Here is a 288,358-nt window from a genome sequence, read left to right as displayed (position 1 = left end):
TCCAGGAAGTGTTGACAGATCAGCGGTCCACAGCAGGACGAGAATTACTTAAAGTGCCGTATGAGAAATGAACCAGAACTCAAGAAACTCCCTATGCTTCCATTTTAGAGCCGTAGGTGAAATATTTAGTGTGATATGGTGTAAAGTAAATACAGTAAAATGAGCTGCTCCATGACTAGAGAGGTGACTTGACATTATTAAATGAGTAATAATAGTCCGATATTAAGTAAGTGATTGGGATAATTCATCCACAACTCAATGCTGCGACCCATCATTTTGAATCATTGCTTAAAAATAGTTTTAAAATGATCAAACGACAATAAAAATGTAACAATGTGGGTACAATGTGAGACCAGGTATTCGGGTTAAAAACTTTGCCCACACTCTTGTAATATTTATTTACTTTCTGCGTGTCCCTTTTATATAACTTTAAATAGTTTTTAAGACAAACCTATTCAAAGTCCATGTTCTTCCAACTGTTGCAGATGCAGACAGTGAGAAGTGTGACCAGTACACGGACTGCTACAGCTGCACCGCCAACACCAACGGCTGCCAGTGGTGCTCCGGACAGTGCCTGTCTCTGGGGAGCAACTGCACCTCTGCCACGGTGAGAAAACACTGCTAACCCTGCAACTCCAACATCAAAAAACACAGTCCTAACTGTCTCTTAAAATACCTGAAATTCATTGAAATGTAGGCCTAAAGTACAGTTGCACTACCGTTGTGTTCACTGCAAATGTCTGCAAAAGAAGGTCAATGGAATATGTTTACGTTTTGCTCAGAGGGAGAATGTCACCACAATTAAAAATAATTAGAATGATTCAATTTGGAGTACATCAAAGAAGCAAGAAGAAAACAAAGCGTTAATTGCACATTAATTGCATTTCTTTACAAAAGACTTGGGGTGAATATATTGTTAATTGTATTTTTCCTGACTAAAAGACAACGCTTTCATGTTATAGGAATGAACACATGCCTTGTGTTACTATTAAGTTTAAGGCCTTGGCTAGGTATGTGGAGGATATTTCTGCAGATGTATATTTCCTTTACAATGCTATAGTTTGACCACAAAATACAAATTGGTATAACATTTATTTCTATGGTAAGAAAAGGGTTTAAAAAGTCTTCCATTTAACTGCATCTGCTCCTCACTTACAGCAGTTTAAAATGTACGATTAAAAGGCATTATTAAGTGAAGTACTTGTGATTTTGAACAGTCATGGGCTCTTTGAAACACAGAGTGATGAATGTTTGGACATTATGAGTTTCTCTGCAACTCCATTAGCTTTGTCAGATTTTATCCATTTTAAATGCGACACAAAAGTACTCCCTTTCATTTCCTCCAAGAGTTATTACACCCTATAAATTGAGACGTATCAAATTTGAGTGATGATTAGATAAAGGGCTGATGAAGCACGCTCTCGTCTCCTACAGTGAATCTGATCGGTCAATCTGCGGTTAAATGGCTTCTCAGTCAAATGCAATATGATGCCAGAAGACAGTTCATGTGTCTCCTCCAGCGCTCCTATCTGCACTCGATATTTGATTATTAAGCGACAGTCTCTCCAGCTGTGATGACCTGGCTTTCTACTCTGATCGCTGCATGGTCAGGAAGAAAACAATCCATTTAGATACAAGAGTCTTTCTTCATAAAATCTTTCCATATGTTTCAAATGTTACTGATCTAGAATATTTAGTTGCCTTCTATTGATAACGAAACAAGACATTTATGGAGCATGAGTCATATTGATTTGTTAGTTTGAGTTTGAGTTTGAGTTATTTTTCTGCTTTCTCTTCCCAGGGGGCCATAGCAGAGTTGGAAGTTTGTCCCAAAGACAACCCGTCATCGGTGTGCAACAAGAAAACTAGCTGTAAGAGCTGCGCTGTGGACCAGAACTGTCAGTGGGAGCCCCGCAACCAGGAGTGCATCTCACTGCCAGGTAACGGTGGGAATACAAACATTACTTCACAGGCAGAGGAAATGTAAAGTATTTACAATTTTGGTGTTAGTTTCATCATCGCCTTTTTGGCCATCTATCATCACTTATGGGAACAGTTGATGCCCCAAGGCTTTTATTGGTCATTCGTACATAGCTACAGTGTAGTTATGACGATGAAAATCTTAGGTCACAGGCTCCTCCAACAGTGCAACACAATAAAACAGAAAAACAGAAAAAATAGTGCAAGTAAATACAAAAATAAAATAGTAAAATAGGGAAATTGTGCAATAAGAGTCTATATACAAGTGATTGGATTGGATTGGATTTAATGATAAGAGTTGGGGATGCATCACCGATAACCAAGCTTGTATGATGATATGGTCAAATATTTATATATATGGAGAGAGATGTTCCCTTACAGGTTCCATCGTAAAGTTGGAAACCAATATGTTGGATTTCACTATATTTAACCTGCAGGACGTTTATCAGAACTATAATTGCAAAATTTGACTAATTTACAGAGGATACAACATTATATCATATTTATTATATCATACTGGTTTTAATTTAAGTTGGATTCAATGTGACAGTACTTCCTACATTTGACAATGTGTATGTCCCTCTATGGCTGGGATTCCTTTCCTGTGGTAACCTGTTGATACAAGCATTGAAAATGATGTTGGATAATCAAATAAAAAGTTGTCCTATTCATAATCTGTCAACTCATTGTTCAAACTCATATTTTCTCTACTTCTCATCTAATGACTTTTTTTTCTTCTTCTCTATTCCAGAAAACGTGTGTGGTGAGAGCTGGCACCTTGTTGGAAACTCCTGTGTGAAGATCATCACGGCGAAGGACTCGTACGACAACGCCAAGCTGGCCTGCCGGAGCCACAACGCCGTGCTCGCCTCGCTCACCACGCAGAAGAAGGTGGACTTCGTGCTGAAGGAGCTGCAGATCATGAGCGTGGTGGTAAGTGGGAGGGGGGGGACAGTCCTGGATATCACCTGAATTGATCAATCAGATTGGACCATTTTAATGATTAAAATCGTACATCAAGAAGTTTGCATCGACATCTATAATCATCCATGGTGGAAGAAGAGTTTAGAGATTTTTGCTTGACTTAACTTAAAGTGGACCTATCATGCTATATTTGAATAATATAGTGTAGGACCATACCTATATAAGGCATATTTATACTTTTTTCTTTTCAAAATACCAAACAGATCATGCATTTTAGCCATGCCTCATTTTGCTCAATTTGCACTTTTTTTAGCTCTGTTTTTGCAAGGGCAGATTCTGTGAGAACAGCACCATCTACTGGCCTGGCATATGTACTACAGCGTCTCCAGCGCTTTCGAACGGCAATGGCCGTCTCCTCCTGATTGGTGGAGTTGGCCCAATAGCCGTAGCGCCACCGTCCTGACGTCAGGACAGTGTTCAAATCTGGATCAGTTTTTATCAGATCCGTTGCAGCCCCTTTTTTAGAGATTTGGGTATGGAGGAAAATAGAGAGGGTTGTGTTTTCTGACACTTGGTGAGTTCCCTGGAACACCGGGGACACATATTCATGTATAAAAGACGTACAAAAGTGCATTTTGCATGATAGGTCCCCTTTAAATTAAGTAGAAGTACAAAGGTACTGGCAACAGAATATACAAACAATATCTAAACTAGAAGTACTTAATATACATAATGGCCTTGTCAAATACATGTATGTGAATAACAAGTACAGTAAGCGCTTCTGAGATATAGAGGGGGTAAAAGTATAAAGCAGCTCTAAATGGAGAAAGTAAAGTACAAGTATCTCACAATTGTACAGTCAAAACAATTGACAGTGTAGTGCTTGAGTAAAAGTGACTTTCCACCACTAATAATTATACATCAGCTACATAAATAAGAATATACTGTTCAGATTGCCTCTTCCATGTTATAGTACTCAACAAAACAAAACTAACACCACATATAAAAAACAAATTCCTGTGGCTTTTTTATGTGTTTGTGGTAGCTGCCCTCTTTAAAATGCTGCTTGTTATCTCCAGGTGAGCTCTGCTTGATTCTCTTTGTCTTAATTCCTTGGAGTAGTGAGAGTGAAACAAATCTACCACTAACAGATTATTTCCTCCGACACCTTTTACTCCCTCCATTCGAGCAAATACACAGAAATCTATCCCCACGATCGACTGTAATCATCAGATGCAGGTCACATACCACAGATGTGAGAATGACGAGGAGATGTGCACTGTTAGCTTTCATCTTTACATCCAGTTTGTACACAGCCATAACACACATGGGATATGAAAACAAGTCGAGATATGCAAATGTTGCATTTTACCCAGAGATGCAGCACGCAAAGTGATTAACTAAATGAATACTGAATGTGTTCGTCTTTGAAGATATTTGCTTGGCCTTGTAGCTTTTCTTATAATGATGGTAATTAACCCATTTCAAAGTTGGTTCATATATGAATTGTAATTTAATGTAAATTAATAACACCCAGTTGCACTGAGGTCAATGAGGATGGGACTAAGTCTGGCACTTAGCAAAGAAAAACAAATACAAATAAATTAAACATAATAGAATCTGCGTAACTTACCTTTTTTAAATTTTGTAAACGGGAGTTTTGATTAAATTTGATTAACCAGAAATACATATTTATATGAAAAGATCAACAGAGACTTATTTGGAAAATATTTTGATTATTCATAAAGAATTGTACTCATTACCATGAATACCAACAATTCTCCAATAAGAGTATTATCTGCTATGTCTTTAAGATCATTGTAAACAAATTATTTTAAACGGTTAATCAGAAAATAAGACGACATTTGATGACCTTGCCGTCGGATCTAGAATTTTCCATTTCCTGTCCTATAATGGAAATCATACAATCCTTCATATTTCCTGAATGGATGATTATGCTCTATGCAAAGAAGTCTCACATGTTCATGCTGGGGACCCATGTTATTTGTCTAATCACAGCTAAATCTGTCTAAATATTAGGGTATGTGTCTCCACTTGAGTTCACTGTGAGCTCTAATTATCTGTTCTGCACTTCACTGAAATGTCGGTTTCAGGCACAACCACTGCCATCCCTCACTGAAGTCACCCGTGCTAAAATGTTACCCACTTACGATCCTACAAAGTGCGCTGGAAACCCGCTGAGCATATGTAATGTGGACGCTAAACAAAGACATTGAGTTTAAATCACAAAGTGGAGCTGGGATTGAGTGTTTTCCATCCATACTAATGAAATTGTGCAGATTTCCCCTGTTGTCTAAATTCTATTACCATGGTCAGTTCCAGGTAATCTTTGTGCTTAAAGTCAGAGAAGAAGTCATTCCTCCAGAATAATATATGTTTTCACCCTGTCCAGTCTAACAATGAAATGCTGCACAGCCACAGAGACACGTGCTTCACAAGTCTTCCTGTCATGTTTTATAGACGCCGTTTGTGCTGTTTAGCACTTCCTACTATTTACAGACCGGATCAATCAATCCCAGAAATGCAATTAAATCCTGATGGAACAGTAATTCTCTCTTTGTTTACTACTGCTGCAACAGCATGGCCATTATTGATTAGAGATGGGATGGATAACAGAGCCTCCCAGGTGGAGGAAGTAAAGCTGCTTCTAGTGCCGCCAAGGGAAATGTATTCAGTGTAGAAGATTTATTGTTGCTCACAGCCAGCGCAAGTCGTGATACCTGAAACAAAACAAAACAGTCAAAAGTCCTAATTTTTTTCTTGACATGATTTTCATCAATGTCACATTAGTTTTTATTTACAGATGAACTTAACTTGTCTCTTTTTCAACCGTTTTTTAATGAGCTTTTAACATTAGACTATGACCAAACGCTAAGAGAACGTTAAAAAGCAGATTCACAAAAATATATATTTTAAAAGACAACAAATTAACAATTATTTTTTTCAACATTAATTAAATTGATACGTTTTTGGTCGATAAAATGTATACAAATTGTGAAGAAAATCGTTTTCCAAAAGAACATTTGTAACATTTATTTGGTCACCTTACCCACAGTTTTAATATGATATAAAAAAGATACAATCTGGAAAATCTACATATTTGAAAGGCTGAAAACAGTTTATTTTTCATACAAACATGGCAGAAAATGCTAAGTGATTATTCGTTGTCTAATCATTGAAGCTATAATGATGAGTAGTGTAAGTAAACAGTAGTCAAGCTTTGAGCAGTGATCACATTCATAGAAAACAGCGTGTTTTGTTGTGTGTAATATCCTTGTTTTGACTTTGTGGTGCTGCTGTGTGTTTGCAGTACAAGGCCTCTTTGACGCCCTGGGTGGGGCTCAGGAAGATCAACGTGTCGTACTGGTGCTGGGAGGACATGTCTCCCTTCACTAACACCTCGCTGCAGTGGCTGCCCGGAGAGCCCAGCGACGCCGGATTCTGTGGATATCTGGCCGAGCCGGCGTCCAGCGGACTGAAGGCACAGACCTGCATCAACCCGGTGAACGGCAGCCTGTGTGAACGACCAGGTGGGTGCTAAAATACTTAAAGGGGACCTATTATAAAAAATCCACTTGTTCATGTCTTTTATACATAACCATGTGTCCCCTCTGTGTAAAGACATTCTGAAAGTTTCAGGAAAAAAGATTCTCTCTCTTTTTGTCCTGATCCATTTCTATAAAAACCTGTCTGAAAATGAGCTGATCAGATTTTGGCCACTTTATGATGTCATAACGATTTTTTGGCTTGTGTAACCATTAGCCAATCACCAACCAAGGTAACCCCCCCCCACCTTATCACCTGAATCTCCTCCTAGAGCACCATTGTGTTCTTTTTACCCAAATATCTCTGAGGGGCGTGGGGAGTGGCTCCTTATTTTCATCTAAGTAACAGACAGAGAATCAGCACTTTTGAAACAGGGCTGAAACAGAGGGGATTATGGGATGCTGCAATGATCTGTTTGGAGCCAAACACTTCACTTTTGTATATATCTGAAACCTATAATATATTGATGAAAAACAGTATAATAGGGGACCTTTAAAAACTCCCAAAGAACTGTGTATCATCCAAACTAATTACTGTTGCTTTCTTAGGAAAACACTTACAAATAGACAAATGGAAATGTTGTACAGTACCAGCCTAACTTGTTGAAATGTCCCCCAGCCAACCACAGTGCCAAGCAGTGCCGGACCCCATGTGCCATGAGGGCCATGTGCAGCGAGTGCACCAGCGGCAGCTCCGAGTGCATGTGGTGCAGTAACATGAAGCAGTGCGTCGACTCCAACGCGTACGTGGCCTCCTTCCCCTTCGGACAGTGTATGGAGTGGTTCACCATGAACACCTGCCCACGTAAGACTCTCAATCTCTGCAGTTTCTTTCTGATCTTTATATCATATTTCAAAGATTTAACTAATTAAGATGTTTGTATATTATTGATATATATAGACTCAGAATATTGAATAACAAGTATTTACCTGTTAGAACTTCATGTTTTTGGTCATTCAGTCTCTTTCACAAGACTTTGTATAGTGAAGCTTCAAATGGAACACCTCTGAAAAATGTATTGGGGCACAGAAGTGGAATCAACAAGGACTCAAAAAGAATAACACTTTTCCAATGTTCCTTCTATTAAGTTTCTTGAAAAGTACTTTTATTTGGTAGTCATTTCAGCAAAATACATAGCGTTTTGTTATACTTAATTAACTAATTAAATAGTTTAGCGACGCAACATGATAATGTCTTCAATAATAACCAAACATATACTTGGGTGGAATTTATTTGTATTTTTTACTGACAGTCTTGTTTACATTATAATTAGTAACACGCTACAGGAAACCTTCAGGGAAATTACGCACCATTACAATTAGACATTTTCTCTTTGCTGAAGTAACAAGTACAGGATTTGTTGACTCATTGATCTCATCATGTCCTAGTGTAATAACCTTTCTGCATTTTATAACCCTGCCATTGGCATCTCTTGATTCGTAACCCATTGATTCTACATAAAATGTCAAAGTTTAAAGCGTGTACAAATCTCTCCATGCGTTTCTTATGCCAGTTACACAGCTCTGGCCCTTTTTGTTCCAAACTAATTACTGTAGCAAAAACACTCAGACAAATGAAAATGTTCTATCATGCTGTTTAAACCTCTGATTAAGTTGCTGCGGCTACATGCAGAACCACCAGCCTCCCGGTCATGAGTTTCAATCTGAGGACGGAAGAAAAACTCAACACATTAAAGAAAGCACAAATCTGAAGTCCGCTCACGTAGCGCTCCTTAATGTTCTTAACCACTTGAGCAAATGTAGCGATCTCCATCAGACTTAAAAGAACGTCCCTCAAAGGCAACATTTGAAATAACTGTGACTCTCTGAAGCGGAGTTTCTTTAGTGTTGTTTTTTAACCTTCATTTAGCCGAGCACATTACACTGTGGCCCCTCCAGTAGATGAGATGGGGATTAATAATCTGCTTTAATAGTTTGATAGCCGAGTCTGCGGCTGGTGCTTTGTTGTGTGCACAGCGCAGCGAAGAACAATTTTCATTTATTTAACCTGGCAGGTCAATTAAGCATATATTGTTGCTACAGCTACACACAGAGAATCCCCTCAAGGGCTGAGAGCTAGGATTTAAAGTATAAGCAAATATTTATAGAGAGCAGCTGGAGAGAGATACATTAACTGTTGAGCCTGATGGAGGTGTTAGTAATTTAATCTTTTGCAAAGGCTAGACCTTATTTACATCACCCAATAAAAAATATACTCTTACCCTACCATTCATAGGACAGTAATTTATATTTGAATCCTTTACTTACACATGGGGAATCACTGAGAACCAGCTCAAGTAAAGGCCTGTTCTCTATAGCGTCATTTTTCAATTATTTCCAATGAAGATTGAGCGCATACTGCCTCGAGAAGAAATGCTGAACCCAGCGCTCTGCTCTTTTTGCATTGCTCCGGGTGCTTCAAATAAAAAATATTTAGCTTTTTTAGAAAAGTGTCCGTGACGTAATTGTAGAAATTGGAGGAAAAGCTTGACCGTGTCTTTAAGACTTTGAAACTATCATAACAATGAATATTGTTCCCATTTATACGGGAGGATAACCCGGGTGGACACTGGATGTTGCTGCCGGTGAGTGTGTGACTTTTCGTCCTCGCTTCGTACAAAGTGTGAGAGCAAGCGTCTTCCAGTTGGATAGGAGTAAAATAACCATGTCAAACAAATATATAGTAGCACGAACAGAAAATAAAGGGGGTGATGCAAGTCTGTCATACAACTGCGGTGATACGTTGTCAAGATATCACTGTCAAAAAAAGCCTTTCTGCCGGCGATATGTGGACAGAGACTTTAAGAAAATATGTCCACACAGTTCTGGAATTGAATCCCATGCATTAATTTGACCGTTTCTTTCTGCAGCGGAGAACTGCTCGGGGTACAGGACCTGCGGTCAGTGTCTGGACCAGCCGGGCTGCGGTTGGTGCACCGACCACAACAACACGGGCAGGGGTCAGTGCATCGAGGGCTCGTACCGCGGGCCCTTCCAGACCGCGGTGCCGGCCCCCTCCACCCTGCCCGGCCTGCCCGCCAGCCCCCAGCCCGCCAGCCCCCAGCCCGCCCTCAACGCCAGCATGTGCCCCAACGAGGCCAAATACAACTGGTCCTTCATCCACTGCCCAGGTACGGGAGCACAACGCTTTCTATGTTATAATCTGATAAATGAATGTCCACTGGCCAACTCAGTGGACATTTTTAAACGACAGCTAAAGACACATCTTTTTAGATTAGCTTTTTATTAGCAACCCCCCACTTTAAATGTTCTTTTAGTCTTTATTATTTACCTACCTTTATGTTGCTTTATTTGTTTTAATCTTTTTATTTGTATTTCTGTTGTACCTATATGTTCATTTTGTTTTATGGGGTTTTATATTATATATTGTTGCATCGACTCAGTTGTCAGTGTTTTATCTGTCAGAGAAACATTATTTATTTTATTTTATTTTTATTATCATACATTTGACCTCTTTGTGTCTATTATCCTGATAAAATGTTATATTTTGCTGCATGTACCTTTTAAAATTCTTAACAAATAATCTGAGGGGAATTTCTTGTTTTTATACGTGTATATGCGTATTGTAATTTATTGCGCTCAATCTTCATTGGAAATAATTTTAAATTACTTGTGATGTCATTTTGTAAAGCACTTTGAGCTAAACGTGTTGTATGAAAAGTGCTATATAATACAGCATTATTATTATTATTATTTCTGTAGACGCATTTACACTAAAAGTTAGACTTGAACAATCAATTGAAATCCCCCCCCTGTGTTGGCCCTGATTTTTCTGACAAAGGCTTTGTTTTTGGGTCAGACCCAATCTAGTTCAAGCAGAGAATTGGGGCGGCTCTGTGCGAGAGTATTTTAAATAGTAATCGCTTACCGAAAATATATAAACGTGTTGTTGAGGAAAGAGTTATTTTAAAGGAAATATATTTAGCTTTTCCCCAGCAATTTGGTACTGCTCTTACATAACAAACGTAAACCTAAAGAAAAAAATCAAAGTAGCAGTGACCGAGATATCTTGACATTAAATATCTTTAAGTGTGGGTCAGCAGGAACAGGATCCTTCATTTCCTAAATCCAACTCAATAGCTCCTTTCTTCAGAGCCCTCTGCCCCCTCGCTGCCATCTCTTTCCAACACCACATGTCCACTCAGGCTTATTGTTGAGGAAGAAAGGCTTCCTTCAGAGCCAAATGAACATTATACAACAGTTTGCTCCGGCTGAATACTAATCCTCATGATGATGCTCAAAGTGCCTGTATAAAAAAATATAAAAACTACTCCAACAACCAATAGGTCTGAAATGTTTGCTCACTCACAGGGATTGTTTTACTTGTTCATTAAAATGTAAAACTAACAGAAAAACGCATGCCTTTTTTAGGCTCCCCTTTTGGTCAGCTCCACAACTTAATGTAAAAACGTTATTTAAAGGGGCCATATTGTGCTTTTTGGAGTTTTCCCTTTCCTGTTGTGTGTTTTATAATATTGATTTTGTGCATGTCAATGGTCTGCAAAGGATGAGGTCCCTGTGTTCCCTCCAAAGGGAGTTTCTCTCCCACAAACTCCCCCCCTGCCTAAAACGCCTCAATTAGACTTATTTGTTTACTTCCGTGACATAATGACATCACTATGTAACACCAACGCTTCTATTGGCTAGCGCTCCAACACATTGTGCTTGATAGGCTAAGGGGCGCGACATCTCCAAGCGGTTGACCAATCACAACAGAGCAGGCCAGCTAACCAATCAGAGCAGACTGGGCTCTGGTTTCAGACAGAGGGTGAAAAGAGGTGCTGCAGCACAGGCAGTATGAGAAAGATAAAGAGCTTTTGAACATTAAAGCATGGAGACATGTCACAGGAGAGACACAACATACAGATATGGGTAAGGAGATAAAGGATACAGCTAAATACGGTACCTGATGAGATGGGAAAACGTTTTTTGGCCGCTAACTAAGAAAGTATACCACTTAATCAATAAAGTTTTGTTATTTTGAGAGTCAGTTTGAGAGTAGGTGTCTTTTGTTAATGAAATACTCTTTTGACTCACAAACTGCAGTTTCTTATTTTTTTGGATTGCGTGTTGTCGTCGATTCTCGTAAGATTTGGAAGCCCCTCAAAACCTAGAAGGCATGGGGAACATCAAAGTAACATCATTTGTCACACGAGGTCTCTGCATGCAGCACCAACAGACAGTTCAGGAACAGATCCCAGACTGCAAATTACTTTCTGTACTCGCAAATTAAAACACAAATTAATTCATGTTTTGGACCTGGGGCTGTTTACTTAAAAAAACGTTTTTGGCGTGTGATGTTCATGCAGTATGTGCTCTGTTTACTCCCTGGCAGCCTGTCAGTGTAACGGTCACAGCCAGTGTGTCAACGAGAGCGTGTGTGAGAAGTGCGAGGACCTGACAACCGGCCGGCACTGCGAGAGCTGCATCTCCGGCTTCTACGGAGACCCCACCAATGGGGGCAACTGCCAGCGTGAGTACCTGTGGGTCGGCTCTGAATCAGGCAGTCGGTCTCTCTGAGCACAGCTTCATTTAACTTGTCAGTGTTTTCACAGTTCAGTTTTATAGCCGCACAGTAAAGCAGTCCCGTGGGATATTTAAGATTTACTCGGGTCTGCAGCTAATGCTGACATCGAGTCGATACGACAACTAATCAATCATCCTTTACTTCAATGGCTTAATTTATCTAAGCAATGTATCACAGCCAACGTAGGTTTTTCCTCTGGTGTTGTTTTAGAATATATATTTAAGTTGTTCTGCATCAGCAATAAACCAGGAAGTGTTATTCATTCTTTGTTTATGCTTCGTCTTTACTTGCAGCAGGGACATTAAAGCATGTTTTCCTTAACCTTATTTATATAACTTTTACTCAAAAACATGCATAATCAACCTTAAAATGGAGATGATGGATAAACCAAAAAGATACAACTGAGACATACAATCACATATCCAGCAGCAGTGGCCCATTGTTACAAAGACTTCTCCAGCTGTTAAAATCACGCGGCTCAGCCATCTCGTAAGATTGATTTACTGATTTAATGCCAAGGATGGCAAACACTAACATCGATACAGGAGTTTTGAAATTGGTCCTCCAAATCACCACACCTAACATTTGGCATCTGTTGACGGATACTGAAACTGTCCCATGGGACGTTAAAGTCACCTCAGAGCTTGAGTGGGAAATGCAGCGTTTAAAGTTGTTTTAACCTCTGTGCACAGACTTGGCGCTGGGCCTAAACGACTGGATATTGGAGCACTATTTTGTATTTCTACCTTGTCCTTTGCTTGATGAATGAGACTGTTCACATTCAGTAAAAGCAGAGTTTACAACTCATACATGTAAACAAGACATGAAAAAGCTTAGATTTGGATGCTTCTTTTTCAAACACGTTCACATGAAACATGACATCTATTGCTCCTATGTTTGTCCAGTGAGAGGGATAATTCCTCTGTTGCTATCCCTCACACACACACACACACACACACACACACACACACACACACACACACACACACACACGCACACACACTGTTAATGTCACAGGAGTTGTTCTAGGTTCTTCATATGCTGTACACAGTATGTAGAGCCCCCTAAGACAAATCTGTGTGTCATTTGTGATAAAGGGATATATAGATCAAATTAGATTTTTTTTTAGACTTTCCTTTCACAAGAGTCGATATATCACCCTCGACATAATATTATACCTTCACGATTCACTAGCAGTCTGTTATTTAGATTGATAGCAGTCATTCAATGTAAAAAAGGAATGGTATTGCTTTACTGATGCACTTAAAGTTTTATGTTTCATGTCTTTTGTTCAGCCTGTAAGTGCAACGGCCACGCCAGCATGTGCAACCCCAACAACGGGAAGTGCTTCTGCACCACAAAGGGCATCAAAGGAGACCGCTGCCACCTGTGAGTTTCAAATGTTCCTTTTTGCTGAATTATATCTTAATTATACCCCAATTATGCAATTAACTACTGGGTATGAGAGTAGTCCGTTTTTCCAGCACATGCAGTAAAGAACTGAACAGTGAGTTTTCCCTGAATTAAAATCCAATTTAAATTCTTAACTGAGGATTTAAATTATTACCCATAATGTTGTTGAATGGCGGTTTTAAGCTACTGTAGAAGCCACAAACAAATATGATATCAACCTCCTTTTTTTGCGGTGTCATGGACAATCACTACACTACCCATAATCCCAATGTGTGACAGAAATGCCACTGTTCACATAGAAATCATTACCACGAATAAGGGTAGGTTTCAAGAGTCTGCTCCTTGGTCTGTTCCTGGATTTCAAACCTGACCATCTTTGGTTTGGAAAACTTAATTTATATCATGAAAATAGTTTAGTGATATGGGTTTCCCGAAAACACGTTTCTTTTCAAGTTTTTCAAGGGTCAACGAGTGGTCCACGCAGTCTTTTACCTTAGGATTCTTTTCAGTTTTTCATTTTCTATGTTGTAAAAGTATTGAAAAAAGTTCAATGCTAAGTCTCGCAAGGACTTTATGTCAATGGAGTAGATGAATGGGAAATACAGCTTTATAAAGTTGGTTGTTGTTGCTTAAACTTGTATGCTGTATACATCTGGATTTGCGCATATTCAAAGCTAATGACCCAATTGAAATTCAAGGATTTTGTTTAGAAAACAAAAATGTTAAATAAACATTAAAGCTAGCATGCTAATATGTTTGAAAGAAAGGCCTACTACCCTGCTTGTCCTTTATCTCTTGTTTTAGCCTTTCTGTAATCACAGCTGTTCATTAGTTTGAGCCACACTAATCTTATCTGTGGCCTTCATTACCATAGGGCTTTCCAAAACCCATTAAAACTTGAGATACAGTGCAGATCCGTGAATGAAAATTAGTCTATTTTTGTCAAAAGAAAGTCTCTGTTAGCGACGTCTGCCAGCTCCATTTCTTTCATTATTCTTCTTTCATCTGTTTCGTTTGCATTGTGGTTTTCCTGCAGCAGACTGAAGGTTGCAACTGTGTGTGTGTGTATGTGTGCATGTTTGTGTGTGTGTTCTCAGCCCTGTTTGGGATGCATGGATTTCCTCCTGTTTTGTTTTATCAGCAATTCAATCGTCCTAATTCACCTTTCTTTCCCCCTCCCTCTTCTTTCATTCCACCCACATTATCGCTAATTTCCCCTCATCTATCGTCCACCTCTCTCTTTCAGGTGTGAGGTCGAGAATCGTTACCAAGGCAACCCCCTCAAAGGAACATGTTACTGTAAGTGGAGGTGTGTGTGTGTGTGTGTGTGTGTGTGTGTGTGTGTGTGTGTGTGTGTGTGTGTGTGTGTGTGTGTGTGTGTGTGTGTGTGTGTGTGTGTGTGTGTGTGTGTGTGTGTGTGTGTGTGTGTGTGTGTGTGTGTGTGTGTGTGTGTGTGTGTGTGTGTGTGTGTGTGTGTGTGTGTGTGTGTGTGTGTGTGTGTGTGTGTGTGTGTGTGTGTGTGTGTGTGTGTGTGTGTGGTGTGTGTGTGTGTGTGTGTGTGTGTGTGTGTGTGTGTGTGTGTGTGTGTGTGTGTGTGTGTGTGTCACACTGCAGATCATTCTCCTGTCATTATTGTTCTTGTCAAATATGATTACGTCCCAGAGAATATGAAAATGCAGAGGGACCATGGGATTTAAATAGCTCTACTTTTTTCTTATTATCTAAATGGTCTTCAAACAAAATTGTCTCCTTTTTATCAACATAATAATGTTATTTAAGAACATGGAAGGAGCTATCAATAATTTAAGTCGACAAAATCATACTTTGGGACGTTTTCTCTTCAGTCTGCTTTAAATGAACAGGCATGTATATTAGAAATGTGAATTCAATTGAATTTTTCTTTATTGATGGAATCATGAAGTGTCTTAGTTGTTCGTAGGCATTGAGAAAATGTCATGCAAACATATAAAGCTAAAACATTTAAATGATTTAAAAATATATAATTAAAATGTAATGTGTAAACAATGCAATTAAAATAATTTCAAAACGTAGTTAACTAAATACATTTTTTAGTATTAGCATAGGCGTTAAGAAAGTGCAAGGAGAGAAAAGTATAATAAACTGAGAGCAGTTTAAATCTTGGTTTGGTAAAAGTTGTCTCATGTAAGGATTTGCTTTTCTCTTTCAAATATAATTGTCAATTCAATTCAATTTTTAAATATATAATCAAAAATAAATAATCAGCAGAAAGTACAGGTAAGTTATTTTTCTGTGCGGGTCTATGAAGTCTGGAATTTAAAGTGGATTTTAGTTCCGAAATATAAAAGGTGTAAAAAATAAAGTAGACGGGAACATTTGACACAAATATAATTTATTTAACCCAAGCCTGGTTTTTGTTTAACTTTGTTTGTAAACTAGTCAACTTTTTTATAAATGATCATTATGATCTGGTTACAGAGAGCTCCAGCTGTTGTCGAATGGCTGCTTGAACACAGAGTCTCTTATTACCTTCATCACAGACAACACACACTAACAACTTCAGGTCCATCTAAGAAAGTGCATGTTCTTGTCTGACTTTGAAACTAGCTTAATGGAGTTTTCCTTCTCCTTCTTCTTTGGCAATCCTCACCCACCCTCCCCCCCGGCTCCATCTCTACCAACAGACACGCTGCTCATCGACTACCAGTTCACCTTCAGCCTGTCGCAGGAGGACGACCGCTACTACACCGCCATCAACTTCGTGGCCACACCTGAGGAGGTACGTGTCTGACAGTGAACGCCCCACCGTCCCAACAGCTGTCGCTCTGTCAGGACTAAAGACTGAAAGAACAGCACCACATGATGAGTTTCTCACATCTCTGTCAAACAACAAGGCTTCTTCTGAAGATACATGCATAACAATAAACAAAATATTAGGGATGTCCCGATCACCTTTTTTTGCTCCCGATCCGATTCCGATCATTTGATTTTGACAATCTGCCGATACCGATTTTTCCCGATCCGATCTTTATGCAATGCATTAAGAGAAAAAAAAGGTAACAGATAACGGCTGGTCATCCAACGCGATGAATTCAGCTATCTTGGCTGTTATTTTTTGGGCCTTTTCACTGTTCTGGGGCAGTTTCTCTTTCCTTTTAAAAGTCTCTGAAAGTGTCGGTTGTTTCAGTGCCGTTACCTGAGTGGCCGCTGTGTACTCGTCGTGTTGTTGTTGGTGTTTGTATTAGATTGGTCGTGTTGAACGTAGCTCTGTTCTTTCCACCACGCGGAACCTCCGCCTTGCAAACATTGCATCTGGCTGTTACACTGCCTTTGCTTTCAATTTTATAATACTTCCAAACTCCTGACATTTTCTCTGTCCCGACTCCCGAGTCACCAGCTGAACGTAGCCTCTCGTTAGCTTACTGCTACTATTAGACACTGCGCCCTGCCCACTCTGTTGCCAGATTTGAGAGAAATAAGCAACCAGGTCTATGAAAACAAGCCCAAAAGAAGCAACACATACATGATGTTGTGTAATTTTAAACCAAAACTAAGGCCTCAGGATGACTTTAAGACGTGAACATGGTCATTTTTGTTTTGTAACATTAACATCCCGATCCCCGATTTTTTTCTCCCGATTCCGATCTTTTGAAAATCACGTGATCGGATCGGGACATCTCTACAAAATATCTTCTTTTCTTTAAGAGAGACCTGTAAAGAAGTAAACAAATGTTGCTGTGTTGAGAAAACCATCAATCTTATTAATGTCTCCAAAAAACTTCTGAGACCAATAGTCCCATTTGACATTGTGTATGGTTTGTTTTGCTCACATTGTTTCAAACCTACAGTATGAAGAGACATGTAATCCATGCTTATCATTGTACAGACGCATGAACCAACAAATGCACAAATATTCACAATATATTATTACATTTGCAATAATTATTGCCTCCCCAATACAAAATACAAAAAAGACTAATCATAATGAATTCAAAGCAGTTGTAAGCAGAGAAACCATTTAGTGGTATCATATGATAATAGTGTCTTTATTCAAATTAAATAATACGACAACTAATACAAAATAATAAAACACGCACTGATGTCATTCTGTCATCTTATCAAATGTAACAAAAAATACAATAAGACTACATTTATGAAGCTCTATTCAAAACAAGTAACAAGGTGCTTTACATACAATATATGATAATTAACTGAGAAGGTACAGTATATAAATGCAATATATCACAAAAGAACAAGTATATAAATGCAATATATCACAAAAGAACAAGTATATAAATGCAATATATCACAAAAGAACAAGTATGCAATATATCACAAAAGAACAAGTATATAAATGCAATATATCACAAAAGAACAAGTATATAAATGCAATATATCACAAAAGAACAAGTATATAAATGCAATATATCACAAAAGAACAACAGTAAAATATGAAAAAGGTAGTCTTACATTTTGTATTGTTTTTTAAAAGTCATTTCCCAACTAAGGGCTGTACAGAAAAATATGAGTCTTCAGGTTTAACCCAGACATTTCCAGGAATGACCTCATAAAGTTGGAAGTCAGATATATATTGAGGAGCTAAACCCCTACCTTAAAAGTGAAATGACATTCCTTTTCAATATATAATCAAAAATGAATAATCAACAGAAAGTACAGTTAAGTTATTTTTCTGTGCGGGTCTATGAAGTCTGGAATTTAAAGTGGATTTTAGTTTCCACAATTTAAGAGGTGTAAAAAAGAAAGAAAAGTAGACGGGAAAATTTGACACACAAATATAATTTATTTAACCCAGGGCTGTACAGAAAAATGAGTCTTCAGGTTTAACCCAGAAATGACCTCCTAAAGTTGGAAGTCAGATGTATATTGAGGAGCTAAACCCCCACCTTAAAAGTAAAATGACATTCCTTTTTAAATGCCCTGAAATCTGAGGTGTTTCTCCTGTGGGTCACGTTATGAGTCAGGCTCGACACTGGCTTCCCCCTCCCCACCCCACCCCCCCTCTGTTAATGGCAGCCTGCAGTGTATCATCGTGTGTGAACTACACACAGATGTTTTCACAGCAAATGAAAAGCCGTCCTGTCCTGTTTACCTGGCTGCAGCATCTGGAGCCGGTACTAACACACACGGCTCTGATTTAATATTCCAGATGGTATTCTTCCCTGACAAAATGTTTCGACAAATGGAAACCCAGGCAAAGCAACTTTATTTATATTGCACAATTCAACACGATGCAGCTTCTGAAAAACATTGCAATGCAGTGCAACCGAAAAACATTAGCACATTTAAATACACTTAAAAACTGTCATTTTGAAACCAAGAAAATAGAAATATTACAAGCTAAAATATAATAAGACAGTTATAAATTACAAAAATAAAATGATAAATGTTACAGAGAAGTGTTAGATATTAATAGGAAATTGACATTTTAGTTACGTCTTGCTTCTGTAATTGTATGTATATCTAAAAAATAAGACAGAACTTGGATTATATTCAGCAGTTATTTAATTAGCCAAATGATGCTGAAGAATTATTCCAAAAAGCAAACTTATATTTTACATATTTAATAATAATTTGAGCAAACATATCAGCTTTTTTACAGAGCCACTTTAAATATTCATCCCCACTGAAGCTTTTACAATTATTAATCACAAACGCAGCCTTTCAATCAGTAAGTAAACATGAATTAGGACTCGTTTAAATCTACTTGACGTGATCAAAGCGGGTATCGCTGCACTTACAGTACAGTACTTTAAGGAAAATCATTTTCAACATTGACTCTTGTTCAAACATTAGTTTAGCTAATGCAGCTTCCATTACCGGCCCAAATGTGCCCTACGCCGCACTATTCATCATAAAGCACAGGAGCTTTTGGACATAGTACAAACGTTCTCTGTAACATGGTGACTTCACTGTGTAACACTCATTCTTCCATTGGATAGCGCTCAAAGGCTAATAGGCTAAGGGGCGGGACATCTCTAAGCGGTTGACCAATCACAACAGAGCCGGCCAGCTAACCAATCAGAGCAGACTGGGCTCTGGTTTCAGACAGAGGGTGTTTCTCAATCTCGAGTACGCTTGCTTGGTAGCACATGTCTTCTGAGTGTCTTGCTTCAGAAGCGAGGCAAGAATACTTCCTGGCATTCGGAAAACAAAGAGTGGAACAGGCTAGCAAGTGTGCAGGTGTGCGTCATATGAGAGGCCCCGCCTTACATTTTCCGCCACAGATTTGGGGAAATTGTTCCGTGCGCAAAGCATTGTGGGGATTTTAAGACCGCGGAGTCTACACATGTGCAGCCTCGAAATTTCTCCAAACGAAGTACGCCGGGCTCGGTAGAATTCCAAGTATGCTGGAGATTGGAACAGTACTTCGGCGGCACTCGATGACGTAGTATGCTTGAAATAGTGGCTCTGGAGCAGCTTTACTCGCGATTGAGAAACACCCAGAGGGTGAAAAGAGGTGCTGCAGCACAGGCAGTATGAGAAAAGTAAAGAGCTTTTTGAACATTAAAGCATGGAAACATGTCACAGTAGAGACACATGATACAAATATGAACCTGCAAATTAGCACAATATGTCCTCTTTAAAGTATCATTCATCGTTTTCCTCTCCTCTTCTTTGTATGATATTGCATAATGACACTAATGTTGATGATGATTGTGACTTCATGCTCTCTGTGTTCTCTTTCCCTCCTCAGCCAAACCGGGATCTAGACATGTTCATAAACGCCTCCAAGAACTTCAACCTGAACATCACCTGGGCCACAAGCTTCAGTGGTAAGTCTCCACAAAAACACTCAGCGCTGAAACAATTAAACAATGAGTAGTAGGCTGCTACATATTCTCTGTCTTCAGAAAGACAAATTGAATGAGGCGGGAAACATTTATCATATTCTGAGCTGTGTTTAATGCAGGAGTGAACGTTAAACTCAAAGTCATTATTTCTATCTCTCTGTAATTACATTTACATAAATTGAAAGAGCTATCATGTTTGATTAGTATCGTTTAGAACTTGGTGGAAAAACGTTATCACATAAAAACGAGTTAACGTTATTGTTTTAACTTAATAAAAAGTTACATTGTATCTCCTGTTTTTCATTTGTCCACCTGCCTTCATCTTATGGGCCTTTTTGTTTTTCCCCTCATACTCAATTTTTCCGACATCCTCACACTTCCATGTCATCATCATCTACGTCATTTCTCCTCTGTCCTCCAGCAGGCACCCAGACCGGGGAGGAGATCCCCATCGTGTCCCGGAGCAACATCAAGGAGTTCAAAGACAGCTTCTCCAACGAGAACTTCGACTTCCGCAACAACCCTAACATAACCTTCTTTGTCTATGTCAGCAACTTCACCTGGCCCATTAAGATTCAAGTAAGCTTTGCTCAACCTAGACAGAAAAATACGTTTGGCTGGTTCACGCTGAAATCTGCTCGGAAGTGGTTGACATTTTTGTCGAGCTTCACTAGTTAAATTAGTAAACTAATACTGCAACTAAAATAAAAAGCACACTTATATTTGTGAGGAAAATGTAGGTGAAGAAGAGGATAAACTAAACGCTAAACCACATCCTGCTTGAATTATAGCCGCTACGTCCAAAAACCAGAATCAACCAAGATTTAAAAAAAAGTAGGGCAATATATTAATAGAGCAAATTAATATAATCTTGTCAGCAGAGCAGCGACAGTCTTTGAGATGCTTTAGATTCTTCTGAACATGGCAGATTTAATTCTGACAGACAGAAAGACACATTCAGCTGTGTCATCTGAGGATCAGATGACGACTGATGTGTCGGGGGAAGAAAGCTGACGGCTTCGATAAGACGCTTGAAATCTATAAATGGGAGGCTTTGTGTGCTGACAATGTGGGACAGCACGAGTGTCGGTGATGGCTGGAATGAATGTGGATAGCTAATTTGCACAGAAAAGGAAAGAGGAAATGACTTGCCATTAGGAGAGCAAAAAGAGAGAAACAATCAGATTGCACTATTTTATTAACGTGTCTCACATTTGGGCCTCTAACATGTAGCCAGTGCAGAAATACAAATAAACAGTTTGACTTAAAGGGGACCTATCATGCAAAATGCACTTTTGTACGTCTTTTATACATGAATATGTGTGCCCGGTGTTCCAGGGAACTCACCAAGTGTCAGAAAACACAACCCTCTCTATTTTCCTCCATACCCAAATCTCTGAAAAAGGGGCTGCAACGGATCTGATACAGACTGATCCAGATTTGAACATTTCACTGACGTCAGTAAAGTGGCGCTACGGCTATTGGGCCAACTCTCCACCTATCAGGGGAATGTGGGGTTGGGCCACGGCCGGCCATTGCCGCTCGAAAGCGCTGGAGACGCTGTAGTACATATGCCAAGCCTGTAAGTGGCGCTGTAGTCTGCCACAAAAGCAGCGAAGAAGACATCCCGCGCATGGTTACCATGGTTACCCTTCTGTTTATTCTCCGCTGTGGCTTTTTTTCTCCCTCCCCAAGGCAAGCGTTTGCTCCCGCTGCTGTAATTCAATGCAATCCCTCCCCGTCGAGGCAAGCACTGTAATTCTCTCCGGTTAGTCCACCAGCAGATGACAAACACCCACCTCTCCGCCTCTTCCAAGGAACGAGGGGACCGTGCGGCAGAGTTTCAGTTAGATTTAGCCGGTCAACATGTCCGATAAAGTTTAAATCTTCCGGACAAAATTAGAAAAGTGCCGGTCAAAGGTCTTCTTTGTTATTTATTGAGCTTTAAAACAAATGAATAATGACTCTATATAATCATATAAGAATAAAACACGGAAGACGGAGATCTCTTTTTCTCCCCCTCTTCTGACTTGATCAGAGCACACGCTCCCCTCTCCTGCAGGGGGGCGTGGTCAGCTGCAGCTCACAGAATCAGCCCCCTGCAAAAACAGGGCTGGAGAACAGCAAATAGAGCGAAATGAGGCATGGCTCAAATGCATGATCTGTTTGGTATTTTGAAAACAGAAACGTATGAATATACCTTATATAGGTATGGCCCTACAATATATCATTTAAATATAGCATGATAGGTCCACTTTAAACGGGACATATCATGCGCTTTTCAGCTTCATACATTCATTTTCGGTTGTTTCTTAAACATTTTACCATGAATAAAAGTTCAAAAAAATCCCAACTCCCACTACAGGTTGATTGAGGTGCAAGAACAAAACATGGCGCATCATCAAAGTTTTTGAAAAAATCCACTGAAATGTCTAATTTCACAGTTTCTTGTTTGGATGGTACCCACATGTATGTACACAAGCACTGTTAAAGTGTGTTTATCATAATATGTCCTCTTTACTAAAACCTTAAAATCCAATAACTGCATGATTTACTCAAGTTAAACATGAGTACTAACCAAAACATGCAACGCTGTGCTGAATATTAACCAACTGTAGCAGCGCTTATGATGCGGAAAATACATGTATTCATGCAGTTCAAATAAAAGCATCTACGAAATTGCACTGCAGGTCTCCTAATGTGCTTTTTATGTGTAAAGTTACGCCATATTTGGGCTTGTGTGTATGTGGGCAAATAAATAAACACATCCAGGGATAGACCCACATATTTTGGATCAAAGTGCAGCAAATCTGCGGTCAATTTCCACTCTGACTGCTCAGCTTGTCTTATTAAAAGCCACTTTTCTACTCTACAAACAAACAAAAAAGGTGGCTGGTATAATGGCAGAATGTCAATGTTGGCAGTCACCAGTACATTTAGGTCAGTGGGGGGAAGAAAGGGGGTGTGTGCAGCACTCTGTGAACCGTCTGATGGAGAGGAAACTGTCCCTCAATAGTTCTGACTGACCTAGGCTGCAAAATTGGGCACTTGGCTTGAATTGCTTTATCTGTAACAAGATACAAATTCAATTAATTTCCATCAGTTTACTCACAGTGTGAATTAACTGACCATTTAATATGTATTAACTCTTTATATGGGGGCTTTTCTGCTAATGCACTCACTCCCTTATACCACAGAAGATGCTTGTTTCTGATTTGCTAGCAGGTGTCCATAACAAAACATACACCTGTACATCTCGTTAATAATGGATTTGGTATCCAAATGTCTTTGCTCAGTTGCCAGTTTTAGGTGCACTTAGCTTAACATCTTATACCATTGATATAACTTTGGGTAGTTTTGACAACACTCAACAGCACCACAAGCCTTGAAAATGTCCATAGAACATACACATTGTCCTGTCCTTGGTTTAACTTGCTGAAACTGCCATGTCTGCCAAAAACCAATTACGGTAAAAAAAAAACAGTTGGAACAAAAGCCTTCATGAAAGTAGTCTTTATTAAAGCGCTAATGTCTTAAAAAGCATTTATTTCAACTGTTGCATAAGAGAGTTACACACCAATGTATTATGTAAACCAATGGGCTTTGGTTAAGGGAGTAAATGAAGTTCATAAGTTGGACAGCAACATTTGTATTAATGCTTTATGAATTTGTTATTTGCACTTTCTAGTGCTGTGTGCAGAACTGGAGAACTGGGAATTTCAAGTGCTTACATTTATGCAGTTTGAAATACAGTTAACTGTTTTTTACCTGTGGTTTATTGCAATGGTATTGGCATAATAATGCACCCTGTAGTGTCCTATAATAATAATATAATAATAAATTCTATTTCTATAGCGCTTTTCTTGAACCCAAAGACGCTTTACATTATGAGGGAGTGTAGACAAACAAGGACAGGCAAAAACAAACAAACCCCTGATATAGAGAATGATGGACTCTTATATTGGATCAAAGACAGGTCACTTGGTATCCTACCGTCAACATATTTGGAAAATGCACTGCAAGTATATCTTACTGAAACATTGTGAATTGGATTTGTTGATATTTGATCAATTCTAACTCTGATCACAAAACTGCCCTACTCTACTACCAGTGCTTTAAATGTGGAGTAGAATATAAATCAACCATTATAGCTTTGTACTCGCATGCCTACATATGAATTTTTCAGGATATGTCTGAGTAGTTAGTTCTTGAGTATGTTTTCAGCTTGATAAAGGATGAATAACTTCAGCATCAATATTAGATTTGAAGCAGTGAGTGAGTGCACGGGGTGTTTTGGGCCTGGATTGTGTGCCTCCCCGATCACTCCTGGAAGTGATTTGACTGGTTGCCCCGAGCAAACTCCTTCCCCCTGCCCTCCTCCTGCAGGGGAGAAACAGCCTGCCTCCATCCTCCATGTCCTGCCTTGTGAGGGCTTTTATTTTCTCTCAGCTTCAGAGCTCCAGCTGCTGGCAGCCAGCCTCAGGAGATCTCCAGCAGAACACAGAGCTGAGTTCAGGGAGTCCTCTCCCCTCTCAGCCTCCTCTGGTCCTCCTCACCCTTTGCCTTGCTGGGTGGGATCATATAGAGGATCCCTGAAACTCAAGCACGTAGGTCTGCTAGCGTGTCATTTCCTCATTGTACTCATGGAGCTTTACCTTCGTCAGCGAGGTAACATTTTCCGCTTGTTTATCGTTCCTTTTCTGCCTCTGCTCCTCGTCTCAGAATTATTTTTCGAACTTGATAACAGCCTCTTCATTTTTCTCTTTTGTTGCCTTTTTCTTGTTCTCCTTGCCTTCAGTGGTCTTTTGCAGTTTGGCATTGGGATGTGTGGGTGCGTAATCGTAGGCGTTCGGCACTCCAGTGTTTGATCGGAGTGTTGGGAAACGGTTCATAAACAGCAGCCGAGAAAGAGCAAGGGCAAAGTGGAATGTTAAGTTGAAACACATGCTGCATTCAGAGTGGGCTGTGTGCAAACTAAGCCCTCGCTCCCTGGCTTTACTGTGCAGCTGTACAGAGCTGTCTCTTTCTCCCTCAGACTCACCACCTCAAGGTTGTCTCTGTGTGCTTTCACATGGCAGGAGCAGTGTTAGCACAGCCTGCTCACCATTTGCAAGAGGGCTTGTTTGTGTCCTTTTGCATTGGCTCCACTTGTTGCTTTCACCACTCAATCTGTTGCATTTAATAAACAGCACACATTGATTTACCCACACAACTGAAAATCTGTTGGAAGATAAAACTATTTACTACCTCATGTGTATTAGATAGGATAAACTAAACAGCTGTTGGATTGCAGGGACGACACTTATATGATTTAATACGTTTGACCCACCAAATTGAGATCAATAACAATGGTTAAAGTGAATTTTCTGATGACTTCATCATCAAAGTAAAATCAGTTGCTCTGAGCTAAGTCAGCGAGGTGTTCTCCCACCCCTCTTTTTTTCCTTCTCCTGGTGAAGAATGGATCTGAATTTAATGATGTTTGTAATGAAACGCAAATCCCAGACTAATTACATTAAAGAGCTGTGATCTCCTGCTCCCTGCCTTAGTGAACATGTCATGATATAGTAGAGATTAGAAAAGCCTCCAATTTAAAACCCCGCTGTGGAGCAGCAGCTGCAGCTATCAGCTCTCTGTGTGGATTGTGGAGTGTTTATCTGGGCCATGCATGGCTGCTGATGGCTGCGTTTTGATACTGATCACAGAGAGGATGGAAACTAGCTGAGAAACTTCGCCGGCGTGCAACACCGTAAAAACAGCCGGCTAATTCATATTTTAGCAGTGTATTTATGCAGACAAATAATATAAAAAAAATAACAAAATGCATATCATTAGATAATATAAACTATGACGAATAAATAAATAATTTTATAAATAGTAAGATAATTGGAAAAATAAAAGTTAGAATTAAATAAAATGAAAAATTAACACATTTTTCTTTTACTGTGTTTTACAGACATAACTCCTGGAAGATATTGCAATGTGCAACTCACTGTAGATATATATGGTTGAACAACATTTAAAGAATTTACAAAATATAAAAAATAGATTAAAAAAACAACCATACGAAATATTTTAGATATAATTATTCTATAATGCAGTACTTTGAAGCTGCACATAACACAAGTATAAATGTATCACTCACACAAATTCCAGCTCCGCCATATTTAACATTCAGTTTCCGTCTGCCCTTCCCTCTTCTGTGGAACCTGTTGAGCCGCCCTCCCCCGGACTGATAATGACGCTTTCCTTCAAACCTCCAATAGAGTTCAAGCGTCTGTCAGAAGCCATTAGAGCCAGAATATTTACCGGCCTCAGTGCCCGGCGGCAGGCTGACAGGCCCTGCTGCGAGATCCTTTGGGGGCCCCTAAAGAGTGGCCCTCCGCTGGGCCCGTAACGAGAGCGTCAGCCCGCCTCCCGGTGACAAAGCTCCACACAGGCTGACACTTGAGATTAGCCGCTACAATAACTGTTATGTCATCTCAGCGAGACAGCATGCTTGTACCTTTCAGAAAAATGCAGTATTGACATGGAGCTCAAATCATTGACTTTTTCGAGTTTAAGTTAGTGTTGTCCTTGAAAAGAGAGGAGAATCTGTCACACTCACAGTTTCAAACTACATTCAATCCTTAATCCATTTACTTTTAACCTCCCATTTACATTCATAAGCACAGGAAGTCACATTTTTCAAACCATTTCCTATTAATTGCAAACGCCTTATTGGCTTCTTAGAAATTCAGAATCATTGAAAAAAAAAATCTTTGTAGTAATTTGTGTACACAGGGAATGCTGTTCTGCTTCTTTGGAGTATTTTGGATTGTAATTTCCAAAATATGTGTGAGAAGTTTTGTGTAAAATGACAGTCAAACGAAATGGGTCAAACAAGTCTAAGTATGTGATTAAATCAGAATTAAACAGAAATGGGATTATTAAGTCAAACATAACGTATCTAAAACTAGAAATGTCCTCCTGAGAATTATATAAATGGCAACTGTAAAAAACCCAAGAGCAGTTTAAACAATAACATATAATAATAAGACTAATCGGAAACAATAACCCTAATGACTCACATTTCCAAAAATATCCCATAACATCGACATCCTTAAAAGAGAGAGCATCTTGTCTACAGACAGTTATTAGTTATTAGAATTAACAACTTATCAGCTAAATAAACACACATGCACTGCTTGGCTAAAAGCTCACAGTCATTGTTGGCATGTTGGGCCCTGATTGACCAACACCTGATCTCAGCAACATTAGTGCCCTTTGTGGGCACTCTGATACCCATTGAACTAAACACCAGACCACAGCAGATGGCGACCCACTGAGACCCACTCTGCTGACATATCTTTGTTCAAGTTTTCTCCTGGTGTTTTGGCTACCTGAACTTCCCTTCAGTGTTCAACAGTCTGCATGAAATGATCACACTGAGGATTCTGCGCTCAACAGTAATCAACAGCAACACATTAGCAGCCAGATGGTGCTGACTACACAAGTAAATTAGACCCCGGGCCCTTCACAAAACACTCACACCCCCTGTCATCTCACCACGGAGACCAATGCTTCTGGCCCTGTGCTGCTATTCTGCAAAGTCACTGTGGATTTATACACACTCCGACCCATCAAGCAATTTCTATGCATGTATTGTACTTTTTGATCACATATTAAGTATTCATAGGCTAATCTGACATGCACACAGCTGGGTTTCCCGGCTTGCGTCTCTTTTTTCTTCCCCTCCTGCTTCTTCTTTTCCACTGGAATTGTATGCAAATCCCCGCTTTGCCACGAATAATAAGCAGGAGCTGTGATTTGTCCAAGGTGTCACCTCGGAGAAAAGACATGTGAGGCGAATTCTGCTGCAGAGCCACGATGTTACCAGAGAGAGGCAGTGTTGTGTTGTATGAATCTGCTCATTGTGAGGCATTTTGAGGGGGTGGTAGGCATATGTGAAGAGAGGAGGAGGAGGAGGTGGAGGAAGAGGTGGTAAAGCACTGCCAATGTTACCCCTGGCAACCTTGATTAAGACAGGATATCGTTAGTACAAATGCTCTTGTGATGATTACATAGTGAATATTTCTGCCCACAGTGCAGGAATGAGGGTTTTTGGTGCAGGCTGTGGGCAGCTGTCGTGATGTCGCTGTGACAGGTGTGCAGTGTGGATACTAGATAAGCAGACAGACTGGAAACATCCCAGTGGTTGTGTTACCATCGGGAAGAATAATCCCTTTTAAATCCGTTATCATTTACACTAGTGATACTCACTTTATGGCCCCGATTTAGCCAGCGATTGGAGTGCTGCATGTCTCGCTGACCATGTTCTAATTCACAATGAAAACACTTTGATTCCAAAGGGTGTTTTGATTTGTACCTAAACTCCAAGAACTAGCTTTGCGAAAGGTCTGCCATGTCTTCTTCGCAAGTCAATCAAGGAAGAATGGGAGTAGGGTTTACAAAATAAGGTGCCGCAATGCATAAGAAGCATCAGCATAGATAAATAGAGCTTGTTTATTTAAAAAAAAATAGTATGCTTCATTTAACTTGTGCACAATAACACATGTACATGTATTATTCAAAGTATACACTACATACATATGCACTGTCTGCCTGTGTTAGAAGAGACAGCATGATCCCCCACCCCCTCATTTGCCTTCCTTTTGTCAGCCCTACAAGGTCAGTCTAAAGTCTGCATGTTGATGAATATATATTGCTGACCTCTTCTTTTGAAATCTCCATTATAAAACATATTTCTGACTCTGCACGTTGTCCTCTTTTCCCCTTTGTATAGATCGCCTTCTCGCAGCACAGTAACTTCATGGATCTGGTGCAGTTCTTCGTCACGTTCTTCAGGTGAGCAGCTCTCCTCCGCCCCTCTGTCAATTCACTCACTCTGAACCGCATATGTGTTGCACTTCAAGTGGCAGCAGTTGCCTTCAATGTTTATGTGTGTGTGTGTGTGTGTGTGTGTGTGTGTGTGTGTGTGTGTGTGTGTGTGTGTGTGTGATGCAGTGTGTGTGAACCATGCTGATGAAGCACCAAGGTTGCTCTGTGGTGCACCAGCCATTACTGTGAAGGAGCACTGCAGCTCACTGGTTGGAACAGGAGAGTGCACACACATGCAGCTCTTGTTGTCTTGTGTTGTTCACAGTTTTCACATACGAGTACTGACTCTTACAAAAGGGCACAAACAGGAAACACAGAGGTCCAAATGGAACTGCTCTGAAATGTGGATGTCGTGTCATATCCAACCTTGTGGTGCTAAATCATAGAGTAGAGTATCCTTTTACGGGATAATCATGTTGCATATATATATATTTTAAGTCCCTGAATATTACTTTTCTAACTTTCACAATAATTTAAAGGGGTCCTATTATGCTAATTTCCAGGTTCATATTTATATTTTGCGCCTCTAATGTGATATGTTGACATGCTTTAATGTTCAAAAAGGTATTTATTGTTCTCATACTGCCTGTCTTTTCACCCTCTGTCTGAAACCAGAGCCCAGTCTGCTCTGATTGGTTAGCTGGCTGACTCTGTTGCGGCCAGGCGGAGTTTGTGGGAGAGGGATTTTAGCCTTTGCAGACCATTTACATGCACAAAATCCTATTTAACACACTAAAGTAATACCCCAAAAACATAAAAGGGCCCCTTTAAGACACACTGCCATGAGGGTAAAGTGGGACAGTCACACATATACAAAATGTACATTGGCGGATATTTTTCTCCTTTTCTCTTCCATTTTATGTGAGCGAATACACCCTTCTTTTGGTAAAGCTAAAATACTTTGGACCGGCTAGGTCCAACTGAAATCAAGTGAGTAGTTGAGTCCACGGCATTGCCTACATTCAGCACCGCCTCAGGAGGTGATGGTTAGTCTCCTGCAATCGATATCGCATATCGTTTTTATCGATATCCTAATCCTAAATGAGCTGAAAGGCACTCTGTGTATGAAAGTATCTCATTAAGTATAATCTGTATCTGACTTTTCAACAGAGACTCGGATGATTCCATGTGTTGAATAGGATGGAAATATATAAAAATATACTTTGTTTTTGTGCATTGCTTTGCCCGCATTTCCTCATGGTTCACCCTTACAGAACATACATTGGCATCTTTAAATGCATTTCTCAAGGATCCTTGTCAGAGCAACATGCTGCTTTGTAAAGATGGAGACTCTGCATCTGCTGAAGGTGCATGTGTTGAGCCGTGATGAATCCCTGAACCTCTGGAACTGCTGTAATGTGTTATCGACTTTTTAAAATGAGAGCGACCAAAAAGTGGGTACACAAGTGTGTTCCACGCATGCTTGACTGCATGTGTGTATATTTTTCTCCCACGTGTGTGCCTAGCACCCAGAGGAGAAATGGAGGACGTTTTCGTGCTTTGTGTCGTCTCCACAATGTACTGAAAAAAAATAACTGGCTGTTCCAAGTCATACTGCGTTTATTGATCCAGCCACCATGTAGAGGGGGCGATATTTGATGGGGCCGATTTGAAAGATTCTCTGTTCATTGTTTTTTTCCGCGCCCATCCCAATACAGTGTTGTTCAATAACAGTATGTTTCGGCATCAACTGAATACATCTCCCTCTGCACTGAGGTTTATTTTTGCATGGTGTTCAGCTGCTAAAGCTCTAGGACTACAAGTGCTGTTATTCCCCTCGCGGCCTTTGCATACAAATGCAGACCCTGCAGTTACTCGCTCATGAAGCTGGTATGTTTACTGTATACACATGCGTCAGCTTTTAAATGTTTGCATGTCAGCATTCAGAGCAGTGATCCTAAATAGAACAACCCCTCCTTTTTGTACCCAAGTATCTCCCCTTATGGTTTACCTTTCCCTTTCACTGCCATCTCTACTGCCTCTGTTTTTCTGTCCCTCCTTCACTCCTAATTTACTCGTCACTTACTCTCCTCTTTTGCCTCTCCCCTGTCCCCCCCTCATACTCTCCTATCTTTCTCATCTCTAGCTCTCCATCTCCTCCTTCTGTTCTGTTTGTCGTCCTCTCGTTCTCCCTCTGCCTCCTCTCTTCTGTCCCTTGCTTCCCTGTGTCTGTCAATCTCCCCTGTTTCATCGCCCTCTCTTCCCTCCTTCCCTCCTTCCTTCCTCCCACCACTCCCTCTGACTTACTCTTAATCCCACAGCTCAGTCTTTCTCCTTTTCTTTTGTTTTGATGTGTGTGTTGCCTGCCACAGATTTAGCACAGATGTAGGAGACCTAAAGTTAGCGAGCTCGCAGCCTTGTCCCTGTTTGCTTCTGGTTCTTTGGGCGCCGCATTGTTTGTGTTGCGGGGGAGGAGAGGGATGCTAATTAACGTGGAAATTGTTTGCTCTTCCTCACTGCGACTTTTCCTCCGTGTCTTAATCTCACTCTTTCTCGCTCCCGGTGCTTTTTCTCTCTGTGTCATGTTCCCTGTGGGGACAGATGAAGGTGGCACCATCCCGTTATCTGCAGCACCAGCAACGATACCGCCATAAGCATTCTGCAAAACAGATGCATTAAAAATCCTTGTTTACCACACTGAAATACCCTCGCATATTCACGTCCAGCTGTCCAGCAGCTTCCCACCTTTGGCTCATAATGTTGAGTCATCGTTGTCTAAACTGAGTTTCAAATCGAGCCAACTTTCCGAGTCCCAATATTTATGGAAACGTTTACTTTTACAAATTGAATGTTTTCTCAAAGATGTGCAAATGTAAATGTTTTCTTCCAGGCATGAACAATCCTGTGAGAATGTGAAATTTCCCCCAAATATTTTTGGAAATGCAATGAAAATTTATTATTGAGCTTCTTTTTTTTCACTCAAACTGTCATGTTTTTAATTAAAAGACTGTCTGCCACCAAAGCAAGCACTCTTTGAAGTAATAGTGACCTGAATGCTAAATGTCTTGGCTGCATATGTCCACACTTCTGGATGGAAAGAAGCTTAAAGAGCTACCATAAAGTGCAACTTTTTAACACTGCACTCTGGGACACATTTGTCATGGAAATACTTCTGCTGATGTGGCTATTTTTATAGTCCGACTTTATAAACCATCAACCCTGCACGACTCTCTCAACAAACTCGATCTTTGCTTCTTCAAAAGTGAAAAAGTTAGTTTTCTGATGTCTGAATACTTTATGATGTTTATGTATCACGGGTTCAGCCGCGGTTCAGCAAAGGTGAATATGAGAGTGAAACTTGAATCAACGAGTGTGTGCCTTGGAGTCTTAATGGTAATCTAATATATAATTTAACAAAATAAAATAAAAATCGCTTTAATGTCAGGCCAACTGTTCATGCTTCAGCCCAGTAGAGAGTTCTGCAGAGTTAACCTGTTAACAGCAAAACAAGTGGGACATTATGTTTTGATTCTGGAGAAAAACAAGGTTAGAAAAGGTTTTGGGATAACACCATACTTCTCTAACCTGCTGTGGGATCTCAGTTATTGCTTTTAATTGATACATCAAAGTAAAAGAAGAAAATACGTTTCTGAAGGCTTGCTCTACAACACCGACCCCATTTTAACTTCTTTAAAGAAACTTAACCTTGTAATAGTCAGCTCTGCACTGAGGCCTGATGTCCTAGAAAGTTCTTCCTCCCCTGAGAGAGCGTACCTCCCTGGAGTGTGTGTGCTGCTGACAGCTTTTATTCAAACACTGGTGCTGCCTGATGGGCACTCACATCCAACCCGAGTGCTAACATCTTTTTTTGGTACCTGACTGCTCCCAGAGGAAAGTGAACCCCTGATGCTGGCAGTGTAAAAGTGTTGCTTCAGTCTGATTCTTCACCGATCCAGTCTTTACGAATATAGTGTTCACATTTGTACAAAAAAGTACATCACAAGAGTTAGAGTGAGTAGTGATTTCCCTCTAAGGATGTGCAATATTTTAATATTTTCCTAAATCTTCCGGCAATGGCATCCCCTCAATCATAGAAATGAAATAAACCTTAACAAACACATATTTTGTAAGGTCTTCAGACTTTTCCTACAATCGACACTGGGTTGGTCAGAATAAACTCTTTATTTATCAAGTTAGATGTAAAAATGTGCCGGATCTACACACTCTAAATTAGCCAAAATAATGGCAAAAATCACCAAATATAACAATTGCAGATATATTCTCTCAATTACCCAACTCTACATCCCTTCCTACCTTCATAGAGTAACTAAACTGTAAGAAAATCAACAATAATACAAAATAACATTCTCACATTAAGGTAATAATAACAGTCTTTAAAGGAGAAGTGTCATGGCCATTTCCACTGATCATAATTCCATTGTTGAGGTCTACTAAAATAAATTTATACTGTGCATTTTTCCAAACTCACATTGGTTTCTCATACAGCATCTCTGTAAACTACTTTTTCACTGAATTTCACTCTCTGCCTTTAACGGCTCGTTGTAGCTCCCAAAGCTCCAGCCCACCCTCCCTGTGAGCACAGTGTGCTCTGATTGGTCGGGACGTTGTGAATCGCGCTGAGCTCCGTGGAGGTGTTGTTTCCTTGTTTAGGATGCATAGCGAAACACAGCCAAACTCATCCTGAGCACACACAAACTCACATCCGAAGTAAAAACAATAAGTGTGGCTTGATATTGAGTAAGAAAAAGGTTGATAAACGCTGTGAGAATGGGTCTGCAGAGAGAATTTCGCCGCGATCCCAACTGTCTGTTATCAGCCTGCAGCCAGGGAGGAGAAATCAGCTGAGCTGCCTGCTCCCTGCACACAGATGTGTGTGTGAGGAAGTCCGTGGATTGGTCAATTTGGACCAATCAGCGGGGGCTTAACGTAACGGCTCCACGGACGTAACGTAACGGCTCCACGGATTGGTCCATTTCGTTCCGGGTACGGCTTGACATCATGCCGTCCCGGAAGAATCAAATGGACAATGACGTATCTCCAACGAGGCGTTTTGGGGAGGTATTTTCTGTGTTAGAGTTTTACTCGCTATAGGGTGTACTTTGAGGGTTTTGACTCTGCACACCATGCATAAAAATCTTCATAACACACAAGGGGACGGGTAATAACCAGAAAAGCATGACACCTCTCCTTTAAGACTCTCAGTGATTCCCAATATAGTTCTTTATTGTAAAAAAAAAAACGGAATACACAAATGAAATGTAATCTTCGTGTTGAAAAGTGTATTCACAACTGGAAAAAATCTGATAACGCTCCCCAAGTTGAAACAATGTTATTTAAACACTTTGGGCAAGACACTACAAAACCCCATTCATTTTATTGCCACTTTATGAATCAAAGCTTATGTATAAACCAAACTCGGGAGAACGATTTCCCTTCTCACGATATGAGACGCGTCATTAAGTGCCATTCTACATTTCAGCTTATTTTAAGTTGTGATTTTGAGCATCATCATCAGAATCTAGCCGACAATGAATCCTAATCACCGTCAGACCTTAAGTACCAGCGTCAATACAGACCCTTCATCAGCATGCAGCTGCAGACAGCGGGCTGCAGTGATTTTCCACTCACTGACCTTGTTCTCAAACATCCACCCAGTAAAAGCAGAGGTGATTCGTGTCGTCACTCCCATGTCTCTTGAGTCAGCACTCTGCCGTGTACGTCACTCTCCTCCTCCTCCTCCCAAACCCTGTAGAAAGGAACATACAGGGGCTAAAATAATACTTTTAGAACCAATATTTTTACTCACCGACCAATAGGACAGTTACATTATTAATTCATGGTTAGGTGTTCTGGCAGTGTTGACTGGCTACTTTCACTTTTTCATTTTGAGGATTCAGCTGAACCCACATTGTTCAGCATGTGGATTTTTGGTGATTTAAAAAATACATGAAAGCTTGACCGTCCACTGACACACACACACACACACACACACACACACACACACACACACACACACACACACACACACACACACTCTGTGTTTGTCTTGAGCTCTGAAGGCAGCACAGTGGCCACTCATGCATATGTTTGCCAGCGTGAAGTGGCCTGCAACAGGACATAAATAATTCTGTTGTGTTCATCATCTCACTGTTCAGCCTCTTGAACACATCTGCAGGTTTAGACATTGGCACAAACACTCCCCAGAAAACACACACCCTGTCTTTTGTGCACACTTAAACACACACATGCACACATACACACACTTACACACACAGAAACTTATAAACACTTTCTATTTGAACATAGGAGGCAGCTAACCGCTCAGTGGTGCTGTGTGCCCTCTGTGTTGTAGGATTACCCTTCACACACACACACACACACACACACACACACACACACACACACACACACACACACACTCCCACACACTCTCCACTCCGCCTTTAAAGCTTCGGACTGCATGACTACACGAGCTGAAGTCGGCTCAATACATTCAATTCCAAATGTCAATTTAAATTGCATCCAGTTTACTAACGACAGATCATGCCCAATTATTTCCCCGTGATATTTGCTCACAGTGGCTTCATTATTGAGCAGAGAGCTTTTCTGTTTTCAAATTACCAAAGAGATCTGTCACTAAGTTTTGTTGAAAAGAAAGTGACACTGACCCCAACATTGATATGCGCCAGGCAGACAGAGGGCTTAGCGTTTCCCCTCACACACACGTGTGTTTGTACACAAACGTCAGCCTCCATCAGCGTCACCAGCCGCGCTGACAGGCTGCTGATGGCTGACAGGCTGCTGATGGCTGACTGACAGCAGGACACAGTGTGGAGGACTCTGCAGCACAGAAACATAAACATAGCTGTGATTTCATCTAACTGTCAGGCTAATGCCTTTCAAACTTTTGAAACGTTGAGACAAAACAGACTTCAAACCACATATTTAAAAGAAAAATAGGTTGATTTGTGTCTGAGAAATGTTCGTATATTGTTATGAACTGTCTGCCATATTTCAAAACATCAATTTGATACTCGTTTAAAGTAGCCATGTGGTGAATTATTTGCTGTGGTTGTTGAAAATTCATGATACTGTAATAACGCAACATATTGAGTGTCAATTTTACTGCGATTCCCTCATTTTTCTAAAAGCGATTGCTCATGTCAACTTGACTTACAATATGTTTTATCACTGAATAAGATACATCTTTACAGTGGCTTTTAAGTATCATAGTCATGCATCAAACAGTTTCTGGTTTCAACTTCTCCAACGTTAGAATTGATGTGTTTTCTCAGTTTTATTTATTATTGTGTATTTGCAATTTTGTCTCTTGATTTTTACAAAACATGACACCCCAGGCTCGGGGAAGCGCAAGTTGCAGCTTGTTGTCAGTTAGTTGCATCTTTTATCATTCCCTTCTTTTACCCACTCTCTGTCTCTCTTCATAATATTATGTACAAATCAATATCTCTATGTACACCCTGCTGTTTTCTCAGTGTACATACACAGAGATGCATATATCATTAAAACACACACTAACACCTGCCCTCAGCTTGCTCCTTGTTATATTGACTGACAGCAGGAGACACCTGAGAAAGAGAGAAAGATAGCGATACACATTCAAACCCTTCATCCTGCCTGTCCTTAGGGGCTTCCCCGGGCACTCAGCAGGGGCTCAGCCAGAATCCCCTCTGTTCCCACTCCTCTGTCTCTTTCTCTCTGTGTATCTCCCCCTTCACTCCATCTATATTTGAACCTTTGTTGCTGCATCACCGCCTGTCCATTTGCCTCCCTGTTGTGTCTTATTCCGTTTTTTTCTTCCCACCTTCTGCCTTTTTTCTTATTCCTTCCACATTTCCAACCCCTCTCTCCACCTTCCTCCCTCCACCTCTTGCTCCATCTCCCCCTTTTTCTCCCCTTCTTTAACACTCTCTCTTTGTATCTGACCTCTTTGTCAGGTTATCGGCGAGGTGCCAACGAGAGATACAAGTTGAAGATGGAGAGAGCGCCTCGTGGCTCAACCTTCCCTCTGATAGGTCCGCCGGTATCTGAAAGCCCGCTCTGCGTCTGATTAATAATAAATGAGACAGATCAGTCGGTTTGACTCCGCTCCTCCCCTCTCTGCCCCTCCTCCTCCTCCTCCTCTTCCTCACCTGTAATGAGCAGGGAGGAGAGCAAAGGAAACGTGAACCGGGCTCTAACGCCCTCCTGGGGGGTCCCGAGAGACAAAGGCAAAGTATTTTCTTCCCATCAGCCTCCTGTCCAATCCCTACATACACGCCTCATACTTGTAAGAGCTCTTGCTGTGGAAATGGCTTTCGGCAGGTTTGATATTCGCCTTTTGAAAGACTTGCTTGTGTTTGAAGAGAAGCATTGTCTTTGGACTCCTCCTGCTCCAAACTGCAGGATTTTGGGAAATATAACATGACTTGTGGGAAAAACCTTTATTTGTTCAGTTAATTGTTTGATGGCTTTACCCGTTCAGAATGAAAGGTGCAGAGGCTCGGATTACTTCTGTTTTTAGAGGAAATCTGCTCAATTTCCTAATCCTTATTTCCCTCTGTTGGTTTTGTTCCTCTTTAAACTGCAGCTTTTGATTTTATCCCCGAGTTTTTGTCTCCACTGCCACTTCTCTCACTAAATGACATCTCAGGCAGGCATTACATTATTAGTACATCTCACTTTCATTAAGTCAGTCGTGAATAGCTTCCTACGGGTATATGTTATTGCACCTTCAGAAACATATTGATAATGATTTGTTTAAGTGCAAAATTGTTGCAAAAGTCTCGTGCAGTTTCAATTAGCTGTAACCTGGCTTCTTATCAAGTTTTAAGATGTGAAACGATTACTGTTGATTGCAAATGTAATTATCTGCTGCTAATTCATCTCTGTGAATTGACATTGAGAGCACTGAGGTTGTGAAAAAAGAGAGAGCAACCTGGGCAATCTCACACTGCAGCAACATATATCCTGCTATTATTGTGAAGATGCCTTATTATCTGTGTGAACACGCCATATTCAATTTGTCTCCTCTGCCAAAAGAAAATCAAGTCCCCCTTCCCAGCACCTTTTGTGCTAGGAGTGCAGACACAAAGCTGAGATGTTATGCAGACATTTGTATTCAGCGGCATGTTCAGCCCTGCTTCTGTTTGGGGTGGTTTAGACTGCCTGAAAGTGTCCCACCACCCATAGTGCTGCAGGGTGGAGTGGCGACAAGTGCAGGGCAGAGAGGGACCCGTGTGTGATTCAGTAGACAAACTTACCAGCTATATAGTGAAAACAAAATGGCGTTTGGCTGGTTTAATTCCCCTCCCCAGAGTGAAAGCCAGCGGCGTGCAGACTGCTGGATTAGTATTCAGCGGGCTGTGGACGGTCTGTTGGTGTTTGCCCCGTGGCTGTTGTCTCTCTGTCAGGTGAGCCAATGACATGTCAGAGCTCACCTCTCCGGCCTCAGCTGCTCCTGGCTGTAATGCACTATGTCGCCAGCTCTCTCTACAGTCTGCCAGGGAAACAAACAGCTCCCATCATTTTTTTAAACCACATTTTTTTAATAGAATATAATTGGATGTTGAAATCCTCTTTTAATGGTCACACATACATGCACACAGCACACACAGTGACATTACCTCTGCATTTAACCCATCCTAGTACTAGGAGCAGTGGGCAGCTATTGTACAGCGCCCAGGGAGCAATGGGAGGGGTGTCCGGTACAGGCCGAGGAGGTGAACTGTGACCTCTCCAAGTAGCAGTCCCCACTCCATATGTTAGGTCTGTTCGGGGACTTGAACCGGCGACCCTACAGCTACCAGTCCAAGCCCCTACTGACTGAGTGAAACCAGAGCCCAGTCTGCTCTGATTGGTTAGCTGGCAGACTCTGTTTTAATTGGTCAACCGCTTAGAGATGTCCCGCCTCTTAGCCTATCAAGTACAATGTGTTGGAGTGCTGGCCAATAGAGGCATGATTGTTACATAGTGATGTCATTATGTTACAGAAATAAACAAAGGAGTCCAATGGAGGTGGGGGGGTGTGTGGGGGAGAAACTCCCTCTGGGGGGACCTTTGGGATGTTAGCTTCTGCAGCCCCTTTACAAACCTATACAACACAGGAAAGAGAAAACCTCCAAAAAGCATAATAGGGTCGCTTTAAAGGCTTCATGTTCAGACATAAGGGTTGCTTCTTGGCTAAAGTATACCACTAGAGCAGGTAAAACAGATTTGGTAGTAGAAGCTTCTGCCGTCATGGCACTCAGGACGTCATTGCTTCAATCTAGCACATTTTCCATTAACACTAAATGTCCAAGATGGCACCTTTTGTTCTTTTAATGTGACAATGGCGCTTCAAACTAGGTGTTGAAGTGCGATTGTTGCGGGGGGCTCTGGTGAAGCAGCATCTGCCCTTGGATGCTGATTAATTTTCCCCGTGAGAGTGGGAGCTTTAGGTGTGATGGAGCAGGTGAGGGGGGGTGAGAACTGAAGCCTTACTAACTTGGTCTGCTTCCCTTGTGGAGGTTGAGATCAAATGAAGCGCACTGTTCTGTCTGTTTCCATCTGTGTCTTGTCCTCTTGTCCGTCTCCCCATTTGACTTTCTCCAAGTGTCTCTTTCAGTCTTCTCCTCTCCCGCCCGATAAGTAGATTGACGACAGAGGACTTGAGAGAGCTCAAAACTAATTTGAGTGCGACTCAGTCTGCATTGCAAGTCCACGCACAGGCGGGGATTTGTAAGAGCAGAATTAGATTTGAGCGCGAGGGAGGAGAGCATCTTGAGCGTAGCGACGAGCGTGAGCGTGCATGAGGAATTGTGTAACTGCATTTGAGCCAGCAACAGGGATTCGTACGCTCGAAATGATTAAAGCTGCTCGCGCTCACTTTTGGCAGTCTGATTACCCTGAGCGCAAACTCTAACCAGGAGCAGTCGCCACTTCAATTACTTTCGAAATAAAAGCTTAAATAGGGAGTATTATCATCAGGTGGTGACAGGGAGCTGTATTCTTTTTGCAGAATGGTAGAGCAGGTTGTCCTTTAATCAAAAGGTTGGCGGTTCGATGCCCGCTCTTCCTGTCCACAGGTCAAGATCTCCTTTAGCAAGAACCCCCCCCAAAAAAGTGCAAACCAGCAACTTGCATGGAAGCTCCTGTGTAAGAATTAGTCTGAAAAGGTGAATCACATTGTGGAGCACTTCGTCCGGTAAGGCAGGAAAGGTTAAAGTTCCGAATGCAGTCCATTTATCATTCACCCATAAACGCTCTTTTATTATCTTAAAATAAGTCAAAATGCGTTGACACTGAAATCACGTTGAATATATTGGCTAAAATGCCATTATGGAAGAGCAATTCTGGTTCTGTCAAATAAAGTGATTGCTTACAAGCTATTTTTCAAATCCGGCATGCAGCTTTGTTTAAACTTCTATTTCTTGAAATTCTTGAAACTATGAGGTTCTGAAACAGATGTTGTTTATTTTTCCATCATTATGTATACAACCATGATAAGACAAATATTGATCATTGATAAATGTCTTTTTACTGTAGCATTTCTGCTCATAAGGCTGTCTTATCGATACACTTCCCTCTCTGTATCTACATATTTTTTTGTCCATTAGGTGCAGAATCTCTCATCTGTATTTCATCATTACTGTCTCTTTGTGTTTCCCTCTCCCCTCCTCCTGTCCTCTGTCCGTCTTTCCATCCTTCCCCCCCCGTTGTGCAAAGGGATGCCTTTGATGCGCCGCTGATATCTATTCACGCGGGTCATTCATTAGCACTTTGTCGCTCTATAAGCAGCGAGCAGGAAGCGAGATCAATAAAACGGCTGAACGGATGGATCTCTTAAGAGTCCTCCTCAGCCTGGAGAGATAAGGGATTGTTTTGAATGGATGGCACTTTAAACAGTCACACAGGGAAGGGCGGTGGATGTAGGAAGATCTGAACGCATCACAGCCAGTATTTAAATGGGGAAAGGCATTTACATTGAAAAGGTGGTCGAAGTTTGGAGAGAAATCTGTGAGCTGTCTCGATAGAAGACAGTGTGTCTGGAGAAGTTATGCTTTAACTCCCAATTAAATCCACTTTTAACCCTTGAAAGAGAATTCACATACATTATTCCTGTGAGCTTAAACAAAAGAAGAAACTGAAATACTACGTAAACATGGCTTTATTCTCCATTTTTGTATGTCCTTTGTGCTTGTTAACAGCCGTGTTGAGTTCAATGCCTCTCCAGTAAGCAACAGCTGTTTCTACACAGCGGTACACATGTGGGGTGTTTATTTTATGCCAAACCTGAAATGGAGCCCAATTAAAATAATTTACACTATTAACATTTTCTTCTATCACATTCAGTACCTGACTGCATGCTGCTGTGAGGAACGTACATACAGAGTGTTAATTGTATGCAGTGGCGGCGCCAGGGTATGGCTGGGGTAGGCTACAGCCATACCAAGAAATGGCTTAGCCCCACCTTAGCCCCACCATGAAAAATGACGTTAAAGTAAGCTAAATAAAGTCCGCCAGAACTCGCGCGGAGTAAATTGCACAGACAGCAGTTAGTAAGATTGATTTCAGCAGCCACTTGTCTGGAAATACCGAAGACTAGAAACGGTTTTGAAAACTTTTGTCAGGTAGTGATCGTCTTCTCAATAGAACATCTTTGATCATGTCTTCTGGACAATCAGAATCACGATAACGGCGTGGTGTTGTTGCAGGAAGTCACGACTTTTGCTGTAGTACATCTCTCTATACATCGATACAACATTACTTGTTGATAGAAATCAACACGTAATGAAATAAGACCCCACGGTTTGATGATTGATAGGTGTGTGGGCTGTCTTTCATTTTGACACACAGAACAATGGGGGCTATCCACCCTTATCCACAATGTAAAGTAATTCACACAGCCTCTTCCCTCTTCTCTCTGTGAGGAGCAGCAGGTTCAGCTTTCAGAACAAAGTAACAAAAAACAAAAATGGCATTCATTTTTTTAAATGTGTAGTAATAGATTTATTTATTTTTCTTCTCAAGAGAGTACCAAAATGTGTATTTTATGTTAGTATTTAAAAAAATCTCCTGGGGGAGAATCCCCCCAGACCGCCCTGCAGGGGATGGGTCTTCAGCATGTCAACTCTTTCACCTGTGGGGAAATTGCAGGATTGGCTCCAGGTCGCCCTTTTTATTTACTACAAGACAAATGTGCCTTTTTATTTCATACAGTTCAATTTGGATTGAGACAGGGAAATAATCTAAACCTCACGCGTGGCGTTTCACTGTCAAGGGGGGCGATATAGCGTGTATGTAATTACATTGCAAATACTGACTTGAGCCCCACCACTGTATGGGTTAGCCCTACCATAGATTACCCAACAAAAATACTCTGGAGCCGCCACTGATTGTATGAATAGTAGATCCTTATCATTACTGCTGCTGAGGTTAATCTACATCAGCATTGACAACGATCTCTGACTGTAAACTGTGACTAGTTACGATGGGATGCATTTTTCTAATTAGCTTTGTTTGTCTGTTCATTTGTCATTATCTCTATCAGATTACTGGATTATAAAGATAACTGGCCCGACTCTCATGAACTTTTATGAGTATAATGGGGCAAGGTATACATATTCTTAGTTTCACCTAATATTCGCTTTAATATATTTGTTGCCGTATTTACGTGGTTTCAGATGTAGGAATCATCGGTTCCTAACTGGGATCAAAAATGTTGATACACATTTCAGGGCTCAGCGGATCCATGCTCTTTCCACATTTTTACAACAATTTAACTCTTGTACACGCTAAGATCGGAAGAACGACTTTAATCCGCACAATTGGGACCATTTGAGGAGCACTTGAATGCACCATTGACTTTAGCGAATGTTTGTGCTTCATTTTGATCTAAAGTGCCATTCTAGTTTGTATTGAATAATATACAGTAAAATGTAGCTCTGTGTACCCTAAACTAATAATAACATAATATTTTCAGGAATACGTTGAATAGTATTCCTGAAAATATTAAAGCAGCACTGCTCACTTTTGCTTTTCGGAAAGACTTTGTGTTCACATATCAAAATGTAGCCATCCTCAAGGACATACCACCTAAAAGTGTGTTGAGGTGTTTTGTTGTCACACGCTGCTGATACTATGTTAACAGCAGCGTGTTGCTAACACTAACCTGAGCTGAAATAAAGGAAGTCTGAGACACAGAGTCACAGGAAATCAGCTCAAGGTGCCACAGTCAGGGAGCGAAGTTCAGAAAGTCTGTTAGGCTGACACACACACACACACACACACACACACACACACACACACACACACACACACACACACACACACACACACACACACACACACACACACACACACACACACACACACACACACACACACACACACACACACACACACACACACACACACACACACACACACACACACACTCATTCACTCTCACTGCTAAGAACGCCACCTTCTGTATCACCTCTACTTTCATCACCTCAAGGTGTTTATTCTAAAGTGCATTTGTTTGTTAGATTTGATTTGTACAAAATAAGGAACTGTTGATTGCACAATGTAACATCTACAGAATAATGACAGCAATGTTCAATTAGTTTTCTTGCCAATCAGAGCAGGCTGGCCTCTGGTTTCAGACAGCGGGTGAAAAGAGGTGCTGCAGCACAGGGAGTATGGGAACAAATAAAGAGCTTTTTGAACATTAAAGCATGTCCGCATGTCACAGTAGAGGCAGAACATACAAATATGAACCTGAAAATTAGCATAATGGGGCCTTTTTAAGTTCTCAGGCAGAAACAATGAAAAGTTCCACAGTGCTAAAAAAAATCATTTTCAGCCAAAGGTTATAGATGGTATACACATTCTTAGTTTCACCTAATATTCGCTTTAATATATTTAATATATTTGTTGCCGTATTTACGTGGTTTCAGATGTAGGAATCATCGGTTCCTAACTGGGATCAAAAATGTTGATACACATTTCAGGGCTCAGCGGATCCATGCTCTTTCCACATTTTTACAACAATTTAACTCTTGTACACGCTAAGATCGGAAGAACGACTTTAATCCGCACAAATGGGACCATTTGAGGAGCACATGAATGCACCATTGACTTTAGCGAATGTTTGTGCTTCATTGTGATCTAAAGTGCCATTCTAGTTTGTATTGAATAATATACAGTAAAATGTAGCTCTGTGTACCCTAAACTAATAATAACATAATATTTTCAGGAATACGTTGAATAGTATTCCTGAAAATATTAAAGCAGAAGTAAATCCTACTGCTCACTTTTGCTTTTCGGAAAGACTTTGTGTACATACTACCTAAAAGTGTGTTGAGGTGTTTTGTCGTCACACGCTGCTGATACTATGTTAACAGCAGCGTGTTGCTAACACTAACCTGAGCTGAAATAAAGGAAGTCTGAGCCACAGAGTCACAGGAAATCAGCTTAAGGTGCCACAGTCAGGGAGCGAAGTTCAGAAAGTCTGTTATGATGACACACACATACACATACACATACACACACACACTCATTCACTCTCACTGCTAAGAACGCCACCTTCTGTATCATCTCTACTTTCATCACCTCAAGGTGTATATTCTAAAGTGCAAAGTGCATTTGTTTGTTAGATTTGATTTGTACAAAATAAGGAACTGTTGATTGCACAATGTAATATCTACAGAATAATGACAGCAATGTTCAATTAGTTTCCTTGCCAATCAGAGCAGACTGGCCTCTGGTTTCAGACAGCGGGTGAAAAGAGCTGCTGCAGCACAGGGAGTATGGGAACAAATAAAGAGCTTTTTGAACATTAAAGCATGGACACATGTCACATTAGAGGCAGAACATACAAATATGAACCTGAAAATGAGCGTAATTGGGCCTTTTTAAGTTCTCAGGCAGAAACAATGAAAAGTTCCACAGTGCTAAAAAAAATCATTTTCAGCCAAAGGTTATAGATGTTTTTTAAAGTAAGTTGAAGTATGTAAGGGAATCGAGGTGTCTGGTTTAACACTCACCTGATCCCCTGGGCAGTCTTGTTGAAAGTGCATAATGTAGTCCGCCTCTCCGCCTCTTCACAGCTGCGTCCGTCTGGCTTTTTTCTTTTTGCACCTTGTTTCTTGTGAACCAGTGATAAGATCCCTCTTATTATTGATATGCCTTGTTTTAAAGTACAGAATGCTGGATCATTAAAATTACTGTTTTTCTCGTAGGAGGAATTTTAGTTTATAATTTTCTCGTTATATCATGCTGTTGGATGTATAGAAGACAGGTCAAACCAACATGCCAAATATGCATAACTTTGACTTGTTGACTAATATATGTATGGCTGAAGCTGATGTAAAGTAATGCAGTTGTTACCTACACACAGGACTTCAATCAGTGTGTTTTCTCTTTTTGATGGTCTCTTCCTCCCTTCTGTCCACAGCTGCTTCCTGTCGCTGCTCCTCGTGGCCGCCGTGGTTTGGAAGATCAAACAGAGCTGCTGGGCGTCACGGCGACGAGAGGTAAGTCAGAATCAACCTAAAAACAAATATTGATTTTGGATACTCTAGATCAGGGGAGTCAAACTCAAGGCCCGGGGGCCAAATCCGGCCTGTGACTTCATTTTATGTGGCAAAGAATATAATATGTTTATTATACGGTTACATGCCGATTTACAGAAGCACGTTGCCCATAAACTACATGTCCCACAATGCATCTCAAATGTGACTTTTTTTCTCAGAATGTGACTTTTTTTTCTTCAAAATATGCGTTTTTTCTTAGAATTTGCCTTTTTCTCCAAATCTGACTTTTCTTTCAAAATGTAATTTCTTTTCAAAATGTCACTTATTTTATTTGATTTTGGCTTTTTTTTCTCCAGAATTTGGCTTTTAAATATAATATAAATAAATCATTTTGTGATATTCTCACTGAAGAGACTTGCAATTATTGGCCCTAGACTTCTGCTTTCAGACGTAGTTAATTATGAAGTTATTACCCTATCCGATAATAATCCAATGCAGGGGCAATAATGTAATATAATACATTATTTTATATATATTAAATATTTATATATGTATATAGTCTTATATATAAAACTGGCCCTTTGAGTCCAACCATGATGCTAATGTGGCCCGAGATGAAATTGAGTTTGACACCCGTGCTCTAGGTAAATGGACAACCACCAGGACACAGTTGGTGTTCAGATGTGTTGAAGCTTCAAGTTTTTAGTCAATGTCGCTTAAAGAATAATTGGCACAGGTTTAAAAATACTCCAGAACTCAGAGGGCCCTGCATCACATCACACAACTTTACAACATGTATTCCTGCAATAACGTTACAATATTAGTTACTAAGACAGTGATAGAAGCGTAATCACTGTGATGACTTTTGCTTGAACTGAATTGGAAACTCATGAGCTTCAATAACCAAGGCAAATTTTCAGAAAACTGTTTTAGTTCGCTTTTTTCTTAGAGACCCTTTTTGTCTTGACGCTGCAAGATGCATTGTCACTTTGTCTTCTTCTAAATGTGTTTCATGCATTACATGGATGCAGAAAGTGTGATTTTTCATTTCACACATCTCTATGTTCCGTCTTTTAGTGAATATGTGTATTCCATAGAGGTGCTTGTTATTATACATCATCCCCTGCTGAATGCGTCTCCACTCTAGTGCTGAAATTTGACACTTTAAAAATGTAGTGCCATTCAAAATGTCATTTGTTAAATTCAAAACCATTGAAAAATGATATTACATTAGTGGTCTACCTTCTGTATTAAAAAAAAAATAATTCAGATTCAGTCTATTTATCTGAATAAAGATAGCTGTTTACCCTTTTTATGCTAAGCTACCGGCTGCTAAATGAAAAAACATGAGATTTTTATTGAACGGCGAACTCTCGTCAAGCATGCAAATAGTCGTATTTTCCAAAATGCTTGACTATTATCTTTTTATTTATGCGATGAAATAGTCTGGGTAGGCAGGGTCAATTTCTGTAACTGTGAAGAACGAATATGTACATTTTGATTTCTGGGTCCGATTGATAAATAGTTAATTACATCAATTGCTTTTTGTACGTCACACAATTAACTCCAATTGAACAGAGATGAATCAATGTTTACATTTCTGGAGCAAAGACCCAATGCACTGGCTTAGCATTGTGGGAACAGAGCATAAACCTTTAATGTATTCACTTTAGTCCTTTTTATCCTTTATTTGAAGTGCAGCCATTTTCTGACAGACTGGTACTGAGGGACTCACTGGCTGGATCGCTCTGATGTTTTTCAGAGAAGAAAGAAAACAAATCTTAAATTACATAAACTGCAGTCCATTCAACATAGAACAGCTTAAATCCTGAGCAGGATGCAGGCTCACCTCAAATGATTGTCTGTTTTAATCAAATTGTTAAGATTTTGTTAATTGTCTTGTCATACCATTTTGCAGAATTGCCCTTTAATGCACTCGTTTTAAAAAGAAAATATGTACCTTTTAGACATTGCAAACTTTCAATAAATGCAGAGGAAGTGCAATTTAATTCAAAACCTTAGGATGTGTAGGTTACTCTAAAACTCTATTACTGTAGATGACAGCATTTCCTTTTGAGCTGTCATTCATTGACAGGAAATAACTGACGTGCAGTGACTGTTATTAATTGTTCTTATGGCTCAGCACAAGGTGTCTTTCAAGCCGCAAACTGAAAACAAGTTAGAAAAAGGACTGAAGACAAGAGGCCAAAGCAATCTGCCAAACTGTGGGGAGCACTGCGGGGTGCACAAAATATTCAAAATGACAAAAGTAAATTGAGGAAAAGTATTACATCAAGTTGTCAGTATCATAGGAAACAACAGGAAACTAGCTTGTGAGATATCTTTGATGCACTGGAGGATTTTAAGCTGTGGTGATGTTAACCTACTTTTTAAAGGCACACACACACACACATTCAAATTGCTGACGGACAGGAAGCAGGCATCCTGACAAAGCTCCCGTGTGATTGGTTTATTCCTCCTAAGATGACAGCAGCCACAACAGATTTGCTCAGTTTATGATTGTATTTCTGTCATTGTCTCGATGGCATTTCACTTTGTAAAGAAAGTAGGACAAGCTATCATTATATTGATGATATGGCATGTGGCAATGCTGGTGGAGAAATCTTGTCTATATAATATTGTTTGCAACATTTGAAATGGATAACAACTATTACACAGTGCAGAAAGAGGCGTCAAACACACTGAGCTTATCTGAAGTGTCCAGCTAAATAATATACAATTACACAGTGCTATAGTATAGTGAACACAATATAGTAATATTGCCTCAGACTCAATGAAAAACAAAGTAAAATAAGTTTTGAAAAGGCAGTAATAATTGACACTTTGATCTGATTATAACTAGGCTAGCATGTTGCAGCTGGTCTGCTAATTTATATGATGTTGAAGCAAATATTGTGAGTGCAGTTTTACATCTAGAATAGACTCTCCCTACAATTACAAAATACATTTTCATAGTTAGTTTCTGGAGGGGTTTGAACCACCTTTTGCATAAGTGCCTGAAAAGGTTGTGTGCATGTGGGAGTGTGTGTGTTTCTGGCCGTTTCTGAGGGCATCCTAGCTGTTGTTGTGTTTGATTTGACATTTTGGTTTGTGCTTTTCACACTCGCCGCGCCAGATGAAGTGGCTTTCGGCTGCACCCTCGCCCAAAAATGCCATCATCACTCTCACCTCTGAATTCCTCTTAACATCCCTCTGCCCCTTCTCCACCCTCTCTCCATTAAAACACCACTGTCCAGCTCTCTACAGCATAGCCTTTAAACATATTACCACTTTACCTTTTGTTAAGAGGATGGGGGGGCTACACAAAATTATGGGGCCAATGTTAAACTCCTTAAATTCACTCAAAGGATTAGGGAAATAATTACCTACATTGATTTAAGTAGATATAAAAGTAGTGGACATAGTATTATTGTATGCCTTTTAATGTGAGATGTTTAAATGTTAAAACTAGTGCTGTCAAATAAATGTAGTGGACCAAAAAGTCCAATTTAGAAAAAGGGAATATTCACTTCTCGAATAATGTACCTCATTCATAAAAAGTCTACACAGGTACAGATCTTAAATATATATACTTGTCTACTAATGGATATTAAAGAATCTAAAGAATACTTTTCTAGTATTCTGGCAAATCCTAAGCGTAGAAATATGGAAATAGAGTTTTTAGTATTCACGATTTGACCTTTTTAAAGTCTGAATATTGCACATCACACACACAATGGCATATTCACAGACATGTGTAGTGTTTTCTGATGAAAGCAGCAGGCGTTTTAATTAATATTTTGCACCCTTTCGTATTTGCAATTTGAAGCTCTACAACACAGAGGTAAAGATCAGTCTCATAGGAAGTAGTTAAACCTGCCAATTCATCCATAACAGGAACATTTAAGTACCTGCAGTTCAGACAGCAGGTGGAACACATAATGACCCACTCTTTCTCGTAAGATTTGTCTTTCTTTCTTAGTGGAGGCTGCACTTGAATTCATTCTGAGTGAGACCCCGGCGGAGAGCAGCCGTCTCGCAGGGGAGTCCTAATGATGATGCTCCTCAGGACCTCTTTGTACTTTATAGTGGTAATCGTGGTTATTTAGCTTTTTCTGGGAGTCAACATTATTTCTGTTATTATTCAGTTCTCTGAAGAAACTAGTAGCTATGTCCTGTACTGTTCTCAAATAATATGATTACAGAGTCTTTTTTAAATAACAAAAAAGGACAGCGATTTAGATCTGTTTGGATTCAACAAGAGATTGGGAGAGAAACTCCATCTGGAGGGAACACATTCATCATTTACATGCACACAAACCTATAACACACTACAGGAAAAAGGAAAACCCAGAAAAAGCATAACAGAGCCTCTTTATGCACAGAATAAAACAACACCAACCAAACAATATTTTAAAATCTTGATTTGCGCCAGTGAAACTGTGAAATAACCTCATTTCTAGTTTCAGCTTTTAACTGTAATCACCCTGTCCTACTCATGCAGAGAGGCACACCGTTTCTCACAGCAGACATACCTTCATGCCTACACACATGTACTGAATAAATACATCGTGACACATAATTTTCGGCAAACAGAAAGCTAATCATGTTCTTGCATGAAGCCGACTTTGGTTTCTGACACAGGGGCTGTTCTGTTCTTTCACTGCTGTCCCTCCAGGCTCCCTGCCCACATTCCCCAGCTTCCTGCATGTTACTCTGCACTTGCATCAGCCGCACGGTGACACACATTTGGAAGTAATTGTGCCCACATTCACCTCACTTAGGCCCGGTGCAGTGAGAAATGGTGGCCATTTCATTTTATGTAATCATTACAGGGTCACAGGGATTTAAAGCAGTGGCCGTGATCCTTAGACTTCTCACTCCGGGGTGCATGTCATCTGACTGTAAGGACTTTAAGCTTATTGTGCTGTCACACTCACTGTAAGTCGCTCTGAATAACAGCGCTAGGTTAAGCCCTGACAAGAAGAGCTCACAGTGACATATACATAAGAAAGACAGTAGAAACACTAGCTAAAACTCAACTTTTTGACTTGTTTTTTACATGCCATATACTTGAGTAAAAACATGAATGAACTTTATGAAATGTTACTCTAATATATATTAAATAACAGCATTTTTCGCCATGATAATTTCACTGTAGGTATGAAAGATTTGTGGATTATTGAACTTCACAAATGTAAACAAATAGAAGTGTAGGCATCATATTAAATGTAGTCACCTTAATTTAATTTGTATATGCTAAACTCCCCCAAAAGTTATTTCCCCCATATCTTCAATAAGCAACTTTCAGTTTGCATTTACAACAAAATATACGTGTAGTTCTAAAAAAAACAAAAAGATAATGCCCGAAAACGTTCTCTGTACAATCCACACTAGTGTACAAGTGGTGATATATTGTATTGTAAAACTGAAAGCAAGAAGATATTTCTTGTTCTTAACTTTTAATGTATTTTGATCTTCCTAGGACGTAATAAATCCTATAAAACCATATGTCCAAATTCAGTGCAAGGTCCATCAACAATATCCAATTCAGTTAAGATGGACCAGCCCAGAGGGAGGGTGTGTGAGGGGTTATGAGACGAGCAGCGCTGCTGAGAAAGTATCTATAAATCACCAACTCTATAATCTATAGATACTTTTGTTCAGAGTGTATTGCACATACATGAATATACTGCAAATACCCTTGTTCACCTGACCATGCTGAGTTGGCGCTCTGTTTGCACCTTTGTAGTGTTGAATCTTAATGATGCTCTGCGCCGCAGTTCATCTGTTTCCGTTCACCGGCAGGTTTTCAGGTGTTAATTTCAGGCGCTGAATAGAAACAGGTTCAGGATTTAATATGGTTTTCTTCTCACTGTGGCAGCGGCTAACACCTGCTGGCACCGGAGAAGGTTTCTGCAACAACCCAGAGCCCACCTGTTGGGGTGCGTGGGCATTTCAAAGTGTTCAGGAGCATGTTTTCCTTCACATGTTTGCACTGCGCGTGTTGGCATAGAGGTGCTTGGATGTGTGTATAATTGTGTGTATTTCCGTACTGTCTGATTCTTAATCAAAGCCTTCCTTTGAGGCCTGACGGTTCCTTTGAAGGAGCAGGAGTTGCCATCTGCCAAAAGACACACTGTACCACATCAGCCATTTCGTGCCTTAGGAAAAGCACCAGCCTTTTATTCTGTATAAAGTCCAGTGCAACTTGTGCGAAACTCTGTCAATACTGCTCGATCATTTCTGCAGTAACATTCAAGTACAGAAAGTCTTACTCATTCTGAGTGAAACAATTATAGATTTTGATGTTTCTTTATTATGACCTTTGTATTTACCTATATGTAATTAATATTTAAAGAGCCCCTTGTATCCTTTGTTGTGGTTTTCCCCTTCCTGTACTGTGTAATACAAGTTGTTCTGCATGTAAATGTTCTGCAAAGGTTAAATCCCAAAGTTTCCTCCAGAGAGAGTTACTCTCCCACACACTCCCTGCCTGCCTCCATTTGACGCCTTTGTTTACTTCCTCATAATGACATCACTATGTTACCCTTACGCTTCTGTTGGTCAGCGCTCCGACACATTGTACGTGGTTGGCTAAAGGACGGGCCATCTCTAAGCGGTTGACCAATCAGAACAGAGCCGGCCAGTTAACCAATCAGAGCAGACTTGGCTCGAGTAACAGGACTGCACAGGCGGTATGAGAAAGATAAAGAGCTTTTTGAACATTTAAGCATTTGTCACAGTAGAGGCACAAAATCCAAATATGATCTTGAAAATGAGCACACTAGGGCCTCTTTAAAGAGAGCATGCATCATAGGTTCATGGTCATAAGTCCAGCAGCACCTACAGCCTGCAACAGACACACATACACACACAAAATGCAATTCTTTGGAAAGAGATGAGGAAGCTAGCTAATTAGAGCAAAGATCCAGCAGACGCATCCTGTGGCAGTGTTATATATCATGATGCAAAAATACTGTAATAATGGCGCCGCTTAAACATTCACTTTCTCTGCCTGAGGACAGAAACTCTCATTCCACTTGATTGTAGCTTCAGAATAGATTTCTGGTCAGAATGCGAGTTTTAAAGTCTGTACCTGGCCACGTAAGAGTTGAGTCATTTGTATTGATTCATAACGGCGCAGTTGCAATGAAATCGCCCGAGTTTGCATTGCACCATACTGTACGTATTTGATGTTCATTGTTATTTTTCAAAATATTCCTTTTCTTCTTTTGCGTCTCACACTGTTACGCCCCTCCTCTCCTACTGTAACTCATGATGACGGCCTGTGTATTTACCCCACATCCATCGTCGCCCTAACACAGACATACATCACGCATAACCTGACGTATATTAGACATGTATTGCACCCTGAGGTATTGACAGAAATGCAGAATGTGATAATGTCCCTGATCGTTGCCGCGCGTCCCGCATGATTAACTGCGTTGTAGATTCTTTACACCCAGCAGAGGCAGCCTGCCGGGAGCAGGTAGGGGGAGGAAGCGGCATAAAAGTCTCCAGATACCCTCACGTATTTATTACACCATTAAGCTGCCCTCCCCTCCCTCTCCCCTCACTAACACCCCACCTTCTCATTGCTATAAATATGAATGTCAACTAAAGTGTCAAGGCCCAGGCCCCCGTTGGAAATACCTTCTATTATGTCATAAAACGAGTGGAAAGCTGCTCAATGGCCTGTGATGTGTAAACTTTTTTTTTTTCTTCCCCTAGTTATACGGCTCAGGTTGTGGGATGTTAATGAAGTGATGTGAAAAGATACAGCTCCATGAAAAGTCCTCTCTCTAAACACACATATTCCCCAGGAGCCAACTGCCACCGTTTCACGTCTCTTTGATGATTCTGCGAGGGAAAGTATACAGTCCACACATTAAAGTTTCCAAGGAAAGGGAGAAGATCAGAGGAGAGATCTGAGGCTTTAACAAGCCAGGTTGCTGAGAAATGCTCCGCTCTCTGAAGTGAGACTCTCACTACATTTATTTTAGTGTATTAACCTGTGAGTTCAGCTGTGAAAAAGCACCACATGTAGTGTTGACATCTTCTCTGGAAACAGTGCATTATGTATAGAAAAGTATGAAAACAATCTATGCACAGTGCCAGAAGTTTCTTACCATATGCCAGTTCTCTCTGAAGTGTTTTGGATCTCGTGCATGTTATATTTAGCACCAGCTAAGTATGCTCTAACCTCCTTTATGCACTATTGCATTTGATGATATCCACAAACTACCTACAACATATTTCTGTGTTTTAATATCCAGTAAGCTACACTTACTGTAAATAAAGCTTTTTTTTAAATAAACTGTACTGGAGTTAAATACATAGCTAGATAAATACCAGTGGCGAACCGTGTCTATCACAACTGGACCTTCTGTAGACACACACACCCCCCGCCGCAGCCCCCCCCCCGGCGTTATAATGTCCGTCTTTTCACTGAATTGTTGTCTTGAAAAGGGTACTCACAACAATTCCGCAACAACTTCATCTTCACCTGTTGCACTTGCCATTTCAACGTTAAAAACAATAAACCGGCATGAATTGCTTCGTCGCATTCATCTAGATCCTCTGTCTCGAGCCAGTGAACTACCGGGCCTTCTAGAATACCCTGGAACCGAGGGAAACTCTGAAAGAATACGCCCATTGGCTACAAATCAATATATGATTGGTTGATCAAACTGTCAGTCCAAATGTACGCTCTTATTCAGTGCAACGGCCAGGGCTTTCTATCAAGGATATAGAATACCTTGGTTGAAGGATATTCTACCCAGAGACCCAGAACAAGATCTGATTGGTTGCTTTCTTTTCTAACACAAAACCACTGAAATGCGTAGTGCATGGTCCGAGAAGGACAAACAAATCAACGTAACAATGTAATATTACAGATCAACAACACAGATACGATTCTCATTTATTAATTTTATATACATTTTATTACATTTTATTTATATAATTAAATCGATTTTTTGTTTGTTTTATCTGAGTGTTCCAGGGTATTCTCTGAATACCTTGAAGGCCCTGACGGTTCACCACTGATAAATACATAGATCTCCTACTGAATAAAAGTATTTGATTGTAAGGAAATACACCTTGGAGCTCATTTAAAAAACAAGTCAAATGTCAATGTTTTACCCTTGGATAAAAGGTTGATTTGTTTTAATAACTCTTTAGTTTATGTGAGCCACACTTTGTGTTCCTTAAAATGCTGACATATTTTTTAAATTGTTAACATACATTAGTCTTTCATTGGCTGATATACAGATGGTTAAACTAAACGTAACACTAGTAGTGAAATTAAAACAGACCCTCTTGGACCATATGATGTCAGAGAGTAAAGATGAGTCAAAAGGGGCAATCAAATCGTTAAAGGGCTTCGTCCTTGTGCTCGTGTCCTCTGTCACCGCAAACTGCTGACCCTCAAAAATGTTGGGCGATGGCAGTGTCACTGAACGCCTCACCTCCCGCCCTCTTCTTCTGTCCAACACACCTCCGTTGATGGAGAGAACTGTGTGACCTCTGCCATTTCCTTTAAATGCACAGACCAAAATGTAGCAGCACATTGAACATATAACTTAAATAAATTACAAGGAACAAACATATCCACAATAATTAGAAGAAATACGATCGATACTTTCACACATAACATTACTCTGCAAATTAAAATATCATTTTTTCTAGTTTTATGAGCTTTCACATTCGGAAAAAATCACGTTGTGCGTAACAGGTTGAATAACTATACTTACAGTCTTGTATGAAGATAATTATATCGAACAAAATGGAGTCTCTCGTTCAAGACATAACACTTTATTACTCATTTTAACCTTCACAAAGAGAGCAAATGCCAGATCCACTCCTTCTGTTGTGTCTTTCACAATAAAAGCCCTAGACATACAATATTATGCATATTCGTGAAAAGCCTTTACAGATTGGGGATTCTACCTATCTGAAAGTGGGTATCCAAACCCAGCCTCCCCTATAATACAGAACACAATGATAGGACTGGGCAGTGGAGTCAGTAATGAACCTCATCAGTACTGATATCATCACAATCAGTCACACAGTCCTTCTCAGAAGCATCCCCGATGACTTGCTCTCATAAACACACAATCTAGCACTCTGAAACACGCATTAAACATTCACCAACTTCCCTCACACTCTCCCCTTGCGTCACACACACACACACACACACACACACACACACACACACACACACACACACACACACACACACACACACACACACACACACAGAGGGTGCAACGAGATCCACAGCAGATGGTTCAGTGTGAAAGCGCAGTGGAGTGGGAGAGATTGGCACCGGATTCCTCTGAGTAAGCACAGTCCTGGAATACAATGAAGATATCAATGAGCACGTACTGTAGAGCCCCGTATCAAATTAGTTTCCAAAATCGTCCGTAACGATAAGGAGGATCCTCTCACCGCGAGGCGGCTCCTGCCCCACACACTCCAGTCCCAGCAGCAGATGGCTGGATGTGAATGCAGTTCACACATGAGTGGGGAAGAAAGGAAAAAACAATCTTTCCACCTTTACGTTGCAGCTGTTACCCCCTTACGAAGCACTTCTCGATGATGATCCGTAATACATTATAATTTTAGAATCATAGCAGTACTACATGGCTCTGTGCCTCTCCATTTCTGCTTGCCAGGCGTTTTATAGTACACAGTCCAAAGAGTGTCTAGATGCATCCCCTGGTGGCTATTTAATACACAGAAACTAAACTGGATTTGCCACATGTTTACATTCTGTGGTCCAAAATGACCAAAAGATGAACAAGCTAACCCAACTGAACTCTGCAGAGTGTAAAAAACAACCCATGATAATCCTAATTACAAGAAGGAGTAATAGAGAATTTCTGCCAGCTACAATTTCTCCTGCTTACTAAAAAGAACAGTCAACAAACTGCTGCCTAAATAGCTGCACACTCCCTGTAGTAAGGTCTAAATAAAATCCAATAACAGCAGTGATACAATCATTGCAGCTATTTAAAACCTCGCTGCATCCCTGAACTTCACTGAAACAGCCAAACAACCGGAGTCAATGGGATTAGTTTTTGGTACAACATGGTAAAAAAATGCTCAATACACAGTGCCAGCAGCACAGCATAAAACAACTTTATTTGTGTAGCTTGTCTCATGCAAAGATGCAGCCCAAAATGCATAACTAAACAAGATTTGGCACCATAACAAAATGTCTGATGACGATAAGATAAAAAAAGCAATCAAACCATAGGGGACTTTGATAGGAATACCGAAGACCAGAACGTTACACGGTTAGATTTCCCCAAATTAAAAGCCACATTAGATATGTCTTTGACTTCCAATAACATGGCCGTTTGTTGTTCTAAGAGCAACAGCTTGTGATCAAGAAAACAGCCTGACCAGATTTCTTGTAGGAAACATTAAGGACATGCAGTGGAAGACCTTTAGACAGATATATAGAATATTGCAGAATAAATAACAATATTGATGGATGTATCACGGCCATAGGAGTTACACTTTATGCTAATTTCACAACTAAAGTGTGGATATTTTCGAAGATGGCTGCATAAATCTCTAGTCTGTCTCACCTTGTTTTGACAGAGCAGTCTCTATCTGCGTGGTTTCTTGAGTGATGTGGTCAATATTTCAAAGTGTTGCTTCTCATATGTGTGCAGAGAAATATAAACGAGAGTTCACCTGAGAAATATTGTGGTTGTGGAAATATTAAGCAGAATATTATACTGCATCTGACCCCTTAAATGATCTGTCATCAGCATAATTAAGAATACATCTGGAGCTGTGCATTAACCATTTACAATGAGCATTTCGATAGTTCATGATACTCCAGGAGGTCAGCATTGTATTTCTTTCTGAAGGAGGTCAATAGAAGGCATCAGAGTATGGGATGAAGGGTTATGGCATTTAACTTGCTATATATAATCTAACAAGCTATAAATATATTATTTAGGTACAATGGCGATTTATCTAATTTTCGAATATTGTCTATTTTGCTCCCAAGTTGTAACAGCAGAGCGTTTTTACATCACAATCCTGATTAGACTTCAGCATCACACCAGGCAGCGTGCTGTTTGATCCAGCTAAACCTTATCTTTACCCTCAATTGCTGAGTACTAAAACTGCCTGAGGACATCCACTAATTTTTTATAATCTGCCCAGTTTTTATCATCAGACCAGACACTTAGTCAAAAAATAGAACAGTCTACAAGAAAAAGGAACTGAGCTTTAAAATCCAACTCACTTGTACACGTACACTGAAGGATCAGTTTAGGTTTTCCATGACATTGCTGAAGGGGGCGCTTTTTTTTTTTTAAGCAGACAGGAAGAGATACGGGAGGTGAGCTGGAGAAGTTTATTGTGTGGATGGTTACTGTCTTGAGGAGCTTTACACAGAGCCTCTTCATCACACTCCTCACTGACTTGATCCGCTTCACCCCTATAATCTCAATGGGATGGTCGATAAGATGGTTTGAGGCATTTCTGTGTTTAATTGGTGACTGAATCTGCCTGGTCAGTATTTTAAAAGGTGACCATACACTCCAGGCTGCCCACTGTGTTTTGATTCACTTAAAGTTAGTTTGTTAATGTAATACTAATCCAAAGCAGTTTCAGCTGCAGCTTCTTTTTCTGTGTTAATTTGTATTCCTATTCTTATGATAAATTAATGCCATAAGGGACCTAAAAGAAAAATGTTTTTAGATCCACATTTCTCAGATTCTTAAAATTGCCATTAAATAAATTAAGGATCTCTTGATAGTTGCTTCTAGGTCATGCATTAATTAAATGTTGGTAATGTTGCTTTTAAATACATTCCCTAACTGCAGAGTCTGTGGCAGTAAGCCACTAGTAGACCTTGGCAAATACTTTACCCACTTAGTCTTTTTCAGTGGAAGTACAGTACAGTACAGTAAGGCTTATGAATCCGTTCTACCTTTAAGGTCACTTGATAAAAGAGCATCAGCTACATGACTAAAATACAAAGTGAAAGACCTCCTCGAGGATCAATGAAACATGGTATTCTTGAAGTCTGGAGAGAAACTTTGAAATGTTTGAAGATAGAGATGGATAATTGTTGCCATTGTGCAGCCTTGAAATGGATTCAACCATGCCTCACTCAGTGAGAATAATTGTGCCCTTGGAGGCAGACTGTTGAAGACATGGTCATTGTTGTGGCTCAGTGGCCCTGTGCTCTGTACTGGGACTGTAGACTGCAGGAGTGCTACATCCCTTTATGAAATATAAAGCACTTTTCTCTTTTGGAGACATCGCCAGCACGTCTTTGTAACAATTGTGGTTTAAAATGTCAGTTTTCTTGCTCTGCAGTGTGAACAGAATGCAGAAATCATCTATTCCTTGCTTTCAAACACAAACGCATGTAAATTGTACTTTTCCTAACGGTTGACTGCACAGCAGAAAGCCACGTTGCTCTCCAGGGAGAGTGTGGTGCCTCTAAGACATTAGGAAATATGCAGATGATGAATTTACTTTGATGTAATAGCTTATTCTGCTATTATGGTTGTTCTTTTGTCTTCTCACAGTTTACTGAAAAAGAAGAAAGGTATCAAAGACTCTCCACCTTCCTTGTTGGCAAAAGAACCCCACCTTTCTCTGCCTAGTTGTGGCGTTTCACTCTTTATAGGCGGTGTGTTATTTGTCACAGCTGTCAGGGATGTCAGGACTTCTCCTCTCCCACAAATCCAGCTGTGGCTGCACACACACCTCAGGAGATCTAGAGGGAGATTCCTCACCTTATTTCACCCTCTAGAGAGTGCTATTAAGTGGGAGGAAAACCATTATATCTCTCTCTCTTCCTACCACTTCAGTCTGTCCTCTGTTGGAGGTTGGAGGTCGGAGATGGGACGGTCAAGGTGACCCTGGCTGGCCCTCATGGCATCTTTCTCTAGTGTCACATTCCTCAGGCAACTTTTCCTTTTTCAATGTTTCCTTGTGCCACCTTTCCTCATGCCACTTTTACTCATGATGGTTTGACCTGTTAAACTCTCCAAAGAAACACATTCTAATCATGTGAAATTCTGACTATTTTAAGTATAAAGCAACTTGTTAAAGTTGCAACACAACAAATTGGATTTTAAATTATACATTTTAAGGACTTCAGTCAATAAAAAGGTCTAATAACCACTGATTTCAATTGGAGAGTCGTCAGTTGGAGTTTCACGTGATAACTTTTCCTACAGGGAAGCTGAAACATGTTTCCTGGAAAAGCAGCGATGTTTTATATATCGCGTCAAGGCCCCTGTAGATTAGCCAGAGCGATGCTTTAAGATTCTATAAGAGCTGCCTCGATCTCCTCCTCTCTCCTGAGGTCAACGTTCACTGCACTGCTGCAAAGAACAAAAGGCTTACTTCTGAGGTGATCAATCCTGAAGTGAAAGGTAAGGAGAGAGGAGTTAAGATGGCGAGAGGGAGAGAGAGCAGTGGACGGCAGTGAAGGTCGCTCACAGAGGAAGCTGAGACGCTTTGGGAGCACATGTCTGCGAGGAGAAGGCCTTGTTAATTCTATCTTCCGCACAGTGGAGCTAACAAGAGTCTCCTCGGACCTGACAGGATGCGGATTCATCAAAATGTGATCTGAAAGAATCGGGAGGCTCTGCAGCACTGCCTGCTTCCTATCCTCTGCCACAGTGTGAGGAGACGGGCTGACACTCATTCCCTGCCAACTCCTCAGCAAATATAAGCTTTGGTTCAATAAGGAAACAAACAAGATTGCAAATAATAGACGGTCTTACATAAACGTATGCACCAATGAAATAATAAATAGTGTTTTTGCAGCCCATTCTGGAGGCATTTAACAACCAAACGTATGCAGCATTCAGGTGCAGCAGTGAATGCTTCTCTGTGTGGGTTGGTTGGATTGTTTTCCAGCTGCTTCCCACATGTTGTTTCAGTGCAGTGTTTGCGCTGGTGCCATTGCACATTTTTATGTGTGTATGTGTGTGTGAGATCTCATGGTGTGTGAGATCTCATGGTGTGTGAACACATGGCTTTTTGTCTCTCATAGTTCCCTAGATGCTTCTAAACCCCGCTAATCTTAATTCCTTAGAGACGGTGCGTATAATTAGAGTTTGGATCAGCGCCAGTGTCGTATTGCTCACTATATACATGTTGGCTTATTGTACTAACCCCATTGCACTGCGGGTGACCCCATTTTGGCCCTCGACACCTCCACCCATCCATCATGGTGCCAGTGCATGGCTTATTGTAAGCCCAGAAACTCCCCCCCCCCCCCCACCCCGCTCCTGTACTTTTTCATTCTGTTACATCTCAGACTGTCATCACTTTTGTTACTTTTATTCACTTCTTCTTCCTGCAGCTGTCTTATGTCCTCCACCATTGTTCATTTTTTGTTGTAGCCTCTCCACCACCTCAGTTCACTACAAATCCTAAAATGCTAATCCTAATTAGCATTTTAAAAGTGCGCACACACACCATTGGCTTATAATATGAGTACTGTGTTTGCCAAGCTTTGGTGTTTTTGGTGCCGTTTGCTGCTGTTGAGATCATATTAGTTAAACGCCTGAGAAAACATTAGATTGTGGCAAAGATCCTTGCACTAGTTTTGTCATCTGAAGAATTAAACACAATGTAGAATCAAGGGCTAAATACATTTTAAAAAGTTGTTAAGAGTTGATTCACTGGCACTAACCCAGATTATTAATTAAAGCATAGTGGAAAGGGTTTAAAAATAGAGCTATTAAGTTAACCTAGTCATGATTATAAAAAAGCGTGGTGGGCTGCATCGATTGAGATGTTTCATATCTGACTAACAGGACAAATTGGAGCGGTGCCAGGAGTTATTCAGCCGTTTATTGAGAGAAATATCAAGAGACACAATGTTTAAACAACATCTACGCATGAGAAAAAAAAGCTTACTGACTTGTTTTCTTATAAATAAACGTGTTTTCTTGCCATGTTAGTTTTGCTTGGCTACTCATGCTGGGCTTTGGTCCAGTGACTGCTTGCTATCAGATGTTTTTTTTGTCTTTTTTTGTGATTCTGTCTTCTTTTATTCATCATACCCCCGATGCTCGCTCAAACAATTCTACAGATTATTCAAAAAAGGAAGAAGGACTCACATTTTTAGGCGTCTTGGCTTTTCCAAATCATCCATATCAAAAAGAATAATTGAGACATTAAAAAATGGTCTTTAGTTAAATGTTCCCTCAGTGAAATTGGTCAGTTATTATCTATTTTTTTTAAAAAGCTTATAACGGTATCTCCTTCCACTTTCATGTCATCCAGAGCTTTCTGAAGTTTCCCAACTTTTCTATTTTGATCGTTGAGGGTGAGGTGGTGAACTCACTGAATTGACACGGTATATACATGAGAGAGAATAACGTAATTACACAGAGAGATGGACACAGAGGAACATGCCATGGCAGGGGGTGAGAGAAGGGGAGAGATCAGGGGTAGAAAAAGAGAGGAAGTGGGACAAAAAGATGTTGGGAGAGAGAGAGGGATCAAAGCCTTCTCCCTTGTCAGTATTCACCGAGTACACATCACCTCACCGCCAGAGAGATGGAAAGATGAAGCCGCTAACGTCACTTCACAGACAAAGATTTCCTCTCCCTCCCTTCCTTCCTCCCTCCCTCCCTCTCTCTCTCCTCACAGCTTTCACTCAGTGATACCGAAGAATGATTGAGAGCTTCTACCATCGCAGAATTTTTTTAACAGTTGCATCAATAAGTCAACGGCTTGATTTAGTGTGTGTGTGGTGTGTGTGTGTGTGTGTGTGTGTGTGTGTGTGTGTGTGTGTTGTGTGTGTGTGTGTGTGGTGTGTGTGTGGTGTGTGTGTGTGTGTGTGTGTGTGTGTGTGTGTGTGTGTGTGGTGTGTGTGTGTGTGTGTGTGTGTGGTGTGTGTGTGGTGTTGTGTGTGGTGTGTGTGTGTGTGTGTGTGTGTGTGTGTGTGATGTGTGTGTGTGTGTGTGTGTGTGTGTGGTGTGTGTGTGTGTTGTGTGTGTGTGTGTTGTGTGTGTGTGTGTGGTGTGGGTGTGGGTTGAGTGTGGTGTGTGTGTGGTGTGTTGGTGTGGTGTGTGTGTGGTGTGTGTAGTGTGGTGTGTGCTGGGTGTGTGTGTGTGTGGTTGTGTGTGTGGGTGTGTGGATGTGTCGTGTTGTGTGTGCTGCTGTGTGTGTGTGTGTGTGTGTGGTGGTTGTGTGTGTGTGTGTGTTTGTGTGTGTGTGTGTGTGTGGTGTGCGCGCGCGCGCGTGCTCTGCTGACGCACTCAATCTCTTTGGCACATGGCTGCTCACTTTGAGAAAGCTCGAACACGATTCCCTCAGACAGCTTCTGTGAGAGTGTGCATGTGAGAGAGCGAGTGCAAGCTTTTGTAAATCCTTTAATATCTTCTCAAGGCTGCGTATAATGATTACTGTCATTATTGATCAATTTATAGATTCTTTTTTAAGGCTGACATAACAAGTATTAAGCGTATTTCAGATTATTGTTTTTGATTTTTGGGCAATTGAACTGCTTCAGTTCAGTGTCACAGCTCTTAGCTTCCTTTTATAGCGCCAGCAAATAGCATATTTCAGCCCAAATCCCTGATTTACACTTCCTGCTTTGCCCCAAATATCAAAGTGTTTGAATAGTTGTATTATAATAGTGGAGCAGACATATGACATATGTTCCTCCTGAGACCAAATGAAGTCTTAAAAAGAGTATTGAACATGTATTTATAAAGCACATTTAAAAGCGATTTTTGGTCGAGCCAAAGTGCTGTACATGTAATAAAAACACATTACTACAATCACAATAAAAGACAATAAATTACAACAGATATATATAAAAAATAAAATAAAACACCAGGAAAAGTCAGGAGTCGTGCTCCGCTCTAACTAGAAGGCCAGAGAGAAGAAGTGTGTTTTTAGTGTAGATTTAAAAACCCCTAGGGTCTGGGCCGACCTCACATGGAGGGGCAGAGTGTTCCAGAGCCTAGAGCCATCTACTACATGGATCTGTAAAATAAACCACTGTTGTCTTATATAATTTGCATATCACCTTAAATAAGTGTTAATACGCTTTGTTGTGTTTGGGCTAGAGAAATAAGCTGAAAAGTGCTCAAAAAAATATGTATTTGATGTTAAAGGAAATGTTTGTTCTGTAAAATGTTAAACATAGTGTAAATGATAATCACTACCAATACTTTTGTCTATAGTGTATTTATGTCTCTACAGATGTGTATTTAATTCAAACATACTTACATTCTCTGCATGCACATTTGCTCATTTGTAATTCAGCTCTCTGTTTTAGAGGATTCATTTGCATTTATTTTAAATAAACACACATACTGTACATGGCTGCTCAGGTGCAGGTATCTCCAAACTACCGACGCGTGTGTGTGCGTGTGTGTGTGTGTGTGTCCACCTGATTGCTCACGTATTATAATTAGGTATGTATACAGTATGCACTGTTCACCGTGCCACAGTCTGATATTTACACACACACACACACACACACACACTAACCACCCTGCAGAAAACTAAGAGCCAATTTAAGAAGTAGGCGACTTGCACTGTAACTCCTCTGGCTTCTGGTTATCTTTGGAGCGCTGAGTGTTTCCTGTTCAGCAGCTGCCTACTCGCAGCACACCGTAATGAGATTTGTGCAAATTGTTTTTTTTCTGTAGGACTCAGTCCAAGACGGTTGTGCTCAGAAGTCTCACGCCTCCTTAACTTGATGATTGCAGTCCAGTTTCCTTCGATATTTAGTGCTTCTCTTTGGAAAGTGGATTGTGGATTTAAAAACTCAGTTTTGGAAGAAAAACATCAGTTACAGCTACTCTAAATCAGATATGTGGTTTAATTAGAAGCCGCCAAACAAATTATTTATATTTTTCAGAGAATCTTTGACTTATTTCTGCCGTCTGCGGTCAAATTTAAATGCTTATCACCAACCTGAGTCTGGAGGTTTGGGGCATGTTACAACAAGTATGTTTACTACACGTTTTGATTGTCTGACGGCTTGTGTTAGTTGACCTGTTGGACTCCATTGGACTGAAAAGGCCTCAGAAAACTCCTCAGAAGTTGACTTTGAGGTCAAAATGGATAGAGGGCCTTGCTCTCAGCAGGATCCTTTTTTAGTTGCAGCAAGAAAAAAGTCCCAAGTTTTACAAAACATTTTTTCTTTGTTGTTGCACTTTTTACCCTTTTCTTGATGTGGAAAAGCTTGTACTCTGTGGTTAAAGCACCCACTTTGAAGTCAACCTTTCAAATGTCGTCTTAAGTTAAGACTCACAAACCAATTTTCAGTGGCAGCAGGTTATTTTAATCAAAATGGCTTTGCTGCTTATCCATCTTGCAGACTAATAAAGTTGGTGACTACACTTCATTTCATACTAGCTGGTGAACAAATCGGAGCATTTAGCATCAGATATTCTCTTCAGAGACTGGTGGAGACCAAAACAAAGCTAAAAGTGTAAATATTGATCAGGAAGAGAAACCCGACTAAATAAATGCTAATGCTGATTTTACCTGTAAGAAGTGTGAGTGATCTATTAGATAACATGTTTCCTATCAACTGTACATGGTAATAATAAATACAATTTCTTTTAAATGCTTTTTGTGCTAACCCAAAGTTGAGAAAATGGTTAAAAATAATGCATTCTGAAAAATGCAATTGCAACATGGTATACATGGTATCTACCCATTAATTCAACCAATGAAAGACATTCAAACGTTCCATTTTACTTATAAGAAGTGTAGTTTTCTGTGTTTAAAGCGTGTTAAGTTAAATCCTAAATGGTACGTAAAGAAGCTGACTTGAGGAAGAAACCATATTGGAGCACCTTTTTATTGCACAAGCATAGATATCTATTTTGGACAGTTTCAATTTCTTCAGATATTTTATTGTGAATATGGGATCCAGTTCAGCCTAGTGTCCCTGTTCAAACGAAGGTTAGCTGTTTGCAAAGAGGCAAGGAGGTGGACTGAATCCATAAAGTGTGTTTACCGCATCATTCAGATGCTGCTCCATCTGCTTTTTATCCACTAAATCAATTCTGTTGCTTTGTGCTGTTCAAGTTGAGAAAGGATGTATCTGATCTATGCTTCTCCTGCATGCCGTTAGCCTCCCAGAACCACATGCTGCTCGGCCTGTTAAGTCATTATCAGATCACTTCCTTTTCACATCCATATTGTGCTACATTCCTAGTGCAAAAATACTTTATGTGCATACAAGTTAGACTTTTTAATAGTTAATCTTCTAGAAAAGTATAAATACATTTGCACCAAGACTTTTTTATCAAAAACTGAATCAACCGATCACTGCTTTCTGCTTTACTGAATTCATTCATTTTAGTTCTGATGCTCTGGCTTCACAACCATTCTCCTCAAATTCAGCTTTTAAAACCAAAAAAAGACAACAATATAATAATAATAATAATAAATTCAATTCAATATCCAAAATATAAGATGATATCCAATCTTATATTTATATATTTGTCAGCTCTACATCAATATCGCAGACCATCTTGTTCTTTTAATTGTGGGAAACCAAAACAGGCTTAAGGCTTGAAGCCAAAACACTGAATTCCATTAAACATGCAGCCCATGTTCACTTGAAATTCATTACCTTACCTCAGAGTGACACCAGTTTTTAAAGAGTTCTGGCTTTAGTTAGTTGGTAAGAAAGTACTTATTAAGAGTTATGATTAATGATTAATAGATTGTATTTTCTGTCAGAGACAAACCGACTCCAGTTTGAGACGGCAGAGTCCTGTGGGTTCTGTGTTTCTACGCACCCAGCAGTCATCTCACAGCTCCATATTTTGGCTCCCAGACACTTCCCACAGTGGGTTGTCTAATCATGACAAATCGGGACTCGGCACAAAGAGTTCCTCATGTGTGTTTTCATTAGTTCCTGCGCGCTGACTGCTGCGGTGGCAGCGAGGAAACAAGACGTTACACCGGGGCATGTCTGATGCTTTGGCCTGTTTGTATCTGTGTCTGCTAATGAAGCAACTCGCTGCCATTGGATTGTTATTGTTCCACCGTTATTTATCACATAGTTTCTAGTTATAGTGTCTGGTTGTAGTTTGTTGTGACTGATTTGCCTTCTATCTTTTCGTAAGATAATATACACTTTTATAAATCCATGTAGGGATATTCAGGTGTCAACAATTGTAAAGGGGTAACACAGGATGATAAGAACATGTTTGTTTTTTTATTGTAAGTATCCGTATCAATTATAAGGTGATAATAGGTTTGTTTTGCAATTCCAAAGTACAAAATAATCCCCTCTACTGTATCTGCTCCACACAAAAATATGTAATTATGCTTAATCTCTTAATTAAGCACTTTAATGTTTTATTAACTTGCAAAATTGATAATGAACTTACAAATAAATGTCATGTGTGTGTACGCCTGTGTGTGTGTACGCCTGTGTGTGTGTACGTTGCTTCTTATTTTAGGTCACCTAATTAAGTGTAATGTTAACCTTAATAATGTGTAAGACATGGTGAAAAGCTTTGAGTGGTTTAGCGCTGCATATAAGAATAATTTACGGATTAATCTGCCGATGTGATTAATTGATTTATCCTTTGGTATATAAAAATGTCAGGAATAATGATTACCATCCCAATTACTAGGAAAGGTTATGTTTGGAAAATTGCTCTATTTCTGCAAACTGTCAAAGAAGAGCTATAAGCTGTCGTCACTAAATATTTGGTGCATGACTTATTTAACTTATTTAAAGGGGACCTATCATGCAAAATGCACTTTTGTACGTCTTTTATACATGAATATGTGTCCCCGGTGTTCCAGGGAACTCACCAAGTGTCAGAAAACACAACCCTCTCTATTTTCCTCCATACCCAAATCTCTAAAAAAGGGGCTGCAACGGATCTGATAAAAACTGATCCAGATTTGAACACTGTCCTGACGTCAGGACAGTGGCGCTACGGCTATTGGGCCAACTCCACCAATCAGGAGGAGACAGCCACGGCCATTGCCGTTCGAAAGCGCTGGAGACGCTGTAGTACATATGTCAGGCCTGTAGGTGGTGCTGTTCTCACTGAATCTGCCCTTGCAAAAACAGAGCTAGAAATTGTCAAATTGAGCAAAATGAGGCATGGCTAAAATGCATGATCTGTTTGGTATTTTGGAGGAAAAAAAAGTATAAATATGCCTTATATAGGTATGGTCCTACACTATATTATTCAAATATAGCATGATAGGTCCACTTTAACTTTAACATGCTAAAGGAAAAGATGCTTAACCTTATGGAAATATTTGCCTCTTTAAAACCACCAGACTCCATCGATTGATTGATGAATTTGTTAAACTCCACAGAAACTGAATAGAACTCTTTCAAAAAAGTCCTTGTAAGTCATCCCACTTTTAAACAATCACCAAATCCGGCTTGAGAGTTTGGAAGAAAGAATGAATAGTAACTCTGTTTGATAACAAACTAGTGTTTAATAACGCTATTTCCTGTGTGTTTGTGAGATAAACAAACACAGACAAGAGACACAAAATCACAAAGAAATACTTTTCTACTGGCGATGGCAATGGAATATGTTGCTATATTTTTAAAGAGTTTTTCCCGTGTTTATAAAACGTTATTAATGCTCAGATTTTTTTGGACGGAGACATTACATCAGAATTAGAATAGAGATGAAAGTGGCATCCACCTCATTTTTTATTCAGAATATTCCTTAAAATGTTAAACAATTCCTTTTTAAAAGTAGTGACTCCAGGAAAATAAAGGTTTAGCCTCTCCTCACCCAGCTGTTACACCAGAGAGGAGTCTATGGAGATCTGGATACAGCACACACACACACACTCACACTCACACTCACACTCACACTCACACTCACACTCACACTCACTCACAGAGACACTCACATACAGACACATACAGGAATTTAATGAGCTGGCTTGCTCCACAAAGAGAATCCGGGACATTAAATTGTCAGGCTCTACCGTGGACAGAAAGAGACTTTGCCTCCGGCTATTTTTATAACGCTTGGTAAGGATATAATTATAAGGCATTACATTTCCAGAGAAAAGGCTAACATGTCAATACAATTCACAGCATCACAGGGGGATGAAAACGCTCAGCAGATTAATTACAAGCTGTGGAGGAGTCTGTCGGGAGGTCGTCGCCCTCGTGCGTACGCTCTGACCCCCCCGTGCGTACGCTCTGACCCCCCCGTGCGTATACGCTCTGACCCCCCCCCCCCCCCGAACACACGTCCACACAGTGATGCCGTGTGGGATCTCACCGTGTGCTTTCATGTTGAATTGCAGCGCTGCCCTTTACTTGCCCCTTTTCTCTGCCAACGACTCACTTTAATGAGACGGAGGCCAACAGATCGTGTCAAGCTCTTTTTTTTATTATAGAAAGCTCTCCACATAAAGAACGCATCACATCACTTGGTAGCCATTTGACTTCCTTGAAGAGCTAGAGGGATAGTATTTCAAATGATCAATTAGTTGTGTGTTTTTTCCCAACACGTTTGACTTGCAGCCTGTTCTAACTAAAACAGAGAAAAGTTGGAAATGTCCACACTTGAGTGGCCGAAAAAGCACTCTCTGACCATGTTTTGCATGAAATTGTCTTTAAATATGTATTGTTAATCAAATTGCTACTGATTTATAAAGCATTATAAGCACCATTCTTGACAATTTGTTCTTCTACCAATATCGACTGTATATTAGCAATGCATCTCAAGGCTCTTTTATTAGTCATACGTACATAGCTACAGTGTAGTTATGACGATGAAAATGTTAGGTCACATCTGTACGTGATGACCTGTACTTACAACACTATATACGTTTTTCTTTGCTGTATATTGTTTACTTTCCTTCAGTGGACGATCTGAATACTTTTCCCTCCTTGCCTTGACTGGAGGATAGACGGTCTGTGTTCACCTGTCACTGACCTTCACCCTCCTCTTCTTCTCCTCCCTAGCAATTGCTGAGGGAGATGCAACAGATGGCTAGCCGGCCTTTCGCCACCATCAACGTTGCCTTGGAGACGGACGAGGAGCCACCTGACCTGATAGGAGGAAACGTCAAGGTGAGCACAACCTTTTTATTTTTTCATTTTTGAGTGATCACCGTGAAAACCCTTGAGGACTGATTGCTCGTCCTCTCTTCAGCTGGAGCTCAGTCTTGTGTCGGTTGACAGCCGTTTGTGATACAGTCCCTTATAGTGATAGATATTCCTCACTAGGGCTGAAACATTCATCAGATGTTTTACAAAATTGCAATATGAACTAGAACAACATTCAATCCAAAGACAAAATGGGTTAGTATTGTACTGCAGAGATGTTCCAGCCCACAAATGATATACTACAAAACTCAAAACAATCTTTGTTCTGTATAAATATTTTTGCAAAAGTCCAACCAGGATCATATTAGTGCAATATCAGTCAAAATGTACATAATGAGATTTTTTTTCCAAATCACTCAGCATTATTCCTTACACTAATTGTTTTACACCTGGTTGGATGAAGAATTGTTATCGTTAACTAGGGCTGTGCAATTAATCGTATTTTAATCGCAATTACGATTTTGGCCTGCCACAATTACAAAAACAACATAATCGAAAAAAACGATTATTTTGCTTTGCTAGGTTGTGACAGTGCACTGCAACATATTTGATCAAATGTATTTGTATTTATCATATTTATATATGTTTAGTAGCTTGTCGAAGTGCGCTCCAAAATATTTGTTGATCTTGTTTATTGGTATTTATTATTTTGATATTATTTATGTATCATTTATTTTTGTATTGGTTTTTCAGTTGAATTATACGTTCAGGGTAATCAACAGTTAAAAAGATACTGTTCAAATTATTATTTGTATTTGTTTTAAAGTTCAATAAATGGACGTTTTCAAAGTCAATGAATAATCGTATTTAATAATCGTGATATCAATTATTGACCAAAATAATCGTGATTATGATTTTTGCCATAATCGCACAGCCCTATCGTTAACTTCAGTAGAAGTAGTGTTATAAGTAAAGGACCTGCATTCAAAGTTTGACTAAAAGTAGAACAATATTTGCATCAAAATGTACTTAAAGTACCCAAAGTAAAATAACTCAACAACCCATTTCATAAAATAAAATAATATTTTATGAGATTATAATGATTGATGCATAGTATTTTATTCTATATTCTGCCAGGTAGCTTGTCAATTTCAGCAGAAATCAATAAATGTTTATCTTGAGCTATATCAATACATTATAACTTAATTTAGTTGATTATCTTTTGTATTATTAAAGTGACACCCTTATAGCCTACAACTGCTGATAGCTTGGTCTGTTCCGTAAAGACAAAAGTATACTACTTGATTATGCCTTTCACGGTTGAAGTTATACAAGCATTTTTACTAAATAAGAGCAGGAAACGTATGAAAAACGGGATAAGACCTCTGAGGGTTAACCTGATTCTCTAACATGACTAACACACTGAGATAAATGTAGTGGAAGAAAAAAGTGAAATACTTTCCTCTGAAATGCAGTGGAGTTGAGAGGATTTGAGAATACTAAGTAAAGTATCTCCAAATTGTACTGAAATACAGAACTTAAGTATAATAATAATAACTTGAATTTATATAGCGCCTTTCATAACCTCAAGGTCGCTTAAATGTACTTAGTCACTGTCCACTCCTGGTTTTCTCTTAATCATCTTGAGTCTTCTTCAAGGTGTTCATGTAACACACATGATGAGGGTCAATGCAGTGTACGTTAGCTGACAGAGTGAAGGCCGGTGATGATGAAAGTGGTCTGATGATGAGTAACACACTGCATTACAGCCAGTTATTGTGGGTAGACTGTGAATTCTAATGAGAATGAATTCAGTTAACCCTGGAGTTAAACACATGCAGATAAGACTTACATATTGTAGATCCAGCCTATACTTACAGTAGAAATGAGGTTTATTCTTCATTTGGAAAAATAAGTACTTATTCAACACCTACTCGCAGGAAATGGTTGCTGGCATGAAAAATGAAGGGAGTCTATTAAAGTCACGATTCATCTTAGGAAGCAGCCTTGTGTCGGTGCAGAGGACCATCTGTGTGTTTCAAACACTGATGGAGAAATTGAAGGTAGCAACTTCTGTCAATATGGATGTGTTGGAGCCAAGCCATTTCAAGATAGGAGTGCAACAAAGACGGTCTTCATTACATCTCTAAATATAGAATAGATCTTGGTCCTGCTGTTGGGCGTGCATTGTTTAGGTTTACGTTCTTAATGTAGATCCTGAAGTGAAGATTTAGTGGGAATTTTATTTAACCCGTCAGACCTGGCACAACCCCTCACTTTCCGACGTTTTAGCTTGACTACAACAAACTGTCTCTGTGGCAGTGAGGTTGTGCGGTCTTCTTCCAAGTTGCTCTGAATGGCTGAAGAGGTGAATGTGTGTGAGCAGGGGACACCTTGCATGGTAGCCTGCCTCTGTAACAATGGGAGTGAATGTGTGAATGATGTTTGTATATATAAAGCGCTTTGAGGAGTTGTAAAGACTGGATTAAGCACCATATAAATAAAATTGTTGGAGAAGCCTGTGACATAATATTTTCAACGACATAATTACTCTGTAGCTATGTTAGTTTGACAATAAAGAACCTTGAACCTTGAACTTGAACCCCTTAAGTCCATTTACCATTTTAAAATATTTAATTGGGCCAAATAATGTGTTTAATCAATTAATTACATTTGGTTGCTATTGTTTCATACTGTTGTTTGGTTTGCACTGCGAGATTTTTCTTGTGCTTCTTTGCTGAGGAATAATAAGTCATTTTCCATATATTAAAATCCCCATTAGTTACATTTAGAAATACCAAGCTTTAGATAACTTGTTCCTATGAAACCCCAAATGACATAACTCAGTGCAACTTATCAGACTTCATGTAGCCCTCTCCTTGGACCCAAACTACTTGTACCTACGCAGTTGTACTCCTTAAGACCTGTAAACAGACTTTGATGTGTGAATCTGGCAGAGTTCATAACATGACAAATGATTTAGCTGTGAGAATATGCTGATCTAACTCTTTCGATTTAGCCAAGGGCAGATCTTTAAGCAGATTTAGTCTCAAAATCACCAAGTAGATTTGAAAAGAGTTCAAGCACAGTGGTGTTGAAGTAGATGAAAACATACTGAACAGAATACCAGATTAAAAGAAGCCTGTTGAAGTAGTCGATTAAAAACATCAAGATTAAGCTGAGTTGGAGAAAGTGGTTGAGAAGTCTTTGCTGTAGAGAAGAGTTTGATGCACTCGCAGAATTAAAGCCGGCTGGGGCAGATTTAAATGCAGACATTGAGCACATTTAGAGCAGAAATAGTGCAGAGTTATAGGAACTGCAGCTGAGTATTTGGCGGGTGCGTAGCTGCAGGCCGGTATACCTGTGACTGTGCACTTTGTGATGAATGACCTCTGAATGCAGATGTAGTGCAGAATTATAGGGCTGTTTCAGCAGGGAGGCTGGGGGCCCTGGCTCTGACAGGGGCTATGCATCTCAGGGGCTCAGCTGCAAACACAAGGTTACTCCCAGAGGCCCCCAAGGGAAGATCAGAGCTAATCAAATCCAGCCCAAACCACCCCGCTTCTCAATTCTCCGCTCTATTCTTCCCTACTTCTTCTGTTTTTCATTTGTCCTTTTTTGTTCATGTCCTTGACTCGTTCTCTTTCCTGTTTCCTTCTATCGTGTCCTTTTTATTTTCTCTCTTTGCAATTCTTCTTTCCTTGTCTTGTTTTTAAGCTCTGTTCTTTTCCTCCTATGTTCTCTGCAATTCATCATATGTCCTTCCTTTTTCCAAACATGTCCTCTCCTTTCTCTCTGCCCTCCTATCCAGTTTTACCTTCTCATCTTTGTCACATATTGCTTTTCTTTGTATTATCATCCCTTTTCTTCTTCTTTGATCTTTCTCGCCTCTTCCATCTGCCATTCTCCTCGCTTGACTTTTTTTAGCATTGTGTTCTCAACGTGTTTCTCCCCTCACTCCACTTCTCCTGATGTGTCTTCCTTTTCTTCTCTTCTTCCCTGTTTGCTAACCCATTTTCATATATTTTTCTCCTTCTCCAAACAAAATGTTTTTCCATTTTCCATGTCTTTTCTTTTCTTAAATGTAAAAATCTTGTGTCCTTTTTTTACCTGCTTTGTTAAACCTTCCTATTATGTTAACTGCTTCCCCTCTTTGTATCTGTTCTCCTCCTCTCTCTGGTCACCTGTCTGTTATCCTTACTTTAGGATAGTGTTCTTTAATTTCCCGGCCCTTCACCGATCCTATCTGGAGTTTTCTGTTGGGCCTTATCTTCTGTGTGTGTGTGTGTGTGTGTGTGTGTGTGTTTGCGTGTGCACGTGGTGCTGCTGTGTAGAAAGGAAACATCCAACTTGTTGTGGAAATCAGACGCCCTCCTCCTCCGTCTGTGCTTTGCCTTTTTCTCCCCCCCCCACCGTGACTCTTTTCTTTTCTTCCATTCTTCCCGGCGTGCTCTCCTCCTCTCCATCAGGGCAGGAGCATCCCAAAAAGCAGAGATTCAATTTAGATATTCCTCCTCAGCTTTCTCTGCCTTTACCAGCTCCAGCGGTGAGCGCACTATCCTATCTCCTCCCGGCTCAGATTGAGCGACTCGGAACAGGTTCCTCCTTGTTTCCATGCTGTTTTATCAGGATGCTACAGTAGTGTATTAAGACCCTGCGATTGGAGTATACGGGGGGGCCGGGGCGTCGCACAGTGAGCTGAGGATCATTAAAGTTGTTTATAGCCTCGGTGGGAAGTCCAAACTTGCTCCGCCGATGAGATATATTCACTCGGCTTCTGCCAAATGGAGCTTGCGGCCCGGCATCACGGGCAGATGATTACCTTGCTGACGCCTTCTGCTCTGCTTTTATTTATAGATACCGTGGGACGGGAGGAAATCGGGACATTTACTGCAAAAAAAAATGAAAGGAAAAAGGGGTGCAGCAAAGAAACAGTTCTGGTTTATCTAACATGATTGTGTGCACCGTTATCTCCTATGCAGCTGTCTACCTCCACTCCTATATTGTATTAAATCATAAGCATTCAGCTGATAATCTTAAATTCTATGATGGCCAGTGTTAGAAAAAGTAAGGATAAAAACACCAGAGAGATACGGATTTATGATTGTTTCCAATAGATAAATGCGTTTTAAAGACTTTCATAAATTCAGATTCAAACAGGTGAGGAGGCATGAAGAAAGCAGACGGATAAATTCCATCTGATGTGGAAAAGAGAACAGGCTAAACACTATACAGTATATTGTGGTATTGTCTACTGGTTACCTGGAGGGAGGATAGTGCTGAACTGTTTTAGGGCGCGTTCACATCAGTCTTGTTTTGTCCAGTTAAACTGAACTCTGCTGAGTTGTATCTCCCTTGGTGCAATCCTCTGGGTCTGTGTGAACACTGGTAGGGTGTTGAAGGTTTTTTTTCAGACCATCGTCGTGTGGGGTTCATCTCTGGTGTAAACACTAAGTGAACTAGTAGCCCATTTGTGCATTTGCTACTTCTGGATCCGATTAATTTACTGTTCATTAAACCACAAATGAGACAATAATTAGCCAGCTAGCGTGCGGCGAGCGGTCTGCAGTCACGTAGCGTTGGGAAGACTCAGGAATCGAGCCTTTAGGTGTGAACCCGCCCTAAGGAACGCAGAAATGTTCTCAATTGATTTGAACGTCAGGTCAGAAGGTATGAAGTTTTTACTTAAAGTTTAACCTGAAGTTAGGTAAGAGAAAGACGGGGCAGTGCCAAATATGACGCCTATTGAGGCAAAAGGTTTAAAAAAAATCAAATATTTCACGAAAATATTCTTCTTTCACAAATAAATGCCCGCCTTAGTTCAACTACTAGTTTCTGGTCCGAGCAGCTAATGGCACTAAATAACATTTGAACTTGCATTATATTGTAGAGCTCAAGGTCACTGATAGCTGCACTCTATCTGATCCACTTTGTGTTGAGTTTCCCGGTTGTGTTTCAGATTGATAACCAACATTTTAATTCACCTAAACCTATCTTGTTTATCTTAATTTCTCGGCAGTGTTTTGTTTAAATATTTTGCAATATGGCGTTATTATCACAGGCTGGCAAAACATTTCCTTAGCAAAACAGAAGCCAACTGGATAAAAACTCATCAAAGTGGGCTCAGTGGAAGTTGGCTGTACCTCGTGAGTCACAGCGACGGGGAGTGTGTCTCGTTCTGTCGCGGGGGGGGGGGGTCATCCCCAGCTGCTGTGAGAGTGGAGATGAATGCAACGGATGAAAGCGTCACATCACCTGTGTGTGTCTGTGTGGGCTCAGCAGCTATCCTACGTGCTGGGCTAATTACTGGAGGTAATTTAACAAAACCTTTCGCCGCTCTGCCTGGCCGGTCCAGATAACTCTCCGAGGTGCTGAGGGGGGAGGTTGGGCTGGGGGGAGTGAAGGGAGAAGACTTCAACGCTATAAAGACAAAGGCATCTGCTGGGGAATGTTATTAACACACAGCTTCTGAAGAACACCACAGGACGAGACACTACCTTTCCTGGGGAAATCTTCAAAAAAACAACAACCCAAAAACGCAGAAGGCAGAAAGAGCTTAAAATAATGCACAATTTAATTTCCAATGCGTGTTGTTTTTGTTTCCCCCCCTTATTGTCCACTCAGGACAACATACAGTTAAGGTGTGTGTTGACGGAGATAAATTGTGTGTACTGTTTTTGTTTTTCTCCAAAAAGGTAAAGTGAAGCACGTTGCTTGTGAGGTTGAAAACAGAACTGATTATTTAAATCAAAATGATCCGACTGTCATTTCCTATTTCAGTCTGACGGCAAGTCTCTTCCTATTGAAAATGTATTTGAAGTGCATATTCCCTCTCCGGCTTGAATATGAGAGGCTGTTGTTAGAAAATAAGAGACACACACGTAAACAAGCGCGAACCTAAGAGCGCCCTGCAGCTGCCGCAGTGGAAATTGGACTTGGCAGAATGTCTAAAGACAGCCCTAAGCTGTGAAATTAAAAGCTGTCAGTCTTCCTCTCCTTTTTTTTTTTACTTATAGAGTATAGATGTGTTCAGGTTATGAAGAGCAGCCATCATTTTTCCAATTCTAAACACACTGGATGAGGAAAACATTTTGCCCGAGGCACAAACAGACGTGCAGACCGGAGAAAACCAAGCCTGGCTCCATCGCTTCTGGCAAGGCCAAAATAATTGTTTCATCTCTTTCTTGTACCAAGAGATTGGGAAGCGAAATTACCCAAGTGCGATATTCCACCAGCTAATGTTCTATTGGAATAGTTATCAGTAGTTTTTATTCCCATTTATTATCAATCCGTGTATTAATGATGTTCTAGCACCATCATTTTGAAAATGGAAATAAATTATTCTTCTTATTGAGTCATCACACATTTATCTCACAAAGCTGTAAGTGATATGAATGAATCTCCTTGAGGGACAATGCAAGCTTCTACTGCAGTCAACTGGAAAACAAAAGCCATTTGCTCCCTTTCAGTATTTAATTAGGATACTTTGAAGTCTTTCAAACTGTAATTAATATGATAAGCACTTGATGTTTTTTTAGATTTCAAATGTTGACTTAATTGAAAATATGTCTTGTCTCAATCTAGTGCTTCTTCTCGCTACTTTTTCTTTCCAGAATAATCTTGACATGAATAACAATTAAGACAATAGGTCTTTGTGCACAATAAAACTCCTTCGTTTGTGCGACGTTGTTTGGACAAGATGTTTTAGTATTAACCAATCAATGTACTATTTACATTCTTGAATAGCCTCTCGTTATATAATTACATAGCCGAAGTCCTCCTTTTTAAAGAAGTTGCACATCTGTACACGGCTGCAATTAAGTAGATGTGTCTGCGCTTCGATTTACACAATAATTGAGGGTTTGCATGCGTCTGGCTTTCCACACTTGCACTATTACCAATCCACATCCACTTTTCGTTGTATAAAAGAAGTTTAACCTAACGTGGTAGTCTTTCTCTCCTTTAAATGCTAATTATGATAATGCTAGGAATTACCTTAACCTCACTAAACAGTCATTTAGTTTGCTGTCCTTCTGTCGCTAGCTGTTGCAGAAGAAAGTAACACAAGGATTGAGGCGGTGGCCGTACAATGAAAGCTGTTATTGTTCTAGTTTTACTCACTGGGTGTGTTTGGCGTGACTCCTTAGAAAAATCACTAGCGTTAATCCCTGGAAAGAAGGAATCCACACACCTGTATTTAAAGCTTGGCACTCAGTCATTTGCCGCCAAAGAGATCCTAACGCAGGTCTTCCAGATTGTAACTCACAGTGTCACTTAATGTGATGGTTGGAAGCGTCTCAGTGTCATTGTTAACACATTTAATTCATTCAAGCGGTTCATGTGAGACAAATAAGTTATTGCAAAGCACACATGATGAGACATAAGTGCTGTGTGAAGCATTTAGGAATGTCACAATCAAATTACTCCTGACAGAAAATGCACCCCAAGGTACGATGAGTTGCACCTCCTAATTAAAACCACTTTAATTTTTCAAAGATGTCCCTTCATTTTCCAGGAGATTGTTGCTTCTCGTCTGTGATGTCAACATTCTTTTTTTATTTAGCATTTGCTTTGCTTAGTGTGTAATGGCTGGTTGTTAAAAGCTGCCAATCTTTTCAGCTATGGACCTTTGTTTATGCCAAATACTTATTATTATATTTTGAACATATCATTAAATGTCATTTAAATTCATGTTAGAATTAAAGTTGATGATTTGAATTATAGAAGTGGCACCTCCCAAAAACAAGGAAGGCTCAAGAAAGCCATTTTTGAAGGACAAATGAAGCTGAGTAAAGTAATAGTATGTAATAGAAGGAGCTCTGTTTTTCTTTGATAAGGTTTCCCAAGTTTCTCTGAATCTGTACAGACTGAAAAGCACTTTGGGACAAAATTGTCTTGACGTGTTTAAATAAACGTGATGTGACGAGAGAAAGAAAGAGCGAGTTGAAGATGGAGAGGTTGTAAAAACAAAGCAGTGACCCCTTTTCTTTGTCTGTTGACATTATTCACGATCGTTCCTCAAAGTCATGGCATTGTTTTAATGATTTATTGTCAGAAATACAGCGTGTCAGAGTTGAGGTTCTGCACATAGCGCTGGTATCCAAACATGTCTGAGTATTTGTTATTTCCTGCGTGTTGTGGATGATGCTGCTGGTTAGACTGCAGTGTTTCCAGCAGGCGATTTGTCTGCTGCTGAACTCTTCCCCCTGTCAGGGGGGGGGGGGGGGGGGGGGGCTGTAATGCTGCATGCGTGTGAGTGCAGGATCAACGCAGATGAAAATTGCTGCAAGCTCAGAGGCATGCACACACAAACACAACCTCCTAATAACCTTTTATGTCCAAACGTACATGGACATGGTAATTATTCAGCTGCATAGAAAAATATCCACACATTCAGACAATACACAAACATCCTGTAAGCCCCTTCAGACATAGACAATGTGTACTTGTGCCACCTTTGTCATCTTTTAGAATAATTGGCTTCTGGGATTTCATAAAAACACTTAATTCTTGACAGAATTGTCCCTTTAACAGCTTTTATGTTACAATTACAAAGAGAAAGTGGAGCCGCAGCTTTCCAAGTGTAATTATACCTAATCAATGTTCTAATCAGACAGTATATACAATTCTGTTCACTGTATTTAGTTTAACAAAGTCCAAGCAGTTTCATCAATGATGAGGTTAGCTTATGACTCAGATATTTCTTTAAATCCTCTCATGCTGTATGTAAAGCTTTATGATGGATATTCACACGTTTAGCAGTTGATGAAATGAGAAAATGAGGCAAACGGATGATTACTTGTGTTTGTTTCCTAGGTTTGACATCTTCTTTCTCTTTATTTTCCAATTGCATGCAGCAGAATAGGTATAAAATAAAAAAACAGTTTTTAAGACTCATCTGACATACGAGAAATAGCTTTAAAAAGTTAAATAAATTGCTTAATTAAAGTCGTTTTTGTGTATTAGGAGGTGATAATTAAATAGCAAATGAATTACAATGTTCTTAAAGGCCAGTAAAAATTCCTCCAGGTTGCATTTAGAGATACTTTCCCTTTCATAGGCCTTTTCATGAATGTTTCTTTAAACATGTTTACTTTCGGGGTACAAAGACGTTAGTGTATCCTCTGAGAACCATAATTCCAGCCTTTGAAAGCACAGCTAGACATTTCTATAAGACAGGGAGTGCTATTGAAATGTGAAAATGTCCAAACCCCAGTAAGATTGCACAGGTGGCTTTTACAGGAAAAATGATTCTCGGGCTTATTCATACGTAAGGCAGACATTACCTGCACATTTACCGAGTGAAGAGCATGTCTGAAAGGGTTTATTATCCACTAACACACCTACAGTGCAAATAACAGAGGGTAAAGTGTCCTTCTTGTCAGATCGTCCCTGAACACATCACATTTACACACGTGCTATAAACAGGAAGACACACATCTGCAGAGGCATTCACAAATACCGAATTCCCCCTGTTCTACAAAATCAACTGCACTGAATCCACACACACACACACACCCACACACACACACAGTCTTTGTGCCACTTCCCCAGCTACCTATCCTGCTGGTATGAAAGGTACGCCTCAGAGAGACGGAGCAGAGAATAATTGTGTAAAATGGGTCAAAGCCTGAATATCATTACTGCCCCGCTTCCCATGTGTACGATTACACCGTGTGTGTGAGAGGAAGAGAAGGAGAACAGCAGTGTGTGTAAAAAGGTGAAAAGCGTGTGTCTATACAGTTGCGTCAGAGTGTGAATAGCTGTGTGTTGCGGTGTGAGTAATGTGTGTGTGTGTCATACTCCTTCGGCATTGCCTCTTGGGGCTTTAAGCTCGACTCTCCAGAGAATAAAGACTGGCAAAGGAAAGGATTGCACTTGTGCTCAGAGGTGTGTGTGTGTGTTTGTCCGAAACCGTGCCATGGCCCAGTTTCCTGTCCGGCTCAGATTTCAAAACAGATAGATGGATGGATGGATGGATAGATAGATAGATAGATAGATAGACAAATGAACAAAAAACAGATGGACATGAAGGGTAGACCTGTAAATAAATAGATATAAATCTTTAGATAGATAAGTAGGTAGATGGAGAGACAAGCCAACATCAGACAGATCTATAGATAGTTAGATGGACAGACAGACAGATAGATCTGTAGATAATAGATGATATAGATAGATGCTGAGCTATATGTATGCAGTTGAGGTGTCGGTGCCCTTCATATCCATATCCTGTATCGAGGTATCTCCATGAATGTTGTACCAGGCGAGCAGCAGCAGTGTTTACAGGGAAACTCATCCCCACATACGGATGAGTTGCTGGTAAACAGGAGGCCTTGGTATCAGAGCGTCAGGAGTCGGGGCAGCCTGCAGCGACAGCACCGCAGACACAAATCTGCGCTCCCAGGGCAGCCACTTGATATCCAGCCACGGCCCACGCTGCTCACAGGCGCCATTGTCATGAATTTCTGCACAGTAGGGGGATTTTGGGAGGGGAGAATCCAATTTATAGCTGCACATCAGTCTCTGTTTCTCAAGTTGTGTTTTTCTGGTTGCTGTGCATGTTGCTGACACAAACAAGAACAGTATCAGCAAAGCCTCGGTTATCTGTGCCTCTGCAAATGGTGTGTGTTCACCAGGATTTGGGAGGCTTGTGATGTGTAATTTCGTTCTTCTTTTTCTTTCCGCAGTCCGTCCCAAAGCCCATCGCCCTCGAGCCTTGCTTTGGAAACAAAGCTGCTGTGCTCTCCATCTTTGTGCGGTTACCCAGAGGCACCGGCGGCATCCCTCCTCCAGGACAGTCTGGTAATACTTGGCTTATGTTTCTTTCCTTCACGTCATCCATCTTTGTTTGATTGTTGTTCTGTCATCCACCTTCCTTCCTCCATCTGATGAAGCACTTTTACCTGGTTTTTATTCTGCTTTATTTATTTAATGTTATCCTTCAGAAGTTTTCAACGTGTCCAAAGGTTCGTGATAAAACTGAAAACACTTATACATCTTCACATGATTTCTGTCCATATTAGAGATTTCATTTCCTTTCCGTAAAGTCTTCTCTAAAACACCCGAACAACAGCAATGCTCAATCTTTTTCATCCTCCTGAACAACAAAATGATGTGTTACAGACATCACCTGGTGAGAAGTTGGTGACAGATTCATCTGTTTATGCTGTCTGACAAACGTCTAGAAATATAATGTGATTATATTGTTGGCTTTTAAGCGACACCTCTTAGCCAGGTAAACAATAATGTCTTGCTGCAGTCCATCAATCAAATTACTTTTTCACATCTGATAAAAGAGACGTAAACAATATCAACCTGCGTTGTGTCATCACATATTGTGGCTTAACAATGAGGGATCTCCGAGAGAGTTGAAGATGACAGGAACTTGTCTCTGTTTCTTGTTCTTGTTATTGCAAGGGGCGTATTCATTGTTTCGGAGAAGCTTCATTTTTGTTTCATCGCAGTTACCTTGTGAGAGCAGAATTGTAAGATTTATATTCTCTGGAGAGCTGTTCAGAAGAAAAAAAGTGTGTACTGCAGAACTAGCTTAAAGGTCAAACCAGTAACAAAAACATGGGTTTCAGATGAAGACAACTGAGTTCATGCTTGTCTGTAAACCATGCGAAGTGATCTGGCAACAGATCTACATTTATGATATTTGCAGACAGGGCAATGTGAAGGAAATCATCAATCACATTTTTACATATTTGACATATTGTGAAGTTGATGCTTTCACAAAATATTAACACAATGAGAATTTTGATAAATCATCATCAGTAATATGGATATAAACTAAGCAGGTAAAGGAAATAATTTAACAGTCTATTATATTCAGAAAAATACATCACTGTACTGTAATTCAACCATTTCAACCCTAAAACAACACTTAAGACTTAACAATATCCAAAATCTAAGACGATATATATTGCCCTTTCCTTAATTTGGACTCCTTAATTTACTTCCGTAACCAAGTAACATCACTATGTAACACTTGCGTTTTATTTGCTAGCGCTCCAACACATTGTACGTGATAGGCTAACGGGCGGGACATCTCTAAGCGTTTGACCAATCACAACAGAGCCGACCAGCTAACCAATCAGAGCAGACTGGGCTCTGGTTTCAGACAGAGGGTGAAAAGAGGTGCTGCAGCACAGGCAGTATGAGACAAATAAAGAGCTTTTTGAACAATAAATCATGGAGACATGTGAAACCTGAAACAGGGCCCCTTTAACAAATGAGCCATTTTATCAATACATTTTTTTTATTCTAAATAACTTATTTCCAATAAACTAATGAGCAAATCTATTAACTGTTGTTGCAGAGGGTCTCTGTGTCAAAATCCAGTCCTAAGACATGTGTTATATTATATATTTTGAGCTCACGTTGTGCAGAAATTGACACACAGTAAACCTGGGCCCAGGGAGTACAGGAGCACTGCAGTCTGTACTTAATGGGAGCTTGAAGGCTGCGTGCTCCATCCACTCGGGAGTGGTGGAGGTCAGAGGGGCCCCATCGCCTATTTCTGCCCCAGGGCCAACTGATTAATTCAGCCATGCATAAAGCAGGCACATGGTCTTACATATAATATCTGAGAATAAGTATTCGCTGCTCCTGTAAGTCTCTCCACTGTATATTCAATTCAGACACAGCATTCATGTCGCAGAAATGTATCTCTGCATTGCTGTCTGACACACATATTCCTCATTAAAAGCAAACATTTGTTATTTCCAGTGGAACAAAATGTAATTTTTGTTTTCCAGACTGTGAAATCCTCTTACATAAACAATAAGCGGTAAAAATAACTCGGTAAAACAATGAAATGTTGGGGATTATGGAATGTGTGTTTGGAGACAGTGACACAATCTGTTGACCATGGTCTTATTTGTTTAAAGTAATAATGTCATGGTTGCACGATTACTGTGACATGGATGTATTGACTTTAAAGACTCTGCCGCACTTTCACATCTCTCCTCATTTCTCTGGTCCTTCAGTGCCTTGTGATAAAAATGACGTCCGCAGCCTGTTTGTTGTCTTCCCCTCTTTCCTCCCGTCATCATCCCTTTGTCTGCTGCATCTTGTCTTCTGTGCCTAATCTTCGAAGCACTCTTTCCCTCTCTTCTTGATTTTGTTTCTCCTCTTCTCCTCCTTGTCTGTGAAGTCTGGTTTTAAAGTGCATTCAAGTGTCTTTTCTTGCATTTCCCTGTGCTCTCTACCTCCTCCTTTCTGATAACACTGAGTATCGAGCCCCTTTCATCCTTTGCTGTGTCACTTCCTCTCTTTACATTCCCATCCGTCCTTCATCTGTTTCACTTATCTGACAGTCTGATAGGACTAAGCACTTCACTTGCCTTTTCTTACAACTTATTTTTTCTGTCTTCTTCAAGGACCCAAAACAAGAAGTCAAATTGATTCCTTTTGTCATTTTCCCCCCTTCTGTGTTTTATAGCCTCTTTGCCTCCCACAGTTGCAGTCCCCCGACCATCAGCGTGCCCCGGGCTCTTATTAATTACCACCTTTTGTAAAAACAAATCCTCTCTCTGCGGAGCTTTCCCTCCGGCATCTTCTTGTCGAGACCATGTTAGTCGTGTTCCTACCACCTCCTCATGCTCGCGGGGGTCTCCTATTATAATGCTTTTAACTTGTTTCCCATCTGGCCGTGTCTCTCTTGAATCCTCAACTTGCCGTCTGTCACAACCTCACGGCACATCTGTTTACAGTTGAGCAATTCCAAAATGGCCGCCTTCCTGTCTCTCCAAACAGCCAAGAGGAGGTCAGCGCTGTAGATTATCTCTGATTGGCATCGGAGCGTCATTTAAGTGCTTTGAACCGTAATTGAAGTGCTTTGAACCGTCCTACTTTCTGATGTAAACAAAATAATAGTTGCAGCCTGTTTCACTGAAGACTCTGACGGTGTGATTTCAGCGGAAAAGTGCAACTCCTCCCTGGGGAATTTATATATTTCGCTGTAGGCCATGTGTTGTTGATCGGGGGGAAATGCATCCATTATTGGAGATAAATAGAGTTTATTGGAATTTCATGGCTCAGAGAGTATTAATACATGCTAATGAAGTGTGCTGTAAGTAACTGATTGCCTCCACTGCCAGTATATGATCTCACCAGCTTTCTATGTGGTAATGAGAGGTGTGTGTGTGTGTCCCAATTTTCCACTACGCACTGATTCGAAAAAGTATATCAGTGTGTGTATTGGAAAAGTGACAGAGTATTCATGCTACAATTTAACTTTTGTATTTTGTCTACTGTTACCGTGCATAAAGAAAGTAGGGGAAGTGGGATTACTGTAGACTAGGCAAGTACTGTATATGTATTAAGTATCTTTAAAACACCAAAAAAAAAGCAATTTGAAGTTCATAAGAAAGAAAATAAAGCACAATTTTAAAAGGAATTAAAAAGTCAAGAATTATAATATTAAATAAATACAGTTTCAGTGCCGTTATTGCAGTGTTAAGTTAACCTATATTGAAAAAAGAAATATGAATTGAATTTGTAATTGTTCTACCAATATTGATATTTTGTAATAATTCATCATTACTAACAGCAGTTAAAATGGTTGTGTTTATTAGATAATGAGTCATATTATTGCATCCCTTGCAGCTTGTTTAACTGTCAAACCCCTGTACCAAACAGAACATGCATAATGGGAAAGACAATGGAGCAGTGTGCACCAGGGAAGTTTGACAGAAAAGTCAAAGAGGGACTTCATTTTCATGGCACCCTTAGATAACATTTTACCAGCAATATATTCACAGGAGTGTGACTCTTCCAATATTAATCCTACATTTGAGTCACTTGAGATTTCAGACTTTCACTGAACTCCCTAACAGGATTGATTCGGTTTCACCCACATTAATTAAAAAAACTTGTTATCTACAGTACGAGCCATTCATTCGAACTCGAACAAAGTTTTGAAACAGTGACACCCCCACAGTGACACGCAGCTCGGTTTGATCACAGAGTTAAAAATGTGTTGCATGATCGTTAGCTCATTGTTGGGAAAATACTGAATGTACTCTTCCAATATCAGAGTAGCACATGATAACAAAGACCCTACGTAGCTGTGTACGTAACAGGATGTATGATTAGCTGGAAGAGCGTCAGGACACACTGTTTTAGGAATATGATAGCTATGTGATTAACATGATGATTCAGCCTCTATGGAGATAGGCATATGACTGTCATGTTTATTTCTGACGTGGGTCTTAGCTAACCTGAACTAAGGCCAGAATACTGCTTTGAACCGGTATTCTGCATCTTGTGACTCTAACACCCTGTCTTGTATATAAGGCATGTCAAAGACACTATTCAGGAACTAGTTGTCCCATGCAGCTCTGTATGTGATGACTACTTCCATTCTTGCAAGGATAATAAATACATGTATCCTGATATTGAAGCTCGAGCTCGAGCCGGTGACGAGTGATATTTTCCTAACACTCGTATTGTGATGTTTCTGTGCAGGTCTGGCGGTGGCGAGTGCGCTGGTGGACGTCTCTCAGCAGATGTGTGTGGGCTTCAAGGAGAAGTCTGGAGGTCTGAGGAACCGCAAGCAGCAGCCCACCGCCCAGCCCTCCACCTGCATCTGACCCCGCTGTCACTCCTCTACCCCCCACCACCCACAGCTCTCCCATCAGCCCCCCGCTTCGGCTCCCTCTTTAGAGACTCAGAGGTGCATGCTGGGACGCAGGACATTTTGGTGAGGGGCCGAGTGGTTTGGCGGACTGGAGCCTCAGCGGGCTTCCCCTCCCTCTCCTCCTACAGGAACTATGGGTCCCTGTGGACTAAAAGACAGAAACTGGAGCAGGAGGGAGGGCGGGACAGAGCGGGTGCTGACTTCACCCCGCCCCTCAAAATGAAAAGATTTTACATTTGTCGACACCGCCTCGTCGTCGGACTCGAGGCGGCCGCGGCTTGCTGCTAGAAGAGATCCTCGTCTCGTAGTTTCTGAAAAACCCAGAGACTTTGCATCCCTCTTTATTTGTGTTTTCCTTAAGTTATTATTTGTTGTTTTGTATTGTTTGATTTTAAATTCAGGAACAAACTGGACCCTTCTAGCTGCGCATGCACACACGAAACACACACACACACACACACACACACACACACACACACACACACACACACACACACACACACACACTAAAGAAAACAACTTAACAGGCCCTTGTACCCATTTGTAGCCCATTGTCGCCTGCTGTCATGTTGCAGCTCAGCACTGAGGGTTCCTGTCGCCCGAGTCCTGTACAGTTTGGCCTCGGAGCGAGCGAACAGCATGTTCAGTCTTCCTTTAATGAGGATCCAGTGCAGGAGTCTGGCCGTGCAGCCAAAGTCCATCTAAAGAGTCTGTGACATTTCTAATGAGCCTCTGTGTCTTCTGCCTGCTTTCTTCTCTGTGGCCTGTCTCGGGCTCCGTCTCTCTCCCAATCTGTGGCCATTTGGCTACAAACCAACCAACCAACCACCTTCCCAGCTCTCTGGCAGCGAGGCCGGGTACAGAACAAGACCACAGCTACATCTCTTCCACGCTGGCTGGCTGCATCGTAAGCCAGCACCGATTGAAACCTTTCCAGCTAATTACTCGACCGGTTGCAGTGAAAGCCAATGGCCCTGCACACACAGGTGCACACACAGGTGCACACGCAGCGCTCTAACACACCCAACCAAACAGTTGGTGGCGAGAAATCTCCCCACCCCCCTTGGTGGGTAGCCATTGTCCCTTTGGCAGTGCAGCGACTGGAGCTCATGTGAAACAGGCTTCCCATAGATCCTCTGGCTCCGATGGACTGCAGTGATTAGGCTGATCTGCGTGAAGGGAGCCTGGCGACGGTTCAGCATCCTCTGTGATCGTTGCCTAAGAAATCCATAGCATCTAATTGCTGTTTCCTTGAACCCAGATGCAGTACATGTCGTCGTCCCCCCCCCCCCTCCCCAATGCCAGGAATCCTGCTGCTCTTCCCCTGCCGTTCGATAGCGATTGTCCCCTGTCCCTGAGCTATCTACAGCTGCCCAATTATCCCCCGACTCACTGGGGTCTGTGTTCATAGTGGAGCTTTGAATGCCAACATATACACTCTGAACGTTAAGCACACACACATACGAGCAGAGCATCTGTTTCCTCATGTGCACCTGTGTTCAATGCTACCTTCAAATGGGCCACATCTCAAGGAAGACTTTTGTGATTTTAAAAAACAAGACGGGAAATAATAGCATTCAATGATTTTTCGAACAATTGCATCTTGAAAGTGTCGCCCGGTCTTTTGGATTTATTCCTCTTATGTGAAGCAGGCCCCATTTTTTTACAATTTTCTTTCCTTTTGATTTCTGCTCTTTCAACAGTCTTTATCTGAAATCACTGGTCCATTTTTAAAGAAACATGACTTCTTTTGTCAACTTGGGAAAATGAGGAAAAACATAAAGAAAAAAACAAACAAGAGACACACAAAAAGAACAAGAAACTCAAGTTTAAAATAGAGCTTTTTTGAAATGTCACGAGTAATTTCAGTTTGGTAAGGGCATCAGGGTTTCAGATCTGCCTTTATTGCCTTTCTATAATTTCTCCTTCAGCGCTGAATATGAGAGCAGACTTTAATTGGCTTATTATGGTAATCTTTGCAAAAGTTACAATATATACTATAACACCTGCAGGTCTTTGACTGAAGGCAGAGGCATTTACTGATATAGAAAATATGTTTCCTGCTGCCTCACAAAGTTATTAACTTCCCGCCCTCAGAGAAGTACAGTAATAGAACAATTTTAATAACTTGCATTCGCCCTAAATAATAGCGTTGTATTTAGATCCCAGCCCTCACAGGTGTTCAGCATACTAGAACTGCTCCGCGCCTGCTTAAAGGGCACACTTTTAGCACTGGGAAAAGGTCAGAGCAGGAAACATGAACAAAGTTGACATTCTGTAATGATAGAGAGCTGGGTGTGCTCACAGCTCCTCTCAGAGACCCAAGCCAGGGCTTAGGAGCCCACTCTGTTCACACTGGAGGCAGAGCACTTCACTTCTACTCTTCATTATCAATCAGGGCGTGTTCCGCTCTTATCTCCACTAGAGAATCCTCTTTTAGCCATGATGCTTGGTTAAAGCTTAACAGTTGCTTCTGCGGAGACTCAATGTGGGGAAATAACAATCAATCATCCGCTGAAGTGAGTAAATCTGGTCTTCAGTTTGTCCATGTGGTCACAAATTGCAAGACAAAAGCTTCATTAATTAAGAATATTAGTTCAGTCAGGAGTCTTCTTCTCTCTTCTACCTCTCAATTTGCAGCTTTGTTTCGTCTAGACAACCAATGTGTTTGGCAGGTAACCAACTATAGTTTGGAGGTGCTATTTAATTCCAAAAATCTTCTTGGGAGGGACAATTTTAGCATGTTCAAAGATCTGTGGCAACAATATACTTCAGCCTGGGCAGAGCTGGTGCCACATTCATTGACATAATCCCAATTTTGATTCAGTTATTCTTATTTCTTCCTTATTTGTAATTTTACTTTGCTCGGCAAATTAGCAGGGCTTTATTTAGGGGGGGATGCCCAGATTTAGAAAACAATAATGTGGGGCTCCAAGCAGCTTTAAAAAAAAAAAGAAAAAGCAATAATTAATTTGGAGTAGAAATATGACTCTGAGCAGAGCCAAGGGAACATAACCCACGGACACTCTAAGGCCTGAAGTGTACATGTGTCACTCTTACTTTAACAGGAGCAGATATCAGAAAACATCTCATATATATTTGTTTTCTGTAGGAATATATATTTAATACACTAATGTTCTCTTTCCATTTAAAAAAAAAAAATCCCATTATTGCATTCACCGGTAACTGCGACACTGCTGTCATCTCCTGTTGCAAGTTTTATTTAGTTTCACACACACTGAGATTTCATTTAGCAAAGAAACTCCTCAGATCTGTTTTTACAGCGGATTCAAATGTTCTGTGATAATAATTTCACAAAGAAAGAATATTGTGTTTCTTTTCTTACCTTAATGAATGTATATGGAAATATGTGTGCAACCAAGGAAAATCAGTAAGCTCACTTGGTGCGCTTTGTCAGCCCCAGGAGCCCAGAAACGCAGAGGTCAAAGGTCAGAACTCATTAGAGCTGGTTTGCCTTGTTAAATGTGTCAGAAAGGAAGATGTGAGGTCACACACACACACCAGGATCTCTTTCTGCTTGATGGTTCAGACAAACAGATTCTGGGTCTGATAGTGTCTACACATCCCTCTTTGTTTTTCCCTTTCATTCGAGATTATTTCCACACTTCTTAACAGAGTTAACAGAATGATGAAAAACAAACTATATTGTCTGTAAATACTATTTGACCCAAGTCTTCTGTCGGCAGCCCCACACTGAGTACTTTGACATGTCTGCCAAGTCTCACAGCATTCAAAGTAAGTAATAATATTAAAAAAAGTTGCAGTTTCAACAGTAATTTAAGACTTCTGACCCCTGGTCCTCCCACACAGGCGCTTTCGTTTATTTTGGGCTGATTGCACGTCTTTTCAGATATGCGGGCATCTGCTTGATTGACAGCTCCCTCATTGTGGGTTTAGTTTTGTTGCACCTGCTCAGGCGGGACTGAGTGAGACCTCGGTAAAGCCGGACAATACGACCTGATTTTGTCACATTTATCTTGATAATGATGAATATTCTGTCCTATTTTCTCCCTCAAATCCAGACTTTTGCAAAACCCTCTCAGCCTGCGTTTTCGTCCTGGTGACGAGACAGAAATCAAGTTGTTTGGCTCTTTATATTTGTGTTGCTTTTCACTACATCTTTGTCGTTAGTTTGGTTTATTGTACTGTTTACTGCTCATGCATTGCATTGTATGTATCCTTTAGGTCTCATTTCCTTTCTCGTAAAGCTTTAGTTTCTCGCCATTTCGCAATATCGCAAGTGTCTTTCCCTGGTTTAGAGGCTGCATGAGAGTAATATCCCAGCCCCATCTTCAACACATGATCAATGGCTTTTAATTTTGCAATGTTGGGGTCTGGAAAGCTGCGTGGGCAGGATGACTTTGAATGATCATAGTTCAGCTCTGTTGAGATCATCAGAAAAACGGCATAACTGAAAATTCCTGTGTGGGTGTGTCCGGTGTTTCGATTCCATATTTTTATCTAAAAATGCATTACTTTTCTTCAACTGCAGCTGCAATGTAGAGGCCTTTCCTTCTGATACTCCATTGAAGTGATTTAAAAGCTAAGAGCACAATACAAACCTTTTTTTTCAGGCTCAATTAGGTTCCACTTTCTGACTTTCTTCGTTTGGTTTAACGCTCCAAAGCCCTGTTGGTAAAAATGAACTTGATGTTGCATTTCAGAGGATTCCTAGGTGCTAAAGTTCACATTTTCCAGATGATTACTTATCGCCACCATTAGAGCTGCCCAACTGTGAAGCTCTGCTCAAAATATCTGAGAGGGAGTGAAAGAAGCCCGTCTGCCATCGAGCCAAGGTCCCCACAACTATTCAAATTTGTTTTGATTTGTTCCCCGCTTTCCAAGCCTCAAACTTTATCGGGTGACTTTGCAGTGGCCTTATTTCAGCTTATTAATCAGTGTATCAACTGATAGATGTACAGAAAATACATATTTATAAAGTGTGATTACTTACTGGAAATCTTCCTAATATTTACAATACAAGTAGTTTTTTCCCCAAACACTGGCAGCATTTATATGTATTTGAAATGCTTTAATGCACAGGTTAAAACATTGGAATAAGGTCACTGTAAAATGTGGCATTGCCCTCTCTTTATTTCTGTCTCTTTGTATAGCGGCATTATATATACTGAGGAAGTAGTTTGTTAATATGTATAATTTAGCTGTTTTTTTTGTAAATAATGAGAAAGTATTGTGAATGAAATTTGTTGAATGGTTTTGGAAAAATCATTTATGGCAAACCTCTCCAGGCTTTTATAAATGTGACTGCAGTACATAGCATATTTTGTATGTAAGACAGCAGTGTAAAGATGAACAAGCATTACTAGGAGCTGATTAAACTATGTAAAACTTGAGGATAATAGCATACTGAACTTGTAATTACTGATGTACATAAAAGAATGACAGAACATTTTTGTCTATTATTAAATGTGAGAATCCACCCATGGCTGTTTTTCTTGATAACTATGTTGTACCCAATGTTAAACATTTCTTATTGTGCTTCTTTGGATTTCCCTGCATCGCAAGAAGAGTGGGTGCCTCAAAATATGCAAATGTTTTGGTTTGATGTCTTTAAAGTAAGTACAGGGTTCACAATATAAAGACTGTCTTACAATAGGTATGAGATGTGGACATTAAAACAAGTTGTGCTCAATAGGGAGTCCGGTCTGGCGAATGGCGGAGTAAGCTGCTAGTCGGAAGAGCTCTGTCACCATTTAACATTTATTTGTCATTTGCCCTACTAATTTCACATCTAAACTTGCAAGGCCTGCTTCTAAGAGTGACTTTGACTTGGTGTCGACTGTACACGATTTGTCATGGGGAGGAAGAGCAAGAAAAGCGATGACAGCGACGGCGGAGGCGAGGAGGGCTGTGAGTTAGCTTCACATGCTAGCAACAACTCCGCACATGGCGAGGTCGGCAACCAGGCGCTGTCTCTCTGACATACAGAAACTACTCACCGGCATGGAAGAGCGTATAATTGGAAGCTTGACAGCACAAATAGCATCCAACCACGCAGCTATAATCAGGCACGATGAGACAATCCAAGCCATTGAAACGTCAATGAACGACTTCCAAGGAAGAATAACTACACTGGAGTCTACACTGGCTGATATAGTGCAGGAGAACAAACAACTGAAGCTGAAAGTTGACGACCTTGAAAACAGATCCATGAGGGGTAATATTCGTATATCAGGTATACCTGAGCGAGCTGAGGGTCCCGTCCAACTACTTTAATTGAATCCTTTCTGGCTGAAATATTCGGCCCCAACACGTTTCCTCGCCCCTTGACCGTGGATAGAGCACACCGGCTGGCCGTCCAGAGAAGACAATGAATAATGCAGCTTGCACGGGAGAAGGGTCCCCTGATGTACAGAGGCGCAGAGATCAACATATATGCGGATTACAGTGCAGAAGCCAGTAAGAGAGCCGCATTTACCCCCATCAAGTCCTCGCTGAGAAACGCCGGGCTCGCTTTCAGCCTCCTCTTCCCCGCTAAACTCCGGGTTGTTGTGGACGGAACGAGGCACGAATTCAACTCTCCGGCTGAAGCTGCTGCTTTTTTGAAGCGCTGTCAACCTGCTGCAAACTAGATGTGTTGGACTAGCACAGTGGTTCCCAAAGTGGGGGGCGCGCCCCCGCTGGGGGGCGCAGAGGCATGACAGGGGGGGGCGCGAGAGACCAGGAGGAAAAATGGTTATAAAAAAGAAAAGATTAAAAAAAAAAATCATAATTTGAAAGAATATTGATTCGAAAATATGATACAGTACAGTACTATTACGTCTGGGTCTCTGTGTTTCATTAAAGCTCGGCTCTGTGTGTGTGTGGAACGAGCCATTTTGTGTGCGTGCGCGAGCGAGAGAGAGAGCGCGCACCGGTACCGGAGATCGTTGTTGTTAGCTTCTGGTGCTAGCGAGCTACACTAACGGATATAAGGAGTTTTTTCAACAACAAGGTGGAGGAGAGTCCTCTCCTGTCGGACTGAGAGACTCAGTGAACTAAAGGACTCTCTCAGTGTTATCTCAGTGGGTCTCAAACGTTTTGGTCACTATTAATGTAAACAATTATTTCTGAGGCACACGTTTATATGATCATTATAGTTATACAAAAATAAGAGAATAAATTAAAAACAGGTATGAAATACTATACGACAGTAAAAAAATAATAAAGTTTAAAAGGATGATTTGTAAAATATCCATAAAGAAAAAGTAAATCTGTTTACAGTTCTGTTTCATATGGGTGTTGAGAGAGGTATCCATAGATCTCTTCATTTTGCTCTCAAAATGCACCAGATTGATGCATTTAACTTCAATATTTAAAAATAAATCTTCCCGGGGGAGCTTGCACCCGGACCCCCCTATGTGAGGTCCACACAATCCACCACTTATAAAAATAGCACTCTATCCCTGCTTACACCTATATGCCGTGAGCTGATTATCGAGCCTTCATTGTAACAGTCGCGGGTACACTGTGTATATGCGTGGGAATTGTTGCAGTAGAAAATTCCACTGTAGCGCCCGGTACATTAATGGGAAACCCTAAATCAGGGCTATTCAATTGGCGGCCCGCGGGCCAAATCCGGCCCCGGGGTGATATTTACTGGCCCTTTGAGTATAATGTTAAAAAGTAATCTACTTTTTATTTTTTTAAAGATTTTTTTTGGGCCAGAGTGCCTTTATTCCAGAGAGGGTGTTCAATTGAGAGATAGAGGGGAAGACATTGCCTGAAAACTTTGGCGGGCTCAGGTTTCGAACCCTACTAGCTACTGTAGTGACAACTCCTGTCATTTATTGCATCTCTGCGTGAATGATTAGATCATTTCACCTAAATTCAATCAAATGATGTTAATGGTTAAATTGAATAGCCCTGCCCTAAATGTTTGAGCACCCTCTATGAAACGTCAAGCTACCCCACAGCACCCCCAAAATAAATCTCTGGCGCGGCCACTGAGCCTGACTTGTGTTGGGGGGGCCCGACTTTTTTTTTTCTCCAAAGGGGGGGCCTGACAGAAAAAGTTTGAGAACCACTGGACTAGCCGGTGAGTGAACTAAGCTGCTGGCTAATTAAGCCGACCGGCAAGTGGACACTGAGTATATTATTTCGTAGTTCAGGAGCATTGTGCTCCGAAAATAAGACATACTGTAAGAGACAATGTTACGAATTACTCGTCAGGAGGTAACAGTTACATATTGCTATTGCTGCTCAACTGTTAATTGGTTACTAATATTAATTCTACCATCACAACAACCAGTCCTGGTAAGTTCATTTTTGACACTGGTTGAGCACATATCAATACTCATCTTGCTCGGGCTTTTATGTTTCCTCTTCTGATAAAAGCTGTCGGGTCTCCCTTACCGGCAGAGTAAGGTTCAAAATACAGCTGTCCGGTCGGCTGTTACGGAGTTATGAGAGTTGATATATAGGCATGTCCTAGTGATCCCTGATACGTTGCATTGCTGGTAGAGATGGGCGAGTCCTGATTCATCCGGATCATTAACCCGGATCCTAGAAATGAGCTGGTCATGACGAGTCTCCCCTCTCCATTAACCCGAGTCCTTGAGTCCCACACTTGGTGTGACGTACAAATTAAAACTATGAATTGCGTCACTCGCTACTCTCTTTATAACATGTAAAATCACATTACAACGTACCCCAGTCCATCTACCTACCCTTTAGCAAGTATACAGGATAGCTGCCAGAAGTGATCGTTTGGCTCAGGGGAGGGGACGCGGATCAGTGAAACTTCCTGCAGACTCGTGGGGACTCAGAGGAGCCGACGGCTCCAACAGCAGACTCGCAGATTCGCAAATCCTGACTCGCTGCAACACACAGCGGATCAGACTCGTGCGGACTCGGAGCCGTAACCGTATAGCAGCAGATCCAGAGATCCAGCAGACTCGTCGTCATGCACGAGTCCACACAGCAGACTCGGATTCGCAGATTCGCAAATCCTGACTCGCTGCAACACACAGCGGATCAGACTCGTGCGGACTCGGAGCCGTATATAGCAGCAGATCCAGAGATCCAGCAGACTCGTCCTCATGCACGAGTCCACAGCAGACTCAAAATAACCCTTTTTTTTGTGATCAACATTTTTTATTAAAGCAAAATACACTGTGTAGCGGAGGTTAATTATAACGTCAGTTTAATAGATAGATAGATAGATAGATAGTACTTTATTGATCCCAAATTGGAAAATTGTTGTTACAGCAGCATAAAAGGCATTTTACAATAAAACAAAACTACAAAATATACAAGAATAGAAATAAAAATAAAAAATAAAATATACATGTCGAAATAGAAAATATACATGCAGATATTATATATATATATATATACAAATATATATATATATATATTCAAAATATATGGAATAATAATATGCTCGTGAAATGCAACAACTTTTCGGTTTCACCAATAGGATTTCTACGGTCTTGGTGATGCTGACTCATATGACTCAAATGACTCGTATGATCCGGATCTCTTCAATGACTGACTCAGAAGACCCTGAGTCCGTAAAATGATCCGGATTTGCCATCTCTAGTTGCTGGCCTTATCAGGTGACTTTTTGATTTATTAGGCTATTGGGCTGTTTTGTCCGCCTATTTGTTTTGTACTCACTATCTTTCTCTGTTTCTAAGGACGTGCTGATTGCCAATAGTTTAAGATGGTTTCCCCACATTGTCACTTTGTTACCCGGGAAGCAATGTTTTAGCAAGTTCATATTACTACTTTTCATTGCTAAATCCTTTTCTTTTCTCTCTCTTGTGGTGTCAGAGCTTGTAGTGTAGTGACGAGCAAAACAAGCACAGAGTGAGTTATCACACAAGGGTAAGAGTTTACAGGTTTAGAGTCCGAGGTTTTATTATTTATAATTATTTTTATTTTATTCTTTCGGTTATTTTTATGCATTTATTTTTTCTTACTATGTTTATTTATTTATTTATTTATTTATTTTCTGCTCTCTGCTGCTCCCCTCGTTTTTCTTATCCTAGGTTTATATGGCAGGTAAATCCACTAGGATGATCAGCAACCCTACCAAGTTTGTATCTTGGAATGTAAAAGGGGTTAATAACCCAAATAAAAGGCAGAGGGTTATGTCCCACTTACAACAACTAAACGGTTGACATAGCTTTCTTACAAGAAACTCATCTGTGTAATATCAATGTTAATGGTCTCAAACGAAACTGGGTCGGTCAAGTGTTTCATTCCAAGTTCAATGCAAAAGCCATATTGATTAACAAGAACATCTCTTTCCACTCAAAGGAAATCATTAGTGACCCTAATGGAAGGTATATTATTGTGGTTGGGCAGCTCTTTGCTAACCCAGTGATTTTGGTAAATGGATATGCCCCCAATTGCGATGACAGTAGATTTTTTAAGAAACTATTTTTTTAAATACCTAGGCTTGAGAATGGATTTGTTATTATGGGAGGTGATTTTAACCTTGACACGCCCTGGATAGGTCGTCAAATTCCCCTCAAAATCTCTCAAAATCAGCTGGAGTTGTGAAGGATTTCCTGAGCCATTGTGCCCTCTCCGATGTATGGAGATTTACGTTTCCCCACAATGGCTTACTCTTTTTTTCCTCCAACGCGCACCATACCTACACCCGTATAGACTATGTTTTGCTTGATAATACACTATTACCCAGGGCTAAGACTTGCTCAAATAATAGCATAGTTATATCTGATCATAGTGTCATGGTACACCTCCCCTGAAATATCTAACGCCACACTGTGGGAGACCCTTAAAGTTTACCTCAGAGGGCATATTATAGCTTACTCCTCTAGAATTAATAGAGAAAAATATTCAAAGCTACAAGAGATATCCCATCAAATTGCGATTATTGACTCGAAATATGTTCTATCGCCAACCCCAGATCTTTATAAGGAGCGTCTAAGGCTGCAAACTGAACACAACCTTCTAACTACTGATGAGGCAACGCGTCTTATTTTGAAATCCAGGCATAATGTCTATGAATTTGGAGACAAAGCGAACAAGCTCCTGGCCCTGCAAGCTCGTCAAACAGCTGCCGCTCGGTCAATTACTGAAATTCAGTCACATACAGGAGAGACACTGATAGATCATGAGGACATAAATGAAGCTTTTCTGCATTTCTATTCTAACCTTTATGCCTCAGAATGTAATGAGGACCCTGAGGTCTTCTTTCAAAATGTTACTCTTCCTACTGTGTCAGAGGAACAACACATTAAATTGAGCGCAGATGTTTCAACATCCGAAATAATTGTGGCCATTAAATCAATGCAAAACAATAAATCACCCGGCCCAGACGGATTCACTACTGAATGTTATAAAAAGTTTTCCCCTCAACTAGCACCAATTCTTCAGACAATGTTTAAAGAAGCACTCTCTTCAGGCTCCCTTCCTATGACTTTACGACAAGCCTCTATCTCCCTCTGTGAAAAAAGACAGAGACCCATTGTTGTCGCCCTATTTCCCTACTGAATGTAGATTTTAAAGAGCTGTCTAAGGTCCTGGCTAAACGTCTGGAAAATGTGATTCCAGATATTATATCTCCTGATCAGACAGGATTTATCCAGAACCGACATTCGTATTCAAATTTGAGAAAACTATTTCATATTGTCCACTCGGCCCGGTCACCAGACCCAGAGGTTATCACCTGATGCGGAAAAGGCCTTTGACCGGGTCGAATGGAGATACCTATTCATTGCCCTCCAAAAATGTGGCTTTAAAAAAGAGGAGAATGATCCTCGTAACATTTCATAGCAATCTGTTTCAATAAAACGTTTTTATTTGGTTTGAGTTTGGCAGCAGATTAAAATGTAATGGGGTGTCCAAAATGTTAAGTGAACAGAAAATATCAGATTTTTAATGTGATCTGGTTAGTGCATATTACGAAATACATTAGCACCAAAAACATCAATCCTCTGGGGACCCTGAATATCTACAGCCACATTTTTATAATTGTTTTAATTATATGTTTGACAATTTAAGGTCTGAGGAATGGCAGTGTAGGTTTTTAATTAAATTAAAATAATTTCATATTTGACAAATATTTGCCATAAAATCACTTTGATGATCCCTTGAATGTTGATCTAGTGTCACCTTAAAAAAAACATTTTTGGTTTGCAAAAATGATTGTAGAAACATTAAAAATACACATTCATTCATGATTATCCTCTCGGGAACATAGGGAAAAGATAGTCAGGGCCACCACAATAACATGACTTCAATCATCTGACGGTCATAAACGTAAAGATATCCACAGCATATTGGATTTCAGTAATATGTTACTCTCCATTTGATATGTTTAGGTATGAGTTCACATCTGGACCCATCTCCATATATCCGGAGGTTACTAAAAGCAATAGGGTTCTACCTCTAAGGACCATGAGTTTGAGAGACATTCAACTCTGTTCAGTCAAATAAAATGGTTGCGATACTAGTGGAAATTCTCTAGAAATCATATTTTTAAGTAACTAAAGCAGGTTAATCTGCTCAATGGGAGTCATGATGTCTCACTGGATCAAAAGTGACGTTTTTCCACGTTGTATTATTGCCACATTGTGACACACCAGCACACTCGTTTGCAGCTCGCAGTCGGATGAAACAAATGTTGAGAGTTATTATTTGTAAATACACTTTTCCCCAGGCCTGTTTTCAAATAATCGCTGCTATTTTTAATGCTGCTGTTGATGTTTCCAAGCCCTCGAGCTAAGCGGCGGCAGCTGAGTGTCGGCGAGCGTCTGTGTTCTCACCAGCAATTACTCATCACCAGTTATCCTGCATCGCTCCTTCTTTCTTTCTCTCCCTTTAATCTCCATGTTTCCCACCTTTCCCTTCCTCACTCCATGTCTCTTTTTGTTCATCTCTCCCATAATAATAATAATTGAGAAATGGATTGAACTTCTGTTAGACAGCTATCATACTGAAGAAATATTTACTGTGAATGTATGCAAAAATGTATGGCATTAATAATTTATATCTAATTACATTAACTGTGAATGTCTTTAATTTTATTTCAAATTAAATAAAATTACATAAAATATTTTTGTATAGAAATTTGAGACGTTTATGACTCTAACCCTAACCCTCGGGTGCTGACCAATCACGAAGCGTCATTTCTTGACTGGCAGCAATAACAAGTGTTCTCCCTAAAGGAAATGCTGTGGTGTTTCCTGAAATGCTGTTTTGACTTGCACTTCAGGGCCACCGTACTTTCTCCCTTTCTCAGCACCGATGACAGAGGCCTGAGGCATGATGTTTTCAGGTTGTCCTATTATCGTAAACGCGATATTTTAGGAAAGCTTGGACTACATTTTTTCATGTTTGACAAAAACATCCACTTGGGCTCAAGTCAACCCAAGGATGAACTGATTAGACTTTGGGGTTCAAAAGTCAAGTTCACTGTGACCATAGCTCAATAATTAATAAGCTTACTAGAACAACTTCATTCAAATTGACTGGTTGGTGGAGGCGGTTTAGTTATTCTTCTGTCTTATACACTATTTCCCAATCTCCCTTCTTTACCACTCACATCATCTCTCCAATACTCTGGCCTCTTTCCTTTCTTCTTTCCATCCCAAACTGTGTTCATTGTTTCTTATCATGTCTTCTCCTATTTCTCCTTTCATCATTCTCATCCAGTGTTTCTTTCTCCCCTCTTCTCCTCTTCAATTTGCTGACTTATTTCTCCTCTCTATGTTCCTGTGTCTCCATCTACCACCTTGCCTATCACCTCTGCTTCTCTTTCTTTCAGTCCTTTATCCTCTCCCTTGTCCGCACTTTTTCGTGTTAATCCTGTTCTCCTGTTACTGCACTTCCTCACCTGACACTTCTTCTACCGCTACATCCCTCCAGCGAATTCTTCCTTCTTATTCTCTCACCTGCTGTCTCTTTTCATTACTGCTCTCTCCAGCTACTCTCTTCTTCTGTCTTCTCATTAATCTCTCCTTCCTCCCTGATTCCTACTTCTTTTTTTCACACTTCTCCATCAACTTCTCTTCTTTTTTCTATCTCCCACCTATCCTATCACCTTCTTCTTCTCTTTTCCTCCGCACTACCTTGTCTGACCCTGTTTTCTACCCCTCCCCGCCTCAGGAACTCCACTACGGTGTAAACAGATGATTAGGTGCTGGCGCTGCCCTTTGATTTCAAGTCTTTGACTAAATCCATCCTGATCATTTTGACAGGCTGCACACTGCTGCTCTGAAGCAGTTGGCTGATAATGAGCCTCTTATTTGTTTCCCTCCTTCACATTATGGTGATGTTGTTTACATTATGAAACTACCCCCGCCCCCTCGAGTTTAATTTTGGGTAGGCTAAGATTGTTTGCAGACTTTACATTCGTCTACACATTTTCAGGTAATCTTGTCTTTATTGCTTTCACCAAACAGTCTAATCTAATTTTCTCTCCTCGGCTCTGATTCAGCCGGGTTTTCAGCAAAGCTGTCATGGGCAATAACGTCTAGAAAAAATCTCCCCCGTCGTATTTCAAATTTGCTGAACAAAGGTTACACGGTGAAATGTAATTCTCAGAAATGCTGCATTTGTGTTTCCTTGTTGCAGATGTTTGTTTTCCCCTCTGTCTCTCATGTCTGGCTGACAGCATTAGACCATGTTTCCCCTATATACATTCAGGGGCGCCGCTGCTACGGGGCACCAGCCAGGTACCAAAAAAAGAAAAGAAATACAAATATTTTTTAATTTAATCTTTTTTTTTTTTTTAATACATTAAAATAATAATACATGGCGCTCGCATCATCGCCACAGAGGAGCACACAGCATCTGTGAGTGAGCGAGACAGAGAGAGAGCGAGAGAGCTAGAGAGAGCACACCTTTATCTATTTAATATAGTTGTAAAAAATAAAGAAATCATTCCAATGTGTACTATAGGACAGTACAAAAAGTTTAATTTAATTCATTTTGTGCTCAAAGTGCACCAGATTGATGCATTTAACTTCAACATTTAAAAAAAAATCTTCCCGGGGGAGCATGCCCCCGGACCCCCCTAGAAGAGGTGAGGTCCACCACCTGCCCACACCCCCTGTCAAATTGTCTCACCCACATTGAGGATGCTTCCTACGCCCATGATTTATTCCATGTGTCAAGTCAGGCAAATTGGGTCCAAATGTTATTGCATCAATTATCTGTTAAAGGTTGGGTAGGTAAGTTTGAGAAACCGGCTCGAGATACACTTTTTGTTATATTCCATGGAATGCTCTTAACATCCCGATAGCAATGAATATCTTAAGTGCTTTGACAAAAAATCCATAAAAAAATGTCATCTGTGGAAGCCGTAATACTGTAAAAAGCACGACCAATCATTTTAGCCGGCCCGGCTAAAATAACTGGATGGCCTACCTGCCTGTCAGCCTTCCATCTGTGCACAAACTTATCTCTTGCCCTCATTGGTCATGTGCGCGTTCGTGTGTGTTGGAGGAGGGGCTCTGTAAGGAAGTGGCAGATTTTTTCCGGCTGTGTATTTTCAAATTCTAGCGCACTCGAGCTGGTTTCTCCAAAATTACGTACCCCACCATTAACATTAAAATCACTAAATATATGCTAATACATAACTATTTTGCTCTAGGCAACTCAAGGGCTCAGGTAATGTGATTACTATATGAATAATGGTCCAAAATAACATTAAATGCATAGGGTTTTTTGTTAAGTAACATACTTTCGTCGCCGGCCGGCCGATACATGTCGCGCATTAAGTGTGTCTGTCAATTAATCCCCGGGCCACTGTTTCCCCCCTATGTGCATGTGATTGAGGAATGGCATGGATATTCAAGTGTACTTGAATGGCATCTGTTTGTTTTAGTCAAGATTATGCTAAACTATACTTTCCCCAACTATATTTAAGTTCCCTATGAAGAGCCAACCTTCAATTTTGAAAATTCCCAGTTTATTCCCATCCATCCACCCCCACTTCAGCATATAGCCTACTGAGCTGTTAGATTCAGACTTGTGAGGATGTTTCCCTCCTCACTTGTTACGTTGAAGGGTTTCTCTCAAAATGAATCTACAGCTGTCTGTTTGCAGGTGTCTTCTAAGATGTTTTAACAGCACACAATGGCTACAGTATTACAGTGATTACAACATTTGTGATGCTTAATTTGATGTAGGACATGATTTGCTCATTTAGGCTTAAAAATGTAGATCAAACGTGTAATTCTTTCGGAATGGCTATATGTAAAAATACCAATTTTTTCTTAAAAGTTTTAGTATTTATTTAAATGTAGTGCAGTCAAATGTACATAATTTTCCTCTAAAATGTGCTGGAGTACAAGTATAAATTAGTATAAAATGGAATTACTCAAAAATAATACTAGTAGGCCTATTACAAAATAGTAGGCATACTGTAGCCTACTACTTAGATGCAGTATGCTCTGAGTTAAATTACACTACTGCAAACCTATTACGAGCTGGAAAGGCATATTGTCCCTGCAAATATACACAACTTTATAATAAAATGCACAGAATTAACGTTTTCTAGACTGAACACGACTGATCCTGAGTTAAAAGGTAACAGAATTGATTTGTTTCGTATTCAAACAAAGTTGGCTTTGGCTTTATTTTATTATTTCCTCTAAGTTTTTCTTCCGGCATTAGTATAACACGCTACACACCTGAGGAAAGTTCGTCTGTGCACTTTTCCTACAAATACTCCGCTATTTAGGTAAGAGTGGCTACAATTGTAAACATGTACCGCTTTGTTGGTTATTATGTGTTCAGTTTGAACTTGTGGAAACAGGCAATTACAGTAGGTTAATTACCTGAAGACGATTAAGCACATTAGCATAACTCAATGCTTACTGAAATAGTGGTGCATGTAGCCATGGAAACACTGGTAGCTGGTGTTGGGTTTGGGCTAGCCTGTACATCCTATATTTCACCGAAATATTTGATTTACAGAAAGTTCTATAAGTGTCTTATGTTATAAGTTATGAGCTGTTATATGTTAAAAGGTCACCTACTGTATTGTGCAAAATCCACTTGTCCATGTCTTTTACACGTGTCCCATCTCAGCGCTTTGGAGACAGGGCTGAAACAGAGGGGTTTATGGCATGCTACAACACTTCAGAGACATGTTTTGTATATATCTGAGACCTATAATGTATTGACGAAAAAGAGTATAATAATAGGTACAAGAACGTTGAGTGACAGTTTCGATAATAAGGCTAATTATAGTATGATGTGTCTTTGAAAAGTTTGTGCAAATACTCCCCCCCCCCATGAATCACAAAAACTATATTAAAACACAATCTATGCATCATAATGAATCGTTATATGAAGCACAAGCATTTCAGACTTAAACCCAGTGACCCACTAGAAGACCAAAATGAGTAGATGTATACAAATATTATCACCACAGTTTAAAGAAAAAACGAGCTGCCAACCAAGGATAGAAATAACCAGCCTTGCATTCCCCACCCCTGCTAAAGAGTCTTAAACACCTTTTTATTACTAAGATCATCGTCCTATAATAGGTGCATTATATAACACCGATAAAACTGTAACTCTGACCATATTTTTGGTTTCATATTGGCCTTTATTAAAAAGCCTAACCTAATCATCTGCTTTAGTGTTGCAGAAGTAAAAGTTCCCCCCAGACTGCAGTTTGTAAAACATGTTGTGAGTATTATTTTTCCACATTGCTGCTCAGAGAAGATAGCTCCATGTGGCGATTCACTAATTAACATTCATTCATTAACTCATAAACCTGCCTTAAAAGAACTGCTTGTCAAATTCTGTCATATTTTAATCTACTTTGTTTGATTCAAAAGTAAGTTTAAATTGTACTTTTATGCAGTACTTGGGGAAATGTACTTAATTCCTTCCACCACTTGGCTTGAGATGTTGAGTGACCAGTAATTCTTTGCAGCTTTCCTGTGTTATCTAGAGGAAGTTTCTCTCTTCACTGCAGCTCCAAACTTCTTCCACCTTTGTGACATTTCTGCAACAGAAGTTTATTTATTCCGTTTCACCCATCTCTCTTGGCTTTCTGCCTTTTTCCTTCTCTACTGTAAATGCTAAAATGATGGTGACAGCTGCTTCCACTTGTGCTAGAGTGTCACCTGTTATTATGTGACATATGCTGAGTATTTCCATTGCTTTTTTACCATTTATAACTGACAATATATCGTATATTTCCCAGCATTTTGTAGTTAAGGCTGAACATTCATTACGTGTTTTTTTGAAAAAAATGGATTCCTTGTTTTACCATGTCTCTACAGCCAGCTTCACTGAAGATGTCGCTGTTAGTGAAGGCCAGACCCTGATCATATTTTGATAATAAGGTAAGATAAAACCACCCAAAAAACAATGCTACTAAAATGCAAGAATTTATAAAACAGATTGTGTTGTCTTGAGGATTGTAGCAGGATCTTTACTGCAGTCAAGGTCTTGTTTGTTTGATATGATATATTTACCTTTAATGATGTAGTCTAAGGTAGAGGAGGCCTTAAAGGACCCTGCAGAACCACACATAATTGTACTGATGATCTCATATATTATTAGTGAGCATCTTTCATGTCTACTTCAATTTCTTGTTAAAGTGGACCTATCATGCTATATTTGAATAATATAGTGTAGGACCATACCTATATAAGGCATACAGTATTTATACTTTTTTTTTTTCAAAATACCAAACAGATCATGCATTTTAGCCATGCCTCATTTTGCTCAATTTGACATTTTTTAGCTCTGTTTTTGCAAGGGTTGATTCTGTGAGCAACAGCACCATCTACTGGCCTGGCATATGTACTACAGCGTCTCAAGCGCTTTCGAACGGCAACTGTCTCCTCCTGATTGATGGAGTTGGCCCAATAGCCGTAGCGCCACTGTCCTGACGTCAGGACAGTGTTCAAATCTGGATCAGTTTTTATCAGATCCGTTGCAGCCCCTTTTTTAGAGATTTGGGTATGGAGGAAAATAGAGAGGGTTGTGTTTTCTGACACTTGGTGAGTTCCCTGGAACACCGGGGACACATATTCATGTATAAAAGACGTACAAAAGTGCATTTTGCATGATAGGTCCCCTTTAAGTAAAGAACACGTTTGCATCTCAGATACTTCTCTAGTTAGATTGGGTTTGCTCATATCTGTTACAAGAATATTCATTAATGTAATACCGTTCATACTAGATTTAAAAAAGCATGTTGTTTCCCTATCATCCATAACCTCAAATATAGAGCTGTTTTACACACATTATTGACCTGAATGCACCCAAACAACATAGAAGCACAACATCACTTGAGTAATTTATTCCTAACATTTAAATGTAAATGAGAGTGAGACTGTTTAAAGATGCAAGAGGTCATTTTTAAAGTACTTCTTCATTTAGTTTAGTCTGATCAAAATACATTTTTAGTATGTATATTGTTCATTTGGTGCTGCATCTGCTCTGATTTTTTAAATTTAAATAATGGAGGGGAATAATTTGGGGATCTAAAAATGCCACAGGCCAATTAAGGAACCCTGTTATAGATATATAAAAGTTTCACATGTCACACTGTTCCCAGCTTCCTGTCGCTGGTCAGGGTTCTGGCCGTTCATCATCCTGCAGCAGCTACAGTATGTGGGACAGCAGGAATCTGTCCCACTTAGCTGTTGACCCAAAACATGGAGACTGGCATCCATTACAGCCGCATATGAAACGCACATCTGGCAGCTGGAGCCGCTCTGAGGGGAAGCGTGACGGCCTGGACACACAGCACAGTGGGGGGATGATGATTAGGCAGTGATTTTCTTTAATTTGCACTTTAATATACTTTTAAACAGTGGTGGGCAGTATTTAAGTACATTTATTTTTTCAGATACTTGTGAGTATTTTGTTTCTGTGTCACTTCAGACTTTACTCCACTCTACTTAAATTCCCATGGAAATATTGTACTTTTTATTTCAAACAGCTTTAGTTTTTGGTCACCCTGTAAATTAAGATTTGACACAACACTTTGGAAGAACTTCAAAATATGATGCCTTGATGTGTAGAGTCAGCCACACATTATATTTAAGTTCCTGAATCAATAAGTGGCTTGACAGAAGATTAATAAGAGTAATTTTTCTCATTGTTTAAGTGGTTTTTTTCTAAAACTATTCACAGTTCTGGCTTCACAAAAGTGAAGATTTTCTGCTGCTCCTTTAAAATATTTTAATAATTGAATAGCAATAATTTCAGATGTTGTTCTGCATTTCCTCTTTCTGATCATTATTCTTACTTGAGTATGTCTCTCAATGCAGTACTTTAAGAGTGTAGCATTTGTACTTTTACTTAAGAAGGATCTGAATGCTTTTTTCTCCTTTGCTTTTGACAAATATTTGTGCCTGTAAATTACTACAATAAAAATGTTGTTGTGGTTCATATTCGGCACTTTATTGTGCTCCTCTAGCTATTTTCCAGCATCTAGGTCTTCCTCGACTGCCTCACTGTTTACCCTCGTGCCATAGCCTCGAGGTATACAGTGAGTTAAAGAAACACACACTTGGTCCGGGTTTGTTGACACCAGGGGTCTCATTTATTAAAGTTTCTGATGCTCAAAGTTGTGCTTCGTAAAGTTGTCAGAATCAGCCTCTCAGTGATTTTCTCTCTGACATATCAAAAGCAAAACTTTGGATATAATCCCTTTTATTATTACCCAAGGTTTCAATGTTATAGACATCATATATATGGTATACACTGTGTAGTGTATATACACTAACATCTTTACAAATCCTGCCCTGTGTGTCATGGATATTTGACTCGATGCCAGGGGCGCTGCCAGAGGGAGGAAAAGGGCACGTAGTTCCTCTGAAGTACAGAGAGGTGATGCTGACTGAGATAAACCTGGAGGGGGTCAAGAGTCGCATAATCTCAGGAGACCAGAGGTTTAAAGGAGGGTGAAAAAGTATATCCCCTGTGCGCTAGAGAAATGGTCAAAATTCACCTCCGTTTAAAGTGTCTTTTTTATTTGCAGGAAGTGCCACGTGTCATCAGGGATTGTTGTGTGCAGAGCAGCTGATTGGTCAGTCACCTCACGGCTCCAGAGGACAGGACGCCGGAGGACTGATAAACCAAGGCGAGGCGACAGAGCTCGGCTGGTGTCACATCATGATAAGAGACAGAAGCCTTGTGAAACTACAGGTATCGCTCACACACTTCTTATCGACAGAAACCCAAAGAACTGCATTCATGGATATTTTTGTGTGTTTGTTTATGTGCCCAGGTTTGGAGATATCTGGCTTTTTTTTTAATGCTGCCACCCGTAGTAGGGTCTACTTCTGTGGTTTGAAATGATTTGAAGTAAATTAAAGGAGTCTTTCCTGACACGATTGTCAAATATTGAGTCCTCAAATTCCGCTAATTACAGTGCTCACCAGTGACAGGTAGGGGGGGGTGCTAGTGAATTGTCAACGGGGGGGAGCCTCGCTGCGGGGGGACATTCTACAGATGGCCAGTCCGCCCCTGAAAAATGTCTATGCACACGTTAGTATTAATAATAATAATACAAATAATAATAATTTAAAAAAAATGTAACCTTTTAAAAACGTTTTATCATCTCGCGACCCCCCCTCGGGGACCCCCACTTTGGGAACCCCTGTGCTAGCTAATGAATTGCAAATAGAAAAAGTTGGCTTTTCAAACAAGATTTTGCGGCATGTCTAAGACTGCTACCAGGTAATGTGTACGAGGCCTAAGACACTAGTAGTAAGGAACCTATGGATTCTGTAGTTCCCCCTCAGCTATAGGGCGCTCTAAGTGTCTTTTAAACTGTTGTTTTTCTTTACCAGCATCACATTCCCTGTTATTCACCCTCAACACTCTCATTAGTGTCTTTTCCCTCTGATAAAACTACCAACTCCACGTTAGCCACCAGCTGGTGAACAGAGTGGAGCATTTAGCTGATATTTCCCTTAAGAGTTAGTGTAAAGTTAACATTGATCTTAGATTTGTAAATTGACCACTTTTTACAGTCATTTAACAACTTTAAGGTGATAATGTGGCAGTTACTGTATGTGTTTCTAAGTGGCCAAAATACTGGCCAGTACATTTGTTAATAGTAGAACTATTTACATGTATTTTTTAGGCTGTACCAAATCATTTCAGAAAAATAGGAAACTTGTTGAGTTTAAATGCAAAAGAAGAGACAAATGGAAAATGTCGTGTGTACTGAGCAGATGCATCAGAGCTTGGTATTAAAACATCACTAGAACATCTTTATTGTATTTTGATGGCAGCAGCAAAATCAGAGAGCAATATCTCAAAACCTGGGCAAATCAAACCAGAAATATATATCACCATGTCTTACTTCTGAGGGGAGAGAAGGTGCTTGTGCTATCCGACCAAACTGCCCCTTTAGGCCAGGCTGTTAAATCACATTTGGGGGCTAATTTCAAAACAGCATGGACATGGTGAGGAGGATTTAACAGTTTCTCCTGTTCCTGTAGAACTTGGCAGGAAAAATCCAACAAGTGTTGTGCTGTTATGACAATATCACAAGCTTCTTTTGTGAACTTGAACTAGAATGTGTCATTTTCATCAGGTCTGCTTATAGCTCGGAGCAACTGGGTGTTAACATCAGCATATGTTTGTGTCTTTTAATAACGCAGGGAAACAAATGGCTGTATCTTCAGATAACTCAATTCAATGGCAGTATTCGGGATGACACATTCCTTGTTAAGAGCGTAAACCATCCTCTGTCTCTCGGTCTCAACACTTTTTCATAGACATGTCCGCTCTACAAAGCAGAACTTCAACAGCACATATTGTAAATGCTCCGGCGTCCCACGTTGAGCTAAGAGTCCCGGCAAGTAGCGAGACAACGCGGGTCAGCGCTCGCATCTCACAAGTCTCTCCAAAGACAGATGCATCCGTTCATGCATCACGATCCACAGCGTCGGTTTTCCCAGCAGCCCCTCTCACAACGCCAAAGCATGATTGGTCACAAACTTGTTGATAGATATCTGTTTTCTCTGCGGCAAAGTCCATGTACAGTTAAAAAATATAAACTTGTTTCCATCTCTTGTTGCAACACCAAAACCACATTTTTTTCTTTTTACATTTCTGAATGACGAACAACCCCAAATGTTTGTCAGGGCGTCACACTTAAAGCTGCATGTATGAATATATGAAGAGTCCCCGTCCAAAGTGAGGGACCACTGAATGCGAAACGTGACATCTACTCATACAAAAGGATTTATAGCTTTCTCAAATAAAATTACAATACAAGTTAAAGGCTAATATGTAATGTAGGTCCTTGTTTGACAAACACAGACTTTGGGAAATGTTCGTTATCTTATTTGTGTTCAATTTAAATGTATCTGTATATATATATCTTTATTTGGAGATGAACTCTTCATCCTGAAACTCAAACCACAACAGTCAAAGAATTTCTTTGTGATTTGTCGCGATTATATCTATACATACTTTGTGCTTCCATCCAACAATCTGAGTAACAAAAGGATTAGAAGAAAAACGTGACATTAAAATAAAGAGCAGAGTGCTGCATGTGGACGGACACACAGCCACCTTAACATCCCGTGTAACACTTCATCACAGTTCATCTGAGACAAAAGTCGTAACATTTAATATTTTTCTTTTACATCAAGGAATGTTCAGGGACAAAGAAATTGAATAGAATTTTTTTTTTTATATTTTAAGAGTTTTCCAGCACTGCATCTTCAGTGTCTCTTCTCTGTACACCTCCTGAGCCCCGCCCTCCCCCTCCCCCTCCCCCTCCCCCTTCACAGAGTCTGCATGTGTGTGGTCATGTGGTACAGTTTGCTTTTGGGCAGGCATGAAGCAGGAAATGAGGCGTGCACTTCCTGGTCCCTCCCCTTTTTTCGGTTGTCTTCTGAGGGAGGTGGGCTGCACAACACATCTGCTGAGTCATGATTCACAAAAAGAGATTAAGTGTGATTTTAGTGAGGGAGAGGGGCGGGTGAGTCGACCCCCCCCCCCCCATCATCATCGTTTGACACATAGAAATGGCTCTTTCTCTCTCTCTCACATCACCCTCTCCCCCTATCCCCCCCCCAGGTCTGGAGTTTTGTCCGTGGAGGCCAGGTGAGCGAGGCCTCCTATTGGTCGGAAAGCAGCAGCGTGAGCAGCCAGCCGAGGCCCAGCAGCAGGGAGAGGCGGGCGGGCTCGGCTCCGCGGTCCAACAGGCCGGGGGAGGGGAGGGTGGAGTCCCCCTCGTCACCCCACAATCTGTCGTTCTCGTTTACCTGGAAGAAAACACACAGGTATCATTTATTTAGGTAAAATGATCAATGAGATTTCAGTACCAGGAGACTCATCTCAGAGGACATGTTTTACGAGCAGATATGTGCATATAACGGCTGCATTTTAACATATCCGCACGGTTGAAAAAACAAGATGATGGAGAGGACTTTGCAATTTCACAGCGGGAGATGCATTGCAAACATATTCAGAAAAGAACTCTTCCATCAGTCGGCTATATCCCTAGATTGTTCTTTGAGAAAACCTCTGAATCTCATCAGATGCTGCTGTACTTTCTCCTATTCTTTTATTGATATGCCCCTGTTTATCATTTATCAATTCAATCACAACGGTTTGTTAGGTTTGTCCTTCTTAAGGAATAATTCATATACTTCTACTTTACCTTTTTGAACGTGTTGACATTGTTTGTCACGTTTTACCATAACTTTTTTTAAAGGATTTTTTATGACATGATACGAGTCATTTAAAAGATGGCCGACAATGAGGAGTGCCAGGTCAGCTCCATCTAGATTTAGACAACATTTATGATACATTTGTTTTTTACTTTTTTACTTCTGCACAACAAACCTTTAACCTCTTAAGCCCGGCGGTCCCCCCATTGGACCCCTCCCACTTTTTTTTTTTTAGACAATGTCTCAGGGCTTCTTAAATTGATGAAACTATTAATGTGTAGCACCAGATTAACGGTAAGAATCTCAGCTAACTGAAGATATGAACCATTTTTAGCTAAAAGAAACACAAGAGTAATACCAAGCCTTTGAATTAGCATTTTGCGAAAAAATGCTAACTAATGCTAACGGAGTTTTGCACAGCATTCACTCTCAAAATGCCCTTATTACTTATCGTAACTGCACAAACAAGATATCCGATTAAAGCTGAGACTCCACATATTCCATACATGTAGTGTCATCACTGTACGACCCCGAATTTGCGGAGCTTTCAGCCAGAAAAGAGAAAGTAAACAACATCCGGTTTCAAAAATATTACAATAATTACATCTTACCTTTTTTGATTTGTGATCAAAAGTTGTGTTCAACGGAATAAAAACGCCGCTCAAGGTTAATCCAATGTGTCTGTGATACTCGTACACACATTTTTATGACATACTATGTTTTTTTACAACATACTATACTAGCTTTTTACATTTTTTTATGAGATATTATAATATGACACTTTTGAACATACTATAAGATAGTAGACAAACGTACTATCACTTTTTTTACGACATACTATATGAATTTTTTTTACGACATACTATTACTTTTTCAACACTATTATTCTGACTTTTTATAACATACTATGACTTTTTTTTTTTAATACTGTACTTTGACAATTTTAGGATTTATTTTCATTTGACATACTAAAGGGTTTGAAAAACATGTGATACATTACCATGAAAATATAATTGTAAAATGCCACTACTTACAAACATATTAATATAAAGTATAGTATTATGAAAGACTGAAAATGTCAATTTAAAACACTGATAAATAAGATAATAAAGAAATAAAGTTTAAACCTGAAGTCTATCACTAACACTGGAGTTATCTTGCCTTTCCTTTTCATTCTGCTTCTCGACATGCCAGATTTGAATAAAATCTGCATTTCCTGTGTTGAATCAAATGTTGATTTATCAGAGACAGACATTTAAATGTGACAGGATGTTGGTTAAAGAGTTGTATGAGTGATGATATGCCCCCAAGGCATCAGTCCAGAGATCATTTAGTGGTTAAATTAACTCTGACTGGTGTCGACACTTCACTTGATCCGGACTTGACGCACGTCAGGTGACAAAACGTCCGTGCTCAACAGAGTTCTCCTCCCCGCTCCATCTCTGTAGCATAATATTAAGTCTAATGCAATCAGAGGAAGATCAACAATAAAGCGTGGGACGAGTAGTTCAAAGCACCCGAGGCGAGAATATATCATTTTAATTTTTGGCCCTTTTTCTTCAGCTTTCCCTCTGGAAATAAGTAAATGGCCTAGTTATACATTTAGCTTGAGAAGTTTATTAATATCGGTTGGCGGACTGTCAATTATGTTTTCCACAGCCTTTTTTTGGAGGGAGGAGATCACATTAGGAGCCAAATGCGTGGAGCAAATTTCCTTAGCCTCAAGTAAATTGTATTATTTATAAATGTCTCCTAATTATTGAAATTTGAAACTGTGAGTGTGCTTGATGCAATACAAGCTGTCCACTTTAAAATGTATGTGAAACAGAGTTTAATCGTTTACTGTATAACTTCATCGTATTATTTATGTTTACAGAACCTGTTTAGACTGTTGATGAAGCGGTTTTGAATATGAGACAGTAAAGTGTTTATTCTGTATTTTCCTCTTCAGTAAAGTCTAGCCGACGTGAATAAACCATCAATATTACCAGCTTATATAACACGTTTGTTTACATCCCGTTTCTCATCTTGTTTAAATTGTCTTTTATTCTCATTATGTCGTTTGTTTTTCTGCTTCTCGCTGAATTATTTGACTGCTGCAGAGATGCAATGACCGCGCTGGGATCAATAAAGTTACATCCAATCTTCAACGCTTCCTTCATCTGAAAACCTCTGCTGATAAACACTCAATAAGCGAGTGTATGGTGAGCAGTGGAGCCGGACCAACCTATTGACTCAGAGAAGACAGGCTGTCACAGGATGTACTGAGTCAGCACATATACAAATACAAACAGCTGTACCAACATGTTTCTTATTTACATTTTGACTCATACATTGCTTCTAGTGAATTTTGCTGTTGAGAAAATACTATTTAGTTTGTCTTGTCACAATATAAGTGAGTGTGTTTGTACAAGAGGACAACCATCTCATAATGTATTGTCTTGTTTTTTGTTTAACTCTCCAAGAATCAATTTGGTCCTCAAAATCTTAATTACTTGAATCCTAATTAGGGAACAATTGACATTTAGGAAACTCATGGATCATTATTTTCTGTCGTGACTAACAAGTGTGGAGTCACTTAATTATCATTTGTAGGCCTGTCATATTGGCAGAAAAGACAACACATTGCATCCTGGGAATTTTTTCTCATAAAAAAAGTAGTTCATTGACGGAGCGCACTTCTTTTTAATGGCCTCTCTATGATGTAATGCGGTTTGGATTGTAAATGAGGAAAGAGGAAACGCCTGCACACTCACTCCAGGCCAACATAGTTTTTTATAGTTTTGTATCTGATCTTTTAATGGTTTCAAGATGTGTTATCACCTGGGGTTTTCGAACATATTTAATTTAACCAGATAAAACCAATAGATATAAAATATTTCTTATGATCCTGACCAAGGCGGCCATAGAGCTTGTTTGTCTTATAGTGAGCATTATGATTAACCATACTGCAACTTTGCAAACATTAAGACGTAACGATGATCCAAATTGGACCAAAATGCATCATTAAAACGTTTGATGCTGTGAGTTATTCTGCAGGCTATCCCTTATCCACTTTGAGGTTGTTTCTGTGAAATCCTTGCGCCTACGTGATGTAATATTATTAATCTTATTTAACCTGGCTTGCAGATGTGACTCAATTTAAGATGGAATTACATAATGCAAGCATCCTACAGATAATTCTCTTAAAATACCCTCAGTTCTCTTTACTCAGATTGTCATGTGACCGACTTTTTCCCGGCCGCAGAGTGTGAATCCCACCCGTCTGCTGCTTCCTGCCGACTAAAACAAACGCCCCAAGTCATCTGCAGCGGTGTGACCCACTTCTGAGTCCGTCTCCATCTCTGTGTTTGTGAAAGTTTGTACATGACATTTCCATCTCGTCTCACCTGAGTCGGTATCTGTGCTCTCAGGATGTTCTGCTCTGTTTCCATGGAGACGCCCTGGGAGGTGGTGGCCATGTTGGGGCTGTGGCTGTCCGTCGCGGGACTCGGCATCGCGGGCCGAGCGGCGCCCGTTCTTTCATCAGATACGTTCCCAAAGGCCACGATGGAGTTTTCTGAAACACAAGAGCAGCGGAGACGTTGAGTGGAAAGGGGCCGAATGGGAACATCTGTGCCCATTTTCACAACAGCTCCCACATCTCCCACATCTTTGCAATGTGATTGGTCACTATATAATTATGTACTGGAGGACTGTAATCATAAAGTGGTCATGGCGTGTGAGAACAACTCAACCTCTCAGGGTGAGTCATCAGGCTGCAGAATAAATGTATGAATTTCATTTTACATAAAATAATTGTTGCCAATGTCACCAAGTGGAACAGAAACAGACAAGAAGCTTTACCCAACATTAACATTTAACTGTGTACTTGTTTCTTCTCCTAATAAGGGATGCATCATATTCCAAGACAAATACAACTGTCCCTGAAACAGGAGTGGAGCAGTTTCTGGATAATGAAAGATCACATTAGTCGAATGTATACATCTTGGCTTTATGGGTCGACAGTGTAGGAACATGTGTAACATATGTTATTCATATGCCTGGGGTATAAGTTGAAATAAGTTATTCTAACTTAAGTACTACTGTCAACTCCTGCCATTACACAAGAGTGTTGTTAGAAAAGTAATTCAGTTTCAGATGTATAAAATGTACGATGGGAAAGTCTGTTTAGCCAAATAGAAGAGTGCTTTAGTCGGTGGCAGCTTTGGTTTTAATTACAGAAATCTCAGAGGCATGAACGGCTGCAAGTCAGATATAATGCTAATTCAATTAATGACAAAAGGGAGTCTCTGGTCATAATATCAAAGAAGAGCAGTGAGCGCTTTGCTGGTTGGCTTACCTAAATATCTGAAGGGTCGCGTGAACACCACAGGCCGCTATGATTTATATCTGATATTCCTGCCAGTTTTCAACACTGTCCGACACTTAAAACAATACAACAATAATACAAAAACATTCAAGACATAAGTCCTGACATCTGTGATTGTTGACCATCACCATCAACAATCTCCAACATCATCAACAATCTCATCCACTTTCAATATCAATCTCAGCCAAGGATGAGTGCACAAGACACCCACTAGTACAAAGCATGAGATCAAATCAAATTGGGGTTCACAGCTCACAAGTACATGGTCATTAGTAGATGGCCCTTCAATCTCTTCTTGAAAGAGGCTCTGGACTCTATTTCAGCAAGGTAGTTTGGCTTTGCTAATTCATTGTACAGTATGGGTCACATTATGGATTTTAACATACATTTTATTTCAGAGCAAGTCATTTTTTGATTGCTCTCGGGATGCAAATACGACAAATATTTAAAAAAAACACATAACCAGCTTTAACACTTGAGAAGAAGACACTTGAGAAGAGCTGTCATTGTGCTCCACTATGATTGACAGCATGATAAAACCCATGTATGCAGCAGTAGGAATAAAGTTAGCCGCTCTATGGCTGTCACTCCTGGTTATGGGTGTTAAAAGTCCAGCCTAGGAAATCATTAAGGCCAAACCCAAACTCCACTAGCTGCAGCTGAGTCTAAACATCTCGTTATCAAAGAAAAGCGATGTGGAATATATTTTGATTTGCCATTCAGCAAACACCAGTGACCGATTATGTTGAACAAAAGCTCCAAAATTAAAGTCGTGTCATCTTCGGCTGCTTCTACCTGCAACTTTCCAGGCAATCACAACCCGTCTTTCTGCTGTCAGATCAAAACATTTCCTAGAGCGGATTTAATTCAAACTCTACCGTCACGTTATAGTTTGAAACTATCCGAGCGTGTGACGGATGCTGGTGTCAGGGAGGTGGTTAGGCTCAAAGGAAATGTGCACGCAGTACAGCAGGGGGGATCCACCATGTATATGTCTCACCAATTATGAATTCACTGCACAAGGAGAGAAATATGTGGCGTTGATAAAAGGAAACGTTTTTAAAGGTGTCTTTTCAAGAAGATGTCTTCTTTTTACTTCTTTTTTTTTTTTTTACACTTATGCTTTTATTGAGTTTTCACAACAATAATAACAGAACAAGAAAACATAATACACACAAATCAGTTGTAAAATAAAGCACAATAAATACTAGTTGTCTGAAGACCTTCAATATTCACACATACCGTACAGGATTGAATTAGTCATTCACTTACTCATTGGTGTCAACCATGTAAATATTCCACTTTTCCCATTTCCTATTGAATGCATTCTCTTGGATTCTCAAAACATATGTCAGCTTTTCCATGACGAAAATATCTTGAACAATTTCCAGCCACTGCTCCTGAGTCGGAGCGTTCACATTAAGCCAATTCCTAGTTATAGCTTTCTTACTCGCTGCAAGTAAAACCTTAATCAAATATAGATCGCCTCCCATCACAACATCCTTAATGTTCCCAAGATACATCACCGGGCAGGTATTTGGGATTCCATAACCCAAAATAATTTTGACAACTGCATTAACCTTCTCCCAATATGACCTTATCTTTGTACAGTTCCAGAAAATGTGTGAGTGGTTAGCCTCCATGTTGCCACACAACCTCCAACACTGTTGCTGTACACCAAGTTGCCTGCTCTTTATTTTGGGTGTTATGAAAAAGCGAGTCAGGTTCTTCCAGCAGAATTCCCTCCATACTAATGAGTTTGTGGATGTAAATTGCGTCTCGAACATTTGAAACCATTCTTCCTCTGAAATTTTAATTTGTAACTCTACTTCCCATTTTGCTTTTATGTAGATAGTCGATTCCCCCCTGTTTCCCCCCAAAGCCTGGTAGAAAGCAGAAATTATCCGGGACCCCTTCTGCTGATACGCATCCACAATCACCCCAGTTACAGTATCTACAGATTCATCTGCATTCAGCTTTATCTCTTTTACAAAATAGTGTCTTAGCTGCATGTATCTAAAATAATCCCTGTCTGTAATACCATATTTTGCCTGTAATTCCTGAAAACCCATCAATTCACCCTTTTCTGAAACCGTACACATTGCTGTTATGCCCTTTTGCACCCATTCTTTGAATGCTGGATCGTACACACCTGGTTTAAAATTGGAATCGTATGCAAACCACCTCAGCGTGCGTATCCCTCTCTTTAATTTGTATTTTGCTACTACAACATTCCAGACCTCTAGTGTAAACGCAACTATCGTATTAATTTCACCTCTCAGAGCCTTCACCAAATTCCTATCTCCTACCAAGGCCTGAATGTGGTGACCCTGTACCTCCCTTTCCATGGCTTTCCATCCAGACTCATAATCTGGTCTACACCAGTAGGCCAAAGGTCTGAGTTGGGCTGCATAGAAGTATTCCCTAAGATTTGGTAAAGCCATTCCCCCCTTACTTTTAGGCAACTGAAGTGTCGTAAATCGTATTCTTGGTTTTTTACTATTCCAAACAAATCTAGAAATCATCCTGTCCCAGGTTATGAATTTTTTTTGGGGAACATCAATTGGAAGAGACTGAAAAAAATACAGCAGCCTAGGTAGGATATTCATTTTAACCGTTTGTATTCTGGCACTGAAGTCTAAAGGGAGGGTGGACCACCTTTCTACATCCTTTCGGATATTGTCATCAATTTTGTTATAATTGGCTTCAAACAGGTTGGAAAATGTTTTGGTTATAATTACACCAAGATAAGTCATTGTTTTGGAATTCCATTTTAGGTTATATGCATGTCTAATTTGTTGGGATGGGGAATAATTGAATGAGAGAATTTGAGTTTTTGTTACGTTCACTTTATACCCTGAATAGTAACCATATGTGTCGAGTAGGTTCATCAGGTTTGGGAAACATACATCTGGTTGCTCAAGGAAAACTATAACATCATCCGCAAAAAGCCCAATGATATGATCTTCCCCCCCTATATTGACACCCTGCAGGTCTTCACTCTGCCTTATTGCTTGCGCCAATGGTTCAACAAATAAAGCAAAGAGAGTAGGAGAGAGACAGCAACCCTGTCTAGAGCCTCTCTCCAGCTGAATCCTATTGGACAAACTCCCATTTACTTTGATCCTAGCCGTAGGTTCGTGATAAATAGTCTTAATACACCGAATTGCATTTTCATTTAAACCAAACCTCCTTAGTACTTCATATAAAAAAGACCAACTGACACTGTCAAACGCTTTTTCTGCGTCCAGACTAACCAGAACCATACTCGTGCCCTTTTTATGCGCATTGTCTACGATATGGAGAGTCCTTCTGATATTGTCTTGTGTTTGGCGTCCTCTAATGAAACCAGTTTGATCTTCATGAATAAGATCTTGCATAAAAGTCTCAAATCTTTTACAGATAATTGAGGTAAACAGCTTGTAGTCCACATTTAAAAGAGAAATTGGCCTATAATTTTTACAGTGGTCTTTGTCTTTGCCTTCCTTAGGCAAAATGGAAATAATTGCTTCCCTCCAAGATGGGGGAGCCCTGCCTTCTTTAAGAGTCCAATTAAAACAAGACAGAAGCAGAGGTGTTAGCTCCTTCGTGAAAGTTTTATAGAACTCTGGTGGGAACCCATCGCTGCCCGGTGATTTACTGGTCTTTAGCCTACTGATTGCAGCTTCCAACTCTTCAACTGTAAATTGCGACGTAATGGTGTCATTCTGTATCTCACCTATAGATGGCAGATCAAGAGAGTTAAGAAAGTTTCTTATTGTGCTTTCATCAGCTAATGGTGGATTAGAGTAGAGTGTCTTATAGTATTCTTCAAATATTCTTTCTATCTCATCTGGCTCATATAGTAGTTGGTTAGTTTGGGGGTCCCTTGTTCTATGAATTGTATTAGAGGCTTGCTGTTTGCGCAGGCGTCTAGCCAGGAGTCTAGCTGCTTTTGAGCCTGATTCATAATAAGACTGCTTTAAAAACCTTGCCTTTTTTTCTATTTCTCCTCTAAGGATCTCATTTATCTCCCCCCTTGTTTCCTTAATTTGTTGTAATGCCGATTGATCCCCTGTACTCTTATGTTTTGTCTCCATTTCTCTCAATTTTTCTATTTTGTATTTGTATGTGGCTAGCCGGGCCTTTTTTTGTGATGCTGTTAGGGCGATCAGCTTTCCACGGAGAACAGCCTTCAAAGCATCCCACAGTATCCCAGGGTCCACATCCCCATTATCATTCTCCTCTATATATATTTGTATCTCTTCCCTTAACTGTTCCACGGTCGCCTTATCATTCAAAACACCCACATTGAGCCTCCACACTGTATTCTTTTGTCTACTGTTCAGATTTATTGACAAGCTAATCATATTATGATCCGAAACATCTGCCACCCCGATTTTACTCTCTGTGATCCTGTGACTTTCACCCGTATTTATTAAAAAGTAGTCAATTCTGGAGTACACAGAATGGGGCACTGAATAGTGTGTATAATCCCGTTCTAGGGGGTGAAGTTCCCTCCAAATATCAATTAGTCCCATTTCCTGCACTGACGCATTAACAAACTTGGTCAGGTGCTTCTTGCTATTTTTGTGACTTGTAGTGTCTATGGTATGATTCAGGACCACATTAAAATCCCCTCCACATATCAAAATACCCTCAGTCTCTAATGCAATGACGTCAAACAGATTTTTAAAAATAGATTTGTTACTCTCTGGGGGGGCATATACATTGACCAATGTCACCACTGCATTTTCAAGCTTTCCTTTCACTAATATATATCGTCCCTCTTTGTCCCTAACTTCTTTATGGAGTTCAAATTGAACTGCATTTGAAATAAGGATAGCCACTCCCCTCTTCTGGCTAGGTTTGTAAGAACTATAGAACGTATTTTTAAAACCAAAGCGTTTTAATTTTTCATGCTCCTGTTGAGGCAGATGAGTTTCTTGTAAAAATAGTACTTGGGCCTTTTCTTTTTTCAATTTAGCCAGGACCTTGCTCCTTTTAACTGGATTATTCATCCCATTTACATTAAGTGACACCACTTTTATATTATTGTACGGCATTTAAATTACCCAATCCTTTGCATTCACAAAACTCCAGACAACTGAAAACTACACAGACCTGAACATCTGGCCCACATGTAGTGAACGTAGAACGTAAAAAGAAAAACGTAGACTTCCAAGGTAGGGTGATTCCTCGCCACCCTAAGTCCCCGTTGGCAGGTAGAGGGGAGAGCCTCCTCCTGAAGGGCCCCTCACTAGAGGTGAAACACGCAGTCTCACGCATCCTAGTAGTCCAACAGCATCTGATAGCATTTATATAATCCAAATGAAGTCGTGACAAATATATACAGTGAATATATAATATGAATCAGTTAGTCCCGGGAGGGATCCGCTCATACTCTTGTAGCCTCTTCCTTACTCTGCTCGCGGTCTCGTCCCCACCTGCACTACTCTCTCCGACGCGCTGCCATGTCTTGGTCTGGTGGAGACGCTCCATCTCCGGGTACAGCTCCGAAGCGTTGCGGTCTGGTATCTCCACGGAGAAACCTCTCCTCCTCAGCTCCTGCGCTGCATCTTGCGCACTGTCGTATGTGCGTGTTCCCGAGTCCCAGTGAATACGCATCCTGTCAATAGGTGTCTGAAAACGTATATTTTTCTCTTTAAGGACCCTCTTTATTCCCACGTACGCCTTGCGCTTCAGGACGACCTCCGTTGCATAGTCGTGATCGAACGATAGACGTCGCCCTTCCATCAGTATCTTTTTTTCCCAGGCCTTTTTCAGTACCCTTTCTTTGGTGTTAAACTCCAGAAAGTTCACCACTATGGACCTTGGCGGTGCATTCCTTTCCGGTTTGCGAGCCACAGCTCTATGGGCGCGTTGTATCTGTAGGTTGGTGTCCGGTAAAGCGAGTTCAGTTTTCAAAAGTTGATCCACAAAGTCAGACATGGAGTTACCTTCCTTCTCTTCGGGTACTCCATAAATGCGCATATTATTTCTCCTGGATCGACCTTCCAAATCCACCAGTTTCCCCTGCATGGCTCTCTGTTCTTTCATTGATTTAATCAACGCATCTGACAGAGCCATGTTTACTGTCTCCGCCTCATCGATTCGTTCCTCCGCTTCTTTCAGCCTAGTTTCGTGGGCCTGGGTTAGCGCGGAGTTAGCAGAAAGTTTTTGGTAAATTTCCTGCTTCATATCTTCGAGTTCAGATTTCATGTCCCCCTTGATTTCTTCTTTAAGTTTGTTTAAGTCCACTTTATGCTCAGCCCTGAAATCGCGTATTTCCTGGAGCACTGAGCGCATGGTGTCTGCCGAGTCCTGTTGTGAGCTAACGGAGCTAACGGAGCTTTGAGCATCTTCCATCTCCGGTGAATTCTGTCTTTCTAGTTTGTCACCTTTCTTTTGACTTCTAGTTCTCTTTCCCCCTCTCATTCCAATAAAATTACATCGATTTGTATATTATTTGGCGAGTTAAGGGGGTTGATTTCCAATCGCTATCGAGAGCTAAAAATTAAGCAGCCATCTCACTCGCCTTGCTCACCGGAAGTCTCTTTTTACTTCTTAAAGTACCGTCAAGCTCATGTATAGGGGTTTAGTTTAAAAATAGTACATTTCATTCATTCAAGCAGTGTACGTTCGTCTTTCTAATACACGCTTAGCATAATAGGTCCCCTTTAAGGTTTATAAGGGGGATCTTCATTCACACTGAAAACAGTCATCACATCCAATATTAATTGCAGCCGCTTGAAAAGGAAATGGTTTTGTTTTCCAATTCTTCATTAGCTGGTTTTCCTACAGCAGCAGGTTTCTATTTCCAGTAAGCAAGCTCTGATAAACCTAACAAACACTACCTGCACAGCAACAAGTGACAAGTTAATGACAAGCTTCTTCACATGGTGGAAATATTTGGAAGCTAAAGAGCCAGATACAAAACAATAATGTTGCGTTTTTAGGCTCTTCGCTGAGTCGCCAAAAATGTTTGTTTGTTGAAAGTATATAATCTATCTAAAGTCAACATGACTCACAACAACAACGGGTGCAATCTCCTGCTGCTATGACTTGCTAGGATGTTAGCATCTGTATTTACACAAACTAGTGTTGAAACATGCACTCAGTAGAACAAATTGCACTGTTGAAACAGTTGTATTGGCAATCATGACTGGAGGAATGTTTTCCCTCTGTCACAGGTGTAAAAAGGGAGCAGATGTTCAAGTTTGGAAGTCATTCTAATAAATAAACAGATGCTCTCGAAGCTTCGGGTGTGAATCCTCACCTGACTGAAACTACTCCTCTGCTGTCAGCACTGAAAACAAGTGTATCAGAAACATGATTCTGAGGGCCTCGATTCTCTGGATGGCAAAACACTTATTTCCTTTCAACCCCAATTTCCAAAAAGAAGAAAAGTCACACTGGACTTTGCCTTGGTTTTCTTTAAAAGTGGATTCAAATGACAGTCATCCTTTCAGAGTCTCCTCTTCCAGCTGTCTGTTATGGTGTGATATAATGATCATGGTGAATACCTAAATGGGTCACTTACAGTAAGTAGGCTGTGACTGCAGGGAATAGTATAGTGTGTACATTCTGTACTATGTATAATTTACAGTGTCACACACCCCCCATAGGACATCAGTTCTTGGATTTGCGACAACCAGACTGAATTATGATCACATGATGAATTAATATTCTATAAAGCACTCATTCTCATCCGGCTAATGGGTTACTCTGCCGCAATTACGTTTGCATGAAAGTCACTTCAATTAAAATATGCTCAAATGAAGACATGAATGAGGGATTCATCAATTAATATCCACTGTGTATACTGTAAGATGGATGTGGGTGCTTAGAAAGGAAAATCACACCATTATTCTATCTTTTCCCAGCGAACTAAAAACCCCAATGTCAGAAGCGACTCACTGGTTATTAGTGATGGGATTTCAAAGCCTTCGCTGGAGTATCGGGGTGTGACACACAAACATTGATTTCTCACAGGATCATAACAAATTGATCCATCCATTGCCTTTGCAAACAAAATATATCTGCAGCAATCAATGCAGGGTCTTGACTGGCCTCCCTCCACTAGAGCAGCACTGAGCATCAGCTAGGCAGAGATGGAGGAGATGGGGGTGGGGGGGGGGGGGGGGGGGGCTGTAGGGCGACCCGCTCGCTTGTTGCCAGCTCTGCAGCTAATTAGGGAATTTGCAAGTTACAGCAACGAGTCAATAGTGAGGAAAACAGATTGAGCCCACCTTGCAGACAGGGGCTGTGGACCGGCGTGCTAATGATGCTGTGGGCCATTAGTGCTGCAGGACAGGTGGGACAGTGTGCAGTTAGCTCTGTGGAGGGCAGGCTGACGAATGAGAGGCGCAGGGTTCATCTCCAGCTGCTCCACCACGCCTCACAGCCGTGTCACGCAGAGATGAAGCGCCAATTGATACCTTCAGTGGTAAGCTGTTGTGACAGTTCCTTTGTAAATGTTTGGACATGGATGTTTAAGCACCACCATCTTGCATCTCTTTGACTTTCTCCCTAAGGGCTTTTTTTTCCCCGTCCTCATAGTTACCCTGAATCACAACTGTAAAGGACATCCTGTGCACACACCCCTTCCTGCTCCATCGTCCTGCCGTATCCCTGGTTACCCTCACTTTCTCATGTTATAATAGCAATTCAACTTCTATAAAAAAACGGAATAATTGCAGAAATAAATGAGCTTCACCTCCATGTGTCCTCTCATTTTTTCCCTGACACACTCAGCTTTCAGAGAAGTCCGGAGCTGTTGTTGTGCATAGTGATGTGGTTATTATCCCTGTGATGAGGAGGTAAGGCAGGGTGACAGCTGTTTTAAACCTGAGCTCACTCTACAGGGGGATTTTCTTTCAGCACTTTTCCTCCTCCCCTTTCAGCATACGGCTGCATTCCTCTCCTGCCACCATTCTCTCCGTCCACCTCATTAGTTGGGAGGCAGGAAACCAAATTACGTTAAATTACAAAGTCATCAAAGGCCATCTGAAGTCCTGTCTCAGCAAGCACACCCCGGCACCACGGCACGGGGGGGGGCCTCTGCACGCAAGATAAAGAATCCAGGCGCAGTTTGAGGTAAGCACCAAAAGGCACCAGGAGGATTTATTTAATTGACGATGGTGCCGTTCGCTTGTGTAACAGAATCATCCCAGTGTCAGCGTAGGTCTGCAGAATCTTTTGGCAGAATGAAAAACACTTTACTTTGTATATTGTGATTACACGAGGAACATGGGGGAAAGGAAAAACATTAGGTATGTCTCCTAGGGCGGATTCATTTTCCCAAATGATTGACTCCAATCCAAACTCTCCTTGCCAAATCATTATGCACACTTTCTCCCAAAATAGGACTGTGGCTTTGCCGGGAAAATGAGACTAGATTCCAAATGAGACGCGAGCGTGACGTGCACCGCTGGTCTTTGCACCGCCTTTGCCATTAGAAACTTGTTCAACCTTATTATCACGTCTGCGCTGTTTGGGCTCAGCCATTTGCTGAGACAGGAGGCGAGCGGTGTTTCTTTGCTCAGACTGAAATGAGGCCTGTCAGTCTGAGGTTTGTTTTGCTGGGCCTCTAAGGAGCTTACAGTAAACAGCACAGTGGAGCTGAAAGTCTGCAGAGTCCCGGCTGCAGGATGCACATGAGGAGTTTCATCGGAAAACAAGACATCCATCAACCGAGCTGAAAAAAACCCTGGGAGCTTTAACTCACTACAGGATCATGTACGTTGTGAGTGGTATCCGCAGTTTGTTACCTTAAGAACACAAGCATTGTCACTTTCTGATTGAGCGATGCTTGTCCAGAGGCACTTTTTAAAATGGCTTTGTCCTACAATGAACTATTTGAAACAAAGATTCTAAAATTGCCAAATATTTTGTCTGTTGCTTTAAGGTCTTTGATTTGGTCGGTTTACTTTAATTTATATTTTACAAGGGGGGCAATGTTGTGTTTATATACATTTAACGGTAACACTTCATATTATAGCCCACGATTAAGAGTGTCATTTTGTGGTATGAATAAGGAACCAATAAAGTGCTTAAAACAAGACCATGGGAAACAAGGGAGTACAACTAGGCGAAAGTACAAATAAATGAAATGCTTACAGTAAATGCTGGTTACTTATAGGGTACAGTAATGAAACATCAAACTGTGGCTATATCGTGAAATGATGTGCAGTTATAATACGCTATACTGCTCTCCTTCCCAGTTCAGATCTGTAAAGGTACCTAAAATCACATTTTCTGTGCAACTAAGTGATCTAATCTTTAAGTAAACCTAATCTGAGGTTCCATTTTCTGCAAAAACACATCCTCCCCTCCAGGGAAATATGCTCTTGGGCTATCAATTCATTTGGATTATTCTCTGTTTTATAGAAAAGTTTGTTTGGCACACCAGAATTATTTTTGGGTGGGAAATGGTTTCTCTGTTTGGGATTGTGCAGCTGCGAGTTGAAATCACACTCATTAAAACCCATTAGAGGAAGTCAAGTGGCGATCCCTTTGTGGAGCTCAATTAATAAAAGGGATTTACTGTACGGAGAGTTTTGTCACTGGAGAAGAAGATAATGCTTTTAATGAGTATTATTGAGCTTGTATTCTCTTTGTTCTTCATGAATCTTCTCATGTACAGATTCTGTTGAATTGCTGCTACTCCTCCAGATGATTTTATGCTGTGTTTCTCCATCTTTGATAATGAGGCCTCGCTGCCTCCTCTCACGTGATCATTACACTGAGAACTGGATTAACCCCAAGATGGTGAATTTTACCTGCTTCTCTACATCCATTCAAAAAATACTTTGGCTTTACCTTGGAAGCTTATTTTCATCTTGATTTACAATCACATAAAATACACTTTTATTTTCATTTAAGGACGATCCGGTACACTGTTATTATTATTTCCTTATGCTACGGCACCTGTATTTCCTGAAAAGAGTAGACCAGGAGAAGGAAAGATCCAGTCTCCTGCGTCACAGCTCCTGCTTGTAAATAATTAAACTTGTTAAAACATTAAATTAAAACACAAGTACATTTGATTCTGTTTAAGATTACAGCCTGCAAATGACAATTATTGAATTACTGAATTAATGAGCCGTAAGTAAAGAAGAGAAAGGGTTGGGGAATAACTTTTGTTTGCTAGAGATTTAAATGATTGCGATTACATATCATTCGTGTGTATGCGTGCGCATGCATATATACATTATGTGTCCGCAGCTAATCTCGCATACTACTGTAAAATGAATGTATGTTTTTGTTCATATTTATGACCGTTTGCTCAAAATGTTCTGTGTTTGTGGTGATCCCTGATTTAAAAGTATATATTTTATTTGACTATTCATACCGTCATTGACAGCTCACTTACTCCTACCAGCCACAAGTTATCAACATCTTCAGTTTGGAATATAGGGATTACAAATTGTTCCAGATTTACACATCAGGAAAATACTTCTTATCTAGGCTGCCAGCGTGTCAGACGCAGGCTACAGATACATTTTATTCAATGCACCAGCTCGGTAATACAAAGTTGTTTTGGGGTCCAATGTACAGTGCATTACATCAGCATTTAGCTGACGCTTTTATCCAAAGCGACTTACAATAAGTGCATTCGACCAAGAATCTATCTGACATTGAAAACTGATGTTGGACAAGAGCCTACAGCAGTTTTCTTTGAGGCCATATAATTTTAGTAAGTGTATACTTTCCGTCAGAAACTTTATTGGACAACAAAGAGCATAAAGAAACAATGTGGCAAGCTGTTCATTCTCAAAGGAACAATATCATTTGTGGGTAGAAATCTGCAGCGGTGTCTGTAAGTTTCACACTTGAAAAGCAAGCTGGTCTCTAAAATAAACCCATCGCTCAATGCAGCCGTGTCCAGTAGAAGCAGGCGGAAGGATATTGTCTGATGTCTGATGGGAAGTTGGTACTTTGTAATAATTGAACCAAGACTTGTATACACTTGACAAACATCGCCAATCTGTTGTGTCACCGCATGACAGCGGCTGGCGTTTGCTTTGTGTTGTCACTGGTGTCATCGGTCTGTCACTGCAGTTATTATTCATGCCGACGGCTTTGTAGGAACCCGTCTTCTTCTGTTGTTAGAAAAATAATAACCCAGAATAAACTCCAGTGTGTGCGGTGACTCCAGCAGCTACAGCTTGTATTACTTTGTCACAGCCATCATTCTTCTTTCACTGTTGCCATCACTCATTCAGAGGGATCATCTGCTATCATCAGCTCTGTTTGTTGTTGTTTATGTTATTGGATTTTTCAAAAAAAAGCTTCCACAAAAGGTAAAAGATTACAGAGGATTGGTGGATAATCCTTATGGCAATGATGTCTTTATGTTATCATTTGTTCAGCCACTCATAAACAGGGACCTAATATCATAAATAGCCATGTTTCTTTATGCAGTGATAAATGTCTCATCATAATCTAAACAAGCAGATATTATACCCATTACTGTGTGTCACCAGCTATTAATAACAGCGCTTTGTCACCACTGCCATCACTCAGGGGGGTGTTGTCTGCGAGTCTTATTTATGTGACCAAATAAATTAATACAGACTGAAGTAAACACATGGAGACGGAGTCTTTACTCTGCACTCATGTGTCACACTGCAGCACTCCCCGAGGATATTTAAAGAGTGAAAGTGGAGGTCTAGAGATGAATTGTTGGTAAACGTCAGCAGCACTTTGCTGTTAGTTTTCTGGTTTTTAACGATAGATGGATTTTTTTATTGAGGCTAAGAGTCCAAATATTCCTTCTATAATTGTTAAATTATAGAAGGAATATGAAAAAGTAAATATCACTCTTGTGTCTGTGTGTTAAATATAGAGCTGGAGTCGGTAGCCAAAGTCAGTTTAGTTTAGCAGTTTCATGATAATGCTTTTTGTCTGATCAAGTTGTTCTAGCATCACAGCAGCTCTATTTGCAACATCAACGAAGAAAAGTGAAAAACATACATTTAACATGTCACCAAAGACAAAAGATTTAAGACCCTTCGACATAAATTGATCTGAGATTAAGCACCACATTTATTTTTAGGATGAACTAACATCTCATTAAATCTACTTTAGCATATGGTTGGGCTTAGATATGTTGTTGCTAGCAGGCCTTATTATATTATTATGAAGGCTTATTTATCAAAGAACTGACCTACAATCTTCAGTCTTTGAGCAGAGTTTCATTTGATGAGGCAGTTTTGAATTCAAAAGCGGTGGACAAACATCTGAAGGCTGCAAATGTGGTATAACTGTCGAGCACTCAGAGCATAGAAGTACAAAACTAAAGAATAATTTGTCTGCTCGCCTCGAAACACCTAAGGCGGCGGAGGAACTAAACATTTGTTTTATTCTTCTGCAGAATGTGGTCTTTCCCAGATAGTTGATAGGCTATCATTACACCCAAATATTTGGATTCAAATCCATGCTTGTTTTTTCAATTTGGATAGGAATCTTCTACTCCTACCGTTAGCAGAAGGAATAGCTAGTTCTAAAATGTTAATATATATATATTTTTGTATCTTGTATAACTCTATAACTCATGGGTGGTATTGACCTGTCTGCAAACATAAAGTAAGAGACTGAAATGTTGATTACTGTTCTGTTATACTGTATTTTCTCTACATATTAATGTGCTTACCTGACAGCTTAATGCTGTTTCAAAGCTCTCTCTACACTGCTAAATCTCATTTCAATTGTATGTTTTTTGTGTGTGCGTAAAACCATAACATGAAAGGACATTGGTAAAAAAAACCTGAATTGAATAATAAATTATAATATAAATTCTTCATGCAGTAATTTCCAGATGTTATTTTAGATGAACAAAATGAACTACCTGAAAATGAAATGATTGCCCAAAGTGAGGTTTCATGAAACAATGAAAAATAACAGGCAAAAAGAGCCAAACTGCTAACCTGGTTTTAACTGTTCAAAGTGAAATTGATCAGATGAAAGCAAGTCCAATCATAGATACAGTGTTTTTCAGAGGAGGCTTCAGTGTTAAGCTACATCAAAAGGACCTGAAGTATCAAAGTGTCAATGACCGTTGTGTTCCCCACTACCAGAGGTCAGCTGGTACTCACTCAGGCAGATGTTGTCATGGAAGGCGGTGAGGAAGAGGCTGCACTGCTCCCTGTGGTTCCCACTCGCTGCGCAGGAGCACCACGGCCCCACGTTGGAGGTGGAGTTGTCAAGATAGTTAGGAGTTATTGTGCTTCCTGTAGAGAAGAGGAAATAACACAGATCTGTCAGTTCAGAGGCATGGCAACATAACACAACTTCCCATATACTAGGTTTACAAAAATAATGAATCCAGCAATGAGATCACAGGAATAGGAAGCAATCTCTTATTTGATTTAACTGAAATTACCTAACTTTTATGTTTCTGTTATTCAAGCTTTTGAACCTCATAAAAAGAGCAGTTTTGTCAGAAAGACTGAGAAGTTTAATGTCCTAATAAGCAGAACTGACTTGTTTAATCTGGTTATGCTTGATTAAATCGTACGCTGATTGCAATAATCAAATAAAAGGCATTTGAATGGTAATTTATATAATTGTAGTGTTGCTAAAAGCAGGTTAATTGATTAATTGGTGTGCATGTAAATGTATCAACTGTGAGAGAATCTGTGGCGAATTTAAAAAGAGGAATAGATGAAAGTAGAGGGAACAGAGACAGGCAGGTTAGATAAGTCTGTTGGGGATAGGGCTTAACATTACTAGGCCTAAAATAAATACTATATACAGTATACATCTTGATGGGAATAGTTAGGTATAGGAATAAGGTTATCTGCTTCTCATTTTTCATGACAGGCAATTATTTTGCAATGTGATTTTCTTCAGGGATGTATTCATCATAAGCATACATAAAGATCACAGAGCTGCATGTTTATACAGCGTCGCCCTCCTGATCTATCTTATTTGATGCTAAAACAGACCAAGTTCAAACAGTGGTTACAGCACTGGTCATTTTGAGCTTTTCTTTTAGTTTTCCAACATTCATATCCACGGCAGCAGGCGGTTTAGAGGACTTTGATCACAGAGGTCCCTCAGATGTATTCTTTGTATTCCTTTCTGCCTTTGGAGCTTTTCAGCAGGAAGTGATTGGGAAGTCATCTCTGCAGAAAGGGTAATATAGCCTTGCAGCTTGTATTCTTTGTAAAAGAGGTGGGATATAGAATCGCTACACTTTGAGGCAGTGTGGCGAAAAAGTTTTGATTTACCTCCATTGATTTTCTGTGTCCCAGACTTCCAAACAACAACACCTTAAGAGTCTCACTTCTACTTTAGATGAGAATGGCCAATCACTGCTGCCCACCTTCCTGACTCTGACTCTTTATCTGTGCCCCTCTGTCACGTTGCAAACTAAACAACCTTTTTGTCCTCCTCATTTTGCAGCAGTTCAGTGTGGTATTGTTGTCCTATAATGACATGTTTATACTGAGTGGATTTTAACAAGCTTTTGTGCATTATGTGATATTTTGTCAAGTTGTTATCTAAAGCGCAATAAGCTGTGTTCTACACCTCTGCCTGCTCCTACTCATAGTCACGTCAGGGATAATTCCCTCAAAACAGCGGTCAATAGTTGTAATTGCACTACTTATAATGCCGACGACTTGGCCGAGCATGCTGCAGCCACATTAATCAGCGCTCTATCGATTGTTGAACACCGCTTCTCATCACAATCGTTGATTCATTCTTTTGAGTCCTGTTCAGTGCACTTGTCTGCTCTCCGCTTTCCTCCCTCTAAAACCTTTTTGTTGCTGATCCATCACAGAAGGTGGGAGAGCCGGAGCTGGCACAGAAAGATTTAGTTCTTACCAATCAGGCCGGTGTACGCAAGCAGACACGCTCCGTAGTTCTCCTGCTTGCAGCCGCTGGCGCCCTGCTCCGACGGTTGGCAATCATACTGGAACTGTGCCCAGCGAGACCTGTGGGAGCAATAACATGCCATCCATCATTTACTCGTGCTTGGCTGCTGCACACATTGTGTTACTGGGGGGTGCCCGGCGCTGGGGTTTTCTCTCAATGACAGCATGTGGATCTGAAACCCACTACGCTAATCTACCTACCTGTACTCCTACATGAACTCCCTCCGACTCGTCAAGATCTCCCGCTCTGAAGCACTTTAACCCTGACTCCAGTCACCTCTGGCGACATTCATCCCTCTTTTTCTTTCTTCCCCACTTTTTCCCAGCTCTCCTGGAAGGCTGCCAGTCTGCAAGGAGTCAATGAGGGGCAAAGATAGGCCTTGACTCTGCTCTCTAACTACCGTGGGTGCTGTCTGGCAGGCCTGGCTGCGAGCCGATTAGACAAACATGGATCTCACACAGAAATATTTCCTCCCACAGCCGCTCTGCCTTCAGTCATTCACCTTTCCTGCCAGTCGGCAAGACATCTAGCCTCATCATCATCATCACACAAGGCTATCGCGGCCATCATATCACATCAACGGCCCGGTCGCCTGGCATTTGTAACGGGATCCCCTCGGGGCAACACAACTCCCCGCTCTCCCCTCGTCTGTCATGTCATTGTAATGATGTACGTAGAACTCATAGGCTGTGTGCTAAGTGAAGGCATCCTCTGCAGGCTGCCGGTTAATGCCAGCTGACTGGTGGGGGATTGGGGGGCTGCGCAGGGGCCTTGAGATGCTCCATCCATCGGAGCGGCGGTGCAGAATAATGCCTGATCGATAGCCGTGACAGATGAAGCCCTTTGTCTTTCTGACATTTGAAGAAGAACTAGATTAAACGCTGGCCACCATTTGCTGTCAGAGAGCGGAGGATGACAGGGTGTGTATGAGAACTCCATGTTTTCACTGCCCAGTGATTGAGAGAAATGCACACTCTGAATTTTAATGACTTTGATAAAGACATTGCTTGTTTTCTGATTGGATGTTGACACCCAATTACAATTTTAATGCAATATTTGTTTTCATCAGTGTCTCACATAGGCTACACAGGGATTTAAAACAGAGTAAATACAGACAACTTGTCTTGTACAGAGGGTCAGGCACTTTGCTGATCGTGATGATGTCTCATTAGTAAATTGACAACTATTTTCTGAGCACCTTGGCAGGACAGTCATGTGTGATTCCACATTGATTATGGGCGCTCTAATAATGATTATTTCACACAGTGGCTTATTGCCTGGCGGCTGTTCAATTCTGCTTTCAGAAAATGTGGAGTTGAATTGAACTAATTAAACCCAGTTAATGAGTGTAACAATTGAATTAATTAAACACAGCTGACTAATTAAATCTAAATGAACATATCATACCAGCCAGACCTATCTTCCTAAACACACAATGCCATTTATTGTCCTGAGAGAAAGTCATTATGCCTGGCTGCCACATCAACAAAGCACTTCATAGAGAACACAAAAGTGGAGAAACTACCGCCGCGAAAATAAACTTGAGCAACTTGTGTTCAAAGGTTATTTTCTGTCAACACCTAACTTTTTAGAGGTTGCAACTCATATTGCCTCACAATAAAGACCCGACAACACGAGAAAGTAACATCACAGAGTTCAGCTGCATGTTTGCAGGAAAGAGGTGTTAGAAGCTTTGCTGCACTGTGACTACGACTTGTTTGTGAATTACTGCAGCTTGCAAGTTCACTGCTAACAAGCTAGCTAACCAGGACTGTGGCTCAAGTGAGGTATTTAGCTATTGGCTAGCTAGCTTGGTTGCTATTGTAATAATTAGCCCACAGAGTTTATTCAAAAGACATGTACCATTAACTCCTTTCTCAAAAAAGTCTACAAGCAATGCCTCTTTTGTGCAGAGGTATAAATAAAAAGTGGATTTGCAAGAGGGCTTAGCCCAAATAGCTTATGTTGTCTTTCAAAAGGTCAGTACTGTCAAGACTGATGGTTCTCAAGGGTCTCACTTTGAACACTAATGATGGTGTTTGGACTGAAATAAAGTGGGTTTGACATGACATTTTAGAAGCATGTGTGATTGACCCATAGGTGGCAGAGCAAACGTCTTATTAAAGATACATAGGGGTGTCTCAAAGAATGACATACAGCTCAACATAACTTGTTTGCCTCTTTTAGCTATTTGTTTTGTTTTGACTGTACTTTAAAGTTGTAGTTCTGTTGTTTACTTTGTTTTCAGCACCTGTAAGGTAGTGTATGTGAATCTAACCTACCTGCTCAGGCAACAGTTTGCAACACACAAAAGAATCAACTCATGCAGCTTCAATATAGGAAACTATCAGTGGCAATATGCAACCCAGTCTCACGGCATTTCGTGTTAATGTAATCTATTGATTCGTGTTCACCAACACGATTTTCACCTTTTTTTCGTGTCACACAGAACGATTTTAAATGCAATGTATTTCTATTGGTAGTGTGTTTCGTGCCTGCAACACGTCTTTTTGTCCGGTCGGGTCTTGGAAGACCAGAAGCTGTGTGGTTCATAAAAACATGTTCTTACTCAATATCTTACCCTAAGCCTAACCCTATCCCTTTTATTTTAAATTGTATAATGTCTGAGTTTTTGTGCCGTCAGTGAGGAAAAGAAATGGCTCAGAGCCTCAGAATACTGAAATCTGTATTTTATGTAACCTTTTTTTCCTTCTAATTTGTTATTATTTGGTGCAGGCACGAAACATACTACCAATATAAATACATTGCTTCTAAAATCGTTCTGTGTCAGAATACTGAAATCTGTATTTTTTTAAATGTCTTTTTCCTTCTAATTTGTTATTATTTACATTGCTTTTAAAATCGTTCTGTGTGACACGAAAAAAATGGCGAAATCGTGTTGGTGAACACGAATCAATAGATTAATTTCGTGACTATAACACGAAATGCCGTGAGACTGTGTTGCAACATGTCCTTTTTAAGGTATAGCATAATTACTGACAATTCAGGGAAGCGTTTTCCAGTCCCTTTCGTTGAGTTCCCCCGGCTCTCTCGGACTATTTATTGCAGAAGAGCTGTCCAGTGTGCAACAGCAGAGAGCCAAAGTAAATAAGTGTCTGGCGAAGCTGGTCAAACATCTAAGACAAAGAGGCCTAGATAATTTTCTCAGGAGTTGGCAGATCAAACAAGATGTTGGATGTGTCAGTAACCTCAGGCAGGTGTGTGCTGACAAGTGAAACATAAAAACCCTGATAAGCTGATAGTGTGTCAAAGCTTGTTTCTCCATTTATGTACGTTTTCTCCCTCCAACCTTCACAAAATAAAATCTATTTCAGCTTTAAATCTTTGATATCAGGGCACCAGAGCGGCCCTTGAACACAGCACAACTTTCTAAATCAATCAGTGTTTGCTGTCATGGATTACTTATTTTCTTTCCTGACCGACCTCTAAAGAAACTACACATTTTATAGACGTATGTAATGCAAAAACAAGGACACTTTACAAAATGTAACCAATATCTTAAAATGGTTTGATGGTTTAGCATAAATGTAATATGTACTTTTGCATGATTGCAGTGACTCAGCTCAAACAGTGTTCATTCTGACTTCTGAAGGGATCTTACTGCTTGACTGCTAGAGTTCATTTGCTGAGCATACTTTGTTTTAATAGGCTTCTCTGTTTGAGTGGCTTTGTCGAATGTTTTTTAATAAAACGTGTGTTTAAAAGCTAGGGGTTTTTCAGCTGATCCTTCAACAGAATTGCAGCAAACGATCGCTTCAGTGAGTCGAGGGATGCCAACTCAGGGAATTAGGTGACACGTGTTCTTTGCAGCAGGCAGCATGTAAGACAACATTTAGAAAGTCTACCTGCACACGTAGTCGGCTTTGCAGATCCGCTGCTGGGCCAGGCAGTTGGGCTTTTCCTTCTCCTCGTAGGAGCAGGACGGCACGATGGTCTGCCGGCGGCGCTCTGAGCAGGCCGTGTCGGTGCAGGGGCAGAACAGCAGCTCGTTGGTGTAGTCAGGGGGAACACGGTCAAAGAACTTCCTCAGCGCCTTGTTGCACTTCGGCCGGTTACACGGCCCCGAGCGGGCGGACGGCTGGATACAGGACGAGACATATTCTGTACGAAGCTTCTGACACGTCTCGTCTATGTTACACGCCTTGGCAGCATCCAGGCAGCGGTTCACCGTTGTTACTTCAGACTCTAGAATGAGATACAAAGCACAAAGCATTTCATCCTTCTGTGTGGTTTTAGGAAATCAAATCCCAGGCCATGTTTACCAATGATTTCCTGGCCTAATTGCAGTCATTATCCATGTGCTTCTCTCACCTACAGACTCATACAGTATGCAGTGTTGCATTTACAGATGAAAAAAAAGATGTCTTGAAGTACAAAGTAAACCAAAATGATGATTATATGTAATAGGTCTTCTTGCAATGAATAGAACATGAATGGTGTTTAAATGTTGCGTGAGCCCGGGCACTGGATGTGTTTCAGCCGAGGCCTATTGGCTGAATATTTCATTCTGCTGGGTTAATGCAGAGTGGCAGTGCTGAAAAAGCGTCTCCTCCATCTCTGCAACCGCACAACAAGGCCTGTAATTACTGCTCCTTCGCCTCCATCCAGACATCCATCTATGTTTCCCACACTCCCCCTCCCTACAGCTGCCTCCTTCCCTCACTCACCTGACTCCCTACTTACCTCGCCATCTTCCTCCCTCGCTGTGTGTCTCAGCGCTGCCACCCCCCCCCCCCTCCTTCCATCTGTCTCTCCCTTCTCCTCCAACCCCACTTCCTCCACTCCGTCCATCTCTCCCTCAGTGCACTATCCTCCCTCTGACGTCTGCAGTAATGAGCCTCCTCTGTGGAGTCAGTGGAAAGCCCCTTCATATCCATCTCTTTTTTTGGCCGCTTCATTTCCCAATCCATTTTCATGTGTGTTTTTTTTTTTTCCCTAGCGTCCTCCTAGTCAATACGGCCATGATGACGCTCAGCTCCTCTGGCAGATAGTGCCGCTCATTAGTTTGTAAACTGCCTGTAGTTGTGTCTCCTGGCTAGTTCAGCTCTCACCAGGCTGTCATATAAAATATGAATGGCCTTGGAGAGCAAGCTAACAACCCATCACAAAGCAAGGGTTATTTCCAGCTTAACTGCTAAGTGAGGACCCGATGGAAGTCCACGTTGTGATGACAAATTACACCGAGCGGAAAAAAATATGCACATACAGTACGCTTCCATGTGAAATCCTTATTATTGTGTTTTATTTTAAGCCATTATTTATTAAGATGAGACTTGCTGAGCATGCTCGTATCCAGGAACATCCTGATTCACATGCATGCTTTACACAAATGTACACCTCAGAACAACCGCAGTCCAGAGCTGCTCCTCACTGGACCACCGGAGGTCGGATGCACTCAGGATCTCTAGCTTCCAGTCGCAGGTCTGGTTCTGTAATATTCATCAGAGCATATCCAAATCTGAATTCTATAGAGCAGTCTGTGAGTATTCAGACACATCCTCATCAGAGGACTACATATACAGACTAGACATTTGGAGTGGATCATCATCTATGATTGAGATGGATAATTTAAAGGGGACCTATCATGCAAAATGCACGTCTTTTATTCATGAATATGTGTCCCCGGTGTTCCAGGGAACTCACCAAGTGTCAGAAAACACAACCCTCTCTATTTTCCTCCATACCCAAATCTCTAAAAAAGGGGCTGCAACGGATCTGATAAAAACTGATCCAGATTTGAACACTGTCCTGACGTCAGGACAGTGGCGCTACGGCTATTGGGCCAACTCCACCAATCAGGAGGAGACAGCCACGGCCATTGCCGTTCGAAAGCGCTGGAGACGCTGTAGTACATATGCCAGGCCTGTAGATGGTGCTGTTCTCACTGAATCTGCCCAGAGCTAGAAATGGTCAAATTGAGCAAAATGAGGCATGGCTAAAATGCATGATCTGTTTGGTATTTTGAAAAAAAAAAAAGTATAAATATGCCTTATATAGGTATGGTCCTACACTATATTATTCAAATATAGCATGATAGGTCCACTTTAAGTATGATTCCATTCCATTGTAACCAAGAAGCATGAAGCAGACAATTCTACCACCCTTAGAGGCCAGAGATTCAATAAAAGGCCTCTTTCTGGGTGCAGAACATCTAATGTTTGAACTGAGGCCTTTTCTTACCACTGACTTCACTTAGTTAACTGATGAATTGGTAAAGGGTGAAGTTCTCCGTTGTTTAAAAACTCCTCACAATATGATGAGCTGTGGCTCCGGCTTGTGTCTGTGAAAAGGGTCATTACTCTGTTTGAGGGAGAGGTGCTATAAGGGCGGAAAAACATCCATTAATCACTTCTTTGTTGTTTTGGCAGGCGACTTGTCGAGATGCATGGCATGGATGTGAACTTTGACCTCCCGTGAAGTTGCTTGAGTGAAATTTACGAGCAGGCTGTACAGTGCAGGTCTGCTGCTGCTGTTGTTATTCAAAGCAGCCAACAACAAGCACTGTCATTTTAACAAGCAGCTTATGTATGAGGTCACAAAAAGGTATTATAATATTTAAGGCGACACCCACTGAATGTGAATATGTTAGTTATTGTTTTGATGGAGTTGAAGCCTTATAAACAGGATTAAAGCTGGTGGGATTGTTAAGTGCGATGTAGAAATGAGCAGCAGGGATTTTTTCCCCCAGCTCTGATTTATATAAGTGGATATAAACAACAACTCTCACCAATGTGTAGAAGGTTGATGGACCAACAAATTCAGTTTCACAGGTGCAGAAGCCGACGCAAGGCCCCACCTATAAATATCATTTCCTACCAGCACCATTATACACTAAAGGGTACATAAGCACTCACACAATAGAGCAACATTATATATTTACAACATTACCTTTCCATATGCGAAAATACAAGTAACTTTTGCTCAATAATTATAAAATAAAATGCAATAAAAGTTAAAAAATACCAAACAAAGACCAACTCTAAAAGAAAAACATCTACCCACTTCCCTCTCTTCCTTGACTACTTGACTCAGCCTAATGAGGTAATGGTCATCAGCAGTAGTGTCAGGTGTGCTTCATGAAAACACGCCCCCAGAAACAGACCTTAGAAGAGAGAGGAATAAGAAGGACTTAAAATAAAAAGCACAAGATGACAAACCTGAGCTTCCTGTATGTGTCTGCTGTTGCTTAATTTAATTCATCAATCTGCATGTGTCTCCTTCACCTTATTATCAGCTACTTAACACTTTTGTATCAATTCTTACACTTAAACATGTACTGTCTCACACATACAGGTGAGGAAAGTGTATCTGTGATCTCAATCAATTATCCTCATGAACCCCATAGAAAACTGGAATGTAAATGTGTGTGATTGTGGAACCCTGCTGCTGCTGCTGCTAATGTATTACTTAACTTTAGCAGGTATCAAAAAAGCTAAATACATGCATTTATCTGGAAAAGATACTGCACATGTTTCTATGTAAGTAAAGTATGTATGGGAGAAGATACTTGCCTTGAAGGAAAAAAGAACATGGGCTGAGAGAAAATACAGCAGGAGAGATAATTGGGTGACCCCACACCCAACAGGTCATGATATTGTAGACAAGTTGAAGTTTAATAGTTCAAAGGGTTGCGGTCTGTTTAAAGTATGAATGAAGTCTGTGGCTGGAGGAATGCTGAAGTACTAGATCTATAAAGTGTGGTAGGTTTCAAGAGGATTTAGGGATTTCTCCCATTCACTTAGTTTTAAAAGATTGCTGGAAAAAAACGAATCTATATAAACCCCCAAAAACCTGTTGAGGATACCTTCTCAACATCCACTCGATACAAAAGTGAGTACCGTCTTTATCTATCATGCTATTTTTAGGCATATATTATGGGTCTCAGATATATAAAAAAGTATAAAAAAACATGTCTATGATGTGTTTTGCTCAAAATACCAAACAGATCATGCATTTTAGACATCCCTCGTATCCCTCTTATTTCAGGCCTGTTAGAGAACTGCAGGTTCGGGGTCCTTAGCTTGAAAAAAAAAGAAGAGGAGGGGGAGCTAATGCCTGCTCAGAATTACACGGCGGATTCAGCTCAATGCTGCCATGACTAAACGCTAGTGATGGCAAAATGAAGCTTTGGATGAAGCATCGAACCACTTGGACAATTGTGTCGGAAATAGGTTCATTTCTCGAAGCTTCAGTTACAGCGACCTCTCCTGGCGAAGTGCAAGGCTGCAGTGGGTTTAACGTATCTTTGCCTTGAAAAATATTCGATGCACACACACACTAAGACTGAATATCATGTTCTATTTGCAATTAAAGATTGATAATTGTGTGTATTGGGTTATTGAGAAGAGACTAGAGAGTGCTGGACATTTTTTTGGGCGGAGAGGGCCTTTTATCAGTAAAGCAATGATTAAAAGTTCACCCATTCCGGGCTTAGAACCAGCTGCAGAGGACATCGCCGCATTCGGGCTGCCGGCTCTATCCACTGGGCTATCTATTCCTTAAACTATTGAACTGTTTTTATATTAGTCATAATTGTCTTTTTGTTCACAACTTCTCCAAATTTCGAAGTGTTTCCCGAGCCAGAACGACCTATCTTTCTTCCTGGCTTGCTCTATAATGATCCAATTAAAATGCAATACCAACAACAACTCAACAGCAACAACGCAAACTACGACAACAACCCACACATTGCGCATTGTTTAGAGCGGTTATAAAGTGTTGAAGCGCTCAAATTCGAAACTGTTTCAACCTGTCACCTGTCCGAATCGAGACGAGGCAGTGCATTGAATCACCTGATTGGACGGCGAACCAGTGAGTTGATTCATTCAGGAAATTAAGCAGTTATTGGTTCGGACGTCACATGTCACGTGATTTGAAGCAGTTGCTGCTTCTGACGTCATATGTCACGTGATTTGAAGCAGTTGCTGCTTCTGACGTCACATGTCACGTGATTTGAAGCAGTTGCTGCTTCTGACGTCACATGTCACGTGATTTGAAGCAGTTGCTGCTTCTGACGTCACATGTCACGTGATTTGAAGCAGTTGCTGCTTCTGACGTCACATGTCACGTGATTTGAAGCAAGCTTCGAATCACTGCTTCTATGGAATAGGAAGTCCAGGGTTGAAGCTCCGTTCGAAGCTTCAGTGTCAAACAGCCATCACTACTAAACCCATCATGTTCCAAACCACATCAAGGATTATTTCTGAAACAGTATGGAGCTCAAAGGCTTTTTCTCTTGCGGGTTTACCACAAGGTGAGTTCCTTTTTTATATCCTGCTGTTTTACACGTGCTCTCTCCGGTACTGCGTTAGCTCTGAGTGTTAGCATGCTTGCTAATGTAAACATTGGGGCATTGTTTCTGATAGCAACTTGCTGATAGTGCCGTGGGTCCGCATTGTCGATATTACGTCATATCGGACGCAAATCTGGATCAGCTCCGTTGTACCCCCGTTTTTAGAGATTTGGGTACGGAGGAAAAGAGAGAGGGTTTTATTTTCTGACGCTGTGTGAGTTCCCCGACACACCGGGGACACATATTTATGTATAAAAGACATCAAAAAGTGCATTTTGCATAATAGGTCCCCTTTAAGACCTTATAGAAGTTAAAGAGTATCCTACAACAGCAGGTCAAATCAACCGTAAAAATAATTGAAATAATGTTTTATTTGTTATGGTTTTTGCAATAACACCTGTCGGTTATAGTAACACCTTTTTTCAACAGGTTTGAACATAACTACAGGTAATGTCTGTGGGAAACATTCATTATGTTTTCAGAGCTGCATCCTGGTTCCACTCTGAGCTTCTGCACCTGCAGGCTAAATCTGGCTCTGAAAAATGGAGCTAATATGGAAATGCCTTAAACTTGCATTCTCTTAGTATTCAGCAGGGTGTGACTCCACTGGAGGCAATAAGAAGTCTGATTGTATAGAAGTTAATGAGAAAATCAACACTTCTTCTCACATGATTTATCAGCACTGTAAAAACTGTGCATAACATTTGAGATGTGCATTTAAAAGTGAACAAGTTGTGTTTAGTGTGCATGTCTCCTGATCTCCGCAATGAAACTAGTAAGTTTAGATGTTACTCAATCCGAACATAACCTGAATTCACCTTCAGGGCTTTTATGCAAACCGTGTCCTGAACTGGCCTCGGTCCACTGTTAAATCATCTGCTGTGGTATGAAAAAGCATGTGGCGTTTGCTAATGTCAGCTTGCATTACTTCACGTTTGAAGTCATACATGTTTTATTGACACTAATCCCTTATTGCCATTAGGAGTTGACAACATACAAAACTACCTTTTGCAACTTTAATGTCGCAGGATCGCATTTGTCAAAACAAACAGTGAGTTTCCACTCGTCCTCTCCTGAGCAGTTCACTCAAAACAACATGGCATATTTTAGATAAACCCTTAATCGTAATTCATTTCCCAGTTTAAAAAAATAGTGAATTTAATAAGGAAATTATTTCAAATATAACATTCTAATAGCTTTTAAAAACTGTACCATGCACTTGTCTTTGCATATGTGTCCTTACTTAATGAAGTCTCATTTTTAACAAACTTTCGACATTTGTTTTTCTCTTTTATGTTTAGTTTTAGGAGACTTGTGTTGAGCTGCATTCTCTTGGAAAAACACCAAATTCAAGTGTTTAAACAAGTGGATAATGACATCTCAAAGGGGAGGGCGGACACAGCCTAATTTAAACTTCTTTTCTGCACTGGAACATTTATCTTTATACTGTATGGCATATGCATGAATGCTTTCCATACTAATCACTTCATTTTAGTCATTATTTAAGTTTAGCAGACTCACCATCTCTGCCTCACTCATGCAGAGTATAATTGCTGTCGGGGAAAACAAAACACTTCACTTGATGTCCTCCCCAGTGAAAATAAAGGAACTTTTCATTTCTCATTTGTGTGCAGCCTCTCTCTTTTCCTAACCTCCAAGAGGAAGAAGTGTTGTTTGAGTAAACAAACCAGCTCTGCCTGTCTTCCATTTTCCTTTCTCACTTTCTCCATTTTCCTTTCACACTCGCTGTGTCTCTCTTTATCTTTCTCCACCGCCAGCTTTGCTGCCTCCACGTGCATTAAAGTAAATAGGTAATTAATCTGTGCCTCGAGGGCTAACAGCAGCCCATACCCGCCCCGCAGCCTGCCCACAGGCTCGGATGCAAGAAAGCAGCAAAGTGTGCGGTGTTACTCATCAAACGCTCTACAAACCCACAAGCATATACCTCCGTCTATTCAGTCAAAATGACATAGGATAACTTGGTTTGGACCCAGATATTGTTTTAGGTGAAAAATGGATGCTTTTATCGTCTGAATGCCTTTTGCTCCTCTGTTTATTTAGAGGCGAGAGACCGTTGTATGGGATGGAGCTCTCCTACTCACCGGCAGCAATGGAGGCCAGACGAACGTAGTCGGAGCCCCTCTCCTCCGGCTCATACGGGTAATCCTCCACCAGGCTGAGTCCTGCAAACACAAAGCAGAGAGGACAGTTGTCATGACAACCCAAACTAAGGATGCTCTTTTCTTTTTAAGAGCAACATCTGCCTTCTTACAGTAGCTTCCTGCAAACAGTGACTAACATACTTACTATATATCATAAAGGTTACATACAAAGTCACATGGCATTGACACAATGAAATATGCTTTGCCTGATTTTAGGGGATCCTGGGTCCTAAATCTGCTGTTGAAGCACCATATTGACATCCTACACCCTTAAAGAGGAAAGATTACGCTCATTTCCAGTTTGATATTTGTATTTCGTGCCTCTACTGTGGGGGGGGGGGATTTGGGCTTTTTCTCTCCAAAAACCTATAGAACACTACAGGAAAGGGAAACCCCAAAAAGCTAAATAGGGCCTCTTTTACAATCGCCCTCTGTGGATTCTGTATGTTCCCTGTAAAGTATGAGATGAGAGCCCAGAAGAAAAGAGAGAAAACCAGTACTTTGAAAATAAACTGTACAAGGTCTATTTTAAATAACATGAATACAAAAATTAACTATTCAATGAAAGTAGGTGACATGAGGACAAAAAAAACAATGATCTGCCTTTTTAATTATAAAACCGCTATCTCAGCAATCAGGACTTTAATACTTAGTAAGTCAAAACAAAAGGAATTGATTGAAGGAGCTGTAAAGAGGCCACATAATCATTACCTGCAGCATGCATCAGAACATAAATACAATAATACATTAAATGCAAGTGATTGTATTTCAGAATTGTGTCAAAAAGCACAAAAACCTACTAGACAAAGACATATATGACGCATCATTTAAAGATACGATTTAATCATGTTTTTATGGGTAACTTATAACCTTTTTTTGAAAGAGCATAAAAATGACTATTCCAGGTCTTAGTACATGTGAAAATAAGGTTGAAATGCTGCTAAAAACACTTTTGTAACCAATCTCCACATTAAGAGGTCTTTCAGGCTGCAATTCATCACATACATTTTTACTGTTGTGGAACAGCTGCTACATCTAAGAAAAAAGAAATATGACAGACATTAGAGTACCAGGTGAATGCTAAGCTGCCTGCAACTTGATATCAGGGTCACTGACTGCAGGGGACCAGCAGCGGCGCCTGGGTCAGGTGAGGGCCTTAAAGAGAGCCTGTATGTCGTATAATGCTCTGCTTCTCACACCACTATCAGATCATAAGTTTAACATCTGGCCAGTAAACTTTGAAAATGGCCAGTCGTCAAAATCCAGGTGCTCAGAAATGGAGAACCATAAAAGAGAAAAGGAGAGCAGAGGTGATGGGACAGGTGGTCATTATGGGGTCTATTTCAGCCTTAATAAATATTGCTTTAGATAGAAAGGAAAGAAGGAGAGAGGGGGGGGGAGATGCAGGGAAGTGCCATGAATTCAATTTGAACCTGGGCCCCCGTGGAAAACCCCAGACTTTTTTTTTTTTTTAATGAGGCATTTATATTTTATAGTTTCAAACTCACGCCAGTATAAAAATAAATAAATGGGCTAATATCGATGCTTCAGCTTAACTTGATTGATTTGTTGTTTGTTATTTCCATATTATGACTTTATATTCTCACTTGACCTGCAGGAAACTCACAATGTTGTCAACCTTATTGTACTGTTGCAGTCATTTCAGTTGTTTTGAGTTTAAAACATATGCTAAAGGCCTACATTTGAATGTTAAACTGGACCTATCATGCTATATTTGAATAATATAGTGTAGGACCATACCTATATAAGGCATATTTATACTTTATTTTTTTCAAAATACCAAACAGATCATGCATTTTAGCCATGCCTCATTTTGCTCAATTTGACAATTTCTAGCTCTGTTTTAGCAAGGGCAGATTCAGTGAGAACAGCACCATCTACTGGCCTGGCATATGTACTACAGCCATACTTGCCAACCCTCCCGATTTTCGCGGGAGACTCCCGATTTCACTGCCCTCTCCCGGTTTCCTCCCGGGGTCATATTTCTCCCGATTTCTGACAAAATCAGATTTACTCACGACTGTTTCCACTGAGGACTTTAATACAGCTACACCATTGTTTGGTTTCCATGGTAGCGCATCTCTTTAGTAGCGTGCGCAACTGAAAGTCTGAGAGGGTGTTCAGCATGGTGAGGAAGATAGTTACAGAACAAGAATGGACAACTTTACACCGGCGCGGTGGTTTTTAATGTCTCCCGATTTCTGAGGTCTCAAGGTTGGCAAGTATGACTACAGCGTCTCCAGCGCTTTCGAACGGCAATGGCCGTGGCTGTCTCCTCCTGATTGGTGGAGTTGGCCCAATAGCACCACCTACTGATGGGGAGTGGATGATTTTTGTTATGTCAGGACAGTGTTCAAATCTGGATCAGTTTTTATCAGATCCGTTGCAGCCCCTTTTTTAGAGATTTGGGTATGGAGGAAAATAGAGAGGGTTGTGTTTTCTGACACTTGGTGAGTTCCCTGGAACACCGGGGACACATATTCATGTATAAAAGACGTACAAAAGTGCATTTTGCATGATAGGTCCCCTTTAATGTACCACAAATAGTGTGCTCCAATGTAGGGAATGACAATGTTAGTGCTAACCATTTGGAATGATCACTACAGTGATAAAATCAGTTAGTGTGGGAGGAACAAAAGGAAACAAATCCTCAGTTTTAACAATTTATGACACAATGATCTCTCTTTTTTATGTTTCCGCCTCGATTTTACTGTTGAGCTCTCTGGAGGCGGAATCCTAATTCATGAGTAATGGGCGGCAAACACTTAATAATCCCCAAAACATACTGCACCCGCTCCCCTTTGGGAACAGCACCATCTGATTGTGTGTGTTATGGTCTCACCGTGCAGCACAGACTGATGCAGACTCCAGTAGATACTCAGGCAGTTCTTCTCCTTCTTCATCCCTCGTTTACACTGGCAGCCGTGCAGAGGCGTGGACAGCAGCGCCGTCATGGCCGTCTCACACTGGTTCCTGGCCCCGGGGCCCAGCTTCACGCTGCCGTCCCCCGCCACACACTGCCTGAGGGTGCGCAGTCGCGGGCTGCAGGTGTCGTCGCTGGAGCAGGTGTCTCCGGCCCGCAGGCAGTCCTCCCCCCCTGCAGAGAAAGCCATCCCAGGGACTCCTGCAGGAAGAGAAAGGAGCACGGGTTAGTGTCATGTTTTGTATTCCATGATGAGTCTGAGCAGGAGACTGTGATTTCTGATACTGCACGCGTAACATAACATTTCAGAGGCTGCTTTGGATACATAAATAATACCATTTGTTAAGAATTAGTCCATCAGACTGAAGCCCAAAAGAAATCTACAAACAAACAAAGCAATTATTCAGGCAGCAAGTCAAAGAAAAGCCCAATAACAATGACACAAAAGAAACTAATGAAAACATAAAATATGCCTTTTTTTTCCCTCTTTTTTTCCTATGATGACTAAGATGATCAAGTTGTGGAATCAAAATATACCAACTGGTAATAAATCATTTCAAGACATGTAATCTCTCTGAAAACCGAATAATCTTTTTTATCTGCTGGTTCTATAGCCTTACACTGAAAGACAGGAACAGCCTGAACAGCATTGTTAAAACCTGCTCTAAGATCATCGGCGTGAAACAGAGAGGCTTAAACTCCTTTTGTAACCAACAGATTCTGCGGAAAGCAGAGAGCATTCTGGCCTCTCCAGGGCCCGTTCTCATGTCTTCAAATGTCCCTCCTCGACTCCCCTCCTCGACTCCTATCCTCGAGACTTAGTCCCGCCCACAGGAGATGCGAGCGGAGGAGCCGAGGAGGGGAACCGAGGAGAGAGGAGGGGAAGCAGCAGGCGGTTAGAGAAATGAGAACTCCTCTCCTCTGAGCGGTCATTTTAAAGAGACGTCCATTAATGATGACAGGAGGCACAGCAGCCTTCTGTCTGATGGACAGATGTGTTCATGACGACTTATATATTTACTTTTAATTCATTCACAGTGCGGTATAATGAGACAATCACAGGCTACAGATGCGGACATACACACAGACACACACACACACACACACACACACACACACACACACACACACACACACACACACACACATATATGTATATATTTATATAAATATATACAATTTCAGAATCAAACAGAGCACTCTCATAATAACGTAACACTATCAGAGACTGGATATATCCCCCCCCCCCCCTCTCTGGTCGCTACAATGAGGGAAATAAATGACGGGCCAAAAGTTTTATTTACAAGTATTACAAGTAAGCAGAGGACACCAAACCAACTGAGACCTGTCTGTCCGCTGCATCTACGCACACACTGTACCACACACACCTACACCACACACACGCACCTACAGCTCCTAAAGCATATAATCAGGCTACAGCCGGTGTGTATTTTATTATGTGAAGCACTAAATGGTTTTAGAAAAATATCGACTTTGTTTGTAGATATCTACTAAACTAAAGCAAATAAAGAGAGTAGGCCTGTTAGACTGAGTGATATGATATATATTATACACACTGCTCTGCTTTCTGCACGGACCTCACAGCTGTTCTCACTGTAAACATCGCGTCGCGATGAAAGCAGTTAATAAAATAATATCCAGGGGATGCATGCAGAGCTGTCATTGGCTGAGATAAGTCCGGCCGTGCGTCTCGACTCTTTGAAACATCACTGTTGCCGGAAATGCATCCACGAAGGAGCCGTGGAGGACCGTGGAGGACCCATCAGTGTATCCTCGGTTATAGCTCCTCCAGAGAGCCTCCTCGACGCTCGATGCTCGGTCCTCGATGTGCATTTCGAGAAATGAGATGTCCTTCAACATGGCGCGCTAAAATGCATTTCCGGGTCACTACCGGAGGACCGAGGAGTCGAGGAGTCGAGGAGGGACATTTGATGACATGAGAAAGGGCCCCGGTCATGTTCTTGCACATTAATTTCATCTGTTACCATCAGGGCGTAGATATGCTCTACCTGCTCTTAAGACTAATCGCTTTGCAAAATCATTCATCCCTTCTGCACTCAAACTTTTAAATTCTTGAAAGGCTTTTAACTTGATTATTTATTTATTTATTATTGTGATGCTATGAACTATTTATGTAAATTGGAATGATCCACATCTGTGCTGCCGGGTGTATCTGTGTGTTTTCTTCCTTCCAGTTCCTGCCTGTGTACATGACATAATCTGCTCATAACCAATTGCCCCTTGCGGGATTAATACATTTGTTGATTGATTGATTGATAATACACCATCACAAAAACATTGTTGTTTGAAGGTAACCCCCTGATGAAGGACTAATGGCTTTTAAATGTAGGAGAAATCGTAATGCACACATTCCTTGAGACTTCAAGATGCAAAACTTGAAGAAAAACTGTGGAAATAGAGGGATTATGATGTGCAAGACACACATAGTGACGTGAGAACAGAGCCGAAAATAAATCCCTCTGCACGAATGAATGAGAGAATGTGATTTTTGTTTCTGTTATTAGTCCTACTTAATGTTGCAAATCTTACTCCAATAACCAATTAAGTGCCCCCGAAAGGAGAGTGATGCAGTGCTTCGGGCATGGATGGTAACGTAATATAACAACATATCTCTTTCAATTTACATTTTTTTATTACAATACATATTTTTCACCATGTTCCCTCCTGTAACAGTTCAAGTGTTGTCCTACTGAGGAAGTATAGTGGTGTTATGTCTACATGTGTTCAATTGTAATTTACTCAATCCGTTTTTTACTAAGCTGCTTCTTCTCCAACTTTGTGAAAGTGTTTTTACAGTTTAACGTTGTACATAAACAACAAAGTATTGCTCTTCAAGAATGTTTCATAAAGTTGTAGGACTTGTGAGAGACAGTATCAATCCATATTGCATTGTGAACTGACACCCGCCATAATTGGCGGATTGTTCTTTTAGCAAATCAAATTGGTGAATTAATGTGATATTTTTTGACCCAGTGAATCATTGCCGAAATGTAAATTGTATTGAATTAAATAATTGGATTACAAATTCACATCCCTTGTCAGAAGCGGTCAACGACGCGTCTCACTACTGTAATACAATATTTTAAAATTACATTCATAAACCCGAGGGGGGCTGCTATCTTATTCATGAATTCATACAGTTGTCACATAGAATTCATCTGACACCACTGACTGGATTGTGATGAAGCGCTGGGGGGGGGGGCGGTGCATCTCACCAATACATCCTGACACGTTCAAAATTACACTGAGGTGTAAAGTAAAATAAAAATAAAATGTCAGATTTTTTACAGATTGGCCCAGAGAGGAGCTCCATCATTTGCAGGAGAACAACTTGTTTTCCGTTGTCTTGTTAATGTGGCACTAACAACACACAGGCGTTATTCCCCTGAGGACAGTTACTACTTGTTTATTCCCAGCTGCATAACAGATCGTGGAACTCTTAAAAATGATGTAGTGTTGCTCAATATGTGCTCAATCCGTCTGTGAGTCTGGTTAGGAATAACACACACATAAAGTTGACTGTTATAGAAGTAAACAACAGGTACAACATCTGAGAGATGACTGAGTCCAATAATGCATTGTTTTTAAACTACAAATTGGCAGAACTAAGAGTCTAAAGCCATGTTAGCATCTCTGTGAGGCTGTACTAAGACATACCATTGATTTGAGCTAATGCTAACATCAGTATGCTAACGATGCTCAAAATAGTATAGGATAGGATAGGATAATACTTTAATGTCATCAAGTCTGAAAATGTTCTTGCATCACAGCCTCTCCATTTGCAACATGGACAAGGACACGAATCAAAGACAAGATGCAAGGAAACAGACATTTAAGAATGTTTACCTATGTTCAAAATGGCTACTAACATTTGCTAATTTGCACAAAACACAGTGCAGCTGAGGCTGGAATATGATACATTTGACAGGTACTGGATATATAAACATTTCAGCCTGATGATGCTGCTTGATTGAAATGTATCCTGAGGTGAACAATAAGTAATGTATGCATAAAATGTCATGGCAACCCATCCGATATTTGTTGTGACATTTCACTCAAAACCACAAATGTCAACCTGTTGGTGCTAGAGGAAAGGTCAGGGGATCACAAACGTCATCATGTTTCATCGTCTAGGCGCCCATAATAAATCTACCAAATCTCACAGCAATCCATGGCAATTTAATTGATTGACCGACATACACTCCAAACGTGAAAGTGTTGCTAACTTAATGCCGGAGAAGCCAAACTTAGTTTTCTGCTCCGATGAAATCCCAAAGTTTCCAAACACCAACAATGTCAGGCTAGGTTTTAGTGAATGTGCAAAAGTGAAGCGCAAGAATATTCTCATTTGAGGGAAGGACGCTACCATCAAAAATATGGAGTCTGAGGTCCCCGAGTGTCAGCAAATAGCTTGGAACAACCTGACACAGTAGATACCTCAACTGTAATCTACTTAAAAAGTGAACAGGGTGTTAAGGGTTAGCATCCAATATAATAGTTTAGCTTGATTGGTATTTTGGAAAGCATATGAAACAATCCAACATGGACAATCCAGCTATTTGCTGAGCAGAATGGGTTATTCGCTGCTTGACAGATTCCCAGAAATCGTGTCAAAAAGCATTTTGTGTCACGGACTACTTGGAGAGATGTTCTGTGCAGCAGGTCGGTTCAGTAATTGAATCGTAATCAAATTTGATTCACTCACGGCTAAATCAAGCGATAAGTAACGAAAGCGGTTTCTCAATAAAAGGCAGGAGCTTGCACATTTTCCACCGGCAGACACAACTGTCAGATTTCAACATCTTTGTTTGGCTCAAACTGCTCAGAGAAACTCCCCGTGGGCTACGAGACTCTAGAGATGATCAGATAAAACTGAAGAGGATCTGAATGAAGTCTGCATCCTCAGCTAAAGCCTGCTGTGTTTGTGTAAAAAGGGGTTAACTGCAAAAGCTCCCAGCAGGAGGCTTCTCAACCTTTCCGTGGAGATAGCTAATCTGAGGCAAACTGTCAATAAAGGTCTAGACAGACAGCGAGGCAGGAAGCGTGTTGTTGTGGGTTCGGAGTGTTAGTGAATGCTATTGAGAGAAAGAATCTGCCACTCAAGTGAAGACCTCATCTCTGCAGAGGGCTTGACAGGCAGCACTAAGTGTGCCCAAAGAAATATCGCCTCAACAAGTCATTCACACTTCTGCAGTGGCTTCAACATTGATTTATTTAGTCTACAGTATGTAAAGCAAAAGGGGAGACAGAAAAACTGCAGGGTGAGATAATGTCACTCGTTTCCGATGCTAATCAGCTCCACTTCTCGTACCAAGTGATGGTTCCTTGAATTAAGCGGAGGATTCAGCCTTGTCAAGATTCTCAACTCATTCTGAGGAAACTCATTTGCATTGGAAATACATTATAATCTCCGAGGTAGTTGGCATCATTACTTTCAGGAGAAACAATCTTTAAACATTTTTTGTTTCTGTCTTTTTGCTTCTCTTATGCAGGAGCAGGTTTGAGCATATGTGTGGGCGGTGTGTGGGTGTTCTGATGGGAGAGGTGGAGCACACAGAAACCTAAAAGCCCCGTTTGGCTCCCCTCTGCTTCAAGGCAAGAATAAAAAGCCCATGGTGAGCAGCAACACGGCAAATGTTATTACATTTAAACTAATCCAGTGTGGAGAGAGGTTGGATATTTGTCTGAGAAATTAAGCAGCCCTCCAGATTGTGGGAGATAAATGTTTGCCTGGAAACACACCGGCAGTTCAAAGAGAGACAGTCTAAACCAATTAGGCCAAATCAGCTGCCTTGTCATTCAAATTCGTTCCATATATGCGCCTTCCTGTTTATCCCACTCAGGTAAATAATCTGTTTGAGTTTCAGTCTCTCTTTGATTTCATCCTTTACCTATCTCTCTATTATCTTCCTCCTTTTCTCTTTTGATCTTTCACTCCAGTGCAAACACACCTGGTCTGCTTCATGGAGCAGAATCAGGAAATATTTTCAAGGAAATAGGTCACCCCCCCAAAATAAACTAAAACTACTTTTCCGTCCTGTGATCCAAGAGCTTCATTCTTGCAGCTGAACACAAAAACAACAAAGATACATTTGCAAACCGATGGGATTGGATTGTCACAGTGAGCATTAACTGAACAATTATATTAGAATCATATTTTGTAATATTTTTGTAATAATAAATTGAATAAACCCTATATAGTACTGTGATGGTAATCTATTAATTATTTAAAAGGGGCCCTAATATATTTATTTTCAGCTTCGTACTTTTATTTTGTGCCTCTACCGTGACATGTTTACAGCTCTTCACTTTTCTCACACTGCCTGCCTCTTTTCACCCTCTGTCTGAAACCAGAGCCCAGTCTGCTCTGATTGGTTAGCTGGCCGGCTCTGTTGTGATTGGTCAACCGCATAGAGATGTCCCGCCTATCACGTACAATGTGTTGGAGCGCTAGCCAATAGAAAAACCTATATAAAACTCGTATGATACAGAAAAGGGAAAACCCCACAAGGCACAATAGGGCTATTACTTTAATTTAACTCCACATTGACAAAATACAACATTAAAACAATATGACATTTATTTTGGTAATAATAACTGAATTATTAAAAACTTATATTAACTAATATTGTGGAAAAATACCTTTTGCAAAATGAGTACTTTTACTTGTGATACTTGAAGTACATTTAGATGATAATTAGGGCTGTCAGTCGATTAAAATATTTAATCGCGATTAATCGCATGATTGTCCATAGTTAATCGCGATTAATCGCAAATTAATCGCACATTTTTTTATCTGTTCTAAATGTACCTTAGAGGGATATTTTTCAAGTTTTAATACTCTTATCAACATATGAGTGGACAACTATGCTTTATATGTTTGTTTATTATCATTTGAACAATGACAAATATTCTCATGAATATTAAACACAACAACCTCTGAACATTACAAATATTCGCCTCAATTCAACCTAGAACCTCTCTCATACAATACTGTGTGTGTGTGTGTGTGTGTGTGTGTGTGTGTGTGTGTGTGTGTGTGTGTGTGTGTGTGTGTGTGTGTGTGTGTGTGAATGTGGAGGATCGTTGGAGCTATGTGCAGCTCAAGGCATATAAGCCTGTGTGTATGAGCTGTGTTGCGGCACTATCCGTGCTGAGTGTGCTGTCTGGCTACCTGCATAAAGTCAAGTGCTCGGCGCAGTTGTCGGCGAAATGTCGCTCCTCTGTTTTCATTGAAACAGCTCCTTATATCCGTTAGCTCAGCTAGCTAGCACCAGATGCTAACAACAACACGTAAGGTGTGCTTCGCTCGCGCCACACATACACACACCCTCCCGGTCCTCCCGATGGCCAGTCCGGGCCTGCCGGTGAGCGTGGAAGTGTGGTCTGCCACAAGCGGGCAGCAGGAGCGGGGCTGTCAGCATCAGCTTGTACAGTAGATGGTATTTTAAACTCGATGCGCTCTGAAACTACGGCGGCCGAGGACAAAAAATACACATGCGTTAATCGCGTTAAAATAATTAGTGACGTTAATTTTTTTTTGCGTTAACGCGTTATTAACGCGTTAACTTGACAGCCCTAATGATAATACATTTGTACTTAAGTAAGAATTTCAATTCAGGACTTTTACCTGTAATGGAGTATTTTAAGACCATAATGTATGTAAGTAAATCTGAGTACTTCTTCCACCGCAGAAAAAACACAAATAACCTTCCTATCCTCCTCTGGCTGTCTCCACACAAAGGGAACAGGTGTAGGACGGTGGGAGAACTCATCAGGTGTCTCCTCACGTCTCTCTGCCTCCAAACTAAACCCCAGGCTGCTCCACTGCCAGCAGGCATCCGTCACTGCCATCCGCCCGGAGCCATCATCCAGCGAGAGAAAGCTTTCTTCAAATCTATAAGAGCTGCTCCACATGAAGGAAGCTCAATACGATCTGATTCTCGATAACTGATGTGTGAAGAGTTCATAAAATGAATGATGATGGTTAGACTGGGAGGAGGACAGAGACATTGATGATATGTTTTATAAGACATGATGGATTATGTGTTTGCAGCTTGACTCAGCTTTTTTTGTGGGTATATATTCCAGAAACAACAATTACATCTGTGCTGCTCATTCGTCTTGAACGCCGTGTTCCCCAAAGCTTCGGATTGATTTGAATTACATTGTTGGATTATGAATTGTTCTAACTTTCTGTTAATTACCTGTAAATGTATATTTATACATGTTCACCACTGTCTGGGGAGGGGAGATGCATGTTCTCTTACATAATTTGAACATTGGGAGTATTTTTCCAAGAGCAACTTGTGTTGTGTAGAAATAAAGAAATGACATGCAGTTGCCACGTTTTCAAGGTACACATGTTACTCAATACTACAGTTCAGCCATAAATCATGCTGACACTGACAGATATGGGTTTATTTGAACTAAAGTATTTATCAAGTAAAAAGGACGAATATTTGCTTCTTCTTTTTCAAATAAGAACAACCACGGCTACTTGAATATCTGATTGAATTTAGAGGGAAAAAAATAGGGTTAGGGTATGTAGGCAATCACACAAGTATTCAAATGTCCTAAATGTATCCAATATCAAGTTTGATGTGTGTTAACATGATCATATATTACATTAATCATGATTGAGTATAGCTTCAAGCAGATTTCGTAGTGAGGCAAAAACATGTAACCTAATCTTTGGGGATGAAATGTCATTCAATATGTGTTTTATATACGTTCAGTAACAAAGATTTCAAGGGAAACAATGATTCACTGATTGATTGATAGTGACATTTATATGGTAATAACCTTGACTTGAAATGCATTTATTTTTCAGTGGAACAAACGACTTGACAAAGACTTTAAATAGACTATCCCCGATGGCAATGCAACATTCAGCAAAAACACTTTCAGTCATCTCTCCAAGCTGATGCTTAAACTTTTAGCTCCAGCTCTGAGTTAACAACGCTGACAGAACACAAGATCTGAGCTCATATTTAATGAATGAAATTTGTTTGAGCTGAGGCACTTTTCTGTTTGTGATTTGTTGACTAGATCTTACTTTAAAACGGGTTTCCCTCCATCGGTTCCCTGCATGGCTGAGGTACTTGCTATAGACTCATGATGAATCCTATTTTGGATTGTTTGTTAAATGCTTGACGCCAAGGGACCATGCTTTTGTTACCGTACACTGTAAGTCTTTATTCGCTAACTGTGCCTCTCCAAACACCTTTTAGGAAAGATGACTCACTGTCTCCGCCGGGGTTTTTCTGTTATGTCCTCTTTGTTTTTAGCAGCCACTAATATAGGCCCTCTTTCCTCTCCAGCAGTGTCACAAAAGAAGCTATATTTTCCCCATAATAAGGTTGTGCATCGATGACATTTGATGGCCGACCCGGAGGTAAGCATTGCAATGGGCTCCCTGGACAAAATCATTGTGATTTTCCCATTGGGTTTCGCTGCATGGCAGACAATATGCTCTGTGGTAAACACACATTCATGATACTTCACACGTTTTGTTCTGCAGGATAATCTCCACATATGAATGCCACTTTGTGATTTTTGAAGCGTAAATGCAATCGGCAGAAGTAAAGGCGCATCACCACTGCTAAGCTAAAGGTGGTCTGGTGTTGCCGTGATGACGTTTTGTTGTCTCTCTTAGTCGATTGTTAGCAACCGCACATTTTCTGAAGCTTCAGACATTCACCATGGCGTCTTTTATGTCAGAGTTTTAATCACAGACCTTATTTCGGGCTTCTTACCATAAAAGTTTGAGACGAGGGAACCGGACTTGGTAAAATGATTTTATAAAAAGTCATTTCTGGGTTTTAGGACTCGTTTCTGCACCACTCGATAATGCAAACATACAGTACACATCAACAAAGAACAAACACTTATCTAAATCCAAAGTCACCCAACAGGGAAAAAGCATTTGAGACACTTTACAAAGAATTTAGTTTGCAGCAAGACTTTGACCTTAAAATGTGCCCTGATTGAGTCCTTTTGTGTCTATCATTGATTCAGCAACACATGATGAAATTTAGAAGAGAACCAAGAGACCACTCGGCCGCGATGCAGAATACTAATTTCCATCCCAGATTCCTCAGTGACTAATTCATCCTGAAGAAAGTCAATATCTTTCTGCAGCTGTTCCAGAAAAAACTGCTTTTGTCGTATAATTAAAAATAAGTGTGAACATGAACATCACCAGACCTTAAAGCGTGATGAAAACTATATTTACCATTTTTTAAAACTCTTTCTCACCAAGATATATAATTGTATTCTTTTGAAGTACTTTCTGCAGGCACATTTATGTTTTTGAAGATAATCATAAATTGATTTTAGATGGAGCTCCTTAGTGGAGTGAATGATAAGATAAGGGATGAAATGATTATTGAACTGAATTTAGATTACCATATCAGTATTTGAATAGAAATAAAAGAGAGGCTCAAGACTTCAATCAGCAGCTGGAAAAGAAATCTAAATTGGATATTATTATAATGAAGACACTATGGTAACACGTGACATTATAATACAATTCAACACGAGTAGAAGTCTAGTTGCCGTTTGCTGGAAATTTCACATCTTCATTGAAGTATTGTTAGGTAGAAATAACCAATATGTTCTATAGACTATTATCTTTTATCTAGTTAAATAAATGTATGAGCACTTCTTCAACCACTTTCCTTTCTCCGTATGCATGTATGAGAACTCTAACGATGCTCCAAAACAACCCCATTAAAAAAACTATTAAAGCCCAAACCACATATCCTGCATCATTGCCTTCCAGAGGGCATTTTGGGAAGAGGAAACTCGACAAAACAGCTCACAGAAAATATCCCCATAACAACCGGAGTAATGTTAACTGTGGAAACTGTTCCTAGACCTGTTGAGGCAGGAGGAAAAGCAGGTGAAGAGAGGAATACAAATGTTTATTTCCACTGAGCCACTGGTGGTTTTAGCACCGAGAATGCGGTTTCTAGTACTTTGAGATTCTCAAAGCAAAAACTACATCCAGATAATATGTTATTATATTATCTGGATGTAGTAATATAATAACATATTATTATATTATATGTAGCTCTGAGGTTAGCAGAAAGACATTTGGTGTTGTTTGCAACAGCCACACCAACAATGTTAGTTATTAATAATTCTGTATATTTATTTTGTATATTTGGTAATGGAGACACTCCATACATATATATCTCTTACTGTCAATATGTATATATTTAACTGTTTTGTTCTTCATTTTCTACTGTTGATATATTGTTACTCTTGTTGTCACATTTTTATTTAATATGCAATGCCTTGTTTACATGCTGCTGTGACGAAAACATTTCCGAAATTGGGATCAATTACAACGTAATCTAATCTTATCTAATACCACTAAAGTAGAAAGCCAACAAATTAAAATATGTCCAGTGACAATGTCAGGTGAAAATAAGCCGAATGAATTCATCAAAAAGAGGCTGACGAGTTAGCAGTAACCAGATGCCTGGCTGTGATGACAGAGCTCCAAGGTTATGGAGGCTTGAATCTCTCAACGGCACAGTCTTCACCAGTGAGTTCAGAGAAATCCATCTCCAGTGGGCCAAACCGACCAAGGTTACCAGCAGGATTCCCGTCTCCAGATTCACAAAGTTATTTTATTGCTTTCTGGAGGGCCGCTCCAAACTGAAAGTGATCATAACAAGAGGTGAAAGGTTTGAGTGTGGAGGACTCAGTCTGGTCCAACAAAGAATCCACCTTCAAGCAGACTGAGGTCATTGTAGGAAATAATTCACCTTCCTTTTTCCACAGTCATTCAAAGTATGAGGATGTATGGCTGCACAGTGTGGGAGCGTTCCCTCTGTGGAGCTGGACGTTACAGTCCTCAGGCTACTGACTGTTAGCTTTAAACACACTGGTCCACCATTGGAGAGGTGAAGCCCTTTTCTAAAGAGCTCTGATGGCAAAGTACACCCCTCATCCCCATGACGACCCCAACTTATATCAGGAAGGCAGTGTAGGCTCTTAAACTGTAAAAATAACAATTTCAAGAACCGTTCTGTTCCCAATTCTTTAGGCATTTAAATGTGCATTTTAATTTGGTAACAGTACAGTACAAACACAAATGTACACACACACACACACACACACACACACACACACACACACACACACACACACACACACACACACACACACACACACACACACACACACACACACACACACACACACACACACACACACACACACACACACACACACACACAGGCAAGGTGACAGCAGCAGCAATGTAGGTACAAAGATGAAAGGCTCTTTGAGTCTGAACATATTGCTTGATTCTATGCGGATGGAGGGTTTTTGATGCGTTTCTGTGTGATGTTTCTGTGTGATGTATTTTGTTTTCGTCATCAAAATGTGTTTCCATAAAAACAAACAGTAATTAGAGTAGAGAGTTACAGCAGTGTTTTGAGTTAAATGCTAATGTGAGTATTCTCACAATGACAGAGATGTCATTCTGATATATTAAGCAGGTATGAGGATCTTAATTAGCACTAAACAAAAATCAGTGAGACCTAAAGGGAATGTCACTCGTTTTGCAGGTATTTGGGCAGAAATGAAAGTATTTGACACATTCTTAAATTAGAGGAAAAGTCAGGGGATCAACAAAATAATCAGGATGTATCCTCTGAGCACCATGGATACAAATACATGAGCATGAATGCTTTACATGTATGCTACTAAATGTATTTCTTTCAGCAGCAACATCACATGATTACCATACAAATTACAGTTTGATTCAGAAATATGTGTGTTGGCTTAACAGTGTTTGTAGGATCAGGGTTTATCACCTGGTGTGCGTGTGTGTTTTTGTTGTAACAGTAGTACAAATCGTAAAGTATCTGTTACTTATTTTTTGGTTTACACACTTGAATCCGACTGTTGTCAAGATATTTCCGGATAAACCATCTGAAATTGCCATACAAAAAATAAATGTACAGAATGATATAACTGAGTACTGAGGAATTAATCAAGGCTCATTCCCATCATTGAAGCAGCCCTTAAACACGTCTTCTATCCTGAAGCACGAGCCCATTAGAGGGCATATCTGACAGCATGCTGAACATCGTCCACCCTGCCAGCTGCACACGCTGCTCCGTGCCAGGCAGCCGGAGCGGGGCGTCCTGCGAGATGACAATGATCCTGACCACAGAACGACTGGTTGTCAACAAGACATCCCATTATCCCCTGCTCTCAGTATGTTATTCCTGTCTTAATGTGAAGCCAAGGCGCACAAAGCAGAACAGATGTTTACATGACGCATTTTGTCAATGTTGAGGTGGTACAAAAGAGGGGGTTTAAACAGTTGCAGACCACAGTGTTGGTGGAAAAATAAACTTGACATATCATCAGCTTGTGAGCACAACTGCTGTTGGGAGGAGAGGGACTATGAAAACCATGTTTCCTGAATTTGATATGGTTGCTGTTGTGCCTGTAAATCCAGGGAGCCCAATGTCAGTCTATATGTAATTGTCGCCAATTTTCTCAGTTAGAGAAACAAGGCCATTAGTATCAGCAATTGTCTGGGTGCTGTCATTCTGACCTTCACAATCCTTACTTGTGTTTCAGCACAAACGGTTTGACAGTCGTCTTTATTGTTGATTGCTTGTAATGTTTTGGATGTAGGAACAGAATCTTATTCCCACGGCAAGCCGGGGGATAAGTGGCGGCTTCAATTGAAAAATACAAAAAACACAACAGGGACGCAATTTAACAGTGAGGTGACATTTATGATCACTGGTTTGAGGCAATACGGTTCAGCAATAATTATTAATTTGAGTGCTTTTTCTGCAAAATATTTTAAAAATAATTCAACAACCAGCAGACAGTCAATGCAACCGTTCATTTCCAGTTTCATGCTTCAGCTTTCATTGTGGTATTTCTCTAGGGCATGCTGGGAGATAAAGTCACACCAGTGGGTCATGATGTCCCCTCCCAGAAGGGTCATGCCTGGTGCGTAGTTCTAGAGAAACTGTCACACAGCAAACTACACCCTAGTACACATGTAAGATTGTGTTTAAACCAAATGAAATCAACATGATCTGCACATTTGTTGACAAAAATCGTAACATATTTAGGGTAGCAAGAAGCCGTACTTCCTGTGGCATGAGATGCTTGAATAAAAAAAAAATCGATGGAAACAAATGGCTTACAGAAGAACTATTTCTAAGGGTACCTTGGTGAACACGGTGAGACACGTTTTTAGATCCACTAAACACCAAACATTTCTTTGGATTAAAGAAATCCAAAGAAAACGTTGTCCAGTTTTAATTGGCACCAAACCTTTTTCAGTCTGAAACCAATTCCCCAGAAAAAAAACATCCCATTCAAACAAATGTGACCACGTTTTGTTTAACAGCCTGAATGTGCATGGGGATTCATACGAAGAATAACTCTCCCTTGCTGCTGCTGTTGTGTTTCCTCCCTGATTCTCCCTCATTATGTTCCCTATTGTAACAACTGTCTCGACTGATATTTGGCACATGTACTGCGGTACAGTATGTTGTTATTTTCTGGCATGCAGTTTTGGCAACTTACCGTAATAATATTTGTATTTTGTTGCATCATATTGTCCTTTGAAGACAAAGCACCACACAGTCTGATTGGAGAACAGTTGGAGGCTGTTTCTAACATGTGGGGATGTAAGCTCCTTATTTCTCTATTTCTAAAATAGTAAAATAGCTACACATCCCTCTGTCGCCTGCATCATCTACTAAATCCATATATTTCTCTCCATTAAAAGAACACAACGAGGTCCGGATAAACAAGCAACACCGTTTTTCCCGCTTGCAATACACACTGCATTGGGCAACCGTTGTTCTACATGTGTTTGTGAAGTGTGGTCCAAATATTATGAGAAGTTCATCAGAGTTGCTCTAATTCCTGTTAGCCTGGTTTCAGACCTTTAAATCCCTGCCCACATCTCACATTTGTTCAGCGATTCATCTTCCTCCCACGCTGCCTGCACAGCTCGCTGCGAGGGGAAAGGTGCAGACGTTTATTTGCATGACTGTTCCACATTTGTTTCACCATCGAATGGCTCTATCAATAATGATCTAATCAAGGTATTTGAAAAGATTGCTATCCGGCTATATTCACATGATTTTACTCTAAAATGGTGGCAAGTATGAATGAAATCATCGTTTGAGTGTCCTGTGAGAGAAAGGGAAAAATAACAGTGCAACCGTGTAGGCCTACTCATGTCTGTATTTATTAGTGTTGCCTGAGAATTACATTGTCTATCCTGAAATGTGTATGTCTTCCTGTCAGCGTTGTGTTTGTATATTTACAGTCCTTGCAGTTGCAAACATTTGTGTACACACTAAATCCAGAAATAATCTTATTGTTTGTGTTAATCCCAACTGGGCAGAGCTACAGACACAAAGCTTCTACAAACACTTGCAACTGTGACGAGTGAGTGAGAAAGAGGTAACTTCACCCAATGTGTCTTTATTCATCATAGCCTTATAACTATTATCTTGTAAGGTGACCAGGTTGGCTGAAAAAGATAGACAGCACAGGCCAATATCATTACAATCAGGTTGTTTGGGTCAATGTCTTCCTTCAAGTCTCTTACAAAAGAAATGTAGAAATATAGCCTTCTCGCTATATTCTAAAAAAACAACAACATGGTGGCAATAAAAATGACTGAAATTGCCATAGCGGTGGAAGATGGAAATCAATAGAAAAACTCTTCTTGAAAAACTTCATAAGAAAGTCTTGAATAGAAACATTTTATATACAAACTGCTCCTAGCAACCAATCACATCTTTCCATAGTCAATTAAATACAAGAACAAATCAAATGACCTTCATCCCAACAGAATATCAGCCTAAACACGACGCTGGGCAAAGGGGAAATATAATAGCAAGTGAGTCTGATAGAGTCTTCTTTTGCACAATGAATGAAAGTGTATGAGCAGTTGATGAAACAATAATGGCCTTCAGGTGTGAGGTGGTATTATATCATGGCCCTGATTCCCGCTATATTTTCAATTGTCAGAGACACAGTTTGAAGTCGTACCAGAAAGACCCCCCCTAGACTCAGGGGGCAGCGTTTTAATACCATGACCCACAACATCTGGCAGAGTGTTTAGGATCTAATGTGTTACATATGAGGACGCTGTTACACTAGAGGTAGTGGCTGCAGACTTTCTATGTAACCCTATCTGACGATGAAGTGCTTTGCAGGTCAAAATAAATGCTGTCAGAGCAGAACTTATGTGATTCAAAAAAAGAAAAGCAATCACAGAAAAGTTGAGTATTTGATTATTGGGAGGTGATATGTGGTCTATTAGCAGTTGTCCCTGTGCTCTGTCCGTGGAGCTGAACCTCGAGGCTACAGAGACTCTCCCTACAGAAGTGTGTAGACTGCACATAAACAGTATTTAGCATTTCATAGAAACAGTTAATGCAATACTTTATTACCTATCACTAGGAGTATTCCCCAATTGATCACTTTTGTAATCAAGAAAATAAAAGTGAAAACTCTCAGATTTAACTTTTTTGGATTAGTAACTATCTTGTGTTTTCTTTACTTTTCTATGACATTTGAGTGAATATTTTCAAGTTTTTGGACAAAACAAGACATTTCCAGGCCGTAAATCAGTCTTTGGAAAACACAGATCGACTTTCTTACCTCGATTTACACATTTTATTGATCAAACAACTAATTTATTAACCAAGAAAAAAAAAGAAACTAAAGTTGTAGTCAATATTACTAGGCTAAGAACATGATTTATTATGAACTACTTTACATTCTTATAATTTACAATTCTGGTTATACCTACAAACAATACCTTAATGCAATACTAACAAATGTGCATATAAACATTGGTACTACATTGCCTGTTACTGGATCTTATGCATGATTGTATCGTTAAGCTCTGGTTTTCAGACTGGCTTTTTTTGCATTAGTGTGCAAAATCCCATAAAACATCAGTAAATAAACCTCTTCCCCACTCCAATCTGCCATGTGCATTAAAACGAGTCAGCATCCGTCTGCTTTGTGTGTGTGTGTGTGACTGCTGAAGTGTGTGTCCATGTAACCTCCTGTACCGCCTAAGCTCTCTGTGTGTTTTGTAGAGTGTGTGTGTGCCTCTACTCGAGCGAGTCCCCAGGTCAGACAAGGTGACGCGACGAGGACATGCTGATTGCAAACTTGGGGAGCGAATGCATCACTGACCCCCAATTATAACTTTTACAACGCGCTCTCCAAATGTGTGTTTTAACCCGGAGGGCACATGTGGGCCGACAATTAGATTTGGGAAATAAAACTTTTTCAGAGAATGAAACGCTAACCTTGAAACTGTTGAAGTCTTTGTTCGGTGACGGCGCCGCCATCATCACTGAGTTATGTTATCGTTTTCTTTCTCTGCTGTAGATGCCCTCACTGGCAAAGGATCTACTCCGCATTAATTACTGATTGTGAATGAATGCTAATTAACAGTGTCGTTTCAAAAGATAAAAATAGACAGAGCTTTGATGCTAGTGTTTGGCAGAGCTCTGCGGTCGCACACTCCTTGGGAGATGACCCGTGATGAGCGAGGAGGTGAGTTGATGTTTCATTATGTAAGGCGGCAGATTAGAAGACGCACCACTGGGTTTCGGCGTCCTGTTATCTGCGTTTGGTGAGCTCCATGTGAGATCAGGATGAAATGATAATGCGTATTGACAGATTTGCTCCCGTCTCCTTCCATTTCCCTCCCATGATACCTTATGCTCTGTCAAGCTTTCACAGCCATATCATTCAGCATGAGCAAATGATCATTTTCAATCTCTTGGCTACATCCGATGGAATACATTTGTGCTTCGGCTGGGTTTGATGTCGCTGTGCAAGAGTGGGTTTGAAATTGAATTTTGGCCATTTTCGACTCTATTCCTCTGCCACTGCTGGTGCTGTGTATGCCCCCTGCTCATGTGGCCTAGTGAGCAGAGGGCAGCTCAGTGTGAATATGGTCCTTGTCACTTGGAGGGGAGCTTTCCGAGTTTAGCTCCATGGTCACGAGTTTGGAGCCAGCGGCATGTTTTAATGAGGGAGAGGGACAGCTCCCCCTGACCTGATATAAGCCAGTCCTCCTACTGGCCTCCTGCTCTGTGTGTACACTCATGGACACTGAAACCCACATTCACAAGTAATACGCCCTGCAGAGACAAATCAGGTCGGACACAAATGACTATCTAGGCTCTCTCGGTGTCAGAAAGAATTTGAAGTGCATACTGTAGACTGCCAGGGCTGAAACTCACAGAGAAGCTTCTCCATGTTCACTCCGTCTGCACTAGCGTTTCACCCGCAAATCGCTTGAGTGCCGGTGACAAAGACCTTAAAATGGAATTGACCGAGTGAGACATGAAAAGTCTAACGGGATTTTATGAAACAACAGAAAGAAGTTTGTGAGACTAAATCCCTAACATAAATAATGCACATTACATGAGAGTATTCATAACAGTGAAAGTACTCAGTAGGGTGCTTCTCTAGGACCTCATGGTTATCCACAGTTTTTAATATATTTACGTGATTTTTAAAGAAACAACCTCATATAAAATTGAATAAAATCGCGACGGAGCTATTTATAAACACAACTATGAATAGATAAGTATTTTTTGACAACGTCTGTCATTAAATGTATTGTATAGTTTTGAAATAATTTAGATAATAATTATGTAATAGTCCCTTTAAGAACATTTTCCCAAGGATTTATGCTAATATAATAGCATAATACACAATTACAAAGAGCTATTCATTCTTACAGAACGTTTAGATTACATTTGGAAATGTGAAACATTTGAAAATAACCCAAAGATTCAGAACAATTTATGTATAATCAACATCAACAACACACAACAATATTTCCACACTAGTGAACAAAAATGTCAACATGCCATAATATCATAAGTTTGTCACGTAATTAGCGTGACAGGACTGACCGGGGGTTGATCGTTACTTTAATCTTATGTTCCTACATGGTGTGAACATCTGATTTACTTTGACACTTTTACCCAAAATGTCAACCCTACAGAGCTGCGATATTACAAGAAGTCTGTCATGTCCAATTTCAAGCTAACTTTGACTTCTTATTCGCCTGCTGTGTGTGACTTTATATGAACCTCGTTTAAAAACATGTAACAAAGTCAATAGTTTGAGAACAGTAAGCTGAGAGCATATCAGTGTGATGGCACCTTACATGTGGAGCAATAACAAACAGGATCCTGTAAAGCCGCTGTGAAGGTATGAGACAGTAGCACTCAAGTGAAGCAGTGCTAACGATTGAAGCAGCGTTTCTGAGGCTGTCTCCTATGGATCCAGTAATAATGAAGCTCTGTCAGGCGGGGTGACAGCTCCCCTGGACTGATGGGCGCGTTAACTGTTGCTAGCAGGAGAGGAAGTGGAAGCTCTTGGTGAGAGTGTGTAGGCGGTGCAGCATGCAGAGACACCGTACTGCTGCTGCCACTGAGAGAACAAGTTCCTAGATTAAATATAAACTCTTAAAGAATAACAACACTTTAAAGAGGTCCTTTTATGCTTTTAGGGGTATTCCCTTTCCTGTAGTGTGTTACAAATGGTCTGCAGAGGCTAAAATCCCAAAGTTCCCCCCAGAGGGAGTTTCTTTCCCACAAAATCTCTGGGAGCCAATTGTAGTATTGCTATTAACTTTTCAAACTGTCTCTCTGCTGCCGTCAGTTGTCATTTCAGTGTGAAATCGATGTGATCCTCCTTCGCCCCATTCACCTCCAGTTCTCATCACATTCACTTCCCTCAGATTTCCCATCATCAGAAGCCCCGCTCCACATCACATCCATCTGGATCTTCAGCCATTAACCTTCTTCCTTCATCCCCAGTGCATGGAGTCCATTTCGTTACTATCTCACACATTGCATTTCACACTCAATGAATAAAAGCATTACTACAGAACGCTCTACCTTTAAATGACGTGGCCGTCTTTCAGCTCAAGTGTGTTTTAAAGAGCAACAGCGCCGCTGAAGTTTGGCGGGTTGACTCACAGACCCACTTGAAGCAAAGTGTTTCTTTCCCAGAAGCACTTTGCATCAAGCCATTACCCCTGGGCCTTTGATTACACATTACAAAGTCTCTCTTTCCATATTTATGCTTTTACATAAACCCCCCGCCCACTCTGGTGTTTTTACTTTCTGCATGATTATATGTGGGCTTAGGTTAAAGTTAGGGGGGCTTGGGTTTTGCACAAAAAATCAAGCAGGTAACTATATATTATGCAGCAGCTGAACAATGTCAGATTTTGAATGCAAGTCGTAAGTCCTTCATGTTGGCCATGAAGTCTCAGAACACGAATAAACAAGACAGGGAATCCAACCTAAGCTTTTAATGCTTACGTTTAATAATTGATTACAGGTTTCAATATTTAATAAGACACCTTCTGGCTGAAATATAAAGTTTTGGAACTCAATTCCATGCCCTTGTTTTTGCACTGGAGCTAAGGGCTTGGGAGCAATTGGAAAAATAGTAAAAGCCTAAAAATACCTGTTGCTCGTTTAATGAGGGTAACTGGAAGAAACGGTTGCAATAAAGCAACTCATTTGCATTAGATTCATGCGGGAGAACAAGGTGTGATTTCAGATCAGATCCTCTAATGGAAAAGTAAAGAAGCAGAAACGACATCTGTCTTTCTTTAACTGTGAAGCCCCATCCTGTGCAAAGCTTTCGGCAGTGAAAACCCTCCTAGAATCAGATGTCCTCCTGTTTAAACAGCAGATATAGCCTTCTGTGTGCCACGGAGAGATAACACTTTGATTATCTTTTCCATTGTGGATGCAGCTTTAGTTTATGTATGCAGATGCCTCGTGGAACCAATTCACGAGCTCCAAATGAACAGATCCCATCTGCATGCTGAGCAGTTTGGCCATTATCAAGGGTGGGCAAAACATTATATTTTGCATGGGCATGTTTTTATCATAAATAATGTTTTGCCAAAAGAAACAGGCGGTCAAAACTCAACCCCAAAATATAATATACCCTGCATTTTCATTTAATTATTTCAAGAAGGCAAATCCAAGCAAGAATTAGACCCAGATTGGAATCAAACACAAAGAAAATTAAACCTTTTGAATTCAAGCCTGTTTTTTTAGAGCCAAATGATATCAAGCATAACCATTTTGGCTGAAATGTCAGCTGGAGCCTCATACTGTAATACCGAACCCCCGTGGGATCACAGATTGAATCGAGCACCGGTTGTGAGAGGAAGTGAGAAAATTGGACCCTGGGCACCCTCTCCTGCTGAACTGATCCCAGAGACAAACTGTGATCGCATGATTGTGGTGTTGGGCATGTTTTTCTGTTGGCCTGCTCTGTTTGAACATTAATATTTAACAACTTTATCTGTCATTCATAATCTGCATTTACTCAGTGTATAGCCAGTCGGTAGAAAAAACACATACTAGGGTCGGAACTCAAAGATCTAATCTGTATCTATCCATTAAACAATATAGATATCTGTATCCATCCATCAAAAAAAATATATCAGCATCTTCGCCTAATTCTTTTTGTGGATGAATACAGGCGAAAAAAATATTGCATGCACTTTTAAGGAGGTCTCTTGTTTCAGTGTCTACTGTGACGCTTTCAAGATCGTGAAGATAAAAATACAGTTATCAATGATTCACTTTGAATATTAAACTACCCAAAGCTTTAGATTTTTTTTGTAGCACAGAGAGTATTTGTTTACATTTCAGAAAATCTACAGTCACTTAAAACCTGTAATTCTTTGAACCTGGATTACTTTACTTACTTATAAGAAATATTCTGAATCTGATTATGAGAAATAATAAATGTTTATGAACTTTTTATTATTGGATGTAAGGGTCAACGTCAGCTATTCTGATATTACAAGAAAAGCTCGGCTGATCGTATCATTGTGTGTGAGATGTTTGTGTTCCCAATCTTTACTTTAAAAGAGTGTGATAACTGTGGAAACTATGTTGATTGGGTAACACTAACAGGTCCATATCCCAAAAAAAAGACTGTTCAACTTCCACATGCATCATCTGTCCATAGAGATTAGACCACCGGGAATCAAGTTAAAAAAACAACATGGACACTTCAATGAACATGTGTGTATTGAGTAAGCGAGATATCCAGTAGGATCTAACAATTCCGATTATTCAGACACCACATGAATGCAGCGCGAATGATGCCCTATCTAACAATGTTAAAAAACGTAATGTGTGTGCCTCTCATGATTTGGATTCACTCCAAAGTTGTATAGGTGTGTTTTGGCCCATTGTCCACCCCTTCACCTTGTTTGAAGAAAATCAGTAATCCTTCTGATTGACAGACAAACGAACACACAAGCTTAGTCTGTATTCAGTAACATCCCTAATACTTAGTTATACATACTGAGAAGGTTTGCAGAGGCGGCCACACTGAGGGCTCAAATGAGCTGCAGGATAAGGGTTTGTTTCCAGAGAAAGGGAAACTGTTCACTGTGACAAATGTTTTCCATTTCTTGCAAGAAATATTTGAACAACAGTGGGTCTTCATAAGAGTTTATCTTTGAGGCCGGCAAAAACCATTTCTGTAGTAATCGAGGCAAACTTCAGGGAAAAAAAGAGACAAAAGACTTTGCATCCCCACATAATGCTTTCCCCCCCAATCCTGCTAAGGATATTAGAACCTTTGCACTTTTAGCTCCGAAGGAAATAACTGATTTAATGCACTCAATTTAGAAGAGTGAGTAGGGAAGTCTGATAAAATGCTCCCAAAAGACTTCACCGAAATAAGCTCTTAAATGTGCTCCGTGCTGACTTATTTAATGATTTCTAACCCAGCCAAAAAAAAGCATGTTTTTTGCTGTTGACCTGGATAAAGCCAAAAGTTTATATTTTTACTAGGAGGCCTTGCCATGGGCTTATTCAAAGGAGTCTCATGGGCAAGTAAAAACCATTATATAACTATGTAACTATAACTTTGATGTCTGTAGAGGAACACTTTGTGGTCAGATGGGGCACAGCAAAAAAAGTGTGTGTGTGTTTGTCTTAAAGTGAGAAACAAATACACTTTTATATAGGACATATTGTGTCTGTATTAAGGGGGAGCAGTACTCTGAGGAGAGGCTAAAAAGTAGTTGGTATTATGATAATCTGGCGCTGAAATATTGACGAGCTCGGGGAATTTCAGGTCTCTGTCATGGCGGCTAGCGTTCTCGATGATTGGGCATGTGTACTCTGCGCCGCCGGGGACTCTCTGTCAGCACGCTTTTGTTTGCCTGTTAACTGCGTGTGCAATTTGTAATAGAGAGAGGCATTTTATTAATTAGCTATTATTATGTGGGCAAAAGTAGAGCAAGACGTTCTGGATCCATCCCTTACTCCTGCAAATGATCCTCAAGACGTGCAAAAACACCCCAGGTGATTTTCATTATTCAGAGTGAAGACATTGTTCTAACCATCAACTCGTCTCCTGTTTATATACAAAACGTAATGCTCTCGGTTAATTTGTCTTTGTTTGTCTGTATTGGATTGTTCCAAATTAAAGTTATTTTGTGCTTCCACTATACTGATAGTCTCAATACCCCTGTCAAGTTTTTATGGCTGCCATGTTAGTAGACATCCGACATTTTAGAGATCTAGGAGACACAATGCCACATTAGCATTTATTTGGAGCTGTTTTTCTGGTGCGCTTATGAACTTAAGTCCCATATTCACCGCCCTTATAGCTTCTTTTTGGTCTCCAACAACTCTTAAGGGAAATATCTGGTAATGCTCAACAACTAAATGTTCAACAACTTGGTCTGTTTGCCATGTTGTGCTGTGCAGATAGTTGAACAAAGGAATTGTTGTAACTGGGAATAGGCATGGCATTATATGAAAACGTCAGAATGATCCTGGTAAATACAATTCTGATTCATGATCTAAATATGATGCAAACTCCTAGAATGGCACCAGAACATACTGGAATCACTGTAACTCACATTCTGTTAATAAACTATTAATTTCACTGCATATATTCACACTCTTTGTTTAGTGAACATCCTTTTTTGCTAAAAAACGAACAATCTTAAATAAAGTTAACATAAAGCATAAGGTCCCCTCGCATAATTAAAGGATGAATTAAATCAATGTGTGACTCTGTTTCTGATTATAATAATTCCTGAAATGTTTAATTCAGTCTTAACTTCTCTACTGCTAGGCAGTACCGTTCACCCACACACTAATCTCCTTTTTCCCTCTCTCTCCAAGTGAGGTTCTTACCCTCATTACCTCATTGCCCGTCCTACCACTTGTCCTCTGGACCCCATCCCCTCAAACCTCCTTCAGACTATCTCTCCTGATATTCTACCGTTTCTCACCCATCTCATCAACACTTCTCTAACTTCTGGTCACTTTCCAAACAGTCTCAAGGAGGCAAGAGTAAACCCTCTCCTAAAGAAACCCACTCTCAACCCGTCCGATGTTATAAACTACAGGCCTGTCTCTCTCCTCCCGTTCCTGTCTAAAACACTTGAACGCGCTGTCTTTAAACAACTCTCCTGTTATCTCCATCAGAACAACCTTCTTGATCCGCACCAGTCTGGTTTCAAGGCAGGTCACTCTACAGAAACTGCTCTCCTTGCTGTCTCTGAGGAACTGCACACGGCTAAAGCAGCCTACCTCTCCTCTGTCATCATCCTTCTGGACCTGTCTGCTGCATTCGACACGGTGAACCATCAGATCCTCCTTCACACTCTCCAAGAACTTGGAGTTTAAGGCTCTGCACTTTCCCTCCTCACCTCATACCTCAAAGACCGCACCTACAGGGTAACTTGGAGAGGGTCCGAGTCCGACCCTTGTCAATTAACTACAGGGGTCCCTCAGGGCTCTGTCCTTGGTCCCCTCCTCTTCTCTCTGTACACAAACTCGTTCGGATCATTAGCCCGCATGGTTTTTCATACCATTGCTATGCTGACGACACCCAATTAATTCTGTCCTTTCCCCGCTCAGAGACCCAGGTCGTCGTGGATCTGGCCCTTCCTACATCCAGGACATGGTTAAACCATACACCCCAGCACGTGCACTCTGCTCTGCATCAGCCAAACGGCTCGCTGCACCCGCACTGCGAGGGGGACCCAAGTTCCCATCAGCAAAAACACGTCGGTTTGCTATCCTGGCTCCAAAATGGTGGAATGAGCTCCCCATTGACATCAGGACAGCAGAAAGCTTACACATCTTCCGGGGCAGACTGAAAACTCATCTCTTTCGACTCCACTTCGAGCAATAAAATGAAAAAAAAATGAAAAAAAATGAAAAAAGCACTTATATACTAACTAAGCACTTACATACTAACAAAGGACTGGCTTATCTAAAGCCAGTTGAGTAGCACTTAAAATGGTTTGGCTCTATGAAACCTAATGTACTTATATGATTCTGTTTTCTTCAAGTTTGTATCTTCTTGGTCGAATGCACTTATTGTATGTCACTTTGGATAAAAGCGTCAGCTAAATGCAATGTAATAGATAGATAGCATTAAGTATTTTGTGTACTTAAAGCATATATATTCAAGTGACCTAAGATTTTCATGGTCATAACTACACTGTAGCTATGTTGGTATGACAAAATAAAAAAAAACCTTGAACCTTGAATGGTTCGTGACCATAAACCGATTTATTTATAAAAACCAACCAATAGTTCTGACCCTTTACAACTAACCTGTATTCATCATTAGTTTCAGGTCTTTCTATGTAAATCCATCAGAAGAGGCAGCCTGTCTCAATATAATGTAGCACACTTCAATCCCTGGTAACTGCAATTAAAAAGGAATGAATAATGAAGAAATAAAGCCTGCACTTTTGAGCTAATGTGGCACATGTCAACATGTCACTGTAGTCGTGTTAATAAATTATACATACTGTGGCATTGCTGAAAATAGTCTCATCAGGTTTTTCTCTTCATTAAGGACTGTGAATGTATAGCTGTTGCCTGGCTGATATAACACTGTTGAGGAAAAAACCTGCAGTATCAGCAACTTAAAAAAAAGTTGGTCAAAGTTTCCTCCAACCAGCTGCAAGCAGAGAATGATCCTCTAAAGAGAGAAAAGCTGGGGGAAGAAATCAAAATATGAGCTATGGATTTGTTCAAGGCAAGAACCAATACGAGGGGGATGTCTTGAGCACAAAAATGTTCAGCCTGCTTGAGTTTCATAATGATTTCAAACACCTGAGCGTCACAGTTCAGGAACTTAAATCGTTCATGTCGTTTTTGCAAATTTCAGGGGGGAGAAGTAAATCCACCTGAATTTGTGTGAGCATGGCACAGTGAGCGTTACTCAGTGCAGAAAATGTGATCGGTTCCATCCCTGTGGGCTTTTAGTGAGATGTGATGCGAGGAGATGTCATTGACCGTAGCCTGCAGCGAAACAGGAAGTCAGCCGGCATCACTTTATGTCCCTGAAAGAGCTGGAATAAAATGTCCCCATTAGGAATGCGCGGATGTTCAATATCAACAATCATTCTTCCGTTTAAAATCCTTTTCCAATACGGGTTCGTAAATACCGACGGTCCCCCACCCCCCTCCCTCCATCCTCTCCTTGACTCAAAACAATATCGACCGTGAGCTATCGACCCCGACTGGTCCCAAATCTGAGAAGGAGACAGACTTGTGCCCCTGCCAAAGGAATTAAAACTCAGACGAGGCCTTTTATGGTTTGTCTTTACAGCGAAGGGTATCAATACAAACAGCAGAGAGTGAAAAAGTTCATTAAAAAGACGCAGCGAGACAGTGAGAGTAAAGCGGCTAAATCACACCCTGATACGCTTCTTAAAGGCTCACTATTGTTTCTTCAAAATTTGCCAAAATTGTGCCGTAGGGCGCTTCAGTTTAAAAGGCAGTGTACCGTGTTTCATATCAAACAGCATTATGTCCTCTGTGTTCTGAGATACAGAATCTCGATGTTTCATCTTTAGTTTCAGGATGCGTACAGTAGATCTGAGGCGGTGTAATAACACACATGGTTTGAACGTTTCAATCACCTGACGCCTCCAACGAGCCGGCAGCGGTCGTGGACAGGCTTCTCCTGAGCGATCCCTCATTGTGTATTGATCTGTGTTGTCCCTGTGAGAGCGACTCATGGGAGGGGGCGGGGGGCTCATTAATCAAGCTGAACCTCAGACTGACGGGGCGCTGAGGCAGCACCGCAGCACCGGGACGCCACTACCAACACCTTTTCTTCTTCTGTCCCCCTGTCCAAACTCTCAAGGAATGACGAAGTGGGTGACGCCAGCATTTGGCATACTGCACAACTCCTGCCCCCCCCCCCCCCCCCTCCTCTCGTTCCCCCGCTGCTCATTCTCCAGAGTCCCTCAGCACATTTATTTTCGTCAGAGGCTATTCACAAAACCCTGATGCACAGAGTTTTCAGCTTTTGCTAGGACCATGAGCTTTTGACAGCCTGAACAGTTTTTTAACATTTGAAGAAGGCAAATAAAGCATATTTTTTAATCTTCTCTCATCTTTTTTCACACTTGAGATTTGGGTGCAGATGCAGTTTTCAGTAAGGGGGAAAGCTGCTGTTTAGGGATGTCCAGATAAGTGGACTAAATTGAGCTAAAATGTCTAGTCTTCATGCTGCAGTGCTCCATTCCCCTGCCCAACATCACATTTCTAAAGCCCAGTCTGCTACTGAAGTCCATGGTGACGCATTAGCTTAGTCATCATTACAAAGACAGTATGTGTTACTAAATAACACAATATTATGACGTGTAGTGTAACCAAAAGCAGATCTTGTAAAAAAAATGATATGCCTCAAGTATTTGGACTGGTTGCAGAGGTTGCTGGTTTGATTCCCCAGACTAATTGGAAGAATCGGATGAATAAATGTTTTTCTGATATCAATTTATACTACTAAAATTCAAATGGTGATATTGAGGTGAAATGATGAATTAACAAGTGTTTTCATAGTAAAGTGTTGAATCTTGTTTATCCCACTGTCAACACAATATAAGCTAACATAACTTATAAAAGCTATAAACTATAACATGTCTAACGGTTGTGCTATACTGCAGTATGGTTTTAGTAAATATGTTTTATCCACATTCTATTAAATTGTGTTTAATGCGGCTGAGATACAACAGACAAATGCTTGTCATTGTGATGTATGGCATCTTCACATTAAGAATAATGCACGTATAAATCATGCAGTTTACAGCTTGCATTAAATAAATAAAAAGATGAAAAAAACAACCAGAGCTGCAGATGAGGGAAATGTCGATTTGTTTACCAATGTAACAACGGTTTGTGACATACCTGAAAACACTCTGCATGCAACACTCTAACTTGAACTCTACCACCCACACAGATACACACCCATATAAAGCGTGTTGATCCAACGCACCGCCCTCAAAGTCCCACCATCTCCCCCTTCCCATCATCCTCTTTGTGATGCACTTGTTCTTCTATCTTGTCATTTCTTCCTCCCTCTGTGATGCACTTTGTGACAAACCTGGTTGTTAAAAGCACTTTATAAATAGATTTGACTCGACTTGACTCTAAGGGAGTCACCGACATGCAGGAACACAGTTGGCTGTCACTACCCAAGGAGCCAGAGAGCAAAGTTTGGAAACCAGCCACGTACTTTCAGCAAGTGTGCAAAGCCTAAGAGGCAGGAACAAAACATTTTCAAGTGCGCTGCTACTTTGAATCCCTGCAGCAGCCAGGGTCACCACAGAAAAGGAAATGAAGGCAAAGATTCAGGGCCAAAGAGTCTGTCACTTTTGGTAAACTTCGATGCACACTGATGAATAAATGATCAAGTTGAACCTCCTTCGAGTAGATATTTATCTGAGGACACATTAACTCAGAGAAAGCTGATGCAGGAGTGTAAATAAACAATTGTTATTTTAAATAGATAGACATTAACCACAAAGGCATGCATCCTTATTGAATACAAGCCAACAAACTGTTGAAACATATCAAGATAATGAATTGCAGAACATTCGCAGGAAATGGAATGCTGTTTCCTGCTACGCTTATTATGTTTTTATCTTGCTGGTGTAATTATATTTAATACCTTTTGGTTAAAAAAAGGAAATAAATGCGAAAAAGATCCACTTCCGAAACATAAAAGCTTTTCTTAACATAGCACCACAGCAGAGTCTCCATTTATAATCTCCTGAGAGAAAAGCCATTATAAAGAGCTGTGGTCCTGCTTGTTTATTGCTTCCCATCTGTATCACAATGCCGTCCAGAAATGCAGAAACCATGCCGAGACTAAAATAGGCTGTTTTGTGATTATTGATGCTTTGTCATGTTTCATTCCCCTCTTTCCATCTGTTTACAATATGACAATAAGGCCGATTGTGTTCAGCCATGGTATTCGACACATCATGCTCCACTGAGTCTCAATCCAGGAGAATCTGACAAAAACAGTCCAAATCCTACCCTCCAGAAATGTACAGATTTAATGCATCAGCAGACACACAGCAGAGGGCTTTTGTGATTCAGGCGGGAATTGTTTTGTTACTTTCTTGAGATAGAGTAACATTAAAGATTCACTGCACCACAAAACAACATAGTGGCTGGGGAGGTTGGCAGGTATGTGTTGAAAAAGTATGATTTGTACCCTTTGATTGTCTGTTTCTGGTTAAATTAATAAAAATGAAACCCTTGTGTTATCTGTTTACAGTTCATGTTGTGTATACCAACACCTGGGGCGTTTTTTATCTGAACAATTGTTTCACTGTGTTTGTTTGCCTGAAGTTAAGACCCCCAGGTCTGAAGTAAGCATTGTAGTGATGTTTTAAAGCGGAAGTCTGTCCTGTTTCTACAAAATATTAAAGGATAAAGCTGACAATTTATTTTTTCAATGTCAATAAATGCAGCAAAAAGGCAAACAACAAATGGCTACTTCTACTGGCATTGTACCAACAACAAACATATATATATATCATTTCACTGTGTCATAGCTAAGAAAATCCACTGACATGTTCCTCCATTACTATGCCCACACACTCATTAATTATGACTGAATCCCAAAAGCTACTTTCCTCCCACAGTGGGGAGTTCAAACCAATGTATATTGACCAAATCCTTTTGGTCCCATACGGTTAGTTTGCCAACTGCAAATAAAATATGACTCAACTATTTGTATTAGTCATCACAATGAAAGTCATATTTGGTTTTGTCCAGTCTCCCGCTAATGAGAAATACCAATCTGGGTTGCTGCGGTACTTTTACTCAGTTGCCAAAAACTCACACTGTATCATCTTTGCAGAAATATGTTAACTGGAGACAAAAACTGCAACCCTAATATTCTTAATGAATTTAAACAATGATACAAATTTGATGCCAGCGGTTTAAAAATAAAAGTTCCTCCTTTGGTACTTTAAAGGGGACCTATCATGCAAAATGCACTTTGTGATGTCTTTTATACATAAATATGTGTCCCCGGTGCGTCGGGGAACCCACGCAGCGTCAGAAAATAAAACCCTCTCTCTTTTCCTCCGTACCCAAATCTTTTAAAAATGGGTGTACAACAAGCGGATACAGATTCCATCCGATCTGATGTCAAATCGGCAGCGGACCCACAGAAAGTTGCTATCAGAAACAATGCCTGATGTGTTTTGGACGTAATCTCGTCTTTGTTTACATTAGCAAGCCTCGCTAACACTCAGAGCTAACCTGTACTGTGTAGAGCACATGTGTTTAAAAAGCAGGAAATAAAAAAAGGAACTCACCTTGTGATAAACCCGCAAGAGAAAAAGCATTTGAGCTCCTACTGTTTCAGAAATAATCCTTGACGTGGTTTAGAACAGGATGGCGTTTTATCACAGCAGAATTTAACTTTATCTCCGGTAGAATTCTGATCAGGCATTAGCTCCGCCTCTTCTTTTTCTTTTTCAAGCTAAGGACCCAAGATCCACGTTTCTCTAACAGGGCTTCAAAAGAGGGGTTTGAGCAGTATGAGGCATGGCTACAATGGGGGATCTGTTTGGTATTTTGAAAAAAAAACTTCACAGACATGTTTTGTATAGGTATGGCCCTACAATATATGTTTCAAATATAGCATGATAGGTCCACTTTAAACATTGTATGACATTATCCTGCTGTAATTTATAGGGAAATAGCTTGAAGGGGTACATTGAAATTCATTTCAGGTCATCACCCATACTGTCCTGCAGGTAAAGGATTGGGTATTCGGCTTAAGAAAGTCTTTGACATTTCCACAATGTGACAGTCTCCTTGATCTACCGGCCGTCACCGCAATTCACCATTTTAGACAAGAGCCTTCATTTTGGGCGTTTTTGAAGAGACAGCACTTTTGTATTTTTGGAGTTGCAAGCAAAAAAGTTTTTTCTCGACAGGAACTCCTCGAGAAGCCTCTCCCATGGGCTCCAAACAAACAGAGGGGCTTCTCACAGCAAGTTTGCAGAAACCTGATTAATAATGCAAATTCATTAAGCCCATGCGTCACACCACCTTTTCTTTGAATACTAATCACCCTGACAGCCACATATTAGATCCTTGTGTACCTCGTGTGAACTCTTATCTTAACCCCAGCACACCATACTCCTGTAAACACAAAGCTTGCTATTTATGAGAATTCTACAGCACCCGTAGCGTAACAAAATGCTGCTCTAAAGGGCCCACAATGCCAATGTGCCAGGTTGCCAAGGGTCCCTGATGCCTTCCATTAAGTTTGAGGACAAACCCCTTATCAGTCCAGAACAAACACTTCTGTCGAGTAAACATGTTTACAAAGTAGTTATCTCTGATGAAATATGCTAGCCCAATTTCCCACTACTGGTAAACATGTTTTCTCACCTAAGACACTTCACAGTTCTCAGTTCCCCGGCTACGTCCGGTTCAGTTATGGGTGAGTGAAGATGGATACACACCGCCCCGTTAACGCCGATACTTGCCTTGCAGCATGGCCGCAGTGTTTTATCAACAGATGTCAGATTGTGTATGAATCATAGTTAGGGTTGGAGAAAAAAGCACACTCTGCTCTCTTCAAAACTGGGAGTGGTGCACTTGACCTTGTCCAGTCCAATTACAGCGGCCCTGCAGCAACAATCATGCATCGTGTCCATTGTCATTGGCCTGATAGTACAATAAAGTGCACAGTGTAAACCTGCAGGGAGGGCAGTATGGGAAACATACAGTCAAACACACAACTATACTGCACAATGCATGTCACTTTCTTTTCTTTTGTATAGAAATTAATCATTTAGTATATTGTCTTAAGCATGCTGTATAGGAAATGAAATGGCATCTCTCAAAGAGATTTAGAGAAGCTGCTTCTTAAGAAGGAGAACTACATTTGGCACTTAAGGCCCTAAGGGTTTTTCAATTCAGTGGATTACATTTGTTATTCTCAAAAAACATGAGAATATTATTCATTCCAGTTAATTAAATATGCTGAGGTCAGGTGAAGATTTACATTACATTAGTTGGAGTTATCCATGAATGTAAATCAGTTTGAGTACTGTGTTTAAAAAATGTAGGTTATGTGCGTAGAGAAGTCAAAATGTTTGTGCTGAGGGAAGATTTGTCCTTGTTTACCTGTTGAGGGGGGACGCCAAAAACTGAAAATTACCACCCAAATGGAGAAAAGACAGTCAAAATTGTTTGTGCATGTTCTCAACAAATGTAGAAATTGGGCATGTTTGTGGCCAAGGGTTCAATGTTAAAGGTAGGGTAGGTAAGTTTGAGAAACCGGCTCGAGATACACTTTTTGTTATATTCCATGGAATGCTCTTAACATCCCGATAGCAATGAATATCTTAAGTGCTTTGACAAAAAATCCATTAAAAAAAATCATCTGTGGAAGCCGTAGTACTGTAAAAAGCACGACCAATCATCTGAGCCGGCCCGGCTAAAATAACTGGATGGCCTACCTGCCTGTCAGCCTTCCATCTGTGCACAAACTTATCTCGTGCCCTCATTGGTCATGTGCGCGTTCGTGTGTGTTGGAGGAGGGGCTCTGTAAGGAAGTGGCAGATTTTCTCCGGTTGTGTATTTTCAAATTCTAGCGATCTCGAGCCGGTTTCTCAAACTTACCTACCCTACCTTTAAGAGATCAAATCTGCAATGTGCAATCTCTACGTTCTCCTTTCATTTCCAAATTAAAAAAGCCTAAAACATGTGTAAATAACTGTAGAATTGAAGCCCTTCTACAACATTTTGTTCAAACAACATTAAGGACCAGAACAGTTGAAGCTGGAGAAAATCTCTCTGTCACACTATCCATCTCACTATCATGGCGGCAATCAAGAGGTGTAGCGGGCCGGGGGGAATGGTAGTAATGATGGACGAAGCCCCGAGCCGGAGTACACTGCAGGAAGTCTGGGTTAATAGCCTTTTTTATGGTTTAAGGTGCTCTGTTCCCATGGGGACAATTTATCAGAGAGCCCACAGTTCTTAGGAACGCTTATATACAATCTTATTAACAGCAGGCAGACTGCAGGAAAACGTCTTAAACATCTACAGGTGATCCTTCACATTTTACACAACAAAAAACAGCCAATAGGAGAAGATTTTGAATCATTAAAACTTTTTATATTGGGATCATGTAGTTAGCAGGAGTTTAAATGTTAAATGATCAGGAGCTTGAATCATTACAGGTGTTTAAATTAACCAGGGTAGGTGTACAAGAAATACTATCAATTTCTGAGTCTACAGGTTTTTGTTATTTTTTTTCCTTTAATGTGGCCAGGCCAACACTTGGTGACACTTTACACATACATATGCAAACAGCTGTTTTTAGTGAAAACGTTTCAAACGAACGATATGCTAACAGGCCAGCTCAAAACACATAACGTTAGCAAGTGGCTATTGAAAAGAAGGAGGTGGAGACCAAAACAGAACAAAAAGTACAGTCAATAATGCACGTACATACTGTAGGCAAAGTGGACATACAGTTTACTCAAAATGAATACTCATCTGCTGTCGGTACATATTAGGGATGCCAGCGATTATTCGATTTTTCGAATATTCGTTACAGTCTCCATAATCGAAAATTATTTTTAAAATTCGATTTTATTTATATATATTTGTATTATTATTTATGTTTCCTGGCTTAGTTTCAACCAAAATATAGACTAATGCTAATAATAGTAATAGTATTAATAATTGTAAATGGCCATTGGTCACACCACCAGTTTGTTTTACTGTAAACTTGGAGGAAGCCAGCAGCGCAGGCTGCGCAGAGTGCAGACTGCTGCTGCCTGCTGCAGCCTGCTACACACCGACCCCGCCCCCCCCCCTCTCCGTCACACGTGCGATTGATTGATTTATTTACAGAACAGTGAGAACAACACAACTGAAGATGAACAAAGCGGCACGTTCAAAGACGAGAAGTGACAAGTGCAAATTAAGTAAAATGCAAGCTCTGCGAAAAGACTTTTTTGGGGGGGGGCGGCCCGGGCTGTCCGATTTTCGAATTTGATCATGGTCAGTTTCTGGCATCCCTAGTGCATATAGAGGGAAGAACATCATTGTTTGCAAATACCTCCCACAATGATACAATGCTGGTTGAAAGTTGACAAAGTCTCCTTAACAGACTCTATAAAACCCAAGTGGCTAATAAATTAATACCTGTATACATATGAAAAAGCGTCTTGGCTTCATGTTGTTTGAGGTTTGTTCTAGTTAGCTTTATTTTTATTTGTTGACCTTGTATGTATACATATCTTTGAACGTTCACTTATTTGTATGTAATGACATGATTAAACCTGCTGTTTTGTGGTTATGTATACAAGTATGTCAAGTATAGATAGTGTTATGACAGATGCAAGTTATCCTTTCAAATTATAATATGAAATACTCAATTTGCACTAACCTCTAACAGCCTCTCAGCTCAGTTTTTGTCTTGTTGGCTGATCTCAGCAGTTTGAGTTTATATCAAGGACCACTAATAACTCTCTACTGACTAAAACTGCTACTTTCCGCCAGTTCCAGCCAAGTAAAACAGCAATGAATGTTCATTTGCTTAATGCCGAATAGTCACATTTAATCTGCTTCCCATTCAAGGGAATTCATCACGCAAATGAGAGCAGTCTTTTGGCCTTGGAGGATGAATTTTAATTAATGTGTACAGGGAAACTCAAAAAGGTCATCACTCGCTCTCATCTAATCTCACGCCTTTCAGGCTCTTTCAAAAGGTGAAAACCTCCCTGCCATCCTGACAAACTCACTAAAATCTGCATTGCAAACTAAACGTCTGCGGTTCAGTGGAAAAATGCATTTAATGAATTAGGGCCAAGCGAATATAAACGCAGCATTTAATGGCCTCACGCATAATTAACTGTAGAAGGGATCAAATGTCTTCCCGACACCTCCCTTATCTCAGCTAGAGGACCGATAGGATCAATACTGCTTCGTTTCTGGGATTCCCAAAAGTATCAAAGGATCATTTTAATTCAGTTTAAGCTAAATTCTGTCAGAGTGTTTTTTAACCTTTATCATCCAGGGAGATTTCACTAGACAGACTTACTCTTAATCACAAAAAACGACTTTATATTCATACCGTAACTAGCCATACATTCATAACAGAGAGCAGCAAGAGGTTTTTACTATTGGCTCGCAGGCACAATGAGAACAGTTGTTGGAGGAACGTGTCTTGTTTTGGTGTTTTAAATAATGCTGATCATTCAACTTAGCTGTTTTCAAAATAAAACCCATTTTCCCCATGAAGTCTGATTTCATGAATATAACCTCTTAAAACTAGCGATTTGTGAAGAAATCATTTGTGGTTTTTTTGCTCGTCCTCAGTTCTCAGACGAGAGATGAGTGAGTCTATTTGGCCCTAAGAGGAGAAGCATCTGAATGTCAGAGTGTAATCGTGTCTGTTATCAGACTACAGCGACGACTCAATCTGAGCCCGACACCAGCGGCCTCATCAGAGAGAGTGTATAGTCAAGATAAAAGACAGAAATTATTCCAGGATGAATTTGACTCAGACTGACATAAAAGAGAGATTTGTGGATAAACCCACCATTTTTCACAAAAATCTCGACAGCCTGGTAAGATTTATGGGCGCATTTCAAACATATTACCCCCATCTATAGGCTCTTCACATGTGCGTTTGACAAAAATATACCCTTTCTGCTCAAATCTCATGCAGCTCTACGGCATCTGATGTGATTTATAGTTATAGATCTCTGGTCGCTCCATCATCCACCCTGCTATGCCATCATTCAGCAACAGAAGTATCCAAAGAGCTGAGGGATATAAAACACAATTACAATTGATTTTCGACCCACCCGATTGGACTCAGGTCCTCGGATTCGGGTTGATCTGTGCTATAGCCATGCAATCACACGGTAATACCATGTTGCGAGGTGTCGTGCATCGAAAAACATACAGGATATGTTGCAGCAGATGGGTGGCCAGCGGGGAGTGGAGGACACAGGATTGAAGGTAAAAAAAAAACAAAGAATCCAAAGGGACAGGCACACTACAGAATACAAAGATTCTATCCTCACCGCCGAGGAATAAAAAAGAAGTTGAATGCAGCTGTCTGTCACTTTGTTGCTGCAGTGAGAGAGATCATGCTTTACAGACGGAGCGACAGAGCATCTCTGTGCAGCTGAGTGGAATCCAATTGTGGACTTTAGTTCGACTGAACCTCTAAAAGTTCCTACTCTTCTCTCTACCTCGGAGCTTGTCAGCCTAAAAAAATCAAGCGCTGCAAGGGGCTCAGGCGCCCGGCCTCTCATCCTACTGCGATGGGCAGACACATTTTTCAATTATGCACATGAGGGAAGGGAATTAGAGGCCTAATCCCGGCCTAATCCCCAAACAAACAGATCTATGGCCTTCATTTCCAGAGGAGCCACCACGGCAGCCCTATCTGCCCCCCCCTCCGTCTCCTCCTGTTTAATCTCTGCCCCTCTACTAACCCGGTCAGGGATGGAAGTCCTTTCGGCTCGGATAGTTCCTTAAAATGAGCTCCGCGAGCATCAGCTGTGTTTGAATGGTACATACTATCAGTGCGAAGTTTTCCACTCTCGTAATTGAAAATGAGAAAGCAGAAATGTATTTTTATAGAGTAAATAGCACTTTTACAGGGTGTAATTTAATACCTCGAGAGGTGCAATGTGATTGCTTTGCCCTCAGCGATGATTATACTTTATCTTACATTCACAGCTCCCTTTCCAACTTTGATCATGTCGAATAATAGAGATGTTTTCAAACCTCTTCCACAGAGCTGTTTTAGCCCATCTATTCATCCACAATATACATTATGGTTTGTACATGCAAGATTGAAATAAAGTGTAGAGCATGAACAAAGCCGTCTTTTACACAAAGTCCTTGGGCTTCAAGAGTTTAATTGCGACGGACTGCAAGTTACTCACTGATTAAAGTTTACTGAAAGTCTGCAAAAGCCATAGCAACCATCATAATGTGATAACCGCTATCAAAAGGGAACATGGCAGAGAGACCTGGCTGCTGAGGATTTCATCTTTCAACAATGCATATAGGCTTGGTCAATAACTGAGCAAACAGTTCAAAGCAACATCAAACTACACTTAGAATCAAAGATGAAGAAAGTCCGAGAAGTCCTCCTTCATCTTTGTTTTCCAAAAGGATATGACTGTTGATGAGTAATAAGATTGGTTCAGTTAAGGAACTAAAATGTTTAGTATAGGAAAAGATCATGGCCATCAAACAGTGAACCAGTAAACCAAATTTAAAGGCGTCCAAAATGGCTCATTTGATTGTTAGAAAAACTATATATATATATATACACAGTATAAAGTGATTTTTGATCGGCCAACTCACTGTTTTAAGTTTGGTTCAGTTAAGCCAACTAAAACAAGTTGGTTATGATATCTCGGTCGTGGCTAAAATAAACTAACACTGTCTCTTGGTGACTGAATAATGAAAGCCACAACCTGCCAAAGCCAGAACGTTTTGTTCGCCAATCAATTGACCTGCTCTTCAGTGGCGGCGCCAGGGTATGGCTGGGGTAGGCTACAGCCATACCAAGAAATGGCTTAGCCCCACATTAGCCCCACCTTAGCCCCACCTTAGCCCCACCTTAGCCCCACCATGAAAAATGATGTTAAAGTAAGCAAAATAAAGTCCGCCAACTCGCGCGGAGTAATATCCACAATGTAAAGTAATTCACACAGCCTCTTCCCTCTTCTCTCTGTGAGGAGCAGCAGGTTCAGCTTTCAGAACAAAGTAACAAAAAACAAAAATGGCATTCATTTTTTTAAATGTGTAGTAATAGATTTATTTATTTTTCTTCTCAAGAGACTACCAGAATGTGTATTTTATGTTAGTATTTAAAAAAATATCCTGGGTGAGAATCCCCCCAGACCCCCCTGCAGGGGTTGGGTTTTCAGCATGTCAACTCTTTCACCTGTGGGGAAATTGCAGGATTGGCTCCAGGTCGCCCTTTTTATTTACTACAAGACAAATGTGCCTTTTTATTTCATACATTTCAATTTGGATTGAGACAGGGAAATAATCTAAACCTCACGCGTGGCGTTTCACTGTCAAGGGGGGCGATATAGCGTGTATGTAATTACATTGCAAATACTGACTTGAGCCCCACCACTTTATGGGTTAGCCCTACCATAGATTACCCAACAAAAATACTCTGGAGCCGCCACTGCTGCTCTTCAATAGGTTTCTCACCAAAGGAGCTTCGGTTCAAATATATTCTTTGATGTCACGGCATAAGAAATGGGGATACAATCGTTTACTGATTGGAGTTTGAGTGGTGCTAGAAATATTCATCTTAAACTGCACAGGCTAAACCTCTTGAAATAAGTTGATCGAAATCAGCAAAGTGCTATGTCATTTTCACCTCTCTAAGAAAGTTTGGAAAAGGGCTTTGATGCTCAAACACCATCTCTGTAAACATATAAAAAGACTATCAAACTATTCCCATCATGCACGTACACCCGCTCCTCTACCAATCAATCACACAAGCACACACCCAAGCCGTAAGCTCTCCCTTGTTATGATTCTGTCCGTGACTGATTCCAGCCTATCAGAGGGTGGTCAGATCTCTCTCATTTCCCTCGACTTGTACAAGCAATCGATTCCACTCAAAGGCTGCGGCTCATTCCCACTCCCAGCCCGCACCTAACTTCACTCGCCATATCTCTCCATCACTTTCTGAATGCAGATGGGTTTTTGGGATTGTTAGAAGTGGAAGGAGAGAGATGAAATGTTTTATCTGTGAAGGTTCCAGGAACACAGTACAAGCCCCCAAGAAGTTTTGTCTCCAATTAAGAAACATGCCGCAAGAGATGTCGATTTATTTTTGTTAGATTCAGCCGTTTGAGTTCTGCATCATAAAGAAGAGCTGATGCACTATAAATACATTAAAAGGCCAAACTGTTGGCTACCAGTTTCAGTCCATTAACTGCAAATCATTAATGCTGACCTATCGTGAGCCCCTGCTAGGTAATGCAGTTGCAAGTTGGGATTGTTTTTGGAAACTGCTGATTTTTTTGTAGGTGCATTCAAGGACACTTGATAGTTGAATTGCACAGCTATACAGCAACCTTTCTATAACAAGAAACAACGAAAGTCACCCAAATAGTGTATAGATTTTTTGGACAACACTAAGGAATGTAATGGAATCATACAATTGATATTCAGATGTCAGAGCATCGTTGAATGCATAACCAATGAGTATAATTACCTTCCTACACTTAAATATGTAAAACTAGGCCTCTTTTTAAATGTATAAAACATCTTTGTTTCTGCCTTATGTAGTAAAAACACAGAATCAAATCTTGAAGGCAGCTATTTAATATTAGAAACAGTCACAAATGCTCTTTATTGGGTACCAAAGACTCAAAAGGTGACCGAGATGGTACAAGAACCACATTTGGAATCCAAACATTATACGTTTCCAGGTGTAATAATGTCGTTTTGTACATTTATTTGGGTTAAATTGCCATGATTAGGGATTGAATTTGCGAGTTAAAATTGTGTTTTGTCAAGTCCCTTTTACCTTGACTTACTGTGTGGCATTTGTCCACCAAAATCTTTTCAAAGTGGATCCAACATGTAAAGAAATAGAGATTGGAATTGAGATTAAATTGTGGAGATGGGGGACTATAGTTTCAGAGGCAGGAAAGTGTTATCTCTGCTTTTTAGGAAACTCAAACATATACTACAAAACGATATTACAAGTTGGAAACAGACTCTTCATGTGGGCTTGGAGAGAACTATTTGGCATAGAACATGATTCTCAGGATTTTATACACCCGAACGTACTTTTACTGCCAAAGTGTCGAGTTGATACAGTACTGTAAGAAGATTTCTCTCCTTCCTACCTAATACTGTGGAGACAGATATATCAAAGAAGCTTAAGGAACATGAATTTTAATCAGGTTAAATAAAGTTTGGGGCCTAAAAGTTCACATTTGTCACCATGGGCTCACTCAGATCTCAGTGGGTAGTAATGTGGGTAAGAAACAAATTAGCTCCTGCAACGACAAGTACTTCCTCACTGGTTTCACGCTGATGCTGCCTTCATTACTCCTATACCTGCCGTGAGTTCAAACACAGTGCGCCTCATCACAGTGTGCAGTGTGTGTATGGACGAAGTTTACATAAAAGACAGAGATCACTCCTGACTTTGACAATAAAACCTAAAAACCTTGCAAAGCTTCAGCACTTGGCTGGATTTACGACCACATTTCAAGCAAATTACTTCCACCCAGTTGTTTGAAGGACCTTTACATGCCTTTGAATTTCGGTAGAAGGGTAAATACAGTTGGGGGCTATGGGGTCAGAGTTCAGTGGGTAGTGTATGTCATCACTGTCGGGTGATATCCTTGAATCTTATTAACGTCAGCTTTTCAAAAGAAGGTTCACTCCAATGCAATGTATGCATTATGTTCATCCGCTGTGCTTTGAAATGGAATTAACCATAATGGTTGGTTGTCACGAACTTGGAAGCACAAGGAACTGAACTCAAATGCACGACCCGAGAGACAAAGGTATAGTATGCAAAAAAAAGGTACTTTATTCCAAAAAGGATGTACAAAATAAGATCGACACTCTTTGACGAGGTGATAAGGGTTACAAATAAGCACAAAAGAAAATCGCTCACAAGGTGAGGAACAAAACGTACTAAATGCTTCTGGAGCATAAATTAGACTTGAGTCATAATCTTTAGACGCTGGTACAATGACTACTGGCATGGAGACAGGACAAGACGAACTGACACAAGACAAAGGAAGGCTGGGGAATTTAAACAAAAGGTAATGGCACAGGTGGAAACAATCAGGGGCGGGGCTGACGCTGATGAGAGCGGGAGACACACACAAGGATAGGGAGTGAAGGGACTCAACACTTCTGACGGGTCACGACATTGGTAGACTTGACCTTAAGAGACCCTATTATGCCTTTTGGGGGGGTTTGTTTTCCTGTGGTGGGGATATAGGTTTTTGTGAATGGTCTAAAAAAGGCACAAAAAAAAGTTAATGGAGCATCCATTGGTCTCCATTTGTTCTCTATATGCACATGAACATTAACATAATATGTCCTCCTTAAATGGCAGAATATGTAATACATCAATGAAACACTTAAAAAAACATTGGAGTTGCTAAGTGACGCTGTTTAGCATGATAGCTTATCATATTGGAAAAATAGCCATTGTAAACAGTCATTGAGAAATGGCTCTTTGTTTCTGCCACTGCGTCCAAGAACCACCGAAATGTAAGAAAGCATTTAAAACATTGACACTGCATTTGGCTTCTCAATACACATTCTGTTGAAAGAGTACCTTGTTACTTGGAAATGCAAACGACATAGAAAGGTTTCCATTTAATTTGATTCAAAGGGACTAATAAGAGATGAACATTAAATGGGCTGGGGCTTGAGGGAGGACCTTTCCTAGATTTGACAAGTGTGTTACATGAGATCATCTTCGGCTGAGTCCTCAGTCATTTGTCATTTCGACAATGTATACAGTTTACATGCTACATACCATAGGTTTATGTGAACCATAATTACCGCCTGAGGATATCATCGCCTCCACACTGCTGACACAGGACTTTCATGTGGGAACGGCAAAGATAAAAGGATCTAGGCTGAATACATACAGATGGACTATTGTATAGGGAGTTGTGCTGTTATTGTATAATATTTGCTTCATCTTTTGATGAGTTGCCATGGCATTGAGTTTTACAATCTTTAACGTATGCTGCTTTAAGAGCTAATCCAAGAGTTGATGCTTACTGTAACTATACGAGCTGTAAGCTGCTTTCTATTAAAAGCCTATAGGGAAAACAAGTTCTTCAACTACATTTTTCAATGTTACTATGAAATGATACTTAATATAAACGAGTTTGACTATAATCTGACTCACACTCTCTGCAGAGCTATTGAACAATTTCTCTGATATCACACCTACATCGCTTTCAAGGGCTTTCAAAATTGGCACTCAGTTTTACGTTCACACAGATTAGGTCTATTCACAGCTGTGCCTTCATTCAGAATGCATGTACTACATATGAGATTCTGATTTCATAGCAGCGACGGTGCCGCCTGTGGAATAATATGTTCAAACTCTCTGGGTATGTAGATGTAACAGTGATGAGACATATCCACATCATAATTACATTCCTTTGAACATGCATTACTGTGTGTGGATTGAGAAATCCTTCCTGTCCTTTCATTTCAACGATTGCCTCCATATTAGTTCTACTTAATATCCCGAAGGTCATAACATTTGATGGATCATAATGTCAGTAGGGCTGGTCATAAGCGCCCTCTCCTCTGGCAGCTACAGTCTGCTCACATCACACCCTAATTGAGGGAAAGAGAGGCAGACAGCACGCTCAGGCCTCGGCAATCGATTGTGACAAACAAATTAGAGACGAGTTTGAATGATTAAGTTATGTATTGATTTTGATTTAAGCATTAACGCCTCATGTACTCGGCGGGATTAAATGGAAAGACTAAATGTGATCAATGCTTCCTTGTACATATCAATGGGATTTAGCATTTAAAAGAGGTGGGTCAATGGGGTGATAAGGAGCCGGTGAAATGTGCTGCTTTTGTTGTGTGGTTGGAGGGTAAAGGATCCAATGAGATGGCAGAATTACATGTAATGTGATAAGAGACATTTCAATCTGAGTTATTTTTTCAATTAAAAGCACATTTTATTAATGCCATTTCCTCCCTAGTTGATTAACTGCTTATTCCAGCATGCGAGGGCCTCATCATTAGTTGCCTTAAGAGAGAATATTACCTTGGAGGGTAAATGAAAGAGGAATTTACTTATGTTAACTTTAATGGTACTACTACATGACTATAATATATCTTCGAGCAGCTGAGAGGGCCATTGATCAAAGGTAATTACTCAATTACTCTTTGCTCTCAGGTGCAGAGGGTCCTAGTTCTAAAGATCACTTTTTGGTCATCTTTGACAACACACACTCAAAAACAATTTTTTTCTTATTTAATCACTTTTGTTTTGTCGTGCCTACCGTTAAATTGTCTTGTATTCTTACCAACATTACAGTTTTGTCCATTTAACCCCTGTCTACAACCTTTATTGTAAAAGGGTTAAGGGTAACTTGTGACACCTGTCGCAGGCAAATGACTATGGAGCTCCAGCTGCTTACTACAGTAGGGGGGGGGGGGGGGGGGGGGGGGTGACGTTCATCCCACACAATGCAGTGATACAGGTGGCGCATGGATGGATTACCTACACACATGAGAGTATGAAAACTCAGCAAGCACACAAACACTGTTGCCTAAGGGTAATGTGCAGTTTCCTCTGCATCTGACCTACATTAGTTTGGGATTTGGGAGGAACATGGAGCACCAGCAGGAAGCCCACACACAGAGGAAGGACATAACACACACACAAAAAGGCCCCAATTTGGATTAAAAACCAAAAACAGAGGATGAATTTTTAAAAACACAGAGACATCGAATATTTTGGACTGAAACGCACCCAAATCATGCAGGTCCCTCTACCTCATGACACACTATCCGACTTTCAGATGATCACACCTGAGCTGTGGTAACTTATATAATCATCATACACATACTGTACAGTGGCCAAAGTGTCACCACATGCGCAAGCAATACTGCATGTGGCTGTAAACATAATGGCATCCGTTCTTTAAAAAAAATATATATGATTCAACTGAAGTTACATATCGCTCCTAAGAAAACACAATATATTTCATAAAGGGTAGGTTCTGGACTGTGACATTCACTCACAGGAAAACTGTGACTAAAAACTAAATGTAAACGTGGTTAATACCTTTTATAGTTTATTTTTGTTTGATTTGAGATTACAAACTTCGTAAAAGTGGGTTACAGTCTATTACCACTGATCCCAGTGATCAGTAACAGATGGTTTCTTATTGATTACCTTTTGAAAGCAGTCCACAAACACCACTGTTTTGAAATGATGATGAAGGAATCCTTCTGTGTACAGTCAGATATGGCAGCTGCTCCTGGGCACTACCACTCCAGATTAGGTGCTAATAAAGTGACTGACCTGCACTAAAAAGATGTGCTCCATGGTTTCTACAGACTCAACCAAACTATGCTTGTTCCACAGAGAACTCAGCAACCTGGTTTCCATTCAACATCTCAGTATTGATGCCTCAATAGTCCCTCAACTCACAGGACAATAAAGATGGTTTCCTAAAGACTCTTTGGAAAATTCAAAGCACCAAAGAAGCTGGGAAGGTACTTAGACAGAAGTACAAGTAAACAAAAAGAGCATTTCAGATAAGATAAACATACTATATTTGCCAATTGTGGATATTAGTTTTGCATTCAGATCTAATAAAAATCGTTCTTGGATAAAATATCTCCTCTGGATTTTCCTGACTCTTATTTCCTTAACTGTGAAAAACAACAAAAAAACAACCTGCAGTCAAATGTAAATGATAACATTTCCATTTCAAAAGAATAAAAAGAATAACAACTATGGTAAACTGAATCACTACTGCTACAAGGAAATAAGACAACATTTGAGATATGAAAGAACAACAAGCCTAGGGCTAAAAGCCTTTGAGAGACAGTAATATTTTTGAGCTAAATGCTATGTCAGCATGCTAACATGACATGTCAACAGAATGATGGTAAGTCCTTCTATGTTAGTGTGTGGAGCTCATGCAACATGCTTCACAGAAAGACCACAGCTAGCCGGGGGCTTAAACCCACAACCTTGTATCACTTTTCCACCATAGAAGTTGATAAAGAAAAGCGAACTCAACGGGAAATCAGTCAATACAAATCATTCTAAATGCGACATGAATCTCTGATCCAAATTTGATGACAATCCATGTGGTAGTTGTTGAGATATTTATTAAAAAATCACAAATTCCACCCTATAGAAAGTAATGGGAAGTGATCTGGATACAGGGAATGGGAACTGTGTGTGTGTATGGCTTCATGCTGTGGGCGATATTGTTATCTTTAAAAACATGCATGGTAATCTTTCCAAAAGCTGTTGGTGACTGATTTTGCCATCCCTTTATCCACGCCTCAAAAACAGCTGTCCAATCTCATAACATTATTTCCTTAAAGAGTATAACGAATATATCTCTAAGCTTTAAAAAACAGGAGTGACATGTTTTCTATTTAAAGGTGGGGTAGGTAAGTTTGAGAAACCGGCTCGAGATCGCTAGAATTTGAAAATACACAACCGGAGAAAATCTGCCACTTCCTTACAGAGCCCCTCCTCCAACACACACGAATGCACACATGACCAATGAGGGCACGAGATAAGTTTGTGCACAGATGGAAGGCTGACAGGCAGGTAGGCCATCCAGTTATTTTAGTTATTTATAAATATTCATTGCTATCGGGATGTTAAGAGCATTCCATGGAATATAACAAAAAGTGTATCTCGAGCCGGTTTCTCAAACTTACCTACCCTACTTTTAAAGTATCACAATACAGCTTGTTGTGTATCAATACTTGCAGTCAGTACCTAAAGTGTATCACTGATGAAGAGCAAACTTTCCTGTATTAGCAAGTGTTAAAATTGTTCAGACAGGTGTTGATTGGAGAGATGTGTTCGGGGTAAATGTTCAAAACGATCTAAGAGTATTAAATTGACTCTGATGGGTGTGAATACCTCACTCACAAGCAATGCCAAGGTGTTAATCCAATATCACGAAGACAGAGCGAAAGAGAGAAGAGACTGGCGATTTGTAGGGAGTTAACACAAGTGATGCCAGTGGAGTTATTACAGCGAGTTACTCCCCAGTATCCTCGCACTCTGACACAGGGAGGTCAGAGTGGAGCAGCCAGGGGGTCGGTGATGGGCAGTGGGATGAGGAAAAGCCGCGAGCTGTCGGTTCAGAGGATCTGATGAGGAGTGACACAGCGTGAGGACGTGTGCTGATGCAGGATTTACATCATGCAGCCAAGCGGCCTGTCATGGACCGCAGCGATGACTGTGTGGGTGCACTAAAGATAATGGGGAAGGGGAATGTCTGTAGGAGGAAATCATGTGTTTTTGTTGATTTTGTTTATGTGGGTATATGCATTTCTGTCCGAGGTGGAGAATAACAAACACCAAGTGCTGCAATACCATACACGCTGCTGCTACTACTGAGGGACTTCTTACTTGTATTCCTTTATGAATTCCTCAAAGTTACATTTGTAGCCAAAAACATAAATTAGTTAGTTCCGTCCTACTTTTCTTTCTTCATTTTTTTCAGTCTCTTCCCCTTTTCTTCAAAATGTGTTGTTAGTAATCTTCCAAAAATTAGAAAGCATCAAAGTTCACCATACTTTTAAAAAAAAAATGTTCTACCGACATAGAAACTATTGTTGATATTATCCGTACTTTTATTTTGGATACTGGAGTAAATTGTACTGATAATTAATTAGTATAAAATATTTTTCATGACCATGATTTCTTTGTTCTACAATGTTAGAAAACAGTATACACATTTCCAGATGCGTAAAGTGATGGCAAATTGCATTATTTGTCCAACTAAGAGTGAAGGTGAACTATTAAAGGTGGGGTAGGTAAGTTTGAGAAACCGGCTCGAGGTACACTTTTTGTTATATTCCATGGAATGCTCTTAACATCCCGATAGCAATGAATATCTTAAGTGCTTTGACAAAAAATCCATAAAAAATGTCATCTGTGGAAGCCGTAGTACTGTAAAAAGTACGACCAATCATTTTAGCTGGCCCGGCTAACATAACTGGATGGCCTACCTGCCTGTCAGCCTTCCATCTGTGCACAAACTTATCTCGTGCCCTCATTGGTCATGTGCGCGTTCGTGTGTGTTGGAGGAGGGGCTCTGTAAGGAAGTGGCAGATTTGTTCCGGCTGTGTATTTTCAAATTCTAGCGATCTCGAGCCGGTTTCTCCAAAATGACCTACCCCACCTTTAAGTCATCATTAAAATTGTTGAATTGGGTGATCAATTAAGACATTTATTAAGATGTCCCCTGAATAGTTTCCTGCCTGTGTGAGCGTTATCTAACTGCATGCAGAGGAATTCAGAGTTAGTTTTCACCAGCTCATAAGTACAGGCAGCTTCTTACAGCTTAAATAGGGTAATGCCTCATAAATGATGGCTTGTAGGGCCAGTGTAATGATGAGGGATAAGAAATACCCACAGGCATGTATCATCATAAACATCAAGCAGCCCGAGTGGCGGTGATTAAGTATCCTGCAGGTCAGGACCGACTTATCAGATCTTGATTTGGAGGGAGGACATGTCTTGTAAACAATGATAAATGCTATCATGAGCCCTCGTACATTATCCTCAGTTTCTGTCTAAAACTGGGTAAACCATTTGTTTTTCCTAAAAACAATGTTTTTTCTTCCAGGGCGAGTTTTCTGAGCGCTCATTTGCAACAACTGCCTGCTGCATGTTTACACAGCTGCAGCCTCAGGTGGCTCAGCACATCCCAACGCCTGCAACAGGGAGCAACTCTCTTTGATTAAGGGCACAGCGATGGGAGCTCTTTACTCATTCATTTTACACAAACAGATTTTCTGAGCACATCTAGGCTTTCAAAGCAGTTCATAATTGAACCTCTCGCCGACACCTTGGTCCCTGAGCAGTTCTCCCATGAGAAACTTCCTGAGGTTGTATCAATCTGATCAAGGGCTATCGAGAAAATCAAAAGACATACAAATAGAAAAGACAGACAGAGACTCAGTCCATTTAATATTGAGTAGCATTTCTTAGCGTTCCGAGCATTTAGAAGACTAAATTATCTCATTTTAAAAAGGGTTTTTTCCAGCTGTTCATGCTTTAAAGCAGCATTTATCAATGTTGGTATGACACTCTGGGGCTTAAAAGATAACGTGCTTTAAACACAATTCTGATATATTATGAACATACTGTATATATTATGGGATAGCAAACTCTTATCTGTTGAGACATACATCAGACATGAAGAAACTTTACCCTTCATTTGGAATTGTGCTTGCTTGGCTATCATTTGCTTTCATTTTTGCTCTCTTTTGGCCTCCACTAACCCCCTTGGTGAACAATCTAACTCTTAAGCAGCTTAATGCTCCACTTTGTTCACCACCTAGATGCTAATGGTGTGGGTCTGCCGACTGGTGAAGTTAAGGAAGTTTAACTGTCTTCTTTTGTTGCTTAAACTGCCTGCTGCAACTGGAAACAGAGCGGCTGAGATCAAACCAGAACAACAAGTTCAAAGACCTATAATAGCTTTGTAAAGGTTTGCTAACCAAAAGTAATCTGGTGTTAAGCATAATAGGTGCTAGAATTTAATCTCAGCTATTCATTAAGTCTTTGTGTTGTAGGCAGCACAAAGCCTTTATTCAGACTAATTAAGCCGAAATGTTACATTTTTGGTCCATTTACAAAAAATGTAATCATTATAATATTAAAAAACATAATTACTTCTAATACATTTTCAGGGGCCCATGTGGAACTGGACTTTAATCGCTTTGTAGCAGCAGAATTGGACCTGAGATTTTTCAGTCTGTCTGAAAACATGTTGCTGCTCAACAAAATGACTTTTGCCAGCTCCAGACAGAAGTTCCATTCAAATTCAGATTTAGGAGAGTATGAGAGGAATTAGTGCTCGAGGGAAGTGCTAAGTCTGTTTCAATGTGTTGCTAGTCGTTTTTGAATCATTACTTTCTCAGCCTGGCTTCAAAGTGTTGAAGAATATACGACTTCACCCATCAGGACTCAAACTGGTGCAAACAGCCCAAAGAAACAGCCCAGAAACAGACATGAATGGGTCTCCGCGCTGAAAAGGTTGCACAAAGTCACAGGCTGTGCAAGAGAAAGTGATTTGAATTGCAAAGAAGATTTAATTACAAATCCAAATGCTTCAACATGCAGGCCAGTCCCAGTCAGTTCCACTGTCACTAACATAATCCCATCCTCTTTGCAATTCAAATTCTTCCCTAAATATGACATTCCACATTTAATATTCTTCAGTTGAAGTGATCATATTTGGTGTGGTGTGGAGTTGATACTCATACATGAACACATAAGATTAAAGGAGATTAACATGTTACACAGAAAGATTGCGGGCACATATACAGCCATTCGAACTGTAGTATTACATTAGTGACTCTTCCAAACATATCGGGTTATATTATGAGCAGATATTTATGCAAAATAAATGTTTTTCAAGATGAGGGGATGGAAAAACAGCACAGCACACAACATCTCCTTTCAAACCAAGAAACTATTTTACAGCATAGTAGCAATTCCTTAAATCAGCAGAACCTACCCTGCCCTTGACATGTATTATACCTGTATTATACTAAGGCCACTACAACAACCAAGTTCTTCATTAATAGTTGACTTGAAAATGATTGCAAAAAAAAGGAGAATTTCCATGAGAAATTGCAGATTATTTTGTTTGTTCGCCTTTCAAACACGGTCAATTCCTTTTTCTTTGTGTTCTTTTGAAAGTGAAGATCTTGGATTTAGGACAACAAAATTAAGATATTTAAGAAATGCTCTTGCGCTCTGAGAAAGTAGGATGGACATTTTTCCCTAAAATAGGATATTTTAGAGATTTTACAAGATTTAGCAGATTGGAAACTAATGAAAAAACATGATTGTTGTACTGTAGCACTACAACAATCAAGTTCAAACTGCATTTTTTATAATATATGAAATATAATATATATCATATTTGGTGTGACATTTCTAGTGACTTTCAGCTGGAACCAATTTGCTGTCCAATTGATAGATCTAACCCAACGTGGCAGCACATATAAGCACTTTACAGTGTTTCTATACTATATATATGTCCACAGTATTTGACATAGGGAACACGTCTGTAAGGGAGAGGTTCAATGAGAATCTGAAAGAGTGAGTCTGATTGAGCAGAGTGTGCAGTCTGTCTTATCCCAGCCTCTGTGCGCCTCTGAGTCCATCAGCGCTGACAGAACTGTCTGAATGTGACTCTATAGAAAATGTGCCACGTTTTCAAACACTTAGGTTCAATGTTCAAGCACATCAGTCACGGCCGGTGATTTATTGACTAAAGCTCTGGCTCTGCATTCATATCAAGCTGCTGCTCCCAGAATGCAGTGCTGCAGCAGGACACCCGGCCCAGGGCGAGAACCTGGAGGCTCCGTGTTGGTAAAAATGAAAAGGAAACTTTTATTACAACCCTGTAGATATTTGTTCTGCTTGATCATTTTCTCCCCCATTCAGACTCTTGCTGACTGACTCGGTTATGTACACACTTTCGGATTCATTCCCTTACTCAAAGACTTGTTCACTTACTTCTTTGGTCACTTACTTCCCCATAAACCCACATTCAGGACGTCACTTGGTGGCATGCTCACTACCGTACCTGCTTGAACTGGCAACGTGCCCCAGCAGAGATATAAGCATGTTATCGGATTTTGAACGGTCTTTTGTGAGCATAACAGATATTTTGAGCGCTTAAAGTAAAATACTTCCTTACCTTACCCCGGCAGACAGATGTATGCATATGCTGTCGGACCTGAAGTATATTCTGCTTTTGGAAATACTGCAGATGAAAAACTGAGATTTGTGGATTTGGGTTGCATGTATCAATCAAGACGTTTTTCTTCGAGGCACTGTTGAGCTTTCCAAACACATGTTTACATACTTTAATTCACTTCCATTAATATTGGCAGATGTTTTTACTTTGGGAAAATAAAATAAAATGTTGTAAAATCCACCATTTAAAGCCAATCCACACACAGGAATCTGTCCTGATACGCTCTCAAATCTTAATTAGTGCTTCATTTTTCTAGTGCTCTCTTCATAACTTTCCTTTTATTAAATATATATAGTATAACATAATATTGTAGCACACCATCTATCTTTTGAATGAAAGGGTCTGTCTCTTTTCTCGTGCCAGGTTTAGTTTTGTTTTGTGTTATTATTATTATTAAAAAGCCATCACAGAAAATCAATACCAGTCGATCCTCTTGCAAACACAACGAGATACATATGTATCAAGCCACCAACTGTTTTTCTTATGTTGTGGGAATACAAGACAAGCCTTCAAGTCAATGATAGGATCTATAGAGGGGAATGTGTGTTCTGCCACACTATCTGCTTGAATAACACGTCAAGGACACATTTAAGGAACTGCTCGTGCTCGCTTCATCAAGACGTTTCTCAGCTAATTGTTCTCAATGCTAATCTGAGCTGCTTGGTGCCGTTCCATGGGGATGTGGCTAGTTGTTCAGTATGCACCGCTACAGTAAGTGGGGATTTATAGGGGGCAGAAACAGCATGAACAGAAGGCCAGGTCAAATGTGTGTGTTCTCTTCTGGGGTTGCCTCTGTCTCGGGGGCACAGTTTGGTTTGCGGGTGTGAATAATGCAGCCTGGTTCCCTTGTTCTGCCTGAGGTCCATGGAAGGAGCCTTGAGATATAGGGTCTACAGATATTTACATTCAAAGCGCCGCCTGCTTATTGTACGTGATCAGACGCGCTGCAGGAGGATAAGAATGACAAAGACATGAAGGCTGGAAGTGTCCCGGTGGCCTCTGAGTGGTGATATGTTTCTGCTTCTGTGTTATCTTATCTGTAACCATAAAGAAAACACTCATAACTCGTCATTTTAATTTAAAACGGAGAAAATGCCTTTGAGGCTTCCCATTTTTCTGTTAATTCTATTATTCAGCATCAATGCAAAGGCTGGAAAATGCTCGTCCTTGTTGAAGTTGAAGTTGTGATTACATTCTGGGTCATTGCTATGAATATAATAATATAATGAATATATCTGTCTGTTGGGTAAGTTTTAGTCATTCATTTGTGCCAGCTTTCAGAAGGAAGTCTTATCTGACAGACGAAAAATCTTTTCTGCAGTCATTCGCTTTTTACAATTCAAATTATTTAATTGCAGTGCTGTTGCTCATCACAGCCAAATTGAAGATATAAAAAGATATATTATAATGTACTTTGTCATGATTATCTAAAACATATTTACTGCACTATATCATATATATCCTATATTTTAAGACCAAATGGATGTAGGTTTTTCACAGAATCGTGCATTGGCCCTCTTTAAAACAGCAGTGACCTTCTGTAAAAGTACCAAGAGGCACATTTGACCATTGGCCAGGCATCCCTGTTTAAAACACTGCAACATCTAGAAATATAACAACAAGCTACTGTTGGACATCCTACAACATCTCCTTGCACTTTCTCGCCTTTACATCCCGGTTCTGTTATTCAGAAAGGTCAATTATTACAAATAAAATCACATTTCTGTATTATGATGAGTTGTTTTAGCACTTGTTATCCTATGAATGCAAACACTTCTAATAATCTTAGCTTGTTAGCAGGTTCACGCTTCCTGTCAGTCATCAGCAACACGTTCACAACTGGATCTCACCTACAGGGATGTGATCAACTTGAGTGTGTTACTCCGCCTTTCCACAGATGTGAATATATTTGGAGTACTACATGAATTGTGTGTGATTTGGAAGAAAATGAGAAAACAAACATTATTTATGTTGCATAGTATTTGAGTTACAGTCCTTATTTCATGAGGGTGGCTACATCGACATGCACAAGATATTCAGTTTTTTTTACCCTTTAAAAAAAAAGAGACAATATTCCAGCTCAACTTTGTCCATGGTTAATATTCTCATTTATATGTAGCCATGCATACATGACTTTTTTTTCAAAGTGTATCACATGGGGGACATGTTGGACCATGTGAACACATCGTCCTTATTTCCACTCTTTAACCCCTTTTTTTAAAAGGTTGGTGTTGCAATTTTCGAGCATTTTCAAACACCTGTTGATATCCAAATCCTCGATAAGTAGGTGTGTCTCTCCTTCAAACCGTAAATGTGGGCATTGCTTTTGGATATGCATCTCAATTGCTGAATTTACAATACGGTCTAATTTGGAATGTCCGAAAGGGGGATATATGCCGTTTACATGACCTGTATGAAATCCAGGATATTGTTTTATTTAGAATAAAAGTGCAATTTGTGTGCATGTAATCAGTCGATGTTTTGTCTTTCCTGCAGCAGTTGGTCGATAAATTCATTGATTCTGACATTTCTTCCCAAATCATGAAATTCCTTATCTAATCTTTCGAAAATCAGATCGAATAGACAAAGTGTAACCGAGGTCTACCTCTTGGTGACAGCCAGGAACAGTCAGGTAGAGAATGGGGCGGTGGGGGCCCCCGGGGAGGCGGGCAGGGGGAGCGGTCTTATCTGGAGAGATTACTGAAGGCAGCCGTGGCCTCTCTGCTCGGCTGCCAGGGCGCCCTCGCTTTGATCCTAACTCCCTCTGAATGGTAATCACCTGGGAAAAGGTCCCAATTATCTCCCTGAAATTCTCAGAGGTACAGTGTCCCCGTCGCTCTGCCACACTGGGATTAGACACAGACACACAGATGCAGCCAGGCGCAGACACTTGCATACATTTTATATATGTAGCACCTTCACACATGTTTGAATGCTAAAATGACATCGACTCATCATTCCCAAACCCCTACATTTTCTATTAATTAATTCCTGAATTCCCTCTGTCTAAGTCCTTTTATGTATTTCAAGCAGAGACACAGGATTATTAAGAAATGTTGATTAGGGTTTGAGGTCTGTCCTTTCCAAGCCGAGTATCTATAAAATTGCATATTTGCATTCAAGTTACCATCTTCATGACATTTTACTCTGCTAGACGGCTGCAAATCACCCTCTGAGGTGAAATCAGATGCTGCCTTATAAAGAAACTCACAGATTTAAGATTTATTAATTTTATTTTCACTTAGCTTAATATGTAACACCTGTTGCAAAAAGTGATGTATACATACTGTAGGAATAATGCTTTTAATGACCTTAAAGCCTTTATTTTTAAAGTGTACTTGGAAAAAAAATGGTGACAGACAGTTGCCATGGGAATTTCAAAATGTAGGCGCATATTTTTTCTCATCAGTGTTTTTACTTTGCAATGTACATTGAATCAATTTGAAGAGACCTAGTTTAAAAATAAATCTCCAACTAAATATGTATGAACTAATTTTGAAGGTTTTAGACATGCCTCATTTCACAAGGATGGTCAAAGAAGAGTACACACAGAAAAACATGCATGCACGCTGAGACATTCAGACACATCCACTGAGGAAACACTACATGTATACAATGACCTTACCCTAAACCTACTAAGTCTAAGTACTGTAACTGGCGAGAAAGACGCAGAGCAAGAAAAACAAAACAGGTACTTATTTAACCTGAACTGTTTCCTCCCACTTCGGGAATTCGGGAATTTGTCTTGAACTGATTCTTCAGCAATGCAGTGATTAACAAAATGGCATAAATACTCACACAGCAGGTCGCTCAGAAACATCTTCTGCCTTGACTAACCAGGAAATTACACGTTGTTTTCAAAGACAGGTATCTCTCACCATCAAAGCACTGCGGTCCAAAGACGGTCTGAGCGCGGGTCGCCAGGTGCAGAAAAATAAATGGGATCTTATTTCACCAAAGAGGAGCGGAGATGGTATCGGTGATAGTGAAGTGGAGAATGCTTGATTGAGATAAAAGAGTCTGCCTCGCTTTGACGGCTGGCTGATTATGACTGGGCAGCAGATCAGAGGAGCGAGAAGAAAGTCAAATGGATGGATGGATAGATGGGTAGATGGGTAGATTAATGGGTCTGGCTGGGTAGGTGTGTGGACACTAGATGGATGGTGTGTGGGCACGGATGTATTTGGGCGGTTGCACTTTACATAACAGAGGATTTTCACTGCAGGATTTCAGGAAGAGATAAAAACACAATTCCAGCGGGCAAGGAGATGTGTGATCGGCCGGGTGTTTCGCTGTCGATAAACACTTTCCTGACAAAACTTTACAAATCTCAAACCAGCCAAAGGCCTCAGAAATATTCAAAGAGTTACGTTGCACCCTTTCCTCGTACTTCGGGGACGAGGCTTTTCCCTGAGTCACTTCTCATAATGCGATTTTCGCCCTTGAAAATGTAATCACACCCTTAAAATAAGGCTTGCAGTGCACTAATCCTCTCTAGTGTGCCTAAGTGCTGCGGTGGGATGAAAAAAAAAAAAACACATTGAATCACTCATCCTTTTTTTATGACCGTATTAATTGTCCTTGCTATTTCAACAGTATCATGATAATCCCAAATAAACTGGAATTGCATTAAAAAAAAGCATAAAAACATGGATTTACCCCGCAGAGACCGGATGCTTGGCCATAAGAGGCCACAAGCTTGTAATTGATTTTCTGAATGTTGGACCATGAACACTTTCTGACAATGTAGAGTATGTTTCTAGAGCTCATACCTCTTAGAAGGAGTTAATGGGATTACAAAACACTGCATTATCTACAAAATGCAACCATAATTCACAAGTGACCTAATCTAAAATACAAATCCACTACATTCAATTCATGTCATGTTTTTTTTCTTTTCCATACGAGTACAGCCATTCGACGATTCTATGAGCCAGTTCAAGGACACAGCAGTGCTTAAAGCTAAGAGCTAGAATCTCCATGCCAACATGCTCACAAGGGCACACTGTTTACCATGCTCATTATCTTAGTTTGATAATATCGGATAAAAAAGTATTGGCATTAACAAAGTGATTCCTATTCATTCTGAGGGGGACATTAAGATATGTAACAAATGTCATGGCAATGCTAATAATTGTCAAGATATATCACTTAAATAGAATAGAATAGGGAGGGATGAAACCCTCTTTAATGGTCACACATGCAGAGCACACAGCACACACAGTGAAATTTGGCCTCTGCTTTTAACCCATCCTAGTACAAGGAGTCTAGTACTAGGAGCAGTGGGCAGCTATTGTACAGCGCCCGGGGAGCAATGGGAGTGGGGGGGAAGGGGGGTGTCCGGTGCCTTGCTCAAGGGCACCACGGCAGGGCAGGAGGTGAACTGGGACCTCTCCAAGTAGAAGTCCACACTCCATATTTAGGTCTGGTCGGGGACTTGAACCAGCGCCCCTACGGCTCCCAGTCCAAGCCCCTACTGACTGAGCCACTGCCGGACTAAAACATGAATGTCAACCTTATAGTGGGTGCTACAGGAACAATTATCCTAACCATAACCCTATACTGTAGGGAAAGGATACATAGGATGAAGTATACATTGGAAAGGGATTCATTGTCTGGGAACTTTGTCTAAAACGATTTTGTACTAGGTAGATCTTGAGATATTTTAGTAGTTGCTGGCAGTAAATGAAAAGTCAGTTTATCAGTGAGGTCATTATAATTCTTGATCTTGGCAATCTGCACCAAATACCATTGAAATACACCCAAACATTGTCAATACAACAAAACAGAAATAAAAATGTGTCGTCCTAAACTCAGGGGATGAATCCTCTGGGTACCATGAATGTCAGTAGAAAATATCAATACCTATGTCTGTTCAAATCGTAGACTGACAGAGAAAATAACCATCCCTGATACCATGCAGCTAGAATTTATAATACAAAACATGGTCCCTTTCCTACAGCTACTTAAGCGTTCAAACATAAATAGCAGTAGTCACTAGTTGGTTGGCTCTTGTGTTGGTGCTACAGAAGCAATAATTACCTCAAACTGGGGCTTCTTGACAACATGAAAGCTGTAATCTTAATGTTCCAACATTCCATCAATAAAACTGTGCTCCATTTATGTGTTTTTCATTCTGAGTTATCCATGTACTGTATGCAGAGACAGATGTTGTTGATTGTAGTATGCATGATTGCTGGGGCCGTCAACTATAATTGACAAGCATATGCTCCACTTAAAGGAAGTTTTGAGCCTATTTTTGACGTGAGAGCTTGTGTTTTCAGTTTTTCTCACAGCATGTCAATCAAAGCTGTCCATCGGGCTGTTCTTGGAAAATAATACGTTATTTTCAATTGCCGTGAGCTGTTTCAAATGCAGTTGTGAATACATGTCTTCTTGCAGCGATGCTTGCCGAGTAAAGCAGAACCCAATGTTGCTTCTTTTTATTGGTTTATTATAAATTGCACTGAGAAGACCAGAATATATAATAACAGCGTTTGGGAAAACTTTAGAAGGACCAAAGGGACATTATGCTCACCAACAAGAAAAGTTTCATTTCTCTGAGCTATCTTTGCTCAACGTGGATTAGTGATTTGTACTCATCACATGAAAATAAAGGCTTGACAGAAGCAGGTGTAAGAGTTTTGTGGTATGTTGTGTTACCACAAGAGCATGTTGTACATCCTCCCTATGTTTCCTGTGTCCTGCTTCACATTTCTGCTTCCAAAAGGTTGATTTTAGCATTGACACGGTGATGCATTGTCAGGGTGTTTTAGTGAGAGATCCTATCCCCCAGCTGCCAATCCGTAGCCTTAAACTGTAATAGGAAATATATATATTCAGTATAGTTTCCTTCAGGATACAACCCTGGCCATCTTTACTTTTCTGTACCCTGCATGTTCCTGTACCAGAACGACATGTCTACCCAGAAGACATCAGAGATAGAATACATTTAGATTCCCATTTGATAGAGATTTCTCAGAGGGCTGAGCATCTGATATTTACAGTATGTATCTTGGAGTGTACAGAAGGTGTTGAGATAAGACTGAAGAGATTTCAGCCTGTGGTTGGATTAGTCAAGGCCACTCTGGTGAATGTGAAACGTGAGAATTCTGTATAAATCTTGGAGATAAAACAATGTACAGAAAAACGTTTTCTGCTCCATATTTTTCTAAATAGGCCAACAAATAAATCAATGTTTGTGGCTATGATTTTAGGCACTTTTGTTTCTCTTTTCTGAATCCCATTTAAGGGAAGCATTTGTATGTTATCAGAAGTGCAAGAATGAACCAAAGTGGTGTACTGCCTGACCAGAATGGCCATCCTATAGAGCTAGCCTGGGTAACATGCATGGTTCTATCAGTAGTGACATTGAATAGTTCAAAATCAAATGAAGCAATAGAAAGAAATGGAAGGTTTCAGGGGAAAGTCTGTAGAATGACTATCTTCAGCTCAGACAGTTAATCTTAGTGAGATCTCAAGTTGTGCATATCAATTTCTCCTTTTAAAAGAAAATCATTCAGTGAAAAAAGTTCAAAATAAAAAATAATGAGACTTGCTTGTACAAAACATAAATCCACCTATTTAATATTCATGGTGCAACCAGAGCACCTTGCAATCCCTGATGTTGGCATTACACTGAGTCCTGAGCTACATACAGCCAGAGTGAGCTGCTGATAGATGTCTGTCACTGATATAATGGACTGTTTGCTGCTGCGGTTGTTGTCTTGTGGCGAGGCTGTTTCCCTGCGGGGGGGCGAGCTGCTGCTCAGTGTGGCTGGCAGCGCTAGTCTTGTTAGCTTCCTGATGCCTCTGCGCCTCTATTGTACCCCCCCCGACCCCCCACCCCCTCACATCAGATCAGCTCATCTCGTCTGTGATTACACGGAGAGCCAATAGGAATCATTGCATCCTTGCTCATATATGATCAAACATATTGGATAAAATATTCATAAACACACATGTAAATATTTATTTATGTGTTCATATGGTGACGAGCCAAGCATATCCAATGCTGCAGATATGTATGCGTACTGCACAAGCAACATCAAACACTCAAATAACACACGCATATAATATGCATCAAGCATAGGGATGCACCAGTGGTGGAAATAACAAGGTTTACTTGAGTACTTTCTTTATTGCTACTACAAGGTGAAATATTATAATTTTTAATTCACAAAATATATTTTAAAGCTTTAGTTACTGATTACTTTACAAATTAACATTTTTGCATGAAAGAAACATAAGATTTTATGATATATGATGATATGTTATATTAAAGTAGCCAACAGTTAAAACAAAAACAGCTTTCTGAAAGATTTTTATGTATATATTTGGAAGTATTTTGAGTCTTTTGTAAATGAATTAAAAGATTGTACATGCAATACGTTAACGACATTTACAAACAGTAATATTTTCAATACAGAACTTGGACGTGCATTGAACTTGGAAGGATTGTAATACTTTGTCCCACTATGGGATGCACCATAGACAATAGAATAGTTCCATATAGCAGACACACTTTAAGGTATTGTATTCTGCCAATTATTTTTCAACTAGTGGTCAGAACAGCTGCTGGATCTGTTGTTTCGATTAAAGTATGGATTTTGAACTGTTGGAGTAGCAGTGGGGAGTCGCTCTCAGGCCCCTGTGGTCTCTGCACCAAACAGATACACATGTTCTCAGAGTCGCTGCTCTGTTTGGATAAACCCGGCCGTCTGAGAACAGGGCGCCCTGCTGGAGCCCCTGCCCTCTGAACCCCGGGACAACAAGGCTAGCACCAATCACAGATGCATGCATCATTAGTAAATGGACTAACCTTTACATCAAAATACAAACAACAACTTATTCAGGTCAAGTCCCCTTAAAGGCGTATGCACTGCACTGAATTAGGAGCAGTGACAGGATGATGGATAATACAAATACAGGAGCTGGCCCAGACTCAGTTCACTAACCAGAGTTCCTCGCCTCTGGAGGAGGTAGACTGCCAGCACAAGGACGCCCTATTTCTGTTGGAAATGAGGAGGAGAGAGAAACAAAAAAAGGAAAGCCTTGGATGTTATCACCGTGATAACAGTGTGGGCTTGGAACGAGGGATATTAATGTAAAAAGGAGAACAGTAAGCTCTGGGTTTTGACAGAGATTTACCATCCCAGTGGAGCACCTGAGCCCCTGCAACATTCCCAATCGAGCCCCTCTAATTGGGCTTATTGGCTGACCAGCGCAGCCTCTGCCAGCCTGCAGCCCTGGAGGAATGAGAGGAGAGGAATTAAGGCAGAAAAGGGAGTAGGAGGTGCAGAGCATGGAGGGAGGTGGCTGCAGGAGATGCTGTCTGGCTGCAGGAGATGCTGTCTGGCTGCAGATGAGCTGTAGTTACAAGAGCTGTTGGCCACCCTGTTAAACTGCTCTTCTTATCTTAACACCAGGAAATGGATCACTGAAGTCCTTTGTTTAAATCGGATTGTGGAGGAGGAAAATGTTACATGAGAAATGTGTCTCAACAAGGCTTCTGCTTTATACTTAAGTCCTAACATGGTGTGGAATTTATCTGCGCACGTACTGTTTTCTTGCAACGAATAGCTGAGCGGCATCGATGCTTGGGAAGAGAAGAATTAGATTTTTAACTCTTTGGTACAGCTTTCTTAACATTACATTTACATTTTTAGCAAAGGTAAAAGTTCATATTGAGGGGGACAAGGTGTAAAAAGGTAAATATTCAGTTTTGATGAGAGATATTGCATCTTGTTTCACTGTGGCAATAGTATAGTCAAAGTCTGTGAGTCATTAGGCATCAAACAGCACAGTGATGTTTCAATAAACCTATTTTTCTCAATACCTTTGGTACATTTTGTCCGAAGCAATGATTTTGAATAGTTTAATATTCCTTCTCAGTTTGATTCTGAGCACATTTTGTATTTTTGTTATTCAATTGAGATTGCAGCTGAGCTACGTTTTATATTCCTGCATTCTCTCCTGCCAGCAGATGGTAAAATGATAATAACTAATAAGTGTAGAACTGCCAGACATCAGCAGACACTACATTGTTACTCAGAGGCCTACACATCTCTGGATGAGCATTATGAGACAGCAAATGCACTACATCTGCCTTGGATTGACACCAGGCTGTCAGTAAACCACGCAAATATGCATTGGGCTCGGTAACAAATGTTCAGATTACAGGGAAAGTGACACAATGCAGTAAGTAAACAACACACTGGTGGTCTGAATGGAATGTAGAGATGCATCCCAGAGGAACCGACTGAGCTAAGGGAAAGTTGAGAAAGGCTCGACTTCATGCAAATGGCTCCTGAAGCAATGCAAGCCTCGTTAAAAACCGAAGCACAGAGTTGTTCAACAAAGTTTACTCGGGATCGCTTCTAGCACAGAAACATGCCTGAAATGTGGATCAGCCTAGAAGTTTTAGTCATTATTGTCGTGCTAAATCAGTTTCAACAACATATACAGCATTTAAAATACAGGAATTAAATAGATTATTTATTTGGGAAACTGTGCAACTGAACATGTTCAGGGTCTAATCACTGCCTCATTAGGATACATTCTCTGGTTGTCAGAGCATTGAAAACCATCCAATGGTTGTGAGATATTTATGTCATTGTGGAGCCCAACAAAAAAATCAGGGAACCACAAAGAAAGGAGAAGTCTTCCTGACAAAAAAATCCGCTAAATTGCAAAGTTTCACAACTTTTGTTTTACAAAAACATTTTAGAGAAGTTTATAAGTAGATATATGACATCAGTGAACAATCCTTTGTTCTATAAATCCCATTATCAAAGCTTTACACGCTCATGGTTAAATATAAGTCTTGAGTTACACATAATGTACAGAGAGAAGGGGATTTGTGTGATTACAGGGTTGAAACTGGGTGTGAAAGGGAACAAATGACATGTGTTGAAAAAACGTTGTTAAATAGAGGGCTGCATAGAACAGATGTCTCTGAGAGTCAGTGTGCAAGACACATTTATTAAAATGAAGCCTTATCAATGTTACGAGACAGACGACTAACAATGCTTCAGAGAGCAATGTCAGCGTGGGCTTTGCCATGAGGCTACAACACGTCCATCTTCCTCAGGCTCTTCAATTGCTACCGAGTCAACAAATCACTAAAAACATAGTTGAATATGTTTTTCAATGCTTTGCAAAAATAAGTTTTACAATCTTGAACAATTTTGGCTCTTTTTTCCCTGAGCTGTGGCTGGCAGGCAGTACTGAGTATGCACTTGTTAAATAAACTTTCCTGACATGCCGTAAGTGGGATGTTTTGTTTGTGTTGATTCACTTTAGTGGGTCATTTTTGATGTTTTGATATTAAACATCCAGACGCGGATATTTTGTCTGTCAACAGACTACACAGGGAAATTCAAATAGCTGACAGGCAACAATGCCCACAGGTTCCTGGATGGGCCATGTATATCTGAAAAAAAAAAAACCTCCACTAGCTATGCCTGAGACTTGTCCCCAGCAGCCAGTAAACCACTAAGCGCTGTCTTGTATTCATTAGTGGGTCGTTTTGGTGTATTCTCTGGCTGCGGGACGGCCTGCTGGCGGCTGACAGGTTGGTGACAGGGCCTTCATCACCATCGTGGGCATACAAGTCGCAGCACGTCCCAGTGCGCTCCGTGTGTTGAGCAGCCTAAATCTGTCCCAGCCGTCTCACTGCTTCTCAGCTGTGACTGGGTAGCGAATCCAGAGCCAGACGTGATAAATATTCCATCTGCTGAGAGGCCGTTTCCCTCCCTGATCTCCTGCAGAATGAGCCATGAAAAGACCAGCTTGTCTCTGTCTTTATGTGTGTGTGTGTGTGTGTGTGTGTGTGTGTGTGTGTGTGTGTGTGTGTGTGTGTGTGTGTGTGTGTGTGTGTGTGTGTGTGTGTGTGCGTGTGTGTGTGTGTGTGTTTTGTGTGTGTGTGTGTGTCTCAGAGCCCTGTCACTCTCTGTCTTTCATCTGGTTGTGTATCTCGTCTTTGTACTCCTCTGTCCATCCGTCTGTCCCCTCTTCCTGTCTTCCTGCATGTCCATCTCCCAGTCTGTCTGTTTGCATGTCCATAGATGCCAACCTGTTTTTTCCCTTCTCTGCCCCGAGGTTTATCTGCCTGTCTAGATGTCTGTCTGAATACACTATGAGCACGCGTCCCACATATTTGTCCAGCCTCATTGATATGTATATTTGAATAACTGCCATGTTATCTGAATATCTTATTTCCTTTGTGCGGTGGAGAGAGAGAAAAAAAGGAAAAGTCCCTCTGATAACTTTGCCCTCACTTCTCTCCCACTTTATTATGCAGCACTTTTTGAGGGACACGGGACTATTTATGACATCCATATTCTCTGCACTGTTGCTCTGACCCTTGAGGTCCTTACTTTTGATGGGTTTTCATGTCGTTGATCGAGGAATTTAAGGATATCCTTATAAACTCACCAAAGTCATTGAAGATAAAACTGTCAGCTGAAACGTCTCTGACGTGTCCTCTACTTGACTTCCTATCATCTCCCTGCTTGTTCATCTGTTTGCATAGTCTGTCAATACGATGTCGATGAGTTTTTTTATTTGTTTACTTGCCAGCATGTCATCCCTCTGTATGTGGCATAGTTTTGGGAAAGAATGCCTAGGCAGACAGTGCTCAAATCTGCAGGGGGACAAAATACTTACAGGTTTACCCCAGGGAATTAGCTCCACATCATGCACATCTTATCATTGAGCACTGGTATGACAAGGCAGGAAATGCAGCAGCCCGAACAGCCCGGGCCCGGGGACAGTGTTCCTGCGAGTTGATGCCTCTGGGTGCGAGTGACCTTCAATGCTCTTACTGTAAATCCTTACATTCATCTGGTGTGCACTATCTCAATGTGACAGGGAGCCTGAGCTTTGATAGCGACTTCTATTCAAAGTTTAATGATTTCCAGGGCTCAGACTAAGTCCTCGGATGGAGCGGTGGCACCAACCTGTCCTCACACTCCTGATCTTGATGTACTGGGGGCTCAAGGAGGAAATGTACCACAAAAGCAGCACTTGGGAAGGTTGGGGGGGGGGGGGCGGTGGGGTTGACTCAGCGAGCTGTGGGTGAGGCAAAAGTTGATCAAGCAGCCATGGCTGAACAGAACAGATTGGGTTTCCAAAGTATCTCCAGTTAACTGGGTTTCACTCGACCAGTTTTACTGCAAAAAGAGATCACTGACATTTATGAAATGTGACTCCAAGTCTTTTTAAAGGAATATTGGGTACTATTTTTACTGCCTCATAGACCAAAATGTCTCTATAGTATCTGCAGGGGGTTAATAAGGTTGATGGGGACGCTGCAGGGTGCTGTGTCAGAACAAAGACAAGTGGAGAAATCCAATCAGTGTTCTTCTTTTACCTCCTAGTTAAACTATAAATTGTGCAGAATATTCAAAGCCCTTTTGAGAAAATGTCTCAGTTTATGCGGGAAACCATAGCTGAAGTTTTGAGCCAATGGTTAAGCATCTTCAAAAAATGTACTAGTAATGTCTGATCTAAAACAACTCTCTAGAAATCTGTTAAGAAAGTTTAAAGTGCACCTATCATGCTATTTTTAGGCAATAGCATAGGCCTCAGATATATAAAAATATATAAAAAACATGTCTATGAAGTGTTTTGCTCAAAATACCAAACACATCACCCATTCTAGCCATGCCTCATATCCTTCTATTTCACTTCCTGTTTCAAAAGTGCTGATTTTGGGTATAAAGCTTTAAAAAAAAAAAGCTTTAAAAAAAGGAGGGGGCTGAGCTCATGCGGGACCCGGCAGCTACTGTCTAAACTAAATACTGCCGTGATGAAAAGCCATATCATGGATTATCAAGGATTATTTCTGAAACAGTATGGAGCTCAAAGGCTTTCTCTCTTGCCGGTTATACCACAAGGTGAGTTCCTTTTTATTTCCTGCTTCTTCACACACATGGGGTGTTTCTCAATCGCGAGTAAAGCTGCTTCAGAGCCACTATTTCAAGCATAGTACGTCATCGAGTGCCGCCGAAGTACTGTTCCAATCTCCAGCATACTTGGAAATCTACCGAGCCCGGCGTACTCCGTTTGGAGAAATATCGAGGCTGCACATGAGTAGACTCCGCGGTCTTAAAATCCCCACAATGCTTTGCGCACGGACCAATTTCCCCAAATCTGTGGCGGAAGATGTAAGGCGGGGCCTCTCATATGACGCACACCTGCACACTTGCTAGCCTGTTCCACTCTTTGTTTTCCGAATGCCAGGAAGTATTCTTGCCTCGCTTCTGAAGCAAGATGCTCGGCAGACATGTGCTACCAAGCAAGCGTACTCGCGATTGAGAAACACCCATGCTCTCCAGTACAGGTTAGCTCTGAGTGTTAGCGATGCTAATGTAAACACCGACCATATTACGTCCAAAACAGCCGGGCATTGTTTCTGATAGCAACTTTCTGATAGTGCCGTGGGTCCACATTTCCGATATTACTTCATATCGGACACAACTCTGGATCAGCTCCGTTGTACCCCCGTTTTTAGAGATTTGGGTACGGAGGAAAAGAGAGAGGGTTTTATTTTCTGACAATAAAAGACATAAAAAAGTGCATTTTGCATGATAGGTCCCCTTTAAACTAACTGGACAAATTATACCACAAACGTTCCACTTCTCTCATTTGTGTCATGGTGGAGGTAGACAGTAACTCAGCAAATTAAATAAAGTAATGTACTCGGGAACAGGTAATTCCTCAAAAATCTTCACTTTTGAAACTTGAGCACATTTCACCGATTATGTTCTTCCTGAAAAGGCAGTGGGTGATGGAGTAATCTCAGCTACTTTTTAATTATTGAAATACTTCCATCAGTTTAAATTAGAGATACCATCTATTGACTGTATGCCAGTAAAGTTAAGCAAAATAGGCTTCCCATTTGCTTATTAAATTAATCGAGGACAAATCAGGGGTGTAAAAAACGCATCAGTCATTGTACTTAATATTTGGAGATCTTGCCTTTCGGGAAAACGTCAGAAACTGTACCCCACCTTCAGTTGTGGCTATCGGGAACAGATTAAAACGTTTTCCGTTAGTTGCGTTGATACCTCAGACAAAATAGCTTGTTTTAAAAGTACCCCAACCTTTAGCAAAAAACACTTAGTTGAGAGATTCTGCTCAGCCAACAGTAGCATTGAACTGTGCTATTGAACACATTGTCAGTATGAACGTTAATGAAGATAAATACTAAGTGTCTGGCATGTTGTAACAATACCAATTAATACGCAGCACACACCAGCTTTACTAACTTTCAGGGTCATCTAAATGTCAGGGAGGAAAAACAAACAATAGAAAATTTCACTCCATTTGAGCCTTACAGACTTTCCAAATAGTTTTGTTCCAGGTAAGTGTCTTCTTTTTTGCCATTCTGCTCCATAGGATAACACATCCAATTATGCATGAAGGCATCAACATGCATGAGTGACTTGCTTAATTTCAACAGTGAAATGCACTCAGAGAGGTCTGGTGCCTTAGATTGATTCAGATTCAGTTACAAGACAACAAAAGCTTTTCCTAACAAGAGGGTGTCTTTAGATTTTCAGAAAATGACAAATAAGTACTTGTTGGTACCCACCATCTCTGCATTCTGCACAAAAGACATCAGGAAGATATCATTAAACTGTTAGATCTAAAGTCGTGCTGTGCCGGGTGGCATAAAACCTTTCATCATATCAGTGTCTCTGTTTCCGTCCAAGAGTCTGTTAGCCTCCATTAAACAGAGGAGCCAGGGATCATGCTGGCTTCTAACAAAAGAGAGTGAAATGGGTTTCTATTTGTGTGTTGTTCTCTGTCAGCTGTGCAACTCTACAGCAAGTGAAGGCATCACTTAAAACGTTGTGTTTAAGCTCAACAGAAAGTCATTTTATTGCTGAGCGATAAGATGATCATATTTGGAGCCATAACTAGAAAGTTGGTCACTTTGTTCTGTAAAGGCTTTATGATAACAAAAACGTTGTAGTCCATAATGAGCTTCACTTCTATATCAATGAGCACACATTTCAAACACAGCAGTATTTTGCTCCTTTTAAGCTTTCTTGTTGTCACTTGAACTGTTTTCTTACAGTTTTGGCATTGACCAAAATAATCCTGCAGTCTAACACAAGGTTTATAGTTAAATTAACAAAGAATATATCACCCACCCTTATACAATTACTGTTGGCAAACTAAATACTGTTTTTTAAAATGTTTGCACACAACGATGCAAAACATGCTTTAGAACAGTTTCCCAAAATGCGTATCTGTCAATTTGGAAATGAACTCTGCCAGCAGAATATTCCGCTCCGGAAGCGAGTAGGCAGCTGAGTTGCAGAGTGTCGCCTGTGTTTTCATACTGAAGAATAAGCAGGAAGAGGGGGGGAAGACTTCAAAGCCGCTTTTTCGTATCACCAGAGTTTTCCATGGATAATAGACTTAAGGGGAAGATTGATCAAACAGCACACTGGAGGACTGTAATGTGAGATGTGAATGTGTGAGTGTGCTTTTTGTGTTGGCATGCACATCGGTGTACGCGCTTCTTAGGTGTGATTTAGACCGAAGGCAGGTTCACGGGTGCCTGCTTTCGTTCAACATTTTTGAAGTGAATATGGTAATGATCGGCCCGTCCGCCCACACAGACACACACAATCTCCCGCACAAGCCGTCCACCTATAAAAAGAAACAGAGTAGGCACCAGGGGCCGTGGGGAAAAGCTTATTTATGCGAACCTTTCCTGTTGATCTCTGCCAACTTTGATACGTGTTGAATATTCTCCATCAGCACACAGTCGTCATCCAATGCAAAGCACTATCAGTCACAGTGAACCGTATTGAGAAAGCATTAGGCGTGCACTCTGCCCTATCATCAGCCTGCAAACGTAAACATTTGAATTGACTCGATGATAAAGCATGACCGACTCCTTGTGCTCGGCAGAATAATGGGCTAATACTTATCAATATTAAGCAGGAGTTCTTTCCTATTACAGCCTTGCAGAGAAGTCATTAATTGTGCAGTGTTCGTGAAAAATATGCAAATACGCTGTTGACATTCTGATATGTAAATTCTGTCACTTTTTTTTTTTAAATAATGAAGAGTGGAGATTATGCAGTTGCTTGTAGATGGAGCTACACAAGAGCTGTGCAAAGGAGGAAATACAGACTCCAGAATTGTATTAAACATTCATTATTGGTTTTCTGCATTTCCCCATTAAAGTCTCCACTTAAGAGAAAAAGAACAAAAGAGCCAATACCACTTAACGCGATCCCATTCTCCACTTTAATTTACTCGATGTTAGAACAATTGTATTATATTGGAATGTCTTTTTACTGCAGTAAGTCTTGTTAACAGACTTAGCAGACACACAGACATGGTGTAAAACTCGCTGCTGATCTCCACACCGCCTCAGATTGCGACGAACGGAGCAGGCAGTGTGTGAGTATTGATTGGTTGTGAGGCAGGTGAGGTCAGAGGGACCTTGACATGGTCCTGTGATCTACCGGCCACTGAGACGGAGAGAGTGGATATAACTTCAGGGAACAATGGAGAGAGGTACATGGTCCAGACGACACTGTAACACATCATATAACATTACAACTCGACTTTAAACGAGCAGTCAGCAGGATTTAGAGGCCTCTAGCGGGGACGTTGCAGATTGCCTAAGCGTGAAGAAACTACGATGGCCTTCAAGTGAACTCGTGCCATATCATCCAAACTGCCATTTCAATGTAAAAATAGAAAAGGCCCCATCTAGAGCCAGTCATTGGTTTGCCCGCTCTGTACTACTGTACAAACATGGTGGTGCAACATGGCGGGCTAGATAAGGAAGACCCTCTCCTTTTACAGATATAAAGGATTCATTCTAAGCTAACAGAAACACAACAATTCTGACAATCAGGTGATTATAAAACATGGATTACAATGGAAAAAGGGATTATCACACTGTTTAGCTGAACACTCGCTTCTGATTGGTCAATTTGATGGTCTTCTATTTCAATATAGCAGTAGTCTGCTAAACTTAAGAAGACTACAGAGTTACAATGCAGCATTTCCAACAGTTTTGAAGCAGTACAATTTCAATCAATTTCAAGAAAACAATATTTTTTTAAATCAATAGGTTGTGTCAAATTATAGTTTTAAATATGAAGTATCTGTGTATCAGCGCTAATGAATGGGATCATATTCTAGGGGACTCAAGTCCTGCTTCACCAGTCTGGGTTCATTTTTGCAATAATGACAAGCTAGCTGTACATTATCATATATCATCACAGTCCTTTTAATGATTGGTTGTCTTTTACATATTTGTGTCTGATTAAAACAACAAGGTATAGGAGGTAGTCTTTTTTAAACTGTGGTTTAATCCGACAAAATCAGATAAAATCACCTTCATTTAATAAACATTATTGTAACACATTTAATCCAGTTATTACATAATGCAATGTTACAAGCCCAATACAATCCAAAAATCTCATATACCAATCTACTGTAGGAGAAGATTAATAAGAAACTAAGGAGAGGAGAGAAATATTATCTGAAAATAAATGAGGGCGGTTGCGAAAAGAAAGGTCATTGAGAGTGAGAAAGTGAAAAAGTGGGAAAGAAGTTTAAGGTGGAGGAGAGTAAAGGTGAGAGAAGGAATGATAGTGCCAAGGCTTAATTACAGGTCAGTCCCCCATGATTCACAGCCAATGGACAGGCAGTCGTGTGTCTGTGCGAGTGTGTGTGTGTGTGTGTGTGTGTGTGTGTGTGTGTGTGTGTGTGTGTGTGTGTGTGTGTGTGTGTGTGTGTGTGTGTGTGTGTGTGTGTGTGTGTGTGTGTGTGTGTGTGTGTGTGTGTGTGTGTGTGTGTGTGTGTGTGTGGTGTTAAGAGGGTAGGCAAGCTGCCACCAGCTGCACGGAAAGTCCATAACCTTATCACTGGTAGGAGGGTCAAAGACATGGACTCAAACTGAAAATAATATCCTAGTTGTGGAGGGACAGATGGAGAGACGGGTTGGAAAACAGAAGAGAGAGATGGGAGGAATAAAAATGGAGAGAGCGGTCAGTGGCAGAAAGGGCAGGAGAGAGAAAAAGTTATAGGTCAACAGAACTGAAAATGTCTACAAGCAGAGAGAAAGAAAATGATATTTTAGAGGGTATAACTGTTTCCCAGTGTCTGACTTTTTTTATTTTCTATTAGTTATAAAAGTCCCTTCTCCGGAGGATCCATATAGCTGAGGTTTGATCACAGCAGGGGGTCATGTAGAGAGTCTCCTCCATGTTAGCCTCCATCTACCCCTGAGCCGTGTCGCTGCGCCTCACTGTTTCGGCTAAATGGTGATGCGGCCAATATTTTCTGGATTTTTTGCAGCCAGTAGTTTATGTGACATAAGCGTTTGGACTTCTGTTCAGCTTCAAACTAGACTTAAATCTACTTACATGCACAGTAAGTAACCGGGTTATTCGAGGCCTCTTCAGATTTCTTAAAAGTGGAAACAGTTTTTCATGATAGGGGAATGGGATTAGAGAATGACCCCAACACAATTTGGTTGAGGAATACACCAGATATACGCATTACTGCGTTTCTTATCAGCTCTTTACGACAGTGATTTCTGTCACTAAGATGACAAAACTATGCTTCTAAAAAAGGTTGGGATAGAGTAGAAATCTGATTAACTACCTGCTGCATTTGTACTCAAATTAAAGTTACTAGTTTTATATAGAGCACGTACATGACATGCATTCTTAGATAAGCTTCATAGTGGGGTTTCTCTGAGTAGCCTGGTTTATTCAGAAGAGCTTCACATTTTAGGCTTTTACTGTAAAGCAGCTACTTATAGTGTGTCATATTGATCAAGAAGTCTCTGGTTTGATAGGAACTACTTTACAAAAAAATATGGAAAGATTCTGGTGCCTTTAGAAAAAATGTGATGCTATGCTGTTTTGCTTAACTTCAAACATGTCCTCCAGGTGAGGAAAAACGGTGGAAAACCACTAAAGCCCTCTCCACATCACAGGCTCTGATCATTTTTCCTCTTCCGTCTTCATAATAATCCAGAGAACATGCTATTCTGAACATACCGTTCCAACAGAAGGCTGAGAGAGGTGTTGATTCTCTAATTGGTAGATTCAAGGCAACATGAGAGGCTGTATTTAACATTAACCCGGCTGCAAACTAGGAGAGAAACCATAGAAATAGAGTGGCAGAAAGACGGACATTTTCCAAGGAAATCAACACAGCAGGATGCACAGAACTGTGGCCATTTGTACGTGTACTGTTACGATGGTAAAGACCATTGCAGACCAACTTCCCTTAACTTGACTTATTACACCAATCAAAGGGTCTGCATTCAACATGTCGAAGTGCCACTGGGCATGATACTAAACCTACAATTGCTCCCAATGCCCATAAGTGTCTCAGTGTGTGAATGTAGCCTTTGCCGCTGTACAGTATGAATGTTTTTTGAGGTGACAAGGACTTGAGAAACTCTTTATAAATACAGTCCATTTACTTACTATAGGCCCAGGCCACAGGATGAGCATCAACAAGAGACAGAGCAAAAGACAGCGCTTAATTTGAAGGGTAGGCCATAAAGAAGTTCTTAAATGAGATTGACCCAGTTTATTGCACCATTGTGTGTCATCACCATAACACCTAACAACAATTGCCATTTTCTTTTGAACTTAAAGGGGACCTATCATGCAAAATGCACTTTTGTACGTCTTTTATACATTAATATGTGTCCCCGGTGTTCCAGGGAACTCACCAAGTGTCAGAAAACACAACCCTCTCTATTTTCCTCCATACCCAAATCTCTAAAAAAAGGGGCTGCAACGGATCTGATAAAAACTGATCCAGATTTGAACACTGTCCTGACGTCAGGACAGTGGCGCTACGGCTATTGGGCCAACTCCACCAATTAGGAGGAGACAGCCACGGCCATTGCAGTTCGAAAGCGCTGGAGACACTGTAGTACATATGCCAGGCCTGTAGGTGGTGCTGTTCTCACATAATTAGCCCTTGCAAAAACAGAGCTAAAAAAATGCAAATTGAGTATAAATATGCCTTGTATAGGTATGGTCCTACACTATATTATTCAAATATAGCATGATAGGTCCACTTTAAATGACCGCAGCAAAGAGTTTGATATCCATTCTAGTCTTTTTTTTATACTATAAGAGTAATCTATTGTTTGGAAAAAGGTGGACAAAAATCCTTCTAATATCTGGTAGCCTTGTATTGGGAGAGAGGGAGGATATTCTACATAAAAGTTGAAGAGAAACAGATAATGAGTATACGAGTATGAGCCAGAAGGGGGGAAAGTGTGAGATAGTGTAACTTCAGGGAAAGAGAGACAGGGACACATAATGTAATGTAGCATAGAAAGAGAAAGAGTGAGCTAGCACAACCTCAGGGACAGAGATGGAGGATGAGTGCACCACATTACCTCCGACACGCTCAAATCTTTGATATAAGACCGGAGAGATATGCGAAGTGAAGAAAACCTTGAACTATGCTCGAACCTGACATAAGCACACTTTGTCTGCGTTGATTCATATTTACTGATGTAACTTCAAGCTGATGAATACATGTGATATATGTACCCAGAGTAATGCTGCATAAAGAGAGAGTGAGTAACAGAGATGAGAAGAATAGATAAAACGTACATTGTAGTACGTTTAGAAAACTTTCAAGTCAAGATTGTCCTGACAAAAATAACTGCGGCTCATGATTCTATTCCGATAATGTACCAGAGAAATAGACTATATATTTTTCTGTAAACGTCCGTTATGGTAAAAAACAAACAATCTAACTATTATAAAAAAGGTAATCACAAAGCTTATATTTGGGGCCCGTGCATAATAAAAGGAAAATGATATTAACAAAAACGACATTGGGGGAATCTTACACAAAGATTTCTGCTTTTTCAGAGAGCCCAGCGAGCTTTTCTTGTGGTTAGAAAAAGTCGCAATGGGAAAGGGATTTATTTTAAAAAGATATTAGCTTTCAGAACCTGAAAACTCCAGTATTTTGTCTAAACGATGTCTTGTTATTAAGTAACAATAAACTCGGAAGTGCAAGTTGTCTTTGAAAGATCTGGTATGTATTGCTTTCATCAGTCTACAATGAACATAACAATGCTGATCTTGTTAAAGGACCTTGAACACGCACAAAAAACTATTGTTAGGAGGGAAACAAAGCAGTCAGACTTGCAGACACACTCACATAAATTGATGTTTTTTTATTTGTTATTTTTCGCCAAAAATGGGAGAGTTTTCTTCCAACTGTTTTACAATGAAGTTAGACTTGCTCGGATTGAGAGAGAGTGAAGAGATAGAAACCAGCTTAGTGGTGTCGCATATCACTTATGTGAGGATATTTGCATAAATTCAGTGTGAAATTCGTTATGTTTTATAGTTATTTATAAAATCCTATATCATACCATCCCTAATCCGCACCATGAAACACACTCTGCATGCTACACACTCCCTCTGTGACGCTTTGAGTTTCAACAAAGCCATCATCATTTGTCCTTTAGAATAGATGACTCAACTCGCCAGCCCTCTAACGAGCACAACGCGTCAAAGGCTCGATGATACATCGTGTGACAGACTGAGTCCAGCTTTTTGACACTTTTTCACTATACTACACATACTAAGGTGGTTTTGACTCTGACGGCTGAGATTGCCATCGTAAGAAAAATCGTTTTTTACTTGTGCAGGGATCGGACTGCATGATATTTTTGCCTTTTAAATGTTTTATTGTGTCAGATTGAGCGATCATTGAATCATACATGTTTGCCATGGCCCAGCAGAGATGCGTCTCTTTTGGCATGGATGACAACCAATCACACCTTCCTGTCTTTCACAACTTCCTGTAAATCGGTGATTTTCAGGGATGGAGTTGTTCCACTTGACAGCTGAAGTTGTCAAACTGGGTAAAAGAAAGCAAAAATAAACTTTTGCCAAGATGCTGTGGGAGTGTATTGTTTGTCTTCCACAAAGCCAAACTAAACATTTCCCCCTGTGACTGACTGTCAGGCCGGGCCATTACCACGCTGATATTTAAGAATTGAATTCCAGCATTAATCAGTTTGATAACCTCTAACTCTGACGTCCGCAATTAGTATTTGTCAAAATGATTAAGAGGATGAGTTTGAAAAAAAACAATGGCTGTCTTGTTTTGCTTGTTGTGTGTCCTGGTTTCTACTTCATTCATTATATAAAATGTGCACTCCAGTTGCATTGGGGAATAAAAGGAGAACATATTTCTGGGAGTTTCTTTCAGACTGCATCTATATTAAATCTGCCGTGTGCATAATGATAACATTTAAGTATTTTAGAGTTATTTTCTTGCTTCTAGAAAGACCTTGCAGTTCAGGGTGGACAGTAATTGTACTTGATAAATAATTACCATGTTTTAAAAGTTAATTTGTAAATCTTACATTAGAAGTTCATAATTTAATTAAACATTTCTCAAAGCCTCAGGCTATTTAAACAAAATTCCAAATTATCATAAATGAGTATATTCAGTTTGACTCTTGCTTATTGCTCTGACTCAAGAACATGCTTTGTTAATTTATAAAGTATTACATGTTCTTTTGTTTGCAGAAGTTATGAAATTACACTTGCAAAACAATGAATGAAAATCAAGGAGGAACACTGTCTCATGTTGACTTCAGCTGATCTCAATGAGGCCTTTAGATGTATTCCATGTGGAAAGGATGACAGTGTGTCCTCTGCAGAATCAATCAGAATAAATGTTATCTTCTCCTGTGAGTGTATCCAGCATCTTTATATGTATATAAGAACATGAGTAAAGTGAATTCAGTAGGGTTTACCCCCCACTGTCCCTGCGTGTAGCTGCAACCACCCACAGTGTCGCTCGCACAACAACATGCTGAGATTAAAGAGGTCTTCCAGAGGAACAGAAATGCATGTGTCCTTATGTTAGATCATATAGCACCACAATCACAACACTTTCTCTACCCTGGAAAGGATCCACCGGGGTAGATTTGCAGCACAAAGAGGAACCGTAATCACTAAGGATGTTAGACTTAACTGCAGTTCTGAATTGTATGTGCTGAAGGTACACGTGGCACTGAAACCAGATTCTTTATCCAAGCAAAATGTGTGTAATAATGTGTCAAAATGATTCATAATGTGTCACAATGTGTCATTATGTGTCATCATTTGTAATATTGTGTACCAGACAGAAAACATGGATCTGTGCAAAGCCTTTGTTTACAACAGAAAGTAAAAAGAGGCATATAGCTCAGCTGGTTGTTGAAATGTAACTAAGTACATTTACTCAGGTACTATACTTGGGTGTGCACATTTGAGGTACTTGTACTTTTCTTATACTTATAGTAGTACTTATTTTCCACTACTACTTTTAACTTTACTACATTCATCTTAAAGTTTTAATGCGTAGTTGCTTTACAAATTAAGATGTCCGGATAAGGTTTTGTTTAAATTGAACTAGCCAACCATTTATTCAAGAACAGGTGAGTTAAATTAACAACTACAGTAGTCGATTGAGATATAATAATTGGCATTAATAAACCGTTTAACTGTTAATACTTTAAGTACATTTTGCTTATAATTCTGAGCGCCTTTTACTTTAGTACGATCTTCAATGCATGACTAATAGATACAGAGTATTTTACAGTGTGGTTTTAGCAATTTTAATACTTTAAGGATCAAAATACGTCTTCCACAACGGCTCATCCAACAAATTAGTCTCAATGCAAACTTTCCATTCATGTGACACACATAAAAAAAATCAACAATGCAGCCAACCAGTGAACATTATGCACAATGGTGGACGTGACGTCTGTTAAGGTGTGAATGAAAAGCTGTTGTGTTGCCAGTGTCACAGCCTTGTTCCTCTTTGGATACTGTTTCTGTGTGACTGTGTATTTCCTGTTTCTAGGACACTTATTCAAGTGTGTGTGGGTCCAACTGTGTGTAATTATGAATGTGTGTGTAGCTTTGGGGAGTTGGTATGTATGTCCACAGGTACATGTATGTTTGTTTACTGGAATGAATTTTACTCTATCAAATATGATCTTGTGTGACCAACGCGTGTAGCATGAAATAAGCAATAAAATAACCAATCTTCACTGCACACATAGCATACAGTACTGTAAATGTATCGCTGCAAATGTCACAGCTGTAGGGGAAAGATATATTCATTTTTTCCCCACTGAATTTATGGGAGGTCTGTTTTTTGCTGATGCTATGCAATTTCCTGTATCAGCCATAGCCTCAGAACAGGTAAACAAGATGCTCTTTCACAAGGGAAATGGTTAACCGTGTACCTTTTCATTGAAGTAAAACAGTAGGTAGCTACAGGTAACATCCATTTGATTAATACATGCATGTATAAACGGACCAAATAACCTTGAGTTTTCACATTAATGTATAGTTACTCTTCCACAGTAATGCCCTCCAAAGCTCTTTGAAGGGCACGGCTGCTTTATCCAACACACCCACGCTATAGACCCTGCAGCCAACCTCCGACAGGCAGTCGTGTGTCTGTGCGTGTGCGAGTGCGAGTGCGAGTGCGAGTGCGTGTGTGTGTGTGTGTGTGTGTGTGTGTGTGTGTGTGTGTGTGTGTGTGTGTGTGTGTGTGTGTGTGTGTGTGTGTGTGTGTGTGTGTCCACTGGCCTTGACAAAGCCTCAATTGTGTTTTTGTGTTTTCATCTGGACAATGATTGATTTAAAATAGTGTAATTGTGGACCAGGGGGGAAAACCCTTTTACAGAAATACCTTTGTGAACGTGGCCTCAATAATACAAATCCCAAAGATCAAAGTGTATGTTATGATTGTAATGGTATAACTTTAAATTCTTCCTGGAGGAACTTCCCTGCAATATCTCCAACTGCACATCTGGAAAGAAAATTGAGTAGCTCAATGGAGGATGTTGAAAATGTTTGAATCAGAGAAGGAAAAAGATTAGAGGTTAAGAAAAAGTGGATGCGGCAAATTAAAATAATTCATAAAAAATTGGAACAGCTTATCAGAAAGTAATTCCTGGAATCCCCCGAAAATCGCTGATGATTTGTGTCGGGGGGGGTCATTTTCCCACAAGTTCTTTGATTAAGGGCACCTTGACAGCCCTTAAGGGGGAGGTAGAGAGTTCTTAATTGATGCTCTACCTCCAGAGCTGCCCATGCAGTGGAACCTGCAAACTTATAATCAGAAAACCTATCTCTACAGCCCATCAGGATACTGCTGCTACATTTCACATCCTTTTTTTCGCCCTTGAAAGCCAATAGAAGATATCATGGGAAGTGACAAACACTGTGCAGATTGAAACACTGCTCCAATTAAGGACTTCACATTCTGTTAAATGGAACTGAGAGAGAAATCAATTACGTGAAATTAGCACTTCTGCTAACTACCCTGCTCACTGTTAAGAATGCATGTGAGAGCAGACCAGTGGGGAAATGCCTTTTTAAGTGCCAGAAAGGCTTTGTCATAGCGGGATCAAACCTCACATGGTTCTTAACTGAGCTGCCGCGTGGTGGGGAATAAAGAAAGATGGAAAATATCAAATGCTGCAGCGGTAAATATGAGAGAAGGTGCAGATTAACGCCCAGAGGCACTATTTCTGTTGCGTGTGATGCTGCTGACAGACATAATAGAGTTCTACAAATGTTTAAAAAGCCTCAGTGGGGCCACGGATACGCTCTGAGCGGGAAAAAGGCGAGGGAAAAACATGTGGGGAATAACTACTCACAAAAATATTCCGCAGGGAGCAAAATGTTTGAGAAACTGCAGAGGGGAAGCATTAGAGCGTGAGTGCTGTCCACCAGGGAGGGAAAACGGACAATGGTTCACTCTCCTAATCTGAGACTTCCTGCTGCCTCAGCTCAGCTTCTCAGAGATCCTTTCTCCCTCCCAGAGCACACACAAAAAAGGTTGAAAAAGTCGAAGGCTGAAGTGAGGAGGTGAGAAGGTGAGGATGAGTTCCCTCCCTCCTTCAGAAGTGAGATCTCACCTTGAAAAGGCATTGGACTCCTTAATCAATCTTCCATCGCCGTCCCTGCAGACGGCCTCTCACCCCCCCCCCCCCCCCCCTCCCCCTCCTTCTCCATATCCCTTCTCCGCTCTTTGCCATTATAGACCCGGAGAAATGCCTGCTCTACTGAATCACTCAGATGCTGTGTTTAGAGACCCACCTGCCATTTGACTATCTTACAGCTCTCTGTAACAGCAGAGCAACAGATATCTGAACCGTGGCTGCTGCAGGGAAAACCATAGAAGCTGAGATTGAGCATACAATGTACAGCCTTCTGTATGTACAGTATATATATTTATACATCCGGCCCAGTCTAAAAACAAAGGCCATAAAGTATTCAGTTAAGGTTACCGTGAGTCAGTAAGTGGTTCAGTGGTGCTGACAGCAACTTTAATGGGGTCTGTTGTTGGAAATAAGTTAATTCATCTTGTCTATTTTCTCTCAACTCTCCATTTCTTCACCCTCTCTCTTGTTCACCCCCTGCGTCACCTTATAATCCCTCTCACTGTCAACCCTTTCATTTCCTCCATTCTTCTCCCGTGCTAGACCTTCCCTCTTTGTGTCGCCTCATGTCTATTTCTGTTTCTCCGTATTTCTCAGAGAAGAACATTAAGGATGAGGGACGGCACGGCAATTCCTCAAGGGGCCGCGAGACGAGAAACACAACACGGTGCTCACACATCTTCATCTTGTTTTTTCTGCATTCTTCACAGTTTCCCATACAACATTCTCAGTGTTTCCAAACAATCCTGCTGCTGCTGCTGCTGCTGCTGCTGTGTGGACTTAGGACTGGAGGTTTTGACACCAGCTATTTTCACACCAGGGGTCGCGAGGGGTGTGCTTTCCATTCGCGAGAGCTTTACAAGACAAGGGACTTGACACAGGAAGGTGCTGCTGTGTTCGCAAACATTGCTTGCTGTTAATGAAAGTCCCTAAACAAAGAGACAAAACACTGCAAGCTACAGGGAACATCTATTTGATGAAGTGTGCAGTGGGCAGAAGCAACTAAATCACACACGTGGTTTGTTGTAAAGAAACAACCACGCTGGTTCGTCAAAGGGGAAACAAATACAAAATATCAAAAAGGAAAGTAAACATGTTTTTTCCTCATTTGTAAAGGTTCATTAGATATCAAATCACATGTGCAGAACATGCTTAACATGCACTGGCCTCACACTGATATCAAATGAGAACAACTCCATTAGGAATTCATGGTGTTGATATTGTAAAGATTTCCCAGAGGTTCAGATACATCTCCATCTCCTCGGGTGGATTGTTTTATGTTTTTTTCCTGGTAAACTTCGACAACAAAACTGATTCCATGAGGGGTAATTACAGCAAACGCAGGAAACAAATCAGCGCAGCCAGCAGGGAAAGGCACTGATTTAACAAACCAGGATATTAAAGCCAGCAGACCACGGTGCAATGAAGTGGTAATAGAGGACAGTGGGAGATTAGAGGGTTGACAAATGGTAGCAGTTCATTGCTTTTACTGAGCTATGCAGACATAGGCCATTACACAAAACTATTCAGATACAACCCAATGTTGTCAATTAAATAGACTGAGCATCTGTCTGCATATGGGAGTCAGCTTTTGAAATTCAAAACGCACACTCAAACAGTGAGGATTTGCTGATGTATTCCAGGCTGATAACAGCTGAGCTTTTGCTAACAGCATCAGTAATGCATGTGTCCATGTTTTGAGGGAGATGTTGGGCTTTCAGCCACTGGTCGGACAGCTGTGTAAAGCCGGGGTTGGCTAATACCTCTCCACCTTTGCACAGGTTTATGGCCACGGATCAGCAGGCTCCGTAACAAGGCTGACAGAGGCTTCTAACAAGTCGGGAGACAGGCAAACAGATGAACCTGGCAGCTCCCGTCTCCCAAGAGCGCGGCGAGGGAGGGAGGGCTAAGGATAAATGGGAATCATTCATTCAAGCATAGCTGAACATGTGAGCCCATCTCAATGGGTCCTAATGACTGGTCTGGGGATCAGTGTGACATGACTGGGGTTGGAGGATTTAGCAGGAAGGGAATGGTTCAGGGTATGTGGCGGGGCGATGGGGATCACAGAGGAACGCTGAGCCGGATCACTGGGGCTTCAAAATATAAATGTCAGACATGAACAAGGAAATCTCTCACACCTACAGTAAAGGTCCACCTGCACATGCATGAACACACATGGACACAGAAACCATAGCAGTGCCTGAATAAAGGAGAACTACATCAGTCAGAGAGGTTCATCTCAATACATGTTGTCATCACTAACTGGCAGAACATTTAGCCGATAGAGAGTCCATTAAAGTGTTTCCATTCACTGTTTTAAACACCCAGCGTCAAGCAGCTGATTCCTGCTGTCTATCCCTGCCCTGGCAGAAAGCCTCTGCCTCCATTAGATACAGGGCGAGAAAACAACAACATCTCAGTGTGTGTGGACAGTTCCACACAAAACCATTTGAAAACATAAACTGTGTAGTTGATGTGATGCATATTAGATCCATGTTTGCATATGTATCTTAGTAGAAACAGTAAAGTAGCAATAGTGTAAAAATAGTATAGTAGTATGGATAGAAACTTAGGAATCCCATTCCCATCTATTTTTCATAAACAGACCACACCAAAATGAAATATTTTCTGCCACGCAATTTTCAAATCTTGAAACCTGTTTTTGTTTTTTTAATGAGCCACCAAAATGAATTAAGACCCTCTAATCACTACATGTAAATATCATAAAACTGTAAATAGAAGAAGGATGTTTTTTTTTGTTAATTAGCTAATCAAGAAGACCAGCTGAGAAAGGCTACAGTCGAGATGTGTGTTCACACATTTTCAAAGGCTGCCTCCACAAGTGTAAAAGTCTTCCAGGGAGCCAGGGAAGGTTATAAATCTCCTCGGCATATTCGTGTTGATTACCTGCCATCCCTTTTTTCTTTTCCTTGTCCGAGTGTTGCATAACTCACAGTTTAACATCCAAGTTTGCAAATTGATTATGGATGAAATTGAACCGACATTATTGCTGTATGTGAATAAGTAATAATGGAAATCAGACCTGAGGGTTGACGGTGCCCACAGATGCCAAGGATCTCATTCATTCTGGTTGTCACGACAAGCCGCGCTACAGCTTCAATAAAACCTTCGCCGCTACTCATCATCTATCATGGCTCTGGCCCTGGCAGATTCTTGGCTTACTGTCTAGGCCAACCTTTAGGTCATGTAATGCGTTTTGGGCTCTCTTCCCCCCCCCCCCCCTCCGCTCCGCTCGGGAGTGTACTACAACACAGCTCCCAGAGTACTGGTACACTGTGTAAGTCTTTAAACGATATTGATGGGGGCTGAAAGCTCATGAACCCCTTGAAGGCTGGGGTACATTCAAGTCTTTCAATGTCTTTCATCCAATCTAGTGGTTATCAAGATCGGATGGTGTCTTGTTCCGCGCCATGAACATGTAATCCTGAGTTACTTCAGGTTGCTGATCAGACAAGAGGTCACTGCAGCTGACGTGAAGGTGGGGCTTTGTCTTTATCTGCTGCCTGGTAGGATGGGCCGATGAATCCGCTTAAGAACTACATACGAGTTCTGCTTTACTGCCTCTCCTGTCTTTTTGAGAGACCATGTCCATTATCTTACTCAGATACCATCGAGAAGTATCAAGTGGCTCTGACTCCAGTGTCTATCTACCCATAATCCTTCATGTCCTCAACAGCACTGCTATTAAGAAGCAGTGAAAAGGTCTCGAAAATAGCTTTGATAGTGTGTGATGCCAAGAAAACCCTAAAAGCTGTGTTTCGTGTGGCTACTCAAGCGCTGGTGTAAAATGTATTACCTGACCATCTGGGGGTTAGATGCTGTGGTTTATCAAATAATTGGAATCTGTTAAAGGTCAGCGACGCGATGGTGAGTGACCTTAGATCAATGGCAGAGGGTTGATTCACATTTCAGTAGGGACGCCTGAAGCAATGGAGGGCAAGGCTCCAGGATGGATGGAGTTAAAAGCAGCAAATTAAACGTAAAGATGAGAAGTGGCGTGACAAGCAGTCGTCCGGGAAAGACTTCCAAAATGTCCACTCACTCACTACTTTGGTTTCTTTCCCTTCTCTCTTCAATCTTTCAGTTCCTTTCCCCCTCACTCACATCGTTTGATCTCACCGTGGCCAAAAGTCACGAGGCAGACGGGTGTTATATCTTATATTCACTGTTCCACATGAGAGAGCGTGTCTTAGAAAAAACTCATCTCAAAATAAATGAGGCTCTCTGAAGGCAGGCGATGACGGGGGTCCTGCCGACTCTGGCCATCGCAGCAAGCATCAGTAATTTGATTTCTCCCAAAAATATCTAAGTGTGTATGTGTGTGTGGTTTGAGATGGTGCAAGTGGGTAACTGCAGTCTATCTTTCTCTTACTTCTGATCCAAAGGCCTATTCGGATTAAGGCAGGTGTAGGAGTTGAATGTCCTCCCCCGCACAAGTGTTGCTTCTCCCTTTTATCATCTCTACAGTACAATGCCTAACGAAAGAGAAAATGCTATGGACAGGCAGACTCTAATACCACAGTGATCTCTAAAACATAACACCAGGGGGAGAGATTTGTTTTAATTTGAGAAGAGTTCAAAATCACTTTAGCAGTGGATGCCAGTATTAATTAGCGGGAGAAGCAGCTACAGTACAAAGCGCTGCTTGAGTGTTATCAATAAATTCATGAAACCTTCTGAGCAATTAACGCTGTATGTTTGCAAGTGGCTAGATTCTAAATGAACCTGCACTCTTACTAAACGAGCATTTAAAGAAAATCAATATCTCAGTTAACTGTCTATTGTTCCAAACAAGAAGCCCCGAAAGGGCTGTGATCAATATATTGCTACTGCCATCATCTATTAAACACAGGCCTTTGACTGTCACTGACTGGCACACCAACACCCACTGCCTAATTGGAATTTTCGAATAGGAAGACAAAGAAAGACAGCTCTCTTTGTCACTGACAGGATGCCATGAGGCCTGGGGAAATTGAATTTACATCGAGAGGGATTTAATTAGACCACTTTGTACCTTTCATTGCAGCTGAATCCTATTTACATTCATTCCTGTGTCACTAAGCCCCCTTACCTTAGTTGTATTGCCTCCACTAATCTTCGGTGGCTGTCTTTAAATACATAAAAAAAGAGAATGCGACATTGAGATCATGAATTTATCTTTTTAATTGCTCAGTTTTGAAGAAGGGTTTAATTTAACATCATGCATTGTATAGAAAGCAGCAGGGTGGATGACCTAATGGATAACATAAAAAAGAAAGGCAAGTGTCAGAATTTCAAACCCCGTAGACATCTTTTATGTCTGTTCCTGTAAGAGAGATATTGCAACAGAAATCTGTGATCCCAGTGGCAACACGCTAACATATACCAGATGAAACAGTAATCAAAATATCTCATTTCTTATGCATTGTGTGTCGATCATGACCCTCCAGAATCCCCTATGAGATACATTCTTTAAAAATGTGCTGAACCAAAAGGAAGACCTTGAAGGCAGGATTGATCTGCTTAGCTAAATGGAGATGATCCACCAAGCGGAGATAGAAAGGGGTTGCCCCGTCTTATATTGAGCTTAAATGAAGATATGCAAAGAGCTGTGTATGATAGTCACATCAAATCCATTCTAGGGCCGGTAGGACATAAATGTTTTGATATTTTAATAACACCAGTTTTGGGACTACGGATGGAAACTAGCTCAAAGCTAACAATCCGGCATGTTTACGTTTTTAAAGCATTATTTGTTTTAAATGTTCATCAATGTGCACTGTCCCTCTTCAAATAAACGATTAAATGAAAAAACCCTCACACAACTCCTTCACGGTTAAAGTCGTTGCCAGGTTTAGCCATTAACACTCTCCACTACCTATCTATTTAAAGATACAAAGTTCTACTCCTGCCACTCATCAGTTTGTGTGAAGGCACCTGCTGTCACCAGTCCTAACGACTCAACTCCCATCTTTGTGGTCCGACTGTTGAGGTGACAGTAAATCCACAAGGAGAAAACATATCTTTCGTAAAGATTAAGGCTGTCAATCAATATATTCATATTAACGGTTGATCAAATGAGTAAGTGCAATTTAAAAGTGGTTGCTAATATTTGAGAACCAATAAAGAATAATGGACTTTTCAATAAGAGATCAGCTCTGGTCTACATTTATATTGAAAAGGCTTTGATAGACCAACTATACCCTACCAGCCCAGCAATATTTTTCTTTCTCCAATAAATGGGAATGAAAGCAGGCACAGATTATGAACACAACATATAACTGAACTTATTTGAGATGTGGAGTGTGATCTTGAGTGCAAGAGATGCTCAGTTCTGAGAAGTTTTATCAATGTTGATTTGGTATGACAAATGACTTTACAACGTCAATACCTACGAGCATCAGTGGCCGGCACCATATTTAAAACACCATGGCAATGGTATGAATCAGAACTACTCAACTATCATTCCAACAAAATGGACCAAGAATACAAAAATAAATTGATCAAACTGGTAAATGTTTTATGAAGTTTCTCCAACGTGTCTTACTGTATCTAGCTTTAGGTTGAGGTTCAACTGAATTTTCACTTCGCTAATTGGACATTTCTACCATACCTTGCAAGTCCTTGGGAGCCGTAGTTTACTTAGCTACTTAAGTTTTAATGTGCTAAGGCTTTACCAGAGAACATGAATTATTTTCATGGCAGTTTCTAATCATTTTCCTGGTATTACAAAAACTCCAACAACCTTCAAAACTTTTATATCTGGAATTATTTAGGGATGCATCAATCCAACTTTTTTTGTCCCGACACCTGGGTTCTGGGAATTGTTCAATACCGAGTACCAATCCATTGCCAATGTTTAATTAAAAAGCTGTAAACCCAACTTCTTGGAAGTGATTGGGATTATTATTTGTAAAGGTAGGGAGACATGAGTGAAACATTGATTTGAATTGTTATTTATTAAAATAATGGAACCAGTTACAGATCATGACTCTCTTATGCCATGAGATGAGTCCGTATAGTTTAAAATGTTCCGACTATCACTCAGCGGCTTCAGCAGGATGACAATTCATTTGAGTAAACACAAGGTCATAGAAAATATAAACTGATTTCATATAACATATGGCACTTGATTAGTATATTTGTATGCAAAACACTGCATACGGTAGCTTAGTAGTTAAAACAGACTGTGAGATAAATATTCTGGGAAATGAGACAAGACACAAACTGTCAGATCATTACTGCCAATGAACAGTGTGGTTTTTTTGTTTATCCTCTATTTTTATGAAATCTTTCTTGTTGGCCTGTTTTTCCATCTGGCTGGGAGACGACGTGGAACAAGACACAAAGAGATAATCAGCTGATCGGCCCACGACTCCAGAATAGAGACTGGAAACCATGTAAGTGTGTTGAGCCGCAAACTCTTTCATTAGCCTTTATAAACGATATCTGGCACATTTCTGAGACAGGCTCAGTGGATCGCCTGCTGCGATTTGGCCCATTCTACGCAATCCCCTTCCTCCACCTCCCTTTGGCTTAGTCAGTCGACAGCCTGGCGCTGAACCTGATTCCTGAATTGTGATTTCACACTCTTGCTCCATTTCTATCGCAACAGGCTGAGCAGAACTCCACTTTAGAAACTGCAGCTCTGATCAAAAACCAATTAGCTCTCCAGATCCTGGGCCCCTGCAGAAGAGCAGCAGGATTTCAACTAGATTTAGATCCTGCTCTGGATGGGAATCTGCTCACCGTCTGTTCCCAATTGTTGGGAAAGATCAGGGGAAAGAATGCTGGCATGTGGAGGGGGTACTACTTTAATAGGACCTGACCTAAATGTGAGGCAGTGATGAATAACCCTTGGCCCAAGATTGTTTCCCTCATGTAATTATCTTTTATTATATATTTGGTTTTAGCATTGATGGTTTCCTTTGAGCCAACGGAATAAACAGTAACTTTGAGAACAAGTTGTTTACAACACGAAGCGTTCATGAACATATTTATAATCCTTGAAGACAATTCCGCTGCTACAACAATAATCTGTCTGGTGCACAGTGAAATGCATTTTCTTTTTTTATTTCAAGGCCGCTTTAGAGCCCAAACAAAGATGCTTCCCCGTCGAGTTCTAAGAAGCAGTCCGTTTCAGTTCCACGGAAAATATTCATGACAGTTTTTTTTTGTCTACTCTTTATTGATATTTTAGCCTCACCATTTTTTTATTTGAGAAACCTTGACTATTGGTTTTGCTAATTGACAGGTGATTCCAACCATTCAAGGAATAATAATTACATTGAGAGAAGCTTCCCACATTATGAATTTGTGCCCCCTATACCAACAAAAATGGAACATATTCCATCAGAAAACTCCGGTTAAAATTGGCTTACTGTACATTTAAGGGTGACTAACTTTAGCATGCACACTGTAGACAAATACAATCAAAGACAAGCAACAATAAGCATGTTACATTATTCTTTAAAGTAAATCCTGCATTCTTATTTATCTCTGCTGTCACTTACATACAATTCTAGGTCTTGAATTTATATTCCCAAGAACATATGAAGTTCCCATCAGCAAAAACACGCCAGTTTGCTATCCTGGCTCCAAAATGGTGGAATGAGCTCCCCATTGACAACAGGACAGCAGAAAGCTTACACAACTTCCGGCGCAGACTGAAGAAAAAAAAAAAGCACTTGTATACTAACTAAGCACTTATATACTAACAAAGGACTGGCTTATCTAAAGCTAGTTGAGTAGCACTTGAAATGTTTTGGCTCTATGAAACCTGATGTACTTATATGATTCTGTTTTCTTCAAGTTTGTATCTTCTTGGTCGAATGCATTTATTGTAAGTCACTTTGGATAAAAGCGTCAGCTAAATGCAATGTAATGTAATATCCTCATGCCAATTTCTGCAATCTAGGTTAAGAAAACGAAGATGGCAGATGTCAAATGATAGCCGCATACTGTATCCGTCCAGTTGCCATCTGATTCAGGCTAAAAACATGCAGTGTGTCCCAATTCAAAGTTATACTCAGAATCTATATTTACTCTGGAAAAGGGACAAAATGAAGTACCGTTCACTTAAAACAGTCAGTTTATTATTATTGTAATGCATAGACAAGATGTAGGAGCTGCTAAAAGCTGCAACACTGAAAAAATGATCATAGATGGTGGTGAAATCTCCCAAAGAAAACATGAGAAAATTACAGAAGCAAGTACTGCCTAATTTCCTGCAAGTGCAGGGATGCAGATTTTTTGTATATTAATTATTATTTTTATACCTTAGTATTGTATGCTCTATAAAAAAGACATGCCACTTTAAACCAGCTTACATATTATTGTAAAAAAATCACTTCAATGTACACCTGAAGGCACATCTCTTAGCAAAAGGACAGAAAAGCCATTAGGGATTACAGACATTAGTCAATAGTCACTTGTTAAACAATGCGCTGGTTTACTCAAAGACTTGTGACAAAAAACTGTGTTAGATCTTTGAGTAAAAATATAATCCTTCCAGCTAAAGTCGCAAATATGAAAACAATTATTACAGGAGAGGCACAAACTGTGGCTCAGACAGTGACAGTCAGATGGCTGAGTGTGAGCCTGCAGGGACTAATTAACACATGGGATCATGAGAATTGAAGCAGGGCCTCGTGATTATCAGCTTCATCTACATGCCAGAAGAGATGATAATATGATTGTCACCTCCATCACCTCTCTGAATAAAATGGTGGTGTAATAAGAGCCTTTATTGTAAGGTTCGGGATAATGCTTTGCGCCAGTCGCTATGACACTGAAAGTCCCTTACACTTAAATACGCGCTGACAGACACACTTAGAGGCTTTAAGTACTGTGAACACTTGATGAAGGGCCTTGAAGCCTTGCTAGCTTGTTTCATTACCACTTATCATTCTAACTGCCAAGCCAACTCAATGCTACCTTTTCCCTCCCCACTCACAAAACCTTTTATTTTGATTAATTGCAGCATTTTAGACTTTCTCACAGTCTCAAATCAGCTCGGACAATTTTGCAGCCTTTTCAGTATACAAAGTCAAACGTCTGGCTATGGAATACAGTGGCAGTAAATGCCATATCCTTTCAGAAAGGCAAGGGCAGGGTAATTGTCTCCGTGGTATAATTCATCCTCAACAAAAGACAGTTGAAATGACAGGGTTTTAACATAATGAGGAGCACTGTCATATTGGTTTCACACAACAAAATCCTCCCACCAGCATCAGTGCTGCAGTTCGATTGCCTCTTTTCCATGTGTATCTCCATCTTAGGGCCTCCAGTGCACTCTTTTCTTCACTGCCTACAAACTCTAATTGCTTCCATCTGCTCTTTGTTCATACAGTATTACTTGTCCTGGCAAAGACAATACAGTGCGTTGAGAAAACCGGTACCGCAGCAGAGACCAGCCGGTTATAAATGTCAACGAGTCACCGATGAAACACTCCCACAACAATTAGTCTTTTGTTCAGTCATAATGACAGTGAGGAAAGCAGTGTTTCTTAAAACAAATTAGCAAGAGAAGTATCTCAGTGAGTAGATAGTTGAGAAATAAATATATCACACAAGATGGATTGAGTGTCAAAAATGAAATAGGCAAATGTGAAGATCCTGGGTGCAGATTGGGGCAAGCCATCTCTAGCATCTCTCCTTTTGGGATGCAACAGGAGTTCTGCATTAACGGAAAATAATAAAAACATGAATGAAATAAAAAAGGAAAGCAGAGTAAATGTGAGACTCAAACTGAGACGTTGCACCGGGGATCTAAAGAGCAACTCAGTCGCTCTACAGAGGATACATATCTCCTCTCTGTTAGGTTCCCAAACGACAGCTCCAGCCTTATGGAAAATAAATCCCATCTCTCGCTGTCACACACGGCTTATTCACATTCACATCCTCCTCTTCCTGCTATGTTTGCTCCTGTAATTCTCCAACACAATCCTCTCCCTTCAATCTGTCAGAGGAACTTAAAAGGCACAGAGACTATAAGAGAAATGAAGAAACTATAAAACATTGCACAAGCTATGGGGACAAAGTAAGAGAGAAGGCTGAGTATGAATTATACATGTAGTGTTAAGGGGTTGGGCTTTAGATTTGTCAGAATAAATGCATAAAACACATACTTGATACTCTCAATTCAAGGTTACCAAACATGTAAGGAGCTAATTATTCATTCCCATACAAAGCAAAGAGTTGAGGCTGAATAACTGCTGAGAGCGACAGAAGGAGTTTGGTTTGGACACTCAGGAGGCCTCTCTCTGTGTATGTGTGTGATTGTTAATTAGGAAGCTATTTTTGTGGAGAGAACATTTCATCTAATGATCTGTAGAGTCTGTCAATGTCCCTCTGCACTGTAATATCTGTGAAACTCTCAAATATATAATTATACATCTCCTACGCCAAACATTAAAAATTATACTTTAAAGACAATAATAATACTGTTACTTTGACAAGTTGCAGTAGAAAACAGCCACAACTTTTTTCTGCAGAACTTCTAAGCCTCTGTTAGCTCTATTTTTGTTTCCCACCAGATTTATTGTACAGTTAAGTCCCAGTGTTATAATAAAACAAGCTCTCGGCAGCACAGGGGGAAGTTTTTGGCAAACACCTGATAATCTCAACAGTATCTACTGCTATCTGTCCGAAGCCAAAAAGCAGGCAAACCAAGATAGCAACTTAAAGTCAGAGCTTATAGCAGCTAAGATGCAGATAGTTTAAGGAGATGGTGAAAACCAAAACAGATCTAAAAAGGACACTGAATATTGGACATGTTTTTTCTGGACACAAACATACAGTAATTCTATATGAATGCAATTTGTCTTTGTGTCTACCGGGTGCAATTATTTACCAAGATATTAGCAAATAAGCTAACCCCACAATTGATTTACCAGGTAATAATGTGTCAAAGCTGTTTTCTTACAGCTTGTTTAAAAAATGTCCTGCAAGTATCCTGCATAACTGGGCCCATTTGTATTTTATAGTTGGGGATGTGTTCTATTCCTGTGCATAAGTAGTCAAATTAATGCTTTATAAATATCAAAAGACCTCCAAAAGATCATTCTGATCTCATTTTATTTCCTGATACCAATTTCAATAGGGTATATCCCAATACCAAGTACCTATCTGATGTGTGATAACTCATCGGAATCATCGAGGGATGACTGTGAATTTACTGACTGAACGACTGTTTCTTATAGTGAAACACTGCACTTTAAAAGGACACTGACAATCACGTAACGGATGTTAACCGGTCTGCTGGAAACAGGTTGGTATTGGCACAAGGATTTGGGTGGATCCCTTCAATCAACAGTTCCAGTCCCCCGGCATCAGAATAAAGCTTTCATTCTTAAGTCCAGACCCTCCATATGGTACTGATGTTTAATAACCATACAGACAGAACACCCAACTCAGCGGAGGCAGGCAGACCAGTTTATTTACACTGATTAATGCTTAAATTCCCCAGATTGCAATGAAGCCACATATTGGACTTCGAGAACTTTTCCTTAAATAAAAATCCTTCATGTTTATTATACTTATCAATGCAACAAAGTTGTGATATGGTATACTTGAAAGAAAACATGCAACATCCCCCCATCACAAAAACGTTTGATAAGTTGTATGACTAAAAACCAATTGCCAACCATTTTGATAAGGTGGGGTAGGTCATTTTGGAGAAACCAGCTCGATCGCTAGAATTTGAAAATACACAACCGGAAAAAATCTGCCACTTCCTTACAGAGCCCCTCCTCCAACACACATGAACGCGCACATGACCAATGAGGGCACGAGATAAGTTTGTGCACAGATGGAAGGCTGACAGGCAGGTAGGCCATCCAGTTATTTTAGCCGGGCCGGCTAAAATGATTGGTCGTGCTTTTTACAGTACTACGGCTTCCACAGATGACATTTTTTTTATGGATTTTTTGTCAAAGCACTTAAGATATTCATTGCTATCGGGATGTTAAGAGCATTCCATGGAATAGAACAAAAAGTGTATCTCGAGCCGGTTTCTCAAACTTACCTACCCCACCTTTAAGCGTTTAATTACATTTTTACATCTAAAAATAGAAACAACAAATACTGTTTTTTAAATTCTCAAAATGCCCTCAAATATGGAGTTTTACTGCTTTTCTTCTGTATTATTTGAGTCAAATCAAGAAAAATCAATTAAACTGGACTGGAAAGTAAATAATTACCTAGTGAAGAATGATAATGAGCATTCAGCTTTCCCTCTATGCTGTAGTCTCAAATCTGTAATTACTTGTTGGTAACTTCACTCGAGAGGCCTGGAAATATGAAATCAAAATGGCTCTTTAGTTCCACTGAGTGACTTGAAACGCTTTCCTGACATAATCAACATCCAAACCATGACCAAATGACTGATGGTGTAAAAACAGCTAAATAATAACAATAATATTATATTTCTTTAACAAATTGTGTTTGCTTTGAAGGAATAATCCAGATATTTGCATCACATTTGAGTATTAGTTTAACTTGAAACATACTTAACTAATCACATCCAATTATTTCATACCGTCTTTTTTAAATTCAACAAGTAGTTCATTTTGGGAACTACAATTTGTTCATCGTGTTCGTTTTCCTCACTGAATGTAACTGAGGACAGCTACCATTTTGAAACAAATTACACATAATCATCAGCGTGCCGAAACAGGCTGATATAAAAATCAACAGTGGATGTCCTTTTCAGTTGGCTGGGCCTCTTATAGGACATACTTCCTGCTCCCCACCCTGATTAATCTAATCTGCAGCTGCACCAGTTTGCCTTTGTTTAAGGAACCCTGCAGTTTAACGCATCCTGAAAGTGTTCACACCTTGCCTCGTATCCACTGCCCCTGTGACGAACAAATCAACACAAAGTCATGTTGGGGGAAATATGCATACCACCCTCAAGTAGCTGGTTGTTTATGTTTATGATCATTGCTTCTCATCAGCCAATTGCCACCGTGGAAATAACACTATTCACAATATTAAAACAGTACAAACCCTCCACCATGTCGCAAATTGTGAGGTACGCTGGGTTCACTTGCTGCCTACCACTTAGAGAAGAATAATATGCAGATAATCCTGGTCAACTAATTACAGTAATGATTACAAAATGTTCAGAGCGGTGCGGGCAGATAATCATTGAAGCATCACAAGACTGAGCAGTAAATATGCTAATTCCAATCTGAAGTAAATGGAGGCTTATTTGTATTCCCCTACTGTTTTCCATGCCAGTTAACGAAATGCAAAAAACACTGCATGCTAATCTAGCGTACATCGACTTAATACTCCTCGCTTCATCAGAAAGAGACATTCATTAGACTGGACAGATATTATTGCAGCCCAAGACACCACGGGCATTTTAAAGCCTTGTTTGGCCCGGCAAGATGTAGAAGAGCACGTTTTTATATGCAGCAGGAGCTTGGGGAAGAGAGCTGCATGCAAACACACACACAAAACAGCCTATGTATCCTCTTATAATGAAAGGTCCTCATAAAGACAGTGGGCTGCCAATCGTTGGTCCTCACATGCATAGCTAAACAAGTACACACAAACACCTGGGAGTAGGTGCAGTGAGGAAGGAACTGATGCTGCCCTCAAGTGATACATGAGAGCGCCAATTGCTGAGCTGTAAATATGAATTTTCACACATGCAAGTGCCCCTAGTGGGACATAATAACATTATTCAACTAATTATTCAAAGTGTTTCTGTATGGTGTTTAATGTTTTACTTTTTAATGGTGCTGCTTTGCAGAAAAAAAGAGACAATGCAGAAAATGCATCGCAAAGGAAATGTCTAAATAGGTAATAAACAAGCAAAACACAAACATAAAATAATCATGACTCTCTTACGTTAATTAACCTGTCAGACATGCCATCTGGCGTCTTATCATCACACATCACATCTGTATTAACCCGTGTCTCCCCCCGGAAACATATTCTCAAGTCCAAACAGTGCTAAAAACCCTTTAAGAGTAATTGGCCCCTCCCACTTTGATTCCCCCCTGTGGATTCAAACCAACTATGTCCCTCTTCCCCTCTCTAACCTTCAGGCTAAAGCTGCTATAGTTCCTTTGATTGCCCCCCCCCCCCCCCCCTCCACCCTCCATCCTCCCCGTGTATCTGCCTCCCTGTGTGGCTGATGGACGGGATCATGAAGCCCTGGGTGAGAGACTCTCTGGCGTTTTGACACATTACTTTGACAAGGTGAGAATATCTGCTGAGAAAAGACTAGGAGTGACTGCCCCCCCCACCTTCCCCTCCGCACATCCTGCGTCCACTTACTCACCCAGCTCATGTCTTGAGTGACGGCAAGGCACAGTGACACACGTTTTACATATAATGGGAAATGTGAGGAAAGTCAGGGTGACATAATAGCATAAACTCCTTCAGGGGAAGTGTGGCGGACAGGAGTGTGCAAGTGTGAGTTCAGGGTTCAGGGTGGTGGGACATCTCGTCTGGGAGCCCAAGAATTGCCAACGTAATTCCAGCATGCAAGACTGCTCCCAGTGTGCCTGGTGAGTGGCTGCAAACACAGCTGCAGCAAAGGGAAATTGAGTCTGAGATGTGAAGCTGTCATGATCGAGGCCATAAATCTCACAAATACAAATCCCTCCGTCAGTACGTCCTGTTTCCAGGCTGCACTCACTCTGCAGGAAGGCTTTTTTCTCTCCATGGTGGGGGAATATTGCAGAAGAGAGTGCAGCAGATATAGAATTTTTTTTTTAAATTAGACCAGAAGTAAACAGCTCTGACATTAGAAATGACTTGCACCAGCTGGCACAATAAAAAGTACAGGTAACATGATTAATAGATTTGGGTAGAAGAAGTTTGTGTCTGTCTGTCTGTGTGTGTCTGTGCAAGTGTGTGTGTGTGTGTGTGTGTGTGTGTGTATGTGTGTATGCTGGGGGCGGAGCAGATGGGCAGCTGATGTGTGTGTGTGTGTTTGTTTGTGCATAAGAATCATAAAACTACCCGAAGTGCTGTGCTGGATTGAATCAAACAATGAATTCATGAACAGTGACCACCAACACTGCAAACACACACACACACACACACACACACACACACACACACACACACACACACACACACACACACACACACACACACACACACACACACACACACACACACACACACACACACACACACACACACACACACACACACACACACACACACACACACACACACACACACACACACACACACACACACTCCACCTGCAGAGACAGGTGCCCAAGCGCACACATTGCACGCACGCGTAAAACTAACCACACTGGCTTGTACGCGGTTTGACACACACTTGTCTGCATTGGCATTTTCGCAGTCACACAGGGAACCAGCAGCAGCTTTGTAGGCAAAACACTCCGTAACCTGTTCCTAAATCCGTCTGCTTTTGGATGAATATCAGGGTATGTACGGGTTGCTGCCTGCCGCAAAACTGCTCTTACAGGCTGAGAAAAGACATGCAAGCATCTCCAGAGTGGAGAAAATCCGGCGAGCACCACCGCTTCATTACCGTCAGCCCCCCATCAGATCATATGCGGTCTTTCTGTGTGGTCCTTTACAAAGCAGCAGCCTGCCCGCTCTGTCCGGGACCCTGTAATTCATCCTTCACATCAACAGAACTGGCTAATCTTGCAGGAAAATAAATATCTCATCATGCAACTTTGACACAAATCAAGCGAATAAGGACTCTTCAGGGAACAGTGGCAGTACATGAGCATGAAGCTCAGACTGATAAGAGCTCTAACAGGAGCTGCAGCGACCACCCGCAGAACAACGCATTCATTCTGCACAAGTTCATCTACACTGAATTATATTCCAATTGTTGTTCAACTTACCAATAAGAGCCAGCTGCAAGAAGTACAGTCCGAGGAAGTCCATTATGGAGTGCGACATTAATTCAAATGGATGCAATCCCTGGCCAGCGATGATGTGCGAGAATAAAAACCCTCTGTTTGTTGAAATGGCACCGAAATCAAGACCGAAAGAACCGCAGCTATTTCTCAAGTGATGACTGGTCACTTACATCGGAATCCAAAGCATTGCATGAAAAAGCAGCAGTGGAGCAGAGCATCATTTTTCAACAGTCAAACTTTTGTCATGGAGGAAAAATGGGTTACAGCTGCGCCGAATCAGCCAGTGGTTCCAAATCAATGCAACACCGAGGGGTGGAGAGAAAACAGTTTGTTTCTTAGGAGGAATAAATCTTGCGCGTATTGAACATCCCTGGCCGTGAGATCGTTCCGTCCTGAGCGGCTGCTTCCCTCTCCACTTCGCCTCCACCTGCGCACCGTCTGGAAACTGCGGATGAATCACAGGGGCGCGTTGCTTTGCGCACTCCGACCTGCGAGTCACAGCGTCCCTGATCCTCTGCTCCCAGGCGGGTCCCAGCTCGTTTAAAAATCCAATCTTGGCCAAAGTTGAAATAGGACAAGTTAAATCGATAGCCTATTTCATACTGCCATAAAAATGGAAACAATAAACCTGCACAGAATGGTGCAGAGTATAGGAGGGTATCCACACTTCTCTGGAAGTAGGTTATTCCCTCCTAAAAAGAGAAACCACCGAGTTGCATGAGAATCATTGATTTGGTGGAAGTTGAGAACATATTTTAGGGGCCCAGCACATGACGAGCAGAGATGAAACAGAGCCAGACTGACTCGCAGTGTCTGTGTCTCTTAATGGTAGAAATGAAGAGACCATCTTGCAGCCAGCATGGTGTGTTTGAGGCTTCCTGCTGTCTAATGTGTTCACGCTGGTCTCCTTTCAGAGGAACAAAGTAGGCCTGCTATAATCTATTTCCATCTGGGTTTTGGGGACAGCGGGCCTGATTGACGTTCAACACAAACTGTACTTGTATTATTTTCAGACATAGGCCTACCCTATTTTTCATCTGTATGCATTTTGTTTGCCATACACCAGGAAATAATTGGATTTAGCCTGCAGAAGCAGCTCCATAAATCATGGAGAATATTTAAATTCTTCATACCAACAGCTGTTATGGGTGCTTTTTTTTGTTGGTCAAAGCCTGAAATATGTTAGCACTGTTTCACTCAAACTCTTGATGAGAAATTAATTTTTGAGCAGTATCTCTGTTGGGAGTTGTTTTGCCTCCTCAAGCTTATTTTTTGCTTTCTTTACAGCATCTCGGGTGACACTTTCATCCGAAACCTTGTTTGTGCAGTATGTAAAAAAAGGCTGACACTCACAGAAACGTGGGAAGGATCATAGTCGTTTCTAAAGAATAACCTTAAACACTTACAAACTTCTGTGCAGTGTTTTTATTTCTTTCTGAGAGAAAGAGTGGGCAGTGTGTTCCTCTCAGGATTTGCTTATAAGACAGTGGGAAGGTTGAGAGTAAAAAAGCTGCAGCATTGTTCTAACTCTTCTGTAAACTTCTATTATATTGGCACTGTCTTTAGCCTGAAGCCCACATGTAATTACTCTGATGGCGAGACATACACTAACAGTATCATAATTAGATGTTCTATCCATGGATTGCACAATATCTAAATACAGTGAAACATGCATTTTAAGTTCACTTTGCTCAAACTTAATGATTTGAGTAAATAATAAAAAATTTGAAATGTTGGTCACATATTGACATTTTTCTCTGCATGCCAGTCTGTTGTCACCTACTGTAAGAAAGGACAGCAACAGTTGTTAAGTAAAATGCTTAAAATAACAACGTTCAAGTGATAACTCGTTTCTTATGTCAGGAGCAAAGGAGGAAGTTTGGTGAAGTTATCATGAGCCACAAAGTTTGCATAGTGACGACGAGGTTACAGATTCAATGGATTGGTCAACTAAATGTTTACCACAGTTGAATTGCATTACTGAGTCGAAAATGTTTACACAATACCTTAATCTGCACGTTTAATTAGTCCGTTTTTAGGATTGATCAAATATGCAATATACTTATGTTTTGTGTTCAGTGTGTTAACATAATTAACTTGTTTTTGCATTTTGAGAGATGTCATGTGAGAAACATGAATGACAATTGGGTTAATCTCCACTGGAAACACGTTTGAGACCAACAAACAATGACGTTTTTTACCAGCATGAACCCAAGTTTTCCTTAACCATAACCCTGGTTATTATTGTAGCTATGACGACGAAGCGCAAACTATAATATTTCCCTTCACGCAAGCCGCCTAACCTTTTCTGCTTAAAATCAACCAAAGCATAGATGCAATGTTTAGCTGACAGTTAGGAAACCTCTCCTAAATTCAAAACACTTGGTGTCAATAGTAGTTATCATACCAAATAACAGTTTAATTTTTGTCTGTCAGAAAGAATGAGCCGGATATCTTTATATTTCATATTGTGTTAAAGCAAAGATATTCATAGCACTCTTGTCCAAGTGCAGATTTAACAAGAAGAACAGAGAGAATCTTCTTTTCTCAGTGATACCAGAGGGGGAGTATAAGTCTGAGGTTTGGATGTGTACCCTGGCGGTGATCCAGCAGCGCCTCCACAGAGCAGCTCCACAGCAGCAGCAGCTGGTGGTTAACTGCCTTGCTCAAGGGCAAACTGCCTTCCATTGCAGTGGGAAGGCAGAAAAATCTTTATTCAGGTCTCCAAAAAATGTTTAGATATAAGGTTATGAAAGCACAACCTAGCTACCCCTCTCCAAACACCCTTGAATGATAGTGCCAAAAAATATTAAATATTGATTCCTGAACCCTTTCCTTTGAATCAAACGTCCCACTGCCTGTTTTGGATCGAATCCCTCCAGAGCTTTTTTCCTGTGTGTCCGCCTCCGCTCCCACTCTGCTTCCCTCTCAATGAATAAAAAAGCATTGCCCTTAACATGTTGACAACGTGACAGCATAATGCAGGAGAGAATGTGGGACAGGCTCCTGCTGCGTTGGTCATGAAGCGGTAGAACATTCTTACCACGGGCTGATTAAGAGCTGTTAATGAATTCAAATTAATGCCTGAGCTGTTGTTTTTTTTCTGTGTGTCTGCCTGCTGATGCAGTCTCTCTGAGACACACTTCAAGATAAATCAGACGGGGAGTCAGTGAGGAAAAGATGGAGAGAGAAAGAGACAATATTGACTGGCAACGGAACTGAATCAAACGTTAGAACAGCTCTCAAGGCTGCGGCACATAAAGACCTTCTGGGAAATGGAGGTACAGTTACATGGTAATGTCAGAAGGCCAGCTGCAGCACATCACTCTGCTCTCTGCTTCGCATATCTTCAACCTGTCTCTTTCACCCCTGTGTGTCTCATCTTGGCCATTTCATCAATGCGGATGCTTTTCATCAATGCAACGTTCTTGGAATTATAGGTAACATTATATGATTCATGACCAGTTACAGCACAGTGTACCGGCAGGACAGCGGTATAATATCCCTTTCATACGTATCATGTTTGACCATTAAGGCTAACATTTAATGCACTGCAGACCACTTCAGCTGAGGTGGTCATCCCAATAAAAGCAGTGTCGTAGGTCAGAAGCGATGAAGATGCATGCGTTTAAACTACATCACTATAGTATAATACTGACAAGAAGATACATGGAGAATCCATTAACTACTGAATAAAACTAATATCCTGAAATCAGCATGTTTAGGTCATGTTATTCCATGTGAAAGAGAGTCATTGTTGTGTTTGTCATTTCTATGTTGTACTTGGTAAAGATTTGTTTGTTTTAATTATCTTATATACTGCTGGGTAACCTAAAATAAATAATCATGATTTATCTTTTGGATTTATATTTTGTAATAATAATTTAAATTGTCAAAGCTGTACAATAAATGTAGTGGAGTCAAAAGTCCAACATCCCCTTGCTAGGGTGAAAGAATGAAGTAGCAGTGAAAATACTCAAGGACAGTTAAGTACAAGTACCTCACATTTCTACTTCAGTACAGAAATTGATTAAATGTACTTCGTTTTATTCCATCACTGGATGGCAGTGAGCTGTGTCTTACTGTAATGTTGAAATCACCTTTTTCTCTCTCAACAATATCCATTGGTATCTGAAACGTATGTAAAACACAACCAGGCACAGCTGGCCAGTTGTTGAAGTCCATTGTCTAAATAGCCTGAGGCAACTATGTGTGCACGGTCCAATGCTACACAAGAACCCCTTAACGAATAATACCAGCTTTACAACTCCTCTAATTGTTACTCAAAATCAATAGGTGATTTGCATGTCATGTTGGTGGTGTTGGACTATAGCTAAGTATTCTTTTCATTAGCTCAATGTGGTTTTCTGTTCAGTTCATAACGCTTTAAACTTGCTCCCCTTCGGCAGAATTATAGCAGAAATAAAAGCCTGTGGAGCGGCACTGAAAGCCCGGACTGATGGCACTTTCTTGGCCGTCACACTGATTTTGTCCCATTTGTAAATTCTGTTCCTGCTGTGGGAAATATTACCGAGCCACACTGCTACAAAACATTCTCCATGTATTACAACCCTTAAAGCCTGGGAAGCATAGCCTATAAGCAGGAATGTGGGATCTGAGCAGAGAGGAACTCAGCATGTCTCGTTAGATGCCCGAGTCTCAGCTGATAGAATTTGATGCAAAACAATTAAATGTGTACTGAAAAGGTGGCCTGACTGTTAATATTCGCTGCACTACAATTTTAACAGTTTGCATCTTGTTATAATATATTTAAATGAATCCAATGGCACCAGATAGTCTTTCTAGGATCCAAAGTCCAGTACATCATATTGACCTCGAAGTGGCCGTTCAAAGGATCTCAAAACTAATTTCTTATAAATTCACCTACCACATCTTAAAATGATTAGTCAGAGAATAAGTCTATATAATAGCATCATGAGCCATCACCATGAACAAAACAGCATACATGACTCACATAGACTATTGATTAGCTGGTTGAGTAATGCAAACTTGAACCGTATTTAAATTAGGATTTGTTAAAGGATCAACATATTTAAATGTGTCAGCTTTCCAATGATTGATGGCACCATAAATGACTTATTGCCATTTCTAAGACATTTGTTTTTTTATGCGGTAATATGATTTGACCATTACCTGCTGTTCGAGAGAAATGACTGTAAAACTATAACTCCATTTGGTAATATGACCGTGTAAAACCCTGGCTTTAGAGGAATAATCGCTGCTGCTAAATAACTTTTTCTCTATGGTAACCATATGCAGAGAGGGAAATTACAGAACTACATTTATATCATTCATGTGCTTAGGTATAATTTGGGAGCACCAAAAGCTTTTAAAGATATGTTTTTAAAAGTTATTACGATTTCAGTAATCTTGCAAACCTTACAGGACAAAACACATTGATATTGAAGTGTTTTGCATCGCTTGTGAAGAGCCGTTATGAAAGCCATTAACGATCGGACAAAACACTTAAGTCCGACTAAAAATATAATGAACTACATTCTTCCACACTTTTCCATTATTACCATAACCTTTGTTTGAAGAGTAGGCTGTATTTCAGAATAAGTGTTTTTAAAATGTTACTACTTTGAGACAAACACTTTAAATGATTCACTTCCTCTACCTCCAGTGTAGTTTAGAGGATTTTTAAAGCATCACTATACTGAAATTGAGTCACAAATTGAATGTATTGTATGTACAAAAGAATAAAAAGGATGGAGTTGTTTATTCGGTGAGACCATTGAAAGGACTTGCACTGACTTCACTTTTTCCTAAACTGGTGCAGGCGCTGGTCAGAGTTTATTTCAGTGTACCTGCCACTGCTAAACCAGTCAGAAATCCAGAGAAATGTGTGTTGCTATGACTCGTAAAGCTGCCCAGGAAGGAGCAGCTGCACTCGCCATTGAGAGTAACGGCCTTGCTCGGCACAATGTGGCTGAGAAAGCAGGGATAGGTTTAGCACCACCTGCACAGCTACAGCACACTTTGTTTTGCACCATTTGCTGTGCACTTATACCTGCAAGAGTCTTTTACATGTCATTGCATTTCAACATGTAGTCCACTTTTAAAAAGTGTCTATCCTTGCATATGGTTTTTGTGTGAGCTCCAGACCGCTGGCTAAAACAATGATTAGAGATCACAACAGGCAGCGTATTTCAGCACGAAGCTTGTCATCCCGCCTTTCTCACAACAATGAAAAGCGTTTGAAGAAGAAGATAAATATGAGAAGCCTTCCCTGCAGTGGTACCAATGTACTGCAGCATCAGCTCCTGCTCTTATTGCAGGCGCGAGCTGTAACCAGACACCGGCAGATAAAAAAAAAAAAAGGGTAGAAGACAGGCTGCCAAATGAGGCTATGCCGTAGTCAGGCTTTTTTAAGACAGGGCTTTCGTGTAATTATAATAAAACGTGGCCATCACAGTGGGCAGGTGATGAGACGGATGTGGATAGAAAGAAGCGCGAGGAATAAAAAACGAAAAGACCCATATGCCCTTGGCAATGCGTGGCTTTTTTTCATGATGTGTTGGCAGTGGCATATTTCAGATGCACAGCAAGGATGCGTGGAAATGGATAAATCAATGAGGCCATCTGGGGAGAGGAAGTCGAGATGAGAAATGGTTTAATGCTGACATTCGTTCGACAGTAGCCTCACAGACCTAATTATTCCATTCATTATGGAGGTGCAAAAAAAAAAAAAAGAGAGAGCCTTATTATTCTCATGACACGCATCAAATTTAATTTGTCTTTAAGGAAGTTATAGGTCATACAGTATTTGACGAAGTGTGCTTTTTGCCACCGCTTAAAGAGCAATCAACAAAGACCTTTCTGACATATTTGTTTTTTGTTTGAAATATGATTTGTTTGTTGAAGTTCTTTTAATAAAAAAATAATATTGGTAATGTTAAAGTAAATGAGATTCACATGCAAACTAAGCAAAATGAACAAACGTTAAGTGTAGACTGCCAACGTGTGAAACTGAATAGCTGTGGACTCTGTGACTTCAGCATGTCTAAATTAAGGCCTCTGTTGCCATGAGTATTACTGAATATCATCATTGTCATTGTCTGCCCTCTCCAGCTGAGTCAGTACACACACACACACACACACACACACACACACACACACACACACACACACACACACACACACACACACACACACACACACCACACACACACACACACACACACACACACACACACACACACACACACACACACACACACACACACACACACACACACACACACACACACACACACACACACACACACACACACACACACACACACACACACACACACACACACACACAGGAAATCATTTTCTCCCAAACTAATAAACTTTAGTTGTATCAAAGTTATAATTTCTTCTCCAGCACTGTCATAACAAATTCATATATTAATTTTGGACAATCTGTTCGAGGAATTAGGTTTTTCGCTCACAAACCAATAGATTGATTTGTTATGACAGTGATGGAGAAGAAATTATAACTTTGAAAAAGATACGACAACTAAAGTTTATTAGTTTGGGAGAAAAAAATGTTTTGCAATCAAAGATATTTCACTCTGTTAACTTGTTCTTCTCGGGTAAGTATACAGTATTTACCCCCTATATATGAGCTTGTTCTGATTTTATAATACCAGGCTGAAAAAGTACACATCTTGATTTGAACAAGCTAAACTAACAGTTCCACCAAAGTATTTACCTCAAACCACAAAGCAACCAACATTAACATTTTAAAGTTTTAGCATCAACCCCTCTAAAACCATCAGAAGCAGTCAACAGTAAACACGCTGCCAGGGGACGTGGAGCTTTCTTCTCCTGCTCCTGATATCAATAATTACTAATGGCCAACATTAAAAGTAAGAAAAGCAGTTGGCTCTAAATCAACTTGTTTGAATAAACCAGGCTTGGTTTTTATTAAGCTATGCAAAGGAGTACTGTATATCCCCAGAGCAGACTAAAGTGCTGAAAGAGGCAGATGTGGTGCAATAGAAAGCTCTGATGTTTCCTCCAAATGCAATTATTGCTTTCCGTGTTTGCACTCTGCCCACGAAGACACGGCAGCCAAAAAGTAGATTCTAAGTTTGATCCGAAGTGAGTTCAGGCGCTAAGCAACAGAGGAGTTTTTCCTATACAAGCAACTTTCTTTTTTCACCAGAAGAGCAAGAAGTGAAGCACCATTTAAGATTGGGTAGATATCAGTATAGTTATTCACTTTATTGTGCATGTATCTTGCCTCCATTTCAATAAGTAGTGAATAACTATTATGTGGCTTGTGTATTGGAAAGCCGTCATAACTTTGTGTTGTTTTGTGTATTGTTTTAAACCAAATAATACAGTTTCAGTATGTTGTTAAGTCTGCTTTTTAAGCAATTGTGTATTATCTTATTTGTGTCATTAACATGTTTGTCTTTTTTCAAAATAAATATTGTGACATCTGAAACATGCCAAGGGGTTCCAATCAGACACTTTATTGTAAGATTTTGAGTCAAAATGGTTGGAAAACACTCTAAATCTGTAGAAATGTCGTATCTTAATACAGATTCTTGATTTAAAACCATCTAGTTTAGTAACTTGATCTGTCATACATACAGTGGGGTTAAAAGTACAACATTGTCCTTTTATATTTAATACAGTTTAGTGAATAATATGTATATGTAGAAATAATGTAAGAGGAAAATGCCTGAAAATTGTACGAAAGTATAATACTTGACTAAATGTAATTTTGCAGATGGAGTTTTGCTGCTTGTGTCATTTTCAGACTTACTTTATGCTAATCAGAATTTAATATAATAACAATTCTACACGCTATTTTACCGATGTTAATGCAAGAGTGATTTTTTTTAAACACAAAAAAAAAAGATTCTTCCATTTATTTTGAGATATTACAATGCAAGTACAGACAACAAATATTAATCAAATCTTAGAATAAATATTGATTTAAGACAAAACCATTAGATTTATTCTTCAAACTAAATTTCTGCATTTATCTATTTGACATTATTTAAAAAATAAATAGCTTAAAGGTAGGGTAGGTCATTTTGGAGAAACCGGCTCGAGATCGCTAGAATTTGAAATTACACAGCCGGAAAAAATCTGCCACTTCCCCTCCTCAAACACACACGAACGCGCACATGACCAATGAGGGCACGAGATAAGTTTGTGCCCCGATGGAAGGCTGACAGGCAGGTAGGCCATCCAGTTATTTTAGCCGGGCCGGCTAAAATGATTGGTCGTGCTTTTTACAGTACTACGGCTTCTACAGATGACATTTGTTTATGGATTTTTTGTCAAAGCACTTAAGATATTCATTGCTATCGGGATGTTAAGAGCATTCCATGGAATATAACAAAAAGTGTATCTCGAGCCGGTTTCTCAAACGTACCTACCCCACCTTTAATATGAGTTTGACAAATTCAAATATATGCACTCCAAATAAATCTCTGCTGGCACTAATCTCTCTCCGAGCATTTATCCAGGGAGAGTTGATTGAGCTCTCTGCTTCACATGCGCACAATCACATGCACAGCTGGGAGCCTCCCAGTATAACCAGTCACTGGTGGGCGCTGAGCAGCTGCCGAGGAGCACTGTGGGGTCGAGGCATGTCCACGTTAGTGTTAAATCAGACGTGCATTTCCCTCCCCATGTCCACGTTCCCTGCAAGACTTTCTAAACATCCACTCTCTGGTCACGATTCTCTGTTTCTGAGAACGCTCCTCAAAGTTCTTATTCAGATTCAGAATCAGAATCAGAATACCTTTATTAGTCCCACAGAGGGGAAATTGTTGTTACAGCAGAAAAAGAGGGGGGGGGGGGGGTTACCTTGGTTGGTGATTGGCTAATGGTTACACAAGCCAAAAAATAGTTATGACATCATAAAGTGGCCAAAATATGATCAGCTCATTTTCCGACAGGTTTTTATATAAATGGATCAGGACAAAAAGAGAGAATCTTTTTTCCTGAAACTTCCAGAATCTCTTTACACAGAGGGGACACATGTTGATGTAGAAGAGACATGAAGAAGTGGATTTTGCATAATAGGTGACCTTTAATGTTACATATGTTACATGCATAAAAAAGTATTAAAGTAAAAAAAAAGTTATAATAAAATAAAAAGTTACACAATTTACAAAATACACATCCTGTAACAGTTCTTAGGATTTAGCAGCCAGGTATATATTGCACAGTTATTAACGGCAAATATATATATATTGCACATATAGCACATATTGCACATATTTGGTTGGTATTTAACAGCAAGGGGTGTTATAGTCTGTGTTGTTGTGTGTGTTGTTGTGTGTGTGCGTGGGGGGGGGGGGTTAGTAGTACACATTGCAATATCACTAACTAAAAAAATAATAAAAACCTTTAATTATCAATCTAACTTACTGCTGACCTCTGCAGAGTTTCTGTGTATCGTGCTGTCTTCCAATATAAACACTACATTTTGTATGAGAGGAAAGGCCGCCTTGTCTCCATGCTCTTTAAAAAGTGTTAAGTACAGAATTATGCATCAGAAATTGTTCCTAACAAGTTTTAGGGATTACTGCAGTTGAGTGCATTGTGAAGTGCCGGATGAAAATGGCTCGCAAAATAGTGTTAAAATATTAATTAATGGAAGGTTTTAACGGCCTACTAAAACTGTAAGAATATATTTACACATTGAAAAATTACAACAGAAAACTAAGGATTCTGTTCTAGCATGTGTGGGGGGGAAATGCAATGCAGAAGTAATACCATGGTACATTGGATAAAGTGCAATAAAGGACTATAAAACAGATAGGAATAAAGGAATAAAGCAGTTACCATATTACAGAATCACCTTAACATGCAGATCCTAACTGTTTAGTAACCATTGTAAGGATGTGCTTTTAAAATAAAGTCGTTACAGGTGCAAAGTTCTTAAATCAATGTCATTGTTCTTTTAAAACTTTTATTACGCAGGCTTTCAGCTTCCCAAAATCTTTAAGGAATTTTTCTAATTTAAGAATAGAGAGGCGAAGTCCCACCCTTCTACTTCCGCCCCATGGGACCTTATTTCGGAAAAATGATGTATTGAAGTCAATTGGGAGAGAAAGATTATCTTTCGATCCCGTTTGAATTGTGCCACGAATTACACATATGATGTTTGTCAATCTTAACAAATAATTTCCATGTCAAAAAAGTCAGTTTGTCGTAAAACTGTTGAAATATAAGACTATGAAAAATACGCAACTAGAAAGACTACAAATCCCAGAGTCGCGTAAGTGATGTCATTAACGTTACACATTACACTCGTGTTACTCACCGAAACCTTGTAAAGCCGGTCCCGCATGCTGGCTCTTACGGAACCGACTAACTCCCCTTGTGTGTATGTACAGCTCTCAACATGCCCAGACTTGTAGTGATTTTCACCTCTTTTAATACTTTTCGCCTTATTCTGAAAGAAAGAGGTGAAATGTGCCAACGTGACGGCCATCTTGGTGTTGGTGACGTGTGTGAGACCAGAGATGTAGTTCATTGAGCGTTTCACACAAAAAAATGTGTTACTTCACAGTTTTACGACACATTTAAAAAAAATTGACTTGCAAAATTATCTAAATTGACAAACATCATATGTGTAATTCGTGGCACAATTCAAACGGGATCGAAAGATAATCTTTCTCTCGCCTTTGACTTCAATACATAATTTTTCCGAAATAAGGTCCCATGGAGGTCCACCGGAAGGGGAGGGACTTCGCCTCTCTATAACCGTCGAGCTGTCCCAACTTTCACTTTCTAACACATGGCTATGCTTTTTTTTCTTTTACACAACCAATCACATGTCAACAGGTGGGACCTTTTCACTGAGAGGCTTATGGCAGACCCTGATGATGTGTTGCAGTTTGATCTGTTAGCTGCAGGCTACTGTAGTTAGCAATGTTTTACATTTCCCAAAATTAACATCTTTAGATGCTTCAAACACTTTGAACCCCTCTGTCTTCAAATTAAGTGCCAAGTGCTATTTTTCCTCCATTGTTTTAATGATTAAATGTATGTTTAAGTATGTTTCAAAAAACTCTTAAAACTATTTTAGCTCCGCAAGATGACAAGATTAGTTTGCTAGGTAACAGATAATGATTAGAAATGTTGGATTGTGTGTTTTGGATTTACTAAGATAAGATAAGATGAAGTGAAATAATATTCTATTCCTAAAGTCAGTTCAGATTTTCATCCATAACACCAAATAATCCTATTTTAGACTCATTTTAGTTAACAGAGGAAATAAGATCAGTTTCAATGATACAGAATATTAAGAGGGGTGGACAGTGCCAAGTTTAGGAAACTAGAGCAGGACAAAAAGCTAGGGACAAACATGCAGAACAACCAGCATCAAAGTGTATTTGTTGTGCACCGACAGAAATGTTAAGAGAGTTTCATTTTTATGTTGTTTTATGGTTGTTTTTGTCACTCACCATTTACCTGTCATTCCAGGTTCCCTGATTATCTACCTCTTGTGTCTCCCGTGCTCATCAGCACCAGCCCCGCCCCTGATTGTTCCCACCTGTGTCTTGTTATCCTGTGTTTAAAGTCTCCCATGTGTTCTTCGTCAGTTCGTCTTGTCTCATGCTTATAGGTCAGATCTATTCTCTCCTTGATACCAAGATGTTTTTGTTCCTCACTACGTGAGCAATTTTCTTTTGTTCACTTTTTGTCATCTCATCTAGAGATTTGATAGTGTTTATTTCTGTTCATCTATTTGAAAATAAAGTATCTTACAAATACTTTACCTCTGTCTCCTGGGTCGTGCAATTGGGTCCTATACCTTGAGTTTCTGAGTTCGTAACAGTATTATCTGATAGGCTTAACTGAAAAAGTGTGAATATATTTCTCCTCGTCAACAAAAATGGATTTAATGTCAGTATTGACACATGCAACAAGATGGAACCTATGAGTGGAACAGTCCGTATACGTTGTGTATGATGATTATACACGGTTTAAATTGGTAAGCAACAGGTGCAGCTGTTCATTACAAACTCTAAGAGAACAATTATAAAATATTCAGATATCCTTCTAGTTTCTGGCGACGGGTCTGGGCCTTGGCAAAGACGGCTCTCTGGCCATAATCCAAACCTCGCTTTCTGAAGAGTGAAGTCAAAACCCCTAGGAACGAGAGAGAGTGAAGATGGCTGCCGTACAGGCCTGGCAGAGCATCAGCATGAAATACAACAGGTGTCTGCTGAGGTCAGGCTGCAAAGCATTTGCGTCAAATACTAAAAAAGGAACGAACAAAAAGGGTTGTGATGTGATGAGATAACTAGAAGTAGACAAGATATGTTGCACACTCACACATGATGAATTTCTTTTTTTATTAAGATGACCTTTCAGCACTTCAGTGACTCAAATCTAAAAGAAAAATAGTGACAGGAGCTGCAGCTAATACAATTACATTAAAAGATATATAGCAACAAATACTGCTTCTTAAAACTTTTTAAGATGTTTATTGTCTATAAAATATATTGCTTATATTTAAATGTGAAAATGTTTTACATATTTCCAATTGATAGTACAAGTTAAAAATCTGCTCTGAATAAACATAAAATATGTTTGTAAAGACTCATAAATAAATGCAAATTAAATTCAGTGCAATGGATTCGCATTCTAAATATGAGGACTTCAAATATTTATATATTTTGTATACTTATTATTGGGAGATGTTTAACAGATTTTTGATCAGATGAACCAAGCTGAATGCAGAAAAACGTGTCATTGTTCAAATACTTATACCTGCAGTGTTTATATATGCAGTATGAAATGTCCTTTTCTTGATCAAATGTCACATGTACTGTACTTTTCTGAAAGCACGGGGGAATAAATGACTGTGAAATTACAGAGAACTTAACATCACTTCCCCTCTTACTTCTTGGTTAGTACTTAAACAGATGTGTAAGTGCAGCCACTCAGTGTCTCTATAGAAGGAGCGTGCACGTCATCTAATCCACCTTTCACACCGCTAATGTAAAGGTCAGCAGTAGTATTGAGCATATGTTCTGTTCTCAAGCAACACTAATGATGCTGAACAAAATGTGACGCAGACACGTGTACGGTATTTCTATAGCCAGCCAAGTGAAGTGCACGTCAGAAAAAACCCATCAACCATGTACCTTTGTTTGAGTGATATCTTATGCTGTGAAGGGTTACATTATCATGGTACTTAAACCATTTAAAGGTCATGAACTTCACATTCAAGATGAAGATTATTTCCCCCCTAGCTATAGCCAACAGGCTCTCTGGGGTTTGTTGGCATTTAAGTGTGATCACAATGTAATTAAAGGAAAGATCACGCTGGAAAACTGACTGAAAGGCAATGGAAATCTCTTGAAATCTTAAGGTTGTGCTAACAACATCAAACAACAGCATATCGAGATTTCATCTAAAACATAAACACCCAATGTGACTTATCTCCATGTACATTTACAATAGAATGAAGCCTGTGAGCGTGAGAGTGCCACATTAAATAGAGTAGGCCATAGTAGTTCAGTTTGATCATGAGTGTGAAGTATGCAGGAGAATGCAGTTCACACAAAGTGGGAAAAATAAGAAAAGAAAAACATGATGCTAAATAATAAATATGTTGTTTAGCAGTGGAGTGCATCTTCCAGCAGCACACTAATGAGCCCATCGGAGCAGAAGAAGTGTGGATGAGGAATGTGTTAGTGCTGACGCTCATTGGACAGCAGCTCACGGAGCTGATTGTTCCATTCATTACGGCGATGAGGAGGAGAGCCTCGTTATCAGTGTCGCCACACTGATCCCTCTATTTGTTTTTATAATTAACTTTTGACCATAATCGCACTGAATTACGTCCACAGACACGCTCGCAAAACTCAAACCTTGTGATAATGTGTCATAAATTGCGTGGCGAAATTAAAATGGGTTTATTTTCATTAAGTGTGCTGCTGCGTAGGTCAATGGCATTAAAGCTGCATTAAGCTTTCAATAATAAACAGCTTCAAGTCTGCGGGAAAATGCATTAAGATGCAGTTCCTCTAAAGGCCCATTATACCCAGGATTACATTCATATTGGACGTTTCAGCAGGTCATGATTTATGTCCAATGCCAACGTTCAGTACATATGCAAGAAGCAGTTTGACCTTTAAATGACGTAGGAGAAAGTAAGGGAAGCCATCATTTATGTCCATCACACACCTGCGATCAACATTCACCTTTTCAATCATTATCCCAATCTTTCCCTATCATTATCATGTTTAAGTGGCCTAGACTCATAGAAAAACAGATATATAATATGTCTTTTTGAATGAGGACCATGCACAGTCATCTCAAAAAGAGAATGTAAATAAGATGTGCCTTATTTGAGTGTATAGCTCATTTCCACCTGCATTCCCTGAGCAGGTACATAACAGTCAACAAACCCTGAAAACATTACTTAGTGTACAGTATATCACACTTACAATTATAAAACATTTAAAAAAACAGATTTATAAAATATGAATACATGCACCTTATTGAGTACAGCGACATTTAAAAATGTTCCGGCCCATAACGACAACTTGGTTTTCCGATGGATTAACAGAGAAGTTTCAGATACAATGTGTTCATAGGTGCTTTAGACATGCTTGTAGGTGGATTTTGTAAACATGAGACATGATGACCAAATTGGCCGCATATTATATCCTTTTTTTGTGAGTGTGAGTTAAAATGGATGACCGTTGCAATTGTTGCTCTCTGATGTTATGAAAACTTAACTCCACCAAGGGTTTAAATCCCTAAACCGTAACCTCTCAGCTGTCATATCAAACGTAACTTTTTTTAAATCAAAAAAATGACCAGGGTTAGCAGAGAACTGCAGTATGTTCAGGAGGCTTGATTGACAGGTGTTTCTTCCAGCAAAGGAGGAGTTCATATCAATCCTGTTCCTGCGACTTAAACTATCCACAAGGGACCCTGTGTTTACATCCCTAAAATCTGCCAGATATATCCTAAACTCTCAAAGACATCCATAGGTTTCAAGGGAACCAATATGTCAAGCTGGATTCCAGGAGAATGTGCATAACATCATGCACCAGACATCGAAAATATTTCAATTTGATGTAATGCTGCAGGCATAAAAACACAGTATCTTGGGTGTGAATACTTAGCTCACTGTCAGCATTTTACAGCACTCTGTAGCTTTGATTAAATGCTGCAACCAGCAGTTACAGAGTAGCTGTGATGCTGTTGTGCAGTCAAACATCTTTCAGTTTTTAAAGAAGCATGAGGCGAATCCGAAGTAAATCACGAGTTTAGAACACGTGAAAAAATAGTTGAAATTGAGCATCCCTACAGACTGCCCTCAAGGGTCTCCATGCAGTAAGATATCAACATGTACCCTCTAATACCCTTCCCTCTGGTATTGTTTCCCTTTCTATTACATTGTCAGAGCTAGTTACCCGCACTGTCGGAATTTTTCTCACCTGTCCAACTGATCCAAAGTAAAAGAGGAAAAAAAAAAGCCAGACTTTGAATAAATCGTCCAAACATGTCTAAAGTGAATGTGGATTTTGGGGTTTTCTAACACCAATGCTTAAGCACCACATTGGATGAAAGCATCGACTGAACAGCAATTTCACAGCACTTTCTCAGTCAGAGTGTTGGAAAACCATCCTTTTGCTCTTTTGGCATTGTGTGGCTCAAATGTAATTGCTGCATACAATGGAGTAGGACCACTCCATGAACCATGGAGAGTAAGTCTCTCTCATCTCAAGCCAGCAAAGTGACAGCGTATCAAGTCCACTCCGCTCTCCTCCGCCCGATGTGCAGGGACCATTTCATTTGTAATGAAGCCGTGGCTCCCACACCTAAATGGATTGCCGACTTGTGAACCATGAACGGCAGAAAGAGTTAAAGGTGCATGGTGGGGTAGCCTCGCGCTCATAAAGACGTCCCTGTAATTAAAAGATCACAGGTTAGATCCCCAGAGGAGGAGTGCTACCTAAAGTGTCCTTGAGAAGCACTCAAACCTATTAAACCATGCACTCAAAGACATCCTTTTATTCTCAGAAAACGCCTCAAATACAAGGAATGCTGACACTTCAGCTTCAGCAAGAGAGTGCTAGAAATGCTGGGCCTCTTACAGTATGTCTAGATGACCAGATTTTCACAAATGTAATTAAATTAAAAGATACTGTATTAGACCAGCTCAGGTGTGTTACTGGTTTTACTTCACAAGTTAATGAGCTTAACGATTTGGAGAACATATCTAAATAGGATTATTTTGAGCTTCATAATTCCCATTTCATGGAAAAATAAGAACAAATAATAATGATGTGATCTTTTCACTCTACCAAATCAAATGTATCTTATTTTCAAAATGTTGTATAATACAGTTTGAAGGCTTGTAAGATATCTCTAATACAGGACTATTTGAATTCAGGAAATAGTTTTAAACCACATTTGTGAGAATGTATTTAGCATATCAATGCCAAAAACAGTCCTTTCTTAAAGAACGTAATATCTGGCAGTGGTATCCAATTACAATATATTACAAAGGATCCATTTATCTATCTTCTATAGCTCTCTATACAGTAGCTAGAGAGTATTGATCTTTGGATAACTAGTGTCTGTCTGCTAAATGTATCATATTCTATAGTGCATCAGCAATCAATACATGTGATGTAGCTCTGCAGCCTCATTTCATGTTCAGCTGCAACAGTAAAACACCGTGTATGTCCTTCTCTTATCTCTGTTTGTGCAGGAGTAGCTGAATGCAAGTGTGTCGTCATAAGTGAAACACACTGCCCCAACCTTACCACCTCTGCCAGTCCCACCTGACCCCCCCGACCCTCCACAGACACCCTTGAGAAGATTAGGTGGTCAGTTCCCTGTTTCATTTGCCTCCAGTCATGCAAGGCTGCGTCAGTGTCTCCGGCCGTCTCCGAACACTAAATCAAAGACGGGGCCGTGCGCCCAGCCGTGGCGGTGACTCCTTTTATGATGTTCTATAGGAACCCCGTCACTGAGAGGAGTGAAATGTGTGGCCACTAAGACTTAGATCCTGCATGGGGGTCACATGACCTGCTCGCCTTGTGAATCAGCCTCACAAGTGCCAGTCCCTACTTTCCATCTCACTGAATTGCATTGTTGAAAACCTCATTAAGCAGCAACATTAGAGAGCGTAGTGTTTATTCTGCTCAACCTCCTCTAGGTTTGTTATCAAGCTGTGACAGTTTCCATTTGCAGGTGTTAGATACCGCTTCTGCCTCCTCTCTTCTCCCCTTTCTCTCTTACTCATTGCAAACATGACAGAGAGTGTCACCAGCCGCTGATTTGCAATTTCGTGCAACCCCAGCAATCGGCTGATGTTAAAAAGAGCGAGTTAGCTCCATGGTTTGAACTGCATTGCAGCAACCTTTTTAAGAAGTGCCCTAAACCACAAAACAGACAGTCATGTGGGGGAGTTTCAACATTTGCATGAAAGCCATTCCACATTCTTCAAACCGACATCAGAAAGACTTTAATGCAAATCTGTGGCGCTGTCAGGTTACTCAGAGTCACGCTCTGCCTATTGAGATATACATGACCACAAACACTTTCCATGGTAGAGACTAAATATTGTGTGCAGCTCAGAAGGCAGCAGAAGAATTATTCAAACCCTGTGTTGACACCGCAAGTTATACAATCAACAAGTCAGTGAAAGACAATTCATTTCTGAAAATAAACAAACTGAGGAATCCAGTCAAGGACTAGATAATCATCAAGCTTGTTATCACAGAAAAGTTTTTCGATGTGGAACTTTTCACCTCATCCCAAGTGCCAATCACGTTTCGGTGCATCACAAATATTCATAATTCCTAATGTTGTAAGATTAATAATTACACAAGGATGATGCCCCTGTGGCCATTGCATGTATTAGGTAGCTTTCTCTTTGAGGCACGTGTTGTAAATAAGGAACCAACTGTGTCCTCTAGTAACTTAAGCTGAGTTTGTGCCAAGCAGCCCCTTTTCTGCTTCTCAAATGTGAGGATTTTCATGTTTACTTTGTCTTATGTGATTGTAAACTGATTATTGTTGTGGTTTGAACAGATGGTCTCATAAAACAGGAAACCTTTAGATATCAGGTTGGATTCTGGGAAATGGTGATGGTGTTTTCTGACTGTTTTGAATAATTAATACCCAAGAAAATACATTTGAAATGAATAAGTAGCAGCTCTAAAGGTAACAAAAGTAGAGTGGGAAATGACCTAGGAGTATCAAATGTAAGAGCTAAGATAAGAGCTGTACAAATCATCTAAATGCTAAGGAAAGGTGCTTCACTGATTCCTTTCTGGTCTCCTTAAGCTCTACCCTCTACCAACCTTTACAAAAGAAAAGGAGAATTTTTTTGTGGTAGACCCACAACAATAATTTCTGCCGTCTTAAATTTAAATTTAAATTATGAAGCATAGTGTCAGTGAAGTCAAACTATAAGCACTGCGATTATTGTTTCTACGATCTTATGAACTATTCTCCATATATTTCCTTAAACTCCCTTGTTTTCCATCGAGGTTAAAAAGGGGTTAGGAAAAGACGTGAAGCAACTATTGTGGACTATTTTAAAGCAGCCCTTGACTGTGAAGATGCTACTTAATTATCAGCAAAGGTGATGTTGAGATGCTTAGGGTTAGCAAGGATACAAAATACAATGCCTCAGAAAATACATGATTTCCCTGTCAAAAAAACATATGTACAGCTGTTCAGAGCAGCCAACTCCACCAGCGAATGGTGTCGCGCTGCCAGATGTAGCGGTTGTTTAACCACTGAAAAAATCTATAAACTCATGTTACAGTTAAGTGCTTTGGTTAAAAGTACGTTATGAGCATTTGATTATGTCGGTCAGTTCAACGTTGCATAACCACACACACCTGTGGCAAAAATGGGAGGCGTGTGTTTGTCCACAGTACTCACCCTCGCTGTAAAAGGTCATTCATATTCATTCAGCGTCTATCAGCCTTAAGGGATTAATCTCAGTACGATGGAAATAAATGTACAGAATACAAAAGTTGCACGACTGGCATGTTAAGTCCATTATATATTGTAAAGTAGCAGGTATTTCCCACAGGAGACTAATGGCTTTTTATCAAGGATCCCTGGAGGGCTGCAGACCTGCACCTCCAACAGCACAGCTTCCATTAATGCATGGCAGGTTCAGTTCAAGAGCACATTTTACAAAACGCACCTGCTTTAAAAGTAAAATGAGTGACATTAGTGAAACAAACATCCCACGCTTTTGCTCTTTTATTTTCACAGAGAGCTACCTTCAAGACTGCGGTTCTTGTTTTGATAGCAAGCTTCTCTCTGCTGTGGTTTTTAATTGACGTAGTTGACACGGGTGCTTTTGGTGACTTGACATTTATGCTGTTAATTGTCACAAAGCTGCATGAGATAGATTTTTTTTCCATCTGAAATAATGTGTGGAAACACTCAAATCAAAAATGGTCGGTGCTGAAAGGGGGAATTACATAGAACAACATCCAGGCTAATGGTTCCAACATGCCGCCTCAATACAAGGGCGTTTAATTCTGCGTCCTTGTTAAAGCAGAAGTACAAACAAGCTCATCATTAAACAGCTGCTTTCAAGTGATGCACATTTACATTTCAATCTAGGTCATTAAGCAGAGGCACTGTAATCCACATCATGTTTTCACAGAGAGAAATCAGCATTAGGGTTACAGCACACGCTTCAAAATAACAGGTTTAGTGTTTACACTCTGCCACCAAACAAAACTCACAACAACGCTGCTGTAGTGAAGCAACAGGGGAGGGGAGGCACCATCAACAATACTGTGGAGAAAAAGGTGTTTTGACAGCAGATACAATAAAAGACTACATGTGGTTTGATGCAGTGGAAAAGACATTAAAACTGAAAATGTCAGTTTCTGTTATTTGTTGTGGTGATGCTTTCCTCCAACGAACAACACCATCAGTGCCCAACAGGTGTGCCAACCTATGACATGTTAAATAAAGCTTTCCAGCTGCTGAGGTTATTATGACGTGAGCAAAGGAGGAAGTCAGGTGCCATTTGGACCAAATCTTAAAACGGGGTACATTTAATTTAATATCAAGGCAAGGCAAGTCATTATTGCATAAATGGTTTAGAATAACCATACAGTACTTTATCACATTTGATTATTTTCTTCATAAGAAATAACCATATTAAGATGGAAGCCTCAAAGCGACAAACATTGAAGGATTTAAGTTAACCAGGTGCAAATAAATAGCAGCCTCCATTCAGGGCGATATAAAGCAATATATGTCAAATGTTTGTATACTAAAAGAAAAACTCCTGCAGGGTTTGCTCATCTTTCATTACTAAAAGCTTCAAAACAGAATACTGTGCAAACGGCTGGTTGTCATAAACCCAGAGTTCTTCCTGATATAAAAAACATCCCCCTCTACCTCAATGTCGGCTGGAAACGTGTCACCTTTTCGGGGCAGCAGGGTGTGTGAGATCACAACATATCAAGGTCACACTTGAGTGATAAGATTGAAAGAAAAAAGCTAGCGGGGTGGAAAAGTTAGTGCAGAATCTCTCTTATCTAAGACCAAAGTCATACTTGTGCCTAAACTGAAGTAAAACTGAATAATCTTAAAGCATTGGTTTGTAACGTTTTAACTTGGGAGGACATGTTGGTTCTCTCTATTGTAGTTTATTTGTGTGTTTATTTGTGTGTCCTTTTGTTAATTGTCTGTCTATTGCTTTGTCCGTTGTAGTATTGTTCTATCTTGTTGGTTGTGTTGTGTTAATGTTGTCCGGTCTGTTGAAGAATTCCTATGCGTGTTGTTGACTGCTTTGTTTGTTATCATATTGTTTTTCAGTCTGTGTAGTATTGTTTTCTACTGTAGTATTGTTCGGTCTGTAGTAGATTGCTTGTTTGTTGAACTGTTTTTCACTGAACAATATTAAAGCAGCAACAGAGGAAGTCGGAACAGACCAACAATCCCAGCTCTCTTCACTAGCACCATTTTTCCGGAGCCACCGTTATTAAGAGGGACCTCTATTTTGTTCTCAGCGGTGTGAGGCCGGCCCCAGCAGTGTCCAATCTATCCTCCACTTTACCTCCCACCTCCATCTGCACCTCTGTCTTTATTGAGCTGGCTGCGGTCTGGCAATCACGACACAATTTAACAACCCAAAAAAATAAAGGTTGTGGATTATCAAGAGAGCGACTGATTCCTCTAATGGAACTGCCATGTAGGAGGGGTCATGAGAGAGATCACACGATTCTTACATTTAAAAAAAATACTGATGATAACATACTTTATTTAAATGCTGTACAGCAGCTAATGAATTCAACAATATTCCACAATGTGAATTTAAGCTTTAAACCAGCAAGAACATTTTTCAAATCGTCCATATCTCATTTTGAAGAATGACTCATTTCAATTCATTGATTTTTGACTGTCATCTTTTCTGTCAGGTCTGCATGAATCATAGTGGTCTTTATTCATGTCAGCATTAACCAGCATCAGGCGTAATCACTCTCTTTCTGTTCTTGTGCAGACAATAACAAATGTGACCCCAAAAAAAGTTATATTTCTGAGTTCTTCCTAGTATTGACAAAGACATGAAGCACCAAGCCATTCAACAATAAAAAGGCAACAAAATAAGTTTATATATATATATATATATAGCACCTTTCAACACAAGGCAATTCAAAGTGCTTTACAAAAATGAAAGACATTTAGAGCATTAAGAAACCTATTATAACATGGCATTTAAAACACTCATTTAAAGGTGGGGTAGGTAAGTTTGAGAAACCGGCTCGAGATACACTTTTTGTTATATTCCATGGAATGCTCTTAACATCCCGATAGCAATGAATATCTTAAGTGCTTTGACAAAAAATCCATAAAAAAATGTCATCTGTGGAAGCCGTAATACTGTAAAAAGCACGACCAATCATTTGAGCCGGCCCGGCTAAAATAACTGGATGGCCTACCTGCCTGTCAGCCTTCCATCTGTGCACAAACTTATCTCGTGCCCTCATTGGTCATGTGCGCGTTCATGTGTGTTGGAGGAGGGGCTCTATAAGGAAGTGGCAGATTTTCTCCGGTTGTGTATTTTCAAATTCTAGCGATCTCGAGCCGGTTTCTCAAACTTACCTACCCCACCTTTAAAAGTAAAAATACTAGGGCTGTCAGTCGATTAAAATATTTAATCGCGATTAATCGCATGATTGTCCATAGTTAATCGCAAATTAATCGCACATTTTTTATCTGTTCTAAATGTACCTTAGAGGGATATTTTTCAAGTTTTTAATACTCTTATCAACATATGAGTGGACAACTATGCTTTATATGTTTGTTTATTATCATTTGAACAATGACAAATATTCTCATGAATATTAAACACAACAACCTCTGAACATTACAAATATTCGCCTCAATTCAACCTAGAACCTCTCTCATACAATAATGTGTGTGTGTGTGTGTGTGTGTGTGTGTGTGTGTGTGTGTGTGTGTGTGTGTGTGTGTGTGTGTGTGTGTGTGTGTGTGTGTGTGTGTGTGTGTGTGAGAGAATAATGTGGAGACACTGTGATGGATCGTTGGAGCTATGTGCAGCTCAAGGCATATATGCCTGTGTGTATGAGCTGTGTTGCGCGCACTATCCGTGCTGAGTGTGCTGTCTGGCTACCTGCATAAAGTCAAGTGCTCGGCGCAGTTGTCGGCGAAATGTCGCTCCTCTGTTTTCATTGAAACAGCTCCTTATATCCGTTAGCTCAGCTAGCTAGCACCAGATGCTAACAACAACACGTAAGGTGTGCTTTGCTCGCGCCACACATACACACACCCTCCCGGTCCTCCCGATGGCCAGTCCGGGCCTGCCGGTGAGCGTGGAAGTGTGGTCTGTCACAAGCGGGCAGGAGGAGCGGGGCTGTCAGCATCAGCTTGTAGATGGTATTTTAAACTCGATGCGCTCTGAAACTACGGCGGCCGAGGACAAAAAATACACATGCGTTAATCGCGTTAAAATAATTAGTGGCGTTAATTTTTTTTTTCGTTAACGCGTTATTAACGCGTTAACTTGACAGCCCTAAAAAATACACATTTTTCTTCTTCTTTTATTAAATGCGTTTTCTCAGCCGAGGTCATCAGTTCAAAATAAAAACTGTAATTTCTGCTGAATTGCTCCTATCAGTCATTTTGTGAAAAAATATGTCATAATTTCCTAAAACAAGGCTAACACATTTGCTTGGAGGTCAGCTATTGAAATTCAAAGAATGTGAGAGTACCATTTCACAGACTACCTACAGTGGAAGGATGTATGATAGTTTGTTCACGCCTACCTGTTTCTTGCCTCTAACTCACAGGAGATGATGTTCATGGTCTTTCTTTTGTAATTTGTGCATCTGTGATTAAACCAAGTAGAAATGTGTCCCTGAGGGAAGTCTCTTCTGAGTGTTAATGTTGTCTCTGAATAATTAACTAAGCATTACAACCACAGTTCATTTAATAATGATGGTACTCGGTGCAATAGAGTAACAATTAATGTTATGAATAAATTAAAGCAGCAGTCTTTCATGAACATCAGTCACTTAAATGTTCGCCTGTACATTCTTGTACTAATTATGGTCTTTGGTTTGCGTCCTTTGCATGCCTTTCTTCTTCTTTCTTTTTTAAACACTTCCAACATAGTTGTGGACACCTCACATGTAATGAAAACACAGTGAAAATGGTTTGGACTCAAATATGTTTTTGTCACTACCCAGGGGAGAAAAGTGATCTCTAAAAGATAAAGCTTTCCTAAAGAGAACAAACACGTTACTGTGAGAGTATTTGTTGCATGATTTTAAGTTTAGAGTACACTCAATACATGTTGAACAATCATTAATGTGTTGAATATGGCTTTTAAAGATGCCAGGACATATGTTGATCAGTGTTATAATATCACGCTTCTTCTATGTAATCATACATCATGTTACGTACACAGCTACGTAGGGCCTTTGTTATCATGTGCTACTCTGATATCAGAAGAGTACATTCAGTATTTTCCCAACAATCAGCAAATCACAAGAACACGTTTACTTGGATGTTCTCAAAAGTCATTGGGAGTAATCCTGAAGGACACATGAATATCTGCACCAAATTTCATGAAATCACAGGTAGTTGTCCAGACATTTCTTTAATGTCACTATTCCTAAGGACTTGTTCAATAAACTGTCTGAATATTCATAACAAATGTCATGACCAAACAATCAACTGTTACAAATGACATGAACCAATAGACTGACCATGATCGCAATCTCTAAAGCTGTGCGCCTAGCAATAAATAACCAAACTTTAAAAACACAAGTTTTCCCAGGACACCAACCTATCCTACTGTAAGAATCCTACTGAGTACTGTGACTTCCGTTCTTAAATCAGAATATGAATTATGAGAGTGGTGCATAGTATAATGAATAACCATTTTATTATATCTCCAAAAATGTAATAGGTATTGACAAAAAACATGGTTAGCTCGCTCTGTGCTCAGTCAACAATTACCGAACAAATTAGACTCTATGTTTCCGAGCAGCACAGATGTTTGCTGGCCATTAAAAGCACAGATGAGTCCTATTGGAAAAGCGTCGCAGATATTGAGGGAAAGCCTCATTATCAGGTTATTTGCTTTCAGCGTGCTCCCATTATGTGGAACAGCATTTTAGATGAGCCAAGGACTGCGCCATGGTTCTGCGGTCAGCACTGTCCTTGGTATTGTCATGGGGAGCGGTGCACTTGGCCTTCATGCTCTATGAAACTCCCTCCACACCCCACCTGCATGAAGCTCTCCTCTCCAAATTCACGAAAGAGGCCGAGCCAGGAGTCAATCAGCTGTGAGGGCTCAACGAGGGGCTGTGCAGCATGCCAATTCAACAAGCTCACATCTTTGTGCAAACATCATTTTCTCTATGCCCGTTATTTAAGCCGAGGCAACCACAGGTGGTAGGTCTGTCCGTCAAGTTGAGGTAATGGCGAGAGAATTTAAAGTGGAGCTTTCACTGCGGGGGCACTCGCACCATGAAACTAATTCATTTGAATCTTCGGAAAAAATATGATTTTGAAGGTTAAATCACACAGCAATTCCATTTCATTGTGGGACTCAAACACAATGAGGAAGTGAGTTCTGACTTTGGAAATATAATTTGAACTAATTTCTCTGCCTATCCGTCATTACAAAGCGATCTCATTCACTGTTCCTCTCCCTGGCTGTATACATGCTCGGCTCTGAAGGGAGCAGTGGGCTTTATGGTGACTGTAATACGCCGCTGACACTCCCCTTCCAATGGTTCACTATTCCACCTATAAACTGAGCTCCATTAAGTCCAATAAACGAAAATGCTTTACGATCCATCATCACCCTCTTTCTATTTTTGGCCTCTGCTGCCAAATATCTCCGAGCATCATTCCAATAAAACTGTGCGAGTGAATCAGCAAAGGAGAACAGCAGTAAATGTATCTGTTTTAATGTATGGGAGGAGTCGCAGAGGACTCGGAAATGTCGTGGTGTTGATAGTAGTGTGGGGGAGACAGAGGTGGAAAAGGTGCCAGTGCTTCATATCAGAGGAAGAAATCATATGGGAGGGAAAAAATAACAATCTGCTCCTGGTAGTGATTATTGTAGATATATATTCACCGGTGCCGCTTCCACTGAGCAGAGTGGTGCTTCACTCAAAACACATCACAGGGACGTAAGAAAAACAGCGTTTGATTGATATTCTGGATGTGGTGGTGCTTACCTCCAAAATTGCAAGTCTAAACAAAAATGAGGTCTATTGAAATTCCTATTCAGGCTTGCCCCACTTTTCTCTCATATACATTTATATTGTTTGGGGCGGGGCTTGGGAATAGGGACTTATAGTACAAAGATATTATCTTATAAACAAGTGTGTGCGAGGCAAGTACCTTGCTCTGTGCTTTGGTGCTATGATATCTGTGGACGCTTAGAGAGACAGGCAATCTAGATAATTCTGTCCTGTAATCATCTTTTTGTTTGAGCTGCTGACAGCGGCATTACTGCTGGAGAAGTTCCACTACATGGCGAAGATAAGCTGATACATTTTCTGCAGGAACCTGCGAGCGGAGAATCTGTGTGATCATGCAGAGAAAATGACACTGTAGGTAATTCTCTCTGCTGGATTCACTTCGGGGGTTGGGATATTGTGGTGTGAAACACGGAGGAAATGGAGGCCGGCTGAACGCTCTGTGCACTGCTTTAACTGCATATATGCTCACATTTAATTTTAGTGATGTGATTTTGTTGAAGATGCCAAAATGAATTGAAGAGCTCAGCAGGCGGGCGTTTCATAACAGACTTATGAGTTCACGTCCTGAGATTGAATGTGACTCATGATGTGTAGTGAAGACATTATGGAGAAAAACACTGGGAAAATGTTTCTTCATCTGCTTCTTGCATTAAAAAATGCAATTGTTTGCATTATACCTGCAATGCTTTCAGATTCAGCCCATTATAAGATTGCACAAGTGGGAGATATGATGTGTTGATGAATGTGAATGTGTCTCTCAGGCATTTCATGTCAACCAGTCATACAATTAGCATCAGATTTATGTAAAAACCCTTCCTGTTGAGGCTGGTTTGGACACACATTAAAAGCAAGTGAACAGCACTGCTCCCTCCTGCAGGCAGCAATATACTAGAAATGAAATTGAGCTTGCACAAAATTAAACTGCTGTTCGACTGGTTTCAAACACAGTGCTTCAAGCAAATATCTGTATACTCACTGCGATTTGACGTCTGTTTGTTTAGGGACACTCCACGGCTCCTTGCCAGATGGGGCGGCTTGCAAAGTGCAACTATGAGATAAAAGAGAGAGAAAGGCAAATAAGAGTCAGACAGAGAAGGATATCAGGAAATATTAGTTCAAACTGATTCAAACAAAAAATAATCTAAGTTCAATATAAGGGATGAGATGATCAGTACCGAAAAATAAAACATATTAAATAAAACACATAGTGAAATACAAACACCCACTTTACAGCTCATTCTTTTTGTTAATTGGCCCGACAAGACCAATAGGGATATAGAGTCATTAAGCCAGTTGTAGAATTCACTTCCTGTCCAAAATGTCTGAGTAGACAAGTGAGCTTATAGTTTTGCAAGCCAACAGACCCAGATATTTTCTCAGTTGGTTAAAAACAACCTTGACTTGCCAATGTCTCTAAAAAATGTTTTAGAATTGAAGAATGTTCATTTACATTACCTGACAACTACACAAACTTCTAGAACAGTAGCTGAACAGTGGACCTTAAGGTACGTTTCTAGTCAACAAGGAATATGAAACCAACAATAATTCGTTTTTATGATTCTTTATTCAGGTAACTCACTTTCGACACATCCGGGGAGGGGGGTTGTTGATGTTTTTTGTGTTAAAAATGGGTGTTAAAGACATTATGTCACTTGTTAGACGCTTTTATCCAAAGCGACTTACGTACTCAATACTGTGGACAATCCCCACAGGAGCAATTTGGGGTGAAGTGTCTTGCCCAGGGACACAACGACATGCTGACTGCAGTGGGGTTTGAACCTGTGCTCCCCTGATCCGAACACCAACGCACTAGTCCACTGTGCCACAAGCCGCCAGACATTTGTTGCTTCCATACACTGGCTTTAAGCACGTACTTAAAAAATACTAATGCCAAGTATTATTATCATATAAATAACCTCTATAGATGAGACACATTTTGATGATTTAAAGTGGACCTATCATGCTATATTTGAAACATATATTGTAGGGCCATACCTATACAAAACATGTCTGTGAAGTTTTTTTTTCAAAATACCAAACAGTTCACCCATTGTAGCCATGCCTCATACTGCTCAAACCCCTCTTTTGAAGCCCTGTTAGAGAAACGCTGATCTTGGGTCCTTAGCTTGAAAAAAAAGAAAGAAGAGGAGGCGGAGCTAATGCCTGATCAGAATTCTACCGGAGATAAAGTTAAATTCTGTTGTGATAAAACGCCATCCTGTTCTAAACCACATCAAGGATTATTTCTGAAATAGTATGGAGCTCAAATGCTTTTTCTCTTGCAGGTTTATCACAAGGTGAGTTCCTTTTTTTATTTCCTGCTTTTTAAACACATGTGCTCTACAGAGTACAGGTTAGCTGTGAGTGTTAGCGAGGCTTGCTAATGTAAACAAAGACGTCCAAAACACGTCAGGCATTGTTTCTGATAGCAACTTTCTGTGGGTCCGCTGCCGATTTGACGTCAGTTCGGATGTATAGCGAATCTGTATCCGCTCGTTGTACCGAGGCACCGGGGACACATATGTATGTATAAAAGACATCACAAAGTGCATTTTGCATGATAGGTCCCCTTTAAAGTGAAACTGTGTGATTAAGCAGATTTGTTGAGGTTCTTGGACAATGGTGAAAGAGCTTTTTGTACCATAACAAAACTAAACAAAACTAATTTTGGTTATCAGCTGTTTATTGGCTGATATGTCATCGAAGATCGTTGGCGAAAGAAACATGATATGCATCATATAGATGCTGTTTTGTTTCTTGTTGGAATATAATTTGCTAAAACAACACAATTAAAAAGGAGGAAAAATAGGACAGAAATCTATTTATAATTCCGACATGTTACAATGTTGTCCTGCTGCATGTGATGTTTTCAGGGACAATGAACAAAGCTGTGTCCTTTTTACTGCCTTTAATTTTCTATTGATAGTTCTTTGTAGTGTATTCTGGTGTGGACCATAATACCATATTAACTGTTTGCACTTCATTATGCCTGATTAATGAACTGAACCATTATGTTATTATAGCACCATTGGTACAGTAATATCAAAACCAATATGCTAGGATTCAAACCCCCCTTGTAAAAGAAGACATGAAGCTATAAAAGTTATTATATACAAATCTTTTGAGACGTTAAATATTCCCTCTTTGATGTTCATGCCTCATTGCTAATTCACTCTCCTGGTTGATTCATAAAGGAGCTCCTGGTGTTACGTGTGCATCTCACTGCATGTGTTTTTAATAATCACTAATGTGCGCCATGTATTCACTTAGCCCCTGATGGCGTACTGAGTAAATGGTGTCGATGAATAATCTTATCAGAGACTGGCTCACATTGAGTGTTTGTGCTACAGGCAGTAAGTGAAACAGAAAAGAACACCCTGAGTCTGATGCAGCAGGCATTAAGGTCGTGAAAACAGCTCAGGCTTTGGACGTTTATCCTTCGATTTTTATGAGTTTCTTTAAGAGCAACTGAAAGAAAGGAGACAAACCCTGACCGGCAGCGTGATACAGGCTACGTGACGAAGGCACTGACTTCGTCAACAGACTTCTCGGCTTTTGAGAAAATGCATTTTCACTTTGCAACAGCACTTACTGTAGAATGGCAACTTGCAGGTCAAGGAAACCTTTTGTTGAATCCTGATCTGTGAAAAAAAAAAATGGATTGTCCAATGTATCCAATCTGAGAGAAAACAAAGGACTGAAAGCGTCTCCAGGAAGAATTGTTCATTGAACTGTATATGTGGATTCTGAGAAGTATATCTCAGCATATCCTGCATGGCTGCAACACGGATAGAAGGTAAGAACAATAAACTATTTACAAGCAAAGTTTTACCTGTAGCTTGCTTCCCCCTTTTACTTTCCTCACAAACTGACTGTTTGCTAAACGTCTCACCCAAACAGAGACAATCCAATAGTAGCTTAGCAACCATACCTAGGGCAGAGAAGCCTGTATATCTTTACATTTTTGTGGATCTCGGGCAATTCATTGTATTAAAAACGTTTCGAGAGGTGTATTTGAATTCGAATTCCAGATGAGCACAAGGGAAATAATTGAAACCGATAAACCAAATGTGTGTCTGCTCTAACATTAAAGGTAGGGTAGGTAAGAATGGAGAAACCAGCTTGAGTAAGCTAGAATTTGAAAGTACACAACCGAAAAAAAATCTGCCCCTTCCTTCAGACTTCCTTACAGAGCCCCTCCTCCAACACACACAAACGAGATACGTTTGTGCACAAGATGGAAGGCTGACAGGCAGGTAGGCCATCCAGTTATCTGCCGCGGGCCGAGGCAGATCATTGGACTTGCTTTTTACAGCGCCACGGCTTCCACAGATGAAATATTTGTATATATTTATTGTCAAAGCATTTAATGTATTCATTGCTATCGGGATGTTAAGAGCATTCCATGGAATATAACAAAAAGTGTTTCTGAAGTGAATTACCTACCCTACCTTTAAATGAAAAACTAAGCATGCTACAGTAAGCTTGCTACCTATAGTCGACATCACGGTTTACTTCCAACGATAAAGACCATATCATTCAGTTATTAACAAGTTAAGGTGGACCAGCTATTCTCATTTTAGTGACAATAGTTTGGTTCAAATTCTTTTTGCAACAAAGGAAAGCCTAGCATTAAATACAGGCTGCTAAATGGAGCTACATTTGACCAATGTCTTCTCAGGTGCAGCCGTCACACCTGCAGCTGTCTGAGAGGCCGAGAGAGTGATCAGCTGACTGAAGCGAAGCAGCAGGCAGGTGTAGAGATAATTTGAAAACAATTCTCTTCCGTACAGAGACTAAACAAACATCCCTGTCTGCCTCAACCATTAAGTTGTCAGATACGTTTAGCGCTGAAGGTCAGCCCGAGGAGTGCCTGGACGCTCCGTCTTGACCCAATAATGCAGGTAGATTCAATTGATACGCAGCAAAATGAAACTGTTTGTGCGCTGCCTCGTGTCTCTTCCCATTCCTCATCCTGATCCACCGCCCACTGAATGTATCAGAAATTGACTAAATTGCTGTTGCCAAGCAAAAAACACACATCTACAAAGAGTATGCTTTATAAAGAATGCTCATTTCTCCATTGGCACTTGCTGTATGAGCAATATTTCAGAACTCCCAACAGAGTTTTTTAGCGGGCCCCTGAGCCAAAAAACTCACTCAACACTTGATTTACTGTGTAAAAACTGCTGCTACGTGGTTACTTTTATGACAGCAGAAAAATGGTATGCTCAAAAAAAAAAGGCCTGCCTTCTCACTTACCCTCCAACACCTTATTCTATAGAAATGAGACAGGGCTACAGCAGTGAAAAACATGTATGGGCAACAAAAAAATCAATGTATCTTTCCGTGACTTCAGATCACATCAACACCTCGGCTGAGTACAGATCACCTGGGGATATAACCTAGATGTTCCAGGGATGCAAGTGAAAAGGGAATTCAAACATACACACGTGGCTTTGCTTTGGAAATAGCAGACTTAGCGTCAATGAATACATGCATAAGGAAATATGAAAGGCATTAATGCTACAAGGATAAGTGAAATACTGTACATGAGATTAGATTGTAATGAGGAAATCCATTTGTCCATTCGCCCAGCTCACTGCCTGCACGCTGCTTGTTAACCACACCACTCTGTGACTGTCCAAAGGCCACTTTCAGACGGATGATTGCTAGTTGTGGCATCTCTGGTTCTGCAGTGATTGACAGGAAAACTAGCAACACCGTTACAAGGATGGTGGCGGATGTAGCTGGCAGCAGACCGTATGAATTTGACAGATCAAAATATGGAAGAAGATATGGGTCTAAAGATCAGGAAGTAAAGCCTTTTGTTCCTAGAGCACTTGTGTCTGGTTTCCCCCAATGAATTGATGGTAATGTTCGACACTATGTGACGATAACAGTACAGGTTAAACAAGGGGTATTAAAGGGGTGGGTGAGAAACTTCCTGTGGAGGGAACTTTGGGATTTTAGCCTTTGTAGACTATTTACATGCACACAAAACTATATAACCACACTGCAGGAAAGGGAAAACCCTAAAACACATAATAGTGCCTCTTAATTTTCAAACAGTCTGCTGCTGTCTACAGTTTATCCAACATGACCTAAACACACTTTAATCATCTACCAAAAGGCTATAGATCGTTGCTGTTTAGCATGACACAAAAGTATAGAATAGAATAGAATTGTTTAATGTCATTATACAGGTACAATGAGATAAATAAATGCTTCTCCCTTTCAAGGGTGCCATCAAAACAAAAAAAACATCACAACATAAGACAACAAATACACGCAGCATACATACTTAGGAATAAGGAATAAAGTGCAGTAATTATTTCCAGGAGTATAAAAATAAAATCTATAATGTCTATAATGTAATACATAATAATAGTAGGTATATATTTATAATAATAATAGTAATGATATATATGTACTGAGTCACATTTATTTCACAAGTAGCAGTTACATATTTGTGTTGAGCATGTTGACGTTTATGAAACAATAGTTAGCCAGTTGAATACTTGTTTACTGTGCCTGCTTATTTTTTAGGTAACACAGGTCGCCTAGCAACTTTGAGGTTAGCATTTTAATTTGGAATATTTCATATAAAGGTTAATCCACAACAAAGTGGGGGCGTGGATTATCCTACATAAACAACCTGGCAGCAATAAGAAAATAAATAATACATACAAAACATTTCTAAGAACATCTCCGTTACCTGGGAAACCTGGTTGTAAAACAATTAGTGGAGGCCAAAGCCTTCCAGCTACAAATACGAATGAACCATGCTGATGAGTGGAGTAAATCAGAGACAACTGCACAATCTGACAGAGTATTCTCCATGGCCAAAGTAAAGTCGATTCACCCAGACCCTTATACAACAGAGGATGAATTATTTAGTTGGAGTCTGAGCTGGCAGCAGGCCGGCTGTGTTGGACAGCTGCCAGTGCAGAGCAGAGTTTTGCAAAACTTCACTGCCTTTTAAAGAATATCTGACCTCAAGTTCTCTCAAAGTGCTAGATCTGTGATGTGCAGTGCCTTCTGGGAGGCCGTGATTTGGTGATGAAGTGTTGTAGTCGGGTATTGCGGTGTACCCGATGTCCTTCAACCTGCCTCCCCTGCTTTAGTCTGACAGCCTCCAGAGGACGGGTGCGAACTTGATTTGCTCGGCTGTGGGTTGCGTGTGGAGGCGGAGAAAGCGGTAGCAAAAAGAGAAACTTTGAAAGCGAAACATTTTCTCACTTTTATTGTGGCTGCAATGCTTAAGAAAATCACTGGAGCTACAACGGGAGGTGAAACTGGTCCCTGTGCTGCTTTAGCAATGGATTTCTCTCTGTATAATTATTAAATATCACTAAAATAGTGGCTATTGAAAGAAGCACTTGATTTTTTTTTTTAAAGCTCACATATTACCCAGCTTCACAGATTCATTTTTGGTTCATACTAGAACATGTTGCAAGTTATAATGTTAAAAAAAAATGTTATTCTTTTACACTGCCCACCTGAATATAGCTACTGTACATTCACCGCTTTGTCTTAAAAGCTTTGGTTTAGCTCCTTTCTCTCTAAGCCCAGTGCCAGTCAGAATTTGACTGAGTCTGAGCTGTCAATCAATCCCTGTTTCCACAGCAGCTAGAGAGACTCCCTGTGTCGACTACTCTGAGCTTGGCACTTCAACAAGAAAGAATCCCCGTAAATATTTCTAAAACGAAATTTCACAAGTGCTAGCAGAAACGTGTTTTGAAATTGGGAAGAAATTAACAAGGACCCTTTGAGGTGTTGGTCTGTAACGTGCTAGTTACTCACCCTTGTTATGTTGGGCTTTATAACGGCCAAAAGCTAACATAGTCTGTTTAAAAAAAAGTATTTGGACCATCAATACTCATCTCTCACAACTGAGAAAAAACTAAAGTTGCGTAATTCCGTTTTTTAACTTGATATTTTGAGCGTGTACATCTACTCTGAGGAGTTTGTACATTGTGTACTATATGGAAGTCTGCTAACGGAAGTATTTTTAGACACAAGTTTATACTTAGTCACAGGAAGTAAAAATACATACGGATAATGAGCAACGACAATGTCAGCTTCCTCTCTGGCAAGACCATTATTTGGCAGAATGATTTTTTTAAAGTACATGTAAATTGACTCTACCCCCACTTACTGATAGCAGAACTCCCACTGAAATACATTGGTCGGACAGAAATTGTTGACAGGGCTGCCAAATTGATGGTGTGAATTCACAATAAGTCATTGTGTGGATGACTTAAACCAAACGGACAATTTTGGCATGACATGCTGTAACAAACGTTGTCAAGAGGACTAAAATAAAAACACAGGGCATATCTTTCATACCAATTGTTCCTGTTTTGTCCCTAAACACAATCTTGTGAAGCACAAATGCCATACAAATTGTCTTAAAAACAAAAAAAGCAGCATTCCCTGGGACTCTCTTGGTGGGTTGAGTGAAACGTCACCCAAATGAAGAATGGCAGCGATATCCAGCCAGAGGACAGCTTCCTCACTCTCCCTGTTTTTCTGAGCTCAATAAATCAGCTCAAGGTTCCTCAGTGATCCTGTGTGTGGCAGAGGAGGGGGATTTATCATTCTCAGATAAAGGCTCGCTCCTCGTCAATGTTCGCTTTCACCCTCGGCTGGGAATTTATGAGTACTGGTGGCACCGTGTGTGCAGCCCACCTAGTTACACAACAGAGTGCAAAGGGCTGCACAACAAGACAATCCATTGTGTTCCTGCTATCAATTTCCACCCGCAGGATGTCATTCAGACAAAACACAAATGGTGTTGCAGACAGGTATTTGCAAAAGTGTAAAATCAAAGAGACAACAAGTGTCACTGCGGTGTGGCAACTAAATTCTTCAATGCAATTCATAAAGTTTCCATTTTTCAAGAGCAGCAGAGTCTTAATCAATTTGCCAGGAACATACTGTAGGAGAAATTGTTGCCTTGTATTACTAATTAGCATTGTTAAATGACTGTGCAGAAACAATAAGTCACATGTTTTATGAAGTCACAATTACTCACAGAATGTTCGTCAAAACAGATGTGAAATCTACTGTTAACTTCTACTGATTACGTGAAGATATATGTGTATTAAAAACAATAAAGCTATAAGTTGTTTTGCATGCAGATGTATATAACACTGAACACATAACGTATTTTATACCATTTTAAGTACTATCTGCCAGTTACATGTCATTTTTAGGATACATTATGCCAACATAAGTTGCCAGTCAAATGCAAACACATTCCAATTTTTAATTAAAAAAATACCTTTCCATTTTGACGCTAATAAACTTGATCTAGAAATTGTTATTAGGGTTAGTATGAAAATAATTATTGTGGTTGTTTTTTGTTGATTAATGATTCTGAATGTATTCATTGTTTTCCATGTTAAGAAGACGGAACAAGTGTAGTAATATGCCACTTTTCGAGATAAAATTGTAAGGTTCGTACTGCAGGTAATGACACGCAAACACAGTACAGAGGTTACTGACGTTGTTTATGGACTGCAACTTGAAAAATTACTTAACAGCTCTTGTGTTTGGAATTGACAAATCTATATGCTATATTTGTAAACTCTGGAATTTATCTTCTAACAAGTGTTGTCTTTGTATCCAAAGCATGATAGTTCTTCATATATTCAACAACTAATTAAAATCAATCATTAAGCCACACTGTTGCGCTAGGTAATGTGTTCTTTTATGTATTTAAGAGCATACTTTGCCGCTGCTTTTAATTGATGTATTCATATCTCACACTGCACTGTAACTTTTATTCATGTACCTGTGTTATTCATATTTTTATCTTTGCTTTTAAATTAGTGCTTTAAAATGAAATTGTTTAAATATGTTTGTTGTACTATTTCTTAATGCTCTTAATGTCTTTCATTTGTGTAAAGCACTTTGAATTGCCTTGTGTTGAAAGGTGCTATATAAATAAACTTGCCTTGTGAAAAAAGAGAGTGTCGAAAAGCTGAACGTAGGTGGCGAAAAACAAATCTCCAGGTTCACTTTGAAATCTATAAAGAGAGACTTGGCCTTTATAATTTGGAATTGAAAAACGCACGACAGTCTTTCTTCTCTGACATCATTACCAAAAACAAAAACAACGCACGTGCCTTGTTTGCTACCGTCGACAGACTAACTAACCCCCCAGTGTCAGTAGCCTCTGAATTTCTATCCACCAGGGCGTGCAATGATTTTGCCTCCTTCTTCACTGACAAAATTCAGAAAATTAGACAAGCAGTCAGTGCCTCTACATCAGGTACAGCAAATGTTTTGTCCCTATGTCCACCTAATATCAATTCAAACACCATGACACAATTCCATCAGATTAATGGTAAAAACTTAGAGGACATTATTCAACTTCTGAAATCCTCCTCCTGCTGCCTTGATATTATTCCAACAGGATTTTTCAAAGATGTTTTTCCTTGCATGGCCTCAGATCTACTTCATATAGTAAACACATCTCTTCACTCAGGTATTTTTCCAGAGGCCCTGAAAACTGCAGTCATTAAACCGCTCTTAAAAAAGAATAATCTAGATGCCTCAGTAATGAACAATTACAGGCCAATATCAAACCTGCCATTTCTAGGTAAAATCATTGAAAAAGTAGTATTTCAACAGTTGACTAACTTCTTGCATTTAAATAACTGTTTGGATGTGTTCCAGTCAGGATTTCGTCCAAACCACAGCACTGAGACTGCTCTTGTAAAGGTCTTCAATGACATCCACTTAAACACAGACAGTGGCAGAACTTCAGTGTTAGTATTATTAGATCTCAGTGCTGCATTTGACACTGTTGACCACAACATATTACTAGACCGACTAGAAAACTGGGTGGGACTTTCGGCAACAGTTCTAAATTGGTTTGAGTCCTACTTAAAGGACAGAAAAAACTTTATTTCTATAGGTAAATACACATCTGAGTTGACAAATATGACATGTGGGGTACCTCAAGGCTCCATCTTGGGGCCTCTTCTCTTTAACATCTACATGCTACCACTGGCTCAGATAATGAAAAACAACAAAATAAGTTACCATAGCTATGCGGATGACACACAAATTTACGTAACAATTTCACCAGGAGATTATGCTCCAATTCAAACACTGAGTAAGTGCATTGAACAAATCAATGACTGGATGTGTCAGAACTTTCTCCAATTAAACAAAGATAAAACTGAGGTAATGGTTTTTGGAGCCAAGGCAGAACGTATAAAAGTTAGCGCTGAGCTTCAGTCTGCAATGTTCAAAACAACAGATAAAGCCAGAAATCTAGGTGTAGTCATGGACTCTGACCTGAGTTTCAACAGTCACATTAAAACAGTTACTAAATCAGCCTACTATCACCTAAAGAACATATCTAGGATTAAAGGACTAATGTCACAGCAGGATTTGGAAAAACTTGTCCATGCTTTTATCTTCAGTAGACTCGACTACTGCAATGGTGTCTATACAGGCCTCACTAAAAAATCTATTAGAAAGCTGCAGCTAATTCAGAACGCCGCTGCTCGAGTCCTCACTAACACTAAGAAAGTGGATCACATCACTCCTGTTCTGAAGTCTTTACACTGGCTTCCTGTGTGTCAAAGAATAGATTTCAAAATATTGTTGCTGGTTTATAAAGCTTTGAATGGTTTAGGCCCAAAATACATGTCTGACCTACTGCTAAATTATGAACCATCCAGAACCCTCAGGTCTTCAGGGACTGGTCAACTTTCTGTCCCCAGAGTCAGAACTAAACATGGTAAAGCAGCATTCAGTTATTATGCTCCGAATATCTGGAACAAACTCCCAGAAACCTGCAGGTCCGCTGCAACTCTTACTACTTTTAAATCCAGGCTGAAGACTTTTCTTTTTGCCGCTGCTTTTAATTGAACTATTCACATCTTAAACTGCACTGTAACTTTTAACTTTTATCCATGTATTTTTTCTTTTAATGTTTATTTTATTATCTTTCCTTTTTAATGACTGATTTTAAATGCCATTTTTAAAATGTCTTCCATTTTTGTAAAGCACTTTGAATTACCTTGTGTTGAAAGGTGCTATATAAATAAACGTGCCTTGCCTTGCCTTGCCTTGCCTTGCCTTGCCTTGTGTATTTTGACTTTAACAAAAAAATTGTCCCCAAAACTGCACACCTTGAAAATAAAAAAATTAAAATAGTAATATGTAAAAAGTTAAAAGTATAAAGAGACTCCCTAACCCATAAAACACAGTATAACACAATTTTTAACCTAAGGCATGGAGTTAAGTTGTGACACAAAACATCCAAATTAAAAATAGTTTAACTGTGTGTTTCTTATGCTGATGTCAAAGCAGTGACAGAAAGAGTATGTGCTATTACAACCTTGTCTAATTCCAACAAGATGAGATAACCACCCCTTGCATAATGTTAGCTATCACCAAAATAATTACTGGAAAGCACATTAGACATTACTCAAACTTTGAAACAGCTTCCCACCAGTCTCTTGTGCTTTTAAAACAAGGTAATGATTCATTAGTTTTTGGAAACTAAACATTTCCAAATTACATCCACACTGCCAGCATGAAACCTCATTAGAGATATTCATTTTATTTTTCTTTGTGTTGTGTTTTTTTTTTTATCCTTATAATGAAGGAACATTTGCCACAGACTATAAAGCGTACGCTGCAACCTCCTGATCGCCGTCATATCATGTTCGGTGTGATTCTTGAAAAAGAAAGCTCATTAGCTGATATCCTGAGGCACAGCTGTCTCTATTTTTTGCTGGTGAAGCTTTTGTTGTTGACCTCCGGGTGCTATAGCCACCTCTTTCTTTTAACTATCTCCGCCCCACATACTCTGTTCATCCCTCGATTTGCTCCGTTCGCCTCTGGGCAGACAGTGGATCTTTTTGTATCGCCCATAAAAGGTCTGTTTATGGCATGGCATTTTGAACTTTATAAGCTGTATCCTTATTAGGTAATGCATGGTAATGATGAGTGGAGAAAAAAGCTGTATTACCCATGTAGGTGTTATGTTAGCCTCATATTAGTTTCCTATGTTAACCCATAGGTTTGATTTATTTTGCTAAAATGTGACACAAACGATTATGTTCCTATACGAGGGAAATAAACTCATTCTCCTCGGAGCATTTCACCCGAGATGCGTGATCATTGCCGTCATCACTCGCGTTTGGTCAGCTAAAACAGTCCATTTTCCATCCAGCTCTTATTGTTATGACAGTGGGCTTTTTGTTTTTAGCTGACTCGGGTTACTCTCTGCCTCATTGGGTCATATCTGCTGAGTCACTGTAGAGCCTCAGGACCTCGCTCCGTGTATCATGATCAAAGGGCCTCAACCATCAGCAAAACAGCAACTTCGGGCCAACTCCAGCAGGCTGACATAAAGAGGCGAGATGTTTAACTTGTACTGACACTCCTGTGAGCCAGGGTACAGCAGGTGAGAAGAAAAGATCTCACTTGCTCATTTGATTTCAGCTCGAGTATCGTGTGAATTCTCTGGGGTTAAATCAAATTTGCAAAGTCAACAGGTGGATGTATGAAGAGAACTGGATACAGAGTGGGAGGCTGGGCCACGTTCATTCTTATGACAATTGCTCAGTGATGCATGAAGCAAAATTGCCTCTACTTCAAGATTAAAAATACTCAGATCTTCGGGCGAACTTCCGACAATCTTGTGCATCCATTAGGCCGTAAAGAGAATGGTCTTGGCTCAGTCAAATGAATAGAGAGGGAAAAGAATAGGGATGCAGCGATACATCGGTGAGACATCGGCATCAGACGATGTTCGCCCTATTTACCGCCATCAGCCCATCGGTAAATAAAGCGACATGTTTATGTTTTGCTTGTTGTTAACGAGAATTTGCGTTGGCGTCGTTGTTTTTCCAATCTGACGGACAAAATCTGAAGTCCGGGGTTCATTTTGAAGGATTAGAACTGTGACTGTGGGTCTGCCGTAACTTTAAAGTCCTCTCCTCCTGCAGGATGGGTAAATGAAATCCAACATTCAATGTTCTTGGGAGGCCGTATATTTGTGACTTGGTTATACTGCTGCTTCTCCCGTTAACTTCCAGAAACTACGCTCGCTCAACTTCTCTTTCGCTCGCTCTACACATGCACACACCACACATGTATCCCCTCTCTATCTCTTAAAGGGAGAGGCTGCCCTAGTCTGCATTATGCTACTATTACAGTATATACTGTACAGTGAAACATTGGCATCTGCAAAATTGTTACTCTAAACATCGGCAGTTTTTTTCTTCGGTGCATCCCTAGAAAAATAACTATTCTAGTGTTCCTGATGGGAAGTTGATTTACCTACAAAAATGTAACCCATATTTAAAGATTTCTCTTTCCCAATGTAAAAAGTATTTTCTGACTCACATGTAAATTGTCATTCTATCTTTTGGCCACCACGGAACATTTCCTTCAGTGCCTGATTGGGTAGAGCGGTCAACTTAAAAAAAGTGAAACATCCATATTAGGATCTGACAGAAGGCTCGTGTTCACATGCCGTATGGTATTAACTCCTCGCCCACATTCATCTAACATAACATTAACCCCAAGGCATGAAACATAACCGAAGCCTGAGATGCTATATTTGTCAATGCGATGACATTTGATCTGTTATAAATCTATGTTAAAAGCCTTTTTCTTTTTTTCAAACATAGGAACTTTGATGATGAACACCTTCATTTATATCAAACGCCTGACAGTACAAGTACATAGCAGCAGTGGAGCAGATGGAGCTAAAGGTGTCTACCCTCTCTGTAGTTCATCTGCTGCTAGACGTGTTGCTCAAGGGCATTTTGAGACTTTTGCTCGATCAGTGAATTTCTTTGCTCCTCACATTCAGAGAAATAAGGTGAAAGAACACTTACAGCTTCAACCATCTGCCACAGTTGGCCAGGAGCAGTTTGTTATTTAAAGAAAACTGTAATATAAGGGATTTAATGCACAATGCTGACAAGAATAACCAATTATTCAGATTGCATTGGACTTCACAATATGACATATAGAGAGATGGAGCATGAGATCAAAACTGAGAATAAAGTCAGAAGGCTATTCTTTATTCAAAGGGTCTTGTAGAGCGGGATATTTAACCAATATCTATTTACATTTGCTCTTAGGGTTCTCACGTTACTCTAGCTTAGCCATGTGTGCATTTCAACTCACACATTCCAGCCAATCAGACACAAGAAATGAACCTGGTGAAAAGAGGCATGTTTCAATTTAGTAATTAGATTTGGAGAAATTGAAATCCCTAAAGTTTGTCCTAAATTACATGAAGCAAGTATGAAATGCACCATGAGTCATGTACAATACGTCACAGCCACATACCGAGTGTTTTCTGGTACTGTTCATATTACGCAATTCTGTAGGTGATAAGATTTATTTCCACTTCTACACATCCTTACAGTTTTGGAGGACTGGCTGACATTCAATATGTTTTCTTTCCCGATGGTGATAACACTAAGCCCATACCGGATGCATCATATCAATTCAGACATGCAGTATCATTATACCCATCATAAGTGAATGTAATAAATCATGTTGTAGGTTTTAAAACACAGAAATGCATAAATGAACCTGCAGAAAAAAATACTGTAAACATCAAACAAGTTGAGGATGTTTTTATAATTGAATACGTTTTGAAGTCATATTTCAGTATTTATAATCTTTACTTTATTTAATAAATTATATATCTGTTTTTTGGGGGGAAACAAGCAATCTAAATATTTGTAATGCACCAATTGGACACCTTTCATTTTATCTTGAGAAAAATTGTATTTGAGAGATGTGGAAGTGTGCTTTCTCTACCTTACGCTCTCTGATATTTGAACCAGCAACCTTGAAGATAAAACCCCCTGCTCTCACCTTCATGTAACATCTGCCCTCATTGAATGACTCAGCGCTATCTGTAGCTCTGTTTACCCTCTGTCAGCCACAGTAAATAAGAATATATTGGCGGGATGATGAGGGCATATAAAGGGGATAGTGAGGGGGGTGGGGGACGGGGGGGGTGTAAGACCTGACTTTGCTGAATAGGTAGTCATGACTCAGACTCCAGGAAGTGGGTCAAAAGCACACACCTCCGCCGAACAATACAGACAGTCAGAGCCTATTAATTCAGAACCAAAGATGAGCCATATGACACGCAAATTATCATAATATGTAAATTAAATTCACATAATGATGGTAGGCCATAGAGGTAAAGCATTTTAGTCCAGTTTTTTTCTTAAGTATCGACATTAGCTCAGTATGACGTGCCCCGGAGCACATAATAATAATGATAATGATGATAAATAATTCTCCCCCCGGTAGAGCCAAAAATACTCCTCCTCCGGCAATTCTAAAACAGGTAACAGACTCCGCTGTTAATCCTTTAAATGTGAGGGAGAGACGCTTATACATATTCATGCATATTAATGCACTGCTGCAACGCAACCTGACAGGGGAGCTTATTAAATTCTGCTTCTTTAAAACCACTGTGACATTCAGGAGACTAAATCCTGTCCTAACCTTGTTAGCTTGTGTAAATAACAATGATGTGGAGGAATCGCAACACTGTGCCCCTCGACACAAGCCGCCAAATGAAGATGTGTTTTGGCATTTTCAATCGGGAAAATCAGACAAAAACACAACGGGGAGTGGGGGGTACTGGGGGGGGGGGTTACTCATCTGCATGAAAATCAGCAAGCACATACTGATATTAAAATAACCGCAGGCAAGTCTCAGCGCAGTAGTTAACAGCAAAATGGTGAAGTTACTGTAATATTGTGAAAATTATGCAAAGAAAGAAATCACAAAGAGAAAAGAAAAAACTAATTTAAACTGCAGATATAAGCTGAACTTTTACACTTTACAGAACTCCTGTCTGTGCTGACTTTTCTTGGCAATTTAACTTTCCAAGGACCTGCCAGAGTCACAGCTGCTCAAACGAAGGAAGATGGGTGTCGTATCAGTTTATAGAATGTAAACTGTTATCAGGCAGCGTACACAAAGCCACAGATTCTGGACCTATCTGGAGTATAATAACATGCCTGAAGCACTTCCTGAGGGCACTTCATAAATTATGCAAATCTGCAGGGGAATAAAGTGGCAAAGCTTAATTGAGATAGTGTGAGGTCGAGAAAGACCAGGGAACATCGCAGCCCCATTTCACTTTCATCCCACAGTGGAGCTTCTTCACACGGCTCTAAAGCAAATAATGAAAGAAGAAAGAAACACCAGCCTAAACCTGATTACTCACATGGTTGTTTGCCTTTGACAAGTTGTTGTTGTTTGTTTATTAGTTTACTTATGATTAAAGGTTGGTCAGCGGGTTGGAAAAAGTGCAATGATGGCACACGCTGAGGTGAGTCAGAAGAACAGCCAAATAAGGCTGGTGCCCCACGGGAACGCATACGGCAAAACGCGTAGGATTAACGCAAACGCAATCGCCAAAAAGCTTCCGTCCACACGCAATATACACCGGATAGTGTCTGTTCACACGAGACAGCTCCGTTTAGCTCCAACCGCTGGAAAAAGCTGCAGTACATATGCCGAGCCTGTACGTGGCGCTGTAACTTCCTCCACAAAAAGCAGCGAAGAAGCATGGTTGTCATGGTTGCGCTTCTGTTTATTCACCGTGGTGGGGGCCGAGGGAACCGGGCAGAGTTTTTCGCCGGTCAACGCGTGTAAAAGTTTAAATCTTCCGGACAAAATTATAAAAGTGCCGGTCAAAGGTCTTCTTTGTTATTTATTAAGCTTTAAAACACATGAATAACGACTCTATATAATAATAAAATACACGGAGCCTGTCTCTTTTTACTCTCTTCTGACAGCGTCAGTGTCTGTCTCATGCAGCAGCTGATCCTGTAATGAGTGACCCGGCCGACAGTAACAAATAAACATATTTATAACTAGTTTAGGTAGTTTGAGAGGTAATTAAAATAGCTAAGGGTGATGATCTGACTTGAAGTGTGTGTTTTGCTCCCGCTGCATCACAGCGGGAGGAGCTGCGTGTCTCCGTCCTGTCAGATTAGACTTCACTCGCGTTTATGTCCATATCGAGATAAAGATAAATAATCTGAATTCAGTGTGCAGTGTACTTTTGCGGGGGTGAGCAGCAGAGGTGGGGGGAGGCAGGGCTATTGCGTCATCATTATCACAAAATGATCGTATAGTAGGGGATCTTCAGATGGCAATGGACAGGTGCAGGGATGACGTATTTTTGTAGGCCGACCCGGAAGTAAGCTGCGCATGGGTTCCCGCATGGGATTTCTCCATAGGATTTTGGAATATTGTAAAAAATAAGATCTGTGGAAAACGAACGCACGTTTTGTTCAGCCGGATAATATCCACATGTCTACCCTACTTTTATTATTTTCTAAACATAAATCTAATCGCCAGAAGCAAAATGCTAACGTTATGCTATAAACAAACTACAGCAGGGTCGCACGACTTCAACGTCACGCCAAGTTAAGATCAATATTCAAAAATACAGATTCAAAATTGTACAATCGTTTTTCAGGTGCGTAAACTCTTCAAAAATCACCAGTGGGGTCACTGCTGATGTATTTAATGTCGTAGAACAAAACGTGATCGGTCTCTTAAATTTGTGTCAACCACAGACCTTATGTCAAGCTATTTTCCAAAATCCTATGGAGAGATCCCGTTGACTTTGAGACGAGGGAATAGGAAGTGGTAAAATGCTAACTCACTTCCGGGTTTTAGGACTCGTCGCTACACCACTCTATTGTACACTTTTAAATCTCAGTGTTCCCTCATCAGGGGCTGTGAAATCCAAACATCAATGAGCACTTGAGCGTCTCTCAGAAACAGAAAATGCCAGCAACCATTTATAGTTCAGTAAAACTTCACATTACAAGAACTCCCGAGTATAATTGATTTATTTAATTGTATCTAATTAGATGGATTTAAGTCAGACTTTCTATCCAAATGGAAATGTTAACCAACTTTAGAAAATATCATCAAGAGACAATGTGATTTTCTGTTTGTTTTTATTCAATAAAACTTTTTTTTAAAGGAGTGGTTATATGGAGATAACCTGGAGGACGGAAACGTACCGAGTGTCTCCTTAATGAGGCGTCAGATTATAAATGTTTAGCTAATTTATCTATCCATCAAATTAAAAACACTCGAATGTTCCTTGTAACCGAATCGCTTCTACTGAATCATTAAACGTCTCAACTAGCCTGAGGCATCATTTCATAGAAAGAAATGAAAGCACAGTCCGGCTCAGTTTCAAAAAATAATTCAAACAAAACCATCAATGACAAGACTCCACACTAGAGCAAAAAAAAGTATTAGATATTTGAACATTTTTCACTCAGACAAACCCAAACAATAATACACGTTTTGTGGAGAGAGTATACTGGTGAGTGGGATCATTTCATTTTTCACTTTGGTCTTAGGACTTGTTGACAAAATAAATGTAGGCGTGTGGTGCAGTGGGTTAGGGCGTTGGTGTTCGGATCAGGGGGTCACAGGTTCAAACCCCACTGCAGTCAGCATGTCGTTGTGTCCCTGAGACACTTCAACCCAAATTGCTCCTGTGGGGATTGTCCACAGTATTGAGTATGTAAGTCGCTTTGGATAAAAGCGTCTAACAAGTGACATGTAATGTATTGTCATGTAATGTAAAATATATCAGATTTGGAGGCTAAAAGTCACAGCTGTTGCTACAGTATTGTAATCCCCGGGGACACGTGTCCCTCCAGATTTTGTAAAGGAGTCATGAACTCTGACTGAACTTCCAAACTCGACTTTCATACAAAGGTTTATCACTTCACCTTTTATTTTTTCCTGCGAGGCATCCTCAGGCCTTTGCTTGCTCTCTTTTGGATTCATAAAAAAACTCCCGATGAACCTTTGAAAATGTCAAACCAAGACGTATCTGCAATGATGGCATCTACGAATGCAACGCAATAATTGTCCCACTGGCTTGAGAATCATTACGGTGGTTTAACCGTTCATAATTCACTCCCTATAATTGCATTTTGCAGGGGGGGCTTTACCTCCATTACTCCTGTTGAAGCCACATTCGACATGCTGTGGAACACAAAGGGATTTGTACAACTTCCCAATGAAAGGATATTAACTATTCAGTGGATTTGATGTCTGTTACGCTTTAATGAGCCCAATTCTAGTGGGCAAATTGACAGCAGAAGCATTACGTCCGTCCTAAGCCTGTGTAAATTAATACTGAGGTTCTCAGGACATTATATTGTTGTATTATATGACACCTTGTTGAGCAGAGAATTAGCTACTCACCAAGAAACTCTGAACAAGCACCACCGATTCCCTTAAGACATTAAGCTGAAAAGACTTTTGGCATGAGAAATAATCAGTTGTTTGTTTATTTCTAGTTATAAACAAAAGCATATCTACCTTCAGGACCTCCTAAATTCGGCTTAATAGTGGTTTATGTTTATGAAACAGCTTTTCTCTGACAGCTAACCATAGCAATGACCTCTCAGCAAAAACCTACTGAAAACGCTTACAGTACATTTAACTGTTATTTAGCACAGCAAGTTGACTAAGGCCACAGTTTACTGCATTGTGGCCTGGGGGCACACACACACACACACACACACACACACACACACACACACACACACACACACACACACACACACACACACACACACACACACACACACACACACACACCACACACACACACACACACACACACACACACACACACACACACCACACACACACACACACACACACACACACACACACACACACACACACACACACACACACACACACACACACACACACACACACACACACACACACACACACACACACACACACACACACACACACACACACACACTGCTGTTAGCCACCAACCAGTTTTGGGAGAAGGCAGGATGCTTTTGCTTTTCTTGTAGCAGACTTTGTTTAATTAATAAGCTGGATGCCTTAATCTGTTAAAGCTACGGGATCTTTATTTTGTGTGTAAGGCCACATTAGACCTAACAGTTCTTAATGTCCCGTTGAGAAGCCGGATTGCTTTTCAACGGGACATTAAGAACTGTAACGTGTTAATTCTCACTGAGACTTGGCTCAACCCCGCTATCCCGGACTCCGCTATTGTCCCTGACGGATTCTCTATTTTTCGTCAGGACCGGACTGCAAACTCGGGGAAAAGTAAGG

At 40.3% G+C, this 288,358-nt stretch overlaps 2 protein-coding genes across 4 annotated transcripts in view; one reads left to right on the top strand and one right to left on the bottom strand.

The window, feature by feature from the left end:
- Positions 1-91,718, top strand: part of atrn (attractin) — a 141,646-nt gene extending 49,928 nt beyond the window's left edge. The window contains exons 13-29 of one of the 3 annotated variants that reach the window (XM_034114002.1): positions 486-607; positions 1,802-1,946; positions 2,732-2,913; positions 6,236-6,455; positions 7,090-7,275; positions 9,341-9,601; positions 11,827-11,964; positions 13,314-13,407; positions 14,678-14,730; positions 16,095-16,189; positions 20,126-20,204; positions 20,647-20,801; positions 29,008-29,069; positions 45,484-45,562; positions 69,525-69,632; positions 81,296-81,410; positions 86,082-91,718. In XM_034114002.1, the coding sequence (XP_033969893.1) occupies positions 486-607; positions 1,802-1,946; positions 2,732-2,913; positions 6,236-6,455; positions 7,090-7,275; positions 9,341-9,601; positions 11,827-11,964; positions 13,314-13,407; positions 14,678-14,730; positions 16,095-16,189; positions 20,126-20,204; positions 20,647-20,801; positions 29,008-29,069; positions 45,484-45,562; positions 69,525-69,632; positions 81,296-81,410; positions 86,082-86,206 (2,219 nt within the window). In that variant the 3' untranslated portion in view covers positions 86,207-91,718. Of the gene's footprint in view, positions 1-485; positions 608-1,801; positions 1,947-2,731; positions 2,914-6,235; positions 6,456-7,089; positions 7,276-9,340; positions 9,602-11,826; positions 11,965-13,313; positions 13,408-14,677; positions 14,731-16,094; positions 16,190-20,125; positions 20,205-20,643; positions 20,802-29,007; positions 29,070-45,483; positions 45,563-69,524; positions 69,633-81,295; positions 81,411-86,081 lie in introns of all 3 variants that reach the window. The other 2 variants (XM_034113927.1, XM_034114077.1) reach the window with 2 other exon arrangements.
- An 18,280-nt stretch (positions 91,719-109,998) lies between these two features.
- On the bottom strand, positions 109,999-240,803 carry gfra4a (GDNF family receptor alpha 4a). The gene is made up of 8 exons (XM_034125986.1): positions 240,396-240,803; positions 145,451-145,732; positions 142,528-142,608; positions 134,979-135,318; positions 131,062-131,171; positions 129,327-129,461; positions 114,263-114,432; positions 109,999-110,465 (listed from the first exon to the last, which is right to left on the bottom strand). Exons 1-8 carry the CDS (start codon positions 240,451-240,453, stop codon positions 110,319-110,321), a joined length of 1,323 nt encoding a protein of 440 aa, XP_033981877.1. The 5' UTR covers positions 240,454-240,803; the 3' UTR covers positions 109,999-110,318.
- Positions 240,804-288,358: the final 47,555 nt, after the last annotated feature.

This window comes from Trematomus bernacchii, unplaced genomic scaffold (assembly GCF_902827165.1).
Source record: "Trematomus bernacchii unplaced genomic scaffold, fTreBer1.1, whole genome shotgun sequence".
NCBI classification, from domain to species: domain Eukaryota; kingdom Metazoa; phylum Chordata; class Actinopteri; order Perciformes; family Nototheniidae; genus Trematomus; species Trematomus bernacchii.
Note: the sequence above shows the minus strand (reverse complement) of the source record. Positions and strands in the feature narration are given on the sequence as shown.

What these genes read in the sequence shown, in the direction of transcription:
- gfra4a (XM_034125986.1), bottom strand. Translation starts at nt 240,453, where the DNA reads ATGTCGCACTCCATAATGGACTTCCTCGGACTGTACTTCTTGCAGCTG. An exon ending in GCATCAGTCTGTGCTGCACG is followed by an intron (nt 142,609 to 145,450) that starts GTGAGACCATAA and finishes TTGTGTTTGCAG; the next exon opens with GACTCAGCCTGGTGGAGGAT. An exon ending in AAAGCCGACTACGTGTGCAG is followed by an intron (nt 131,172 to 134,978) that starts GTAGACTTTCTA and finishes TTGCTCCCACAG; the next exon opens with GTCTCGCTGGGCACAGTTCC.